Genomic DNA, 269,004 nt, shown 5'->3' with positions numbered 1-269,004 from the left:
TCAGTAGGCTTAAGGCTTTATGCTAAAGCACAGTGTTATACTAACTAACTATGTTTATTGTGTTTGCTAGGTTTTATTATTATGTTTTATTTTTTTTTTATTGGGGGGGGGGGGGGGGGGAGGGCTTTTATAGAAGATTTCAACTAGTCCTTCAATTAACGAAAAAAATTTGGTATAGGAAATATAAAAGAGTAATAGACAGCTTCATTCATGCTGTTCTATTATGGTGTTTTAACGCATATAATTATGTATGGTTGATGAAGCACATTGTATGCTACCGATGTTTATTGTTGTTTGATGATGATGTTAAGTGGTTGTTGTTGCTGTTGTTGTTAATGATTGATGATGAGGGAGGAGGAGAAGAGAAGAAGAAGAAGAAGAAGATGATGATGATGGATGATGTGATGGTGATGTGGTGGTGGTAGTAGTGACGACGACGACGATGATGATGATTTTGATTATGATAATGAGATTTGAATGTAAAATTAATGCGCAAATATCGTTTCTTTTTAGCGGGCCAAGTGCAGATATCTGCGCTCGGCCGCATGTAAGGGTTATGTATATTTGCAATCTACCATAGGAGTCCCAATAGCAGATATACCAAGCACCATATGCTTATGAGAAAACAAAAAGCAAAATATTTGGCAATCGCTGAATGAAATCTCGAATATGACCTTAATCATTTTATTAAATGAAAACCGGTACTATTTTTTAAAACTGTATTCTATTCTGGCACAACTTAGACGTTTTGTTATCCAAAAGACCATTGTTATAATTACAGGGACGTCAATAGGCCAAACTATTCAGGAAATATGATTTGAGTCGTCAAGGATAGATTTTGAGATCAATGTTACGTCCGATGAGATTTAAAGGGAGTTGGAGGCGTAGGACAGATTCGTTCGAGGTACGCGATCATTTGAAAACAAATAATGTTGAAGCTTTATCGGGAATTCCGGAAATTTGCGATCGGTACCGATTTTTTCCTGTTCTCTTTTATGATTCTGATAAGTTAGCCGGCCGGCACGGACATGAATATTAACTGACGAAAACCTCTTCGCTACTTTCCGAAAATCTTCGGAATGTTGCAAAGATCCGTAATATCCGCATTGTACTCACCAGAAATTGCAATAGAACAAGACTACAATAAATCAATTAGCTACGGTCGGGCGGGGATTTACCTTTTTATCCCTGTAAGGGACCTAATGCCCCCAGCTACCGGCTATTTTTTCCGGAATTCGAACTTGATACACTTGATATCCCTGAATTAAATATTTACATCCGCAATTTTGATCTCTAGAGTGCTGACTGTTAGTATTGTATTTGACTGGAATGACTGTCGATTATGTGTTTTTAAGATTAAAACAAGCTTACGAAGAACTTTGTGTTTGCTTTTTTGTACGCTTTCTTTTTTAAAATGTATTGTCCGCCACGGACGCAACAATTGACCAAATGTACCAGATTGTGGTCTCTTTAAAGTGCTATGTTTTTACTGCCGTGATATCTTTAACAAACTACACATTTATTGATCGTGGACGTTTTATACTCTTATTGAATTTGTTTCCCCAAAATATGCTCTTCTATTAGTAGATGTTTAGGGTGACGATGTTCTAATTATAGATCTTACACGGCCAAGAAACACTAGATAGGTAGTTTGCAAAGAGAGCTGTTGGATATCGTGAATGCGTTCAATGTGGCCTGTTTATTTCAGAAAGCTATGTGCAATGTTTTATGGGGATTTCTATCCAATTGCCAATTGCAAACATTGATTTAATTCATTCGGACCCTACAAGCGGGAAACTTCTTCATTAAAATTCAATGGGCTTTTAAGAAGTTCGTTGAAAGGCCAAATTTAACGTTAACAGCAACGCCGAAAAAATTGCTACTCAGTCTTATTTATCACTTTTTTTGTAAGATTTACCAGTAGACGTTCTTCAGTGAAATTAAGCAAACACACAGTGCCGACAAATATGGAAGGGTATTTAGGTAAAAATTACATCCTTCTTTGTGACTGTGTCATGATTCTTGATGGTACTTTCAATTAGTATGTAGACACCTTTTCATGCTTGATGGCACTTACATCTTGCCTGATGTCCAATGTCTTTTTACATTCTGCTTAATGGTATCATGCATGTGTACAGATGCAACATTCTTGTTCGTTAATTGCATGCTGCATATGTGTATGTTGGTTTGTGCAGAGAGACTTGTGCAATAGGCGCAGTGCATAATGGAATCAAATATTAATGCGTTTAATAAATTAACGCGATGGTAAGATGTGAGTTTCACCCAAGCACAAAGCAACATACTATCATGCATGATACAATGATGTCAATTGACAGTCATTCCGAAATGCTACGGAGGACTACGGAAATTTACGGCGTATAACGGAAATTTTATGTTATAGGAGAAGTTGCGCACCTTTGTAAGATATTTGCTACTGAACCGAAATTAACCGCGTGTTTGTAGACTTAACTTTTTTTTGGTTAATGACTAACCATAATTTGTGTACAGTAATTTACCTTCAATAACCAAAGAAAGTCTATGGATATATTTCAATATATGCTACTAATGCATGTATGCAGAGCTCCAGATAAGACGCTTAAAGTCGTAAAAAATTGAATTAAATTTAGTAAAAAGTAGACTTAAATTCTGTGCGTACGGTTACACATTGGAAAAATAAAATAAGAATTCAAAATGTGTGATCATGCGTAAAACTCAATATCAATGCATATAATGTAAACATTTTATCAATGAGTTCCCACTCGTCTAGGCCCTCATTACAATTATGAAATAAACAGCACTTTAACGTTATTATGAATAACAGACCATCTTTACAACAGTCGAAAAGCCGAACGTTTTCCATTATCTGGTCCTTTTATCGCAAAAAGTCTGCTGTAACCCGGCAATTGTCATGAGCTCTTCTTAGACTATAAACCTAAATGCGGATGTGCCAAAAATTATATTTACCTGAAAAAAAAAAGAATTAATAATAGACTTAAGGCTGGATTATTATAGAGTGTAAACCAAGATTTTGCTGAAAAAGTTATCTGGAACTTTGCATGTATGTTGAGAGGAAATCGATTACATAATTTCAAATTTACTAGAGTACTTTTATATTGCACCACATAAAATGCTTTAAAACTATAATATTGAAGTGCACATATAAACTTTATTATAGATGGGTAGGTATTTCGTGTCAATCTCGTTCACATATGAAAGAGCTGTTGGTCATGCTGCTTTAAGTACATATAGATGCATGACACAATTTAGATTAAGCAAAATAAAACACTAGGTATTTGCCAAGAGTCAAATATATACGAGCAGTAAGAGCGTAATCGTGCACAGCGAGACTTACTCATGTAGAATTGAAACTCTTATTGCTTTCTTTCGAAATAATTCATGTGTCCGATCTAATATGCAATATGCCCGGTGTTTTTTTTTTGCGGATTAATGTTCCGTTTTAGATCCATAATTAACGGATGCCTCAATATTTTCAAAAATTAACACCGGAATAATGTTCACCGACATTTTTTCATACAGATTGGATATAAATATTATAGAGCTTAACAAAAAATACATTAAGCCCTGTTCTCCCGGCACACGTGCTGGACACACAGGTGGTTAGCGTGTGGCTATGATAATAATTAGTGAAAACATCTTTTAAAATGATAAATAATCATATTAAAACGAAAAATCAAATTTTCTATAAAAAAAATCACTACCGTTTTATATATAACAAGGTATCCAACTCGAAATCATCCGAAACGGGGTGCATCGTTTTGAGCAGCCATTACTAAATTAATTTTGCAGCGATTTTCATGACCCGGTCTTATTCAACGCAGAAATGAATTTCCTTTTAGGAAATGTATATATATTGTTATATTTCTACACATGCTGGGTCAAATTTTAAGAAATAAAGCTATACATAATTCGCTTGACCCAGTTGTGATCGATCAGACCGTATTTATGAATGAAATCTCCAGTTGTAAAGACACAACTCCGCATTGGAGCAATGAAATCACTCTTGTGTTTAAAATGTCAGTTGGTTGAAATGTATGTAAACAAAGGTTTGAAAATGCGCTGGACAGTTAGTTTTGATGCATAATTCTACGGCAAGCACGGTAAGAATGTTTTTTTCATACGTTTTATTGAATTATGGTATCGAGGTTCGTGAACTTTGCAGGGAAAATGCCCATTTCCCCGTGAAGATTTCAGTCATGAATACTGTCTGATCGATCACAGCTGGGTCACGCGAGTTGTGTATCGTGTTATTTCTTAAAAGTTGACCCAGTATTTGTAAAAATATTGCAAGACATATACATTTCCAGAAAGGAAATTTATTTCTGCGTTGAATAAGACCAAGATCGTGAAAATCGCTGCAAAATTGATGAAGTAATGGCTGTTTAAAACGATGCATCCCGTTTTCGGATGATTTCGAGTTGGATACCTTGTTGAATATATATTTAACTTATTTTTTTTAAGAAAAGTTGATTTTTCGTTATAATATGATTACTTATCATTCCAAAATATGTTTTCACTAACTAGTATTATAGCCACACGCTAACCACCTGTAGCTGGACACTTTTAAAAAACACTATACTAATTCAAGTACTTATGCACTTAATTGATTGTAAACAATGACGGTTGAAATCCGTGCGTGGGAATTTTTCTGGTAACCAAGAGCGACGTCAACGTTCATGACAAACCTGTTTATATGACATTTATTTATTGATTTTTTCCAACTTGATTGAAAATTATGTTTTATGATATTTTAATACATGTAGATGAAGTAGTTGTTTTCTCAACGAGGAGTACAAAAGTTGTACAGTACTAGACACGAGTACTTGTAACTTTCAGGTTTCTCTGTATACCACAGACATTATGTAGTCATAAATGATAAATATGTGTTTATAGAAATTGTAATTATAGCATGGTAAACAGACTAGAGAAATCTGAAAGTTTCACGCACAGGTCTGTGGCAATGGGGGTTTGGGCTACTTTATAAATATGAGGTCGATATGCAATGCACATCGGTAGATTACGTCTACTGTAATTATTTGGACTAGGGAAGGGCCACAATTCCAACACATCAGCCCCGTTATGTTCTGAATAAAATACATGTATAATTTCTTGAGTGCCAATTGCATCTTACAAATATCAAAAACATTCACGGCAGTCAATTCATTGTGTAAACTTACTGGTCTTCATGGCAATAATGAACGTATTTAGTTTAATGGAGATTATATAACGAAGGGAACTAATTCAGCTTATTCAGTTTACTAGTCAAAATGATTCGGATGTTTTCGCTTTTTTTTCCGAAAAGTAATTTATTCAACATACGGAAAATAAACGCGCGCCACCTGATGTCATAATTTAGTAACTTGCATTCTGCTTACTGCCTGTTGCTAACTGCCGTTGTTAATGACGCTTAGTGGCAAAACCGATTATGACTGGTTTCAGGAATAATGAACACACAAACATTGGATAGTCACCAAGCATGTTGAAACAATCATCAAGTATAACCGATAGAGAACAAGCATGTTGGAACTGTCATGAAGCATGTTAGAATAAACATCACGCATAATGTAAATATTATTCATGAATGATGTAATGTTGCAGCAATCATCAAGTATAAACGAATAGACAACAAGCATGTTGGAATTGTCATAAAGCAAATTAGAATAAGCATCAGTCATAATGTAAATATTCACCACGAATGATGTAACTTTTACCTAAATATCCTTCCATAGACATGTGTTGTTACTAAAATAGACATAGAGATTTGAGCATTGGGAGTGACCTAATCATACTGTGCTTAAGCAGTATTACGGAATACCGTTAGTGCCATCGTGGTTACACATTAAAATCCAGAGGGCGAGAACGCGAGAACGCGATAGTACGATGGCGACAATGTGACAATACGATGATGACAGGGTGACAATACGATGGCGACAATGCGATAGTACGATGGCGACAATGCGAGAACGCGATAATACGATGACGACAATCAGACAGTGCGATGACGACAGTGCGACAATACGATGGCGACAGTGAGATAGTACGATGGCGACAATACTACAGTTCGATAGTGCGATAATACGATGACGATAGTGCGAAAATACGATGACGACAGTGCGACAATACGATGGCGATAGCCGACAGTGCGATAGTACGATGGTGCCAATGCGATAACGCGATAGTATGATGGCGGCAATTCGAAAATGCGATGGCGACAGTGCGACAATACGATGGCGACAATGCGATAGAACGATGGCGACATTGCGATGATACCACGGCGACAGTACGATATGACTATCGCATTGTCGCCCCCGTACTATCGCACTGCCGCCATTGTATTGTCGCACTGTCGCATTGTCGTCATCGTACTAGCGCGTTTTCGCAATCGTACGAACGCATTGTCGCCATCGTATTGTCGCACTGTCGTCATCGTACTTTCGCGTTCTCGCATTCTCGCCCTCTGGATTTTAATGAGTAACCACGGTGGCCCTAACGGTATTTTGTACAGTAAAGTGCTTAAAATCTGGTTTGGAATAACAATTTATATGCCGAAAACAGATGTTGAAAACCCGACTTTGTTTTATAAGTAGTAGTCTAAATATACAATGAGTTTTCCGAGCATTAAATAAACATATTAAAATAAAATTCATGTTCGTATAAGTTGAAGTTCTTGTTAATAGTAGAAGCAAAGAACACAATAAAACGCTGATTGGGCTTACTAATTTGAGGCAAGAAAAAACACATCGCGCTATTATATATAACATATAACGCGCATCCGCAAAGTTCGAGCGCCCGTCTCGGTGCCGTCGTTTCCGGTGAAAGTTTCGCACAGGATCTACCGAGTTTGGATATGAGACCACGAATCATGGCTTGACTTTATATATCAGTCAGCGTAGTACCTGACCAGACTGCGCGGTTGGACAAGCTAGGATGGACCAACTTTGGCCGCATATGACATAAGACCCATTTTCGCATGACGCGGGTCATCTGACCTTTATAATGTGTATATAGCTTTGAATGGAATTTGCACATAGTTTTTGGCATGGACTTATTGTTATGTTAATGTGTTGCACGCTTTCAAAAGCAGAGGGCATATATAAGATCAATTATACTACGGAGTTCATTTTCTGTTGCAAAATGAAATGCAATAGAGATTGTTACTCAGCGGTGTGTACAGTATGACAGCGTTGTCTGTCTGCGATGCATTTATACTGGTTCTTAGCTGGCATACGCACCAATTGGACTCAACCATCTGCTCGAACAAGAAATGATAAGTTCTACTAGCATAAACCTTTAATTGTAACACTTTTTAAAAATATTCATGTTATTTATATTATTCAATTTATTATTCAAAATTATAATTATTATTTCCTTTATTGTTGTTTTTCGCATTAAGAAACTTATTCGGCTTACGAAACTGAAAAATCCCATTGGAAAAAATCCCATTGGAGAAAAAAAACCATGGGAGAAAAAATCCCATGGGATTTAAAAATCCCATGGGATTTTTTGTTGTTTTTTTAAACACGACTAAACGCATTAAAATATCGTAGTTGTTCATCATTTCATAAAATATGATGTTTCTGAAAGTTTCATGAATAAATCTCTCAAAATAAGAAAAAATCCCATGGGATTTTTTTCTCCCATTTTAAAATGGGATTTTTTTTATTACTATATATTTTTATATATAATTGGCATAAAACCAATATACAGTCCTTAAATAACGTTAAAATACTTGCAAACGCAAATAAAACACGTTTTTTAAAATGTTCAAAATCCCATGGGATTTTTCTCCCATTTGCAAATTATGGGAGAAAAAAAATCCCATGGGAGAAAAAAACCCATGGGAAAATCGAAAATCCCATGGGAAAATGCAAAAATCCCAAGGGAACCCCAACTTTGCTTATAAATTTCATAGTAGAGAAAACGCGTTTTTTGAGTGAAAATAACCAATTATTAATCAACGATAAGACTTTTATCGCATACTATGTCTCAAAGTAGCAAATCTTTAAGAAAAAGGGTACTTAAGTTTGCGAAATTTCGGTTTCGCAGAGTTTTTCCGGTGGCCGTTTTAAGTTGAAAATTGGCAATTGTTGGTACAAAGAACAATTGTACGTAGCCCCGATTGACACAGATATGCTTCTTGGATTTGATATTCTGGTCAATACGGGAAAAGCCATCCTTAACATGGCGGAGGCCACTTTAATATTTGATGGACAGGTTCTGAGCCTTAATCCTGGGTCAACAGACGGACAACCACGGGTCGCTGAGGTGCGAGTGGGGAAGAGAAGAGTGATACCCCCCAATTCTGTTGTAAGGGTTAAATGCAATATGTCTAAATTTGAGACAGACTATGTGGTGGAATCATTCGGCAATTCAAAGTTGCTTGTCCCTAGGGTGGTACTGTCTGCGGGTTCGGACCCCGTACTGTGCCTACTTAACCCTACGGACCGCGTGCAATTAGTTAAAAAGAACTTTCTTATTGCGAGGGCGTATCCGGTTGCAGAGTATCTTTCCAATGACTCTGCCACCCCAGACTCAGGGGGATGCCGGGTACAAGCTTGCTCTCTTGTTGATCCAGTAATGACGAAAGCATTACCGGAGCACATTCGGGATTTGTACGAACGTTCCGAAAAGCATCTTAATGATTTAGAGCGAAAGCAGCTGGCGGACCTGTTGACTGAGTATCAGGATGTGTTTGCCAGAGACGAATTTGACCTGGGAAATTTCACGGCTATCTCTCACACTATAGATACCGGAAACGCCCTACCTGTCACCGAGCGTATGCGGCGGACACCCGCCATGTTTGTAAAGGAGGAGGAGTCACATCTTGAGAAGATGTTGAGGGCCGGTGTGATCGAGGAATCGACGTCGGAGTGGTCCTCAGCGCCAGTGCTGATCCGGAAGCGAGACGGTAGTGTCAGATGGTGCATTGACTACCGGAAATTGAACGACGTCACAGTTAAAGATGTGTTCCCCTTACCCTTGATTGATGATTGTCTTGATACGCTAGCAGGCAGTATTTGGTTTTCAAAGCTTGATGCCAACTCAGCTTACTGGCAGGTGAACATAGCGGAGGAAGACCGGATGAAGACGGCGTTTGTCACCAAGTATGGCCTATTCCAGCATGTAAAAATGGGATTCGGACTCTGCAATGCCCCCGCGACCTATTCCCGGGTAATGTACCTGGTTCTTAGGGGTCTCAATTGGGAGACAATGTTGGCCTTCCTTGATGACGTCATGGTTTTAGGTAACTCCTTCACTCATCATCTTTCGAATCTTCGAGATGCTTTGGCCAGATTTCGCTTGCATGGTTTGAAGCTGAAGGCCAAAAAATGTTTCCTTTTCCAGCGTGAGATTGAGTTTCTGGGTCGCAGAGTGAGTAGCAATGAAATCGCCATGACCGATACTGATATTAAGGTTGTTTTAGATTGGCCAGTACCAACGTGTTCGAAGGATGTGGAACGATTCACCGGTTTGGCAAACTATCACCGAGTTTTTATAAAAAATTATTCGGATATAGCGGCGCCATTGTACCGGGTAACGGGCAAGAGTCTCTTCCGGTGGGAAGATGAACAGCAGGATGCTTTTGATGCCTTGAAAAGGGCATTGACATCTCCCCCGGTACTAGGGCTCCCAAACCAGAATGATGAGTTCATCCTGGATACTGACGCATCGGACGTCGCCATAGGAGCTGAATTAATTCAGTTGCAACATGGAGAGGAACGGGTGATAGCTTACGGTAGCTATGCCCTGACCAAAGAGCAGAGACGGTATTGTTCTACCAGAAAGGAGCTGTTGGCGGTAGTACGTTTCACACGTCAATTTCGACATTATTTGTTAGGCAGGCCTTTCATAATCAGGACTGACCACTCAAGTTTGACTTGGTTGTTGCGTTTCAAGGAACCACAGGGACAACTGGCACGGTGGATGGAAGAGCTGTCTCAGTTTAATATGGTGCTGCAACACAGAGCAGGCCGGAAGCATGCGAATGCAGATGCTCTCTCTCGTATTCCGGAAAGGGAGGGGTTTGCTGAAGGTTCATGTGTGATCCGGTCTGGCGATTTGCCTTGTGGTGGATGCAAGCACTGCCAGAAAACAGATCTGTGGGACGCGTTCATTGAAGACGTGGATGATGCAGTTCCGTTGGCCCAGCCAACAGTGCAAGAAGTTGTCTGTGACCTTGGAACGGTCACCGATGAAATCACTGAAGGGGGCAACGGTGAGACGTGCGGCGTCGGTGGTGGTGAAGGCGTTTGTGAGGCGGTTCCGTTGGCCCTGCCAACAGTGCGCGAAGTCGTCCGTGACATTGGTATGTGCACCGACGCGAGCACTGGAGGAGGCAACGGTGAAACCGGCGACGTCTTACACGGTAAAGCAACAACAAAGGAAGACAACAGTGGCAAGCCAGATCCTGAGTTCCAAGGGGAATGTCCGTCTTTGGAAAACCTGTTTCTCAATGCATGTAAAGTCGACGTGTTAATGGCGGATGGCGATTTCCGGGTATGCGCATGTGGTCCCGAACCTGAAGCTGGGGTGCAGATTGCACCAATTGTTTTAGAGCCCAGTAGCTGGGGCTTCACTTGTGCTGATTTGATCGAGGCACAAGGCCATGACCTAGATCTAAGTTTTGCTCTGCAGTGGCTCACCAAGGGGGTGGAGCCTGGAGATGCAGAACTGTTCTCTTCAAGCCCAGAGGCTAAGTACTATTGGCTGAATAAGGAGCAACTGGTGTTAATAGATGCCATAATCTACCAAAACAACCCTGTAACAGGCGAGAAGCAGTTGGTGATGCCAAAGTCCATGAGGGAGGAGGCTATCCGGTTGCATCACAACATTCCGTCATCGGGTCACCAGGGTATTAAAAGAACTAATGTAAAAGTCAAAGAGAAGTTCACCTGGTATGGTATGAACGGAGACGTGGCCGGATATGTGTCTTCATGCGAGATCTGTAATCGAAACAAAAAATCGGCCCGTAAGGGGAAAGGTCCCTTGACCGAGTACCAGGCTGGAGCTCCAATGGAGAGGGTCCATATGGATTTCCTGGGCCCGTTGCCCAAAACACGTCAGGGCAATGAGTACATTCTCATGATGGTCGACCAATTTACGAAGTGGGTCGAGTGTATTCCCCTTCCCACACAAACCGCAGAGGAGACGGCTCGAGCCGCAGTGAATCATTTTTTCTCCAAATTTGGTTTCCCTCTTCAGGTTTTTTCGGATCAGGGACGGAATTTTGAGTCCAAGCTATTCACAGAGCTATGTAGCTTGCTTGAAATTCATAAGGCTCGTACAACTCCGTACCGTCCTTCGGCCAATGGCCAAGTAGAGCGTTACAACCGAACGCTGATGGATGCTGTCCGATGCTACATAGGTAAACACCAAAATCACTGGGATCAAAATCTGCAACAGATAGCAGGGGCACTTCGAGCCTCTGTTAACCGCAGTACTGGTTTCACTGCGAACCGACTGATGTTAGGTCGGGAAGTGAATACTCCTGCCAGTCTAATGTTTCCCCGAAAGGGGGAGCGTTTGGAAGAAGACAACTATGCTCACCAGTTGGTGAAGGATCTCCAGACAGCGCACGAGTGCGCCCGTAACAAATTGAAGGCTGCAACAAAGCGCATGAAGCGCAATTACGACTTGCGTTTGCTTGAGCGCAATTTTGAGGTCGGAGATGCGGTGTATGTCCTTGACACCGCCACCCTCAAAGGTAAGTGCAAGAAGCTCTGCCCTCCTTGGAAAGGACCCGGTCTGGTGGTAAGAAAATTGTCCAATCTGCTTTTTCAAATCAAATTGAAAAATGCAGTTCTTATTTTAAACCATGACCGCCTGAAACCATGCCAGGACAAGACGTTGCCAGCATGGCTTACAACGGAGAGAGATAGGCCAGAATTGGACGGCGGCGAAATAGCTGATGATCAATTATACTGTTTATGTAAAAAGCCTTGGCAAGGCCGGTTTATGATTCAATGTGATCATTGTGACGAGTGGTACCATGGGTCATGTGTGAATATTACAGCCACTGACGCCTTGGACATTCAGAAATACCGCTGTCCCAAATGCTAGAATGATAACAACAACCTGTTAATCATATATTGTGTTTTTTTTGTGTAAGCGTTAACACTAATGTAGAGACAGAGTTTTGCTAGCCAGTCTTTTTTAATAACCTAGAAATGATAAGCACTGCCTGTTTTCATTACCTGCATTCAAATTATTCAGACAACAAATGTTAAAACTGCTCTACTCCCGCAGTGTATATTTAATCAATAATGTTTAACAGCCTGAAAGACGACATTAGCCATTTTAGTGTTTATCATTGAGATCTGTATGTGTTGGCTGTTTTCTGGGAAAATGGTGCTTAATGCATGTCAAGTGTAAATTAGCCTTCGATTAGCTGATTAGCCTGTGCACACTGATTAGCCTGTGCAATGCACTGATTATTGAGAGATAGTCTCTTGTACTGGAAAGAAAATCAATGTATATGCATTAAGCCCTGTTTTTCCAGAATCTAGCTAACATTATTTATTTTCTATGATTTAACATCTTGACTTGTGCTTTAATTCCACTTGTATCATTCTAGAATGGATTCCGATCAGATTGCGGTTGATGAAATTGTGTCCGATTCCTGCTTGGACCTTGATCCTGAGGAATACAGTGGACAGTCTCCTAGCTGGATGGACCAGATGGAGGAACGTAACCGGGTATGGTCCGATGTCGCTCAACGGATCACCGCTGAGCGTTCCGGTAGAGTGTTGCCGACGGCCTACATGCCTGTCGAGGTAAGAGTTCAAGTTCCCGACCAAAAGTCGGAAGAAACTGACCAATTGAAACCTGAAAAATCTATCAGTTTAGCTATTTGCCCGTCCCCGGTCGCTGGCCATAGTAGGGCTAACCTTCAACCACCCGCTCGAAAATCCAGGGGTCGTGGTTGTGGTGGGCCCGGCTATGATAGGCGTGGACCGGAGCGAGTTTTTCAACCACCCGCTCGAGACTCCAGGGGTCGTGGTTGTGGTGGGCCCGACCATGGTAGGCGTGTACCGGAGCGAGCTTTGCACCCACGTCGTTGGGCTCGATCGCAAGGGTGGAAAAATGGTAGTATAGGGGGAGGTGATAGGTCCGTACCCAATGTACAAAGGCCGTTTTCAACCGTCTCGCACTATAATTACCAGGAAATGCCCCATGGAAACATGGGAGGTCCCTTAAGGCCTAATGATCAAGGGAAACATCCAGGGGGTCAAACCAATCAACGCCAAAGACCTGGTGAACTAATGGGAGGACCATTGAAAAGGTCTCTGGGTCACTGGGAACCTTCAAAGGGGGCAAGTGTGGGTCCAGCTAAGAGGCCCAGGGGGGACTCTGTCTGTCCAGTCCGAGGCTGTGACGAACCTCTTAGTTCACGACACGTATTTAGGTCGCACATTCCGCAGGTTATGGACATGAGAGTCCCCTTGAGCGAATCAATCACACGTAGAAGGTTAGCTTTTCTTATGGCCCTTGGGTCATGGGTGGTACGGGAAGGAACCTCTCTAGGAGACTTAACTAGATTTTCTCTACACATGGGTTATGTCCCTCAAGGGGGTGGTGAACATTCATCCCAGGTAGAGGCTGTTCAGGCCATATCCAGGTTAACGGGGGAGGAGGTAGGGACTTTCCACAACCTATTACACTGGAGTGTGTTGGGCCGACTGTGGGCACTTCTCACAACCAGTGAGCAGGATTTCTTCGTAGATACTTACCCTCTCACCTCTGATGAACAAAAGTCTAGGTGGCCTGAGGCTACGGATAGCCATTGCCATTTGGATAGGTGGTGTGCAAAAGTCGGGATGACTCTGGATGATAACATCTGGAGCCATCTCAGGGACCGCTCCCCTATGATAGAAGTTGAGGTCAATCTGGGAGCACTGGTCACTAATTTCTGTGATCCCCATACCTATCCCAATGATGCTCTATTGCACACTTTGTCTGAACTCAGGTGTTTTCCCACCATTGGACTACACCCCAAGGGGGCTGCAAAGTACACAGACTCTGAAATAAAAGAGTTCATTAGGCTATTGGGTAGACCGGAAGTTGTGGGATTCGGGGAGGTAGGTCTCGACCACTCTGTACATTATTCAGAGTGGTTGGGGCAAGCAGTCCTCTTACAACGGGTTTTAGGTTACCTAGAAGAACGCCATGTTCTAGTGCTACACTGTAGAGGGTCAACCCATGATATGGATGGCAGGGAGGTAAACATGCGTCTCCTATCAATATTGCATGGGGTGATAAACCGGGATCAGCGAATATATCTTCACTGTTTCCGGGGGGATATGGAGGTTTTTAGGGCGTTTACGGATGCATTTCCGAATACCTATGTGGGATACACCCACAAAACGGGGGATTTGACACCAGGGTCATTACTTGCTCTCCGCACTATTCCCACAGAGCGCTTTCTAATAGAAACGGATGCCCCATATTTTTCTGGACCCAACATGGGTCCCATTTCATCCCCAACTGTGGTGGGATTAGCAGCCAGGAATGTGGGTATGGTTAGAGGGGAAAGTGTAAATGATATATTGACTGCAACAGGGGCGAATTTCCAGAGGCTGTACCGCCTTAATTGGTAAAAAGTGGGGGTGGGTGCAGTGTCTTAGACTAAGAATTCTGTCCTTTTATTGATTGACGTAAAAATATTACGTCATGCTTCTTGTTTAGATAGTGTTATTATTGTTTACAATGTTTAAATTAGGTTAAAGACCATGAATTCTGTCTTTTTATTGATTCACGTAAAGTTATTACGTATGTTTCTTGTCTTACATGATGTTATTATTGCTTAAATTAAGGTAAAAACTATGAATTGTGTTTATTATTATTATGGAGTAATGTAAAATTATTACAAGTGAGTTATGTAAAATTATTATGTTATGTTTCTGGTTTTAGACGCTCGCCACTTCGTGTCGCACCCGATTCTTGTCTTTTTGGGGTTTCTCCCAGTAATTTTTTATTCTTGTCTTGTTTTTGGGGTTTCTCCCAGTAATTTTTATTCGTGTCTTGTTTTTGGGGTCTCTCCCAGTAATGTTTTATTTTTGATTAACCGGGCTAGGCTGTGCCCATTATTTCCATACTTCCATCTTCCTTTATTTCTAGTTTCGATAGGAGCAATTATATACTTCCGTTTTAACGGGTAAAGTGATCAATTTCAGCGTCCCAATTTTCTTTGGCCATATCCATATAATATAATATAACATATAACATGTAAAATACACATGGAAGTTAGCATTAAGTGACATGTTTAACTTAATATATTTGCATATCAAATAGATGTTCAAAATCATAAAAGAAGAATAAGAATAATCATAATAATTTATCAATCAGCTTTGTTGTTGAAGTTGTTGAACATAAAATTCTCCCTCTAGTTTCAGAAAAATAGTCTCTTGAGCTGTCATATTTCCTGTGTTTTTGCATTTATTCGCAAAATGCACTTTTTGCATATGTAATGCCATAACTCAAGGAAAACTAACATTTTCCTCTAAATCTGAAAAATCTATCAGTTTAGCAATTAGTATGTCCCCGATTGCTTTTGCTTGTTGACGTACAAGCAACTAATTTTTTATTTTATTTTATGCCTGTTGTAACCAGTATCTATTTCCGCACGAAAGGTGGTCGTAATTATTAGATTTTATTGTCAGTACTTGGATTATTTCTTGTGGTCGGTGGTTATATATTGTTTCTATTAAGTGCGCAGTCACTTGACAGTTGCCATAACTTTTTGTTGTTTCCATTTAAAGTGTGAAGTCACTTGATAGATGCATATCTTGTTACTTTCCTTATGAAGTAATTGTCTTTTGGTTGGTGGTGACAGGGTTTCTCGCCGTACCACCGGGTGTGGTAGTTGTTAGCCCCAAATGCATAAGTCACTGGCCATAATCTGTATACTCTTAGGTGTTTTGCATTTTTCCTTTACTTACATTTTCTTTTATGTACACTATGCACCATTTGGCATTTAAAATGGTCCCTATGGAGACACTTCTCACAAACAGTGAACATGATTTCTTCATAGATACCTACCCTCTAACATTATTTTATGTGGCCCAACGACTGGTGCTGGCCAAATAAATGAATAAATAAACAAATTCGCATTTCATAAAACAGAAAATGAAGAACAAAGGTGAATAATTAAAATTAATTGAAAAATTAATAATTAAAATTAATTATGAATTAATTAAAATTAATTTATATATAATTTAATAAATACAGATACACCCCTGGCCACCGGCCATTCACATGTCATATATGTCAAAAGTATTTGGTCCAAAGCCTTAAACAAATTACATAACAAACACATAAAGAACAAAACATAAACAAAATTATAATTTTGAGGTTTTCAAATAATGTAACATCTCAAACTTACTGACAAACATTTCAACCAAAATTGGTTCAGTGACATCGCTTGAATTGTATGGGTTGGAAACAAACTGTTTACATATGGCCATTGTATTTAAAAAAAAAATATATATATATATATAATAGAACCAATATAAAAACTCCTGTCCTTGTCTTGTTCCCAGCAATTTCCCTAAAAACCTACAATTCCCTCAGCCAATTAGACCCATATCTTCCTCGCTTGGATCCCTCATGGCGGAAATTTGAATGTTGGTATCCACTACGATACCCGCTGTTTTGCCAGTTCCCAGCGCTCCCATGGTAAGCATTTGAGCCGGATCCCCTTTCGTAGGCATGTTGGTTCCGATGCCCACGTGGACCACCGCGGCTCCAGGTGCCTTCTTGATAGGGATCCTCAGCCGCACACTCGCCATGGCATCCCTCGTCAACGTCGGGACGGAACAACGGAACCGGTCGTTCGACGCAGCGCACAGCATCCGGGGTCCCACAAGGGCTGGACAACAGTTCCACGGCACCCTGCAATTGACCAACCACCTGGCTCAACTTGTCGAGCGCCGACACCTCTGGAATTGGTTCCTCGCCAACCGCGTGAACCCATCTCAAGTCCTCCTGCTCATCCATTTGGGTAGGTACAATTCCCTCAGCCAATTTTGGCCCCTGGTTCCGACGCCCACGCTGGGGTCTCTTCCAGCAATTTCCCTAAGATGTACAATTGCCTTAGCCATTTTTTTTGCCCCAACCCCAGAATAGATGTCAATACATTGGGAGGGTCCCATTTTACTCGTATTAATTGTGGCCCCGGTGAGCGACTCTTGCTGCCCGCGCAACTCATCATTGCCAATTTATTTATTTAAAATTAAAAAATACTTCGGAAAAATAAAATTCCAATCAGCGTAGAACTGGACGACAATTAACATAAAATTGCTCACTAATAAACGATAAATAAAATTGCTACTGCTGTTGTTCCTATAAATAATTAATCAAAAACTGAAAGTAAGAAACACGTCGCTTTGACTTGACGTTAAGCACCAATTTCCTGGGACCCAGTTTCAGATAAACATTTTTTTTTTTTTTTAAGTTAAATTGATACTGACTGAGTGCCTTTTGCAGCATAATCACTTCATTGACATCTGGAGGGAAGGTTCCCGAACAACTATGTTGGATACACCCACCAAACGGGGGATTCGTCTCTATTTTAGAGGTCAGCTGGGGAGTTGCAGTTCAGGTTATGTCTCACCATTGGTGTATTAGCTCTATTTTTAATATTCCTCACAGGGTTGCAAAGATTGGACTCTTCTGCTCGTTGGCTGCACGTGCGCGGTGGCCAGGAGCGTTGTAGATTTAGAGACGTGCACAGTGGCCTTTGTCTTTTTGACCCGTCAAACACCTATTCTTTTTTCCAATTTCGTACGCTGGGGCAGCGTAGGCCATCGCTGTTTTTCAAACACCTATTCTTTTTTAAGGAAAGACGTCTTCTTTCGCGACAGCCATTTCAAATAACTTTCAAGCAGTCCTATTGCAACGGGTTTTAGGGTACTTAGAAGAACCTCACACTTTTTGACTCGCCAACCAACTTATCCTACACAATCAGCCTGCTATAACCAGGTACCCATCAATTAAAATACGTAGTATGACACCCGGTTTTACCTTTCTATGAACCTCTTGGTTCACGACACGTATTTAGGTCACACATTCCTCAGGTTATGGACATGAGGGTCCCCTTGTGGGTTTTACTACAACAACGACAATCACTAGCCTTCCACACTCACAAGCCAACATATACAATACAAAATACAATATAATACAATTTCCGTGCACAAGAGGTTTTTCGGTCATTTCTCTTAATGCCTGATGAATCACCTTTCTTTGGGCTATTTCGGCTCACAATAATGAATAATATATAGGTGTTATGTGATAATGGGTCTTATGTCATCTATTTAACTTTTGAAGTTTTTTTTAACTGTACCATTTCACATTCAGGAAACCACCTGTGTGCAGGGAAAGAGAGTCTTAACCTAAGTACCCAATCCACAGGACGATTTAAATAAACACTCTAATATTAATCTTATAACAGAAAATAAATCTTCAAATTCACAGCATCAGTTGGATTATTGCATCACGGCTTATACTGTTATCCCCTCGGCTCCGGGTGTTTTCCTGAAAAAGACTTTCCTAAGCAGTGGTTCCACGGTGCCTAGCGATTGTTTGATTTCCCAGCTCAATTTGTCTCCATTAGAGGAAACTTTCTCATATATTCTTTAGTAACTCGTTTTGTTCATTAATTTAGTGGTTTCTAAGGTCCAGGGTAAATTGGCTGTACTGCTGCATTCCTTTATTTTTTACTGTACTATGCTGAACAGGTTTGATGGATTTGGCGATGGCAGTTCACCAAATTCAAAAGCTAACCTAGATAAACACTTTATTGGTCGAATGGATAAAAAATATATAAATATATAAATGTATATATATTAAAATGTTTAATCATATTCAATTGGCTTGTGCCCCCATCCACAGCGTACGGATGAAAAGCATCACTAAAAATCTTATTATTCAATCAATCAAACATTTTTATTATAACAGAATCACTAAGGAATGTGTTAAGTTTACTAAATCATTTTAAAAGAATAAATAATTAAGTCCATTATAAATGTACAATGAAGCTTGTTTCAAGTGTTTATCTAGGTTAGCTTTTGCTTGGGGGTTTGAGTACTGGTAATCTATCAGGATAACACTTAAAACTATAACACTTACGTTATGTTGAAACGTGACGTTCTTCTTAGTATTCTTCGCACAGTCAGAAACAACCTTTCTCGGCCGCAGTCCAGCAAGAAGAGAGCGAGAATCTCGTCCCGCGCCTCGATCTTTTGGAACTCATTCCTCGTGCCTCGGCTAACTTCCACCAATCATGCTTGCAGCGGCCAGTTCCCTCTTCGCAAGCGACTGGTGCCCGGCACAACACTCCTCCCACTTTTCTCTTCTTGGGCCGCCACCCATCCTAGGAGCCATATGGTCGCACCCAAGGCAGAAGAGACAGACTCAAATGGATCAAAAGACCCCTTCCCGTAGGCACAGGGGTGCCTTAACCTAACGGGGCAATCAAGAACCAGAGACAGACTCAAATGGATCAAAAGACCCCTTCCCGTAGGCACAGGGGTGCCTTAACCTAACGGGGCAATCAAGAACCACTGCATTCTAGCGGTTGGTAACCATTTTTTTAAGCTATCCGAAGTTTCATCACGACAGTTAAACATATCATAAAGATACGGGTCGGCTTTAAGTCCAACAATTACAAGAAAATCTGAGCACTTAAGAAGTGCTGCAACCGTGGTCGTCAAGCACGGTTGCATAAAAAATAAAAAGGAATTCCACCAATTACAAGTATGCATGTAAAATGCTAAATGGCTTTCGTCCACAAATTAGAAATACAAGTGCACTAAACCGTTTTTTCTAAAGGACAACTTTTATAACTTATATATATACATTTTATTTTTATTTATCTTTCTGTAGTAACCGTATGTGTATTCGGATTACATTATCCATATATTATAATATTTGCATCTAGTGCTTTCAAGTTTCTATATGGTAGAATTGTATATTGAATATTATTCATTATTATTGTTTCTTTTTTTTGTATAAACAAAGTTTCGTCTTAATATGGGGTATATTTCTAGAAATCCATCCCATAATTAGAATTAATACATGGCATACTCAATTGCCGAATTGTTAAGTAAAAACCGAAGAATGGTCTGGAAAAAAAACTCATCCAGCCAATGGCAGCCATGCTGTTCATATAACAGTGGTCCTCAGACAGTTAGATAAAAATAAGAAATGGAAGAAAGCACTTTCCCATAGATTCATGGAAAATAAAAGAACCCATCCCTGAGTGAGCAAAGCACTCTATATACAAAATTATAAAAAACAAAGTACGGATTGCACAACAAATCTGGGACAACGCGTTACTCCCATGTATTAAACCCTCTTTTCACAGAACACTGTTCATATTAAGAATTTCTATTTTAAACAAAAATGGGGTAACACCGGAGGTCAGATAAAGTTTGCATGAAAACATCCTCAGAGTAGTAAAAAGGATCACAAAAATCAAGTGCAACTGCGATTGCAGTTCCGAGATACTCTCCTCCAGGGTATTAATCTCTGCGGCAATCTCTTACTATATTACTGTTAGCATTAAGTGACTGCAATTTTCTTACAATCTTAGGTTAGGAAGGAAATCTAACAACTGCATATCCTCTGCCCACAATCTTGGAATTCTTCATCTTCATCCAAGGTTATTGCAAATAATCTTGGGTTAGGAAGGAAATCTAACAACTGCATACCTTTCCGGTTTTTATCCTTAGGTAGTTATATTCATATTATTATTATTTATCTATTTACTCGTACTATTCATTTATTATTATTATTATACTATTATTTACACTATTGAATCGTCTGATGCATTTATCTGCTAAACGTTATAGATGTTGAACTCTATTAAGGGAGGTAACTAAACTGACACACTGCGCTCAACAAAACACCAAAGATTAACCAAACACACCGGCTGGGACAGCTTTTAATACTATTACAATTAATGGATAAAGAATGAATCAGAAAACCTCTAGCAAAATCCACATTATCTTAATTGTTTCCGTGTAGTTTGATTGTATGCTGATATCTATTTTATTATTGCGGAGTATTGTTCAATTCAAATATTTTATATAATATCAACCATTAGTTGTGTGGGACATTGATTAATTTGTGGCACTCTAGAAAGGTTGAAGGCCGAGTTATTTCATACCACATATGAGAGAGGAGACATGAGCAAGTGAACCGTCACTAAGGAAACGGAAAACAAAATCCTTCAGCTAATATAAAATGTCAAGGCTGTGGAAATTGGCACAGGACATCAACGTTTGAGCAAAGATCATAAATTATTGAAAGTTGAATAAATTTGCCAAAAGGGCAGTGTTTTGAGCACCGTAGTCACAGCCACTAGATATTCAGGGACACAGGGCTGTCAAACCGGACATGTGGAAGCCGTTACCAGTACCAAGGTGAATGAACCATGGCCAACTTTCATTTTGGACTTGGTAGTTTTGAAGACGACTTTTATTCCTATGATATGATTGATTCCGATCTGACCCCAAAACGCTCCTACAAACGATGCAATAATTCCTAATAAGGAACAATTTCCCTCCCTTCAGTTAATAATGCATAAAAATCTGAAGCTTTACTCTTTAAATGCAATGAAATTCGTTAATTATGATTAAGAAATTGGCCTTCAGTGCCACACTTGAAACAAGCTTCATTGTACATTTATAATGGACTTAATTATTTATTCTTTTAAAATGATTTAGTAAACTCATACGGTTACTACAGAAAGATAAATAAAAATAAAATGTATATATATAAGTTATAAAAGTTGTCCTTTAGAAAAAACGGTTTAGTGCACTTGTATTTCTAATTTGTGGACGAAAGCCATTTAGCATTTTACATGCATACTTGTAATTGGTGGAATTCCTTTTTATTTTTTATGCAACCGTGCTTGACGACCACGGTTGCAGCACTTCTTAAGTGCTCAGATTTTCTTGTAATTGTTGGACTTAAAGCCGACCCGTATCTTTATGATATGTTTAACTGTCGTGATGAAACTTCGGATAGCTTAAAAAAATGGTTACCAACCGCTAGAATGCAGTGGTTCTTGATTGCCCCGTTAGGTTAAGGCACCCCTGTGCCTACGGGAAGGGGTCTTTTGATCCATTTGAGTCTGTCTCTGGTTCTTGATTGCCCCGTTAGGTTAAGGCACCCCTGTGCCTACGGGAAGGGGTCTTTTGATCCATTTGAGTCTGTCTCTGGTTCTTGATTGCCCCGTTAGGTTAAGGCACCCCTGTGCCTACGGGAAGGGGTCTTTTGATCCATTTGAGTCTGTCTCTTCTGCCTTGGGTGCGACCATATGGCTCCTAGGATGGGTGGCGGCCCAAGAAGAGAAAAGTGGGAGGAGTGTTGTACCGGGCACCAGTCGCTTGCGAAGAGGGAACTGGCCGCTGCAAGCATGATTGGTGGAAGTTAGCCGAGGCACGAGGAATGAGTTCCAAAAGATCGAGGCGCGGGACGAGATTCTCGCTCTCTTCTTGCTGGACTGCGGCCGAGAAAGGTTGTTTCTGACTGTGCGAAGAATACTAAGAAGAACGTCACGTTTCAACATAACGTAAGTGTTATAGTTTTAAGTGTTATCCTGATAGATTACCAGTACTCAAACCCCCAAGCAAAAGCTAACCTAGATAAACACTTTAGTATCTCTACTTTTATCGTCATCGACTTTCACTGATGTTACGAGTGGAAGTGGGTGGGGAAATGTTGATGGGCGATGGTGATTTCGTCCAAATCACGGATCTTATGTATTGTTTTATTAATAATAAATCACACCTAGCATATCTAGGCCCAGTGTTAAATCTAGAATCGCCGGTTGTATGACCCGATGCACTCATAAATGAAAATACTTCCAAACTTATCAAATTCAAGGGTTGCAACAGGGCTTTTTTCACCAAGCGGGGAAAGGGCCTGGCCTTTATGTTGGGGAAGAAATTTCACGGTATTTTGTCCAAAATGGGAATTTTCTGAGGGGCCTTTCTCTGAGGGGTAACGGCCTTTGACAGGCTACTGACAAAGAAGAAATGCGGATGTTTCACGACCGGGTTTTTTGCATCTTCTTCTTTTATAATAATGGCTATGTTCAATACTGATACATTATGCCCATGCGTGGGGGGTTAAAAAGAAATAGATTGATAGATTGGAAAACCTAAGCCCTTAAAACTTAAATATATACATATACAACTGTGCATGTGGTGAGAATATTAGTCTTGTCGTTTTGCTCCCAAGATGTTTCGTCCCCCCCCCATTTTTAAAAATTTGATATTTGCAGTTTTCATGTCAATGACACTATTGGAAATTTAGTGTGTAATGTTATAACATAAATCACAAATTATAAGCAATGTTCTGCAGAGCTCCAAATAAGGACCGAACAGCCGTAAATACGCCTTTTTCATGAAGATTTACGCATTTACGAAAAAAATCTGGCCGTACCGATACGTCTGCGTCAGCGCGGCGTGATTTGTTGGTCTCTAACCTAACGGCGCTTTTCGTTAATTTAAATTACCGAAAAGTTGTAGACTGGGTTCATATATAATTGTCTATTCTGTCGCGTGATCTCCTGTAACTTGTAAATCCGTCAAAAACGATATGTCTGCGCGCAATTGAATGCCGGCTTAACCAAAAGCGGCTCAAAACAACACTTTGTTGTCATATAATGACTACATACGTTGTCTTCTAACCATCCTGACATTAAATCTGTTAACCCAGAAAAAGACATTGTCGCCCCGATATTAAACGATTTGATTGCATTGGTGGCGTAAAACGTTAGAAAACACGATGGGAAATGGATGAGACAGTGAAATAAGTGTTCATTTACTTCGCTTACTAGTTGGCTTGTGTTTTCTTGTCAAGAAAAATGAAGAAATAGTATTAGTCATGAGTTTTAATGTGTAGTTGTATTACAGCGATTTTCTTTGTCTAATTGAAAAAAGCGTACCGGTCCAATTGGGAAAAATCGAGTCGTGAAAACCTCAAAATTGGGAAAAATCGAGTCGTGAAAACCTCAAATTGGGAAATTGGTGTATTTGATTTTTTGCTCCCAAATACTTTAAAATTGATAACCAAGTGTTTTCAAGCTGTCAATATTATATAAACCTAGGTTCAAGCTATAGAGCTGCAAAGGGAAACTAACTAAATGTTGCTTTATAAAAAAAAAAAATTTTTTTTTTTTTTTTTTTTACCTTTAATTGGAAATTAAGGACAGCAATTGGGAAATTCGTATTTTTTTTGTAATTGGGAAAGTGCCGTTTACCGGTTCTTTATAAAGAAGGAGGACAATCGCTGTATTAGCATCATAATTCTGAATGGAAAACCTAATACAGTAACTGTTTAAGAAGCTACATATATTTATTATAATTGCTGCAAATGTTTCTTGAGTCAGTTATACACCCTTCAATATCCAAGAACACGGGTAGTACAGTACTACCTGTATTTTTGGATATGGTAGTACAGGTACTAATTGATTTTAAGCGTTACTCCTTTTCTTTCTGTCAGTGGCAGTACCATTACTAATTTCACAAATCCTTATCTGGAGCTCTGTTCTGGGTAACTTCAGTACACTCAGGTGGTCTGAACAGTTTTTCACATATACTCAGAGTGTCCTTCCAAACATCTAAAGCATGCAATGTTAACAACTTTCTCGAACATAAGTGGTTTAGTTAGTTTTTTGGAAAAGATCGAGTCATTGTAACATTACATTTTCACTCTCATATATCAAAATCATGTAAACTTTTATTTTGTTGTCGAATGTGGTCTACAAATGTATTATTACTCATACATGGATCTTTAAAACATACGACAAAATAATAAATAAATACTTGACAAAATAATATGTAAATACTTGGCAATTTATTGAAATAGATTTATTCTGACTAAACCAGCAACTATTTTAAAAGTTTTACAGAGATCACCAGCTGTTTGTCACACATATCGGTTTGAGCAGCGACATATACAAAAACTGTGTTTGTGTACATCCCAGGTTTGAGTCAATAAATGGTTAAGTGAAAAGTAAATTTTATTTGTTAGATTACACTAATTGGCATAACATCTGCTTTATCGCAATTAGAGCATATGGAATCGATTGTTCAAGGTTTGTTCTATTAATCCGTTATCGCTTGTTTAACGGTCCACTTTCTTCACGGTAGACCTGATCATGTGACACTTATCCGGATGTAAAAACACGCACAGACGTTGAGGGAAAAGAAAATAATAAGGTTTCTGATATTGTCATCAAGATTATGAATTTTTTATGAAGTTATAATTATATATTATTATATGGTTTTATTTCAAAATACAGTAGGCTTGAAGCCCATGAGTACACATACATATAACACAGAATGTAGTCAACAGTGGTCAATGACATACAGGCACATACATAATATAATTTTTTAGGAATATAAATTTAGATTTAACAATAAAAGGAATTAGCAAAGTTCTCTTAAGACATGCATATTGAAAATAAACAGCTATTTTTAAAGAGGTGTATATATATTAACATGTATACCACTGTTTACCGTTACAAACTAATTTAAGGTACGTATAGATATCATATCATATCCATTAAACCTAAAAAGAAAGTGCAAATAATGAAAAAAGTGAGCGAATCGCACTATACTTCATAATCAGACATTGCATATAATAGATATCTATATTATCCGTGTTATTTTGAAACTTTCTTTTTAATTTAATCACATACATTAAACATCATTTATTGCATTTTGCTATTGTTTATTTCGAATGAAACAACATTTATTACACTCTAAAAAGTATTATTGTTTATTTTGTTGTTCATGTATTGTGTACAGTTTTTTCAAAACAAAGCATGAAATAACACATAAAACATTTTTAAAACAAATACAGTAATGTTTATCGACAACGTCTTATTGAAAGTAGAAGATAAAGATTCTCGGCAAAGCATGACAAGCAATGCCACTTCAAATTCAGGGCGAAACGACGAAGGGCTAAACATCCAGGGTCGAAAAACCTTGGGCGCGAAACATCCTACGACCGTTGTAAGGTCGAATGCAAGATGAAATCAATGCTGAGAGCTTCCCCCTTCCCCCCACACATATTTTACACTGGGTGTTTTCTCGCAACAAAAAGAATGAGCATGTACTGTTTCAGATACAGCACATCATGATATAAAAAATGAGTCAGGCTGACCGTAAACAATATTTGTTTGGCGTAACGTGACTCAGTGGATCAAAAAGAACTGTTTTCTGAAAAATGGTGTGGTGTTACTGACGATTTAGGATGACAAATAAACTCCTTTCAATGTAATTGCAGTTGCAAATAAAAAAATCCAAAATCATTGGCAGTATTTGTGTTCTAAACTGGTGAGTTGCACCCAACTGGTTTGAGTACAAATATTTATAGTCAAGAATTATTGGAATTGAAATATTTGACACCCAAAACTGTGGGGTGCAGCTCGCCATTTGGGACGACAAATAAGCCCATAAATTTTGGAATTTAAATTGTATTTTCAACTGAAATTCTAAACTAGTGAGTTGCACCTCACTGGTTTGAGTTAAATATTAATATTTAAGAAAAATTGGAATTTGAATATTTGACCCCAAAAACTGTGGGGTGCAGCTCGCTATTTTAGGCGATAAATAAGCCCATAAATTTCGGATCTTATACTTTTATTTTCAACTGAAATTCTAAACTAGTGAGTTGCACCTCACTGGTTTGAGTACAAATATTTATATTTAAGAATTATTGGAATTGAAATATTTGACCCCACAAACTGTGGGTTGCAACTCGCTATTTTAGACGACAAATAAGCCCATAAATTTTGGATCTTAAAATGTTATTTTCAACTAAAATTCTAAACTAGTGAGTTGCACCTCACTGGTTTGAGTTCAAATATTAATATTTAGGAAAAATTGGAATTTGAATTTGAATATTTGACCCCAAAAACTGTGGGGTGCAGCTCGCTATTTTAGGCGATAAATAAGCCCATAAATTTTGGATATTAAAATGTTATTTTCAACTGAAATTCTAAACTAGTGAGTTGCACCTCACTGGTTTGAGTACAAATATTTATATTCAATTATTATTGGAATTGAAATATTTGACCCCACAAACTGTGGGGTGCAACTGGCTATTTTAGACAACAAATAAGCCCATAAATTTTGGATCTTAATATTTTATTTTCAACAGAAATTCTAAACTAGTGAGTTGCACCTCGCTGGTTTGAGTTAAAATATAAATATTTAAGAAAACTTGGAATTGGAATTTAAATATTTGACCCCAAAAACTGTGGGGTGCAGCTCGCTATTTTAGACGAAAAATAAGCCCATAAATTTCGGATCTTAAAATTTTATTTTCAACTGAAATTCTTAACTAGTGAGTTGCACCTCACTGGTTTGAGTTCAAATATTTATATTCAAGAATTATTGGCATTGAAATATTTGACTCCAAAAACTGTGGGGTGCAGCTCGCTATTTTAGACGACAAATAGGCCCATAAATTTTGGATCTTTGAATTTTATTTTCAACTGAAATTCTAAACTAGTGAGTTGCACCTCACTGGTTTGAGTTAAAATTGTTATATTCAAGAAATATTGGAATTGGAATTTAAATATTTGACCCCCAAAACCGTGGGGTGCAGCTCGCTATTTTAGGCGACAAATAAGCCCATCAATTTCGGATCTTAAAATTTTATTTTCAACTGAAATTCTAAACTAGTGAGTTGCACCTCACTGGTTTGAGTTAAAATATTTATATTCATGAATTATTGGAATTGAACTATTTGACCCAAAAAACCGTGGGGTGCAACTCTCTATTTTAGACAACAAATAAGCCCATAAATTTTGGATCTTAAAATTTTATATTTCAACTGAAATTCTAAACTAGTGAGTTGCACCTCACTGGTTTGAGTTAAAATATTTATATTCATGAATTATTGGAATTGGAATTGAACTATTTGACCCCAAAAACCGTGGGGTGCAACTCGCTATTTTAGACGACAAATAAGCCCATAAATTTTGGATCTTCAAATTTTAATTTCATCTGAAATTCTAAACTAGTGAGTTGCTATTCACTGGTTTACATGTCAGTTAAAAAATTATATTCAAGTATTATTGGAATTAGAATTGATATATTTGACCTAAAAAAACGTGGGGTGCAGCTCGCTATTTTAGACGACAAATAAGCCCATACATTTTATAACTGCATTGCTTCTTCAGACTACGTGATTATTCACGAAGATCCAGGGGTGTTGCCAGGAAGCATCTGCAGCATTGTTGGGTATCGTAACCGCCAGTCGAGTTTCCACCTTAGTGCAACGTGCAATCGTGGACAGATCAAGGAACTACCCGCTTTGTCTCCACAAGAAACCATTAAGGTGTTAGAATCAGACTTAGCACATGACTTAACTCATGACTTAAAGGTTTCCCAAGATGGCATAACCTGCCTGAACATAATGAAGGATAATGTGCTGCAACGTGAAGATAAACACCTGGAGATGACACTTCAATTTAAGGAAAGACCTATATTTCCAAATAACAGAAGCGCAGCTGTTATATGGTTGTCACACCGTAAAGGAAAACTAAGCAGAGATGATGAGTACCATGGAAATAACAAGGTATTTATGAACGAGATTATCAAACGTGGTGATGCAGAGTTTGTACAAGAAACATCGGAGTCGAAATGCAATGCTCATGCTCATCAGAACATTCAATACCAAGGCAGAGGTTTCACACTAAATAAACAACAAAGCATAGGCTATTGGGTTGTTGGTGGGAGTAAAGTGGTAGCAAACGATATCTGAAATTGTGTTTAATGTAGAAAACTCAGAATACCAATAGAGTGTCAGAAAATGGCAGAGTTACCAAGTGACCGTGTGGAAGAGTACCCACCATTTACACATTGTGGAATTGACTGTTTTGGACCTTTTATGGTGAAACAAGGTCGTATATGGACTTTTGTTAACGTGTCTGTGTTTGCGTGCAGTGCACATTGAAATGCTTGATGATATGTCGACTGATGCATTCATAAACTATTTAAGGCGTTTCATGGCAATTCATTGAACTGTGAGACAAATCCGCCCAGACCAAGGAACTAACTTTATAGGTGCTAAAAATGAACTTTTCGCTAAATTGTGCCTAAAGTTGTTTCTCATCTTGCAGAAAAACATTTAGATTTTCTTCTAAACGCTCCATACGGTGGAGTATGGGAGCGACAGATTAGGACCATTAGAAATGTAATAAACTCTGTATTGCTGATGTGTCCATGACGTTTAGATGAATCTTCATTGCAAACATTGTTTTTACGAAGTGATGGCTATCATCAACAATCGTCCGTTGACACTATGTGACATAAATGATCCAAGTGCACTAGAACCACTTACAACAAATCACATACTTACCGGAAAATCAGATTTGCCTGCACCACAACCCGGAGACTTCATTCGCGAGGACCTCTTCCTGAAGAAACGTTGGAGACGTGTACAGTATCTCATTGAACAGTTTCGGTTGGATGGCAACAAGAGTACATTGCTGCCATTTCATTAAGACAGAAATGGCATTCGGCTTGCCGTTAAATTCGTGTGAACGATATAGTAATGATCACGGACGAAGGGTTACCAAGGAACCAGTGGACACTTGCTGTCGTTGTTAAAGTCACACCCGATAAGGACGGTCTCGTAGGTAGGGTCAGGGTGAAGGTCGGATCGAGGAACAGCTCCAGTGACAATTCTCGAACGCAGTGTACATAAATTAGTCTTGCTTATTGAGCATCAGTAACTAAATACTTTTGGATGTAAATTTTTATCCTTGTTATCAACTTATCATAAACTTTAGTCTTACCTTATTTAGATGAAAATTTGCATTTGAATTTTTAGTTGATGTGAACATGTGTATTTTTACACATGTAACTGTTCTTACATGAGACTTATAATAATATGGTAATATTTATGCCCCCCTTCGAAGAAGAGGGGGTATATTGCTTTGCTCATGTCGGTCGGTCGGTCCGTCCACCAGGTGGTTGTCAGACAATAACTCAAGAACGCTTGGGCCTAGTTCTAGATTTTATTAAGTAGGAACTGTATGTACCTGGTATTATCATTCTGTATGATAAGAAGTTTGATTTCTTGAAGGTTCATGCAAGTTGTATATCTGATGTATTTAATGCCTGTTAATATTTAGAATTCATTGTTTGCAAAAATGTACATGTATGTTTAATTGTTTGTTTAAAGGCAATTAATAGTTGTGCCCATGTTATTTTGGCTTTGTGTTTTCATAATCTTTTATTTTTGGAAATCATAGATGATTTGGTTGGAGTGTAAATGTCTCTTGTTAACTTTAATTATTTGTAAGTTTGTAGTTGGCCCCAAGGCCGAGAACTGTCTTCTGCGAAACATTTTGTCGATACTGGTTGTATAGTATAATGTAACCTTAGCCCGGTATCTTTGAAACGCTTTGCACAATTCGTCTAATGGTCATGATTACACGTGTTATATAACACCATTTAAATGTGTAAGGAAGTTGATATTAATTAACGCAATTTTAAACGTCTTAAGGACCTTGTTTCAAAAACTAAGGTATTTATGCTAAACTATTATGTATAACGTATTAAACGTATGCTGTATTATATGCTGCTAACGTATATTGACTGAAATTTCTAGCAATGTAAATTGTGCGCCAATAGCGTCTTTCTTTGTGTTGAAATGCAAAATATATAATATTAAGTGTTTTGTTGTATTATTTCGAAAAATGGACATTACTATTTCAATCTTCAAATATGTAACGTCAGTTGTACTGTAAACAACTAAACGCATTTATTTCCATTTCTTTGTCATAACCTCTGTTAAATTTCAGAATCAAAAGAACGTAATTAATGTTTGATTCTAACTTACAATATTGGATATATACTTTTTGGGAACTTACTAGATTATATTTTTCCCTTAAGCATGAACCTTCATTCTTTAACAACCATACATTTGTTGTATTTGTTAATTTTAGTTTTTACGGTTATCAAAGAATAAAGAACATATGGAATAGTGAATTGGTTAGGTCAAGGTCACCCTTCAAGGTTAAAGGTCAAGTACTTCTACAAGATCGAATAATTAAATATTGGCCAAAACTTTTGAGCCGTTGTAGATAGCAACTTAATATTTTGCATACATATGTATCTCATTGAACTGCACATATTAAGTCGTGAAATGTATAGGTCAAGGTCATCCACAAAGGTCAATGGTCGTATACTTTAATATAAGCCATAACTTGTGAACTATTGCAGGTAACAACTTGATATTTGGTATGTATGTTACTCATGAAGCTGCACATTTTGAGGGATAAAATGTTAAGGTCAGGGTCATTTTAAAAGGTCAAAGGTCAAATGAAAATGTCAAAATCTGTCACATTAGATATACCAAATCTTTTTTACCAGTTGACACAGATACATCATATTTAGATGCATGTATATCTCATACAGCTGAATATTTTCACAATAAGCCACAATAAAAATGTGTTCTTAAAATGTTGTAATGTTATACATTATTTTGTTAGATTTTCTTTTGGTTCTAGATTTATGAATAAAATTATGAGTTCACTTATTTTTCTATTGGTTTACAAGTCCAAAGTTGGTTATGATGCAATTGGTAGGTTTTCCCTCCTCCGGTATTTGCAGAACCTGAGGGTTGCATTACACAACCTAAAACGTTGGTATATTTAAAGTTTAAGGTGCACCTCATTAGCTTTTGCATAAAAAAGTATATCAATATTTAAGGCGTGCACTTTGCATCAAAATATAATGAGTTGCAAAATGAAAACAAAACAGAAAGTTTATGGGTCTATTGGTCCATTGGTATGTAAAATGATGAGTTCCATCTCAGTGGTTCGGTGCTGGGTTCCCCTATTAATATTGTGTTTTCATCTAGCATCATTAGTTCAATACTGATCTGTCAAATATAAATCTAAGTTCTTGCTTTATTTGGCATCAACATGTACATGTTTAAAGTTTAAGTAAAGTTGTTGCATACATGTATATACAGCATACCTCAATGTTTGTTGAAGAAGAAGTCTTTATGATAATATACTCAGAAGATAAATTGTCATAACAACTTCGTGTATTATTACGCCCAGTTGTATGTGGTTAACAACCAGCAGATGCACCAAAAACATATATTTGGGTGAAAGATGGGAGTACAGCCTGAATTTAAATGCCCATGTACCATCTGAAAAAAGACTACTATTGAACACTTTAGAATCTGATCTACATCATGTTGCACCCCTTAACACATTCAGTCCTGGTGCCACATGTTGGTATTTTTTTTAATGAGTACAAAAAAGATCCGACAGCTGTTGTACTCTTTGCTTATGTATGACCAAAGAATAAACATGTCCCCTTGTGCAAAGACTTTTTTTTTCAAATATCCTTTTTTATTGCAACATTAAGCCTAATACATATTCATAAGGTATAAGATTTTCTATAAACATTCCGGGCTGAATGAGTTAAGGATCATAAGGACAGTTAACTTTATAAACTTGGACAGTAAAACCTCATTAATAACGGACATAAAGAGCTCGTAAAAACCGGACAATAAGGTGCTACACAGAAGTCAAGTCTGTACGAAACTGCACCTCACAAGTCAGAATATGCACAAGTATACTCTCATTGGTACGTCCGTCCGTCCGTCCGAAAACTTTAACATTGGTCATAACTTTTGCAATATTGAAAATAGCAACTTGATATTTGGCATGCATATGTATCTCGTGGAGCTGCACACGAATTGTTTCATACCTTATTTGAACGGTCATTTTACGAAATGGCACGATTAAGCATATCATAATTGAGTAATTAGTATAAAACAACATTGCAAAAATAGTTTTATCATAGAGTGCAAACGTCATTCTTTCAATTAAGACCGATAGTAAAGCACATTTACCATATATTTCGTGTGTTTTTTAGTGGGGGGATTAGGAGCAGATTTTTCCCTATAAATACGTTTAAATTCATGCACAAACCTTGTGATATATATAGTCTATTGTTAAAAAGTTGTTGATGATTATGAAAGGTAACACAAAACTAACAATTAACTCGGCCAAAGAAGTACGCGTTTTTTGGACCATCTTGTACACCGGCACAGATGTGACATGAGTATGTTTTTTTATATATTATTTACGTTATAAGAATGCCTCAATATATCGTTCTTATGGCTGTTTAACTTTTGAAATCAAGATATCTTGCTCAAGAAAATCAGTTAGTTAGTCGTGGGAACAACAGAGCTAACTCTTGGTAACAGCATTAAAATTTGTGAAAAAGAAATAAATAGTTCAATTAAGGTATTAATGGAGACAGCTAGACAATCAGAACACTAGTCATTTGTTTAACGTATGTATAAAACGACCTGTACAAGAAAAACTGTCATGACTCTGTTATGGTATGAAAAAAGGATAGGCTTGTGCAGTTAAAATGCTTTTCAAACTGCGTGTATTCTGATTGGTCGTTACCACGAGTATGTTATCTCAATCATTAGGGTAATATATCATTTTAAACGACTTATTAAGTTGTGCCCGTGAGTCAGCTATGTCGTCACCACCCCATAGGTACTCCTTTCCTAGACTGGATAAGTCGTTCCCACAAGTTTGTTACATGTATCTCCTTCCTCGCATTATTATTGAAGCTCATTTCTTACACTATTTCATGTATTGAAGCATTTGAAGAAATATACTGATAATCGGATAGGCAATGATTTGTTAAATAGTGTTAATTATCTCGAAAAAATAAGCTTTACAAAATATGCATACTCAATTAACCACTCGAGAGTACTAGTATGTGTTATATAAGTATTCGCTTAATTTATTCCGTATAAAAATAAAGCGTCATGGTTTTATCGACTGTATTTGAAAATGAGTGTCTTGTTTATGCATACAATTCAATAAACACCCGTTCGAACGAAGACGCCAGGCATTGTGTAATATTGTCTTTTCTTGCTTATTATAAAGAATAAAGGTATTATCATTGTTGGCAAAACACTTTGTTCGGAATATCTGATGCCAAAATCGGCTATAAGTAATAAGTAGGATGATCTTAAACATGACAATTTACCACAGTTAAATTGGACATGTGTGCCTCCTCCGATTATAAGCGCCACATCCGTAACACGGGCTAGTCTTTTGGGAAAAAAATGCAAACATATCTTGTGTATCGACCAAAAACCACATTTTTTGTTGACGTTACAAATTGTATATGCTGATGTAATAGGTGGGTTGCAATTTCATATTTCTATGCATTTATTAAGATAAATGAATCTTCGCTGAATCGCAAAACATTGACGGATTTTACAAATAAGGTGCCATATGTTGAAGCGAGATTATACGATTTTTATATGTGTTGAATTGTAATATATTGATACAAATATGTTAAAATAACACACAATATGCAAGAAAAAGGATACATTTAGAACGAATTTCATAAAATGCAGCAAATACAAATTAGCGCCCCGAGCCGATTGTGACGAAGATAATTTTACATATTTTCCTACAATAACCGATGCATTCGTCTTTTTAGTAAGTGTTCGTGTGTCGTATGAATAGATATCGCTGCAGGAATTTCAAATAAACCGTTAAACTAAATTTTTATTCTAATGGTACATGCATGATATACATGCTGGCGAATTAGGCTGTACAGCAATTTTCGATTTCAGAATTAAATATCTGGCTTATTTAGCATTTTTCGACACATGTTCTTCTGAACTTTTATTTTTGTTTATATTGAAATATATGTATAATAAGTTTTTTACACATTTTATATTAATTAATAAATATTTGACAAGATCGTATATACCCGCTTTAAAAATAAACAAGAACACTCTACTCATCTCATTTATTTCTGAATTATAAAACAATCCCAAACTTATGACACCTTGGAAGTATAATTGGCTTGTGTGTTTAACCATCGGAAAAGAGAGGCGGCGCCTGTGATCAACAACTTTCAAAGTAATCCGAATGAGTTGAGACACACCATTGTTGTGTGTGATCAGCTGAACAGGCTACGGTTGTTCAAAACTTTAAGATAAACGTCTGTTAAGATAAACTTCAGTTCCAACACATAATTTATTTTAAAGCAATGCTTTTTAAAAATATTTTCAAATAATTACCGAAAACAATTTTGCTACATATTAATATATATATTTAAGGGTTAACAATTAATACTTTCACGGAACAAACAATGGCCGTTAATGTGTTTTTTAGCAATTATTCACTGCATAGGGAGCAGAGAAATGCGAGATATGGCGACACAACCTTCAAGGGAATGGTACCGGTTAATTTGGGGGAAAACAACATTAAAAAAAAATTATGGTTGTTTACAATTTATTATGAGTTTCCTATTTGATTTAAAAAGAACAGTCTATTGAGTTAATTCAGTAGAAGATATGGAACAAACTCCGGGTCCCAACATTATTCGGCCTCAGGCGCGGAAGGACTTCATTAACTTCAAAAAACACACACGCCAAACTGGTTTGGTTGCTCAACTTAATTAGATTTAATCTACTTACTTAATTGAATGAAGCATGTTTCCTATAATCACATAGAAAGGAAAGTATACGCTACAAGAACAATATAGAAACTTCATAATATAGGAAAGACTAAGAGTTTGTCTCGCACTTGTGTATTATGCAGTGTTTCAGTTTTAGTAAACAGCATTGACACTTTACCCTTATCCCCTCCCAAAAATAAAAGAAATACGCATCTTAAGCAGATTTTGTGTGTGTTAAAATAACAATCTTTGTTTCGAAACAATGTGTTTTATTTGATAATTTAAATTACATCTTACAACAGTGTTTTTCATTTGAGGGATTTTAATGCGTGAGCAATATGCATACAATTATATTTTCTTGTTTTCCTATTTTTTATTAACAATACTGTTATAAGTTAGTGGAATTAGCTTCTAATTACATGCAATGTACATGCACTAATCAGTACGATAATAAATTAATATATCCATGAACATAACAAGTTAAAAAACATTCTTAAAATATATCAACATGCACATAAGGCATTTTTTCTTCAGATTGTCATTTGCCCCTTCCACTTTTATTTTCTTGTATATAATAATCATGGATGATATTCACATTATATATTTATATATGCAGTTGACATGTTAATTTTATCCAAAAAGCTTTTCAGGAAATACTTGAAAATGTCCTACGCAAAAACAACCATTTTTTGTACCAATTTAACGTGTATTTAATCATGTTTTCATATAATTTATTCATGTAATATAGTTCATCAAAAACAGTTAATTGCTGTAGTTTGTTTAGTAAAAATGTTATACATTCTTTCAATTTAAAAGCTAACCAAAACGGTCGAAATTAGATGTTGTTTGCGCAATTCGTGCAAACACAGTCTTTTATAGGTTTATGGGCTGCCATCTTGGATGCCATCTTGGCTTAAGAAACCACGTGATCTATAAGTTTCGTGGGTACAAAAATAATGTTTTACCCATAAAAAATGTAGATCATCATAAGCATTTTTAAATAAAAACTTAGAATCATGAAGCGTGAGCCCCTAATACTACTATAGCTCATTGTGAGAGATTGTATACCCATTGTTGATAAATGATGTGTATCTTTATTTTTACAATTATAAAACAGAGAACATGAAATTCATATTTAAAAACAAGAAATGTGTTTGTCAGAAACACAATGCCCCCTACTGCGCCGCTTTTTAAAAATTATTATTAAATCCCTTTAAAAAATATTACTTCCCTTGGGAAAATGATCTGTACCTGCCAAATGATAAATATAAATTATCTCCCTTTAAAGCTTGTTACTTCCCTTGATTTTGTTTATTTTACCGCTAACCTTGAAGGATGACCTTGACCTTTCACCACTCAAAATGTGCAGCTGGATGAGATACACATGCATGCCAAATATCAAGTTGCTATTTTCAATATTGCAAAAGTTATGGCCAATGTTAAAGTTTTCGGACGGACGGACGGACTGGTGGACGGACAGTTCAACTGCTATATGCCACCCTACCGAGGGCTTAACAATGTGCATACGCTTAAAAGTATCAAAAAGATCAAAATACATTCACATAACAAGTTAACAAGCCTCGTATATCTTTAAATATATCAATATGCTCATTAGTCATTTTTTCTTTATATTTGTCATTTACCTCACCCACTTTTCTTGTCTTGCAAATCACATTTATATTATAATATTCACATGAAATATTATATATTTATATTCCTTAGTCCCATAGGTGTGTATAAATATAGTTAGGATAATAGTTGTATCTAAACTGTTTTTCAGATTCAAATTGAAACATGTTATAAGGACAAAAACACATGTTTTTTTACCTTTTTTTCATTGATATAGTCATATTTTACATACAATGTTTATTTTTTCACCATATAACTTATGTGTTTACTAAGAAAAATATGTTCTCAATTGTTTAAATTAAAAAGCTTACCAAAATCATGGAAAATATATGTTGTTTGTGTCATTTGCGAAAAAACGGCATTTCCTATGTTTTGGTCGGTCATCTTGGCGGTCATCTTGGACTAAGACCCTGTGGGTATGAACTTTTTCTTGGGAACAAAAGTTTTCTTTTACCCGAGACAATTTAGGACATCATCAGCATATTTAAAAAAAAAATCCAATTATGCACCGTGGACCTCCGTTCCTACTAGACTACACGTATTCAAGTCATATTCGACTATGTGCGCATACCTACTTTCGGGAACCATCATGAAATTTTTGACGTACTTAACGAACAATTATGCCTAAACTTTATTGAATTAGAGAAAAAACAATAATCAAAAGAGAAAAAAAATTATGTTCATTCACATGGGCATGTGAAATGATGTCCGTACACATAACATCATTAACTTAGGAAAGGAAACAACGAAATATAAAGTTTGGTATGATATACATGTGAAATTAAAGAGCATGGTGTAATTATAGAGCATGTCAAGTTTTGAATATATCTGCTACGTAATGTAATGTTATAACCCACAAACGTTTTACTGTAACAGAGCGTTTTTTTAAGATAAGTGGTACAGAAAATACACGTCAAATTTCTTTTTAACGATATTTCTTGTTATATTCGATCGAGAATGTACCCGCCTCCAAGTTTTGCTGAATGGGTCAAGCTCCCCACGGGTACTACTTCCCCGTACCCCCAAATTTTTTTCGTACCTATTTTTTTCGTACCCATTTTTTTCGTACCCAAATTTTTTTTCTTACCCATTTTTTTTTGTACCCAAATTTTCTTTCAAAACCATATTTGTTTTCGTACCCAATATTGGTTTGGCATAATTTTTGTACCAAACATTCTCGTACCCACATACACAATTGTGGTGATGTAGATAAACTTAAATTGATGCTTTTATATTCATCCTCTTCAAAAGCATCTTCACACCAGTTCTGTCAGTACTTTGATATAATTTGCATTGATATCAGGGATTTAGATGCACGATCGACTGTACACGTATCGGCTATCTGTAAGAGCTTTACACCGCTAGTCGTTATCAGTTACGTCACATTTTATCAACAGGTCCAATCAAAATCCAAATCAATACCACCCCTTTTCATTTGGAATTTAAGAATACAATATTTTAAATATGGTATCAATTGGATTCAAACAATATAAGAAATCATTAATTTTGGAATACATGTATAATGATTCAAAATGGTGAGTGTTGTTTTTACACTGAACAAGTTAATATGTGTTTGGATGAGTACATGTATGAGTTATCTGTTGTGTTCACACGTGTGTAAACGCTATGAAAACCTACAATAAGCGAACGAAAATCAGGCAATGCGCAATAAACAATAAGTAGCTGCTAAAATAATTCGATATTTTTTGTTGTATACAATGAATGTTAACGATTGAATTCAAATGTATGGGTATTTAGTTAATTTTCAGCTATATCAGATTTTACTGTGCATGACTTTAACGAATTTAGTGATAACGTCCTGTTATATTTTTCCTTGTTATGTAATCACGTTATATTCAAGATGGCGACGTCCATGCCGAGGCAGGTATCTTTCGCCATTTTATACTCTTTATTACTTGTATTATTGTTTTAATGTCGCTCACTTTCCAAGCATATCAGCATTTATTTCGTACTAATATTCGCTCTATATCTTGACTTGCCTCGCTAAGAATTCCTTAGCGGAATGACCTAATTACATCTCCACTTAGAAAAATTTACGGGAGTTAAGTAAAGATATAAAGCAAATTTTAAAACGAAATAATCGCTTATCAATTTTTTACCGACATGGTTGAAAAGTGAGTTTCATTCATAAACTAAACAAAAGTAATAAAGGGCATAAAACGGCGAAAATAACTGTCTCGGCATGGACGTCGCCATCTTGGTTTTCACGTGATTACCCCCTCTGGTAATAATGTCTCGTCAGAGCATCATTCTAACACTGATGTCAATTTTAAATGGTACGTTGCGTTAAGAGGGCAATCTCGTTTAGGGATTTTTTCTATGTTACTGAACATGTGGCTACACAAGCAATTTTGACCCATTTGGTCAAAAAATGACATTTTGAGATATCATCATTTTCTGATAGAGTAGAGTTTGGGGAATCAAAATATGAAATTTTGTGCAAAAATTCTTAGTATTTTTCATTATACAACCTTTTTCGTGAACACAGTGTATGAAATTAATAAAGTGCAAAAGTTTAAAATGAGTTTGTTTTTATTTATCACATACTAATCATTTTAAGCATTATTCAAGTAACAGTATACACAAGTAAAATAGTTTAAACAAGTTTTCATATAAACACATGTTTAAATATAAACACATTGTTTGTTAAAAGCATCTTTTTTATTATTCAGTTAATTATTATTCAATACTTTTATGAAGTGTGATAACAAAAAGGTATTTCGCAAGCTTTTTTCGTACTTCGGCGTTTTTAAACAATCTTTACATGTGAGTCACGTGCAGAATAAATCGCCGCTTTGTGTAAACGACCCATCGACAGGTTACAATGATATTAACCATTGTCAAAGATACGTTTGTGATCAAAATGCGTGCTCTTTTTACTGCTATCACAAATTGAAGAGTGAATGGTTTGAAGTGTTCAAATATGCAATATCAGTTACGATCCAGACTTGGCAATTCGCTCTAGACGAGTAAGGTATTTAATTGGATGTTTTATCATTTTTCATGATAACATGTTAGGCTGGGTAAACACAGAAAACACAAATCACATAAACATAAGTTCTTGTGTTTATTTAAACATTTATTGATAAAACTAAGGCTCATAGTAAGAACGTTGAGCTTCAAGCAAACAACATTGGATTATTGAATGATATCCGCAAACTACGGAATCTTGATAATGCCATCTGTAATCTCACCCTTCTTTCATCAAGGGCGAAACACGACTTACGAAGCGATACAAGATAGTTTGCGCTACAGTCGCGGCGACGCACGATATTTTGAGCGACAGTCGCGGCGACGCACGATGTTTTGCGCGATACACGAAGCGAATGTACAACGAAATATCGCCCTTGTGTAGGTAGTCCAAAAGGCGATATACCGTGTAAATATATCCAGCGTCGACGCGACTGTCGCGCAAGATATCGAGCGTCGCCGCGACAGTTGCGAAAAATATCGTGCGTCGCCGCAACTGTCGAGCAAAATACCGTGCGTCGCACGAAACACTAAGTGACGCACGATATTTTGCGCGACAGTCGCTGCGACGCACGATGTTTTATTGTTCAAATATTGCCCATAGTATCCGAATCTCGTGTATCGCGGTCTAATTTCAGACCGCGACACACGACGCACGAAGCGATACTCGATATTTTGCGCGACACGCGAAATGTGTAATGTTCAAATATCGCTGTAATAATATCGCCTGTCGACTGTTGCGTTTTCAAAAAATCAGAGGAGACAAAAAGGGAATATTTTTACGTCATCAGGCATGTGCATCATGTCGTATATATCTTTTGATATAATATTATTTTATAATAATGTTAATGTCTGATCAGAAATTAAAATTTGTATCATGGATATTGCAAGCTATTCGCTTCTTATACTTCAATCTGGCCATAAATAAATAATACTCGGTAAATTTGTCCTAGGTTACAATAAACTGTAAATTATGTTGAGTAACGACTGCCGATAATGTTCACTTCGTCCCTTGCGATCTTACATGTCATTTCATGCTTATTTGATATAGTATTTTAAAAAATAATTGCGAGAAAATATCGCGCAAAACAGTACGTCAATTTCTTCCTGATTTTTCTCTGAAATGACGTCAGCGCCAAATGGGTCAAAATCGCTTGTGAGGCCACACATGCATTTACAGGATGCATGATCAACCGGGTTCACAGGGGTTTACCCACTGGCTGGACAGAATGAAAACACACCGTTAAGAACTCAATTTTTGCAAATATCTCAAGTTATTGAAATTTGTTTGCAAAAATCTAAAGATCATAAAAGATATCTTAACATTTAAGAATACATCATTGGATAATTTTTAAATCGGTGCCAAAATTTCATGTTGCGTGCAGCATAATCGTGTATGTGAATTGTGTACAAATCGCATTTTTGGCCAAGAACATAGGCTTGTCAAATGAAGTATGTTTTTAACATTGCCATAAGACGCATAAAAATTGTGTTTTATACATAAATTGAATTTTTATCAGAAAAAAATGTTTAAAACGTTATTTAAAAAAAAAGGAAACACTTACCGATGTGTTTACACTCATCAACATCATTAACTCGAGTAAAAACATATCTAGACATAGAAGGTTTATGCCTCAGTAAGAGATATCATTACAATTACAAAATAGCGTCATTCAGAATTAAATACATTTAGAAGAATTTACAATATAGGGATAATACACGTTTTCGAGGGCATGATCATCTGCGGGCGTTCGAAAAATCCGTTCCTGTCCGAGTGCGCAGCAAGAGGGCAGGAACGGATTTTGAGAGCGCCCGCAGATGATCATGTCCGAGAAAATGTGTATTTTCGCTATAATTGCATAAACAAATCACACATACCAAAATAATTTTAAATAACATTGAAAACAATGTGTTTTGTTCATTCGAAATCGACAAAATAATTCGATTATGTCAATACAGTTCAAGGTTGTGTTTTACATATGCCTCACTCGGTCATCATCCGAAATGGCGAGGCTTTACCTACGGATAGGCAATTTTCGATTTAAAATGTGTTTAAACAGCGGATTAATTCGAAGTTGAAATGCAGCCGCGCAAAGAAAGAAATGAGGAATTATTTTAGAATTTACAGCAGGAACGTTGAAGGTACATTAACACTTACATTTACAGCATAGTCTTTTGAAAGTGTTGAGTAAATAACCTTAACTTCATTGACGTTGTCAATAAAATAAAGCTGTTGTCAAGAGAGTGCAGATGGTATAACTTGAAAAATTGATTAAAATAGTCATTATCCCTGTATGCATGAGGCAACTGGATCTTATTCAGTTTCCCATTTATGCTTGGAAAGTCGTCGAAGGCTGGATAAGGGAAGAAACTGCGCGTGGACCAGATTATGGATATGAAAAACACATTACAGGGCTTGAACGGCACGTGAATCGCATTGTTAATACACGATTTCTTCCGTTCAAGCCCTCCTTTTGCCAAGTTTCTGCACCCCGCCAGAAGGCATTATAGATAGAGTTTATGCAATAATGGGGTTTTAAACCTTAGTTACAATATGTCTGATTTGTGTAATACTAATGCTGAAGATTTCGTTAGAAAATTCTGCATTTTCAGAACTTGACGTGTTGAAAAAGTTTACAACGCAATTAAACATTTAAAACGAAGTAAATTATCTGGCTGTGATTGTATTTTGAATTGTATTTTATTGAATATAGTGATATTTCATTTGCCCATTGGTATGACTTATTTAACAGTATCTTTGTATCGAGCTTCTTTCCCAAAAAGTGGACAGAAGGGGTTATAATCCCTTTTCATAACAATGACACTGTTATTGATTAAAATAACTTTAAAGGGATAACTCCATTAACTTGTTTTTCAAAATTATTTACCAGGATGTTAAATAAGCGCATCGAAACTTTTTGCAATTAAATACTATTATTTCGGATGCGTAGTTCGGATTCCGGAAAGGCTGTTGATGCTATGTTTACACGTATATTTATTTCAACTGTTCAATATTATTTCAATGAAAATAAACGTGTATATGATATATACGTAGATATGTAGTTTTATAATAGTATATACCGCTATGCATTATGGTTAAAAATGTTTAAGTCTGGTATACAAGGCGAATCGCTTAGAATAGTGAAGGATATCAATGCGATTTGTAAGTCACGTGTTTTAAGTCACGTGTTTAATCATGTTCAACTTATTCAGATTATTTTAGTTATGATGTTGGACTGAGGCAATGATATGTCGCCGATTTTGTTTTCTATATTTGTTAAAGACCTTGAACTTGACCCACAGGAAAGAATTAAGTTCTGGTTAGAATAAAAATGAGATTGTGTTGATTTTACTTGTATTTGCTGATTACATGGCTATGTTCGGCAAGTCACCTGCTGAAGTTTAAACACATTAAGATAATATACTTATATACTTAATTTTCAATTTTGTAGGCTAGATGTGAACACTTAAAAAAAGGTATTTCGGGAGAGTGTTGGATTCACAGGAAAAGAAAATATAGGCAAACAATTGTAATGCTATCACAGTTATGGACAACTTTAACTATTTAAACACAGTTTTTAATCATACTCGAATTTTTAGACTAACCTTCACTAACATATTTGGTTGGTAAAGCCCTTGCTTGAATACATTATTGTTTAAATGCAATAAAATTTACATAAAACCAATAGTATTGTGTCAAATTTTCGATTTATTTGTAGGTATTGGTTTCGCGAAGTCAGATGATACACAACGAATACATTTGAAATTTTGCAAACGATTGCTACAGGTTTAAATAAATACATGTGATGTTGCTGTTTATGACGAATTAAGTAAATATCCACTGTATGTAAACATTTCATAATGCAAATTTTGAACAAACAAGCCTCGGGCGATTGTAATAAAGGTTATACAAACTGGGTCTCAAATGTCAAGAACATGTTGTATATTTTTGATATTTTATGTATTTAAAAATCCAAACGTTGTTTAAGTTAATAGTTTTATTAGCGAGTCAAATGTAGACTTAATGGCAATTTTAAACAAAGTGGTTTTCTAAAACGAATAATAGAACTTATTAAACCTTTACAAAGTTTAATAAAATATATATAATCTCTACACATCTGTTGATAATCCAAACTGGCAGATACGCCAATAATAATATACTACAAAATGAACGTTATGGTTTATGTTTTAATGACTTTGCATTAGAATATGAATTCCATTTTATTTGTATACTCCGCTTTTACACTCTATAAACAATATATATTAGTCCTATATATTATGTAAACCCATCTGTATATAAATTCAACAAGTTATTATTTCCATGTGACAAACCTGTACTTTCTTATATATGTAAATATATAAAAAGAAACTCTCGTTATAACACATACGATTCTAAATAATAATGTTAAATTAATGTCATTGACGCCTCCATAGTTTATTAATATTTTTATATTTATTATATTATGTTATTATGTTATATTATTTTGCCATACCTAGTAAGGACATAATAATGTGTATACATATAGTATGAAAACGATTTTCTCGTTTATCTGAATAAACTGACTGCCTGTCTATCTGTACATTTATTGATATTAAAAATGCAAACAATACTTTATGATGTAAAGTGTACATTTTAATGGCTGCAAAAACAAATAGACACGTAGATGTAAATTATATATGTGTTCTCGTGGATAGTTATAATAACAGTCAACAATAAAGTGTATGCATCCAAATAAAATATTTATTCATTAGATACTAAAATGATATATAAATTTATCAAAGTATTTAACTGTATACACGTTTCGTTTATATCCCTTCTTTCTAAGTGTATTGCTTAGTGGCAAAATGAATAATTTCTTTAAATAGTCTACATTTATTATATGTATATACATTGTATACAGTTATATATAAATTAATTATTTTACGAGTATACCATTACCAGTAATGCTTTTTTTCAGAGTGATTATTGCGCCCCTGAGATGTATACCGCATTGTCAAGACGACTGTCGGCTGCACTTGAAAATGCAGGAGTGACAGAAGAAATAGTGATGGCAAGAAGAAACTCATATTTGATGATCGAGACGTCTCTAGATATATGTTCAAATCTGAGAAAACGCAAAAGAATACTTTTCCATTTTGGTAGTCAATCTGAGGGCACGACGACGCCTGGACTTCGGTCTGACATTGACATTCTCGGTTGTGATTTACGGACCCACGTTATGCGAGATTGGTCTCAATGGAAACCAAAACGGAAAAACGTGAAGATGTTTAAGGATAAGGATCTCCCTCCTCAGCAGTATCTCATACAGGCTGTACGGCAAGATTCACCAGAACCAGAAACAGAATCAAAAGGCAAATATGTACTCTTTAAAAATAGCATATTATTGGTGGGCTCGGAATCGAGACGTAAAAAATGCCTAAATATTATGTTCACAAAATTTGGAAGAACACACACTTCAGGTCCTTCCACGAGTTTTTCAGACGAAGTGGATTTGGTATATGCATTGGGAGTTAAGGACTTGGTGCCCGAAATACAGCAGTGGATTCAAAGACATAGACCTGGAAATTGGCCACCGCAAGCTTTACTTGAAGAATGTAAAACATGCATGAATTTCCTTGTTCCTGTCGGACACGCTGACAGCGACACAAACCATGTTGAATGGCGACTGTCCCCAAATCTTATTGAGCGAAAATTGATGTTCAGTTTAAATTTAACTCAAATAAAGTGTTGTGTATTGCTTAAAATCATGAAGAACTCTCTTTTTAATAGCATAGTAAATGGTGGCATTACAAGTTTTCATTGTAAAACTATAGTATTATATACCATTGAAAGAATACCTGTGCACCTTTGGCAAGAACAAAACTTAGCTTTTCTATTGATACAATGTTTACATACTATGCAAAGATGGATTAAATATGGAATATGCCCTCATTATATAATAAAAGGTGTTAATTTGTTTGATGGGAAATTACGTAGAACCAAATGTAAAATATTACATACATACATTTTATCTCTCATTGAAAACAAACTTCAAGGACTTAAACAAATTGATATCGATAATATCGGAATGGCATTATCGGAACAGACAATTGAATCTATTCAACATTTGAATTGCATTCTTACTAATGGAATTCAAAATAAACTAGAGTTTGATAGGGTGGGTCGTCAGCAAAATGATGTTTGGAGATGTCTATTAGAAGTCGTCGAAAACAAATCGTTTACAAATGCGTCAAAGAATTTAAACAAAATCCTCCGTAAGTGTATCCAATATTACCTCAATGGTACTGTTTCAGAAAGAACTATAGCTGAACAATTGTTTATATGGTTAATGTCATTTCATGTATCTATGCAAGCCTCGATGATTATCCAAAATCAGTGTCATCTAAACAAATGTGTTATTTTATTCAAGCAATCACTCAGCACGGATGTCACATCAAACAGATTAAAATTGGCCTCTTTCTTGGTTTCGACAGGATATTTGCAATCAGCACTTATCGTTCTGTGCGATATACAACAGCGATTAAACGCAAAACCAATAAAGGTTTGCTGCCCATGTGGTAATCGCAATTTGAGTGATACGCTCTTGGAGACATTTACAAGATATTCGGTTGGTAAATGCTCGTCAAATGAAAACCATATGGCACTGTGCGTTCGATTCCTTAAATATGAAGCCTTTTGCGTTCCTCCTGCATTATTACTCGAAATGAACCGTACTGGTATTGAAGCGGAATACAGTAAACTAGATCGCATTCAAACGGACTGGGACAGACATGTAAGTGTTGATGCTGATGTGTTCATGTACTATTTGAAGTATCTTACGTATGGAGGACTAGGTGACATACGCAAGCAATTAAGTGCTTTGGAAGGATTGACAGAGTGTATCCAAAATCACACGGAAGAACTGTACCATCTGGAGACCGCGTATAATCTGTTAGGACACTGTGTGGAGATGACAGGACACTGTTTGGAGTTGACAGGTTTATTAGAAAAAGCTGCGAGTGTGTATTTGATGTCTCTGCAATCCAAGCCTCGTAATAACGCTGCAAACTGGCATATAAGAAGACTATGTGGAAACACCCAATACACGTAAATGTTCAATCCCAAGTGTAAATGGATATAAAAGCATGAACGTATACAAGTATGTAGCATGAGTGAAATACCAGCGTAGACGTTCACGTATCTTGATGTTTATTGTACGCATTGAATGAAACTTATTTTATGGCTTGTAAATGAACGTACATTTTGTAATTTGATTCGTTTAGCGATACAAAGTTACATAATTATTAAAATCATCACTGCAAAAAAAAATCTAAATGATATAAATATTTTGTCCCGATGTTTAATGATGTATATGATTGAATAACTAATCTAAAAAATATGATACTGGAATTAAGTGTGTAATATGAATACTTCACTATTTGTTATATATAATATTATAGTTATCCGCACGCTTTTTGAAAAGCGTGGGGATATTGTGGTTATCTCCGCCGTCTGTCCGTCCGTCCGTCCTGGCCACTATCTCCTCCTACACTGTTAGCACTAGAACCTTGAAACTTACACAAATGATAGCAATGAGCATATGTGCGACCCTGCACTATTGAGAATGTTGATCTGACTCCTGAGTCAAAAGTTATGGGGGTTTGGGTGGGGCCGCGTCAGAGTTTTTCACTCATTTTTTTTATGTTATTTTACAATAACTTCTTCATTTCTACACAGATTTACTTCAAAATGATACTCAACATCTCTTATGACAATACGGTCAATCTCAACTATGCATTGCCCCATTACCAACCCTGGGGCGCCCCCTGGGTCAAACATGCGGCGTGGTGATACGCGTCGGCCTCTGCCGCGCCTTTTCTCGTTTATATTATGTTATGACTAGGTTGATGTGAAACTAAATTGCATTCACAACTTTAGTTAAATATGTCCTATATTGAAGCGCTTTGTGAAACACAACATATAACAATTTGTGAATAACTATAACCATGCGTGCGTTACTACAAATAGCGAAGGATAAACTGTAACGATAAATTGATTAATAATATTAAAACGTCAATATATGCCCAAAATGTGGAAATATATTCAATACTCACACTTATGGCGTCTACATGTTAACATAAAAAGGGCACAACAAACAGGCCACATATTATAAAATAATGTTCATATCATAATGCACAAACTATTAGATTATTGTGTTGCGCGTATGATCATCTTTATTTCGTCATTTTTATTTTTGTCAGATTCAGTTTTTGTATTTATTCCCCTTAGAAGCTGTTTAAATGGCATAATCGCTTTAAGAAAGACTTTACGGCATTCCAAACAATCTCTCGAAGATTATAATAACGTGACGGGTGTATAGATACTGTTTCACTCTTAAACCTGCACAGATCAAAATGGAACAGTAGTTTAGTAAAATACATAATTTACCATAAATGAGAAGCCTCTCTTGGAAGCAAGAAAACTGACTATACATGTATACAAAATACCTTTATCGTAATGCAAATATATTAACACACATTGAAACTTTTATTAAAATATATTAACCGTTCGTGCTAATACTGTATTCGTCTTAATCAACACGAATTAATCTTCGAATGATATAGAGTGTTATATTATATATTTAAGAAAAAATAATTTTTATATTGATTGATTGTTTTTAAATACATAATTTGCAATTTTCTTTGCCTAATCCACTTCCATGAAGGAAGATCACACTGTTTATACAACCTTTCTTTGACATAAATCGAAAATTAGTTAAATTATTAAATTCACTTAGTACATGGTAGTGCAAGAACAGGAACAATTTTTGCTGCTTTAGCAGTGGGCATAGTCAGTCCCGGCTAAGCGACATGGAGGCCCATAGGCAGTACAACTTTTGGGGCGCACTCCCTCGGCGGCCTTGTGCCCAATAGAACACCAGTGCTCAGTTATTTTCATTCGTTTAAATTAGCCTACCAAGTGTGGCAAGTTATCAAATTTGACAATGTCCTTGTATAGGTATAAAATGACATCTTGTAAGGAAATAACTAGCAAAACAATACGTTTTTTGCAAAAAATAAATGAGTGTAACTTGGTAAGACAATCTCAAGCCGTCAATCGTAACATTCAATTGATATACGATAGTTGGCTTTGTCAAGTCATTATCTTGGGCTAAATAAGTAATTAAGTAAGTATTTGTATTTGTGAGCGTTAGCTCACAAATAATGCAGACGCAATTTTGCAAATCAGTATGGGCGGGCTTAGCTATGGTAGGAACCGTAACCCGTGACTGCTTGTGTGGATAACTGCAGTACAATTTAGCAGACGACGAATCTAAAAGCGTCTGCTCTAACCACCGCATCTGCCTGTTCTCATGGGTACACTACATAGTGTGTATTTAACAGCTTGTAAGACAGAGTTGGCCAGTCTAGTGTTTATCATTGAAATCTGTACATATTGGCTGCTACATGGAAAACGGGGCTTAATGCATGTCAAATAAGATAAGCCTGTGCACACTGATTAGCTGTATCAATGATTTGAAAAAAAAAAACACATCTCGACCCGTGCTTTAAGACACACTCTCTATAAATTTGAATGGATTGTGGTCATTTCAAAATTGCGATAGAAAAAGCTATAACATAATTTTGAAAACTGAGTTGCGTCTAAGATTATACAACAGCGAACAAATTCAGTGCCTTCAGCGCTTTGATTTATTTTCGTCACGGTCTCATCGGGCCCCTAAAAGTCGCGGGGCCCATAGGCAGTTGCCTACTCTACCTTATGTGTTATCCGGGACAGGGTCTAGTTTAGTTCATTGCACAATATTAAAAAGACATTTTTATGGAAAAAAAAATACATTTAAAAGTTCACTTTTATTTGTATGTCCAAGTTTAAAGGAAGACATATTTAGAAAGTTCGAAAATTGCTCACAAGAAAAGAAGGCAGTAATCAAGCGATTTACTTGCGATTAAAATATACTGTCCGAAGAATAAAAGACATTAATTATGGACAAACACCCGTATGTCCGAAAATTAAGAAGCATGATAAAATAATTACTTAGGCTAAAAAAGAGAGTGTCCGAAAACTTAGAGTAATTAAGGTATTCGATTATTCAATCTTAAATCTTGAGATATCGGCACAAACTGCTAGAAAAACTGTCTTTTATGCATCAAAGATTTTTTGCAAATGTATTCCAATGACTTGAGATATTTGCAATGTGAAGTTCTTAATGGTGTGTTTACATTCTGTCCAGCCCGTGTTTAAACCACTGTTAACCCCTTTGATACTGCACCCTGGTACCGGTCGTTGTGTCTGGGTTAGAGAAAAGAGATTTTGAAGCAGGAACTGATTTTTAAATGGTTCATTTCTACATTGTTAATAACTTTAATGTTTCTTTTTGAAATTCAGTTTGTATCCTGTTACGAAGGTCTCCTGGAAACTGACTTCCACGGTTGTATAATTTATGAAAGTCAATCATTGTATTAAGCATATTTTTCCATTTACATTCCCATTGACGATTGTATGAATCCGTGTGCAATTCAGCGGGGCAAAAAAAAATATATAGATCTATTATATTTAAACCTCTTTCTGTATATTCTTTTATTATTTATCATATTTTAGTTCATTCTCGGTTTCTATTCCACGCAAATTCCACGGTGATTTAACAGGGGTTATGTTTAAGTTTTAATTTCTTCCTCTCGGTGTTGAAATCCTTTTAGACCAGATTTTGTCAACATAATTTAATTCTATCATTTTTCAGATAATTATGATTATATAAGCCAGGCATGTCAAATGTTGGTTGGTTCCAATTTATTTTCCATCTCGTTTTTACGCTTTCGAAGAAAAAAACATATGTACCTACTTTTGTTTTTTCAATTTTTTTTTTACTTGAGTAGGATTTGAAGTGTGACATTAAATCGAAAGTTTCATTCAGAGGTACTGCAGAGCCATCTAGGGTATGTAAGTATCGCTAGCAAATTGTGACAATGTGTACTCTTTGAATTATTTGTTATTCTCTAAATCTTAGGATTAGCATTAATGTAATAGAATTTTTTTCAGAGCAAAGTATGAATATTTTTTAACTGAGTGGAACACCTTGTCTTCAACCACGTTGTGTAGGAACAAATCAGATAAAAACACATTGCGTGACCGCCGATACCTGAATGCTATTGTCATCTGTATAAATAAGTATATCGTAAAAGAGTCTGGTATTCTCTCATATGAACCTACCTATGTTGAAATCAGTTTGGTCAATGCTTATTATTTTATAAACTTCAATCTGTTGGCAGAACCCATTTTATATACAGTATTAAATAATGTTACTGGCAGCCAGTTCAGCAAAAATTGTTTAGGTTATAACCTGTTTTGGTTTATCACCTATTATTATTATATTATTCACAAAATATTTGTTATTAGTTAAATACAGATCTTGTTTCAACAGAGAGTATTCATTGACAAGTATGAAAACAAAACAACCAAGTATTCCACTCCGCAATGTGTATGGACATTTGTGTTAAGGCTTATCAGAATTTTTAATGTAGATTGCTTGTCATATACATTTTGATGTTAACTGTTGTGTAGAAATCTATGCAAAACACATTTATGACGAACACAAGTTTGAGACAACAATATTAGACAAACATCGATAAAGTTGTTTAAGATGTGAACATCATCTAAAAACAGTGAATTTGCATATATAATGTCAAACATAACAAATTAAATTGTTTTCCTGGTGTATCAGCCCACTCTAAATAAGGAAATTGAAAAAAAATTATTATCATATCGCATTTCACCATTTCCACGTTCAAAATGATAAAACCACAACTACCCCACGTGCAAAAGCGCCCGATTGTAAAGGATGAATTATTTTATCATTATCTTGCTAATAATATAGTAATATGATTACATGTACAATTTTAAATCGAGATCTTAACTCATAACTGATATATTCAAGTTTGAAAAGTGTTGCGTTAGAAAAGCCTCAAAGTGAAGATAGTAAATGGGTTACGTAACATTGGTGTCATTAATGTCGGTTTTCTGATTTCACAGTCATTTAGCTTTCTTCGATCGGACAATATTCTTAATCTTAACGCTGCGTATTTAAATATACGAAGTAAACTTGAATCAGACATTTTTCAAGAAATGTACACAAGCATTCCAAAATATCTGACTGTCAACATACACCATTTGTTCGTACTGTGTATTTTAGTCAATCATTTATTTTCTTGGTAGATTTGCAAACTATTTCATTCCCGATTCTGCTTTAGAAACACATATGACTGAAGAACTGTTCCAAGTTCTATTAATATACTAAGCATATTAACACAAGCAATTTTATATCCGGAATAACAATCCTATTGATCGACGTGTCTCGACATTGCTCACGCATTTATTGGTAACGCACATCGCCTCCACCAGATTTAAATTGGCTTTAATACTGAACTGATCACGGAACTTGTATTACACGGTTGTCTATGCCAAACAACGGATGGTAAAGCAAGCAATCAAGCCTTTCGGTACATGTGTCAATCTTGTATCACAGTATTAACGCGTACTATAATTTGCAAATTATTCTAGAGGTAATCGTCCTCTTAATCAAATATTATTGTTTGTTGTGTTCAATTTCTTAAGCAGGATACATTTATGCTTGCAATGAAAAGGGTTGGGCTTAAAGCGGAATTTATTAACGTGTCCGAGTTAAAATGGATTGAGAGAGATAGAGATGTCTGTGCGGATGATCAAGAACTGTTTACTGTATCAGACGTATGGAAGGCTATTTAACTGATTCATGCAAGATAATGCTTGGATTACATCGGAAGAGTACAATACACATCACAGTCAAGCACTGAATCATCACGAGACAGAATTTAACCTGTTATGTCATTGCTTGAATACGTAAGGTTACTTGAAAATTGATGCTGCTGTTTACTTTTTCTGGGATACAGGCCTCGCAATAATTCTGCAATCTGCTCTACGAGACGTCTAAGTGAAAACATCAATTGAAAGATGTCACGAAAATCCGAATATCCGAACATTCGGACCCGCACCGAATATTCGAATACTATTTTCCGAATCGAATTTTCGGAAGAAAAAAAATCGAGTAATTTCAAAGACTTTGTATTCTTGAAATTTGATTCAAAAATTGTTAATAAAAGTTGTTCCTCGTATCATAGTGTTTATTCCGGTAGGCGCGATAATGCGTCGCTATGGTGATGAAAGTATACCTATTATAAATCCCGCTGATTGCATACCTTTAGGAAACGTTAATTGACCAAAGACAGTCACTTTATGTAAAAATTATGATAGGTGCAAATCGCGTCGGCAATTAAAACACCGACCTGCACTTGATATAAAGACTAGAATTACATTTCAAATGGTCAAAGATTAAATGAGTAAAGGAAAAGCCGACTTGTTGTAAATAACAAATAAGAACTTATGCAAAAGATTTGAGAGATATTTGCTAGTAAAAATGGAACCGAATGCTAAACCTCTTGACAGGTGGAAATGTCACGAGAGCGATATTCCGAAGTCGCTCATGTTGCTAGGAGTGTTCTTTCTGTGCCTGCAACTTCTGTGTCATATTCTCAACCACTGGTTTACTTATCAATAAACTTTAAAATAGACTCGCCAGTGATCTTGTAAACGCAAGCGTGTTTTTGAATAAGAAAAATGTTCATGTGCCCAGTGACGCCGATCCGAGTGACTTTTTAATGTGGCAACGGTAAAAGACTGACTGCTAAACAGGTTCAAAGTGTGTTGGGGCATCTTGTTTCAGTATCTATCGTTGGTGTTTAGTCCGTATATAATAAATTTGTTTTGTTTGAATGTGTTCGCTATGTAAATAATACGTTTAAGTTCAGCTTAAATTATTTCTAGATCTAACTGTTTTGTCATGTAATCGTTTTGTCGTCATGTAAATATGGTGTTTCTCGTTCTATTGTTGATGTACAATATTAAAAGTTTTAAAACAGTTTTTGTCATTCAATTTTAATTTTAATAAAAAAATAATCAACTTCGAATTAGCGACGGCAACGCTGTGTCAATATTTATTCACTTTCGGTGAACTTCCGGTAAAAACGAAAGTAGAATTCATGGAGTAATGGTACGGTAAACAAAGTTGATTAAAAAAAATCCAAGAGATGTTGACCGAATATCCGAATATTCGTTTGGAAGGATGACCGAATATTCGAATACCAAAATCGGTATTCGTTGCCATCCATTTGAAACCATTGCATGTAAGGTTAGATATCATAATGTGTGTATGCATAGAAAGGAACAAATATCAAACTGAACCTCTGTTAGGTTTGAACAGGTTATAGTTCTCAACAAATATAACTATGAATATGCTTAAACCATTAGCAACATGGACAATTCAAAGATTCTTAAAGCATATTTTCGTTGATCTAAAAGCAAATTATGCGCATTTGTTTTTGTAGTTGTTCTATTTGTGTATATTTGTATATGCTGTTTTTAACTTTACGTTACAAGAATCTTAGGCTTTGTTCTTTGACTTTTTGAAATAGATCGATAAACCGATGCACGCGTTCTTTTAATCCATAGTAACCTAGGAGAAATGTGGTAATGCTTTTTTCGTTTAGTCTTACGGAAAAACAATCGTGTATGGTCACGTCACTCAGGAAACCTGCCATTCAACCGACTGACCGATCTTCACAAGAAGATCCATATACGACCGCGTTGTCCAATTTTAGCTAGAATTAATAAATGCATGAATTATAAAATAGATTTGGCATTTCTTAATCAACATCTTTAACATTATATTGAAACTTAAATCATATATCATTTTTTGCGATTGTTATTCTAAAAGTTTATTTAACTATGAATACCAAACTATTTAGTTTTCATATCAAGTTATTATTAGGTTATTTTTTTGTTATTGTGATAATAACTTTAAAATATTGTGAACATAGTATACATTGTTTGCGTTGTGTGTTTGTTGTGTTGATTGAATGCATGTTTACAAGTAAACACCAACACTGCAACTACATGCTACAAATGAATGCACTTCGAAAGTGGCCTTTTCACAGATTTTGGCATATTTTGAAGTTTGTCATTAAATGCTTTATATTGATAAATGTAAACATTGGATCTTAAAAGCTCCAGTACAAAATCAAGAATAAAATTAAAAAAAGGAAAACAAGTAGCCGGTACCAGTGCTCGAACCAGTGACCCCCGGAGTCCTGGAGTTAGTCTGAAATAAAAACGCATTAGCCCTCTCGGCTACTCCGCCAGGTCTACACGGTATTAGTATTTTATACCTTATATATGCAATCTTCGTAGTTTCTTAAATTTAAACGACAACAACAGAACTCTCCAAATTATTCAATCGTTTCGCGTTGCAACGCTTTATAATTTTTAGGTTTTCAAATCGTCAAAAGATACATGGCTATATTGGACTATGGTAAATGTTCAGTAATACTGTTAACTCACAAATATCATAACTAAAACGAAAATTTGCGATTCTGAAACAACTTTTTTCAATTTTGTCAATTTATCATTAATTAAGCAACACTTGAGAAAACCGACTTGTAGTGGTTAACCATGACATCGGCATTTATATATTGAGTTTTAATTTAATATTTAGTGTGCGTGTGTGTATGCTAAGTGTGTTGTTAAAATATTATTTGATTTGACTGATACATGCGTCTGCATATTTGTTTTGCATAATTGATCATATTACAATCAGATGTATGCTAAATAATGGATTGATCTCATTATAAGCTCGATTAATACAGTAATACTATCTTTGAATTCATCATATGTAGGCAAGTAGGAATTGGTGCAGTCATGAAATGGTCTAGTTAAACACCTATTAAAAATTTGCAAGTTGATTTTGAGCATGCAATTACGTTTTGCACCATTGTCTCGTTTATATAAATGTATTATTCGATCGTGTAAATCGCCATCGCAAATTACGCTGACATACTTTCTTTAAAGGGAACATGTAGATTCTACATCGTAATAGTGTCGTACTCAACGCAACTGTTGATTTGTTTGATATTTTAGAACATTATATATGTTTATATAATATTTGATATTTTAGAACATTATACATGTGTATATGATATTCTTGATTGTGTTTATGTATGTCGAGATTTTAACAGTAGAGTTGGTGATAAAGAAAACAAAATTGTTTGTGATAAATTTGAAAGTTGTATTAATCGCCACGATTATACTTCAGATTGCATCACTGACAGGCCTCATTAGATAAATCACTGTACATCCACGGCGTAAAATTACTCCATATTTGTAAAAGCGCATCATTTCGCAGTGTAAATTGTCGCATTGGTAATAGTGATCAGTACACGTTTTTGTCAAATAACGGCTGTTCGCCGATCGATTATCTTTTAACCAAAAAAAAAGTTACTTCTCACAGATACAACAATTTTATATACAATGTTTTAATAAATGGAGTGACCATGTTCCGCTATGCTTTTTGTTGCCATATCGAAGACAACCAATCAGGTATAAAATATAAATGGAATGACTCCCTGCTTGAACAATTTCGATCGTGGATCATTAGAATCGTGCCAACTTTATATGGTATTGTGCATAATATCAATTGCCCTGACAGGGACTCGCTTAACATTTTAATTTATATGTTTTCAAATACTATCCGCCCGCGATGTTGCAAATCCATTGTTTGGCAAATATTGTTTTTATTCACACTATTTTTATTTTGAGGGTTAACCTTAAAGAGATGAAGTTTGGTATGACCATGATTGTATTTTGGCCATAATAATGTATTTAGAAGCGCTTAGACAGTTTAATGTCGACAAAAGCGATACTAACAGGTCTATGTTGTGTGATGTAAAACTATTTATAAAAGTATTGTTACAAAGAAAAAAGCACGCCAATTATTATAACGAATGCCCGACTAAGCAAATTTACGCAAAAGAATTAAGGAAAACATTTTAAATCGAAATCTGCAAAAAACTTCTTCCAAAATTACTCTCCATGAGTTTAAACATTATTTTGAAATAGTTAAGTACAGACATTTCGACTGAGAGGAATTATGATGCTGAATATTTTAATAGTCATTATGATTTTGATAATCCTAATAATGTTTACCATGAGCTTGATGGCCCAATTACAGTTGAAGAGATAATTAATGCTGATAAGCTATTGAAGAAGAAAAAAATCTTGCGGATCTTTTTAAAAAGCGTGGGGATATTGTGGTTATCTCCGCCGTCCGTCTGTTTCTCTGTCTGTCCGTCCGACTCTCCGTCCTGGCCACTTTCTCCTCCTACAATATAAGCACTAGAACCTTGAAACTTACACACATGGTAGCAATGAGCATATGTGCAACCCTGCAATATTTTGAATTTTTATCTGACCCCTGGCTCAAAAGTTATGGGGGTTGTGGTGGGGCCAGGTCAGAGATTTTCACTCATTTTTATGCCCCCGGTATGGTTCATTGGCCATAACTTTTGAAATATTGAAGATAGCAACTTGATATGGCATGCATGTGTATCTTAAGGAGCTGCACATTTTGAGTGGTGAAAGGTCAATGTCAAATTCATCCTTCAATGTCAAAGGTATAAAAAAACAAATCCAAGGAAGTAATAAGCTTTAAAGGGAGGTAAGTAATGAACCTGCAAAATGATATAAAAAAAATTAATGAATGCGGCGCAGGAGGGGTTATTGTGTTTCAGACAAACTCAAATGTCAAAAAAACAAATCCAATGGAAGTAATAAACTTTAAAGTGAGGTAAATAATGAACCTGCCAAATGATAATTTCTTTTAAATACATCACAGCGGCGCAGGAGTGGGCATTGTGTTTCTGACAAACACATCTTTTGTTTTATTTTATTTTACATTAACTTCTTCATTTCTACACCGATTCACTTCCAATTGATATTGAACATCTCTTATGACAATACGGTCAATCTCAACTATGCATGGCCCCATTACCAACCCTGGGGTCAAACATGCAGCGTAGGGATACGCATCGGCCTCTGCCGCGCCATTTCTAGTTATACTTGAATCAGAAACAACTAACGGGTAATGCATTAAAAGCAATAAATATTTTATTATCTAAATGGCAATACTTTGATTAAAAAGCATAACGACTTTGTCAATATTTGACGCATTTGTTGGTTTAATTTTAAACTATGCTTCGGAAGTTTGGGGCTATACTAAATCTAAGGTATTAGAAAGAATCCATTTGAAATTTTGTAAACGATTATTTAAGTTTAAACTTAACACGTGTAATGCATGTGTCTATGGTGAGCTGGGTAGATATCCTTTGTTCATACATAGATATGTCCGTGTAATTAAATATTGGTTTCAGATATGTAGATCTGAAATTATTATTATTAAAACTATGTATAACTTAGCTATTTCAGATTACCACAAAGGCTGTAATATTTGATATTTAATGTTTGATGATTATGGTTTCAGTCATGCCTTTTAGGATATAAATACCTTTAGTTAATATTGAGATAAACGCATTTGTAGAGGTATTTAAACGCAGAGTATATGATAACTTTACACAGGACCTGTAAAGAACGTTAAATAACAGTTAAATAATCGACATTTTAAACTAATTTTGACTATGATTCCTACTTAGACATTCTACCAAGAAGTTTGATATACTTTTTCACTAGATTAAGAGTGTCAGCACACCTTTAACATATACAAACAGGTCGCTATGCAAGAGAAATTTCTAGAAATCAACGATACTGCATTTGTTGCGATTCAACCGATATCGAAGATGAATTTCATTTTATTTGCATTTCCTCGACATTAGAAACAAGTGTTCCGCGGTCGGAGACATATGACCCCAAACAAGGCTTTGAAATAGTGAACCCAATTTCAATAGGGGTCATCTACTGTCCAATGGCAATGCGCATGTGAAGTATCAAGCCAATCGGTAGATTCGTTGACGAGTTATTTTATCCCACTTTTACAGCGAATTCGGTTGATTAAAGCCCCGTTGATTAAATTTCTGCTTTAAACCACGGCACGAAATGACGTCATTTTTTTTACAAAATGACGTCATTAATCCAGCGAAATTATCCAGTTAAACTAATTTTGTTTAAATAAAAAGGTTTACTGAATAAAAAGTGTGATAAATAGATTAATAGATTAGTGTTGATTATAGAAGAGGTTTATCATGGTCGGCACGAAAACGAAAAAGCACTCGCCAAGGCTCATGCTTTTTGTTTTCTAAGCCTCGCATGATAAACCTGATCTATAATCAACACTAACCTATTATTCTCTATGATCAGAAACGCTTTTCCGACTTATTGTGCTAGTGACCATGACCTTAAATTTAGTGACCCCAATTTCAATAGGGGTCATCTACTGTCCAAGGCCAAAGCACATGAGAAGTATCAAGCCAATCGGTGAATCAGTTGACGAGTTATTGATCGGAAACGGTTTCACACTTAATGTGTAGCAGTGACCTTGGCCTTTGACCTAGTGGCCCCAATTTCAATAGGGGTCATCTACTGTCCAAGGCCAATGCACACGGGAAGTATAAAGCCAATCGGTGAATCAGTTGACGAGTTATTGATCGGAAACGAGAGTACTCTTAGTTTGCAACAGTGACCTTCACCTCTGACCTAGTGACTCCAATTATAAAAGGGATACTCTACTGTCCAAGGCCAATCACATGTGAAGTATAAAGCCAATCGGTCAATTCATCAACGAGTTATTGATCGGAAACTATTTTCACACTTAGTGTGATAGTGACCTTGACATGTGACCTAGGACCCCATCTACTTACCAAGGCCAGTGCACATGTGAAGTATCGGTCAATTGGTTGACGAGTTATTGATCGGAAACAATATTCACACTTTCACACAATTTTAATTGGCGTTATCTACTGCTCAAGGCCAATGCACATGTAAAGTATCAAGCAAACCGGTCGATTCGTTGACGAGTTATCGATCGGAAACGAACTGGGCTACCGACAGACAGACCGACCGACATCCAGCAAAACAACAACTTAGTGTAAAAGTGACCTTGATCTTTGACCTAGTGACCTCAGTTTCAAAAGGGATCATTTTCTGTCCAATTCCAATGCACATGTGAAGTATCAAGCAAATCGGTCAATTTTTGACGAGTTATTGATCAAAAACGAACTGGTCTACCGACAGACGGACCGACCGACATCCAGCAAATCAATATACCCATTCTTCTTCGAAGAGGGGCATACAGAAACACACAAACATGTTATTACAAAAGGCCATCTGCAATCGAAAATCCAAAAGAACTTATAGTAGTATGCCTTTTGTAAAAGAATCACTTAAAGTACGAACATCTATTATTAATGCAAGAATTCTTTTATTGACCATCCTCTTTTTGTTATATTTAATTTGTGCTCACCCACTTTATTAGATAAATCAATGATTTTTTTGTAAATATGTATAATTTTTTTACTGTTTTCATTATGTGTTGTTGACGATGTACATTCCACGAGTCGAAATAAACTGTCTGTCTGTCTATTAAATACGTAATCGTGTTTATTCAACGGTACTAGGTTCTTTATTGCATATAAAACAAGAGCACCGCATAACGGGTGTCACGCTCGGCTGCGGGTGCAGTTTTGGATAAATGAAAGCTTGTCAGAATATTTTTAGAGGTCACGGTGACCTTGACCTTTGACCTTGAGACCCAAAAATGGGTATAACTAATCAAGGTGCAGCTTCATATGAAGTTTCAAAGTTGTAGGTTGAAACACTTTGATTTTAGAGCCAATGTTCAAAACCTTGACAAAATGTCATGGTTTTAGCACGACGCGGACGGCGGACGACAGAACGACGGACACGACGAGCTGGCTATGACAATACCTCGGGTTTTCTCCGAAAACAGCCGAGCTTATAAGAAGTATGATGAAAAAACACATCACTTTGAGAATAAGCAATTTTATCTATTACACACCTTAAGAAGCGACCTACCGTAAAGTCTGCTTTTTTATTCAGCTTGTCTTGTGGATGGGTTTTGTTATTACATGTGTACAATTAATGATTCTTTTATATTTACGGGATGGTGATGTGTCCGTGAAAAAAGTCGTTCAAGTTGTTAAGAAAAACACATTAAATTTCAAAATGACAATGGACATTTAATAAAAGGAGTTTTTCACATTTTCATACGAATATAGATGGTCATTTCTAATATTTTGTATTGATCATGTATATGACGCATGCATCTAAATGACAATGAAGTTAACATATGCATGCGTGTCAACCGTGCAATACAAAGATATAAAACACCTGTACGCGATCACAAGTTGTCACCGAATGATGACTTACCGACCGATGTCACTCAGCTGTGACAAAAGTAATCGCCGTCTACATAAATTATACACAAGATTATTATATTATGTTGTTTGTTACGTTACGTTACGTTAACGAACAGTACATTATATCACACCACATCATATCAAATTATATTATATTATCCAATCAGCTTTCGCCCTTTATACAAGGTGACTGTCCAATATTTTACTGTATTAGACGCGTGTACGTGCAATGTAATCCGCATTGCACTTAAACCGATTATTTTTCGAAAATGTTCGAATCTACTCCGAAAGTATCGTAACAAAATCAATAAATCCTTCATCGTATGGAAACTTGACATAGTGCATATCTGTGAAAACGCGGTAAACAATAAGCACCACATCTAAAACATGCTAAAATATTAAAATATCAGATCATCGGAGGATTTTGGTCAGGCACAGCGGCAAAACAACGCGGAATGGGAGAACTCCCATTTCTCGAGTCGATTTTTTAAATTTATTTTCTACATGTTCTTAATCAAATTACACAATAATTTGGAGCTCTTAAAATTAAAACACTATAATGTATTTAATTGTTTTTTAGGTTTTCTTCATTTTTTATTTAAAATCATATGCTGTACTATGTAATAACAACAGAATAACAGTAGGCTGTAGAACGCAAAACAGCTACATATTTTACTACAGGTGTACAGATATACAACTTAAAAAAACTGTTCCCCGAGGCTTCTCCTGTTGACAGTAATACACCATTCTTCCGAAGTCAACTGCCTCATTGTCTGGCCCTTCAATGCTGACCATCACCAGAGCATTGTGGACAGCAGACTTCAGGTGAGCAAGATTTTCTCTTTTTTTGTACCATGTCTTATTGAAGTCTGATATACACACTATTTGTAAAATAACTCTATTATACTTTTAAATCGCTTTCATTTAAATACAAAGATATATTAAGCATTTTTCGTGTCTTATTGTATTATTGACAGTCTAGTCAAGTACCCACAGAGCATTACCGACTGCTGAAAGCACTGGACTGCACATGGGATGAAAGCACTGGACTGCACATGGGATGAAAGCACTGGACTGCACATGGGATTAAAGCACTGGACTGCACATGGGATGAATGCACAAAGAGCACATCATACTCACAAAAGGGTGGATTTTTTTTCAAAAGATTTTTTTATTTATTCGTATATTATATGTTTATAAACTTACAATAGGATGTGCTTTCATATTTTATTATATGAAGTGTCTTACCTGTAATTTGTAATTTAAAGTTGTACAAGATTATTCACTTTCGATTTCATTTAGTGTCGCTTTCACTCCATACCTATAAAAATGTTTAGTAAAGTAAATATATTCTTACATCCTTCAACTTATGTTACCCATGGACAATCTTGTCACTACTGTCGAACCCACTGGCTCGCTGCTTGGGGCGCTTGGTCAGAGGTTTCAGGAGCTCTAACAACGTCCTGGAAACGTTCACTATTCACTTATTGCACGTCTGTCAGCAACGATTCATTAGAAGTACTAACCGAGAAATAGGTATATTCAGATTTCCCAGACACAGGACCTGGTAGTTTCTTAGATCATATAATTCTGTCATGCTCAAAAGCTTCAGAACTCTCTGTTGCAGGTATATAGCGTGTTACATAAATATCAAATAAACTATTGGATGTGAATTTAATGTTGGTGCTGTTAATTTTAGTCGCCTTTGAGAAAATACGGTGAAAACATTTTAAGTTTGCGGGAGCAATCAAATGAGAGATTTGACTACAATTAATTCAAACTATAACTTCAATTACGCTGAAAAGTATATCGTATGTTGCTGAAAAAGCACAAGCATACAGTAACAAACACTGGCAAACACTCAGAATTGCCGATATTATTAGATAAATTGTTCATGTTACAGATTACTTAAGGCAGCTCAGTCTAGCCAGTATTTTATCAAAACAATACCGATTTAAATGCAGTTTAAAATGCTACTCTGTTGACATATTATCTTCACGAAATTCCTAAGCGATTCAGGATTATCGTGAAATGACTGAAAATGGTGACACAATTTTACACAGTTTTACTAGAGGCCTTTAAGAGGAATCAGGAAATGTGTGAAATGTCCTTGTTTGATTTTAATTATTACATAATTATATTGCTTTCTGATTAATAGTGAAGTTAGTAGTTAAACTGATACCATTATAAACCCGTTTTGATTTTTTTTGTTGTTGATTTTTTTTTTTTTATATGATCTTATAAATATTTACATATGAGCAACAATTATTTTATAAAGCAGTTAACAATTGTGAATAAAGATGAAATCGTTTCAGGATTTCATAAAATGACTGAAGGCATTTTTCAGTCATTTCGTGATATTCCTAAAGAAATCAGGCATTTCGTGAAGTCCCTAAGTGAAAACGTCATTTCACGAAAATCCTAAATCGATTAGGAATGTCGTGAAATTCCTAGTTTCACAGATTTACTGTAACATATATATGACAAACTCACATTGGACTCGCCATTCGACGCGTCCAATATATATGTCAAAAGAGTAGCATTTGTATCCGTAGTATCGGCCCTCTAGATGTATACATAACAATTTTGGAAGTGAAAAAAATTAAATCGCATGTGTTATGTGTCAATATATAGTTAAAAGTGTATTCCTGGACATAGGAACGAAAACTGCATTTAAATCGGAATTGTTTTGACAAAATACTGGCTAGACTGAGCTCCCTTTAGTAATCTGTAACATGTACAATGTATCTTATAATATCAGCCATTCTAATTGTTTGCCAGTGTTTGTTACTGTAAGCTTGTGCATTTTCTATAAATGGTAACGAAACTCTCGCTCATGTTGTTCTAACAATATTTTTACTTTTTTCTAAAAAAAAATAAGCGACATATAAAATATTTGATAAAGCCGCTAATACAGCTGCTTAACCAAAACAAATTAACATAATTATATGTTACGTAAAATATTACCTTCTTTCAAATGAACATCCGAAATCATGGGATTGATCGTCGTAATAGACAAGGATAACCAGCAAATAAATTAAAACTTCTAAAAATTAAAACAAATGATCTTTCTACCACGTCTGATTGTTTTTCGTTTAAGTAACGATACTTTGAGTTGGGCCGATACTATGAGAATAAGGGCTATTTGTACACATATGGGACCGTATAAGGAACACCGTTTAATTATGAAAGTAACCGCCCGTACATTCGTGCTGCTTTATGACTTTATTGTGTTGATAACTTGCAGATGATTGTGCTAAATTACAAATGATTTCTAGTTCATGCTCCTTTATGCTTATTTACAGTCAATTAACGAATACCATTTATTTTGAACTTGTTTGTTTGCTGATTGAAATATTCTATAATTTGTATTCCTACTACTTCTGCATCATGTGCTTGCCATGACATGTACATTTGACATAGTTTCTTTTGAGTGACGGGGCGATATGCGACCTGGTTGTTTTTTTACTTGCATGTATTGCGTTATTATATGACAGGGAACCAACATTACATCAGAAGTAAACGCGGTAATTAATAAACAGAGGGAAAACTATGGCAGATGTACGATAATTTCTTGGTAATTGGTCTACTTTTATTAAACAACAATATTAGCGCCCGACTAACTCCACGCAGCTGTTACTGGCGTTATCACTGCCGTACACGAAAATCCTTCCAGATCTGAAAGGATTTTTTGTTTAAGTATTGTTTTATGAGAATAAGTATCTTTTTTCTTTTATAGTTTTAAAATTGTGTATACATTTAGATTCATAATTTTAAAAAAAAATAAATAATAAAAATGGTTGAAATACCTCTTGGCTCGGCTATCGTCACGTGGTTGGTTATAACGGCAGCGATTTTATAGCTATGTTCGGAACAAGTCAAATCCCTGCGCGGATTTTGAGAGCCCGAGCTAGTATAGATATTTCCCGAACCTAGATAACCTCCCTTGGAAAATGAATCCCGTTTTAGAGATTGCGTCATTACCTTGACTTTTCATAGCCGTTAATTTAAAGTGGGCGGTAATTGATGGTGTAACACGAACTGAATGTATCTTTAAATAACCAACATTCTTATAAAAATGTGTACAAATATGCAATTATAAAGCGGTTTTCTATTAATTAATCATAACAGTAAATTCCAACTTTATATTAAAGCAATCGAGAACCTTATAACACGGCTCAGAAAAAAAACTTAAAGAAAGTTTCACCAACCGAAATCCAATCAGCATAACTAAAAGTAACGTCGGTTCTCGTAAGGAACAATGGCAGGCGCACGTTGGCACAGATGTAAAATTTGCATTTTTATGCATGCCGATACAACGACCTAGTTACCGCAACTTATTCCCACGACTGTGCCATTCGCTCCCGATAATAAATAACTCATTTCCACTACTATGAAAATAGTTTCAAATACCAATGCGGGGAATCACGTGGTCAGATTTGAGAATCAAAGTACTGGCAGTACTGGTGTGACGATGCTTTTGAAGAGGATGGATATAAAACATCAATTTAAGTTTATCTATATCACCACAATTGTGTTTGTTGATACGAACATTTGGGTACGATACAAAATTTTGGTACGAAAATTTTGGGTACAAAAAAAAAAATTGGTACGAAAAAAAATTGCGTACGAAACATTTTTGGTACGAAAAAAAGTTTAGGGGTACGGGGAAGTAGTACCCGTGGGTAACTTGACCCATTGAGCGAAACTGGGAGGCGGGTCACATTCTTGTTCATTAAGTATGGCAATACCTTCATGATGATTCTCGAAAGTAGGTATGAGCACATAGCCGGACCATGTGAGCTCAATCGTATGAGCACTTGACTATCCGAGTTCGCCCACGAACATATGGATAAGTTAACTAATAGCGAAATGACCTTTTACATGTATATGCTGAAATCTAACGATCGAACGAAATATCAAACATGGTATGTACACTTAGGTGGTTGTGTAATTTCTGTTAGAATATCGTATTCAATATGTAAATTTTAAATGATTGTGCCCGCACTTGAGTTTGTAGCCTTGTTTGAGTCTATACGCGCCTAGGCTGCACCCAGTGTGTGTATTTGTGTTTTTCCAAGGTAATGAGTTATCTCCGCGCTGTGGCTGCATAATGTTGGGACCCGGAGTGTGTCCAGCAGTCCTACCTAATAAGATTAGATTGACGACAGTTGGGACGAATTTTGAATGATAGCTGCAATTTCCAGCTATTTGTTTTGTACTGAAATACTTTTTAATTTTTTATATGGTCAAATGCTGCGGGGGGATGAGATTATCCGGAAAAAACACCTGTCCGGAATGGTGACAAACAAAACAGACAAAATATAACATTGCGCCGGGAGCGGGAATCGAACCGGTGTCGTAAAGGTGAAAAAGAGAACGGCCTTACCACTGCGCTAGCGGGACGGACAATTACTCAAAGAAATGTTGTTTTATCTATATATATCATAGCAGTGCAGCGTTTACAATTTGCAGGTTCGAAATTGTTCGCAGTCTTTAGTTTTGTGATCACGTAAAAAGTTAATTTTACATGTTTTTATTTGCAATTTATTTACTAAATCGAGAACAAATATCAAACAAAATAGAGAAAATATATAGTTGTTTCATTGGTCCATAAAAATAAAATGGATGTAAAATTACTCATTTGAAATTAACGTTCTGATAAACTTATTGAATCTGTTTCCCCAGGATATGCTGTTCTATTAATATTTACCTTTATCAACACGAACGACAACTCTGCTAGGAGAATGTTATCAATGAAAATCAACGAGCAATCTCCTACGCAGTGGCGAATGCCAAGGGAAGTAACTGAAAAATCGAGTTATCTCAATCGGACTGGCTCGGTCTTTTACATAGGTCGCCATTGTAAAGAATTTTTTTACTGGTTATCAAACCTTAGACGCTGCTGTTCCAGCATCGTCAAAAAAGGGCCGCCGATGCCTCGATAAGATCGAGAAATAGAGTTTTCAAACAGGTACATCTTCCTTATTACTTACTTGTTTTAATCGGATGACGCCTATCATAGGGCAAGCCGGAAGCGGTTTCAGCGAGTATCAACCGTTCTCCTCTGGTTGGTCTGCGTGTGGAGATAAGTCATGGAATATTTCGCGATATCCTGAACTGTCAATTGAAATTGAACATGGACTTACAATGATATCACTGTTTTCACACTAATTAGCACTGTTAAAAGTAACAGCTGTTCATGTGCACGCATTTTGGTTGACAAAAAATGGATAAATCGATTGCTCATGACGTTATTTTCAAGGTAAAGTTAAGTTTCGATTGGTTTTGACGATTGATATTGAACACGCACATGGCCCTTATACACGGACAACTTCTTGGCACGCACATGTCAATGAATACCGTTTTCTTCGCCCAATAAGTCTAAAACAACCTCGCATTGGCATGCTCTGGTACATGTAGCGATACATATCTAATGTAAAGGCACTGTACATGTTAGATTCCCCGCATTGAATACAAAGACAAAAAACTCGCGGGAAGGAATAAGAACGTCATGATGAAATCATTTTGCACAATACTGCTAATAGTTTATTTTTGAATTGAGGTTGTAAACATCTGTTATATATAAACAAAGACTGGCGACCAAGCCTATATGCAAGCGAGTCCAGCGACAAGTTAAACAACGACTAACTGTGTATGAAGTATTTATTTATAGAATGTTTGGTCGAATATGTGTGAAGACTAGATCACATTTTCCATGTATTTAGCACGTAGAAAGAGGGTATGTTGCCATTGTATATGGTGCAGAATCAACGGGGTTTTCAGGGATTTACACACGGGCTGGACAGAATGTAAACAAATCGTTAAGAACTTTAATTTTGCAAATATGTCAAGTTATTGAAATACATTTGCAAAATCGTTTGTGCATAAAGACAGTTTTTCTTGCAGTGTGTGTCGATATCTTAAGGTATAAGGATAAATCCTTAAATACGTCTGAAAATCGGTGACAAAAGTTCACGTAGCGTGAAGCATAATCGTGCAGTACACATGGAATTTTTCAACAAGAACACATGCTTATTAAATAAAGTATTTCACAATGCCATTAGCAGCTTACAAATCTGTCGTGCATGCACTAGTTGACATTCTTAAGAAAAATTGTTGTAAAAAAGTTACTTGGACAAAATCACTTACCGGTGAGTTTACTTCCATTAACGTTTGCTTGGGAACCCAGCAGTCACGTGAGTCTGCACCCTGTGTAAAATTACTCCTTGACTGAGGCCATAAGAACAATATCAGGTGTGAAATATCCGTCGACGTGTTCTTGGCTTATTGCTAGAACTTATAAGCCAGTTGGCGCCTACCAAGTTTTTGTTTTGAGAATAGGCATAGTGTACCGGTTTAACAGAGTAAACGTCGTGCCACTGAATGTCACGCTACGAACTTTTTTAAGAAACCCTGGCGGATATGTTACTCGTGAACATTGGTTAATATAATTGTCGGTGAAAAAACTTTTTCACTTGCTTACCTTTAAAGAAATTTGTAAATAAAGTGCTAAATATGGGACAAATCCCTGCATCGTCGATTTTAAATAGCCATATATCAATAAATCATGAATATTAATAACCAGGATTTTTCTAACATACACCTCCTTTGCATGCACCAAAATATATTTTATATCAAAAATGCCTTAAAACAATTATAGAACTGGATTTACTTACCCTTCCGAAATTCTTTGAAATATATATCGGCTACATCTCCTTGCATGTCCAACTTCTAACAGCATGTCGGGTTTCCGGGGGTGTTACTGAGGAACGATGTAAACAAAACAATTATCAAGTACACTTAGCTAAATAAATCGCCAAAGACAAAACAATATATAGTTTAATTTTTGCATGACAACTATGGAAACAATTAATGATTTGTTTTCCATAATTATGTAAGTTTTCGAGCCTTCACGAAAGCAAAAAAAACAACACACGTGATACGTTGAAATTTTGTTCATTATGTTCATCATTTTTGAAGCGACTGGCTGGATTCCGGATTACGAAATATGCGTATTATTCAACATGACGATTGTCTTTTTTTCCATTTGACTCTTAACATTTTCACACACTTTGTTCCCTACTTTTAGCATACTGAAAGCGCGTTATTAAATAAGACTTATAGATAGCGAAATAACAAGAATTTTTTTTCACTTATACAATTTATTAATCGTTTTATGAGCCCAATAATCTAATATCGGTTAACGTACACAAATTTTATTGCAAATGGTTATTAGCTTAAAAATTATATAATACTAGAATCTTGTTTTTTTGTAAATATACTTTAATCTTCTATATGAGACTAGCTCTGTGAAACGGGGGTTTAATAAATGTGCGTAAAGTGTAGTCCAAGATTAGCCTGTGTCGTCCGCACAGGGACGACACTTTCAGCCTAAACTGGATTTTTGCTTAGAATAGACTATATGTAAACGAAAAATATCATAAAAGCGGAACATGTCGTCTCTGATTAGCCTGTGTGGACTGCACAGGTTAATCTGGGATGACACTTTACCCACATTTATTAAACCCCCTTTTCACACGGCCAATATATACCAAGTGAGTTGCGTTTGCAACCTGGCAAACATGCATGTACTTGCAATTGCCAAGCGTTACGCAGCCTATTTTGTTCAAGTATTATTTGTATGTTACCTGTATTTAATTCTATTGTAGAAAATATTGATTGTTCAAGTAGAGCGTCAATTAATGACATTTTAAATAGATTTACTGAAACAATCCGCAGTGTTGCTGATCCGTTATTCTCTCAAACATGTGTTTACAAAACTAATCCTAGTTTCCGTGCAAATAGCGGTGTAAAGAATGCTGATTGGTTTGATCACGAATGCATTAATGCACAACATTTGTACAATGACGCTTTACTTATTTTTAACTCAAGTAAATCAGATATAAACAGAGAACGTTTATGCACAAGTAAGAGGTATTATAAAGACCTAATCCGCAAGAAGAAAGCATGTTGCTATCGGCAAAAAATGTTGGAGATAGAAAATTTAAGACAACACAAACCAAGAGATTTTTGGAAATTTTTCAAATCAAAAAATAATTCCACAAAAAATTAAATATCCTTAGAAGAATTTACAAATTTTTTCGAAAAGCTTAGTAACAATGAGTCTGATTTTTGTAATTATGAAGCAGATGATTTTTGTTTAAATAATAATTTTAACTTAGAAAATTCTGTATTTCCAGAACTTGACGTACCTATATCTGTCGAAGAAGTTAACAATGCAATAAAACGTTTAAAACGAAATAAATCGTCAGGTATTGATTGTATTTTGAATGAATATTTTCTTGAATGCAGTGATATATTGTCAGCACATTTGTGCGATGTTTTTAACGGTATTCTTGTATCGGGCTTTTTTCCCGATAAATGGACAGAAGGTGTTATAATCCCTTTGCATAAAAAAGGTGCTGTTAATGATGTAAATAACTATAGAGGCATTACTTTAGTTAGTTGCTTTTCAAAATTATTTACTACTATCCTAAACAAACGCATTGAAACGTTTTGCAACGAAAACACTATTATTTCGGATGCTCAGTTCGGATTTAGGAAAGGATATTCAACTGTTGATGCTATTTATATCTTGATGTCGATTGTTCAAAATTATTTAAATGAAAATAAACGTTTGTATGTTATATACGTCGATATGTTAAAATGTTTTGATAGTATATACCGCAATGCATTATGGTTGAAAATGTTTAAGTCTGGTATACAAGGTAAATTGCTTAGAATAGTGAAGGATATGTATGCAAATGTTAAATCGCGTGTTAAATCATGTTCATCTTATTCCGATTATTTTAGTTATGCGGTTGGACTGAGGCAAGGTGAAGTTATGTCGCCGATTTTGTTTTCTTTATTTGTTGAAGATCTTGAATTGTACCTACAAGACAACATTAATTCTGGTTTGAGTATAGATGATATTACGATGATTTTACTATTATTTGCTGATGACATGGCCATTTTAGGCAAGTCACCTGCTGAAGTCAAGTCACATTTAGATAGATTGTATTTATACTGCAATTCTTGGGGTTTAAATGTAAACACTGCTAAAACAAAAATTATGGTGTTTCGGAAGAGAGGAGGTTTAAAACAAAATGAAAAATGGGCATACAATGGTAATGATATTGAAGTTGTTGATAACTTTAATTATTTAGGCACAGTACTAAATTATACTGGAAGTTTTAAATCAAACCAAGAACATTTGATTGGTAAAGCCCTTAAAGCCATGAATACATTGTTGATAAAATGTCATGACTTCGATATTAAACCAAAAATATTATGTCAGTTGTTTGACTCCTTTGTGGGTTCCATATTAAATTATTCCGCAGAAGTATGGGGTTTTAACAAGTCAGATGGCATTGAACGCATACATTTAAAATTTTGCAAACGATTACTTCAAGTTCAAATAAATACATGTAATGTTGCTGTTTATGGAGAATTAGGTAGATATCCATTGTATGTAAACAGGTTTGTAAAAATTATAAAATATTGGTTTAAAATTTTAACCAGTGAAAATATTATTATGCAAATTGTTTACAAACAAGCTTTAAACGATTGTAATAAAGGTTTTACAAATTGGGTCTCACATGTAAAAAAACATGTTAAATAATTATGGATTTGGTTATGTATTTGAAAATCCAAATGTTGTGCAAATAAATAGTTTTATTAGAGAATTCAAATGTAGACTTGTTGACAATTTTAGACAAGAGTGGTATGGTAAACTGAATAGCAGTCCTGTATTAGATATGTATAAAGTTTTTAAAACCTCTTTTGAATATGAAGAATATTTGGACTTACTTCCTAGACGTCTGCGTTTATTTTTTGTAAGAATAAGAGTCTCTGCACACCCGTTGAGAATTCAAACTGGCAGATATGCCCAACACAATATTCCACGCAATGAACGTTATTGTTTATGTTGTAATGACACTGATTTAGAAGACGAATATCATTTTATATGTATATGCCGATGTTACATCGATTTAAGAAAAAAATATATAAGTAATACATATTATATTAATCCATCTGTGTATAAATTTCACAAATTATTAGTTTCTTGTGATAGATTAGTAATTTCCAATGTATGCAAATATATAAAAGAAGCTCTAGTTGTAAGAAATACAATCCTAAATAATACTGTTGAATAGATTTTACCACCCCTCGTTAGAACTTATGTGTTCTTACCATATATTATGTTTATTTGTATTGATTTTATGTTATATAATGTTATGTTATTATTCGCATTCACGTGACAGAATATTATGTGTATTTTTAGTATTAAGACGATGTACTATTGTATAAGTCTGAATAAACTATGTCTGTCTGTCTGTCTGCCAATCGGGATAACAAATCAACTAGTGAGGCCCTGGCTGGTTTTCCACCTCATTTCACTTCGTTTTTGCAATTTTGTTTTGTTTGGAAAACATGGTCAGCTGTGTTTGCAAAAATAACAACAATACAACAGATATGGTCTAGTACTTCAAAACAAATGTATACCCCGGGAGCCTTGTCTGTAGTCACCCGTATAAAACACACAATACAATTGCTTTTTAAGCTCACGCACATGGTCTGTATAGAGATATATAAATGTTATTCGAATAAATCAACTATTAAAACGTGTACTCATTATACGAACTGGCTCTCGTCGCAGAAGAAACAAAATGTACGTACCAAGGACAATTTATTTGCTTTCTCATTATTAATGAATTGTCAATTTTACACCATTAACGCAATTACGATTATCAGAACAGAACAGAACGTTATCAGTTACGAGACATCTTGGAACCAAGATTTTGCGGACTCTACAATAATTCGATTTTATATTAATTTTATATTAATTTGACTATAAAATATCAAAGGTAATGTTTAACAATATTTATATCTGAGGTTTTGTAAAAAAACTGATCATGTATTGCATCATGTTTTCACCAATGATACATTACAAGCATATTACAAGTAATTACCAAAAGATTAATTCCAAATCAGTCATCACATTAAACTTTGAGAAATAGTATATAATTAATAAAATCTACTCTAGAAGTTAAAAAAAAGTTGAAGAAATGAAAACAAAACCGCAAGAACAACGCAGGCATTAATATACAATCCGTATCTAAATTTACCATTTATTAAAATACTTCTGTTGACTTACCCAGCTGTGCGATTTTGTATGAATTCATATGTATGGAATGATGTTAAATGTATACTTTTCCGCACTGGAGGCGAGTTAAATAGATGATAGATATTCCCTTGTATTGATGAATGTGAAAATAGGAAACAATTTAGACGTGTAATATATAACCATGTAGATCATGGCCATCAGGTCTATGTTGGTCTGCTATTTTGTTATCCGCCAAGGTTTAATGTGTCGTATACCTTGTAACCCGGATGGGAAAACTGTCAGCGGTATCACACTTGCATGGACAGGTGGAGAAAACACAGTATCAGATAGTGGGCTGATACCGTCTGTGTCCGCAAATAAGAAGGTACAACTTAACATTGAGTCTTTCGGTATGAGCCATGTTAGAAAGAAATCGTTGCCTCTAAAAGAATCACTTAAAACGCGTACAGAGTGATTTGAACGGAGTTACAATGTAATATTTTTTTAATTTGAGATTAAATCGCCGATAGTTACGTGGTTTTAAGAAAAATCGGTATGAAATGGCAAATTGACGGTTTCGGATAAAGGTTACTTGCAAGTGTTCACACCCTATTTACAAGGTTTAATTGCTGTCATATTGTTAACTGCTGATGGATTGTGAAGAGGAACCGAGATTCAACATGTATAGTTGTTTCAGGAACAGAACCGGAATGTTATCTTCCGAGCTAACATAAGTTTGTTCTGTTGTTTTCATGTACTAAAAATATGGACTTCAAACACATTATTTATACGTTTAACAAAAGCTATACTGATGGCTGATATTACGATGGACTATAATAATAGCTACTATAAATGACTGAAGTGCATATACAATGCCGCGTGTTATTCTTATATTCCATATATTCTCGGTCGTTATGTTTATTTCTTCAGTCGTTAAAGGTAAGATATAAAGCAAATCTTTCATTTGTACGGAACAATTGTTTCCGATTTAATGTGCTTATGGCTTTGAAAAGTGGTCTGGCTATTATTCTGTATTTTAAGACCGTTCTGATCTAGAATCGTACTCAAATCACGAATGATGCGTTGTTCTGTCTGTTTTATATTTGCATGCACATTCTACTTTTTTTCAGGACAGTCTTTACCAGGTGCCCCTATTAATTTGTTCGTAGTATCGGACTCGAATAACATTGGCGTCCAATGGGAGCCTCCAACGGAAACGTACGGAATTATACAAAAATATATCGTGAGTTACGCCATACTCCCAAACATTACCGAAGTCAACACGATCTTGAACGGAGACGTTACAATGGCTCTCATAGCCGTGCGACCGTTTCCGGGAAGGCTGTTTAAAATAAGGGTCTCGGCGGAAAATGACGCGGGCATTGGACCCGCGTCTCTACCAAAATATGTCCGAACAAGTGAGTGATGCGACGCAAGTATATACAAAATAAACTTATGTAAATTGTGATCACTGGGTTCATACAAAACCATCCATTTTGTGGAATTGGTCAGAAACGAAACCTTTTTGTTCATTATGATATTATGAAATATAAAAATTCATTTGAAGAATAATATACTTTTCGAGTTTTTTTCATCTACTATCAGTATAGTTGTTTCTCTGAACGTCTTGCACTTGTGGTCGAAAGTTTACAAGATTACATAATCAACTCAAACAGATAAAGTAATAATGTGATCAGACGTTTGTAGCTATGTATTATGACGACGGTATTCAAAAACATGAAAATAATGTTTCCAAAAGAGTCTCATGTTGTTTATTGTTTGGTGGTCTATATAATTTATGTAATTCCAATGCACATATTATTAGTTGGGGATTTTGTTTTTGTCTGTGACGAGGGTTCACACACATGTAATATTGTATGACGGTTTAATTAAAACAAAGATCATTATGTTTCACAATAAACCATTATTAATATTAACATAGTTTATCTTTTTTATCTATTCCTTATTTTTACAGATTGCGGTAAAAAATTCGACATCTCCCCGCAAAGCAATGTCACCTTGTTGTCACCGGGCTTTGATGACGCCACCGGTTTACCAGCAGGCGTCCTCTGTGAATGGAACTTCGAAACTGTTCAGAAATACTCATTACGCATTATTTTCCACGAACTAGATTTACTCGACAATTCTTACTTACAAAGCGACCTACTTCGCGGCATCTCAGATCGTAGAAACTGTACAGAGAACTACATAAACATTACAGGCATACCACAAATATGCCGTATACCGTACACAGGTTACTTGCTCGATACAAACTCGGATAGTATTTCTATTCTGTTAAAAACGAGCGTTCAGGGTTCCCGGGGATTCAAGTTGACAGTTCATAGTGACATAAGACTACCCGGGCCCCCGACTCATATCGCCACAAGTGCTTCAGACCACGCTATTTTTGTGGCTTGGGACGAACCAAGGGAGATAACTTTCCCAATAACAGCATATCATTTTAGGTACGGGATAAATTCCGTTCCGAATGCATTACTCATAGTTGTCGGTGCTAATATGAGACAATTTTCAATTAATACCGACAAATACCAAGGCAAAATTGTTCATTTAAACATCAGTGCTGTGATTGGTGAAAAAGAAGGTCAAATGTCAAGGACATTCTATATTCGTGCACGTAAGTTAAAAAAATAAGATATTTGTTTCTTTGTGACTCGTCATATTGTGTTCGTTTGCTCTGTGTCCCTTTTCGTCCTCTTATTCTTCATCTTCTTCATAATCGTCTTTTTCTTTTTCTAGTCGTATCCCTCTTTCCGCAGCACCCATAGCATAGATTTCGACCTTATACACCTATGCTCTTTTTATGCTATGAGAAAATAGTGATGATAATTATGCATATCTGAACCACAAATAGTTTAACTTGAGCTTCAGTTTTCTCACGAAGCTTTGCTCTGAAGTAAAGCAGAACTAATCTCGTTTGTTCTCGTGTATCTTTATTTCACTAGCTACTGATGAACAATTAAAACACAAATATGTGGCAACACTTACATGAATACACAAATTTTGGAGAAAAAAAAAGTAATCCTAATGTATAGAAGAAGTTCGAGCATCAAAAAGCCTACCCGCAATGCTCTATGCTCAGTCTCGTCTTAACTTGTTTAATTTCATTATATGAAACACAATGCATTGCAAAGCGTTTAAACATACATTGTTCTGTATATACGTTTTTCTCGTACCCAACAATTTGAAAACAAGCCAGCCATACGTGCTTTCATAACTTAAATCGACAGACCAATGCGTTAAACGATATTTTGCAAATTGCATACAGATATTTGCTGTTATTATGAAAACTTTAAAACGGACATGCAGAAAATATGTTCACTATAGTTTTAGTAAATTATGCATGTTCGTTACGGTATTTCAAACTTTTATTTAAACCTTGACGTACATTTTATTCGTCTTAATAATATGTCTTCATAACTAGATAGTAAAAAATAAAAATACGCATCATGATACTGAATTATCCCGATGCATTATGATTCCAGCAACTGTATATCATACTCGATTTTCAAATACGCCGAATAAACACAAGAAGATATTAAATTATGTTTTAGCATGTGTACGGCGAATTAACGTTGAATTCTCACAACCAGTGAACATTTCGTCGCCTGGTTACCCGTCATCGTACCCTAGCAACGTCATCTGTGTTTGGCAAGTGACGTTACCAGTGAGTACGGCGTTGCGGATGACTTTCTTCGACTTCCGGCTAGAAGATACCCAGTTTTGTAGCAGTGATTACATAACACTGTCCTCGGACTATCCATTACAACCGAGGTGTTCCAAAATGACGTTACCGATGACTTTAGCATTAGACGTTAACGCGTTTAATCTGACATTCCATTCCGATAACATCAATGAGTACCCAGGATTTCTGATTGGAATAAATGCAACAGGTAATATTTTTAATAATAGATTTTGTTTGCATTATTTATTAGTAAGTAGTTCAAAACCAAAATGTGTATTAAGTATCGCAAATATGGGTTTTTTGTTTGTTTTGGTCTACCGAAATTATTTCTCACATTAACCCGTTCATGCCTAGTGGACACTCCCATCCTTCTAAATTGGATCAATTCATTTCCAAAATTAGGGATATCTAGTATATTTATTTCTATATTTAGAATAACTGTTACAGAAATTCCTTTAAGCAAACAGCGCAGACCTTGATGAGACGCCGCATCATGCGGCGTCTCATCTGGGTCTACGCTGTTTGCCAAGGCCTTTTTTCTAGACGCTAGGCATAAATGGGTTAATTAGTAGATCATAATCAGTCATAGTTTATATAGATCTCAGAACAAGTATTTACATAAACCCTGGCGTTGAGGTATTCATTAAAAAAAAATACTTATAGTTCCTTTTTGTAAGTTTTACACGTCTTATCTATAGATATTTTGAACTATTAATCAGTGTTATCATTTATGATTTGACTGATAGGTGTAATGAAGTTTGAGTATTCCTTATAAATGTTATACATTGTCATAAATAAGTATTTTATGGTGATGAATGATTAAAGAAGTCGTTTTATGAAAGCCTTACACTGTAAATAATTCATACTTCAATAAACAATCAACCGCAGATCGTTTATGTGGACATTTACTAATTTCAGGTCATATATCTTGAGTTGTCAGAATTAGGGTTATTGAAATATCTACACCCTCTCACTGAGCAATGTTAAGTGTTAACCTTAAAAAATCTTTATCAAATATCATCATGCTATAAACGAATATTTAGTCACGTGATATAAAACTATCCCGGCGGTGGCAAGTGGTCTTAACAATGTAACAAATTGCAATCACGACCGAAACAGAAGTGTTTCAACTTTTGAATATTGATAACCCAAGATAAACTTAGTATGCATATCAGACAGTTGTCATTTTAAAGTGACTCAAAGTAACCTTAGCGTGATAATAACACAAAGGCACTTGGCCAACCACGATAACCTCGCTTTATTTAACAATTAAACTATTATGTTAACAGCTGCGTTTGATAAAATTGTGTCTCCATTGGGTGTGTGTGTATTAGCTGTTCTTACATAAAATCCTTAACGACAAAGGAAAACATGAAGTGTTTGAATTTAAATCCAAAACCTAAAAACATTTATTTTAATATGCGTTAATGTTATTTGGAATCGACACTAGTTGATATTAAATGCTTAACTACGAATTGGCTGCATGGGTTTGGAAGAAACAAAGGATTTTTAGCTTTTTGTTTAAAATGCTGAAAAAACTTATGTTTACCAATACTTCCATCCATAATTCCATAATTCAGCGATAATTATATAGAAAATGTCATTTCACACATTTGAAAATAACATCCTTGTACTGGTCTGTCATCATTTACTGCAGCCTACATTTTCTTTCTTGGTTAGGTAGATAAGAATTATTATATTTGCATCAGTCAGAAAACAGTTATGGTAAAGTCAAGTATATCATACTGTAGATTCAGAAAAACGAAACAATAAATTAGGTTATTTACCATGATTACCTATTAAAGTATATAGTTACTTTAAAGTGCGCACAAGCTTAAGGTTATTTATAAAAGAAATCTATTTTTAAGATTTAAATTGCACTGAACATTCCAGAGCGAGAATCCGATGTTGCTATAGCAATGACATCACCAATGACGTCATCATTTATTCCGAAAAAAATCACAGAAAGTGACGGGGAAAATATAGCGACAGAAAACAATGTAACGAACATCACAACTAACACACACAAACATGTCTCCGATTTGAGTACAGCTCAGCCAGACAACAGTCCGGAAACTGAATCGAAAAATTCGTCCTCATATACCCCATCGATGACGTCACTTAGTAATGAAAGTAGTTTCACGTTACCGACAACATTGGCTTACTATAACGTTAACCTCACACAAGCCGGTCCAACTAAACAGACATCGCCCAATAATTCAACGCCGGATCCACTTGCGTCGCAAATACCAGCGTCCACACCCATCAAAACGTTGACGTCGACTACAATGACCTTGCCGACTACTAGTATAGTAAATGTAGAGGAAACAACGACCAACAACAATTATGCAATATATAATTCTACAAGTAAGAAATTAACAACAGCAGATTATCAAATTAATGAACTTCACAGTTGTCGATAGCAAACTTCTTTCTTTTTACAGAGACTGTTAAAAACTATTGAAGTCTTCCATCTGCACATATAATACTCAAGTTTGATCTTCGGTTGTGGTGTTCGTTTTTGTCACATAGACCTTTTTGTGCAAACTTGTATTTGCATACAGTTGTAAATAATTCATTTCCAAACAAAAGAAAAAACACACTTCCATGTTCAAAATTGTATACGAAAATACTATCGTGCACATACTTAATTAACGTTAGATATAAGCATTAGACAAAAAAAATAAGTACTTATTTGCAGTGTGAGTAATACAGTGATGTTACAGACTAAACTAAATAGGCCCTGCTGGCGTGACAAACACTATTTATAAAATGTGTAATGATGAATATTGTCTGACAGTAAATCAAATTGATCGAAACTGACAAGTATTCATAAATACAATTTTATCAGCTGAAGCTGTTAACATATTTCTTTTTAGTTTAATCTTATTCCAAAAATCAGTTTCAGTTTAGACATATATAAAGCTCACATCTAGTCATGGCGACTGAAGTTTTCTTGACAACAGTGTACATTGATTAAAAAATATCCATTTTATTATAAAGAGAATCTTTTAGAAGATGGTCAGATTATAATATATGAATCTCTGTTGCTTATTGATATCGTAGGTGTTGCCAGCGCCTTCCAATCTGATGACGTCATCCCTGAAACTATTGAAGTCACAGTTACAATCGTCCTCTCATTGGTCGGCGCCATGTTGCTTGTATCTCTTGTCATCGCATACACGTGCGTGCGCAGAGCAAGGGGGAAATTTAGAATACACGCATCGGTGAGCCTGTTTTCTAAATGTTTTAGCAATTGTGACCATGTTCCTCAGAAAATATATATTCATATAAAATGCATATGTTAAAACAATTAACGCTGAATTTGGTGGTGCATATTTCCGCAATTCAATGTTTTATTATCATATTTTCAAGGCTCTCTTATAAATTGTTCTGATTATTTCTATGGACAGGTATGTTTATCCACGTTTCTTCTATTATTCCATATATCTAATATTTGACCAAGTATGTGCAACGTATAAAAATATATATATATATTTCTTATGACACCCCATCACCACAATTGCAGAGATAGTCGGTTGCCAATAATCGTACCTTTCATACATTAAGGATTTGTATAAATTATGCTTTTATGAGTAAAGGGAGACTATTAACATTTTCGCGATTGCTCACACAAATTAAATGCTTGTTACTAAAATTTGTTGTCGTACTCAGGGGGTCGGTCGGATTTCCCGCCCTATAGAGCTGCACGATATCATCGTGAACCCAAAAGACCAAAGCCAGGCGCTGAATTATTCAACATTCTTGGCGCATGCGTACGGGCAGACTGGAAACTCTAGAGGCCGGAAACCGGAACCCGTTTGTAATACGCCAGAACACGCTAATGGTTGGGGCTACTACCATCGGTCAAACGAAAGGCCAAGAAAAAGGAGATACTCGTTCCCGTGTTGCTTTTCTGCCCAACAGCAAAATGTATTACCTATATTTGAACTTAAAATGTTTAATTCGGGACTTTATTAAAGTAGTAACTTATTAAACAACAGCTATAGCTAAAATACTTTATCGAGATGGCGTCTGTTTCCTCGAAACTTATGTTTACAACTTAAGTATTTCGTGTTCGTTTTGTTTTATATTCGTCGTCAAAAAATGAAAAAATGTGGAAAGATGTTGATTTGTGAATTCACTACTTAATTTCGTAATATATGTATAACCACGCCTAAATAAAGTACTATATTAATATTACAATGAACGTAATGCATTATTATATAAGGGTACAGGAATAGGATTAAACATATAAAAGAAACCCCACTTAAAACGTGTTTTCATTTCATCCATCTCGTCAAATACATTCTCAAGATATTCTGCTTCGAACTAGATTACTGTACAACCTGTAACTAACATAATTCACGCTTCAAGACTGCAGCCTAATGTATTTTACTAGAGTTCAATCTAAGTCCTTGCATGACGACTGTACCCTTAAACAGAAATCAAGTGTCTTTTTACCGCATATTTCTTCAGATAAACCGCGAGATAGACCGGACTCTGGCCTCGTTCGCCTTCATCGAGGACACTGTCGCCCTAGAATCAGCGCTCTACAGGAAGCTGCGTCTTCGGCGAACAAACAGTTTGTGACATCACCTGATTTGACATCACCATGACCTCAAGGAAAATAGTTTCTTTAAGCTCGCCTGAGCAAAAAGCTTCGCGCGTCTTTCGTACTTCTGTGCGTATCGTGATATCAACTTTTAGCTCGTTACCACACTATAAGCCCACTTTTAATATTGATGACAATGTGTCGGAATTTTTAACGCGAAAACTTCAAAGCCGAATTTGAATGTGGATGATGTCAACATGTGAAATCTTTTTTTTAAACCCATCACTATACAATGGCGAAGACGACGTACGGTTATTTACCATCGGGACTTTGGTAATAACCCATCGCACGAGCACAGTTTGCAGTGTGGATATTGTGCCATAGATATTACAAATCTGAAAATTCAAAACAATCTTAGTACGAAGGTATATCACATGGGTTCATGATTGTACTGGCGAGTTAGTTTCACTATCAAATAATAATATCGTTCTACAAATATTGTGGCAAAAAGTTCACATGTATACGAATATAAAAATCAATGTTTATTAAAACCACGAGGTGTATTTCAATCTGGCCATGTGAGGCAAAACTGACTGATTTACTAAGAAAAGAACAGAAGAAATAGTTCCTCGAATAGGAAACGGGGTGGGCACGTGAGGTCGCCGCTATAACTATTTTATTTTGTTGACGGAAGGAGACCAATTCATTGCCTTGCGTATTAATACAATATTAATTATACAGTATTTTATCAACTTTGGTTGGCTTTTCGATCGATGATGGTATTTTGAATATACAATTAAAGTTCATGGTGTTGGTGACATACAAGTGAAAACAGAAAGGCACAAAGTAGACATTTAGCTTTCTTAACTGAGCATATTTCCGCCATTTTAGTACAAGTTTTGACTCGCACAACATAGAAAGTATATACAACCTTGGTGAACAAATCACCTTCATATGCAAGGTGGATTAAAAAAGTTATAGATTTGGAAAGATTCTGAAAATCATACTAAAACAATATACATGTAGTAAGCATTCAGGTTACACGCGAATAATAAATTCGGCGGATCGACCTTGTTGATGAATGTGGTTCATCAACATTTTAGAAAAACATCTTTTTATTTAGACAAATTCCTATTAAGGGTAATTAAATTTGTTTTTCATCAAGTATAAAGACTTATTTCGCTGCCTAGAAGTATAAGTGACGTCATTGGGGGGTTTGCTTTATAACCAAACTGTCAATGACGTCCCTTAAATACCCATGCGTGACAATTTGCCAGACTGCATTGGCAGATTAGTTATAAGAACTTGTCTCTCAACAATGCAAACTTCCAACCTATGAAGTTTCATCTTGATACCTCATACTATAGGTAAGATATGTCATTGTCAAAAATTACAGCACAAGCATTCACAAGGCAAAAGTTGTAAAATTATGGAAGCATGAGTTATATTTCTTATGGATACCTTTCCCCTCATTTACGCCAACCTACATTTTCAATTCGTAATTGATAACTTTTATATTTATTAAGATATGCTCCTAACAAAGGCCAAGTACTAAAACTTATAAACTGCAATAACTCTAAACTTATGGAACCACGCAGTATTACTTATGTACAAGCCACATCCTCGCAATTGATATACCAACCTACTAAGTTAAAAGCCGATTCCTTTTGTAGTTTTCAACATGAGCTCAAAACAAAATTAAAAAAACACACACGAAATATTCAGAATATGGAAGCAAGAGTTTAAGTTCTTTGACAATGTGGGATACAAATACTTGCACATGCGTCACTTCATATCACTAGGAACAATGCCTTTGTTTATATAACGCCGGTAAACAACTTTTTGACAGACAGAAAGACAAACTGAGAGACAGTCGTCCAAGGCGATTTCACGACAGCCATTCTAATGTATCGGGGGAGGGGGTAATAAAAAGCTAACAGATAACTTTTTATTGCTTTGTTATCATCAAATATAATGACGCGTTCACTTTATGTTTATCATACAGCAATATTCAAAGTCAAACATGTGAAGGCATTTTTCAGCATAAAGCACTCTGTCAAATTGGACGCGTCGGATTATAAATGTCCCTCGAGCCGTAATGTCTCGTCGTCGATTTTCCTGTCGTCAGTTATGGCGTCACCACCGGATGTTGCGTCACCGGAAGTCACAAAGCCCTGCGATAATGCAGTGAACAGGCTTTGGAGTTCCGGAAGTGCCTCACTGTCGTCTCGAGGGATTCTGAAGCATCCCACACAGCGGTTGTACTTCCGGTCGCGAACCTGATTGAAAAATGACAAAATTATATCGTATTTTGATTTTAAAGTACTCGGATGTTATGGTGTGGTTGGTACTATACGAAATGTTAACTTTTTAAAGACAGCTTTTGTAGTCCGACCAAATACTGTTCGTATTTTAGTTTATTATTTTCAAACATTTTATTAATACATATAAAACAGCATATTTGAAAAATAAACAGTACGGACGGGATGGCGCCGCTCAGTATTATATATATACATAATATATAAAGGGATATTTGATGCAATAAGATATGTATACAGTATTTTTTGTGATGTTGCGTTACGGCGTGATCTCTTCCGGTATTGCATATAAATTGTATGAAGAGGTCGTACCTCAGCAGTGACGTTGACGCACGCGGCCTGCTTCCGCGTGTCAACATAACTGGGTACCAGGCACACTGACTTCACAGCCGGGAACCTGGGCACGTGACGCGAGCAAATCGGATGTCCTAGACAGTAGAATGTCAACGGCTCAATAAATCAATTTTACAGAAATGGTAGTTTTGTAGATATGATACGTTTTTCCCTGGTCGATAACTTATAAATCATATGACATCCTTAAGCCCAATAATTTGCTGTTAGTTTACCTTATATCAATATTCGTATTTCATCGTCATGACGAAGAGCAATGTGTCCCGTCTTCATATGAACAAACGTTATTTCTAGCGTCTAGTTTGGGTATCAACGCAGCCTTTTTATGTGTAAAAGTTCATCTAATATGATATATGTTTTGTGTTGCCAACCATGTTATCCAGCCATTAAGTTATTTATATTATCTATAAGAAATTATTATACAAAAAAACTGTCCAGCAAATACATTCTAGCCTACTATTTTAATCGATATAGCACTGAAGCATTTGCGATAAGTTAAGCATTGATATTATGCAATAGATCTGACAATGATCAGTGTAGTTGACATTTACCATTTCTTAGCCTTCCCTTTAGGATGATGTGGTGGTTGACAACAAGCCCAAGACCCATTCCTCTCCTAGTTGCCTTGGCAACAACACAGGCTGAAATGTCAATAATTGTATGTTGTGTGTATAAGTATTTGTAAATTAGCTTTTAAAGGAAATTTTGCTCATATTGAAAATACCAGCAATGTTACGTTGCAGACTTAAAATGATACACCACAAACACATTGATCTATAAAATAATTGAAGATATGGGTTGTTTCAAAATTATGAGTTTGAATTTAAACGCGTATGACAGCAATGCTATGGGTTGCTGCTTTGAAACCATCGATCGCTGCGATTTTATTATTTTATTTTACCTTTTATTTTTCGGTAACGGTGGCATATCTTACAAATTCCTCTGTGACATTTTGTTTTTCCGATTTCCATATCTGCGGCTTCATCATCGTCCGCGACGTCATCTTCGTCTTCAATTGTGAAGTCAAAAGTGTCATCATCCTGGTAAAAACCTTTATAGGCAGAATTGGTTATTAGTATATTTTAACGCTACATGTTCAAATGCAAATGTCCATAGTCATGTCCACATATTTTAGATAATGGCACATATAATGTATTGTATTTTAATTACTCAAAAGCAACTAATGTTAAAACGTAACTACAAATAAATTGTTTCGTGTTGTGTTGACTGAAATGTCAATAAACGTTTATACAATTACTTATATTTCCCTTATGACATGTTTTTTCTTAAGTATTAACATGTAACAAGTGCGGGATAGCTTTTTTTTAACAATATAATACATATAGCTGTATTGTCTAAGCCAATCTACGTTTTATATCATTATGACATGGATACAATGATGATATACCTATGACGTCATCATCCTGGGACTCAACCTGCGGTCCACCGGAAGTGGTACTTCTCGTATGCACTCGCTCCACCGCCACAAAGCACAGTAACAATAGCAGCGCCAACGTTCTCATTGTATATAACTCTGCGATTTCACTGCTGCCGGATATTGAAAAAAATGTTAAACTTTTGATTCGATAATCCGGTGATAAACCACATTTCAATTTAACAAATTTGACGTAGCTATATATGACCTCGTTATTTTCTTCCGGTAAATGAACGCTTTATTTCCTTTTCAGTCAAACAAGGAAAATTATACATTAGTTTCCTCAGTTAGTTATATTCTCTGGGTATTATTTACAAATTTTATGTTGAAAATGAAATTTCGAAATCTTTTATTATGTACATTATCATCCCAATACCCTAAAATGGCGGCCGATTTTTACAACGTTGTTAACTTGGAAAAAAACAACATGCACATTCAAGTAAACCTTTTGTGAATGTTTCACAAAATATTAATAACATATTCTGCATTCACTAATTAGCACATACATATGTTAAGTTGGTGTGCCAATTTTGGCGTTTTTTAATCTTAATACGATAAATCAAACAAATACTTTGTGAAATATGAAATTAAAAAATAGGATAAAAATATTTATTTTTTTACTAACATACAATCGGTAATTTGTCAGCTTTAATGCACCACATTATATTTAATTCAATTACAGAAAACCAATCTTCTGAAGGTATTATCACGTTAACAATAAGAACAAAATAACAAATATATCTACAACAACAACCCGGCAAATCCGTAATAGTCTGTCCTAAGTAACTTTTAAGAATTAAATAAATACATCACATTGTTTCCATGTTTTTTGGTCATAATGTAAGCAAACCCGATTATAATAAACATAATATATATCGATAGGAATCTCTTTTCGTTCGAAATAAATTTGCAAAAACATAATAGCTCCTCAATCTGCATGAAAGCAAGAAGTAAAGAATCACGACATTACAATAAAAGCATTATAACGGTGAAAGAATTGAAATTTTCTTCTTATATAAATCCGCCGCAATCCCCATTTAGCATTAAAGCCACACACCTTGAAATGAAATACACGTTAATTAATACATATCGATGCAATTTGAAAGTGTGCAAAATTGTCGTTAAATCTATAGCCTAGTTAGCAAGTAATTTATTAGTTTTCAAACGGCTTTTAAAACCGAAAGTAGGATTTCCATACGTATACATGTGTGCGTCAATTTCGAAAAACGTGATTATTTTTAAGTTTTAAAGCTCAAAAAAGACGGATTTCTACCTTGTAACCACCAGATATATTATAATTGGCTTAGATAAAATTAAATCTACAGCCTAGTTAGCAAATAATTTATTATTTTTCAAAGGGTACCGCTTTTAAAACCGAAAGTAGGATTTCTGGACGTATACGTCCGTTTCGACAAACGCGATTATTTTTAAGTTGTTAATCGCAAAAAAGACGGATTACTACCTTGTAACCACCAGATATATTCTAATTGGCGTATATAAAATATGTTTCTTATTTATTCTTAAATTTACTATGCCCAAATAAGGTGTGTGGCTTTAATATCGTGTAAGAATAATATCAATCACAAAGCAGTACTAATGATTAAAAACCACCTTACATTTTAATGTTCATATAAATTAATAAAGAATGCCACTTATCCTGAATAAATATATTTAAGCTACTAGTTACATGGTCTGCTTTACTTTATTTAAGCTAATATTTAAAAAAAATGAAATAAACTGCACGTGTGCGCTCTTAATTGAGAAAATGTACAAACCTGTAAGATCTGTCTTGTGCGCGTCCCGATGCAAATAAGCATGCACTTCGCAAACAGCCGCTGATATACACAAACGGTTTCAGACACTAAACAAATAAAACTTCCGCGACTTTGTTTATAATTTCCTATTTTCGGCCAAACACAATCCAGGTTTCACTTGGGATTAACATGCCTGTAGCACAAAGGGCACATTATGACCTCAAATGACTTATTTCATTTTTAATGTTCTATTTATTGCATGACTGTATGAAGCTCTTCGGAAACAACGGGTAAACAAAGAATGTCACGCTGAATGTACATGTATATACAGGCACACAGAATAGGTTTTACGTCCCTCTTTGTACACAAAACACAGAAAAGCAGTAAACAAATCATTATATGTATGTTCAAAACCACTCTAAAAGAGTTACGAGAGAGCATGGTAAAAAATATTTTAGTTTCCAACGAATATTAAAATCATAAAAACATTCACACCGGTTAAAACACATGAAGGATCTTTAAGGAAATTGTTTTCAAATGGATAAAAAAAAATATATTAGCACACATATACAATAGGAGACAATGCAATCAGTACATTATAAACAGTTTGGCAGTTACGAATTACAATGTTTAGTAATATTTGATACACATTTTACTATGCGCACACATTAAATAAATCATATATGCATGTACATGTGGTTCCATCGATACACTAACATGTCATGGCATGCTCTGGAACTGGTTTTAAAGATGCGATCATCTGACAGAAAGAAGTTTATTAGCTCTCTTGGAATTAATTTGTTGAAGTTTGGGTTAACCTTTCCGTTACAATGGCTCTTATATTTTTGTATAGCGGACACATTATTAATTAAGGCATAATGTGCATTTTCGACAAACGCCTTTCCGATAAAACAATATCGTTCATGTTCCGGTACACCTCCATAACGTACTGTTTTTATACGGAGAGGTGCTACACCCGAGCACTACGTTGTGCTCCACTTATCGTTATATACTTTGTGTATGGCTCGGCAGTGAACTCTGTCTTAAACTGCCTATATTTTCGTAGTTTATTTCCTCCACTTGCGCGTATTTGACCATGTTGTCTATTAACGACGTCTTAAAATTAACGCTTAAATTCGTTCAACAAGGCATTTTAATAGCTATGAATTATGACTTTTGTTGATCGTTGCTGCCTATGACCATGGCCAAAAGCGGCATATTGCAGTTTTATATTGAATGCTGTAATTATCATGTCTGCTCCAGTTGTTTCGTCGTGCATCCCGTCTAGTTAAGTAGTCAAAGCACTGTATATATTACATGGTATTTACTTCCGTCTTTACATTTGTCTTTAAAACGTGATTTTAACGATTATTCTACTTTACTATGTATGACACAACTGCTTGAAAGTGCACACGTTCCAGTTCGAAAACTTTTTTATCTTTATCCTTGATACAGATGTTTGTGTAGTTTGTGCATGCAATCACTAGCTTTACGATACGTTTTACCTTTTAAAACACAATTAAGGAAATTTCTATAAGAGTCGATTAGAAAACAATCAAACTCAATGTCGATTCTTACTCTGAGCATGCGCAATAAATCCACCTTTATCATATTGCACTTCCCTAGTTATTATGAATTGAGAAGCGTCATACAAAACGGGATTTCCGCCATATGCGCCGAGCGTACCACCATACCAGCCTGTACATTCGCATTTAGAAGCTTCTCTGTCCGCTCATGAGACTACGAAACCTTTCGCGACTTTAAAGCGCACATCTAGGGCGAATGCGCCCGCTGGTCTGGTGCAACGCCGATCGCATGTGGCGTAAGACAAGTTTTCGCACGAAGCGGATGCAATAATGCGTTTTAACCCATTAAAGCTCGAAAACAAAAGCCTGCAATAAACATTACCAACTTAATATATGTTTAAATATCGTTACTATTTATTCTAATTACTTACGTACCATAATCGAGATTTAAGAATATCGAACCTAGAGTTTTGTTTAAATTGCTCCACTATAATATTTACATCCTCAAGAGTAGATCAATGAATAATTGTGCATGATATTGTGCAGCTGCATATCAGTGCCAGAATATTCTGATACAAAACATGTATGTACTTAATTATTAATTATGTTTACGCTGGGGTTGCGAATAAATATTACACACGGCATATGATGAAACAACGTTATACCAATCCGACATTTTAATGTCACTTTAGAAGGTTTACTGTATTCTTTATATCTCTTTCATGGGGGTGTGATCTATTTCACAAACACAAACAAATAAACAATAAACAAATAAACAGCAAACAAATAATCCATAAGGCCAACAACATTAAAATCAGTCTTGTTTCAAAGAGTGTTAATAGCACGTGACCTCAGTTTATTCATAAGCAGGGCGACGGAGACCTTTCATCCTGTGACTCAGGATTCAACAGGAAGTATTGCTTGAAAATTCAAACAATAATTGGGCCTTGCTCTATGAAAAGGGGGTTAAATGCATGTGTTTTAGTGTCGTCCAAGATTAGCTTGTGCAGTCCGCCTTTATGATATTTTTCGTTAAAAGAAAATCTCTTCTTAGCAAAAATAAAGTTTAGGCGAAAAGTGTCGTCCCTGATTAGCCTGTGCGGTCTGCACAAGTTAATCCGGGAAGATACTTTACGCACATACATATACCCCCCCTTCCCCTTTCACAGAGCGTGGCTCAATCTCAAATATAAGCCTGCGTTAGTCACACTACCGTCATTGAACGAGTCATATTTAGACGTATTAGTATGGCTGATTTCTTTCTGATCGCTCTGGCTTGTTGATCATAATTTAACTTTACATTGAGTAGTACATTTATTAAATGTTTTACGACAAACACAGCTGCGATATATTTATAGAAAGTAGCCCTGTTTTTATAGCTGTCCATATGTAAGCTGAATTTTATTCACAGGTTGATAATACCGATTTATAGTGCAATACTTTAAGTACACACAGATGAAAGAAAATATGAACTTTAAACGTGCTATTATATTTTTCCCTATGCATAAGAAAATAGGAAAAAAAACGTGTGTGCTCAAGTCCACAGGATGTGATGAAAGTTAAGTATACCCCAAGGGTTTTTATTTTGCAATTAAAAAAACAACAACTATCAAAACTTACAAGACGATGTACATTGCAAAACACACATTAAAGGAAAAAGGAGCACATGTAAAAAGAAAACAAAGAGCTTTATCGAAAAGAAACATTAAGTCTCAATAAATCACAGAGAATACAACTTGCATAACTAAAACAAAACAAACTGCTTTTTTGAAAGATAACAACAAATGAAATGTACGATTTACGAAGCAAATATTGTTAGAGACATTTTAAACAAGAATATTTCGTTAAACAAGGTGTCTGCAGTTGATGTTCAATCAATTATTTCGATCTAAAAAGTTAAAAAAAAAAATGACACACTGTAGCAAATAACAACTTTTCATATTGTAGAATAATATCAATAATGCTTATTTTCTTATTTATATCGATTTTTTCTCAGTTGATTATTTCTTTGTATGACAACGCTAACCTTATTATTGTGTCAGCATATTCAAGATTAACTTATTAAGGCACTCATTTGAGACGCGTTCTGAGAAATCTGGGCTTAATGCATGTGCGTAAAGTGTCATCCCGGATTAGCCTGTGCAGTTCGCACAGTCTGATCAGGGACGACACTTTCCGCTTGTGATGTATTTTTCGTTTAAAGGAAGTCTCTTCTACACGAAAATCCAGTTAAGGCGGAAAGTGTCGTCCCTGATAAGCCTATGCGGACTGCACAAGCTTATCTGGGACGACACTTTACGCACATGCATCAAGCCCAGTTTTCTCAGAACAGACTCATTTGATCATTCAGCATATGGACAAGTGAAGTTTAAACTTATTTGTCGTGGAAAATAGGAATCTAACACAATCGGGTCTATTTTGAAAGAAATCGGAGCGTTTCGTCTTCTTCGATGACGTCATCAACGTCAGCCTCATTCTGTAAAATGACGGAATCTGTTTCAGTGCGGCGCTCAATGACGGACATGCCACTGTTCTTTGCGAGCACATGCACGAGCCTGATTAGCGAACGTTTCATTGACATCAAATCGACCTCATGGACGGAAGGGATCTTGAAGCAACCGTAACTGACGTTCCTCTTTCGGGATCTGAACTGCAAAAAAAAACAGATCAAAATGCACGTTTTACCAGTTAAATATTGCTTTTAATTAGCGTCTACTAGTATTACAACAACTCCTATCGGTGTAACATGATACTTTTAAGGTAAATAAAAGGCATCGACATGAAACACGATAATACTCAAACAAGCATACTTACCTCTGCGGTGATATTGACGCATGCGCTCTTCTGCTCGATAGACACGTTGAGGGGAACCAGGCAAATTGACTTGATATCCGGGATCTCAGGAACTTTCTGGGTGCAGATAGGAGTGGCAGTGGAATCTTAAACCAGGTTAAAATTTGCCTTGAAGAGTATGCCAGAATAAGGATGCGGTTGCTGATGATTACTTCATTGACTATCGATTTTGACGATGGTGTTCCAAATAGATGGATTCAATAAGATATATAAATGCAAAAATTAATTGTAATCAATATAATGAGATCGATAGTGAATGTGTCTGCTTCTGATAATAATAACGATGACAATGACACCAGAGATTATGATACTGAGTATTTAAGTGATAATTCATATTCATACAATTAAAGCATCTGTTATGAGACTAAAACACGCCGATGGTGATGATGATGATGGTGGGTATATTGGTATGCAAAGAATAATATTGATGACAACGACGATTAGAATTGCGATGCCGTTGCTTTTGACATTTATAGCATAGAAAACATAAATAATGATCAACTTACTTGTGACGTCTCCCTTCAGTATCACTTTCCGCTGCACTGTCAGTTCTAGCGACATTCCTTCAGAGATAGCCATGGCCAAGACGCAGACTGAAATATATATAAATAAATAAATAAATATATATATATATATATATATATATATTTATTTTTTATTACATATACATATATATACATATATATATAGATTGATAGATGGATGGATGGATGGATTGGTGGTTGTGATTGATAGTTTAGGTTGTTGTTAGTGGTGACGGTGGTCTTTGTTTCTGGTCGTGGTGAGTGATGGTGGTGTGTTGTGTGTGTTTTTTGTGGCAAGTAATTGTTTACATAATGACAATAACAATACAATTTAAAAACGCCATTGAAGAAAAGAAGAGACGATGAGATAACATCTTGAAATAAAACCTCAAGTGGATTTAACTTTGTTGAGGAAAATAAGTTAAAGAAATAAATTCCTTTCAAGAGACAAAACCGTGTGATATATTTTGTCCATCCTTATTGCCCGTTTCGTTAATATAACTTTTAGGGCGCCCGCAGATTTCCTAACTATGCGATATTTCGTTGATATAACTTTTAGGGCGCCCGCAGCTTTCCTAACTATGCGATGTTTCGTTGCAAAATTTTATGTTTAGTGAGTGTGTTTACTAATAAATATGGGATACGATGTCCATACAATTACACAAAATATCCGTAGGGTGCACTTTACATATGACAGTTGATCGATACTCAATCACCATCGTGACAAGAACACATGAAAACGCACAAACACATTTGAATTTAAAAAATCATAAAACTTGTGAAACAGCGAAACAGATAGTTCATTTGTATGAAATTATCTTTTACAATATTAAATATTCTTTCTTTCGCGTCATCCACATTTTAGTGAAATAGAAAGCTGGGTTATCGTTGACCTAGATCTTTAACACAGAAAAAAAAAGCTGGCATCCTCCTCATTCTCCTCTTTTATTTCTTGCTCTATATGAGTCGAGCTCTGAGAAAACTGGGCATAACGCAAGTGCGGAAAGTGTCGTCCCAGATTAGCCTGTGCAGTCCGCACAGGCTAAACAGGGACGAGACTTTCCGCCTAAACTTGATTTTCGGTAAGGAGGGATATCACTGACACTAAAATACCACAAAAGCGGAGAGTGTCGTCCCTGATTAGCCTGTGCGGACTGCACAGTCTAATCTGGGACGACACTTTACGCACATGCATTAAGCCCAGTTTTCACAGAGCAAGACTCATATCGTCACCTTTTACCGATCATGGTCGATATAAATGCGGTGACGTGTTTCAATTATAAATGTTGATTGATTAACATGTACATTGGAAAAAATGTTTGCATTAAACTCACCTCTTTTACGGTTGAATACGTGACACAACCGGCACTGCCCCTTACGACAAATCGGCTTGCCTTCCGAATCGTCCTTGCCGTCATCGTAGTCGATGACTTCGTAATCATCATCAGTGACGTCACTTACGGCATTGTCGGCCGTTGAGTAAGCGTAATATTCTAAAACCAAAACCATTCACTTAGGTTGTCAAAGTGATTATTTGCAATTCATGCAATCGTTCAGATGTAGGTGATCTTCATGTGTACGACGTACTATGCATAACACGCATTGCAAATAAACGGCAAGAACCAAATTGCGATAAAACATGTGGCGTTATTGATGAGCCGTATTGATAAAATGTAAAACTTTCACGTCAGTCTCTTTTGTAATATGTTCAAGATAAAGTCTATTTCTCTGTGTTCACAAAACAGCGATTATTTTACGGAAACTGAAAGACTTGTGCTACTCCCATCTCTTTTGTTGTGTGTATTAGCCAAAATAGATTATGCGGAAGACAATCATTAATAGCTAAAATTAAATTGTGAACTTTTATTCGCACCAAAAACGTTAACATGTGGAATGCTTTCGCATGTTCGAAAGATTGCAATGTGGAATTTTCGATATCGTTTGTTTATTTGTGTATTGCCTTGCAATTATTACAGCTAAGTTTTTCCGTCACTCACCATCCGTTTCCTCCTTGTATGGTCCCATATCCGCCATGATTCTATGTTCACTCATGCACATACAGGCAAACATAACTAGGGACAGAATCGTCACCAAGCCCATGATTTCTACCAAGCTGTAAATAATTTGATTAAGTAATATAATTGCCTTAAATTCCATAATATTGTTTTGCATTATTGACATTCGTTTTATACCTATCGATGTTCTGCATTGTGCATTGTATTCAACATTAAAAATGAAATAAACATATTCGACACTTGCGTTTCCTGTTTCCGATGCATGACCCTGTATGAACGTTCGGCGCGTTTCCGTATTTATCATCAGACCGCGATAGATTGTTTTAAGTGTTTTTTTTAAAGAAAAGGATATTTTGCAAATTGATTATAATACTTCTTGGGTGGTCTAAGACTTGTATAGCTGTCGTTGGTAAAGTCCAGTATAGAATCTTATACGAGGTTGTACCTCGCCTTCGATACGACATGACAAAACAAACTAGACAGATACGAGTTCTCTAAAGACCAAACAAGCTATATTTACTATACGCCGTGGCTTTTTAAATCGACCAATGAACAACCGTTTAGAGTGTTAAAGAAAAACCTAAGGATGCATTAAAATTACAAACTTGGAAGAACTATAAAATGCTTCATGATTAATTTTACTCGTATGTTCTCACGCTCGGATATTAACTTTTTATTCGACTATTTTAACAACGATAAGCTTGCTCTCTGTAAAATCACAGAGTATAATTATAAAAATGCGTTCTACTCAAAGGAGAACGAAAAAATACTGCATCTTTGAATATTTTACCACGTAAGAAACGCGTCGTAAATTTAAAATGTAACGCATATGAATTTGAAAGCATAATTTTACCCTGAATTGACGTGCATTTAGGATGCAGTATCGAAACTTTACAGCAAAAATTAAACAATGTCATAAAAAGGTGCTCAAACCTTTTTGATTATTCTGCTGCAAATCCCCGCTGCAAATGAGAATCTGCTTGGAGAGCAGCTATTGAAATTGGTGCACGGACAATACCTGTTCCACAAACACTTCCGTGAATCAATTTACAGTTTCAGGTTGTTCTAAAAAACAATGGAGTGTGGAAACTAATTTTTTTCACTGAACAGATGATCTTGCAAGTTTGTTTCCGCGTTGTCGATGACTTGTTTTAGTGAATCAAACATGTACATACGAACTAAACATGCTTTCAATATTTGATAATGTAATGGTCTATTCATTAGTATATTTAAAACAGGACAAAAATCCAAACAATTGACGATTCAATACTTTTCCTCGTATTTACTTCCGTAATTATGTTTTCGATGCAAAAAGCTATATACAATTCTCGTGTAAAGATTTTGATACAACTTCATTTAAGGCAAGGCTTTTCATTTTTTGTCCTTCATATTTGCACATTATTTTTTCAGTTTTAAAATTCGTGCATACGTTAGACAGATTATTATCGTTAGACCTTACGAAATATATGCACTGATTATCAAGTTTGCTGATTTCACACAATTATTCAATTAAGGTCGGCTGTACAAATATGCGTTCTTTATTAAACAGATTTAAACTGAATTCATGTTTCGTTTGTGAAGGTTGTTAAGCAAATTCATCCTGGCACGGAACTTCACTTATTTTATATTTTAACAATGAAGTTAAAACTATTTCTTTGTATATTATACGTTTTCAAACAGGAAGTTGAACTATAAAAGAGTTCCTTTACACTCTAAGAACACGTGTATGTAAACTCGATTGCATTTGTTATTTAAAAAACAACCGGACAGGAAAAATAAATCTTAATAAATAAGATTATGTAAGCTGTACCGTTAAACAATGATATGTCTAAATCCTGAACAAAGTGATTGTCTTATGTACGTAAACAAGGCTGGTTAAATGTCAAATGTTAGATTATTTGGTTCACTCTGCTGAAACTGATAGACAGTTTGACTACAATAACTGTGGTTTATAAGCTCGATTTAAAATTCGAATGTATAAAATAAGATAACAACTAGCAACAACAAAGGCAAGCTCAACATATACCACCCCTCTTGTATAACTTCAACGTGTACAACACATGTAACTGTTCTTGAAACTTTTGTTATTGCAACATCAGCAAACGTAGTTCATACTTATTGCCATTAGTATCCATTCGGAAGTGAGACACATAGCCAGATTCGCTACAACCAACACACGAAGCGTGTGAATTCAAATCTCATCATTTCCGCTCATAATACTACTTGGACATTGAACGTAAGATTGAAAGTGTTGTACACATTGTCCTTCATTACAGCCACATCGTTATCTTTTAATCATACTTTGTCAGTAAATATTTTCACGCAATTTATAAAATCAATAGACAGCTATCACTGACCGCGCAAACAATATAATGGGGTCGAATTCACCATTCAATTATTAGACTAAAGTCTGAAAATCAAGAATATTCGTAAAACTTAAAAATACTAAAATTTTAGCACATTTAATTGTATAATTATTTGTTAAGAACGATATGTTCATTATATTAGCACTATGTTCAAAGCACTACTCTAGCTTGATAGCAACGCGATACTCAAATATGTCCTGATCAAGTGATCAAACACTTACAAGGGTAACCGCTCTGAGCATTTTAAATAAAAAATTAACCATATTGGACACTGATTGTAATAGGGAATACATACATTGTGATTGAATATTAATATTAGTTGAGCTTGTACACTGACTTTAAACAACAAAAATGTGACCATGGTGTGCTCCTTACATTAAACTACACTCAGCTACATATATGAGCTATACAACTGCTAAGATAAACATTATTGAAGACATTATGAACGACGATGTGTTTTATTTTTTTGTTTTGAAACGGCTTCTTATGATTGCTTAGTTGATTAAGCATAACTTCAAATTTCGCACTTTAAAACGGAGATGGCAATTTACACACAATGCTCCAAACTGTTAAAAAGATGTAACTTACAAAAAAATTACATACGTGAAAGACATTCAAAGGCATTCCTTGTGTTCTGCTTTACATAGGTGAAATTCCAAAAATAAATACCTCAGCCCATTTGCCAACGGTTACACGTATTTAAATAAAACAGGCTTATAATCACTAAACATTTAACAATATAATAAAATATACATTTTCCAAAGATAGAAACACTTGACTGTTGCGTTCATTCTAAAATATATTAAAAAAAGTAGATTCTTTTAAATAATGTTTGTGCACTTCATATTTTGTGCAATGTTGAATAGTTGATTATTTTAATTGTTCAATGCTTCTATTTGTCCTTCAAATTAAATGATCGAATGCATTAATATTTATATATTGGCACTATCTCTGATCTTATTATCTAACTAGATGACCGAACATTCGGACGAAATGTGAAATATAGCTGCAATTTCTGGATATTTAAGTTTTATGAAAATTTTCAATTTTATAAAGTGTTGTTCTTGTGGGGGACGGGGGTGGAGTACCAGGAGGAAACCGTTCTCCCTGTATTATGACCGTTAACAAAACTCACATGCGCCAGGAGCGTGAATTGAAACCGGATGGCCGGATTTTTTGTTGACTTAACGCAGTTAGATGGACTTGTTCACAGTTGGGCAAAATGACGACTTCCAGAAAAAAGCATAGATTCAAACGAAATGCTGGGTCAAATTTTAAGAAATAACGGGATACACAACCCTCTTGACATAGTCGCCATCGATTTGACCCGATCCAAGAATGAAATCTTAACGGAGTAAAGGGCATTTTCCCTGCAAAGTTCACGGACCTCGGTGCCATAATTCAATAAAACGTATGAAAAAACATTTTTACCGTTTTTGCCGTTACATTATGCATCAAAACTAACTGTCAAGCGCCGTTTAAAATTTTTGTTTACATACATTTCAACTGGCCGACATTTGAAACACACGCGTGATTTCGCTGGTCCAAAGCGAAGGTGTATCTTTATTCCCTGAAGATTTCATACTTGAATCGGTTCTGATCGATGACGAGTAGGTCACACAAGTTGTGTATCGTGTTTTTTCTTAAAATTTGACTCAGCATTTGTAAAACTATTACAATATATGTACAGTTCCAGAAAGAAAATTCATTTCTGCGCCGAATTAGACCAAGTGCATAGAAATCGCTTCACAATTGATGAAGTTACGGCTGTTCAAAGCGATGCACCTTGTTTTCGGGTGATTTTGAGTTGAATACCTTGTAATATATATAATTGATAGTGAATTTGTCTTTCCATACAAGTAGATTTTTCGTTATAATTTGATTATTGTTCATTCACAATGTTTTTTTACTAATTAATATCATAGCCACACGCTTATCACCTTTGAGTGAAAGCAGCCATACTTATACACGTTAACTTTAAAATATGGTATTAAACGGATACTGGAATAGGACCGGCAGTTATCAAATTTTTATATTTGTATTGATGTGTGTACACCTTCGGGATACAAGATTTGTATGTACATTGATTTTCGAACTCGGATTTCTGACTGCATATAGTCTGATAGACCTATAAAAATAAGTCTTTCAGCTAGCAGATACAAGACTACAAGGATGAAGATCATATAGAATAAGCTTTATTGAAGAAATTCAGTAGTGCAATTACAAAGAGAGGAGGGAGGGGGGAGGAGTACATACATAATATATAAGTAGCATTAGAAAAACAGGAAGCAAATTGTGGCAAGTCGAGCATAGAGTACACGAGTTCCATGTACAAAATATACAAAAAATATTGCATACAAAGTCCGTGCAGTATTTCTAAGAGTTGCCAATATTGTATGCTCGTTTCTGAAGTATACACGTTGTATCTTCATCTTTATCTGTTCAGCACTAATACTTTATCAGCAACATTTTATTTGAGATTCTACTTAACCTCCTATTGATCTATTCTCATTAAAGGAATTTCAAGACCATTTTAGTTTCATAACTTGGATTTTCTTAATCATATCTAAAAACTTCATAAAAACAAAGCGCACTGTCAACGTGACTGAGCGCTATTATTAATGGCCCTTGAATCGTAATGTCTGATCATCGTTTTTTTTGTTGTCATTGATAACGTCACTGCCGGTTGATACGTCATCGGAAGTCACAAGGCGATGCATGAACGAGCTGAATAAACCTTGGAGTTCCGGAAGAGCGTCGATGTCGTCTCGAGGGATTTTGAAGCAGCCTACAGAGCGGTTGAACTTCCGGTCTCGAACCTTCAATTAGATAGGAAGTAACTATCGCCGTCAGATTGAAAAAAAGTTTGGTTGAGGAACGAACTAGTAAGGTTTGCAATGATCTGGTTCAACTTAAAATATATTTTTGTATATAATTATGGAGTACTACTATATGATTTAATAAAAAATGGCATAGTGTATTTCGAAAATAAACGATGCGATATTGTAACGCGCGTTATTATTTTGTATATTGGTGTAGTGGTTAAAGTATTTTTTATATATTTTATTATATTATATTTAGCATGTTGAAATATTATTATAAGTTCTACCAAATGTACATACCAACGCGTATTATCGTATTTGTAATAACTATATGCATATCATATAGTGGAAGAAGACAAATAATTGCATTTACATTCAAGTATGTAACACAGCAAAACAAAACAAATGCATTTTTATCATTCAATTCATTGAACAAAAATAACTTAAATAAGAAGTTCGGAATTAGATATAGCACCCCTAGTCCTGTCTTAAAGCACATAAATATGAAGTTTGGGTTGTTTCCAGGTTTTCAACGGAATCTGAATTTTCAGTCTCTATCATAGAAAATAGTTACGGCAGTTGATTAAGAAGATATTTGGTAAATTGTGGGTGAATCATTGTTAAAATTGGCGTTCATTACCAAATCGTTGCTCCAACTACATGGAATTTTCAAATTATCCAATATGTGTTTAGTTGATCTCCTATACAATAAGGGATGTCGTTAAAATTGTAAGAAAGCCGATAATGTTCAACCTTAGAAGTGAAAATAAGGATTTATTTGTACTAAAGCTTCAAAACAGAAACGTCATTGCTCTTCAATAGTTTGGTCCCTGGATCATACGCGCTTATAACCACTCCCGTACTGACGTCACTATTCCTAGTTTCCGACGTGTCGTTTAAAAAAATAATATCGGTTCGAAAAAAAGATAACATAGAGAGCTTTTCACACACAAATAATGAAGTTATTGATATGTGCGTTATTCAAGTTCATATATCCGCACAATGCTGCGTTAAATCTATCAAAATACGGTCGCGAAAATGTATGACGCGTGCAAACGTTTTTGAATCGCATAGGTATGCTAAAGCTGATATGAAACTTTGATTGCGTTGGCTGTAATTTAAATTCCTAAGGATGAGATTTATTTTTCCGAGGCGGTTTAATTATTTTGTGTTAAAATTTATCCTTTGCTTTGATGTTGTTCATTCTTCTCACTTTCCATTTAGCGACCTTGTGTTGATGATAACATTTATTTCCTGTTGATGCAAATTGATTGTCACCTTGTTTACTGTATACTATTTAAAAACAAACAATCACTCCAGTGGTATGTAATGTGATGTACTGTTATGGCCTTGTATGGTTTGGAATTGATTATCAAACGTTTAGCCATACCTCAGCGGTGACGTTGACGCACGCGGCCTGTTTCGTCGTGTCCACTCGGCTGGGTACCAGACACACTGACTTTACAGCCGGGAACCTGGGCACGTGACGCGTGCAGATAGGAGAATCTAAAATTTGGAATGTCATTTCCTTTTAATGCATGACAAGTTAAACACATGAACGTTTGGTTCTGTTTAGAGTTTAAATATATTAGTAAAAATTTAGACAAATCTAATAAGTCATCAACAGATTACATAGCGTTCGAAACATGTATGAATTTTATTGTAAGTTGTATACCACCTTTGAGTTCATTATTTAATTTCGAACACAACACTTAAGTTTTTTTTTAAATCTTTTTTCAATACATGAAATTTTATTTTTCAGAAAGAGACTTAGTTTGAAAAAAAATACTTTTTTATCGCCTGGCAAATGCTAGTAACCGATATGGCTGATCATAGACGGATGTGTCGTCAATAGTGCTTGTGACGTTCTTCATTAGATCACTACATGATCAGTGATGTTAAAACTAACCATTTCTCAGTCTTCCCTTCAGGAGGATGTGGTGGTTGACAACCAGTCCGAGACCCATTCCTCTCTTGGTTGCCTTGGCAATAACACAGGCTGAAACGGTATATGCAATCTGTGGAAGCGTGTGCATATAAGCAACAACCGAAATTCTCACAATATACTCTAAATATAAATCGTTTAATTCTTGCAGAGTTCTTAAGAGCTTATCTTTGGACACCAATCATAATTTTATTTGTATTCGTGGATATGCACAACTCATATTGCAATTCTACCTTTCATATTTTTGTGATGGTGGCATATTTTACACATTCCTCTGTGACATATCGTTTTCCCGTCATCCACACCTGTGGGGTCATCATCAACAGTGCCGTCATCATCTCCAATGGCGAAGTCAAACGTGTCATCTTCCTGGTCAACACCTTCATTGGCAGATTTGACCTTTTACTTTTCTCGTCAAATGCAAATGCATATATTTAAACCTGACCGCCATATTAATTACGCTTAAAGTAAAAGTTATATTTTCAACAATAAAATAGACAATCTTCTATATTGGTTTTATAAAAAGATGAGGATGACATCACTGAAACAGTATTTGTCTAATCATTACCATAGAGTCATTCAATATTTGATTAAGTACACTCACTGATGGTGTCCGTTCGGAAAACATCTATAAGCAGTTCTGTAAAACACGTGATAGAAAATTGTTAGAAACGTGTATTGACCTTCACATTGTTATGGAAAAAATTAACTTGAACCTATTTACATTTTCTGTCAAAGTCATAATGCATAGACGATGGTACTTAAAACGAAAAGATTGTTATTGAAATAAACACAGCGACAATATGAAAATGATTCAGATGATATCGGAAGGAATTTGCAATGTAAATGAAAACTATTCGCATTTTCTCAGTATACTCTTTTTTGCCGTCATATATTGGACAATCTGCGTAGGTATTGTTGTTAGACTTTAATTTTGGTTTGGGTTTCGAACATGTTTTCTCAAATGTAATATGTTTAAAAAAATATGTTTTATTATTTGGCATAAACAATAATCTAAATTAATACGCACTCAATGCATGCAATTTGAATAAACGTTTAAAGTGGGAAATACTGATATTGTTAGTAGAATCCATATGCTGTAAATGTAACACACATTTTTTCTTCAACCCAATTGTGCAAACCTCAGCAATTTCCAGCGCTTTGCCATGATGCACGTAAGAATTTACCTTGCAGATAACTTAAGCTTGGCTTCGGGATTTGGAAACAGCCGATGGGTACAGTATGCACTTGGCCATTCAGCTGTGGACAGAGCGAAAGAGGTTCGGATTCCAACAATAAAGAATAATCAACAATTTCACAAAAACAAAAATACCTAAAATATACTCTAAAATCATTTATATTTGACGGCATGACATTAAGTGGAGACTGAAGAAGACTTTTTCGTGGGCATAACAATTCGTTCATTTGGCAAAACAAACACAAAACAATAATATCAGTTACCATGGTACCAATGATTTTTACCATAGATGTTTTTACCTTAATGGATACGCCCACACACGCCTTGAAGCTGGTCATGTCAACGTTACTGGGGTTGATACACAGTTGCTGTATGGGGGTACCTGGGACATTGTCCACGCAGATCGGATTGTGAGAGGAGGCTTTACAGAAAAAGATATTATGTACATATTTTGGAAACTGTTTCAATATATTGTAAAAATCAAATGATAAAACGAACTTATGTTTAATGAAAAAGTTATAGAGCCCAATGTCACATTTTGACTGTTGATTAATTAAGCGAAACAATTGGATGCAGTTGATAACATTCAAGTTATGACTCAGTTTTGCTATGTATTGTAAGGCAAGTTACCCGTGATGTCTCCCTCCACCAGTGTGTAACCACTTGTTACTAACGCCAGATGGATGGTGTCTGGATTAGTGATAGTGGCCACTAGGCATACTGCAAGAGACAAGGCCAGTTGATGAAATGTTCAATGTTATAAATGTCATAAACATTATGTCAACTTTTTTAAACAAAAATTCGTTATATCCAAATTATTAAATCGTTACGATTTCTATTGCTAAATAATTGTATGTAGAGTAAGGAATAAGGACAACAATGTCGCTCCCGTGTTCGGTTGATTATGGAAGCAGTGGCAATTAGAGTATTTTCAGTTCCCATGTGCACATACAAATCTCGTATCGTAGTTAAATTGTATCAAAGTGTAAAGATATATGTTAAGATCTAGTTTGAGGTATATCTGGCGCCCAGGAGATATTCCACTCTCCACTCAGTGTATTTATTCGCAATAAGGTAAATACTATTTATATGAAATCCTTTCTATGAGCTTCTGTATCAATGATATTCACCAGTGTTTCCAATGCCGAGGTATATCGAATACCGATTATAAGTGTCCACTACACCGTGTTCACAAGGATACTCACGGCACTTGGGGATAAAAAAAAGACTTCTTGAAAGTAGGACGTTATACTAGACCTTTGATAAACAAATATATGAACTGAAAAAGACATAGTATATACATACGTTCGCTTCCTCGATAAGACTTGCAAAGTTGACATTCACCGGGTTGGCATGTCGGATCATCTGCAAAATAACCATGCGCATAGTATTGCATGATCACGGTAGTATAAACTGCAGACCACTACCAGGGCGTTCTGACTTGTTAGAAAGACGCCGAATCAATAAATTTCCTCACCGATGAACAAATGAAGGTAGATATCAATTATGCGGGGCCAAGTGTTGAAGACTTTTAGACTAGTAACCCAGTCATAACGGCACAATACGAATGTGGAAGTCAAGTTTAGCGATGATTTGGCTATTCGTGTTGACAGTATAGTATTCCATTAAAATCACTTGAAATCATTCGTTCAAAATCAGTTTCGGAAAAAATACTTACCACTGGCGGACGAGGTCACCATCCCATCACTTGAAAATAATTCTGTAAAATAAGAATTATTTTTAAAGGTTATTTACAATACTCTATGTATAAATGTCTTTGATAACGTATATAGAGGTTTAACATTGTGCTTTTTTAGAGCAATGTGTGATAAGGAAGATTCCTTTATCTTTATTATAAATTACAAAATAAACAAAAACATCAGTGTGTATAGGTTATCTCCCAAATTGAACGAGTTTGTGTTCGGGATTTGAAAGCATCCAATATGCATGTAAGAATTTACCTTGCAGATAACTTAAGCTTGGCTTCGGGATTTGAAAACAGCCGATGGGTACAGTATACACTTGGCCATTCAACTGTGGACAGAGCGAAAAAGGTTCGGATTTCAACAATAAAGAATAATCAACAACTTCACAAAAACAAAAATACCTGAAATATATTGAAAATCATTTATATTTGACGGCATGAAATTAAGTGGAGACTGAAGAAGACTTTTTCGTGGGCATAAAAATTCGTTCATTTGGCAAAACAAACACAAAACAATAATATCCGTTACCATGGTACCAATGTTTTATACCATCGATGTTTTTACCTTAATGGATACGCCCACACACGCCTTGAAGTTGGTCATGTCAACGTTACTGGGGTTGATACACAGTTGCTGTATGGGGGTACCTGGGACATTGTCCACGCAGATCGGATTGTGAGAGGAGGCTTTACAGAAAAAGATATTATGTACATATTTTGGAAACTGTTTCAATATATTGTAAAAATCAAATGATAAAACAAACTTATGTTTAATGAAAAAGTTATAGAGCCCAATATCACATTTTGACTGTTGATTAATTAAGCGAAACAATTGGATGCAGTTGATAACATTCAAGTTATGACTCAGTTTTGCTATGTATTGTAAGGCAAGTTACCCGTGATGTCTCCCTCCACCAGTGTGTAACCACTTGTTACTAACGCCAGATGGATGGTGTCTGGATTAGTGATAGTGGCCACTAGGCATACTACAAGAGACAAGGCCAGTTGATGAAATGTTCAATGTTATAAATGTCATAAACATTATGTCAACGATTTTAAACAAAAGTTCGTTATATCCAAATTATTAAATCGTTACGATTTCTATTGCTAAATAATTGTATGTAGAGTAAGGAATAAGGACAACAATGTCGCTTCCGTGTTCGGTTGATTATGGAAGCAGTGGCAATTAGAGTATTTTCAGTTCCCATGTGCACATACAAATCTCGTATCGTAGTTAAATTGTATCAAAGTGTAAAGATATATGTTAAGATCTAGTTTGAGGTATGTTTGCCCCCAGGAGATATTCCACTCTCCACTCAGTGTATTTATTCGCAATAAGGTAAATACTATTTATATGAAATCCTTTCTATGAGCTTATGTATCAATGATATTCAGCAGTGTTTCCTATGCCGAGGTATATCGATTACCGATTATAAGTGTCCACTACACCGTGTTCACAAGGATACTCACGGCACTTGGGGATAAAACAATACTTCTTGAAAGTAGGACGTTATACTAGACCTTTGATAAACAAATATATGAACTGAAAAAGACATAGTATATACATACATTCGCTTCCTTGATAAGACTTGCAAATTTGGCATTCACCGGGTTTGCATGTCGGATCATCTGCAAAATAACCATGCGCATAGTATTGCATGATCACGGTAGTATAAACTGCAGACCACTACCAGGGCGTTCTGACTTGTTAGAAAGACGCCGAATCAACAAATTTCCTCACCGATGAACAAATGAAGGTAGATATCAATTATGCGGGGCCAAGTGTTGAAGACTTTTAGACTAGTAACCCAGTCATAACGGCACAATACGAATGTGGAAGTCAAGTTTAGCGATGATTTGGCTATTCGTGTTGACAGTATAGTATTCCATTAAAATCACTTGAAATCATTCGTTCAAAATCAGTTTCGGAAAAAATACTTACCACTGGCGGACGAGGTCACCATCCCATCACTTGAAAATAATTCTGTAAAATAAGAATTATTTTTAAAGGTTATTTACAATACTCTATGTATAAATGTCTTTGATAACGTATATAGGGGTTTAACATTGTGCTTTTTTAGAGCAATGTGTGATAAGGAAGATTCCTTTATCTTTATTATAAATTACAAAATAAACAAAAACATCAGTGTGTATAGGTTACCTCCCAAATTGAACGAGTTTGTGTTCGGGATTTGAAAGCATCCATGATGCATGTAAGAATTTACCTTGCAGATAACTTAAGCTTGGCTTCGGGATTTGAAAACAGCCGATGGGTACAGTATACACTTGGCCATTCAACTGTGGACAGAGCGAAAAAGGTTCGGATTTCAACAATAAAGAATAATCAACAACTTCACAAAAACAAAAATACCTGAAATATATTGAAAATCATTTATATTTGACGGCATGAAATAAAGTGGAGACTGAAGAAGACTTTTTCGTGGGCATAAAAATTCGTTCATTTGGCAAAACAAACACAAAACAATAATATCCGTTACCATGGTACCAATGGTTTATACCATCGATGTTTTTACCTTAATGGATACGCCCACACACGCCTTGAAGTTGGTCATGTCAACGTTACTGGGGTTGATACACAGTTGCTGTATGGGGGTACCTGGGACATTGTCCACGCAGATCGGATTGTGAGAGGAGGCTTTACAGAAAAAGATATTATGTACATATTTTGGAAACTGTTTCAATATATTGTAAAAATCAAATGATAAAACAAACTTATGTTTAATGAAAAAGTTATAGAGTCCAATATCACATTTTGACTGTTGATTAATTAAGCGAAACAATTGGATGCAGTTGATAACATTCAAGTTATGACTCAGTTTTGCTATGTATTGTAAGGCAAGTTACCCGTGATGTCTCCCTCCACCAGTGTGTAACCACTTGTTACTAACGCCAGATGGATGGTGTCTGGATTAGTGATAGTGGCCACTAGGCATACTACAAGAGACAAGGCCAGTTGATGAAATGTTCAATGTTATAAATGTCATAAACATTATGTCAACGTTTTTAAACAAAAGTTCGTTATATCCAAATTATTAAATCGTTACGATTTCTATTGCTAAATAATTGTATGTAGAGTAAGGAATAAGGACAACAATGTCGCTCCCGTGTTCGGTTGATTATGGAAGCAGTGGCAATTAGAGTATTTTCAGTTCCCATGTGCACATACAAATCTCGTATCGTAGTTAAATTGTATCAAAGTGTAAAGATATATGTTAAGATCTAGTTTGAGGTATATCTGGCCCCCAGGAGATATTCCACTCTCCACTCAGTGTATTTATTCGCAATAAGGTACATACTATTTATATGAAATCCTTTCTATGAGCTTATGTATCAACGATATTCAGCAGTGTTTCCTATGCCGAGGTATATCGATTACCGATTATAAGTGTCCACTACACCGTGTTCACATGGATACTCACGGCACTTGGGGATAAAACAATACTTCTTGAAAGTAGGACGTTATACTAGACCTTTGATAAACAAATATATGAACTGAAAAAGACATAGTATATACATACATTCGCTTCCTTGATAAGACTTGCAAATTTGACATTCACCGGGTTTGCATGTCGGATCATCTGCAAAATAACCATGCGCATAGTATTGCATGATCACGGTAGTATAAACTGCAGACCACTACCGGGGCGTTCTGACTTGTTAGAAAGACGCCGAATCAACAAATTTCCTCACCGATGAACAAATGAAGGTAGATATCAATTATGCGGGGCCAAGTGTTGAGAACTTTTAGACTAGTAACCCAGTCATAACGACACAATACGAATGTGGAAGTCAAGTTAAGCGATGATTTGGCTATTCGTGTTGACAGTATAGTATTCCATTAAAATCACTTGAAATCATTCGTTCAAAATCAGTTTCGGAAAAAATACTTACCACTGGCGGACGAGGTCACCATCCCATCACTTGAAAATAATTCTGTAAAATAAGCATTATTTTTAAAGGTTATTTACAATACTCTATGTATCAACGTCTTTGATAACGTATACCGAGGTTTAACATCGTGCTTTTTTAGAGCAATGTGTAATAAGGAAGATTCCTTTATCTTTATTATAAATTACAAAATAAACAAAAACAACATCAGTGTGTATAGTTTACCTCCCAAATTGAACGAGCTTGTGTTCGGGATTTGAAAGCATCCAAAAGGATCCTTGTACGTTTTGCCATTCATCTGTGGGAGAAAATATAGATCTGTGTATCTTTGGTTCAGAATATCATAACAAGTGTTAACAAACTAATTAAAAAAATATCAGCGATCATTATCCGATCCATTCTGACAAAAAATACGTTTGTATGCTGCAAACAACAATCATGTCGGACCGTGTCTCTGTGTCAGAAAGCAACTATTTAATTAGATTAAAGAGTACGTTTTCAAACAATCTGAAATCGAAGATATTACCTTGGCGGATACATCAACGCACGCTTTGTAGCTGGTCACGTCAACGTTACTGGGGATCATACACAGTTGTTGTATGGTGGTACCCGGGACATGATCCACGCAGATTGGGCCCTGAGAAGAGGCTGTATGTAGACGTATACGTTTTTGTTAGATATGCAAATAATAAATAGCAGGTCTATCATATAGATGCTTTATTGAAGAGGCTGATGGACGTGCAAATAAACTTCGAAATACACATGCATATAATATGAAGGTACTCTCGTCTATGGTCGTGTGATGAGGTTTACTATATATATTAACAAATTTCTATACTAGTATTATGAAACAAATGGCTTTCAAATCTATGAAGTTTTCAAGACACCGTGATGTTTTACAATATGGTAAACGAAACAAATGTATGATCAACGGACAAAAACTAACTTTTAAGGTATAAAATCAACCGAAATTGAAATTAATTATGACAAAATGGCATTTGTTTAATGTACACAATTTTCAAAAGGCAATGTTTAATATAAGGGATTGGAAATTATGTTTAGAGCGTACAAATACCGGATTAAACTGTGAATAAAACTCATTACCAGTTATGTCTCCCTCCACCAGTGTGTAACCACTGGTTACTAACGCCAGGTGGATGGTGTTTGCTTTGGCGATGGTGGCAACCAGGCATACTGGTGGAGAAGACGTTTGTGTACTTATTAGATTTCGCATTATTGTAGTTTTAGAAATGAGCATGTATAACTACATCAATGTGTTAATTCAAACTGAAAACATAAATAAAGACAACCACTGGAGAAATCAAGTTGTTACAAAACAAAGAATTCGCTTTTTTCGGGTTCAGCAGAATATTATCTTGTAGAAGCGAACACAATATCATATATACTAAATGTGCATGAGTAGACTTTTTTCGTTAAGCTTATTGTAGAAAATAAAACGAAATCGATTTGAACAGACAACGTTTTTCTGAAGTTCGACTGTGTCTATTCTAAAAACAAATTTAATATTATCAAAACAGCAAATACGTACCTTCCCGCCCTTGGTATGTTTTGCAGATTTTACACTGACCGGACTTGCATGTCGGATCACCTGTAAGGAAAAAAATAATATTTCTCGTCGGGCCCATGTTTTTACTAAACGCATGGTAAACATATGGGCGTTAGCGTATGATTTGATTTGGTGTATGTATGCCGACATAAATCGCACGTAGCTTTAAATCAATTTGCATTTATGAATATATATTTAACAACAACTTTATTGATTAAAAATCACAACGTCCACCTACCTATAACGTCTGCATCCATTGAATCAATCTGCATCGGCCCGGAAGTGACACTCATCGCCCGCACGCGCCAACCAGCCACGAGGCACAACAGAAGCAGCAACAACGTTGTCATATTTGATAGAGCTGCGGTTGAAATTTATGTAATATTCCTGTTGTCTATGATCCAAACCCACGTTGCTAACCTATGGAGATGCACATAAGCTGAGCTTTAATCCCAGGTTATGACCGTCAACTGGATAATCTGGTGACTTCAATCGGGTGCTGTGCGGCTCCAACTTTGTGATAGGTTAACTACTGACGACTCCTATATCCCAGGAATGCGAGGCGAAACAGATATGCACCAAGTTAAGCCGACGACGTCCAATGTTTGACAATATTCATAATAACTCGACGATTTATATACCGCCGTGTAATTCTCTTCCGCTTTATATTTGTGGTTATGCAGAGTAAAACATTCAGTTAAAGCAAGGACTCTAGATAACAAGATACGATCCGTGGTTTTTAGATTACAATAAATTCCCCACACATGTTTTTTATCATCTTAAAACTTCCGCTTTTTTTGGTGCAATCGATAATCTCTCATATTTGCAAAACACTCGGTAGAATCCCCAGGTCGTAGTTATCCATGCATCCGTGTACCCCAGCTGGCTGTAAAGTTAGGATTGTTTAAATAATGGACCTACTGCAATTTTTATCTCATAAAAGGGCTCGCAGTACACTTCCCCTCAATACAAAAGAGGAGATGTGTTTTATTGTCACTGATGAACAAGGGTATTATCGCTATTTTACTCGCCAGTGGAGATAAGCCCGTAGGCAATGTTTTCTTATGGCCTTGTACACACATTCCCTATCAGTTAATTCCCCCTTGTGATCCTGAATGCTTCATTTATCGATGTTTGATGGAACACTTTTTTGATTACCAAAGGAAAGAGAAGCAGCGAACGGAAGCAAACGATACAGGAGGTCGTATGCGTGAATATTGCTGACGTTAATAATTTGTGAAAAACAAATAATGTTGGAAGCAATTAGAGGTGATATTGAAAATTTTTCATTACTTTGAACAGGCAAGTTTCTTTGTCAAAGTTCAAGACCCATAATTTCGGCAAAAATCAATGGACCGGAACGAAAGTAATACTTTATCCGAAAGTCGTAGGTAGACTCACACACCAAACAATCATCATGTCAATATCTTAAAGCGTTTGAAAAAAGTCTGGATAATGAAATGCCGGACAGACGGACGGACAGTCCAACTTTCATATGCCATCCTACCGGGGGCATAATAATCAGCTTGATATCTGAAAGAGTTGCGAAAAACCCTTAGGAATACGGTTATTAAAGGGAAATGTTAAGTCCAAGGCCCATAATTTTGCCAAATATCAATGGGCCTGAACGAATTTCACATTTAATCTTTCGGTCATGTAGGTACCCCCGCATTCCAAACATCAGCTCAATATTAGATATAGTTCCGTAAAAAACCTACGGAAAACGGTTATTACAGAAAAAGTTTCAAGGTCCAATCTAATGTCACAGTTGTTGACAATGTTGATGGTTTAGCTGTGATGATGGTGGTGAACGTAAAACTGTGTAGTAGATGATACAAATTTGTCAGGAATTTACTTTGAAGTGTAGAGGAGGCTTGAATTCAAAGAGAAAATATTATTATGGTTATAGGTCAGTCATACTTTATGATACATTTCTTCATAAATGTTTTTGATTTTCCAAGTATGCTTTCCTTCTTCATAAAATATCATAAATTTCTTAAAATGCTGTTCACACCATTATATAAAGCTTAAGACTTCAGAAAGGTGCTGATTTACTTGTTATATTTCATAAATTTATATTACAAAGTAAGTTTTGTTAAGCATTAAAATTCACCTTGAAAAGTGCAAAATAAAAAAATAGGGAGGAGATAGACCCCTCCCGCACGGGAAGACTCCTTCCCGCACCCTCCTTGGTTGGGCCCCCACCCCCATTCAAACATTCCTGCCTACGGCCCTGGCATGTCATAAATATATTCCGGCAGTGTTTTGAGCGTTGTAATGTAGTTAAGTATCACCGTGCTCAATGTATGTTAAGATCAGTGAGTAATTCATGCTTTCTGACGTCAAACTAAACGCTCATTGTAGAAATCAGTTTTACTTAAAATAATTATTGTTCAATTATTTGTGTTTGTATGTGAAGATTATAACTCATTTTGTGTTTTTGTTTAAACCGCAAAACGCATAAAACGAACAATCAAACATTGTATGATATGCTTTAGAATGTATGTTCTTTGAATTTGTGCATATAAATACTCTTGTAAAAAATATTGGTGTACATAATGCTTTGTACGCTGTATAATATATCATTCCACTTCTATATGTTAGACATTGCCCTCATCTGTAATACTGTAAGTTTGGTTGTGCTGCACGTGTGTTGTTCTGTATCATACAGTAAAATAGTCCCGTGACATTAATAAAAGCGGATGATACCAATAACTTTGCTGCTGGAAATGTTCATTATTGCTATTTTTACCGCCCGCTTTCAGGCTGCAGTGAATAAGGTATACAATAATTCAGATCAGGAATGCTTTATCTACGTTTTAACATGAAAATGCCTATGTCTAGTCGTTTTAAAGTGTTGCATGGATGCAGATATGATGCGCTCTGTATTTCATTACAGCGATCTCCAGATATATGCTTGCCTGGTTGACGGCATTCCATCGCCGATAGTGATATCCAGGTTCATAGGCATTTCGAGCTGAACAATACATACATTTAACTTCCGTGATTCGAGTCACCGACCACAATGACACATGCTAAAATGTCCATTGATGCATTAGGAATATGTGCCATTTGTACATGAAAATCAAGGTTGGTTTACTTAAGGCAGATGAAATAATACAAAGATATATTAATCTTGGTAATATTTAAAACGCCACAAAACTATACCTGTTAACAAAGACATTTGCAAATATATTTTGCTTTCGATCGTTAAGAAGTGTTTTGAGCGTTTTGGCGTAATCAATAATAAACACACATAAAAATAAAGCCAAAGACCTAAAAAATACATGTATTATATAGGTCTTTGATAAAGCTAACAGAAACCTTAGCCTTGCAATTTGCAACCTTCAGATCTTTGGTGTATCTTACATTTGACTCAGACGGTTTATCCAAAATTTTGAACTGGGTTGCAATATATTTTGATTCAACGCATATGTAACAAACTGTATATCAATATTGACGAGTTATGCCGGATATATCGTGAATGGATATTTCAAAGGTATCTTTTCACGTTTTGATAAATTGACAAATTAAAAAACAATGTTACAGATTCGCAAATTTGTGTTGTATTGTGTTGATATTTGTGAGGAAACAGTAATACTGAACGTTAACCATGCTCTAAAAAATATCCATTATATGTCGACGATTTAAAAACCTGAAAATTATCAAGCGTTGCAACGCGAAAAATTTGGAGAGTTTTGTTGTTGTCGTTAAATTTGTTGACACCACGAGGGTTTCTTATATAAAGTATAAAATACAACAAACATGGTATGAGCATGGATGGCCAGTGGTCTAAGCGAACGATTTTTTACTCCAGGGGTCAGTGCCCAGTTGAGGGTTACTTTTTTTTACTTTAATTTCATTCTTGTATTTTTGACAAGAGCTTTTTAATTCGAATGTTTACATGTATCAATATAAAGCATTTAATGACAAACTTCAATAAATGCCAAAATCTGTGAAAAGGCCCCTTTAAGGCCATAACAAATTTAACAGTTGTTCGACGTCAGTACCCCAACAAAATCTGAGCGGAAAAAATCTATTCATATATTTCATCCGTGTCAAATTTACAGAGGTAAGTGGAAAGCATAACTTATATTGAAAATTCTCATAAGAACTGCGCCATGCGTCCGATGATGGCCGAAGCCAATCTCGCGTTTGCTCGTAAATGTTCGGATATCGTCGTGGGAAATTGAAATGGAATATATTGTGACACAAAAAATAAAACGAGCATTTTGTATCTCACTAAATCTATGTTACGATACCACATATAGCGTTGACATTTTGGCTAATGCTATACGGAACACTGGTTTGTTATGGTTTAATTTTTTTACTAAACATTTTACGAAATATTCAGTAATATTGAGTATGTATAGTGGCTTTAAAGATTGCAAATCATACGATCTGACACAGCTTTAATTCTAAACTGTGGGTTTTTATTTGTTAAAATACGAAACATAACACAGCCTTTGCCATAAAGTATATAAGCTTGGGCAAAATGAATGCAAAACAGGCAAAATGGGCAAGTGAGGGGGCGATACAAGCTATCTGAGGTGCGGCACATCCGACGAGAATCAGATAAGTTTGTTGTTGAATAAATAAAAATCTTTTACAACGGCGTATATTATTCATGGATAAATAAAACATCGTTTGAAGGTCAGTTAAGGTAGCGCACCCGTAATGGGCACCTTTCCAAATCTTATCTAATGTATTATTTTCTTAATCAGAATCATTTCACTGAACTACATGCAAATTTTTAGGTAGGCTTTCCATGCTTGTTAAAAAATATACTGATTTTTTCAAAACCACCGCCACGCTCGGCTATTGGTCAGTTTATTTGCACCCCTGGGGTATATGAAAGTTCCATAATTCGTCCAGATTTCCAAATATGGGCATGCAGTTGGTGTGTACAGATGCAGTAAAGATGTTTAAAGTTTAAACAAGATGAAATAAGTACTCTTTTACATACATTTTTTATATTACTTTTTATCTAATGAAGAACGCCATGAAATGTAAGTGTTTTTAACCAAGTAGAAATTGGGTTTGTTAAAAACAAAGTATCATAAAATTCAAAATAATATCGTTTAAGTAATATTTTGAACTTAAATTTTATAGATACACTATATACAGCAAAAATACCAACAAATAGACAGATTTAAAGTTTACTTTTTGAAATAAAAATGAAAATGCAACATGTATGATTCGTTTTTTTCAGCAGGTAATCTTCCAATTTAGCCATAACGTTGTTTTAATTTTAAAAATTGAAGAATGTGCATAAAAAATGCAACATATTTAACAATGAACATAGTTTATATGCTTTATTAAATCAAATAACGTTAGAAAAGAAATAACACGCGTCGCAAAAAGTATGCGATGTCGGCAGGATTTGAACCTGCGCCGGAAGATCCCAAAAGATTTATAGTTGATCTAGCCTTAACCGCTCGGCCACGGCAACTTCTAATTATTTACTGCTTAAATTAGATATCCATAAGTTAACAGGTAAAACGGCTATTCAATCATCGAAGAAATCGCGGGAAATCATTACGGGTGCGCTACCTTAAAGGAAGGGGATATGTTGTCCGGCTGACAATCAGGAGGTCTCGGGTTCGATATTTCCCTTTTCAAGATCTTCTATTCAGACAGCAAGTGCTGGTTGTACCCCCAAAACAGGTTGGACGGTATCTCGAAAAGCCTTATGCTTTCTACCTAATCAAGCGGAAACAGAGTGATTTTAACTGTAAACTCATAAAATTTACATCACTACTCAGGACAACACAACAAGTGACAACACGCGTTTGTTATTGTTACTAGTGTACTTGATGATTACGAGATAAAATGGAGATATGTGACGATATCTGTAATGCCAATAAAATATATTTGAAAAAGAAATACATTGCAACATAACAAGAAGAACAACACATGCAGTAAGCGATTTAGTAACATTTGTGATATTATTGTGAAATGACATTTTTTACAATAATACATTCCTAACCTGGAATTGAACAAGAGATGGGTTTGTCAGAAACACAATTGTCCCTACTGCGCCGCTTATGATTTTTTTATCATTTGGCAGGTACAGATACTCTCCCTTAAAAGCTTAGTACTTCCCTTGGATTAGTTTTTTTGACCTTTGACATTGAATGATGATCTTGACCTTGACCTTTCACCACTCACAATGTGCAGCTCCATGAGATACACATGCATGCCAAATATCAAGTTGCTATCTTCAATATTGCAAAAGTTATGACCAAGGTTAAAGTTTTGGTAAAAGTTTTGGGACACACACACACACACACACACACACACAGACACATACAGTGACAGACATGCCAAAAACAATATACCCCCGATCTTTCGATCCGGGGGCATACAAAAGGCACGGGAAGGCAGAGACTAATATGCAGTTTTGAAATTTAGTTGTAATAAATGTGCACGCGTTATCGTTATTATCATTTTCCTATTTGCATTTAAAACGTGCAAAACAGTATTATATTTTGATAAATCTTCGTGAAACTGTAATCAACCATTCACACTGTAATTATCATATATACAATTTCGTACTAAATATGATTTTGGTAGAATGCAATCAACATTTAAAATCGAAATTAAATTGTTGCAAGTTAGATGTTGAGAACTTGATTATCGTTGTTGTTGTTTTGTGTGTTTGTTTTTTTCAATAAGAAACGGGCGAACACAAACATCCAACACCATTGCGTGTTGATAATCAACACAACAACAGCTCGACTACAAACGTTTTGTCGAAACATAATGGTAGGTACTGAAAACAAAAGTCACTTTATTAGGTAAAACAACAATTTGAGGCAAAATGTGGTATTACAATAGTATTTTTGTGTAATAAACAAGCTTTGACGGGCAGAGGCATTTCGGTCTTACCGTCATGTGGTACGTGTGTATATATTTATATCAAGGTGCAGGATGAACGTGGTTCACAAGGGTTTACACACAGGCTGGACAGAATGAAAACACACAGGTAAGATTTTTATTTTTGCAAATATCTCAAACTATTGAAATATGTTAGCAAAAATCTTTTGTGCATAAAAAACAGTTTTTTTGAAGTCTGTGTCGATATCTAAAGATTAAAAAATACATAATTGAATACGCCTGAACTCAGTACCAACATTTCACGTTGCATGCAGCACAACCGTGTATATGATTTATTACACAATGAATTTTTTGCTAAGAACATTGGCTTATAAAATAAAGTAATTCACAAAAGTGTTCACATAATCATAAGCCGCAAACAATCTGCCTTTTATGCACAAGGTGATATTCTTCAGAATTTTGTTTTTTAAGTTATTTTTAAAAAGCACCACTTACCGATGTGTTTTAATCCATTATCACCCATTTGTAAAGCCCATAAAGTCACGAGATCCTGCACACTGTATACGCATACCACATAATTTAGAACGCAACATTTGCATTTATGCTAGGTGAGATTTAAAGTAGTTGTCAAAATGACAGTTCGTCACCAATACTTTGCAGTAATAAGGTGCTAGTAATTACAATTCTTCGTGCAGGAAGTAAAACAAATTTTAAAGTAAAGTAATTGATATTGTTACTGTGTCCCGAATCGTAATATTTCGTCATCCATGTTCTTGTCGTCACTGATTACGTCATCGACGGATATTGCTTCATCGACCTCAATGTCGTAATCGCCCTCAGTGTCGACATCGTCCTAACTGTACTTGTCCTCCTCAGTGGCGTCTACGTTTTCAGCATCGAACTCCAAGGCGGCAATATTTGTGTTATCTGCCTATAGAAGAACATGGCTCTATATTTGCAACTTAAGTTTATAAACACACATTCAATGTTTGTCAAATATCTCAAAGGAAATTTTTGTTTATGTTTAAGTGTTATGTTTGTTTAAATAGTTTATGTCAATATCTCAATCTTGCGTGAATTTTAGAAAAAAAAACAACAGAAGAATAAACAAAGCTTTATTTCAGCAATGACGGGATGAATGAATCAAAAGCAAAACACGTATTTCACATTTTAAAGATTATTTGCTTGGCTTGAAGAAGCTCTGAGTTCAGGTTTATTTAACCTAGCTAAAATAAAGGTATCTTATTTTAGACCTTCCTACTATAATATACACATATCTAGCGCATATATTGTTTATTATATATTTTATTTTGGTAATGGCATTGGTTTTATACTAGTGTCACTAGTAAGGATATATGGTTGTTACGTAAACTTTACACTTTACAATAATCCCGTAATGTATAATCGCGGATTAGGTCTGTACTACAAGTAATGTTCCTATTGCTAAGTAAAAGTATTTACTATATAAAAAATGATAAAAGTGATCAGGCTCGACTAATAGTTTTTGTGTACTGTTTTGTGACAATGACCCATTATCTTTTACCGAAACTCTAAGATAATGCACTCGGCCATATTTATGTAATCCATTTAACGGTTAATTCCGCTACCTCTGATTCAAGTATGGCAGTTGTCAGTAACGGATGTGAGAAAACCAGCTAACACGGGAAAGTGTGAGTTGATAAACTGACCTCCATGATATGAATAAAATACTAATGGAAAATGCAAAGAAATCAAATTAAATAAACAAACAGAATATACCAATCAAGGCGTGTTTAATGTACATTAAAGCTCAGGCGAATGTGACAAACAGTGAGAATTATCTTCTTATTATTGTTTATGTTCCATCACTTACATTTAGCATATAATCAATTATTTACCTTCAATGTGTGTAGGGTTAGGTGGTATCTTGTAACATGTGTTGTCATATAAGAACGTTATATTGTGTTGCTGAAACGTATAAGCAAGAATAATGGAAACATATTTAGATAAGAACTACATTTTATATGTTATTTGTATTAATATTGTTTCTAAATTAAATGAACAGATGACATAATTGATTGTAAACAACTATTTAAAATCGATTATTTATTCAATTATGAATAACTGTAATGTCTGTTTTGTTCTTATTAATGTATACGTTCAATGAAATAAAGTATATCATCATAAAAATACAAAGCTATATATACTCTCAATGATATTAAAATACTAAGTGTTTCCCTTCCGATGCGTAACATGATGGCGCGTGTTGGACTTAATAATATCACACAGTGACTGTTGGTAAATGGAGCAGTATAGTTCATACGAGAAATTAAAAATAACTTTTATAATTGGGAAACAGTACAGTTGACTTATAGCATTTGTGTCATTAAAGACAACCGTAAAATGAATCATTGAATATATAGGAATACCAAAAATTCGAATTAAATGCATCAAATCCATAACATGCGGAATGGAGTTAGGTGGCAGTGGATTAATGGATGTGTTGTTAGCGTAGCGTTGGAGGCCAAAGGTTCAATCCCCATTCTTGTGGACATTCGTAAGAACACCCAAAGACACCACGTACAGGGACCACCCAGAAAATTAGTTTAGTTGAACACTATTCAATTTCGCTTTATTGCATCGAAGGCCTAAGGCTTATTTGAAACGCTCTCGAATATGTTTCCTGGGGCAAGATCCAGTACTTGGTGTCTATGGGGGGGGGGGGGGGGGGAGATATAAAGAACGCTCCCACAGTGGGGATCGAAGCCGTGACCACCAGGTCGCTAGGCAGACACCATATCCACTACGCCACGGCGACAGGAAATTAACTAAAAAGTTTCTCAAAAAGTAAAGCAAAGGTATTCAATGTATTTTTAGCTCAAATAAATAAATAGCTAAAATACATTAACATCTTATGCATAAATAACATTTTAAAGACATAATATTAGTAAAAACCTTTCAGCTGAATTTTAATGCATAGTGTACCGTTAGGGTGATGGTCAGGCAAAACGCGAAGTTGTCCATGTCAACGTTGAAAGGGATCAAACAGACCTTCTCGAAGTCTGCACCAGGAACGTCCGTTACACAAAGAGGGACGTGGGAGGCGGCTGTAAAATGGCAGCTATGTGGTCAAAAAATGAGCATCGCTCTGCGAAAATCGGTCTTAATGCAAGTACGTAAAGTTTTGTCCCAGATTAGCATATATATAATTCGCACAGGCATATCAGGAACAACACTTTCCGCTTTATGGAAGTTTTCTTTTGAAGGAAGTCTCTTCTGTGCGAAAATCCAGTGTATGCAGAAAATGACGTCAGTTGTGAGCCTCTGCCGACTGCGCAGGCTAATCTGTGACGACACTTTACGCACATGAATTAAGTCCCGTCTTCCCAGATCGAGGTTCATAGTAAACATAGTGGATAAAGTGTGTCAAAACATGTGTAAAATTAGATGGTCACAATTATTTTGGTATACGAAATGCATGGCGAAAAACAAAATAACTAAAATAACACGCATATTCCCCATATGACATATACTTAGTTTCATCAACCTAGCTTATGTAGTGCTTGAGTTTTCGCAGGATCCCGAATTTGGTTTTCCTCCATATTTCTTTAATCACAGCAAAACTATGTGTCCGAGGTTAATACTGAAAATAACCATCATATTTTCCGCATGGCCATCTTTCTACCTAGTAAGTTTGATCAACCTTGATTTATTGATAGATTGATTGATTTTATTTGGTAAAAATATGAACATAAAATATGAACATAACATAGTTACTACATAATGCAAACAACATGAAATATATTATCACAGCAATATATATAGTAAACCATGGAATGCACACACAATACCAAGGATAACACAAAAAAAATAAATGATTTTCACTTATTTCCATTGTGGTCCTTGATATTGGTGGCAGTAACCATGAAACAGTCATGTATTAAATATTTAATAATTTATATGTATCAAATATGTACTGTTTAATATATCAAGTATATTACTGATTAAGTTATGACAAATATTATCACATGTTCATTATATCACAGAAGTTGCTTAAGAAAGTATGTCACACTGCATATGTAGTTAATAAACACACTTTGTAGCCCACTAAGAGTTTGAAAATAGAAAAATAAATAAATATGAGATCATTGCATCATAATGATCATTAGACTTAAAATGCATTACAGTTTTTAAAGGACATAAAATACATACTAAAAATTATACTATACTAATCTATAAAAACTGTAAAAACCTTGCATAAGAAGTAAAGTTTTTTTTTAATTATCGCAGGATCCAGATTGTTGACAGTTTTCTCTTTCTTCTGTAATAATAGCAAACACAGCGAAACACTGAAATAACGTGCACATACCCTTTATAGCCCTGTATCCATGCACTGAGCTTTATCAATCTAGATTACCGGAAAGTAGTTATTGAGTGCGCTGGATCCACAGTTTCGGACAGTTTATGAATATGGTAGTGAATTAATTTTGATTTATCGCAGGCTACAGATGCTTATGATAATTGTTACTTATTTATGTGTCCATAGCAACCACATTTTTGTCTGAGTATAACAAGTGAAGAATATCATTCTATGTTCACGCCATAATATGTTTTTCAACACTATTTTTTTTTGTATTACCAATAGTCAAACATAATATCAACACAATAACCGAACGAAATACATTGTCTGGAGTGTTTATTCGGGATAATAAATAAACACATTTGCTGGTGATATGTTTAAACATCTTCATTTGTTTAAATTGTGTCATTCAGTATGTTGTCAATATGACTATGTGAGTGCTTTCGGCGCATAAGTGCATAAATTTAACATTTATTTATGACAAATGCGCATTGTGTAAAAGGGCGTAAATCAGAACATTTGGAGAATTGTTTGTCGAATTGTTTGTCAAACTTCAAAACTCCGATAGTAATTCGGAATAAAAAACGGTCACAATGAACACTTTCTTCGTTTGAAAAAAATAGCCGTTTTTTTCATGCGTTATAATGCCGACTTACTTCTTTATCGTAACACCAAATTGGTTAATATTGCAGTTGTGTATTTAACATTTCTATCGCGAAATATAATTTTATATATTCCGTCACTTTTATTTTGTATAAAATTGAAACCATTCAAATGCTGGCTCCCCTAACGTAAACATAAGCATCGTAATCGTATTTCAATATGAAGGTGTTAGGTATAAATATGTATATATGATAGGTAGAGCTTGATGAGCTATGTCTATAGAACTTAGCTTTTGTAACATTTTACAGGTCTCAACATATAACAGATTTTAGAACCACTATTCCAACACATTTGTGAAAACATTTTACTTCATATTACATTTGTAAAAAAATAAAACTGAATATGAAGTCAATAAAAGTTATTATCTGTTTACTTTGCAGATAAAAGTATCACCACATAGAATTAACCTTTCGTATAAGTGAATTTTCACATCACAGAACCAACCATTGTCATCGCAAAAGATTCGTTTATACAAACGTTTATAAGATAAACTCGTGATCAGATTTCTAGTTTCACTTCCTAGTCCCATGTATAATTGTAATTAAGCAGGATGTGAAACCACGTCTTCACGCTTGAAATCTCACTTAATCGTTTGGCTTTCAGAAATGAGAAAGAGGGATTTTTAATCAAACGTATTTTCTGTTAAAAGATAAAAATCAACATCCTTGCACACGCGAATGATTATTAACAGTCCAAAATACTCCCTATACGCATGCCCATGCGTAAATTCAAATCTTCATTTAGCGATCAAATATTGTTTACTTTGAAACAGGAAGTACATGACGAAATTGGATTTTTTTTTTCACATTTTCAAAGTTTAAGCTCATGTTGTCAATATAAACATCTGATATTGCAAATATACCACTTCTTGGTCGTGTTCTTGCAGATACGATATTCAAAAAATTATAACAATATTAACGTCCATGTAAATCATGTGACTCTCGGGACAGTGGCCTATTCATCCGATGTAACGCACCAACTTTTAAACCCCTGACCCTTGCTTTTCCAGAGATTTTCAAAGTTTAACAATCTTAATATTGTAAAACAATCCGATGTAACAAAGAAAATATCAAAGCTTGGTACATTGTGATTTCAAAAACAAAGACTTTAAACTACCTTTTTTCTATGTAACTCTATGTAAATAATGTTAACAACGGGCGTATTTGGTATTGTCTTCATGATCGTACATTGTAATACACCTAGCAGAAGACTACCACATGATTTAACATTGCAATACCAAATTTGATTTTTGGTTTTTAGAAACTTATACATTTTTCACAATATATTAATGACACATTAACAAACATGAACGAGGACCACTATCCATGTTGCACACCAAATATAAATCCATCGACCCTTTCGAAAAGCAGATTGTTAAAGTTTTTATTTTTTTAATATACATTTAGCTTATGTGACCTAAATATAAAGCGAACCAGAACAATTAGACTTTGAAAGAGGGCCACCCAATGATAATTCTTATGAAGGTTCATTAAAATCTGCCAAATGGTTTAGGAGGTCGTTTTCACGATGGACATCAAGCGATCCCAAAGCTCATCCCGTTAATGTTTTTCAATGGTGAGCCTAATAATTAATGTGTTATTAAACCCCAAAAAGGTATTCAGTGAAATAGCAACGCGGGCACTGTTATCTGAACGATTTAAACACAATACAACAGCCATGCAAAAATAAAAAGTGTTTTTGAGTCAATTGTCGCCACTAGTAAATGAGGTCCAACCAGCTTTTATATATCAACCAACTTTACTGATTAACAGCCTTATTACCTAATTCGTAACTCCATATCATGTATGCAAGTCTGTTGGCAGGAAAATGAAATCAATCGATTTTCCTAAATTCTATCTGCTATAGAGGCAATCGGACATTTTAAATCAAAGTACTGGCAGTACTGGTGTGACGATGCTTTTGAAGAGGATGGATATAAAACATCAATTTAAGTTTATCTATATCACCACAATTGTGTATGTTGATACGAACATTTGGGTACGATAAAAAATTTGGGTACGAAAATTTTGGGTACGAAAAAAAATTTGGTACGAAAAATTTTTGCGTACGAAACATTTTTGGTACGAAAAATAGTTTAGTGGTACGGGGAAGTAGTACCCGTGGGTAACTTGACCCATTGAGCAAAACTGGGAGGCGGGTCACATTCTTGTTTATTAAGTATGGCAATACATTCATGATGATTCTCGAAAGTAGGTATGAGCACATAGCCGGACCATGTGAGCTCAATCGTATGAGCACTTGACTATCCGAGTTCGCCCACGAACATATGGATAAGTTAACTAATAGCGAAATGACCTTATACATGTATATGCTGAAATCTAACAATCGAACGAAAAATTAAACATGGTATGTACACTTAGGTAGCAGGGGTGGCGAAATCAAATGTCCGAGTTGCCCGAGTCGTACATTTGCTTGTCCGGGCAACTGATTTTTTTCAATTAAGTTGTCCGTGGACAACCAGTCGGGTTGAGAAATACAAAAAAAAATAGATTGTATTAAAGCCGTTATTAAGTTTTTACAAAACCGGATGTTGACACCCGATAACATTGTCAGTGCTATTTGCGGAGTAATCAAGCTAAAATATGGGCACTCTCCTGCACAGTGGTCTCGCTTATTCTATAAGCATGATAAGAGACCAGGAGGCTAGCATGCCGCATTTTCAACATTTGTCCCGTCTGTTTAATAGGCAGTGTACAGACTGGTTTACTCGTTCATTCCGTACCTAAATGTTGAACGTTCGTTTTAAATTTTAAAATGCATTATAAATACCAAAGGGGTGGTATAAAACCCGGAAATGTCCGGAAAACCCAGAGTGTGTCAAATCGCTCCTACCTAACTAAATTTCTAGACTCACAAATGTCGGGACGTTGGGACGTGAAAAGCCGAAAGCCGAGTTGGATTACGTACAGTTCCGTTGATTGGGTGAAGTGTTCCGTTTGAATCAACTACACTTTATATAAAAGTTGAACAAAGACGGTAAAATAGTCATTATGTATAAAAACATATATATAATGCATAATTTGAACATTACATTTCCTGGCTTATTTCATCTGCAAAAATGAAAATTATATATTGAAATACTGTTTTTAAACACCGCTGTGGTTTTAACCGAGTTGAATGGTAGAACTCACTACATACAATTACGACTGACTTATAACATCATGACGTATTTTCAGGTGAGCTTATGAAGCAATATTATACATTTAAAGCAAAATCACACTACTTCCTGAAGTACAACTTACTCGCGTGTGCTTGATTGGTTTTCCAATTTTATAATTCAAACCCGAAACTAAAAAAGACAGGAAGACAATTCATTCAAATTCAACTGACATGGATGTAAAGACCGGAATATTATGTTGAGATAAAACACCAAATAACACGTAAACAGGAAAAAATAGTTTTTCCTGACAAAGAAGAAAACTTGAACAATTAATCATATGATACGACACAATTGGACGCGTTTGGCCAATCCGAAAGCAATGGCGTAAATATTGAGCGGAGATATTTGGTAAACAAAATAATTGTGTCAGCAATATATTTCGGCGTTTGACTCACAATATCCCGCTTATAAATCCGGTCGTGTACGCAAATATAAACATGTGTAATGTTTCAAGACACTTCATTTTTATACTTTGTTAATCAGTGCATGCTAGTCTTCCTAATGCTTCATTTCGTATCAATGGCGTTGATACCATTCTAAAAATACTGTAGTACGTGTTAACCATGTAACCAACAACCCAATACGTTATAACATAATACTACTGTTCTGAATGGTTTGATATAATGCAACCTTTGTCATAAACGCCTCATGATATTGTGAATAACCAGGATGACTGACCAAAAAGGTCAAAACACAAAATGCATTTGCAAAATGAGAACTCCGTTAGCCTGATGACAGGTTATCAACAACTATGCTGTTTTTGCAAGCCTATTATTTTAATAAAATACTTTTAAATACTGTTGCTCAAAAAGATACAGGGGAGCGTATACATACAAGTAGTATTTAAAGACGTATGTGCTGTTCATGTATAACTTGGTTTGAATAAATATAAGATAATAAAAATGTCAAAACAAAAGCTAAATGGAAGAAGTTCAGGATTTATTTCGTTATTTCATTTAAAAACTTGTACTTTCGTAGTAATGGCAGTCAACACAGTTTTGAAATTAACCTGGAGATATGGTATGTGTTTGTCTTGTGTTAAACTTATTTTATTTACAACTTATTTTATTTGTTGTTTTTAAACGTGTATTCAAAAACAAACCATGCAAAATACGAAATTTGATATTGATTAAGTGTTACATTAATAGTTGTAATTGTATTGGTTAATAACATTTAAATGATGTGTCAATATTATATTCATGTTATTATGAAAATATGCTATGACGTAACTGCAGCCAATACACAACTCCTAGTGACACATATTTGTTATTGAAAAAAAAAACCATAGAAACGTCATTATAACCATCATGTTTCTTGATATTACTTGTTCTATCGCCCGTAATGAAAGGAGGACGAGATTATTAATGGCACTATCCGGATTCCGTACTTTGATAATACTTGTTAAGATTTTCAAATACATTTTCTGACTCCCCCAAACCGAAATTTTCATAAAGCACCACACTCGTGTCACTTATATTCAACGTTATGAATGCCCAAATAACGATCGTTTGATCACGCTTTGGTCAAGATTTGTGCCCGCCTCCGCCCCTCCCCTGTGATAACCCCACCAATTTCATGTAAAACTAAAGCGGTGGTATGCATGCGCGATAATGATCTTCATCCTGCTATGTCCCCACGACATAAAATGTCACATTTTCACGAGACTGAAACTTATTTTTCTCAATTTCTCTTGTATATACGGAAAAGGGATATATTATCTTTTATTCAAATCAAATCCTGTTCATTGTACATTAAACCATCATTACAGGTTGTTGTGTTCGTTATCGGTTCGAACGACATCGGCACAAAGACCCCGGTAATTGGGCAATGTTTTACACGTGTTGTGCATGACGTAAATAACATTAGCTGAGGTTTCTTTAATCTTAATTGCTGTGTTCCACATGTTACATTTAAGGGACTTGTGATATCGTCGAAGACATATAAACTTACTTATCTTCATTTTTACTATCGGTTACAAGTACCATCTTGGAAGTATAGTTGACTCAATAAATAATACAACTCCAAACAGAGGTGGCACTAGAGATAACCGAACGTGATATGAAGCTCCGTGTTTTCATCAATAATAAGGAAAAGAGGGCAATACAAGTAATTTACGCAAATATAATTAGTTAACGCGTCTGTCAGGATTGTACAAAATATCGTCATACTATCATAATGTACGATTATTTTGGAAACACACACAATAGGGTTTTGAAAATTCTAATAAGATACATCGCTTCATATTACGTTTAGCGAATTATGCTGATGAATGTACGCTGTTTAATAATTGTGTATTATGGATAAACTAACAGATTCGAGTCCAATATCAATTATAAATCAAGTTGCATCTGCAGGAAATTATTGTATCGTCAAAACAAGGCCGGTCATTTTAGGCATGTGGCCAATTGCAATTTAATTAGACACAACACAAAAAACACGACACACACTGGGGTCACCGCATTAACATGGCCAATGCAAAGCAACGCATAGCCTGAGGTTTAGACCCGGTTTAAGGGCGCCGAAACATTACACTTTGCCAAAAGAAAAAAAACCTTCAAAAGCAAAACACGTATTAACCTAATTGCATGACAATTTCAATCAAACTACAATAAAAGAGAATACGCTTAATTTGATTAAACTATTCAACTACTCAATGGTTGTTTGTTCACCAGAGCAACATAACTGTAACTTTCTAAGGCACAATGAAATGAAACAAAAACAACGTCGCGTGTTTTTTAATAAAATAATAAGTTAACTCCAGAAATAAGATCATGAGGGAAAATAGTCAAACCACCCGCTGTCTTTTCCTTATTGCTCTCACGACAACAAAAGCCATCGTATATACTATTTACCCTCAATATAATATATAAATCAAAATCATTCGTAGGGTCTTATCAGGATCCTCTTTACAAAGGTACCATTATAATTAATATCGAATTAATAAAACTGTTACCTCTAAACCACTTTTACCTTTTCCGGGTTTTCCATTAGGCATTTTTTGTGTGCGAAAAAAACCCCTAAAAGTAGACCGACTTTGACCGCGATTTACAGACCGACCCCGACCCTGCCATACAATATGTTTACATAGTTAGAAGCTTTGGAGGCTCTTCTTTCCAACGGTACCATTATAATTCATATCGGATGAATAATAATGCATTTATAACCATTTTTACTTTTTCCGGGTTTTACCTAAAAGAATTCCGGGTTTTCCGGACATTTCCGGGTTTTATACCTTCCCATACCAAATGTTGGCTAAATTCTAGCATCATTTTTTTCTCATGTTATTTCATACAAATTCGAGCATTGCCGGATAGTTACGTTGCATATGGAAATGGCTGTCATTAAAATTCAGAAGTGTTTGTCGGATAACACATTTACTTATGCTCATTTGAGAATAAAACAAAACGTTTACAGTTGTGTGTAATTAATTCAACGAGTCTTAAAACGCTTAACGTGATGAAAAAATGTTTTTACAATATTACGCATGAAATGCACAATTTCCACGAGGATTACACCGTTGCCATCATCAGTTTTCTAAGAAACTGGCCACTCTTTTATCTGATTAGAATGGTACATGTGTAGGTATAAAAATAAATGCGTTTATAATTTATATGAACATTAAGTTTAACGGACAAGTGTAGTTCAGCAACGGACAAGTTAAATTTCGTAAATTGTTGTCCGTGGACAAGTATAGTTTTTTGAGATTTCGCCACCCTGCGGTGGTTGTGTAATTTCTGTTAGAATATCGTATTCAATATGTAAATTTTAAATGATTGTGCCCGCACTTGAGTTTGTTGCCTTGTTTGAGTCTATACGCGCCTAGGCTGCACCCAGTGTGTGTATTTGTGTTTTTCCAAGGTAATGAGTTACCTCCGCGCTGAGGCTGCATAATGTTGGGACCCGGAGTGTGTCCAGCACTCCTACCTAATAAGATTAGATTTACGACAGTTGGGACGAATTTTGAATGATAGCTGCAATTCCCAGCTATTTGTTTTGTACTGAAATACTTTTTGACGATGCGAACAGCATCGTCCAAGGTTTGATAATCACCCTAAAAAATTTCACAATGGCGGCCTATGTAAAAGACCGAGCCAGTCCGATTGAGATAACTCGATTTTTCAGTTACTTCCCTTTTGCATACGACACTGCGTAGGAGCATTGATAACATTCTCCTAGCAGAGGTGTCGTTCGTGTTTCAACATTCAACAATGGCCGCCTTAATGAGAGTCTCGATTCAAAACTTTCTTACTGCATACATTGGCTTGTTTCGCTATTTAGAAGCTGTCATTTAGGATATATGAATTATTTATTCACTAAATCTCCGCTTATGACAACAATAGTTGGAATTCGAAGGATATATTCTCGATGTGAATGAAGGACTTTCTGGATCGTAACAGCTTGACACGGCAAAACTGGCATACTGATTACTGGTATTTTTAGTTATCAATATAAGTCACATTGTGCTTTATAAATTGTATTCGATCTTTTGCGACTTATTGAATGACTATTATACCCGATATCAACATTTCATCGGGGATTTGCAGATCACCAAGCTGTCCTGAGATTCAACATTGATTTCAAACTCTTCACTGGTTAGTACTCTTTCTTAGTGTTAGTACTTTTTATCATTTTAAAGTTAAATGAACTGTGTCACAGTAAAAGAAACATTAAGCGATTGTGGCCAGTTTGGATCTAGATCAGCCTTCAGTCGCTTGAAAGCTGTTTGCTTAAAAGCGTTTTTCTGACAATAACAAATAATTTAATAGGATACTGATTTGACTGCGCTTTTCCTGTGACCTGGCTCAAATAATAGAATTGTCATTAATCAAATTATTTATTTCGAACATTAATCAATTGTTTTTCTTGTCCCTCGGGATCAATGACTCCAGCACTTTCCTGTTGAGAATTGAATACTGCTAGAGGCGATGCTAGGGGGCGTGAGAGATGTTGCACCTTCCAGTATCGCTAAATTGTTCATTGTCAGCTCGGGTACTACGTACATGTACCCCGGGTACTCTTAAGTATACTTACATGTATCCCGGGTACGGTAAATATACTAAAATGTACCCGGGAAATTTAATCCTAAATCAGTTGTTGTTGACTATTTTTTTGTAATAATTATATATACACATCAGGGCTTAACACTAACTTTTTTTCAACTAGCCCGTTCGGGCTAGGAAATGCAGAACCTACTAGCCCTGACCAATCTTTCATGTGCCCTGACCCAAGTATTATAAAAACCTTTATATTTATCATTCAACTTGTATTTTCTTGTGCTTGGAGATGCGCAATTATGATTAAATCACTCTTATTAGCTTGCCTTACTATATAATGCTATTGAATTAAATATTCATCTATTTAAGACAACTATTTGTAATCTTCACGCCATTTCTGGAGAATTTTTCTTGTTTTTTTATTTTCTCATACTTTCTCTTACTTTCCTCCTTCCCTTTTCTTTTCGTATCCGAGGAACCCCCATGCCCACCCGTAAAGCCAAACTTAAACAACGACATGAACGTTAAAACCTTTTTTACATAGATTGCCGGGTTACCGTCTTAAAAGAAATGGTAAGTGAATCTTAGCAAAATAAATAACGGTAGTTGTAACAATTGTACAGGGTTAACTCTCTACTAAAAGCCGGGATCGACCATTAATATTAGTTTTGCTACTTGAATTGCGTAAAAAATATTGTAAAAACACTTATAATCTAAATAAAGTCTCTATCTTCCTCTAAATGGATTTATTAATCGTCTAAAGGATGGAATAACTTTTCCATAATGACAACAAATTAAAATTATTTAAAATTGATAAATAACTATTAATTTTATAGTTACTTTGTTTTAATGTCGAGTTTTATACCTTCATCATTCCGGACGATCCTGGGCGATCCCGTCTTTTAGTTTTAAACGTATTTTCATTGAGAAAACACGTTACTTCGAGGAAACCAATCAAAAACCGTGTCTAGCGGCATTCCGTTTAAAAATAGGTACTAACGTGTTTTACCAGGAAAACCGCCGGGGATTTTCTGAATTGTCGGCCTCTTTTTGATTGCAATCAGGGGGTTCCGAATATATTTCGAGATAAGATCCTTTCGTTGTCTCCGAACTCACTCTGGGATTTAATTGTCATCTGATCGTACTGTATCAAGATTTTTGCATCTTTGAAAAGCTTATTTAAAACGCAGTTTATTGATATATAACATATAATCTCACCCAAAATACACATGACTGGTCGGGCATGTTCCTGGGACATTGGCTAGCCCGGACCAAGGTACAGGCAGTGAATGTCGTTTGGACGTGCCTTAGTGTTAAGCCCTGCACATTTATGTCAATTTTCTGTAGAATGGCCTCTATATTATCGGAACACATACTCAAAAAGCATGTTGATGCAGTGTTTTTTGAAGAGAAGTGTGTTTAAGATAATCGGTTGCGCGTTTTACGACATTGGATTTTGGGCGCGAACTCGGGTACAGTCTAATATGGACCGAGTACAATTCCGTTTATTTACCGTACCTGGGGTACATGTAAGTATACTTAGAGTACCCAGGGTACATGCAAGTATACTTAAGAGTACCCGGGGTACATGTAAGTAGTACCAGAGCCGACAATGACCAATCGAGCTCCATTATCCCTCATGAACCGACTCAAAAAACCGAGTCGGCAATATTTGACTTAATTTATGGTTTGGTTGCTCTCGAGGGATCGAAAATTTCAGAATCTTTCTAAAAGCCCTTCGGGTTTGATCCCCAGAAGCGACATTGAAAACTAGCATACTTTGTTATCTAAAAGGCTGCTAAACCTGATATACAATGATAATGTGAATTTTCTCTCACATGATGTTCATCAGTCATATTATATAAAAACTTACAGCAGTAGTAAACAACTGGACAATAATTAATGAACGCATCTTTCATTTGTCTTTGACACTTTGATTTTGACATGGCCTAGATTTAAATATGTGACTGGACTTTACCAGCACTCTTGTAACAGAGCTAAAGTTTAAATGTACCATTGAAGATCACCTAAATCCAGATTTGCTATTATATTTTGACACTTTGTTTCAACAAATAACCACTTACATTTAGATCAACAATATTCTGACTGGTAAACTCTATATTAAACCATAGAAAAGCCTAAACCCTGTCAATATCTTGTCTTGCTTATGTAAAATATTAAATCAAATTGTAAATTTGACTTGTGAGATCGCCATTTTTGACAGTTTTAAGCACAAAAAGTATAATTTTCACAGGAATAAAATGTCTGTTTTTGTCAAGTATCGTGGCCTTGCTAGATTTGTGAAATGTCCATGTCGAAATTGTGAAATGGCCGTCCACGGCCATTCTCTCAGAAAACAACAAGGGATGTGTTAAGTTTGTCAGAAACACAATGCCCCCTATATATGCATGTATCTTGGATGAGTTCAAAAATGATGTCGGTCGGTTGCAAAACATGGCCGCCAGGGGACGGGGAATTTTTCCTTATATGGCTATAGCAAAACCTTGTTACCACTCTAGAGGCCACATTTATTTTCCGATCTTCATGAAACTTGGTCAGAAGATTTGTCCCAATGATAGCTTGGATGAGTTCGAAAACGGTTTCGGTTGCTTTAAAAACATGGCCACCAGGGGGCGGGGCATTTTTCCTTATATGGCTATATATGGCTATAGTAAAACCTTGAAAACAGTCTAGAAATGTATTGTCCAATTTTCATGAAATTTGGTCAGAAGATTGGTCTCAATGATATCTTGGATGAGTTCGAAAATGGTTACGTTTGCTTGTAAAAAACATGGCTGCCAAGGGGCGGGGCATTTTTCCTTATATGGCTATATATGGCTATAGTAAAGTCTTGTTAAAACTCTAGAGGCCACATTTATTGTCCGATCTTTATGAAACTTGGTCAGAAGATTCATACCAATAATATCTTGGGCGAGTTCAAAAATGATGCCGGTTGGTTAAAAAACATGGCCACCAGGGGGCCACATTTATTTTTCGATCTTCATGAAACTTGGTCAGAAGATTTGTCCCAATGATATCTTGGATGAGTTCGAAAATGGTTCCGGTTGGTTGCAAAAATATGGCCGCCAAGGGGTGTGGCATTTTTCCTTATATAGCTATAGTAAAACCTTGTTAACACTCTAGAAGCCATATTTATTGTTCGATCATCATGAAACTTGGTCAGAAGATCTGTTCCAATGATATCTTTGACAAGTTCGAAAATGGTTCCAGTTGCTTAAAAACATGGCCTCCAGGGGGCGGGGCTTTTTTCCTTATATGGATTTATGAATCTTCATGAAACTTCATGTCAGAATATTTTTTTAAATGATATTTTGGATGTGTTTGAAAATGGTTCTGGTCTGCTGAAAACGTGGCTGCCAGGGTGTCGCTAGTCATGAAAGTTGTGGTAAGAACATTTTGTTGACATCTCGGGCTGCACAGAACAGGTCAGTTCCTGTGAATCTCAGGTGAGCGATTTTGGGCCTTTCAGGCCATCTTGTTTAATATATCAATAGGTTCTGAGTAGCAATTAATCGTGCTGCTGGGTATATACTTTACCTATGAACACTGCACCTCGGTTTAACATACCATGCCAACTACGAGTTTGTAGATTGGGGTTGAGTGCCAGTTTGTAACATCTCGGTCACGAACCGCTCATTTGTCATGATGGTTTGTGCAAATGTAACTTTACACTAATTAGTCTGCAATTGTCATGTAATAAACGAACAGGATCAATGCAAATATTGTACAATGATGCGCCTATGTCTAATTAAAAAACAATATTTATAGTCATTGACGCGGGATCACATGACTTTATGGGGTTCACAAATAGATGTTAATGGATGTTGTCAACACACGGTTAGTGTTGCTTTTTTCAAATAACTTTTTTTAAATTTGTTCTGAATAATTTCAACTAGTGCATAAAAGACAGTTTTATATGCTGCTTATGGCAATGTGAAAAACATCAGAATTACTTTTTTTGTAAAGCCTATCTTCCTTGCCAAAATGTCGATGACCAGTTGAATGTTATTGTTTACATTAAATAATTATAGAAAACAGAGAAACAACTTCATTGTTTTTCAATATAACTTTACTCAACGTTTCGGTCAAAGACCTTCATCAGGAGTAAAACATTTTGTTATAAAATAAAGGAAATGACGTCACAATCACATGACGTCAATTGCAACACCGTCAATATGTTACATACTATTTGGCGTTAAAATTAACATATAACCAAAATAATATATAACATCATTATAAAAAGCATATAGTTAATATATGTATATGTTATCTAATTAACTAGATTATTAAAGTAGGATCAGTTATGATACAAAATTACTGGAAAAATGCAGTTTGAATGCGAATATGTTAAATGAACGAGTAAAAACTATCTTATTGTTTACATTAGGAATTGTCCACGCATGTGCACTGACTGGTTGGCAAAAACACTGGTAGCAGTATTGTAAAACATGTACAAGTTACTTGTGTTTCGTCAATAAATCGATAAAAAAAATCAGATGTAAATATTAAAATTCTTAAATAATAGTGCAATTATATCATATTTAGTATCAATAAATGTATATCCATTAATATATAATGTCCCCTCCATAAAAATACGAATTATTAATTAGCAACAGAGTAAACGTGGTCGGAAGACTAAATTCTGAAAATTCCACAAAACAAAACAATAAAATAGCCGTATCCTTTTTGATAGTAAGACTAATTAATGATATTTCAAAAAATAATAAAACATATATTAATTTGATTATAATTATAAGTGGTTTTGATATTGTTGTTGTTCATCAGCGCTCGAAGGCGTAAGGGGTTAATTTAATCAATTAAAAAACAAAGCCCTTAATAAGCGAAATACATTAAAAAAATTAAATGCAATTATTACTGAAATGTTACTTGAGATGTCTCTTGGATTTTATTAAATGTCATTTATTTTGGTTTTAAGTGTCCTTATTTGTTGAAATACATTTTTTATGTTGTTTAAAAGATTCACAAGGCAATAGAACAGATGTGTTATTCTATGATAAATACATAATTGAAGAAGAATATAAAATGTTTGAACTGGAAATGAGTCTGTTGCATTGATTATTCCTTTTACCGAAATATTTTGTGACCATCATGTTGCTGTTTTTATGAAATAAGCAGTGGTTTAACCCAGGTTATTTTAACAAAATTGGATTCATGGGGACAAATAACCATAAGTGTGCCAAGTTTTATGCCATTAGCTCTAACAGTTTGGAAAATATGCAAACGTTTGCTAAAAATTTATGCTTTCAGGTCCGCGATTTCAGTCCATTGAAGCCTTATTATACATATAGAAAAATTCCCCCAAAAATGCCAAATTTATCGATCTTAAAAATGGTATAACTTTTTTTCTATTTAAGATTTTTTTTTAATTCAAACTGTTCTGAATTTATTTACAAGAGATCATCATTTCTCTTAATAAACTATTTATAAATAAAATGTTTGAAATATTACTGGGGTTGCTAGATTCAGACAGCAACTAGTTATAAAGTGATATTATGGACTAGACATATTCATTTATAGTTTGATCAAATGTCACGATTATGTGTTCTTTTGTCTCGCAAATACCGTAACGTTGTAGCTGTGCATACTTTAAAGTAACATTACTACTCAAAATCAACGAAAATTTCATACAATCTTTCGTAAAATAAAGCTAAATAATTTCAAATCATTGTTCCTTATGGCAATTGCCGAAATTTCAACGCAAGATGTGGTCTGGTAAAATAGATGTTTGTGGAAAAAAAATGCTCGTTTTTATTATGGTTCTAACATGGTACCATTTTAATGTTCGTGTGTCGTATGAATAGATATATTCGCAGGAAATTAGCATGGAATTTATTGTGTCCACAAATAAATAAAAACGAGCATTTTGTATCTACAAAAATCTATGTAATCATACCACATCTAGCGTTGAAATTATGGCTATTGCTATAAGGAACACTGATTGTTTAGGTTTTAATTTTATTTTACGAAATACTTTACGAAATTTTCGTTGACTGAGCGTTATAGAGACTTTAAACATTTTGGAGAATTCCTTCTCATAAATATATGTGTACATATTTTTGGAACATTTACATACAGCAACTTAGGACACATTGTTTCCGTGAAAGCCACACAACTGTGGCTATATATTATATGTTAACTGATGGTTGAAATAGGCTTTTCCCTTGTGTTTGGTATTTTTTAACCTTTGTATCCATTTACATACCCATGACGTAAAGTGTGTAGGGGTCTGCTAGATGGAACCACCGGTTGGTCTCAGAAAATGTTTTCTATGAAACTTTATGGGCATGTAACGACATGATTTTGTCTTTAATATTTAGAAGTATTTTCTGTGTCTGTTAAACTATTTTTAATTTTGTAACCTTGAAAATTTGCAAATTGTATATACTTTCATAATTGTAAATGTTAACTTGTGTACGTGTGTCGAGAACAAATTGTCTGTGTATGAAAAGAAAGCTTTAGGACTGTTCTTAAACTCTGTAGAAGTAATGCAAAAGCGACATGATTTTTTTAATTTTTTGTATGATTAATAAGAGACCAACACTTAAACATTGTGTTATAGAAAAATGTATTGGCTTTATCTGTAAGGGCTACAAAACTTTGTATGTTTCCACTGACCCGACCGACCCTAATTTTTTGCGGACCCTTAACATTTTTTGGCCATTTGAAGTCAATTTTTTTATTGAATTTGTCAAACTGGATTATTTTATCAAATTATGATTTTGCCATCACATAATGATGTTGCATAGACAATTCGAAGACTTTTGTCATTGAATTTACGTTTATTTAGTGGATAAGAACGTGTTAAGTTAACAAATTAGATGGCAAAAGTTGCGGCGACCTACCTACCCTATTTTTTTGGCGATATGTTAGTGGAAACAAACAACTTTTTCACGTCTTATATCGATGTTTAATTTTTTGCAGTTGCAGACAATTTGATCTATTATTAGCTCGGCTGTTTTCGGAGAAAACCCGAGGTATTGTCATAGTCAGCTCGTCGTGTCGTGTCGTGTCGTCCGCCGGCGTCGTGCTAAAACCTTGACATTTTGCTCTAAAATCAAAGTGCTTCCACCTACAACTTTGAAACTTTATATGTTGTTGCACCTTGATGAGTTCTACACGCCACACCCATTTTTGTGTCACTAGGTCAAAGGTCAAGGTCACTGTGACCTCTAAAAAAAATCTCACAAGCTTTCATTTATTTAAAACTGCACCCGGAGCCGAGCGTTGGCACCCGTTATGCGGTGCTCTTGTTGTAATAATAGAAAGGTCTTCATAAATGAACTTCCCGTTTTCTTAGTTTGGAGGTTTTGATTGAAAAAATGGAAGTTATAAGGTTAGGAAAAAAATGTTCTTACAAAACTTCAACCTTATTTTGAAAAAAAAATATCTGTGATTACACTTGAAAAGGTAAAATATGCATATCTTCTTTTCTATGCATGACATATATTAAGTTGTGCCTCTTCCATCGATGCAATTTAGAAAGTTTTGTGATTTTAACTGGGTAACCTTTTACAAATGCTCTGAATAGACATGGTTACCGGAAGTTAATTGTTTTAGCCAACTTATCGAGTATATATGCTTTAAATGATTCTTGTAGATTGTTAATATTCGATTCTTTTTTAGTTTGTTAATGTACTTCTGTTTAACAATTGTTAACGACTGAGAACATTACATTCATTCATTATTGAACTAAAATTCTAAAGTTTGTTAGGTTCACATTGTTTGATTGTTTTTATAATTTTGTAATAAAATAATTAAAATATGGCGTGTTGTGTAGAGTGTCAATAACACAGTTAGTTCATAGAAAGGTTGCATTTTGGTTACTTTATAACATTATTTTATAACGTAATAACAACGTTATATGGAGTCCACATTTTTACGTCGTATGGACGTTGTAAAATAACGTTTTACCAACGTTATGTATAACGTTCATGTAGGTTTCTCTGCTCTGGTTGATGCATGATTGAGTAAATTCTTGGACTCAGAGCCGGTTAATTTACCTTGTAATTTTCTAACAACTCGATCACTTGTTCAACACTGAGTTCCGATCGTTTGTTGAGCTTGGTGTCTCCAGCCAATTTGTTTCTGATCACTGTTAGTGCTTTGGGTACTGGAATTGAAGTGAAAAGTGCTGAGACATCATAGGATACCAGTTTCGTGCCAGGGGGTACTTCTAGATCCTTGATCTTCTGAACGAAATCCACTGAGTTAACTATGTGGTGTTCCGTCTTGCCCGCCAAGGGGCCAATGACCGTGGCAATGTATTTAGCGGTTGCGTACAGTACGCTTCCTGTGCTTGATACAATTGATGCAGTATCCTCGTGTCACGTGACCCTTCACCGGTCATGTGACTGTGACGTCTGTGAATCAGTGATCAGCTGATGAAGAAGTTGTGATATCTTTTAAAAGTACAAGGTAAATAAACCTGCTCTTGAGTCCAATAATTTACTTAATCATGTTATGTGGCGAACACACGAATACCACTTGCACATTGAAAGTAAGATTGAAAGTGTTGTGCATATTTTGCTTCAATACAGCCACATCGTTATCTTTTAATTATTCTCTTTGAGTAAATATATTCACGCAATATATAAAACTAATAGACAGCTAACACTGGCAGCGCAAACTATATAATATCGAAATATTCTGGGCTCGTATTCACCTTTCAATTACTAGACTAAAGTCTGAAAATCAAGAGTATTCTTAAAACTGTAATATTTTAAAATTTTAGCACATTTAATTGTATAATTATTTGTTAAGAACGATATGTTCATTATATTAGCACTATTTTAGCATGTTTATATGCAAACTCATAGGTATCCTTATGAAGTCTAAAGACTGTTCTTTATACTTTAGTTAAAGAATTGGTCGGTGAATGCGGGCCCTGGTTTCAATATAACCCATGGTTAGCTAATCGGGGCTTTTAATCACCAACTATTATTAATGTAAAGAATGAATAGTTGCCTTAGATCAAAGAACTATTATTTCAACTTGTATTAAACGCATGCTACAAATATTGATTATTTCATTAATAACTTTAATTAATAAAGAATGCTATCTTTAGACGACGTTGAATGAGGAGCTGTGGAGCTAGACCCATCATAAGTATACTCTTACAACGTTTCAGTTTGCAGAATATTCCTTATTCTTATTCTAAAGTATATGAATTGTCTACTGGTAATGGGACCAAGCTTAGGATGGGTTTGAGTATACATGTATGTACTTATAACTGGAAAACTAAAATGTATGCATGTTTCTTAATATCCCATCTGTATATGTTGTATAGTAAACCCATTGTTGATGGCACTATCGCCTGTCAAAAAGATCTTATGAGGAAATGTTGAGGTATTTCTGATAGAAAACCAAGACTTTCATGAAGGCTGTTAAAGGGGCCTTTTCACAGATTTTAGCATATATTGAAGTTTGTCATTAAATGCTTTATATTGATAAATTTAAACATCGGACTTAAAAATCTCCAGTAAAAACAACTAGAAAACAATTTTAAAAAAGAAAAAAAAGTAACCCTCAACTGGGCTCAAACCACTGATCCCTAGAGTCCTGGAGTAAAAGTCTTCCTCTTAGGCCACTTTGCCATCCGTGCACATGCTATGAATGATGTTTTTTTTATATTAGCTCACCTGATTGCTCAGGTGAGCTTTTGTGACCGGTCTTTGTCCGTCGTCTCGTAAACACTCCAGAGGCCACATTTATTGTCCGATCTTCATGAAACTTAGTCAGAAGCTTCGTCCCAATGATATCTCGGTCGAGTTCGAAACTGGGTCGTGCCGGGTCAAAAACTAGGTCACTAGGTCAAAAAAAGAAGAAAAAAACTTGTAACCACTGTAGAAGCCACTTTTCATGCCCATTCTTCATGTAACTTTGTCTAAATGTTTTTCTGAATGATATGTTGGTTGAGTTCAAAAGTGGTTCCGGTCCGTTGAAAAACATGGCCGCCAGTGGGCGGGGCAGTTTTTCTTATATGGCTATAGAGAAACCTTCTAAACACTCTGGAAGTCACAATTTTTGCCCAATCGTCATGAAAGTTAATCAAAACATTGGTTTTATTGATTTCTCGGACGAGTTCGAAAATGGTCAATATCGGTGAAAAAACATGGCCGCCAGTGGGCGGGGCATTTTTCTCTACATGTATATAGTGAAAACATGTGAACACTCCAGAAGTCACATTTTTGGCCCAATTTTCATGAAATTTTGTCAGAACTTATGTTTCCTAGATACGTGAGTTAAGTTTGAAAATGGTTCCAGTCCGTTAAAAAACATGGTTGCCAGGGGTACGGGGCAGTTTTCCTTATATTTATATAGTAAAAACGCTTGTAAACAATCATGAATTAAGGTCATGTAACATGCGAGACAACTCTTCTAAATATTGCATTTAAGTTTACAGTAGTTACTCCCCTTTGATTACTAATGTTTTCATAATAATACAGTGTAGTTGTGTGTATCATTTATGTGCTAATTGTTATTCGAGGTTGGATGTTTTTTTAGCTCACCTGATTGCTACGGTGAGCTTTTTTGACCGGTTTTTGTCCGTCGTCCGTCCGTCGTCCGTCCGTCCACATTGTTCACGATCTTCATGAAACTTGGTCAGAAGATTTGTCCCAATGATAGCTCGATCGAGTTCGAAACTGGGTCATGCTGGGTCAAAAACTAGGTCACTAGATCCAAAAAAAAAGCTTGTAAACACTGTAGAAGTCACATTTAATGCCCAATCTTCATGTAACTTTGTTTAAATGTCTGTCTTAATGATATGTTGGTTGAGTTCAAAAGTGGTTCCGGTCCGTTGAAAAACATGGCCACCAGTGGGCGGGGCAGTTTTCCTTATATTGCTATAGAGAAACCTTGTAAACACTCTAGAAGTCACAATTTTTGCCCAATCTTCATGAAAGAAAAACATTGGTTTTATTGATATGTCGGACGACTTCGAAAATGGTCCAGATCGGTGAAAAAACATGGCCGCCAGTGGGCGGGGAATTTTTCTCTAAATGTATATAGTAAAACATGTGAACACTCTAAAAGTCACATTTTTGGCCAAATTTTCATGAAATTTGGTCAGAACATTTGTTTCCTTGATACGAGAGTTGAGTTGGAAAATGGTTCCGGTCAGTTGAATAACATGGCTGCCGGGGGGGGGGGGCAGTTTTCTTATATTTATATAGTAAGAAAAAGCTTGTGAACACTCTAGAAGTCACATTTTTTGCCCAATCATCATGACACTTGGTGAAAAGATTGGTTTTATATATATCTCAGATGAGTTTGCAAATGGTCCCGATGGGTCAATAAACATGGCTGCCAAGGGGTTGGGGCAGTTTTCCTTATGTGACTATATAGAGAGAAACCTTGTGATCGAACACTATTGAAGTCACATATTTTGCCTAATCATCGTGAAACTTAGTCAATACATTTGTTTTATTGATTTCTTGGACAAGTTGGAAAATGGCTCAGATCGGTGAAACACACTTTTTAGCTCACCTGATTGCTCAGGTAAGGTTTTAGGATTGGTCTTTGTCCGCTGTCCGTCCGTCCACATTTGGTTTGTAAACACTCTAGCAATAACATTTCTCAAGCTCTCTTTATCAAAGTTGCTGAAAGATCTCAGTCAAGTTTGATGATGAGCAAAATCACATAATTAATGCCATAATTATTGCCCTTAGATTGTCCAAATTTTAATTATATTATACAAAATCCATATAAGCAAAGTTTGATGTTTGGTAAGGGGGGTAAACTCAAAATATAGGTCACCATTTCAAATATTACAAAAACAAAAACACTCCCTACGCCAGAGTCTTTGGTTCAATAATGATGAAACTTGACCAGGATGTCTGTCTGGTCAATATCTAGGTCAAGTTTGACATTAGGTAACAATTGAATGAACCGACTCCTCTCAGGTGAGCGAACTAGGGCCATCTTGGCCCTCTTGTACTTTATATTAGCAATCCTTGTAGTTTCACAAAATATAACGACAACAACAGAGATTTCCAAATTATTAAATCGTTTCGCGTTGCAACGCTGTTTAATATTCAGGTTTTCAAATCGTCAAAAGATGCAGATAATGGAAATTTTAGAGCATGGCAAATGTTCAGTATTACTGTTTCCTCACGAATATCTTAACTAAAACGCAAATTTGCGAATCTGAAACAGCTTTTCTTTTAATTTTGTCAATTTACCAAAACGTGAAAATGCCCCTTTAAAAGATATCTAAATCCATATGACGGCTTCTTTCGATAACCATTGCTTAGTTTGTTTTGTGTTTTAATGTACGATAATATTTATTATTTTCCACAGGATGATGAACACATAAGCAAATATATTTCTGACAAAATTTAATTATAAATGTGGCGTTTATTTCACTCTTAAATAGATCATTTTGCATGTGAGGGTTTACTCTCTGTGATAAACTATTCTGTCAAGTCGAACGAAGAAACATAAAGTATCTATCCATTCAAGTGCCCTTCTATATACATGCATGAATTATTCAAACGAATGTTTGTACAACGCGACCTCATATTTCCATTTGCAGCTCGATTGGGTATCCCTTCCCTGCCCAGTATGGAAGATAGAAGGGTTTATCCGCCTGTAGATCAGAGGAATCACGTGATAGTCAAGATGGCGACGTTCATGCCGATGCAGGTATTTTTCGCCGTTTTATAGTCTTTATTACTTTTATTTATTGTTTAAATGCCGCTCACTTTCCAGCCATATTAGCAACAAGAAATATCTTTAAAAAAGATAAACGGCGTTGATAGTTCAATGAATGAGATCAATGATAGCGAATGTCTTTTTCTGTGCAGTTCTTAGCTGCATCACACGCAGTAAGGGATGTTACGCGGAGTTTTCGCGGCTTATTTTACATTATTACATATTGCTGGTCATAAACCTTTAGATACAAAACAGAAAACCAAAAGAAGAATGAAAGTTAAACTAAAACATATGAGTCAGCCGGCCACACGCGAAGTATCCGTATTTATAGGCGCGTTCTTCGAACAAACCTGTTTTAGTGGTGTGTCGGACATTGCTATATGATTTGACTATTAACAGTTTCGAGAATCATCGCGCTCATGCTTAATACAATAGTCAATATGGAGGAATAATTATTGTTAAATTAATCTAAAATAATATTTTCATTGTATTGTTGAAAACACATTAATAATCTATTATTGACATATCTTAATTATATTGCTGAATATCGTCATTTAACATATTTCTATTCTAAAGAAAATTCCAGGTCACCTAGTTCACGGATAGAGTCTTTATTATATAACGATTATTTTACTGGCTGCGAACTCCGGTGATGAACTGTATATAAACTTTCACACACTGGCCGCGAATTGACCCAAAACCTCGCGGGTTGAAATGCAATGCATTAAAGTGAGGCCTCGCTTACACTGCTCTTTATACTTTTACATGTTAACATGTTGACTTGAATATGGAAGTAAGTACTAAATATGAGAACATAGCCTTTAGTATAAACGCTTTTGCGCTGGTAATTCTCTAAAAATAAAAGGTGCACGCACAAACTGTATTTATGTCGAGAATTGATTGTAAAACTGTTCTATCTATTGAGCCTTTTCATTAGAGATAAAATTGTTTCATGCAGTATCACAGTGTTACAAAGACGCGGATATGTTTCCAATGTTTTGGTGTTATACTCAAATCAGCCAATGAAATAAATGAAGTGTATTCCGCGGGAAATTTTATTTGAATATTATTGGACACTTACAAAGGTCAGGTCAGGTCAAAAGCTGGCTTAATACAGCACGCCGAAAAAAGTTATTAGCGTTTATTTCGTGTTGTTATTCGCTCTTTTTCTCGACTTTACTCGCTGCAAGATTTCTTAGCGGGATGACCTAATTAAAGCGCCACTTAGAAAATTTGCGGGGAGTAAAGTGGAGATATAAAGCGAATTTTAATACGAAATAAACGCTAATCAAATGTTTAGTGATATAGCTGGAAAGTGAGCGTAATCTAAAAAATAAACAAAAGTATAACACGGCGAAAACTAACTGTCTCGGCATGGACGTCGCCATCTTGATTATCACGTGATTATTTCCTCTGTAGATGCTTGTAACTAAATGAAGATTTCATATTTATTAATGACAATTGTTATTGCTTATTGACAACACCACTTTGACCTATTACAATTTATATGAATTATGTTACATTAAAATTGTATGTATGTTTCTTGCATTTGGTGTAAAAACAATTCATTGTTCATTAAGGCTAATGTTCAGTTCCTTTAGTAATACCATTTGTTTTTGGTGTAATGTAATTTGTGTTCAGCTTTGCAATATTGAAATGTGAATTTATACTTTTGCTATTTAATTCTGTGCTTGCCTGCGAGCTTTTTACTTTGTTGCTGCTTCGATGATCTTTTTATGCATGTACATCGTTATTTTATTACATGGAACCAATAATAAAGACGTTCTAGCGTAAATTACTGTACAGGGAGACAACTCTTGCAGGTGTACCATAATTTCCGGCGTGTAGACTACTTTTGTCGAAACAATGATATTGGCACCCGAGCTGGTTTTGCTGATAGAACATACCGCAAAGAGATGTGTTAATTCAGAAAAGTTTATTCTAAAGAATACGATTTATTTGCAGATTGCAAGACATACGGACACTTGGGCGTATGGCCAAGTAGTTAGTGCTCGATACTCACGTGTGCGATTGTGTGCATACGCGTGTATGTGTGTTTTTATATAACCGTGCGCGAGTTAGCGATGGGTGTGTTTTGTGCGTTCATGTGTGTTTCCATGCTTATTAAAATCATGCGAGAAAATATTGCGAAGCCCAATGTTTACTTTTCGAGATCATAAGGGAAGCGGAGGAAAACCCATTGAATGATCGTATGTGTTAATATTTATAACTTTAGTCCAGTCAGTCTAACATTTGGGGTAGAACTAATTGCAACAGAATTTTTCTTTGCATAGAGTTAAAGACATCACTGAAATGTATTTCCACAAAAAAGTCCCACAAATTTTGTGAAGCATTAACTCTGATATTTTTGTTTAAAAATCGGTTAAAAGAAATACTTTTTGTATGGACACATTAGACTTCCGTACACACAGTTTTACCCAAACGCGCAGAATAATGACGTCACTGGAATGTAAACGTCATAGTTAAATAATGGCTGCGCCTTTGAAAACCGCAGCCAATTGTATAAACCTTGGTTAAAAATTACCATAGTAAATAAGTAACCAAGGTTAAAATCGTAGTTAAGATACCATGGTTAATTTTAACTTGTATAAAGCTTTTAACCACATGGTAAGCTGACCATGGTAAATACTTATTTTTAACCTAAGTTATTTTTCCCATAATTTCGATTTTGTATTTCCGTAAACTTTACCAAACGATATCTAGGCAAAACAATAATAATGGCGGATATCGTTTGCGATAGAAAAAAATCAATAATGATGAGTCCGATGGAGATCGATGTCATTCGAGAGTTCATGTTCGACACTATCAATCAAATGCAAGAATCCCACAGCAACATTCCAAGTAACAAATGAATTGCCTGTACCAGAAATAAATGAAATCCAATTAATTAAAAATATGTGCGTAAGTCTAAGGCTTGCGTAAGTAGTTTAGTAAAACGGTACCCTTATACACAAATAAAATAAATACGTCTAAGAAACAGTTGTTTATTGTTGATTTAATGTGAACTCGCTTTACCTGGCTGCATACAGGGAGTCATCAAAAAAGGACGACACGGATACCCGCTGTCACCCAGTAAATATCCACGCTCAGGATCTGGGAACAATATATTAAAGCAAGTCATTTCAGCGATTTGAATTTACTTAAAAATAAATATAATCTTACTACATGTATTTAAAACTGGACATTCAAAGGATTTAAGAAAATAAACTATTTCAATGTTAACAATAAAATATGTGTCATCATTTTATTTTCGACATTTTTGCAATGTATAAAGGGTTGATTATCTGTAAGTGGTACACCAAATGGAAAACTTCAAGTTGACAAATAATTGACAGAAAGGAAATTGGCAATTAAGTAATACCTTGATGGTGACTGGCCAAATGCTGTCCAATGTTAGACATCCGAAGAATGTGCGAGTCGTGACAGCATCCAGGCCAACATGCGTTTATGCTAGTGAACATCCCTGTATAGTAATAAAAGTATTAAATCTGGGTAAAACCGCTATTAAAATGATATAGGTTGATCGTGATCGTTTATTGCTCTCGTAATGAAACATCTTCATTAATTTATTATAAACCATGTACATTTAGTATATTAGAATATTAAAGTGAATATGATTTTAATTGATAGACGTTGAATTCAGAAAATGATTTGAGAAACCTTCAAACTATTCAAGTAAACATAGCCTGTATAAGTTGAAACAAAATAAATCCATATACTGTCCTTTAAAATCTAAATAATGACACACAACAAAAACAAAAATCCCTGTAAGGCACCTCAATTAATTCTACAATCGTGTCATGATGACGCGTGTCACGATGACGTATACTTGTACGCGTGTATGAGATTTTACTCAGAATTAAATGAAATGTACACGGAATAGGACCTACAGTGATTTATCAGGGACATTAATGTTGAAGAGGATCTTTTGTGTTTGAGATATAATTGATTTGATACTTAAAGATTTAAATCAGATTTTGAAGTACGGCAATATTTATGGCACTGTTCAAAGGATCAGTGAATCATCTATATTGCTGTATTTACAGCGGCTCGTGAACACATTTGTTCCTAATCATGCATGGATTTACAGAGTGAAATTGGAGCAACCAGTTTAAAAATAAATCACTGTTATTTTAATTTGTCAAATGAATAAGCATACCGCTGCATAAACAGACATAAATTCATCTCACCTTTATGGTCGCACGTTGCCTGCACATTGAGGGAGTGGAAACCTTTGCTATTTACATAGGACGGTTCGTCCTCACCTCCGGGAGAAATGATTCGTACATGGGTGCCATCAACACAACCGATGACTCCCGGGAATCCCCTTATTGCGAAAAAAACAGCCATAACGCGGCGTCGGTCAGCGTCCGTCAAGGAAAACTTGACCACAGTGTCTTTCAGTGCAAATAAACAGTCAGTCACGTTCGTAACCACCCGGGACACAGTAGCAATGTCTACGCCGAAGGTATCACCAATAATTTGAAGAAATGCCCCAGACGCAAGAAACCTCAATGTCAGAAGGAGTTGTTGCCGTACGGTCAGCGCCTTGTTCCGTCGTGTCGGTCTTTGAAGCGACGGCTCCAACAGTCGTACAAGTCTGTCAATGTTGTCAGAAGAAAACCTGTACCTCCGGCGCAGCTCATCGTCCGTCAAGTCCGTCTCCTGTCGGTCAATTCGCCTGAATTGTCGAGGTCTGCGTCGTCTGACCAAGTGAATGTCGGCCATCTTTGTTGTGGTTAAACCCTCTTACCATGGTAATGAAGGTGGGTAAAACTTAACCATGGTAAGTGCGTGGTTAAAATTTGTTAAATCGTTTATACAATAGGATTAACTTAACTACGGTTCATTTTAACCATAGTAAAAGTATTTACTACAGTATGGTTAAATCGTTTATACAATTGGCTGCCGCTGTTTTATCTAGCACATTTGCCATTTTTCTTTTATTTCATTAAATAACTTGTCGGAAACACCTCAAAGGTAGGTAAATCATTATATTTTAAAAAGTGTTTGATAAATAAAAAGTAAAGGTACTTTCAGAAATGTATTGTTGATATTTAAAAAAAATCGTTACCTTCATACAAGAATTGATAGATTTTCATTTATCTGTGGTTTATATGGTAAAATGATGTTACATGATTAAAAAAGGTTTTACAAACAGTTGCAGTTTAGTTAACACATTGAATGACTGAAATGATTTGCTTTAAAAAGAATTTTTTCGCTAACAAAGTAACCGCTCGTGCACGTTTTTTTTTCTACGGAAGGCCATTCGGGTCTAATGTCAGCATAAGCATCTGTTTTGAATTTAACAAAAATGACTCTTATAACCAATTTAATCGCTTCTTTTTTTGCAGATGGACTGTGCATCATAGATTGGCAGATTATTGTCTAGCTAGCCCATACTGTTCCAATATGTGAAGAAGGAAACATTTAATCCATTTGACACAAAGGTATTCCAATACATTTAAATTGTTGTTGTTTTGTTTGTAAGATTCTTATTTTATGTTCCACATGTAATGACATTAAAATCCAGTTTAATTTACTAATGCGTTTAGTTTGGCTATAAACACTTAAACAAATATTTTATAAACATACATTTATAGTAAAGTTATTATTTTGTTATAGGTGGTCAAACTTTTGTGCGGGGGCTAACATATCGGTGTCCAGGATCGTGTAACGACGATGACAGGTACATTTGCAGAAATATTCAAAGATATTATTTTTAACAACAGTTACATAATACACGAAACATATAAACATAAAATTAGTAAACAAATTTAATAATGTACTCATTCGCTACTAACTTAATAATTGGAATTCAAGTACGAAATGAAAATATTTCATTTAAATGTTTCAGTGTGATGGATACATTCGTGCTGTTGAAACCACCGCCTCTTTGAATACTACGAAGGTTCTTCTGAGGTAAACTTCTTTATTCAAACCTCAGAACTATGGTATTAAATATATATTTTTTCGATCATAAGAAGCTTTTTTTCTTCGTTTTACTGCTAATAAAAAACGATCTTATAATAAAAAAGAAGTATTTTTCATAATGGCGTTTAAAATTATGCTTTTCAAATTACTAGACTTGCGACACCTTAAGGGTTTCGCGGGATGGAATGAGTGGAGAGATGAAATCAAATTGAAAATCGATTATTTCAAAAAAAAAATGGTACGAAAAAATATGCGGGTAGGAAAAAAAAACAAATTTGGGTACGAAAACAAATTTGAGTACGATAAAATGGGTACAAACAAAATAAGGGAACGAAAAAACTATTTTGGTACGAAAAAAATGGGTACAAATAAAAAATAAGGTACGAAAAAATTTGTGTACGAAAAAAAAATGAGTACGAACAAATGGGTACGAAGAAATTTGGGAATGAACAAATTTGTGTACGAAAAAATTGGGTACAAAAAAATGTGGGTACGAAAAAAAAATTGGTTATGAAAAAAAATTAGGGTACGAAAAACTATTTGGGTACGAAAAAAAGGTTCAAATAAAAATTTGGGTACAAAAAAAATTGGGAACAAAACGAATTTGGGTACGAAAAAAATTTGAGTACGAACAAATGGGTTCAAAGAAATTTGGGTTCGAACAAATTTGTGTAAAAAAAAAATTGGGTACGAAAAAAAATTTGGTTATGAAAACCTATAGGGAACGAAAAAATTAGGGTACAAAAAACTATTTGGGTACGAAAAAAAAGGGTACATATATAAATTTGGGTACAAAAAAAATTGGGTACGAAACAAATTTGTGCACCGACGGACAGACGAAGCGGCGACTATATGCTCCCCCTAAAAAATTTGGGGGGGAGCATAATAAACAAGTTATGGCAATTTAAAGGTGGTACGCAAACTTAATAATAGATTTATCAATTATATGCTTATTGTAAGTGAAAACAAGGGACAAAATTGTCACAAAACCAGGTTTTCATTGTGAAAAAAAAATCTGATAAAGGGAGAAAACTCAAACTGAACTTTTGAAATGACCAAAAAAAATTAACCCCCTTTGAAAGTTTTTTTTCTTTTTAAATCTATTTTTAGTCGTGGCGGCCTTGACATTGGAGATATTGACGTGATTCTTTCGTGGGACACACCGTCCCATGATGGTGAACAAATGTGCCAAATGATTTTAAAATCTCACAATGAATGACATAGTTATGGCCAGGACAAGCTCATTTATGGCCATTTTTGAACTTTGAACTCAAAGTGTGACCTTGACCTTGGAGATATCGACGTAATTATTTCGCGCGACACACCCTCCAATGATGGTGAACAAATGTGCCAAATGATTTTAAAATCTGACGATGAACGACATAGTTATGGCTCGGACAAGCTCATTTATGGCCATTTTTGACCTTTGAACTCAAAGTGTGACCTTGACCTTGGAGATATCGACGTAATTATTTCGCGCGACACACCGTCCAATGATGGTGAACAAATGTGCCAAATGATTTTAAAATCTGACAATGAACGACATAGTTATGGCCCGGACATGCTTATTCCGCCAGCCCGCCAGCCAGCCCGCCCGCATTCGCCAATCTAATAACCAGTTTTTTCCTTCGGAAAACCTGGTTAAAAAGGCCATAATTGTTACAAAATGCTTGATACAGTTATCTGCTCTTGTTTATACATTGGGGTCATGTTGGTTAATAAGCAAAATACATGGTGTATGAACGCAATATGTCAAGGGACATAAAAAATATTTGAGGTCATATGCAAACTTTAACATAGATTTATCAATAATATGCATATTATTCTAAGTGAAAAAGGGCCTAATTCTGTTAAAATGCTTGATACAGTAAATGAGTTGTCTGCTCTTGTTTATAGATTGGGTTTATGTCGGTAATGAAGTATGCAAAATATAAAAGCAATATGTCAATGGACATAGGAAATATATTTGAGGTGGTACGCAAACATTCCAATGCGCAAGCCGACGCCGGGTTGAGTAGGATAGCTCGACTATATATATTTCATATATAACAGTCAAGCTAAAATGTAAATATACCATAAACAACAGGCTAACCTCAATCACAACTTTAATGCAATGCTTATAACAATAGAGATACAATGATATGCCAGGGATTGAAACTAACTGTTTACTATTGTGGGCAACCATCTTTAGTATTTTGGTTGCCCAGATAAAGAATAACGAGCCCAGAAATATGAACATGTGAATATTATACATTCTTTTAATAAAATAATAGATAATTAAAAACATTTGCTGACAACACATGTTCAATGCATGATGTTTTATTATGAGCCTGAATTGAATCATGTCCTATTCCTAAATAATGAATGTTATTTAACTAGTATTGATCCATGGTGATCAATTGTTTTTCAATTTTTATTGCAGTGAATTGTTTTAAGCTTTAAAAAAAAGAAGTTTACCAACTTTTGAAATTGAGTTGCCCAGGCCAAAATCTACTTGCCCCGGGTTCACGGTAAACCAATTATTTCCATCCCTGTATGCTCTTCATTTTCTGTTCTTCCATCGCATTCTCAAAATTAAACTTAAAGCCGATATTTTTTAATAACATTAGTATGAATTACTAACCATTATCACCCAAAAAACAATTTTACAAAGCTGTAATCCCGTCGTAGAGATTTAGTTTACTATTATCAGTGTTCTCTTTAAATACCGGCTGCTAGCGATCTTGCCGGTTACATTAACTCTTGATGCCGGCTACTTTTCCCAAATATATCAAGTAAATGTCACAAATGCTTTGGTTTTACTGCATAGTTGCCGGCCATATAACTGGCTACTCAAATTTTTCTGGAAAACACTGAACTATGCATGACAAACACAAAAAAATTAAATACATCTTAGATTCATTGTAAAAAATAAATTGACACTTCCAGCTTGTCGTCACTAAAATCCAAAGATTCAAATAATTTTCCACGAGATATGTCAACAATTGCGTAATCAAATGAATGAAAAATAAAAGTGAAGAAAGCCGGATTTTACATAAATTTCAGGTTGAAACACAACAAGGTAAAGGTAGTCGGTGAGATATAATAATAATACAGTTAGTAAGGCTCGTACCCTGGGAACGGTAAATATACTAAAACATACCCGGGAATTTAAACACTAAATCGGTTGTTGTCGGCTATTTTGTAAAAATTAATTATGTTTACATTTATGTCAATTTTCTGTTAAATGGCATTTATACAATGTATTATCAAAACTCATTTTTACAATCATTAATGTGATTCAATTTAAAATCTTAAATTGTTTAAAGTCGCATCATTGTATGACGTTGTCAAGTATATTTTCCGCGATGTCGCACGTTCACTTTTTACCATCATAGATTTTGTTAAAGAAACATTTTTTGGTTTGCGAGGTCCGTTAAATGGGGAACACCATATTTGGTATTTATATTATGTTTTAACAAATAATTCATGCTGTGTAATAAATATTGTATAAGATATTTCGATATTTATTGAAAATGTTTCAAATTGTTATTTATGAAACCTTTTATTCTAATGAGTGTATGCTATCATATTATACTTCGAATAGCAGATCTGTTGTACTATAATCGTATTATTCATTCTTTATTGTTAATTTCATTTATTGTAGAGAATCGTCAATGTTACATCTAGTCGCCAATCCTTGTCGTTAGTGTTAGTTTTCAATGCTTGTTATCATTGCCGTCAATGTTAGTCGTCAATCCTTATCGTCATTATACATGAAGGAAATAAAAGCAGAAACAGAGACGTATTCTTGATTACTTGATTATTCCTACGGCGTCCTCTCAACACTCATACTAAAAAGCATGTTGATGCAGATTTTTTTTAAAGAGAAGTTTCTTTAAGGTAAACAATATTGTTTTACTTTAATCGCTAGCATGTTTAACGACATCGGATTTTTGGCAGATATACAACTCGGATACAATCTAATATTTGCGGGTATGTTTAAGTTTCTTTACCGTACCCGGGCTACATGTAAGTAAAGTTAAGAGTACCCGGGGTACATGTACCGGTAAGTAGTACCCGAGCCGAGAATGTCAATTGAAGGTGTTAGAGATGCATTGAACCATAAGATTAAAAAGGGTAATTAACCACGGGCTTATTAAAATTAAAACGATGACATTACATTGTACCAGCTGTTTATTGTTGTATACTGTAAGCTTGAAATATTTTAAATAATGTAAACAACTTACCTTGTATAAAGTTGGCACATTGTTGTCAGGTGTAGAAACTATTATACTTATTTCTGTTAAGTTGCACTGGCTGAACCAAAAGAATTATGTAGTCGTTTCTAAATAATCACGAAACAATCTACTAATGCATATATGCTTGCCAGTTGCTGAGTTTGTGCATTTCCATTCATTATACTATCGGCCTTGGCAAACAGCGTAGACTCAGATTAGACGCCGCATGATGTCTGCTATTTGGTACGCAGAAGATTTGCATATCCACGGGTGTTTTATGTCAAATGTTATGGTTTTTCAATAGATCGTATACTTATCTACAAAACAGCGAATTAGCGTTCACTTGACATCATTTTTAATTATGTTATTTTGTGAATACTTTCTCGCGGTCTTTTCGCCTTTGGTCGACGCCGTCTGCTATTTCAAACGATGAAGATTTCCATATCCACTGGCGTTTTTTTATGTCAAATGTTAGTGTTTTCCAATGGATCGTATACTTATCTACAAAACAGATAAGTAGCGTTCACTTTACATCGTTTGAGATGATGTTTTTTGTAAATACTTTCTAAGCGTTCATTCTGACGAAGTCGACCATTTTGACGGGTGTGAAGAAATACCGAATTTCCCGTAATTACCAAAATCCCCAGAAATCCACGAGATCCCACGAAATCCCCATTAATATTGATTGTGTATTGAAAAACTGCGTATTTTAATATAGATCGTTGCGAAATACACTGAAATCACTAATGAAACATTGTTTTATCAAAGTTTGATTTCGGGGATTTCGGTAGGACTTCGGTATATCCATATACCGCATTTTGTAAATCCGGTTATGTAAAACTTGCGAAACTTTTTCGTGATTTAATCAAAAACTATATTTTTCCCAGGTATAACGCCTACGCCAACAGGTAGATCGCATTCTTGTCCATATACATGTCAAATTTCAGCAAACGTGCTAGGCCAGTTTTCAAGAAACCCAAATCGCGACGATTCTCGCCAGCTTAACGAAAGTTAGCCCCCTTTATCATTCGTTCGATTGAACGTCATCAATGATGACGTCCAATACATCACTCATTCCATAAATATCTTTCTTTATAAAAATGTAACATTGCTATTTCCACGTCCCCGTTATAAAACATGCTCCCAGATGCCGATATCATCCTTGTCCGATAACAATTTGTTATCATAAGAAAGGAAAGTAACCATGTATTCTCTATGTATTATAACAGTGGTAATATGGTTCCTTTAAACATTAACAATTATATTATCATCAGCGTTTTCGTTTAAGCCTTCGGATGCTTAAATGTAATCAAAGTAGTGGAGGACAATAGTTTCATACACAATGGCAATAAAATGCTTACTTAAATTAGAATAAATAGAATACTTCTTTTTAATCTTGCAGATCATGGATATATGCAGAATTTGTCATGAATGCATTGATGACAGTACCCCAACATCCCGTCTCGGTCCAAATGGATGTCAAACGCTATCGGACATAAGCAGTAAAAGAGGACTTCAGTTGAATGCTGCACCGGGGGACATCGTCCATGTTCAGTGTAGTAAAGATTTTACACGGCCTGTCAAGGAGCATGATATATATGTCACTAACAATGGGTCACGTGTGTTACGCTCTGAAACTCAGGTTGATTTTGTGCAAATCACGCAAAATTTTCTTTACAAACAAACAAGAAATATAGTGATACATATCCTGTTAGAAGTTTACACTTTCAGGAATCTATTGTAGGTGTTTGCAATAAAAGGAAAGATGAGTGGTCAACAGCAATTTTGGCTCGTCTGTCCCACGTCATTGACCTTCCTGCAGCAGAAGCCATATACCACCAGTCGTGTATTGTGAACTTCAGGACTGGAAAAGGTATTCCAAAAATACCGTAACGATGACAGTGAATCTACATGAAGTGCAAAACGACAGAGAACTCCTGGAAGACCAGTAAACACAGGCCATGTTGGTGCTTTTGAACATGTGATTAAGATGATAGAATCGGGCCAAAATATGTCGATTGTTGATCTTGTAAACAAAATGTCAGTCATTTGTGGGGAAGAAAATGCATATTCTGCAAAATATATGGAAAAAAAATACTGAACATTTTGGTGAGAGTGTTGTTATAAGCAATTTAGATGGGAAAAGCGATATTGTGACATTGAGACAAACCATTTCAAACATTATTCATGAAATCTACAATGAAGATGCTTCAAATATGTCAGAAGAAGAAAAGAAATATAATTGAGTCAGCTGCTAAAATAATCAAATATGACATAATTAACATCAATTAGACAAAAGACTGTTACCCATCTTGTCAAGATATTGCTTCATTACAGAAGAACTTGGATTATGTACCACAAAGTTTACAATCTTTATTGAAAATAGTAATTGGTCCAGGTGAAAACAACCTAACAAAAATGTAAGCCATAGGTCAAAGTATTATGCAAGTAAGTTGCCCTAGAAGCATTCTAGCGCCTTTTAAGATTGGGCTTGGGTTGCAGCTGCATCATCACTTTGCCTCAAGACTTTTGTTATTGATGGCGGATCGCGCCTGCACAAACTGATATGGAACGAAGGAAGCATGTTTGGTGAGATTTGCCAGTTCATTAGAAGAAACTCTCAAGGGGATTCATGTGTTGTCTTCGATGGCTATCCAGAGAGTCCAACAACCAAGGATACAGCACACATAAGGCGAACTAAAGGCATATGTGTCCAAGCGGTGATATTTTCACTTGACACTCCGTGCAAAATAATGAAAGATGTTTTCCTGACAAATCTTCAAAACAAACAGAAATTCATCTACTTACTTGGTAAATACTTGAGCAATCGCGATGCTGAAGTCCATCATGCCAATGACGATGCAGACACTAAAATTGCAAATATCGCTATTGAAAAGGCAGAAACGAAACAAGTAGTCCTGTTTGGAGAAGATAGAGATTTACTTGTGCTATTGTGTCATCATTAAAATGGTAATCTGCATTAAATAATTTTTCAGATCAGCGTTACGAAAAAAAAAGCCAACACGAAGAGAAGGAATGGGACATCGAAAACAAAATGCAATGTGCTTGGTAAGACTGTTTGCTATGTTTTGACATTACTACATGCTCTAACTGGGTGTGACACGACCTCAAGAATGTATGGCATAAGCAAGTCATCTGCATTGAAGATGTTGTCGAAAAGTGAACTGTTTAAAAGACAATGCCTCTCTCTTAATGAAGCTACTGATATCGAAACTATTCAAGAAAATGGTGAGCAGCTCATTGCCATGCTGTACGGAACAGAAAACCCGATTTCGCTTGACGAATTGCGTTTCAAAAAGTTTTCTGTTAAAGTAGCTAGCATCACATCTCATGTAGAAGTCAAATCTCTTCCACCCACCTCAGCGGCAGCGAAGTTCCATTCTTTAAGGTTTTACTTTCATACAAAGGTATGGATTGGCGACAACTCGCTGAACCCTCTTGATTATGGGTGGCAAGTTGTCTAGTGAAAGATGCTTTCTCTGAAATCTTCACTGCCACCGGCACCTGACAAATTGCTTTCCATCATTCACTGCAACTGTAAGCTCAACTGTGATATGAAAAAATGCACCTGTAGAAAACATGTTGTAGAATGTTCTAACTGTTGTGGTGGATGCAGGGGAGTATCGTGTTCAAATTCCGTAAAACCTACAGAACTGGATATAGTTGAAAATGAGATTTGTATGGAATGAAATATTTGCTAGATTGCCGGTATGTAAGTGTACATAGATACAAAGTTTCTCTAATATTTAATGCTGTGATAGGTACACACGTTCAAGAATTTGTATACTGATTATGCTAACAAACAATGATTTGCTACCAAAATGAAACTGATTTCATGTCAGTTAGAATTTATTGATTTATGTTACTTGTTTTTCATCATATGCATTTGGTACAGACAATTGATCGTTGATTGGTCATTTATATGTATGAATATTGTTTGTATACATCTATAAAAGTACTATGTATAACATGATGCGGTTTGAACCTTTGATTTGTTGCTGTCAAAATATACACATATTTGTCTATCACTAGAAAATTTTGTATAAGCCTGACAAAAATATGTTAGAGCAAATTTTTAGTTTGCAAAGATAATACATTTAAAATTAAAACCGCTTATTATTGACTATGTAACTTAGTAACTAGTTGTGTAGGTGCTATTTTTCATAACCTTATTTATCAACGTTTCTTTAAAACCAAAATAAATATATAACATCATACTATTGATATGTGCCAATAATATAATATACATATATATTCATATATTATTGGGTAAATATTTTGTTTTTATATCCTTTTTGTTGCAAACATTTATTCAGTGGTCTAACCTATGTAAATAGTGCACTGTTTGAAAAAGAAAGCAAATTTATTAGTGGGTGGGGTAATTTTACCCCGAAAATAACAATTTCAAATAAAAAATACGCATATGGCCAGTACACATTAGTAAAATTTAATTGTAATATGTTTAGTATAATAAATGTAGCTGTTGTGATTCAAACTAAATAGTTAATTCATTGTCAATCGTTGTTGTTGACTTATTTTACTAAACCAGTAAGATCATATGAATTTTGCAATAACTTTATCACCCTCGTGTCTAGAACAAAAAAATCTTGTTAACGGAAGCGGGTACACATGAGGACTTTTTATCACAGTTACTATATACATATATGTTGGTTAAAATGCAAAAAGAATTTCTGTTGCAATTAGTTCTAGGTTCGACCCTTTTTTCAGCTAAACTGACTGGACTACTTGGCAATATCTCTAATCGTATTACATGTATCTAACTAGATGACCGAAAGTTTGGACATGTGAAATATAGCTTCAATTTCTGGATTTTTAGTTGTAATGAAAATTTTCAATTTTATGCAATATTGTTCTTGTGTGTGTGGGGGATGGGCGGGGCGGAGCACCCGGAGGAAAAACCACTCTCCCGGTATTATGACCACTAACAAAACTCACATTCGCCAGGATTGTGAAACTGGGTCGCCGGATAATTTGTTGACCTTACGCAGTTAGATGGACTTGTTAACAGTTTCGCAAAATGACGATTTTCTTTAAAAAAGGCATATATTCAAACAAGAAAATATATAGTTTTAAGCAGGCGAAATAACGCTACTTACTTAGAAACAGTTTTCTTCATTTATTGATACTTGTCATTCGAAATCGGTAAAATAATAATGCTTGAGTAACGCTTTTCCTCGATAATTTGTAAAATACGAGTATTACTAACAAAGCGTTGATAATGCGAAATAATTTTTAACAGTGTGCTTGGCGCAGTGGTAAACCTCATGCTGTTGCTTCCAAAGGACCCGGGTTCGAATCCCGAGAAAACATAGATTTGTGTAAAAACGTTTAAAATGATATTTTTCTAAACTACGAAAATCTGTGACATGTCCCTTAAAATGATTTCTAAGAATTACGAAAAATGAAAATGACGTGCAAATCTTAAAAAATTATTTAACTGTGTAAAGTCAACAAAGTGCGCAGCTGTGTTAATAATTTACGTTTGTGTGACTGAAAAGCAAAGACGGATGTACGAATGTACTGACAATCACACGTTTTAACCATGCATAGATATGTTTGGGCACACGCAACTACATGTAACCTGCTACTGACGTTTTACTGACTCGCAGAAGGGCTTTTTCGATAAAAGTAATACCTCGTGGTTTAATAGCAAAAACATAATTTGGAGTTGATTGATCCCGATGTTTCTGGTTCTCCGCTTTATATGAATAACATATTACAAATTGTCATGTTGCATTTGATTAACTTCATGTCGTGTCATGCCTTGCAACATGGTTAATGCATATTGCTTTCGTCTTGTTGAATTGCTAGTGTAATTAATGGTGTAATTGCTGGTATAATTACTAGTGTAAAGTCGGAATGTACAAACAGTGTGTTGGTAAAGAATAGCACAGTACCAAAACATTTGCCATATAACAACATGCAATTGTAATATGCCAACATGGATTTGTCGTTAAGCAATATGCATTTGTCATTAAGTAGTATGCAATGGTTATTTAGCAACATGCATGGACTGGCGGACATTTCATTCCATAGAAGATTAAATGTGTGCACATCATATGTAACTTGGCAAAATGCAACTGCCATGTATCGGAAAGCACATGCCAGTAGTTTAAGTAAGAATGCCATTTAACAGCATGCATGTTTTGTATAACAATTAGAATATCATTTAACAGCTTGCATGTACTGGTGGATATTTCCATAGTGCCCAAAACATTCTATTATATCATGGCTGTTCAATGTGAACTATTTTAGACGTAATGAGTGTAAGAAGCTATATCTAGATGAGTTAAATTAAAAATATGGTGTTTAACTGATTCTGGAACAGTTCCGAAGGTTATCAAATTTTTATATTTGTACTGATGTTTGTACACCTTCGGGATCCGAGATTTGTATGTACATTGATTTTCGAACTCGGATTTCTGACAGCATGTGGCTTGATAGACCTATAACAATAAGTCTGTCAGTTCAACTCGGCTAGCAGATAAGTGGACTACAAGGATGAAGATCATATACAATAAGCTTTATTGTAAAATTCCGTAGTGCAATTACCAAGAGGGGGGAGTACATAGAGAATATATAAGTAGCAGTAGAAAAACAGGAAGCAAATTGTGGCAAGTCGAGCATAGAGTACGCGAGTTCCATGTACAAAATGTACAAAATTATTGTATACAAAGTCAGTTCAGTATTTCTAAGAGTTGCCAATATTGTATTCTCGTTTCTGAAGTATATACGTTGTATCTTCATCTTTATCTGTTCAGCACTAATACTTTATCAGAAAATTTTTATTTGAGATTCTACTTTATCTCTGATTGATTTATTCTCATAAGATCTAAAGGAGTTTCAATACCATTTTAGTTTCATTACTTGGATTTTCTTAATCATATCTAAAAACTTCATAAAAACAAAGCACACTGTCAAAGTGACCGAGCGTTATTATTAATGGCCCTTGAATCGTAATGTCTGATCATCGTTTTTCTTGTTGTCATTGATAACGTCACTGCCGGGTGTTACGTCATCGGAAGTCACAAGGCGCTGCATGAACGAGCTTAATAAACCTTGGAGTTCAGGAAGAGCGTCGATGTCGTCTCTAGGGATTTTGAAGCAGCCTACAGAGCGGTTGAACTTCCGGTCTCGAACCTTCAATTAGATAGGAAGTAACTATCGCCGTCAGATTGAAACAGATAGTTTGTTTGAGGTACAAACTATTAAGGTTTGCATTGATGTAGTTCAACTTAAAATATATTTGTGTATATGATTATGGAGTACTACTATATGATGTAATAAAATATGGCATAGTGTATTTCGAAAATAAACGATGCGATATGGTAACGCGCGTTATTATTTTTTATATTGGTGTAGTGGTTAAAGTATTTTTGAATATTTTATTATACAGCATGTTGAAATATGATTATAAGTTCGACTAAATGTACATACCAACGCGTATGAGCGTATTTGTAATAAATGTATGCCTATCATATAGTGGAAGAAGACACATAATTGCTTTTACATTCAAGTATGTAACACAGCAAAACAAAACAAATGCATTTTTATCATTCAATTAATTGAACACAAATAACTTTAATAAGAAGTTCGCCATTAGATATAGCATCCCTAGTCCTGTCTTTAAGCACATAAATATGAAGTTTGGGTTATTTCCAGGTTTTCAACAGAATCTGAATTTTCAGTCTCTATCATAGAAAATAGTTACGGCATTTGATTAAGAAGACATTTGGTCAATTGTGGGTGAATCATAGTTAAAATTGGCGTTCATTACCAAATTGTTGCCCCAACTACATGGAATTTTCAAATAATCCAATATGTGTTTAATTGATCTCCTTTATACAATCAGGGATGTCGTTAAAATTGTAAGAAAGCCGATAATGTCCAACCTCATAAGTGAAAATAAGGATTTATTTGTACTTAAGCTTCAAAACAGAAACGTCATTGTACTTCAATAGTTTGGTCCCTGGATCATGTGTGCTAATAACCACTCCCGTACTGACGTCACAATTCCTAGTTTCCGACGTGTCGTTTATAAAAATAATATCGCTTCGAAAAAAAAGATAACATAGAGAGCTTTTCACACAACAATAATGAAGTTATTGATATGTGTGTTCTTCAAGTGCATATATCCGCACGATGCTGCGTTAAATCTATCAAAATACGGTCGCGAAAATGTATGACGCGTGCAAACGTTTTTGAATCGCATAGGTATGCTAAAGCTGATATGTATAAGCGATCAATGCCGCTGCGCGACGTTTTTTTTACCTTAATATCGTTAGGGTCACTTCATCGAGAATGAATTTGTGTTGACATGATATGCAATGAAATTTTGATTGCGTTGGTTCTGATTTAAATTCCTAAATATGGCATTTAACTTTCCGAGGCGGTTTAATTAGTTTGTGTTCCTTTATCCTTTGATGTTGTTCTCACTTTCCATTTAGCGATCGTGTATTGATGATAACATTTATCTCCTGTGGATGCAAATGGATTGTCACCTTGTTTGCTGTATACTATGTAAAAACAAACAATCCAGTGGTATGTTATGTTATGTACTGTTATGGCCTTGTATGGTTTGGAATTGATTATCAAACGTTTAGCCATACCTCAGCGGTGACGTTGACGCACGCGGCCTGTTTCGTCGTGTCCACTCGGCTGGGTACCAGACACACTTACTTTACAGCCGGGAACCTGGGCACGTGACGCGTGCAGATAAGAGAATCTAAAATTTGGAATGTCATTTCCTTTTAATGCATGACAAGTTAAACACATGAACGTTTGGTTGTGTTTAAAGTTTAAATATATGAGTAAAAATTTAGACAAATCTAATAAGTCATCAACAGATTACATTGCGTTCAAAACATGTATGAATTTTATTGTATGTTGTATACCACCTTTGAGTTCATTATTTAATTTCGAACACAACACTTAAGTTGTTTTTTTTAAATCTTTTTTCAATACAGGAAATTTTATTTTTCAGGAAGAGACTTAGTTTGAAAAAAATACTTTTTTATCGCCTGGCAAATGCTAGTAACCGATATGGCTGATCATAGACGGATGTGTCGTCAATAGTGCTTGTGACGTTCTTCATTAGATCACAACATGATCAGTGATGTTAAAACTAACCATTTCTCAGTCTTCCCTTCAGGACGATGTGGTGGTTGACAACCAGTCCGAGACCCATTCCTCTCTTGGTTGCCTTGGCAATAACACAGGCTGAAACGGTATATGCAATCTGTGGAAGCGTGTGCATATAAGAAACAACCGAAATTCTCACAATATACTCTAAATATAAATCGTTTAATTCTTGCAGAGTTCTTAAGAGCTTATCTTTGGACACCAATCATAATTGTATTTGTATTCGTGGCTATGCACAACTCATATTGCTATTCTACCTTTCTTATTCTGGTAATGATGGCATATTTTACACATTCCTCTGTGACATATCGTTTTCCCGTCATCCACACCAGTGGGGTCATCATCAACAGTGCCGTCATCATCTCCAATGGCGAAGTCAAACGTGTCATCTTCCTGGTCGACACCTTCATTGGCAGATTTGACCTTTTACTTTTCTCGTTAAATGCAAATGCAAATATTTAAACCTGACCACTATATTAATAACGATTAAAGTAAAAGTTATATTTTCAACAATAAAATAGACAATCTTCTATATTGGTCTCATAAAAATATGAGGATGACATGACTGAAACAGTATTTGTCTAATCATTACCATAGAGTTATTTAATATTTGATAAAGCACACTCACCGATGGCGTCTGCTCGGAAAGCATCTATAAGCAGTTCTGTAAAACACGTGATAGAAAATTGTTAGAAACGTGTATTGACCTTCACATTGTTATGAAAAGAATTAATTAGAACTTGTTTACATTTTCTGTTAAAGTCATAATGCATAGGCATAAAACCGCGATGGTGCTTAAGACGAAAAGATTGTTATTGAAATAAACTTAGCGACAATATGAAAATGATTCAGATGATATTGGAAGGAATTAGCAATTGAAATGAAAACTATTCGCATCCTCTCATTATACTTTCTTTTTTTTGCCGTAATTTATTGGACAGCCTGCTCAGGTGTTGTTGTTGTACTTTAATATTGATTTGGTTTTCGAACATGTTTTCTCAATTGTAATATGTCTTAAAAATATGTTTTATTATTTGGCATAAACAATAATCTAACTCAATACGCACTCAATGTATGTAATTTGAATAAACGTTTTAAGTGGAAAATACTGATATTTTTAGTAGAATCCGTATGCTGTAAATTTAACACACATTTTTCTTCAACCCAATTGTGCGAACCTCAACAATATCCAACGCTTTGACATGATGTATGTAAGAATTTACCTTGCAGATAACTTAAACTTGGTTTCGGGATTTGGAAACAGCCGATGGGTACAGTATACACTTGGCCATTCACCTGTGGACAGAGCGAAAGAGGTTCGGATTCCAACAAAAAAGAATAATCAACAAATTCACAAAAATAAATTATACAGTATTGCAACACACGTACATCTAAGTTACCTAAAATATACTGTAAAATCATTTATATTTGACAGCGTGAAATTAAGTGGAAACTGAAGAAGACTTTTTCGTGGACATATATATTCGTTCATTTGGCAAAACAAACGCAAATTAATAATATCAGTTACCAAGGTACCAATGGTTGTTACCATCGATGTTTTTACCTTAATGGATACGTCCACACACACCTTGAAGCTGGTCATGTCAACGTTACTTGGGTTGATACATAGTTGCTGTATGGGGGTACCTGGGACATTGTCCACGCAGATAGGATTGTGAGAGGAGGCTTTGCCGAAAAAATATATTAGTATACAATGTGAAATTTTTTTCAATATATATAACAATTAAAGTGCTATAACGAACTTATGTTTAATAAAATAGTTATAGAGCCCAGGGTCACATTTTTATTATTGATTAATTAAGCGAAACAATTGGATGCAGTTGATTACATTAAAGCTATGACTCAGTTTTGCTATGTATTGTAAGGCAAGTTACCCGTGATGTCTCCCTCCACCAGTGTGTAACCACTGGTTACTAACGCCAGATGGATGGTGTCTGCATTACTGATAGTGGCAACCAAGCATACTACAAGAGACAAAGCCAGTTGATAAAATGTTATATGTTATAAATGCCATAAACAACTTAAAACACCCGTAACATCCATAGTATTCAATCGTTACGATTTCCATTGCTAAATAATTGTATATAGAGTGCGGAATAAGGTTAACAAAGTCTCTCGCGTGTGCTGTTGATTATGGAAGCAGTGGCAAAGTGATTATTTTCAGTTCGCATGTGCGTATCGTATTTAAATTGTATCCAATTTGAAAGATATATGTTAAGATCTATTTTAAGGAATATCTTGTCCCCCAGGAGATTCCACTCTCCACTCGGTCTATTTATTCGCAATCAAGTAGATAATATTTATATGAAATCCTTTCTCTGAGCTGATTTATCAATGATATTCAGCAGTGTTTCCTATGCAGAGCTTTATCGATTACCGATTATAAATGTCCACTACACTGTGTTCACAAGGATGCTCACGGACCTTGAGGATAAAAAAGACTGCTTGAAAGTAGTACGTTAAACTAGACCTTTGATAAACAAATATATTAACTGAAAAAAACATAGTATACACATACCTTCGCTTCCTTGATAAGACTTGCATATTTGGCATTCACCGGGTTTGCATGTCGGATCATCTACAAAATAACCATGCGCATAGTAGTGTACGATCACGGTAGTATAAACTGCAGACAACTGCCAGCTAGTTCTGACTTGTTAGAAAGACGCCGAAACTACAAATGTCCTCATCGATGAACAAATGAAGGTAAATATCAATTATGCGGGGCCAAGTGTTGAAGACTTTTAGACTAGTTACCCAGTCATAACGACACAATAAGAATGTGTAAGTCAAGTTAAGCTAGGCTTTGGCTATTCGTGTTGACCGTATAGTATTCCATTAATATCACTTAAATGACACTATCATTCGTTCAAAATCAGTTTCGGAAAAAAACTTACCCCTGGCGGCCGAGGTAACCATCCCATCACTTGAAAATAATTCTGTGAAATAAGAATATATTTTTAAAGGTTATTTATAATACTCTATGTATAAAAGTCTTTGATGAAATAAACCGAGGTTTAACATCGTGCTTTTTAGAGCAATGTGTGAAATGGAAATTTCCTTTATCTTTATTATAAATTACACAATAAACAAGAACAACATATTTTTTCAATAACCTGAGATGTTATATGTCTTTAAAAATATTTTTTATTATTTGTCATAAACAATAATCTAACTAAATACGCACACCATGTATTTTATTTTATTAAACGTTTAACGTGGGACATACTTACATTGTAAGTAGTATCCATATGGTGTAAATGTAAGACAATTTTTTTTTCAACCCAATTTTACGAACATGAGCGCTTTCAATCGCTTTGCCATTATGTATGTAAGAATTTACCTTGCAGATAACTTAAGCTTGGTTTCGGGATTTGGAAACAGCCCATGGGTACAGTATACACTTGGCCATTCACCTGTGGACAGAGCGAAAGAGGTTCGGATTCCAACAATAAAGAATAATCAACAACTTCACAAAAACAAATTATACAGTATTACAACAAACGTTCATCTAAGTTACCTTAAATATACTGTAAAATCATTTATATTTGAAGGCATGAAACAAAGTGGTTTAAGAAGACTATTTCGTGGACATGTAAATTTGTTCATTTCTGAATTTGGCATAACAAACACAAAAAGGTAAGATCAGTACAAAGGTTCCAATGGTTTTTACTATCGATGTTGTTACCTTAATGGATACGTCCACACACGCTTTGAAGCTGGTCATGTCAACGTTACTGGGGTTGATACATAGTTGCTGTATGGGGGTACCTGGTACATTATCCACGCAGATCGGATTGTGAGAGGAGGCTTTACAGAAAAAAGATATTAGGTACATATTTTGGAAAATGTTTCAACTTTCAATATATTGTAAAACTCAAATGATAAAACGAACTTATGTTTAATGCAATAGTAATAGAGCCCAATGTCACATTTTGATTATTGATTAATTAAGCGAAACAACTGGATGCAGTTGATAACATTCAAGTTATGACTCAGTTTTGCTATTTATTGTAAGGCAAGTTACCCGTGATGTCTCCCTCCACCAGTGTGTAACCACTGGTTACTAACGCCAGATGGATGGTGTCTGTATTAGTGATAGTGGCAACCAGGCATACTTCAAACGACAAAGCCAGTTTGATGAAATGTTCAATGTTATAAATGTCATAAACATTATGTATACGTTTTAAAACAAAAACAACAACAGTAACATACATATTATTCAAAAGTAACGATTTCCATTGCTAAATATTTGTATACAGAGTGCGGAATAAGGAGAACAATGTCTCTCTTGTGTTCTGTTGATTATAGAAGCAGTGACGAAGAGATTGTTATAAGTTCGCATGAGCACACAAAATCCGATACCGTATTTAAATTTTATCAAAGTTTAAAGATATATGTTAAAGGGGCCTTTTCACAGATTTTGGCATTTTTTAACTTATTCATTAAATGCTTTATATCGATAAATGTAAACATTGGATCGTAAAAGCTCCAGTAAAAAATCAAGATTAAAATTAAAAAAAGGAAAAGAACATTGCCCGGACCAGGTTTCGAACCAGTGACCCATGGAGTCCTGCCAGAGTCCTGAAGTAAAAACGCTTTAGCCTACTGAGCTATTCCGCCGAGTACATACACTCGAAGTATTTTATACATTATATAAGCAGTCTTCGTAGTTTCACAAAATTTAACGACAAAAACAGAACTCTCCAAATTATTCAATCGTTTCGCGTTGCAACGCTTTATAATTTTTAGGTTTTAAAATCGTCAAAAGATGCATATAATGGCTATATTAGACCATGGTAAATGTTCAGTATTACTGTTTCCTCACAAATATCATAACTAAAACGAAAATTTGCGAATTTGAAACAACTTTTTTCAATTTTGTCGATTTACCAAAGCGTGAAAAGATCCCTTTAAGATCTACTTTAATGAATATCTGGTCCTGCAGGAGATATTTCAATTTATCTCAGTGAATGTATTCGCAATAAAGTAAATAATATTTATATGAAATCCTTTCTCTGAGCTTATTTATAAATCATATTCAGAAGTGTTTACAATTCAGAGGTATATCGATTACCGATTATAAGTGTCCACTACACGGTGTTCACAAGAACACTCACGCGACTTGGGGATGAAAAAGTTTGCTTGAATGTAGGACGTTAAACTAGACCTTTGATAAACAAATATATGAGCTGAAAAAAAGACATAGTATATACATACCTTCACTTCCTTGATAAGACTTGCAAATTTGACATTCACCGGGTTTGCATGTCGGATCATCTGCAAAATAACCATGCGCATAGTATTACACGATCACGGAAGTATAAACTGCAGACCATTAACATGGCGTTCTGACTTGTTAGAAAGACGCAGAAACAACAAATGTCCTCACCGATGAACACATGAAGGTACATATCAATTTTGCGGAGCCAAGTGTTGAAGACTTTTAGACTAGTTACCCAGTCATAACGACACAATAAGAATGTGTAAGTCAAGTTAAGCGATGATTTAGCTATTTGTGTTGACCGTATAGTATTCCATTAAAATCACTTGAATGACACTTCCATTCGTTCAAAATCAGTTTATGAAGAAACTACTTACCACTGGCAGCCGAGGTAACCATCCCATCACTTGAAAATAATTCTGTGAAATAAGAATATATTTGAAAGGTTGTTTATAATACTCGATGTATAAATATCTTTGATAAAGTATACCGAGGGTTAACACACTGCTTTATGAGAGCAATGTGTGAAAGGGAATATTATTTTATCTTTAGTATACACTACAAAATAAACAAGAACAACATCAGTGTGTATAGATTACCTCCCAAATTGAACGAGCTTGTGTTCGGGATTTGAAAGCATCCAAAGGGATCCCAGTACATTTGGCCATTCATCTGTGGGAGAAAATATAGACCAGTGTATCTTTCGTTCAAAATATCATAACAAGTCTTAACAAACTTATAAAAAACATATCCAGCGATGTATCCGATCTACTCTGACAATAAAAAGACGTTTGTATGTGCAAACAACAATCATGCCCGACATTGTCTCTGTGACAGAAGGCAACTATTTAATTAGATTAAAGAGTACGTTTTCAAACAATCATACATCGAAGATATTACCTTGACGGATACATCAACGCACGCCGTGTATCTGGTCCAGTCAACGTTACTGTGGATCATACACAGTTGTTGTATGGGGGTACCCGGGACAAGATACACGCAGATTTGGCCGGGAGAAGAGGCTGTATGTAGATGTAAGCGTTTTTGTTAGATATGCAAATAATAAATCACAGGTCTATCCTATAGATGCTCGCTTGAAGAGGCTGATGAACGTGCAAATAAACTTCGAAATACACATGCATATAATATTAAGGTACTCTCGTTTTTGGTCGTGTGATGAGGTTTACTTTATATATGAACAAATTGTAAAACTATAAAGTAAGTGGCTTACAAATGTATGAAGTTCTCATGACACCGTGATGTTTTTAAATATGGTAAACGAAACAAATGTATGTTCAAAGGTTGTAGCACAGCTAAATAAGCATAGGTGAGTATAATGTTCAAAGAATCTTATATAAAAACTTGATTTTCAGATATCAATTTCAGATCATCAGAGATAAACAGACCAGGTTTGCTCTTAACAATTTGTACGCAGTTTATATAAAAATCATAAATGAATATGTTGTTATATGGCGTCAATGAGTCGAAACACCAACACACACGTGCAGTTCGCTATTCTTAGGGAATCCCTATGAGTATTATTCACTGTGCACCTAGTACTGATAAACCAGCTTATCCAGGTAAAGTGTGAGTTATTCACTGTGCACTTAGTACTGATAAACCAGCTTATTCAGGTAAAGTGTGAGTTATTCATTCTGCACTTTGTACTGATAAACCAGCTTATCCAGGTAAAGTGTGAGTTAATAACTGTGCACTTAGTACTGATAAACCAGCTTATTCAGGTAAAGTGTGAGTTATTCACTGTGCATTTAGTACTGATAAACCACCTTATTCAGGTAAAGTGTGAGTTATTGACTGTGCACTTAGTACTGATAAACCAGCTTATTCAGGTAAAGTGTGAGTTATTTACTGTGCACTTAGTACTGATAAACCAGCTTATCCAGGTAAAGTGTGAGTTATTCACTGTGCACTTAGTACTGATAAACCAGCTTATTCAGGTAAAGTGTGAGTTATTCACTGTGCACTTTGTACTGATAAACCAGCTTATCCAGGTAAAGTGTGAGTTACTCATTGTGCACTTAGTACTGATAAACCAGCTTATTCAGGTAAAGTGTGAGCTATTCACTGTGCACTTAGTACTGATAAACAAGCTTATCCAGTTAAAGTGTGATTTATGACTAAAATACTGATGAAAACGGCGAAAACCCCAAACAAACAAACAAATAATTTATTGTTATTTTTATACCACAAACAAATAAGCAACTCGCCCATAAATGCATGATGATGTAGGATGTTTCTTCAAGAAGGTATTAAATTCAAATTAATTGTGACACAATGGGATTGTTTAAATGTACACAAACCTGAACATGCACTCTTTAATATAGGGGATTGGAAAGTATGTTAAGAACGTACAAATACCGGATGATACTGTTAATAACACTCATTACCAGTTATGTCTGCCTGCACAGCCGTGTAACCACGAATTCTTAACGCCAGGTGGATGGTGTTTGCTTTGGCGATGGTGGCAACCAGGCATACTGGAGGAGAAGACGTTTGTGTGCTCATGAAATTTCGCATCACGGTAGTTCTAGAAATGAGCTTGTATTACTATATCAATGTATTAATTCGAAGTGAAAAGTTAAATAAAGACAACCACTTGAGAAACAAAGCTTTTACAAAACAAAGAATTTGCTTTTTCGGGTTGAATATTTTATCTTGTAGAGGCAAAAACACAATATGATATATACAAAATGTGCATGAGTAGACTTTTTTTCATTAAGCTTATTGTAGAAAAGAAAACGGAATCGATTTAAACAGACAAATTTTGTTTTGAAGTTCGACTTTGAACACCATTGTCTATATTTAAGACAAATGTAATATAATAAAAATATCAAAAAAATACGTACACAACATCCCTTGGTATGTTCTGCAGGTTTGGATTGTCGGATCACCTGTAAGGAACATTATAATATTTCTCGTCGGGTCCAAGTATTTTCTAAATGCATGGTAAACAGATGGGCCTTGGTGAATGATTTAATTTGGTTTATATATACAGACATGACTCACATGTACCTTTAAATCAATTTGAATTTTTAGATGAATACATATTTTACGACAACTTCATTGATTTAAAACACAACGTCCACCTACCTATAACGTCTGCATCCATGGAATCAATCTGCATCGGCCCGGCAGTGACACTTGTCGCCCGCACGCGCTCACCAGCCACGAAGCACAACAGCAGCAGCAACAACGTTCTCATATTTGATAGAGCTGCAGTTGAAATTTATGTTATAATACTGTTGCCTATGATCCAAACCCACTGTGCTAACCTATGGAGATGCGCATAAGCTGAGCTCCAATCCCAGGTATGACCGTCAACTGGATAATCTGGTGACTTCAATCGGATGCGTTGCGGCTCCAACTTTGCGAGTTGTTAACTACTGACGACTCCTATATACCAGGGATGCGGGGCGAAACAGATATGCACCAAGTTCAGCCGACGACGTCCACTGTTTGACAATGTGCATAATCAAGCGACGATTTATATACCGCCGTGTAATTCTCTTCCGCTTTAGATTTGTTGTTATGCAGAGTAAAACATTCAGTTAAAGCACGGACTCTAGATGACAATATACGCCCCGTGGTTATTAGATTACAATAAATTCCCCACACATGTTTTTTATCATCTCAAAACTTCCGCATTTTTTGGTGCAATCGATAACCTCGCATAGTTGCAAAACACTCGGGAGAATCCCTAGGTTGATGTCGTAGTTATCCATGCATGTCATCAATATACTCCGGAGGTGTTTGGTATGGTGTACGGTTAGGTCCAAAAGTCGTATTCGTATCATACAATCGTATCAGACGGTTTAGCTAGAACCGTATCAGACGGGTTTGGGGTCATTAACCGTCTGATACGATGGTATAAGACGGTTTTGACTTTTGGACCGATTGTACGCTTAACTGTTTGATGCGAAACCGTATGATAGGATTCGTATCAGACGGTTTACGATTCGTATCATACGGTTTAGCGTAAACCGTATCATACGGTCTACACTGAGTAAATCTATTTATAGATCTGATTGGCTGATTGGACATTGAATATTACCCGTCATAAACCGTCTGATACGATTCGTATCATACGGTTACGAATCATACGGTTTAACGTACGAACCGGTCCAAAAGTCTTAAAAGCGTATCATACGGTTACAAGCGTATCATACGGTTTATAAACCGTCTGATACGGTTCTAACTAAACCGTCTGATACGAATACGACTTTTGGACCTATCCGTATCCCATAGTTAGGAGCGTTGTAACGTAGTTAATTATCCCCGTGCTCAAAGTATGTTAAGATCGGTGAGTAATTCACGCTTTCTGTCGTAAAACTAAACGCTCACTTTAGAAATAAAATTTACTTAAAAAAATTATTGCTCAATTATTTGTGTTTGTATGTGAAGATTATAACTCATTTTGTGTTTTTGTTTAAACCGCAAAAAGCATAAAACGAACAATCAAACAAACTTGTATGATATGCTTTAGAATGTATGTTCTTTTAATTGTTGAATATAAATAATCTTGTAAAAAATATAGGTGTACATAATGCTTTGTACGCTGTATAATTTATCGGCCTACTATATATTGGACATTGCCCTCGTCTGTAATGGTGTAATTGTGGTTGTGCTGTTCTGTATCATACAGTTAAAAAGTCCCGTGACATTAATAAAATCAAAGTACTGACAGTTCTGGTGTGACGATGCTTTTGAAGAGATATGCATCAATTTAAGTTTATCTACATCATAACAATTGTGTTTGCGGGTACGAAAACAATTGGTTACTAAAAATGTATGCCAAAATAATAATTTGGGTACGAAACAAAATTTGTGTACGAAAACAAATTGGGAAAAAAAATTGGGCACAAAAAAAAATTGGTTACGAAAAAAATTGGGTACGAAAAAATATTTGGGTACGAAAAAAAATGGGTACAAAAAGTTCGGGTACGGAAAAAATTTGGGGTACGGGGAAGTAGTACCCGTGGGGAACTTGACCCACAATCGCACATTCTTGGCCCTTTCCGTCAAACATTGGATGAGTACCTCGAAGGCAATAGTATGAATACACATTTCGGAAGCGGTAATGAGTTCCTACCTACGCGCGTCAAAATGTTAGCGAAATATGTAAACAAAGCGGTAGCCTGTCAGGAATGTTTGAAATAACGAAGAAAATCGTGTATTGATGTTAGTTAATTGATGAAATGTACAGAAAATATGTTAAATAAGCAACGGCGATATTATTCTCAGCCACATAATTGTTAATAGTTTGATATCACAAAATGAAAGTGAAAGTAGAACTGTCAAAAATGACAACCTGTCAAAGTTTTGTTTTTGCTGGAAAGAGAGGGCGATTACACTCAGTGTGTTTACATTTTTACCATAGGCTTTGCCAATGACCTTTATAGTATGGGTGGCTTTGTTATTATTTATTGCTATCATGTAACTGCATGCTTGTGTATATGTTTACAATACACAAAGCATAAATAATGATATAAATTACTGATTGAGCTTATAATAATCTGATAACTATAGCCAGGTCAACTAGGGACTTAAAATACAATTGTTTGTCCTGATTGCATGAAGACTTGAGCTATTTATGCACATAGAGTATTAAGATATGGCGTGATCGACAAATAAAAAGTATTTTTGATCTGTGTTGTGCAGGCTCTTTTTCCATGACTGTGAAAGTTAAATTTTCATGTGAAAAGGATGTCATTTTTTTTCTGAAGCATTTCATCTAACCATTGCATATAATGAACTTTTCTGCACTTAATTTGCCATTTTGATAGATGTTTATTAGGTGATCTACAGGAGATGACCAGGGTGCCAGAGAAAAGGGATATACATTTGAGATCAGGTAAGGGCTCCATATAAAAGTGGTTAAATGGATACATTTTATATATGGCCACACGGACTCTAGATGAGACAATATACGCTCCGTGATGGCCGGTGCTGAAGTGAAAATGGGCATATATTTCCGAAAATTTTACCATTTACAAATTTTTAAATACCGCTTGACTAAGGCTCTTAATTCATCAAGCATTAACATTTGTACTATATCTTTTTAACACTAAACAAATAGGCCATGATGGTCCTGTATCGCTCCACTGCTGATAAAAAGGCTGAAACAAATATTCTCGGCATGTGCAAATACTTAAATATAGGCCCTATTAAAGCACATGTACTCTTTTGTGACCCCCTGGGCTGGGCCAAATTTAACCCCAGGGGCATAATTTGAGCAAACTTTTTACAGGACTACTATATCTCACTACATACAAAATGTGGTAGCCCTAGGTCCTAGAAATAAGGACAAGAATATTTTAAAAGTTTTCACAAAATAAGCAAGAAATAAGCGTATATAATGTTCAATTTTGTGACCCGCGGGTCAGGGTCAAATTTTGACCCAAATGGCATAATTTGAACAAACTTGGTAGAGGACTATACGATGTTACTGCATACCAAATTTGGTAGCCATAGTCCGAATGGTTTTCGACAAGAAGAGTTATTAAAGATTTTACAAAATAGGCGCTTTATAAGCGTTTATTCAATGGTGTTACCCCCCAGGGCAGGATCAAAGTTAACTCCAAGGGCAATATTTAAACAAATTTGGTAGAGGTTTATTAGATGTCACTACATACCAAATTTGGTAGCCCTAGGCCCAATGGTTATGGACAAGAAGCGTTTTAAAGTTTTCACAAAATAGGCCCCATATAAGCGTTTGATCAGTTTTGTGACCCCCCGGGCAGGGTCAAATTTGACCCCATGGGCATACTTTGAACAAACTTGGTAGAGAACTATTTGATGTCACTACATACCAAATTTGGTAGCCCTATGTCATATGCTTAAGGACAAGAAGATTTTTAAAAAATTCACAAAATAGGCACTATATAAGCATATAATTGATTGTGTGGCCGCCAGGGCAGGGACAAAGATGACCCCTGGGGCATAATTTTAACAAACTAAGTAGAGGACTATACAATGTCACTACATACCAAATTGTGTAGCCCTAGGCCTAATGGTTATGGACAAGATTTTTTTAAGTTTTCACAAAATAGGCATTATATAAGCATATGTTCAATTGTGTGACCCCCGGGGCACGGTCAAATTTGACCCCAGGAATAAAATTTGAACAAATTTGGTAGAGGACTATCACATGTCACTACATACCAAATTTGATAGCCATAGGCCGGATGGTTATTGACAAGAAGATTTATGAAGTTTTCACAAAATAGGCCTTATATAAGCATATGTTCACATTTGTGACCCCCAGGGGCATAAAATTTGAACACATTTGGGAGAGGATTAATAGATGCCACTACATACTAAATTTGATAGCCCTAGGCCCGATGGTTATGGACAAGAAGATTTTTTAAGTTTTCACAAAATAGGCCTTATATAAGCATATGTTCACATTTGTGACCCCCAGGGGCAGGGTCAAATTTGACCACAGGGGTATAATTTAAACAAACTTGCAGAGAACTATAAGATGTCACTACATAACTAATTTGGTAGCCCTAGGCCCAATGGTTATGGACAAGAAGATTTTTTAAGTTTTCACAAAATAAGCCATTTATAAGCATATCTTGAATTTTGTGACCCCCGGGGCAGTTTCAAATTTAACCCCATGGACAAAATTTGAAAAAACTGAGAAGAGAACTATTACATGTCACTACATACCAAATTTGGTAGCCATATGCCATACGGTTATGGACAAGAAGACTTTTAAAGTTTTCCGACAATAGGCCTTATATAAGCATATGTTCAATTTTGTGACCCACGGGGCAGGATCAAACAAGCCCCAGGGGCATAATTTGAACAAACTTGGAAGAGGACTATAAGATGTCACTACATACCAAATGTGGTAGCCCTAGGCCCAATGGTTATGGACAAAAAGATTTTTAAAGTTTTCACAAAATAAGCCATTTATAAGCATATATTGAATTTTGTGAAAACCAGGGCAGTTTCAAATTTGACCACAGGGGCATAATTTGAACAAACTAAGAAGAAACTAATACATGTCACTACATACCAAAGTTGGTAGCCCTATGCCATACAGTTATGGACAAAAAGATTTTTTAAGTTTTCACAAAATAGGCCTAATATAAGCATAATTATGTTTAATTTTGTGACCCTCGGGGCAGGGTCAAACTTGACCCCAGGGGCATAATTTGAGCAAACTTGGTAGAGGACTATAAGATGTCACTACATTCCAAATTTGGTAGCCCTTGGCCAAATGGATATGGACAAGCAGATTTTTTAAGTTTTCACAAAATAGGCACTTTATAAGCATATATTCAATATTTTGACCCACAGGGCAGTTTCAAATTTGACCACAGGGGCATTATTTGAACAAACTAAGAAGAAAACTATTACATGTCACTAGATACCAAATGTTGTAGCCCTATGCCATACGGTTATGGACAAAAAGATGTTTAAAGTTTTCACAAAAAAGGCCTTATATAAACATATGTTCAATTTTGTGACAATCGGGGAAGGGTCAAACTTGACCCCAGGGGCATAATTTGAACAAACTTGGTAGAGGACTATTAGATGTCTCTACATACCAAATTTGATAGCCCTAGGCCCAATGGTTATTCACTAGTAGATTTTGAAAGTTTTCACAAAATAGGCCTTATATAAGCAAATTTTCAATTTTGTGACCACCGGGGCAGGGTCAAATTTGACCCCAAGGGCATAATTCGAACAAATTTGAAAGAGGTTTGCCCCAAAAAACATTCCTGAGAAAATTCATCAGAATTGGACCAGTAGTTTAGGAGAACAAGATTTTTAAAGGAAAAGTTAATGCACTCACGCACGGACGCACGCACGCACGACGGACACAGGACCATGGCATAAGCCCCGCTGGCCTTAGGCCAGCGGAGCTAAAAATAATATTTAAAGTACAAATTTAATCTACCAATGTTACGAATACTACTTAAAATATATTTGACTGTATTGAATGTAGGAACTAGTTAAAATATCCATTAGAAAAAAAGATCGGGGGTGAAATATTCATTGCCTGAAGGTTTGACCCTGGAGCACAACATATATTAAATAATTATCAGTATAAATTACTGTCATGATTTCAGTATCATTTAAATGATTTAACTCAAGTGTATCATTCATATACATTAATTTTGTAAATATTATCAATAAAAGTATACTAGATGCAAACATATTTGAAAAAAATACAGTTTGATATACTGTATATAATGTAACTACACATCCGAGCAGACCATCAAACCATTGCAACCGAACCACCTAGTGTGCCAATGCACCAGCAGAAAAGTCAAATGCCTTCTAGCTTAGTGCATTTTCTATTCATAACATCTAGATTAGTAACAGGTGCATGCTTACATTTGTATGTGTTTAAAAAATGTATTATCTTTAATCACATCATCTGACCATGCATGTCCTTGATTTCAAAATCAAGGCCCTGGTCTGACACATTGATAACATTGACAGTAAACTGTTACCAGGCTTCTGCAATTAATTTTTATTGAACTATGTAAGGCAATCTAAATCAGGCACTGGTTTTTCTTGTTTTCAAACAGTCATATATCAGTTGCGACCTCTCGGAACCCATTTATGCTTACTTGCCACAACCGTAAAACTTTCCACACTTCAATAATAGCAAATCTGGATTTAGGTGATCTTCAATGGTACATTTACACTTTAGCTGTGTCACAAGAATGCTGGTAAAGACAAGTCACATATTTAAATCTAGGCCATGTCAAACTCAAAGTGTCAAAGACAAAGGAAAGATGTGTTCATAAATTATTGGCCCATTGTTTACTACTGCTGTGAGTTTTTATATAATATAACTGATGACCATCATGTGAGAGAAAATTCACATTATCTTAGTATATCAGGTTTAGCAGCCTTGTAGATAACAAAGTTGGCTAGTTTTCAACGCCACTTCTGGGGATCAAACTCGCAGCGTAACCTTGTTCGATCCCTCAAGAGCAACCAAGCCAAAAATTAAGTCAAATATTGCCGACTCAGTTTTATTGAGTCTGTTCATGAGAGATAATGGAAGGCGCAACATCTCTCACGCCCCCTAGCATCGCCTTAAGCAGTATTCAATTCTCAACACGAAAGTGCTGGAGTCATTGATCCCGAGCATGCCGAGCGACCAGAAAAAAAACCACTGGATAAATGTTTGAAATAAAATCATTTGATTTATGACAATTCTAATATTTTAGCCAGGTCACAGGAAAAGGGCAGTCTAATCAGTATTCAATTAAACTATTTGTTATTGTCAGAAAACCGCTTTTAAGCAAACAGCTTTCAAGCGACTGCATGCTGATCTGGATCCAAACTGGCCTCAATCGCTCAATGTCTCTTTAACTGTAAATTCGAATTTTAATTCTGCCTTATCATATAATTTCGCGACTCTTAACTTTTCATCAGTAAAATTTTATAAACTCTGATAATAGTTCCTCTTATAAAACTGTGCCTGTTGCATTATTCAATTGATACCCAACACATATTCCGTTGATGTAAGTTTTCCATCGATTCATAATCAGTATTAATGTTTGTTTAGTTTATAATTTGACTATCAGTTCCTGGAAACATTTGTTTTTACAGCAATTTTGTATCAGTTTAGTGTACATTTCTTGATTTTTCGATTAATAAATTATGCTGTTTTGAACTGTTTCTGGTTTAAATATTTTCTTTAGAATACTGCGTGAGAGTGTTGTGATATGTAATTGTTTAGTGTTCATCGTCATAGTTCACAGATTTTGCGCCCCAAAAATAGAGTTTATCTATTTAGCAAGTGCCTTATTCGTCTGCTTCCTTTATGATTCTGATTACATTTCTAGTCATATAATATTATAATATAAAGGCATTTGTCTGTTAACAATTTAATCATATGAAATTAAATTGCTTGAATAACTTGTTTTATTAATATTTAGAATGAGTGTATGTTTGCCATATAAACAGTGCAACTTGTTTATCATTAAAATAGATAATTGTTACTGTATTGTCTTTTAAATTGAAGAATTTATTACATTTTCCCTGTACATTTCAATTCTATCTGAGCTTTTGTTTGTAGTGCAAACATTGTAACAAAAGCTATTGCTTTTCATGATTAACATTTTCATTCAGCGATATGGTTCAAATAATGTCTGCACAGCTAAAGTAATAGGTGTCTAGATAATGTGCTTACACTATAAACTAAACAAAGAAGAAATAGCTTACATGTGGTAGAAATAATTGTGGTAAAAAGGGAAAATTCTCAATTTGTGCAATCTGCAAAAGCCTCCTAAAATCCAGTTATTGATTGGTAATTAGTTAAAGGTGTTTTTACAAGTAAACCACTGGTATGTTGTTCAATAAATCATGTATTAATTGTAGTTATAACAATCTTCAATAAACAAACATTCTAATTAGCAGCACCCAAAACACGGACGTTTGTTCAAAATGAACAAGTTATCATTTGAAATATATGAATCACATTTGTAATGTGTTCTTAATTACGTAATTTAATGTATAATAAGACATACAAAATGGTTGATAAAGAGGAAATTATATGCTTCTTTTAACTGTAATGGTAATGATTGTAACATAGGTGGGTTAAATATGATAGATTTTTTTTTGAAAAAAGTGGGGCTGAAAGTATAAACTAATATCAAAATAATTGTTTACTTGCAGATTGGCATATTCTCCTTCCTAACAAGATGTTTATTTGTTGAAATGACAATTGTATGTACCTTTTAATGTTATATTTCATCACGATCTAAGACAGACAGTGTTTAAAAGTTTTTGAGGGGCTGTACAAATTAGCGCTGCTTTTTTTCATGCTGTTGTAAAATTCTTCATATGGCGTAAATTCTCATTTTCAAGATTCTTAAGGTCAACAGACCGAATATTGCACGATAACGTCTAGGAAGTTTTCCGAACAAACGTGTATATAAACGTTCGAATCATATTCCTACGGCTATTTTCAATTACACAGTCTTTTTGTATATCAGTCCTTTCGTAATTAACTTTTTTCATAAAATTTCTGACTCTGCTGATCGAATTGTGACATTCAAAGATGCAGCGATAGTATTTTCCCATTGTTTATATTGACACCGGAAGAAGGTATACCGTCCCGCACCAGCGACAACTCGGAATTACGAAAATCCGGAATATAAACATGTGCAATATTAATGAAAAACAGGTAAAATTGACATGTGAGGGGGCAATACAAACTATCTAAGGTGCAGCACATCCGAAGAATATCAGATCATTTTGTTGTGGCTTTGAATAAATAAAAATCTTTTACAAAGGGCTATATAATGCATAGATAAATAAAACATCGTTTTAAAAACAATTATTTCATTTTTTACAGATTATTTGCTTGGCTTGAAGAAGACTTGAGTTCAGGTGTATTTAACCTCGCTAAAATAAAGGGATCTTATATACGACTTTCCTACTATAATATACACATATCTAGCGCATATATTGTTTATTATATATTTTATATTGGTAATGAAATTGGTTCCATACTAGTGTAACTAGTAAGGATAAATGTTTTTACATAAACTTTACATTGCACAATAATCATGTAATGTATACTGGCGGATGAGCTCTGAACTACAAGTAATGTTCCCATTGCTAAAAGTATTCACTATAAAAAAAATAATGATGAAAGTGATCAGGCTCGACTCATAGTTTCTTTGTACTGTATTGTGACAATGAGCCATTATCTTTTACAGACACTCTAACATAATGATATTATGTTAAACACTCGGCTATGTTCATAAAATCCAGTTTACGGCTAATTCCGCTACCACTGGTTCAAGGATGGCAGGTATCAATAACGGACGTAAGGAAACCATCTAACACGGGGAAAGTGTGAGTTGGTAAACTGACCTCAATGATATGAATAAAATACTAATGGAAAATGTGAAAATTAAACTAAATAAAAAACCAGAATAATACGAATCAATGCGTTTTTAAGATAGATTGAAATTAAAAGGTAAGTCGTTAGTCAGGCTAGTGTGACAATCAGTGGGAATTATCTTCCTAGTATTTTGTATGTTCCACCACTTACATTTACCATGCATTAAAGTGTTTTACTTGCAATGTTTGTAGGATTCGGTGGTATCTTAAAACATGTGTTGTCATATAAAAAAACGTTATATTGTGCTGCTGAAACGTATAAGCAAGAATATTGGCAACATAATGAGATTATGGCTACGTTGAACATGTTTTTGTGTTAATAATAATGCTTCTATTTCTAATAAACCCGATGGTATCATTTATTGCAAACAACTGTTTGAAATACATTATTTATTCAATTGTGAATTACTGTAATGTCTTTATTATCCTTATTAATGTATACGTTCAATAAAACAAAGTATAGCATCATAAAAATAGCTATATATACTTTCAATGAGATCCAAATCAGTGTTTCTCTTCCGATGCGTAACATGAAGGCGCGTGTTTAACTTACTCATGTCACACACGAACTGTCGACAGATTGGAGCAATATTTTTCATACGAGAAATTAAATATAACTTATATAATTGCAGAACATTATAGTTGACTTAACGCATTTTTGTCATTAAAGACAACCGTAAAATGAATTCTTGGATTTATAGGAATATCAAAGATTCGAATTAAATGCATCAAAACCATTGCATGCGTTATGCTGTTAGATGGCAGTGGATTAATGGATGTGTGGTCCGCGTAGCGTTGAAGGCCAAAGGTACAATCCCCATTCTTTGGGCATTCGTAAGAATTCCCCCAAAGACACCACCCAGGAAATGAGTCTAGTTTAACTCTATTCATTTAACATCGAAAGCCTAAGGCTTATTTGAAACGCTATCGCGTCTGTTTCTTGGGGCTAGAACCAGTACTTGGTGTCTAGGGGGAAGATCTAAAGAACGCTCCCATAGTGGGGATCGAGCCCGTGAACACCCGGTCGCTAGGCAGACACCATATCCACTACGCCAGGGCGACAGGAAATTGTCTCAAAAGTATCTAAAAAAGTAAAGCAAATGAGTTCAATATATGTTTAGCTCAAATAAATAAATAATTAATTAAATGCATTTACATCTCATACATATAGGATCTGACACGAGTTTTCATATCATACCATATTTTATTAAACGAGTTCAGGAATTTTGTTAGTAAGCGAGCCTTTGGCTAGCTTACTAACGAATTTCCTGGACGAGTTTAATAAAATATGGTATGATATGACAACGAGTGTCAGATCTATTTTATCACATGCTTTTAAATGAGCAAATTAAATAAATATTTACGCAAACATAATGATAAATCCCGAATGTTGATTACATTTCGTGACGTCATTTGACGTTGCAACTTTATTTCAGCAAAATAACAAAATGCGATTGGTTAATAAACGAAAACTAAGCCAATGAAAACGCTTAAAAATGTTGTATTACACATGTGTAATATACAAAAATATGTAATGGTTGTATTACATGGGAAACAGGGTATAGCATTTGATAAAATTAATAACATTTTAAAGACATTATATTAGTTATAAACCTTTCAGCTGAATTTGAATGCATAGTGTACCGTTAGGGTGATGTTCAGGCAGAACGCGAAGTTGTCCATGTCAATCTTGTAAGGGATCAAACAGACCTTCGCGAAGTCTGCACCAGGAACGTCCGTTACACAAAGAGGGACGTGGGAGGCGGCTGTGAATGACAGTTATGTGGTCCGAAAATGAGCATCGCTCTGCGAAAATCGGTCTTAATGCAAGTGCGTAAAGTGTCGTCCCTGATTAGCATATGCAGTCCGCACAGGCAAAGCAGGAACAGCACTTTCAGCATATGCAGTCCGCACAGGCAAAGCAGGAACAGCACTTTCAGCATATGCAGTCCGCACAGGCAAAGCAGGAACAGCACTTTCAGCATATGCAGTCCGCACAGGCAAAGCAGGAACAACACTTTCCGAATGTATGGATATTTTTCTTTATATGCAGAAAATGTCGTCAGTTATTAGCCTCTGCCGACTGCACAGAGTAACTTGTGAAGACACTTTACGCACATGAATTAAGTCCCGTCTTCCCAGATCGAGGTTCATATTAAACAAGGTGGATATAGTGTGTCAAAACTTATGTAAAATTAGATGGTCACATTTATTATTGGGTATTCGAAAAAATATGACGAAAAACTAACGAACTTAAATAACACGCATATTCCCCATATGAAATAAACTTAGTTTCATCAACCTATATTAAGTACTGCTCGAGTTTTCGAGGTCCGACGTTAATACTGAAATCACCTTCATAATCATATGTTCAGGGTGGCCATCTTTCTACATAGTAAGCTTGATCAACCTGGCATAAGAAGTAAAGTACTCTTTGAATTATCGCAGGATCCAGATTCGTTGACAGTTTTCTCTTTCTTCTGTAACAATAGCAAACACAGCGAAACACTGAAATAACATTAATGTACCCTTTATACCCCTGTATCCATGCACTGAGCTTTTCAATCTAGATTATTGGAAAGTAGTTACTGAGATAGCGCAGGATCCACAGTTTCGGACAGTTTATGATTATGGTAGTGAATTAATTGTGATTTATCGTAGGCTACAGATGGTTATGATAATTGTTACTTATTTATGTGTCCATAGCAACCACATTTTTGTCTGAGTATAACATTTGAAGAATATCATTCTTTCTGTTATACCTTATGATAAAATATGACCTTTCTGCAGTGAAATAACAGCAGTGAACATGAAAAAATTGTTATTTTCACCGGTGAAAATAACAAATGTTCTATTTTTAAATTATCATCGCACGATTTTTATGATCACGAGTGAGTTAAAATTGGTATTCCACCAAATCCAACACATTTTCTTTTTATTTTATGATTTTTTCACCGTTTATTTACATTGTAAAAAGAGTTTAACTGGAAAATTTCGCTGGAATAGTGACGTCATTTCGTCGAAAAAATAACGTCAGTTTGTGTTTTGAAATGTATTGAGGTACGCCACGGGAGAAAGGGTAACTTTTCAGCGAAAGGGAAACAGCTGTTAATTATTTTCTTGAAAAGGTGGGCATAAAAGAAACAGAAAATCGTGATCATAGAAAAATAATATTTTCACGAGAGGCGCATAATATATTTTCTATGATCACTCGTGAAATAACAAACGATCTTACACTGACATGAACAAATATCCTCTACATGTTCACGCCAAAATATGTTTTTCAACACTATTTGTTTTTGTATTTCCAATAGTCAAACATAATATCAATACCATAGCAGAAAGAAATACATTGTCTGGAGTGTTTATGCGGGATAATAAATAAACACATTTGCTAGTGCTATGTTTAAATATCTTCATTTGTTCAAATTTTGTCATTCATTATGTTGTCAATAGGGCTATGTGAGTGCTTTCGTCGCATAAGTGCATACATTAAACATCCATTTATGACAAATGCGTATTTTGTGAAAGGGCGGAAATCAGAACATTTCGAGAATTGTTTGTCGAACTTCAAAACTGAGATGGTAATTCGGAATCAAAAACGTTCACAATGAACATTTCTTCGTATGTAGAAAAAAGCCGTTTCTTAATGCGTTTTAACGCCGACTTACTTGTATATCGTTACACCAAAGTGGTTACTGTTGCAGTAGTGTATTTATTATTTCTAGCGCGATATATAATTTTATGTATTCCGTCACTTTTATTTTGTATTAAATTGAAACCATTCAAATGCTGGCTCCTCAAACGTAAACATACGCATCGTATTCGTATTTTAATATGAAGGTGTAAGGTATAAATTGGTATAAATGTTAGGTAGAGATTGGTGAGCTATGTCTATAGAACTTAGCTTTTGTCACATTTTACAGCTCTCAACTTATAACAGATTTTAGTACCACTATTGCAACACATTTGTGAAAACATTTTACCTCATATTGCATTTGTAAAAAAATATAACTGATTATGAAGTCTATAAAAGTTATTATCTGTTTACTTTGCAGATAAAATTATCACCACATAAAATAAACCTTTCGTATTTGTGAATTTTTACAGACCCAACCTTTGTTATCGCAACAGATTCGTTTATACAAACGTGTAAAAGATGAACTCGTGATCAGATTTCTAGTTTCACTTCCTAGTCCCATATGCAATGTATAATTTTAAGCAGGATGTGAAACTACGTCCTTACGCTTGAAATCTCACGAACGCTATTGTAATACTAAATCGTTTGGCTTTCAGAAATGAGAAAGGGGGATTTTAAATCAAACGTATTTTCTGTTAGAAGATAAAAATCAACATTGTTTCACACGCGAATGATCATAAACAGTACAAAATACTCTCAATATCATGCGTAAATTCACATATTAGTTTAGCAATCAAATATTGTTTAGTTTGAAAAAGGAAGTATATGACAAAATTTAATTGTTTCCACATTTTAAAAGTTTAAGCTCATGTAGACAATATACTCATATGACATTGCATATAGTCCACTTCTTGGTCGTGTTGTTGCATAGACGATATTTAAAATATGTATTACACTATTAACGTCCACATAGATCATGTGACTCCCGAGACAGTGGCCAATTCATCCGATGTTACGCACTAACTTTTAAACCCTTGACCAGTGCTTTTCCAGAGATTTTCAAAGTTTAACAATCTTTATATGGTAAAACAATCCGATGTCACAAAGACAATATCAAAGCTTGGTACATTGTGATTTCAAAAACAAAGTTTTTTAACTACTTTTTTCTATGTTACTCTATGTAAATAATGTTACCAATGGGCGTATTTGGTATTGTCTTCATCATCGTACATTGTAATACACTTAACATAAGACAATCATATGATTTAAAATTGCAATGTCAACCTCTTTGATATTTGGTTTTAGATAACTTATAAATATTTCACAATATATTAACGACACATGACCAGACATGAACGAGGACCACTATTCCATGTTGCACACCACATATTAAACCCACAGACCTTGCGAAGAGAAGATGTTTTAAGTTTTTATTTTTTAATATACCTTTAGCTTAATTTAAAGCGAACCAGAACAATAAGACTTTGAAAGAGTGCCACCCAATCATAATTCTTATGATGGTTCCTTAAAATCTGCCAAATGGTTTAGGAGGTCGTTTTTATGGAAAGTGTACGCACGATGGACATCAAGCGATCCCAAAGCTCATCCTGTTAATGTTTTGCACAAGTGAGCCTAATAATTAATGTGTTATCAAAACCCAAAAATGGTATTCAGTAAAATAGATACGCGGGCACTGTTCTCTGAACGATTTAAAAACAAAGCAACAGCCATGCGAAAATAAAAAAGTGTTTGTGAGTCTATTGTCGCCACTAGTAAGTGAGGTCCAACCAGCTTTGATATATCAACCAACTTTACTGATAAACAGCCTTATTCCCTAATTCGTTACTCCGTATTATTTATGCCAGTCTGTTGGCAGGACATTTAGAGGCAAATCGGACATTTTAAACTAAGTAATGATTGGGCCTCCAGCCTTAAACCTTTCGATTCATTGTAAAACGCCTTTACCGCTAGAACTTTCCCACGATATTCGAGGGAGATTTAGGCGGGAAACCTTACCAGTGACGTCACCCCGCACAATGATCCAGTCGCCGTTCGCCACCAGGGTGATGTGAATGACGTAAACCGTGGTGATGGAAGCGATGAGGCACACATTTTCATTTCCAGCGGAGGCTGAACTATTGCCGTTATAAGTATATATTCTTCTAATTGTCTTCCATAATAATCATCAGCAGAAACAGCATCAGTGTAATCCTCCTCTTCATGGTCATTAAGCTCACATAAAAAACAACACATTATGCGGCACTCACATCTTCACCATCATCATCATCATCATCGTCATCATCATCGTCATTATCATCATCATCATCATCGTCATCAACAACAACCTTTGAACAACGAAAAGATACCGTTTATAGTATCGTAAACTCAGCATTTCGTGCACTTACCAGGCGTACAAACCGGTTTATCTATAATAGATTGATTTAAATAGCTAGTGATTTCGTCAATTCTGTAATAATAATCGTGAACGTGCAAACCGAATTTTACGTTGACGTAAAATAATAGCTGCTTAGCATGGGAAGCGATAAAGTTTGCATATTGTTTGCACCCTCCCATAAGACAGTTTTAAGAAATGAATTCGCCGGTAAACAATATTTAACATCATATATTACAGAGTTATTCGTCAACGTGTTGAAATTGAAAAGACGCATTTCAGCCTGTATAAAATCGTCAATGCAGAAACCTATACAAACAATATATTATATTTGAGTAGGTCCCTGGTCAATGTAATCAGAAGTACATGTAATCATATGTTGTCATGTACATGTAGATACATTCAACAATATACACGCGGTATCTTACAATTTACACATACCATCGACACCATTATACCGGGACAGCTGACCGGAAGTAACGACTCTCGGCTGCACCCGCTCATTTGGCACAGCAACACCAACAGCAACAACAATGCCAAATCAGACGTCCTCACGGTCGATAACGCTGCAATTTTATATGACCCGAACTTAGCTCAGACGCCAAATTTGAATCGACACAATATCAAAAGTATCTCTCTGAGAAGACTCGAAAACACACCGATCTAATCGGTACAAGTTATAATCGCCGAGTGTTTTAATTACTCGACAGTTTGAAAATAATTCTTTTCCGCTTTCGGCACTCTTCATAAAATAAAAAGTCAAGTCTTGAAAAATACGTAAAGTCTTAGCTTATTTTTTAACCATATGATCCGAAACCGTATGGTACGAATCGAAATTCGACCCAGCTCGATATTCGGGACTAGTGCCGCATGTCGTTGTCAGAGCTAGCTCGACATTCGCCCCAACTCGATATTCGGGACTAGCACCGAATTTCGATGTCAGAGCTGGCACGACATTCGCCCCAGCTCGATATTCGGGACTTTTACCGAGTGTCGATGTCCGAGCTGGCTCGACATTCGTCCCAGCTCGATATTCGGAAATTTTTCCGAATGTCGAGCCAGCTCTGACATTGACATTCGCCCCAGCTCGATATTCGGGACCAGTGCCGAATGTCGATGTCAGAGCTAGCTCGACATTCATCCCAGCTCGATATTCGGGACTTTTGCCTAATGTCGATGTCAGAGCTTGCTAGACACTCGCCCCAGCTTGATATTCGGGACTAGTGCCGAATGTTGATGTCAGAGCAGACTCGACATGCGACCGAGCTCGATATTCGGGACTAGTGCCGAATGTCGATGTCAGAGCTGGCTCGACATTCGACCCAACTCGATATTCAGGACTTGTGTCGAATGTCGATGTCAGAGCTGACTCGACATTCGCTCAAGCTCGATATTCGGGACTAGTGCCGAATGTCGATGTCAGAGCTGGCTCGACATTCGCCCCAGCTCGATATTCGGGACTAATGTCGATGTCAGAGCTGGCACGACAGTCGCCCCGGCTCGATATTCGGGACTAGGTCAAACAAGTTTAATTCGCGGGATATCATAATTTGAAAATTCTTATGTAAACATGACGCCGGCCATAAAGAGGAGAATACATGTACCAATAAAGCCGAAAACGCCAACCACCCGAAGTGTGTCTAATTCCAAAAAAGACACAGACCTGGCCGTAATTCACCCGATTCTCGGTATGTTCCGATGTCCACCATAATTATAGCATCGAAGTGTACAGTGCGACGCGTTGTTTAATACACGGATTTTCCAAATCATTTTGCTGAGCCATTTTGGCATCAATTGAAGTTATTAAATTGAAATAATTATCGGCCTCAACATGAACCAATTGTGCTCAATGATAATATTTGTTTGTGAACATCATAGTGCCTAAAATTCATTAAATTGCCTAAATTTCTAATATAGATTTTATTCTTTGACATAAATTTTCCTTTTTTCCTTGTAATCTCAACATTGCTCTGCAAATTTTAGCCGAGGCAACTGCCTCGGCGTGCCTCAGCGTGCTAACGACGCTGGTCGCACAATTGGGAATATGTACATAAGTGAAAGGAACATCGGTGCAGCTAAAATAAGGTTAAAAACATCTTGCTCCAGAGTTACTCATGCAGCGCATCCATCTTTTTCTGTGAGACCTATAGGGACGGGGATGACATAACTCCTTCTGGTTGGCTGTTCCAAAGTCGGATTGTGGAGGGGAAGGAGAACTTTTAGGAATTTACGCTGGTGAATGGTTGTAAGTATCTGTTGGCGTGGCGCCTGGTGTGTACTCCAGTAGGAATCAGTATGTGCTGGGCTCGGATATCTACCAGGTCGTTGATGACTCTGTACATCATGAATGCTTTGGTATATTTGCGGCGGGATGCTAAGATGCCCCAGCTCAGTTGAGAAAGAAAATACAGAAAAAAAGATGTGTCATAAGGAAGTATATTGCTGAAAATCATCATAGTTATGCTAAATTATAACAAACAATATAAAAGTATAGGTAATGTCAGGAAGTCTATGCTAAACCGTGTTCACTTATTTGCATAAAAATCAATTAAAATCCAATTTAAATTTTTTAAACTTTTATTCAAGCTTGGTTGCACTGAAATACCACTGAACTAAGTTTCCTTAATGAGGTGTTTTCAAAGCAGTACATATATTTCAAGAATTTAGAAATTTCCCTTCAGAAACACAATCTCCTAGACAAGTCACATATTATATTTTCGCCATTGACGAAACTGCAATATAGCCAGAGCACAGAATACAGACCACACAATGTTATCGCTCCCGTCAGCAGCAAACCACAGGCCATAACATCTCCCATATCCACAATAACAACCGTTGGATCTGTGTCAGACTCCGGATGGTCTAATAATGACGTATTTCTTGAGTACCTAAAGACGCACTTCCTTGAACACGTCCCTGCCCGTGGGCCGCAGCAGTCAGTTCTTGTTATCTACGACTGCCACGCATCTAACGTAAACCAAGAGTTGATTGATTGGGCAAGCAAATATCGGGTGGTTTTGTTTGTGCTACCACCCCACACATCTCACGTGCTTCAAACCTTGGATGTTGTTATCTTTGGGCCTTTAAAATCGTACTACTACAATGAATGCGCGTTTTTCATGAAATGCTCACATGGGTCAGAAAATTACTCGTTTTGACATGGCAAAGTTAGCATGTAAGGCATACCTGAAGGCCATGACGCCGCTCAATATCAAGTCGGCATTCAGGAAGACTGGAATACATCCCCTGTCAAGCAACGCGATATCTGCCGAGAAGCTGATAACTTGTGAGGGATTCCGCGAAGCAAGTCCTGTTCGCAAAGTAGCGGTACTGAAGGGCGGGAAAGATGCGGTGCTCGCATTTTTAAAATTAAAAAAAAAGAAAACGACATAGCGTCATCAAAGAAATTCAGCATTTGCCAAACCGAAATGAAATGCCCTTCGTGCAACAATACATAACCACGGACGCACAAACCAAAGTCAGGAGGACGAGAAATTTCGTCAGACTCGTATAAAAATGAGCTCGCAACATACTGATCCCAGAGAAAGGAGCTCAACGACAAGAGCAAGATAACGCCATGCAGTCCACTACAATCCACGAGTGGTCTTCAAATAAATCAACCTGATGATGCCATGGAGACGGACACCGATGATGATGAGCTGGACGAAACAGTAACGTGCTGCGTTTGCATGCAGATAACTATGGCGTACCATTTGGGTCGAAAGTCAACAAGACCTACTAGGTAACAAGAAAAATTGTACATCGACGTACAAATATGGAAAACACTTCGAAGTATATATTTGTACGTTGAAGTACAAGTTGTACTTCGACGTACATGTTTGTACTTCGAAGTATAAATTTTCTGAACAGCCCATCAAAACACTCGTCTCTTGAGCCGCTTTTCCTTCAGATTTATTCATAAAAAATGTTTAAAATCTCTTTTTTAATTGAGGACAAAATGAATAAAATTATTAAAATAGAAAAATCAAAACATTTTACAAAGAAGTTTCAAGTATTTAATGTTTTGAAATATATTATATACCAATTTGAAGAAGATTCAAGGTTACCTTTTTTAAAATTAAAATTATCAAGCATCTTGTGAGTATTTATTGACCATGCGGGGCGGAGTATCACGGTTCAGCGCATTACTGTGTAGGAAATTGCCAACGGTACTCAAACAGTTACCAAACGATTACGGGATAAAAAATGTATAATTACCTCCCTGGTTTGGTCGTATTTTGTGATAACCATTATTTGCATAAGCCAGAGGTTAACTCCGCCACGCCAGGTCAAAAAATAGGCACAATATCTATGAGTTAGCGGTCGATATTCGCATAATTTGGTACAAATAATAATAATAATAATAATAATAATAATAATTATTATTATTATTATTATTATTATTATTATTATTATCATTATTATACTTATTATACTACTACTACTACTACTACTACTACTACTACTACTACTACTACTACTACTACTACTACTACTACTACTACTACTACTACTACTACTACTACTACTACTTCTACTACTACTACTAATAATAATAATAATAAAAATAAAAAAATAATAATAATGTTCAATTAAAACGCCCAATATCTATGAGTTAGTGGTCGATAGCTGCATAGTTTGGTATAAATAATAAAGATAATAATGTTCAATGTAAAATATCTCTAAAAGCAAGAGATGTAAGCGTCTACTGATTGGCAAACACTCATTAGTCAGTAAAAACTCTGCGTCGAAGTACAATAGTGTACGTCGAAGTACAAAAAAAATGTACTTCGACGTACATATTGTACGTCGAAGTAAATTTCTCTTTTTACCTGGTAGGTCTTGTTGACTTTCGACCCAAATGATACGCCACAGATTACACCTCAAGACTTAAGTCTCTATCCACATTTGAAGATCGTCAACTGGGCACAATGTGATAAATGCGACGGTGGGGTGCATCTAGCTTTCTGCACAACCGTTCGTATCGTCCGACGTCAGTCGGAGTTCGTGTGCCCAAAATTCGAGGATTAACAAGCAAATCAGCAAACGAATTCATATTAAAGTTGTATCTATGTTTTAAATCTCGTTATAATATTTGTTACTGTTTGAAACCGTTTTACATTATACAATTGAATAGATTAACGGAATTTGCAAGTTACATACGTTGTTTATATTTTAAATACATTGAGTTTTTAGTTGGGAGTGTTCGCTCACGACTAAGGTTGAGAGGCAGTTTTGCAAGTCAGTCTGCTTTAGCTACGCTAGGAACGATAACTGCAAGTCAACTACGCTAGGAACGATAACCACTGCCTGTCTGTCTGTACTACATGTACATGCATTAAAATGATGCAGACGACGAATGCTAGAAGCGTCTGCTCTACTACTGCATAGGGTGTATTTAATCAATAGTGCTTACAAGCTTGTAAGACAACATTGGCCAGTCTAGTGTTTATCATTGAAAAATGTACATATTGGCTGCTTTCAGGGAAAACGGTGCTTAATGCATGTCAAATAAGATTAGCCTGTGCGCACTGATTAGCCTGTGCAATGCGCACAAACTAGTCAAGGACGAAATTATATGATTTGATGGTGTTTTTTTTTAAAGACAGTCTCTGGTACTGGGATGACAATTAATGCATATGCATTAAGCCATGTTTTCCCAAAATGAAGCTTAAAACATCTTTTTTTTTGGGGTAGCTGTCCAAGCCAGCTTTTCACCTTTCCTGACCTTTGTAAGTGTCCAATAAAATTCAAATAATAGTTTCCCTCGGCTAGATCCGAATGAATACAATTCATTTATTCCATTGGCTGATTTGAGCATAATTCCCCAGAACATCGGCAACACGACCGGGTCTTTGTAACGATGTTAAATGCGTGTTCAGCATGAATCTACTTTATCTCTTATAAAAAGGCTTGAGGGATATAACAGTTTCACACTCAACTCACGACATCAATACAGTTTGTGTGTGCCCTTTTACATTTAGAAGATTATCAGCGCCATAGCGTTTGTACTTTAGGCTGTGTTCTCATATTTAGTTATTACTACCGTATTGCATTCTGTGATCACGTATATTTTAAATCATATGGATATTGTTGTTTATTATCCTGATATTCGTTTTGACCCAAATATGTTAAATTGTTTTCGAAACACCGAAAAAACATGTAAAAGTATAAATCTTTAAACAAACCGTCGTTCCAGCAGTGTAATCGTGACCTCACTTTAATGCATTGCATTCCATCTCGCAAGGTATAAAGTCGAGTTCGCGGTCAGTACATATGACTCATTATATAAACTCTATCGCGTTAACCCGGTGAACATGACCAGAAATGTCTTTATTGCAGATATTCGGCGATATAATAATTGGATGCAAATATAATATATTTTTCCAGTAATTCCATGATAAGCACTAGTTTTTATTAATTTAATAAGAATTATTCCACCATAGCGACCAATTTATTTAGCATGAGTGCAATGATTCACGATACTATTAACAATCGAACCAAATAACTATGTCCGAAAAAAACACTACAACATGTCTGTTCGAAGAACGCGCGTATTAATATTTCAAAAACGTACGTTTTTCGTGTGTGGCCATTGACTCGTATATTTTCATTTAATTTCCATTCTACTTGTGTAGTTATATGTTCTATATCTATAGATATATGGTAAATAGTATCTAATAATGCGAAATAAGCCACGAAATCTGGCGCAACGTAATTCATTTGCATGTGATGAGACTTAGAACTGCGCAGAAAAAGGCATTTGCTGTCTCATTGATAAAACTCTTTATCTTTCATCAACCACAACCACAATCAACGCCGTAAATTGTTTTAATATGACGTACCATGAGGATCTAAAGTCACGAATTCTTCTTAAGGAAGATATAAATCTTCCTTAGGAAGATTTAAATATTCCTAAGGAAGATTTAAATTTTCCTTAGGAATATCTAATTCTCCCTTAGGAATAATTAATTCTTTCCTAAGGAAGAATTCGTGACTTATGACCCTTTTAGCCGCGTCATCTTAATTCTTCCTGTGAATTTTAAATTCGTCCTAAGGAAGATTTAATTGTTCCTACACATGTTATAACCAATCAGGGTTCTGCTAAAAAATAACAACCAATCAAAATACGTGTTACATTTCACGCGCGCTATATCTTCCCTATGAATTTTGAATTCTTCCTATTTTCCGGCCGCCATGTTGGCTGATTGTCAATAAAGATATTTTTGTAGCTTCTGGCATTAACCGCAAAAGTTAGAGAAAAGCAGAGAGGGTCCTTCAAGATCAGAGACAATACAAGCCACAACACTACCGCTATGGATACCTTGCCCGTCCATGACTATTTTTCTTTCTTTTTCGTAAACTTTTTAATAGCACTATTTCGGACGTCATTTGGTTTTCGGAAACTTTTTTCTTGGTTTTTATATTACAGCATTTAGCAACTACCAAATGACATAATATACCATTATTATTTATTTATATAAACTTATTGGGTTGTTTACCGGTGCGGTGCTTGTTATTTATGCTTTACTGTCAGGCTATTAACGGCGACTAGAATAAATTTATACATATTGGTTGACTGTCTCAGGATTGCGATTGTAGTAATTATTATTTCTTTATCCCCTGTCAATTTCCTTTTTTCATTCAATACCTACAATGTCCTTACACAATAAAGCATCCAAGGGGCAGAGCAAGAACCTGACCCCTTTACTAGGGGAGGCACTTTCAGGGTTGGATTCCCATCATCTTACTCACAACATCATGCCCTTTAGGTGCCTCCTCCAGTCAGTCGGAAGCGTAGGCCCCATTATGTCTTTCTTCACTATTTTTCAACTGGCCTCGTGTTTGGCTAGGGAGCTTCCTGGACTCGTTGAGCGAACTGTGCCTCTTGCGTCCGGTTGCATCTTTCTGCAGCTCAAGTACGCTCAGGCGCTTGCCACCCTTCTCTCTAGGGGGACTTTCCACCTTGGCACTGTCTCAGTCCGGGCCTTATCACCTTCGAACATGAGGTCAGTTTCAGGTTTTATAGCAGGGATCCCGGAAAGTCAGGAACTTATGGAACTTCAAAGAAATCTTGCATTTAGCCCTGCGATTCCCCTTTCCAAACTTTCTATCACCAACTTGGAAAGGGTTGACCCCTATCGCCCCGTGCCCCCTGGCTTTCCGAGACTGGTCAAAATAACTTGTCTTACACCTATTCCAGTCCCTAACAAAATCCTTGTGAAGGGCACTAATATTGCCCTCGACATTCGTCCCGGCCCGGTCCAACCTGCCCGGTGTTTTAACTGCCAGGGTTTCGGCCACATAGCCAGCAGGGGTAAATGCTCTAGTATCACAACCTGTTGCCGCTGCGCCGGATCTACTTGCCAGAGAAGGTGCACCAACAAAACACGTTGGTGCGCCAACTGTGGCGGCCCGCCCTCCGCTTCCTACCAGGGGTGCCCCTCCTATAAGAAGACTGTCACCTTAGCTACTTTTGCTCATTTTTATAGGGTCACCTGGTCCGAGACGGAGAGCAGGCTATTTACGCCTGACACTGCGAGCCACAGCGTGGGCGCCCGTAACACAATCAACACAACCGGTTCCAAGTCATCACCCAAACATGCCTCTACCGGTAGTATCACGCCCCAAACCGAGAGGTCATGTCTTTTAGTTGAGGGGTTAGTGGGTAAGAGTACCCCTCCTCAACATAAATAGGGAATCCCTCCCAAGGTTACTTTTGTGGAACCGGTATCCAAACACACACCCGAGTTACGCACCACCACCCTGTATCGCCTATCCTGGGGGATCCACCCACTCAGAGACGCCCTCCTGTGGCTACCAGGGGGTCCTCCCCGTCCACCACGTTTACCGACGGTGCTAGCGACACCACCTGTAGTGGTCCTTCACTGTCGGACGACTCTATGTTTGATGTGACGGGGAGAGACTCTCTGGTGTCAGTGCACTCCAGTATATTGGAGAACCTTTCTATCTCTGGTGTCTGTGAAATAGAGGAGGAACCCTGAGTTAGTGTCCCCCCTAACCGTCCCAGAATGGTCGACTCCCATACATCCCCAATGAGCTCCCCTACCGACAACACCAGCAGACGTAACTCGTTTGCTGGGGACTCATTTATTAAAATCAAGAATCCGCCAGCAACAAGTCCCAAATATAGGAAAATATATCTCAGCGAGCTGGCCGATCTGGTTGCTGAGATACTAAAGGACCAGAAAAGGCCCACTGGGAGTCGTGTTATATCCTTCATCTATAACAAAATTGATTCTCGATTCAAAAATTGCAGAGAATCAATAACAAAGGTCATCCCCCCTGATAAATCCCTAACTAATAAAATCCATTCTGGAACTGGGGATCCTCCAATATTAGCAGATCCAGGATGCCCCCCCCCGGCCAGCGGTACCCTCCCTGTTAAAAAGAAACATGTTCGGCTTGCCAGGACCCCCGCGAAACTCAAAGGGGCCTGTGCAGGCCACAAGCTAGGAGTTAAATCTACTCATCATTCATTAAATCAGATTAAACGCAAGTTAATTTCGCACCACTATGGACAGTAACCTTCAAATCATTTCATTCAATGTTGGTGGTCTTACCGCCAACAAATTTACAAAATTAAAATATTTTATTGACAGTAACCCTAGTACCCATATCTTATGCTTACAGGAAACCAAATTTTCAAATAGTACTGTAAAACAAATACCTGGGTATAACTGTGAATTTAAGAATTGTGTTACTTTAAACAATAATATTGCCGGTGGCCTTGCCATCTATATTAACAACACAATTAATTATGAACACCTGGGAGTGAACAACCAATTTAAACCTGATGGTAGCACTGCTATTGAGGCATTAGCAATTAAATTGGTTATTGACAAGAACCGGCCTCTTATCCTGGTCAATTTATATTCAAGAGGATGTAATCTTGAAACTCTGAACGGCCTCTTTAAGGAATTAAGGACCATTAAAGGACCCTTTGATGTAATATTCACAGGCGACTTTAATGCACATCACCCTGCATGGGGTTCCAACAATTCAGATGTAGAAGGTCGGGCGGTAATAGAATGGTTGGACGAGCAAGATCTTATACTGCTCAATGATGGTTCCCCAACCAGACTTAAACCCACTGGTTTAAACTCCCACATTGACCTTACTGCTGTTAATGCCAGGATAGCAAGTGCGTCTGCATGGGCAACTGTTAAAGATACCATGGGATCTGATCACCTCCCACAACAGGTTACCCTGCTCAACTATATTGCACAGGGAACTGAGGCTCAATGCTCAGGAGAGCAAAAGTTTTTATTGGAAAAAGCTAATTGGGCTCAGTTTAGGGGTCTCTGCTCAGATCTCTCCCTTGCAGATGTTCACTCCCAGGATCCAAATCTGTTTTGTAATAACTTAACTAGCAAGATACTGTCCATAGCGGAATGTAGCATACCGGTCTCCTCCGGCAAGGTTAAAGCCAGAAATAGGGTCCCGTGGTGGAATGAGGCGTGCTCCAATGCGGTACAGGCCCGCAAAAATGCTTTAAAAATTCTTAAAAAGAACCCCGCTGAGCATAATCTTCTTAATTATAGGTCCCTCGAAAATCAAGCAAAGCGGGTTATTTTGGACGCAAAAACTCAAAATTGGAAAGAATTATGTGATTCAGCTATCATTAATAAGAAAAATACTAGGGATTTTTGGCAAAAAATTCACAGAATTAAAGGAAATTCATTCACCCCTGTACCGCTACTTAAATACAAAGGCGAAATTGCCACTACCCCAAGGGAAAAGGCTCAATTTTTGGTACGACATTTCCAATCTGTCTCCAGTGACTCAAACCTACCCGTTGAAACTTTGAATTATCAAAAGCGGTTAGAGACTGAGCACCAAAATATTTTAAATGAGCCTGGGGATAACAGCACGCCTCTCAATTTACCATTCACTATTACATAATTATTAAGTGCCATTAACAGCAGGAGCAACACCGCCACGGGGCCTGACAAAATATCATATTTAATGTTTAAAAATATGCCAGCCATAACTCTGAAAATCTGGCTTAACCTATTCAATCAGGTGTATAGGACAGGTAGGATACCACCCGAGTGGTAGCAGGCCACAGTGATTCCAATTCCTACACCCGGTAAACGCAAAAATGATCCAAACTCATATCGTCCAATAAGTTTAACATCACATGCAGGTAAATTATTAGAAATAATGGTCAAAATAGATTAAAACACTTATTGGAATCAAATAATATACTAAACCCCTTCCAGTCTGGCTTTAGGAAGGGGTGATCTACTCTTGAACAGCTAGCTAGATTACAACATGATATTCTTTCTGCAAAAAATCAAGGGCAATCAGTATTAGCAATTATTTGGGACCTTCACGCCGCCTTTGATTTAACATGGACTTTTGGCATATTAAAAAAGCTAGCTGACTATGGAATCACTGGATACTGTTTCCACTACCTCAAAGCTTTCCTAGAGGGCCGTAAAATCCAGGTCAGGGTCGATGGGGAGTTATCAGAGGTAGCCATAACTGACCGCGGAACCCCTCAGGGGTCCGTAATATCCCCAACTCTGTTCTCCCTCATCGTAAACGGTCTACCTGATGCCGTAAAAGACTCAGGAATGGTTATCTCCCAGTTTGCCGATGACTCAGGCACTTGGTTAAAGGGGTCTAACATGTTACGCCTGCAAAAGAGGGCTCAAGCAGGCTTAGACTCCATATGGAAATGGACAATTGAATAGGGATTCAAAATTTCTCCAACCAAAACAGTAGGAGTACTATTTGGCGACCAATTTCAGCACGCTTTGGACTTAAATTTAGGCGGCATCAAAATGAGGATGCCGGTCTCGACAAGGTACATGTAGCAGACCTTCCGTGCGTACATTGCCCAGGGTTTTCCATGAAAAGCCATGGAAAATATGAAGCTGGAGTATTCGGACTAAGTTTCCAGCCTTTTCCAGCATCAATATTTTAAAAAAACGGTGGAAAATTGTCCATGGTATGAGGAAATAGCCTGGAACAATTTCCAACTGCAAGTTAAAACCCTGGAACATTTTCCAGGGTTTTCCAGCCAGCAAGGAAAAAATACCGTCCGAATACTCCATGTAATCTGGAAAACCATGGATTTTTTTCCAGGGTTTTCCAGGCAGCATGTCATCTGGAAAACCCTGGAAAAAATTATATGGTTTTCCAGATTACATGGAGTATTCGGACGGTATTTTTTTCCATGCTGGCTGGAAAACCCTGGAAAATATTCCAGGGTTTGCCATGTTTAATATTCCATGGTTGCCTGGTATAACATGGAAAATTGTCCAGCTAATACCATGGTCACTGGAAAGGAAAAATAAATTCCTGGTCTACAAAAATGAATACATGCATACAAATCTTCTAGGTCCATTATTTAAAAAACTTGCCATTACATAGAAGAACACGCCTGTCTTTAGTAAAACAATACAAAGAAGCAAAAAAACAGTATAGTACCCTCAAAAAGTGTATTCAAAGAAATAAAAATACAAATAAGTCCAGTAATGTACAGTCACAAACCTTGTAACAAGAGCACTGCATAACGGGTGCCAACGCTCGGCTGCGGGTGCAGTTTTGAGAATAAATGAAAGCTTGTCCGAATATTTTTTTTAGAGGTGACAGTGACCTTGACCTTTGACCTGGAAGCACTTTGATTTTAGAGCCAATGTTAAGGTTTTAGCAGGACGCCTACAGCGGACGACACAACACGATGTGCTGGCTATGACAATACCTCGGGTTTTCTCCGAAAACAACCGAGCTAAAAACTATATGCCAAGAAGCAAAAGAAAAAATGATCAATGGAAATTCTTTAAACATGTTTTGACACAGAAGTTATTTTAAGCTATTATGTCACAATACGTACACATCAGCACCAGGGTACTGTTTTTAGTATAGAACTCCCATAATTTATTAAAACTGTTCATTTAATTTGCTGGGTTTCAGTAGGCCGTGGATCTTCTCTAGCACTTGCACAGATTTGACCTTGTACTGCTTCTGCATGATCTCTGAAAGAAAAAGCATAATAGTCATTCATCTTTAAAAGTCACTGCGCAGCAATCATGAGATGGAATTTCTTTATTCTAACTCTCATTCATTATTAAGTCTACTTAAGATATTTCATATTGATCACTTCTCAAAGCAGTATATAATCTATTCAAATTTTGTCTACTTGAAAGTTGTTAATTTCAGTAAACATTTATGATTTAAAGTAGTTAACAAGTAGTTTGTTGGCATTAACTGAAATTTATACTCTGAAAGTTTGCAAGTGGCTTTTCTATCTACTTCGAGAAAGAAAAAAACATTCAAAAAAAAATCATATTACTTTCTAAAAGATCTAATCACGACTGTTACAATAACTCAGTAACCACTTTGATTCAGTAACCAGACAGGGTAATCACATGATAGTCAAGATGGCGATGTCCATACCGAGACCGTTATTTTTTTGCCGTTTTATACCTTTTATTACTTTTGTTTATATTTTAAATGACGCTCACTTTCCAGCCATAATCAGTAAAAAGGTGATAAGCGTTTATTTCGTATTTAAATTCGCTTTATATCTCGACTTTACTCTCTGCAAATTTTCTTAATGTAGCCCTAATTATAAGGTCATCCTGCTAAGAAATTTCGCACCAAGTAAAGGTGAGATATTGAGCGAATATTAGTATGAAATAAAAGTCAGTAACTTTTTTCCTAATATGGCTGGAAAGTGAGCGAAATAAAAAATAACAAGATATGTGTTTGTCAGAATGTGCAGCTCCATGAGATACACATGCATGCCAAATATCAAGTTGCTATCTGAAGTGATATAGAAGTTATGAGCATTTTTCGAAACCTAAACGCGACACCTAAATGCAAAGTGTGACAGAAAGACAGACGAACGGACAGTCCGATCACTATATGCCCTCCTTCGGGTGCATACAAATTAGTTTGTATAGTTACAATCCTTCTTTTAAATACACCATAATTATCTACTTAAAGTGTATGCATATTTACTACACAATAGGTTCGAAAAAGTGAGAAACATCTCTATTTTGAACTTTTCCATTTCAAACTATTTTTAACAATCACTTTGACTGCGCATTTTCTGGTAATACTTTTAAAACATATACTCAATTAATGCAATACCCTGTATAAATTTACCTCTCCACAAATCCAGATTGTCGACCAAGGACAGGTATTTGCTCATCACCAGGGTGCGGTTTTCCCACTCCTAGCTGTTCCCCTTGAGCTGGCAAACTTGTGCAGGGTACCTTGTCTAAAAGTCTATACATCATGAGGTAACATCTCCCTTTCGCTCCATTTTTGGCAGCCGATGTGCACACATTCCTTAGGATCTTCTGATCAACGTAAATTTTGCCTTGGGGCAAGAGTTTAACCTTCAAAATTAAAATATAAATGTAAAAATGTGGGAAAGCAAACTGTTAAGTATCATGACCAGAAATGGTTAAAAAAAAATAAGATTACAATCAACATAAAACCCAGCCATTATAATTCACTGTACACAACATTTACACTTTTTCATTTGTATGTTTATGTATTTGTGTTTCAAATTGTGTTTTTATGTCCCCCACTATAGTAGTGGGGGACATATTGTTTTTGCCCTGTCTGTCTGTTGGTCTGTTGGTCTGTTTGCGCCAACTTTAACATTTTGCAATAACTTTTGCTATATTGAAGATAGCAACTTCATATTTGGCATACATGTGTATCTCATGAAGCTGCACATTTTGAGTGGTAAAAGGTCAAGGTCAAGGTCATTCTTCAAGGTCAGAGGTCAAATATATGTGGCCAAAATCGCTCATTTTATGAATACTTTTGCAATATTGAAAATAGCAACTTGATGTTTGGCATGCATGTGTATCTCATGGAGCTGCACATTTTGAGTGGTGAAAGGTCAAGGTCAAGGTCATCCTTCAAGGTCAGAGGTCAAATATATGTGGTCCAAATCGCTTATTTTATAAATACTTTTGCAATATTGAAGATAGCAACTTGATATTTGACATGCATGTGCATCTCATGGAGCTGCACATTTTTAGTGGTGAAAGGTCAAGATCAAGGTCGTCCTTCAAGGTCAGAGGTCAAATATATGTGGCCCAAATCGCTTATTTTATGAATACTTTTGCAATATTGAAGATAGCAACTTGATATTTGGCATGCGTGTGTATCTCATGGAGCTGCACATTTTGAGTGGTGAAAGGTCAAGGTCATCCTTCACAAGGTCAAGGTCATCCTTCAAGGTCAAACAACAAATAGGGGGACATTGTGTTTCGCAAACACATCTTGTTTCCCTTAAAATTGCAATATATCTTATATCTGAAAAAAGCTTAACATTAAATGGCAGATTTTTTGTTATTAATAAATAAATTAAAGTATTAGTCATATCGCCATTTTATTAGGTCACTGTATATTAAGCAATTAATCATTACAGCCATGTTTATTTTGTAAGATACAACTTTGACTGCATTATGTCTTTTATGTAATGTGAAAATACTGCCAAGCTAACTGGGTTGAGCATTAATTTTAAATGTTAACCACCTGCCAAAACAGATATTACTGTAAAACAATATTATTATAATAAACACAGCATTATAAGAGAACAATACAAAGTAAATAAAGACACAAACCTGTTCAGTAGTTCAGAGCATTCAAAAAAGGTCCATCATAACTCACTGAATCACTCTTTTTAGCTTTTTTACACACAGAATGTTGATTTCTACAGTTTACCAAATTATTCAGAATGTTCATCAAAGTACGTTATTTCATCATATTATTAAAACTTCAAATAAAAAAGTCCAAACATTGCTTTAAGACTACATGTCAAATTTTCAAGCCAGTCAGTAACAAGTCTGGCAAACACCGCCGGTTATTTCAAAATTTTTGACTCACTCTGAACCAGAGTCGGTCTTATCAGTGTGTGTAGCATCAAATTACCCATGAATTCTTTGTTTATAACTGGGGCAATACAAAGATTAGAGGGACCAAATGGACATCTTACAACAAAACACTACTGATAAACAGGGATACATTTACTGGACAATTTTCAACTTGCATACAGCCCTTAATTGATCAAGTTTACTCTAAGACCCAAAATTCAAAGATAATTATGTTAAATACATGTAGAAGATTTACATGTACTTTAAGTGTTGTATTAAGGTAAACTATCATAACAAAGGGATCTTATTGTAATAAAATGACATTTGGTACACAGTAAGGTTAAGTCTAATATTGCAATTTTGTGATCAGATTTTTAAAAATTTTTAGTTCATAATAAAACTTAACATGTATTTCAAAGTATTTTTTAGAATATAAGAAAGAACTTAGCTGCACTATTTTGTATGATATTTTTTTCTATATTGCTTTCCGTGTATTATATATAATTTTTTAATGTAATTAAACTATGCAAATTGTTTTATGTTTTATTCATATGTTGTGTAAATTGTTAAACTGTGATTAACATTGAATAAAATGTGTTGCATTTTTATAAGTTATTTTCTCCTCTTAAAAAGTCTAAGTTTTTTCCAGGGTTAGCTGAAAATGTTGAAGTATTTTCCATGCTTAAAAAATTCTATGTTCCACTTTCGATGTTATCTGGAAATATTGTCCATAGTTATCCAGCTTAAATCCAGTGTTGTCCATTCCTTTTCCATGCTTTTCCATCCAAAGCTGGAAAATGCTGGACAAAAAGTCCACATTTCATAGACATTTCAAGAACAAAACCCTGGAAAACCCTGGAAACTGTTTCAAATTCCAGGGATTTCCATGTAATTCCATGTTCTACCATGGATTTCCAGCCTAAGTTCCATGATTACCCTGGACAATGTACTACCGGGCTGAGGCCCTCCAAGACCCCCCCCCCCCCTGGACGCTTGGACCCATTGATGTTGACCTATCACTCTCTAATAAAATAACGAAAACTGACTTGCCACAACTCATCAAGTCAGAAGCTCTCTCTCTTAAAAATCTACACTGACGGCTCCAAATGCTCTAACTCTGTTTTGGTAGCCAACTCTTTTGTAATTCCTTCAAAAAACATTAGTAAAACGCACAGGCTCAGCAACAATCTCTCTATTTTTACAGCAGAACTTTTGGCAATTAAATTCTCTCTGTGCTGGATATTGGTCAATAAACCTACTAAAACTGCTATTTTATCAGACTCAATGTCATCTCTTGAGTCCATAAAAAACAGAAATAGCAGATCTAGGTCTGATATTTTAGCTAGCATTTTAGAACTTCATCAACAGTGCTTAGATAAATCTTTAAAGGTCACATTAGTATGGTGTCCAGCACATGTCAACATCAGTGGGAATGAGCAGGCCGACACGGGGGCCAAAGAGGGTCTCTTGAGGGGGGCCGTAGATGCTGGGGAACCCCTGGCACCTACTGAGATCTACTCCCTGACAAAGAAATTTGTAATGGGTGAGTGGAATCTCCGGACCGACAATTTGTCTTCCCGTCGACATACTTTTACCAGACCTGCGAAAACCCTCAGGCCGCCTGACAGATACTCAGCAAGCATTGTGCTTGACAGAGCCTTCACGCGCCTGAGGATGGGAACCACCCTATTACCCGGTGGCGCAGGAAAGTATGTCCTCGGTATAGACCCCGCATGTCCTAGGTGCCAGGAACCTTTCACTGCGCCCCACATGCTGCTGCACTGTCCTAACCATAAGGCGCAGAGGGACCACCTCGAAGCTGCATTGCACTCCCATGGACTAGTTTTTAACATTTCCAACGTGCTAGACCCCAAGGGAGCAGCTAGGGGCCCGGTCTTCTCTGCCCTCGCCAAATACCTTCTGGATTGTCAGATAACTGACAAAATCTAGGTCATTGGGGGAGGGAGAGCAGCCAACACCCACCTAATTATTCAGTCTTGTGACTGTTTTTCTTTTTAAACTGTGTAATCTTTACACAAAACTGATGTAATCTAATAATTGTGTTGGATTTGTGTCTCTTTTACACAACTTTTATTTTAGTTTTTAATGGGTTTATTGTTCTACCCCGCCCTTTCTAAATCAGGCCAATGGCATTGACCTGGTCTTTTTAATTTTAATACATTTTTTATGAGAGTATGACGTTAGTCCACCATTTACATTTTTCAGTTTTTTAATATAATCATATTTTATGGCATTTCTTACTACAAGAAAGGACGAGGCTGTCCAATAACCTGGGATTGTTGGCTGCATTGCACCCCCTCTCTTCCCCTTTGACACCCCACCCTTTCCCCTTCAAACTCGAAGAACCATGTCGGACTGGAGTGCACGGTGCAGGGCCTTATACCATGATAAACACTTATTTAGCCCTATCCAGGGTAATACCAATCCCTTGGTATTATTGTCGACTTTGTTGATACTGCTAATTTTGTACCTTGTAATACATTAAATCTTGTTATAACTGCTATTTTGTGTAGCAAATGTCCTTATTTTTGTGTAAAACTGCTATCTTATATAGCAAATTGCCTTAATTTTTTTCTCGATACTGCTATTATTACACCATAGCAAACATTTTACTCTGTATTACACTAATTTATGTTAAAATTGTTATTTTATATAGCAAACTTCCTTAATTTTATATTAAATTGCTATTTTATATAGCAAATTGCATCAGTTTTTCTGTTTAATTGCCATTTTACATACCATACCAGGTACTTTAGTACTATTTTCTCCATTGTTATCACCAATATAAAAATAATATTGGTTGGATTAGAGCTTTTGGGGTTTGTTTTAATGCATCTATGTAGTATTTGGTCTTTTTACCATTTAACATCATACCTTTTTATAATTCTCCTTCAATTGTATACAAACCATTTTCCTTTTACCGTGCACTCCCTCTGGTCCAGGGGAAACAACCATTGTAGACTCCATCCCCACAATTACCTCCCTTAGTTCAACTGAGTGACATCACCCCTGCTGGCTCTTTTCCCCCACTCACATCGGCCTTCCAAAAATCTCTTTTTCTTTCAACCCTCCAGGGTGGCAACATGTATTTAAATATATAAACGCATATAGTTTTGTACATATTGTAAATAATGTACCTTTTGTACAAATTTAGTTGTTTTTGTCTCATTTTTAACTGTAAAGCACATTGTCTTACCTTTAATTTTTAAGTGGCCCTATAAAGGTGACCGTTTGGAGACACGTAAGTCATTACTCTTAACATATAAGGGTTTTTACAAAACTCACTTTTAAATATTGTTTTAATGCCACTCTGGGGGGACTTCTCTTCTCCATAGCCCAATCCTCCTTAAGTTCCATACAGACAGGGTCTTACGTTGGAGCATTACGGCTATATTCCCTGTCTGCAAGTGTTCAACATTGAGCCACATACATTAATGTATAAACATTACATTTTTAATAACTCAATACTCAATTGCAACATTAATATATATCTGAGAGTTATACTCCCTATGTGTTATTATATATTGTCTTTTTTCCTTTCTTTTTTCATATAATTGCAAGTATACATGCAAATTCACTTTACATTTGAGAGCTGTTAAATCAGGCTCTGGCATCCCTACTAATTAATGTTCATAGACAAACATATCTCACCAACGATTAGATCTTGTTGTGTGGCATCTCGTTTAAACCTTAAATATACACATAATAATGGTACTTGATTATGTATGTAAATATATAGTGGCAATGTTCAACCACTTTGCGATCTGGAAAACCCTCAAGTATTATTATTTTGTTTCTCAAACATATTACACATCTGTGTATTCCTTTTTCTATAAGCATTATACTAAAATAATCCTATTTGGATTTTAACATTTAAAACACAGATCACAAAGTCTATAGACTCCAACAAACCCATTGCAGTATATACTGAACAGTGGGTCTAGTAATGATGATGCCACATACAACAGTATGTGTGTTTTCACCATCTTTACTTATATAAAATTGGGCTATTCTCTCTCTCTCTCCTCCTTAAAAAACAAAACAAACAATAACATACAATTACAACATCATATAAATAATAATAATTAATAAGAATTACAGTAACATAACATAAACATAGTAATTTATAACTATAAAACAAGTCCAAGTTCTTTTGAATGTATTCATCCTTTTCTTTCATTTATATTTTCTGCATAGAAACTATTATTGTTTACTTTTTAAAGTGCAACGTCCGCCGTGGGAAAATTCTATTTATAAATGGATTGACCTACTTGCAATCCTTAATAAGAAATTTCGGCCAATCAGCGCCATCGTTTTAAAAGTGTATCAACCAATAAAAACGCCGCTTTTTAACAGCGTTAAGCCCAGCCATTGTAAAGTACTGCATTTTTTCACGCTTCTTATAAAGGATAGATATTTTTAAACCAATAGATTTTTATTAAGGCACCGCACCAACACTGCAAAGTTTTATATTTATATCAATGGTACAGCCCAGTAAAATCGGGCTGTCCATTTTATGGCCGTTTTCGACCTTTTTTTATGCAGAGTTTTATGTTAAGCAGTGTGCTCGGGCAATGGTTTTTAACCGAAGTCCCGAGGGTAAATAACCCCATTAGTTAGTTAGAATTCTTCCTTAGGAAGATTTAATTGTTCCTGCGAGTATTATAGCCAATGAAAATATGAACAAAATCCAGAGCTAAATTATGCAATTTTGTATTTAGTAAAATAAGTATAGTATTCAATTAGTATTATAATGATTTTTATTTTTAATTATGCAGCTATTCGTTCATTTATCGAATTTACTTAAAAACAGCAGCGGCATTAGTATTTGTATCCAATAGCAGCATAAATTCTAGATCTATATACAACTAGATTTAAATAGTTAAAACTGTGATTTTTTATAATCTTTGATAAACTTATAAATGACGTCGTAATTTACAACATGAGCCGATAAGTATGTGAATTCATTTATGCATAGTTTTAAATATTTTACATATTAATGTTTCAATATGCGTACGACATTTATCATCATTACATGCACTGATTATACAGAACAGAATATATTAAAACACTGTGGCGAGGTACGTTAGAGTCTGCTTAGTGGAACGCTTCGGCAATTGTACGCTAACGCCGACGTTCCGTTGTATAAGTATGGCATTGGTATTAACTGTTGTTGATATTTACCCTCGGATATCCGAACTTTTTGCTGGAATACGGACAAAACCCCTCCCGGGTAAAAACCCTCCCGTCATTTTCATAGGGGGCGGACGAAAACCCTCCCATGAATAAACATGGGCGGACAAAAACCCTCCCATGAAAAAAACGGGGGAGGACAAAAACCCTCCCATGAAAAAACGGAGGCGGACAAAAACCCTCCCGTAAAAAAAAAATAACTATTAGTGTTGCATTCATTAATCCGACAAAATTACCCATTGTGTGTATTGTGTTTTCAGGGGTGTGAAATTGAAAGAAAATGTGTATCCATTAACTGTAAACATACCGCTTTCTAATGTGCATATATATATCCGATAATCCAATATAATAACAACATCAATTAAAACATAAAATGAGGCCATTTATAGACAAGTGAATTTAAATTTAGATTGAATACAATACGATACATTGCAACGTTTAATCGCGTCATACGCTCATTCATGCAAAACACGTGCTTTCCGGGAAGTTTCTGAAAACTTTGCGAAAATGAAAGTAAAATTCTATTAACAACTAACAATTCGTTAGCATGTAACTAATTTGTCTTAATTACTTATTTAATTTATCTTTGACTGTAACGTTTTCAATTGCATTTTTGCAGACAATATATAAAGCATACTGTATTGTCAAATATGTCAATGATTCGGTTATTTAGGCCCACTTATCAGCTAATCATAACAATTAACTAGTTAATGGCATACAATAATATATATCAAAATAGCAAACTGTGAATCTGCAACTGCGGACAAAAACCCTCCCGTGAAAGGAATTAAACACCGACAAATGTAATTGCTTCACACATTGTTGCATTCATTAATCCGCAAAATTTACTAAAAATTGCAAACTGTGAATCTGCAACTACTTTTAGTTTTTAATTAGTTTAATCACATTATCAATTAAAAGCAATTAAACGCCGATAAATGTATTTGCTTCACACAATGTTGCATTCATAAATCCGAAAAAATCACTCAATGCTGACAACATTTGCTCAAAATATCATACTGTGAATCTGCAACATATAAAAAGCAATTTGTTTGTGTACGGCACACATGTAGCGAATCCGTGGTCTAGTGGTAACACACTGGCTTCACAATCCAGAGATCGCTTGTTCGATCCCCCGCTGCACCTTACCTACTAACTCGTCTTTCGCATGAGACGTTAAACCGAGGTGCAGTGTACTAGGTGCTATACAACGGGCACTAAAAGACCCAGGGTCACCTCTGGAACGGGGTGTCTCCTGTATCTTGCACTATCCTCCGTAACCAACTAACACGTCTTTCTGGGGGCGATGGCAATATGGGAGACAATCCCGGTGCACTCGATAAAAAATAATGAAAAAGAACGGCACACATCCAAAATGGAAATCATCACCTCTTCAGCTGTAAAGAAGAGACTCGCGCACAATGGCTTCGTCTACACTAAGAAGAAAACGTCAAAATCGACTATACGCTGGGAATGTTCTCAACGCGCGGCAAAGTCTTCTAAGGGCGCTGTAGACACGGACATAAATATGACGACAATACACTCAACCACAAGTCACAACCATGTGGGAGATCAGTTTCACGTCGAAGCGATGAAGCTGCGTGAAGACAAACGAAATAAAGAATGTCTTGGGAAGCCTGTGTCCGCCTCTGTAATTTTTGCGATGATGAAAAAAAAGAAACACGACTTTGATGTTCTTAATGCACTGGCCGGCGCACAATTTGATATTTTATATATTTTATATAAACACCCTACTTGTTATGCATACTAAGTAATCATGAATATCGTAGTTCTTATCATACTAAGTAATAATAAAAATCTTAGTTCAAACATATATAATTGACGTCAAATGGGTGTAAAATAACATTTCAATTCGGAAATATTTTAATTAGTCGATATATAGTGTAATGTTACCTATTGAAGTGAAGTCACTATTACAAAAAATAAATATCTCGGATAACCGACAACAAAATACAAATGTCGGAAATTACGGATTTCGGATTAAAAATTCATAAATAATCGTTGGTACTTGAATTCGTGGCTCAGATTTCACGGGAGGGTTTTTGTCCTCCCCCGTTTTTTTCATGGGAGGGTTTTTGTCTGTCCCCGTTCATTCATGGGAGGGTTTTCGTCCGGCCCATATAAAACTGACGGGAGGGTTTTTTTCCGGGAGGGTTTTTGTCCGGCGTTCCTTTTTGCTGCATGTTTAACTTATTCCGAAGTAAAATATGATCTTAATCACTTATTCCATTTTGTACTGTACACTGTCTTCATTGAAACTTCTTCTTGAGCTGTTGCAAGCAATTAATTAACAACTGTAAAAACGAAATCTGTTACGCGCAGCTAATCACACAAAAATCTTCGGAGCCTTTCAATATACGAAGATTAACAATCCTTTCAATTACAGCAAAAGACAACAATACTTTCTAATTATGTGACATGTTTGGCTTACTTTATCTTAATATTGCAGATTTTGTATTCATTTGTATTGGTAATTTACAGGACGGAACAAATGAAAGGGTTATTAATGGCAAGCATTCTCAAACAATATCGATTTATTTTACTATTTTAATGATACTAAGCAACGGAGATGATTTCAAACAACTGCCGCTTAATTGAACAGATTAAAACCAACTGGTGGGTATTCGAGTATAAACAATAAATGCAAATAAAGACATTGCAAACCTTGATAATAAATTCAATTATAATGTAAACCTACACAGGAATCTAGCCTGTTTTTCACTGTTTACAATGTATATAGAAAATATACAATTTTCGCGTGTAAACAGCTGAACATATATATTTAATATCCATGTGTTTATCAATTTCCCTCAACGAATGAATAGATTGATATAATGATACACACTGCGTAACTTTGTTTTTGTGACAAATAAGGCTGGTATTACAACCATTTCTTCAAATCCAGCTCCATAGAATAAAGTAAAGCAAACTGTATTACTATACCGCGGAAACATTACCTTACATATGATGGTATAAGGCTATGTAAACATGTGTCTGCACAAAAATAAGAAAGGGCTCTCACACTTCGATTATTTTCAAAAGGGTCCTTCCTCGCCCCATCCTCGCCTCTAAGTCTACACTTGTTAGACATGTGACAATACACGGACCCCAAGCCTCTGTAATGCAAGTATTGCGTAGGGCCATTACGGATTAACCAATTAGCGTCAGGTGTTAATGACTTGTTTCTCATGTCCCTGGTCGCCCCTCTTTTAGGGTGCGAACATTACCAAACAATCACATGCCATCTTTTTTAAATAAGTATCTGAGCAATGTAGGACATTTGCCCCTTCGGACATTTTCCTCTTCATGTAATCAGGAATAAACGGATATTTGCCGTTTTGACCAAATTTTAAAGGTGTACATTGGTCCCTTCACTCAGATTCTCACGGTGGATATTTGCCCCTTCACCCAAATTCTCAAGGTGGACATTTGCCCCTTCGGACATTTGCGCCTCGATTTCTATAGTGCATTTTATAGTGAATCCTATGGTGCTTTGAAGAGAGTTCATTCATGATATGCTTATAGCTTATGCATGTCATTCTTCTTGTTTGATAAGTGTTACTTTCAAACGAATTCAATTTAAACAGAACTCAACCGTGTCATTTAAATTGTGTTATTTGTGTCATAAAATAGATTTAGAGATATTTATTTTTGTAAGTTCATTGTCCTATTTTATTAATGTTCTTTACCAAATATGTTTATCTCAACATGCTTGTTTCATACCAATTTTGAAAACACAAGTTTATAAATATCTTAAATTTTCACAACTATAACAACATTAATAATTAATTTCTACGATGCTTTGACTTTGATTCCCTAGATCAATATCTTCTTTAAATAAAAAAACTGTAACATTAATTAGTTTAAGTATTCTTATTATCAATATTAATGCAATAGAGGGCTAATTGCCCGAAGGGGCAAATGTCGACCTTGAGAATTTGAGTGAAGGAGCAAATGTCCGTTTAGTCCTGATTTCATGAAGGGGCAAGTGTCTGAAGGGGCAAATGTCCGTATACCGTATCTGATATTTACTATTTGTTGTTCAACACTTATATCAAAATATATCATTAAGCAGAAAGAAACCACAATGCTGTCTCAAAATTAGGTGTGTTCGTTTTTCTGGCCCAGGTGCTGGATTTTCGGCAAGTTCAAGGTATTTAAACGTTTACTTTCATTCGAAGACGCTGAAATGAATTCCCTTTTTATTTATCAAACCGTTATAGGGACAAGGGAAACGAAAACCCCAACGCGAAATTAACTGACATGGTTATATATGTAAACAATTGTGTAAGCAATGCCATTTTCTATCACATTGCCACGTGGGAGGCCTTATGTGTGGAATTCTGCTCTGGAAAATATAACAGCACATAGCGAGCATACCTCCCCCCTTATTTCGAGTTTATAGCTTACCGCTCCTAAACATAAAGTAACGCGGCACGTGCTTTATGATAGCACTCATATCAGTTTTTAAGAAAACGGCGATTCAAAAATTGACAAAAAACTAGTATTATATGCTTACTATTATTATTAAATTTTACATTTCGGTGGGGATTCAAACTAATTGTTCTAAACGTTTTTTAAAAAATATTCGTGCATTTACTGTTTTTGCTTATATATTTTCATAGTCATATTTGTTTATAGCATCATGCACAAACATCATTTATAAGCCATGCACATAAGCATGTTTAGAAAAGATTATTTCCTGTATTATCAGGAAATCGCAACACTAGTTTTACCCTGGTTTTTCGTGTGTAACAGTGTATTCATAGTAATGTACACTATGCGTAGTATAAAACATAACCATTGTACACAATAATTTTAAAATTTATTTTATACATAGTCGTACGAGTTATATATGACGGATATCGCTCGGCTACCAACATTCTGCTGAATTGGCAGCACTTGTATTAAACATTCTTCAAATAATCCAAGACCTCGGGTATCATTGGCGCTTGAGAACCAAAATCCTCACAATTAACATGGTATTGAAGTTCATAAGAATGAAATATGAAAATACTTTTAGTCGAAGAAGAAATGTAAGCTCATAGCTACCGAATACCGTTAGGGCCATCGTGGTTACACATTAAAGTCCATTAAATTGCGATTGTGCGATAGTACGATGACGACAATGCTAAAATACGATGACGACAGTTCGACAATACGATGGCGACAGTGCGATAGTATGATGGCGACAATTCGATGATACGATGACGACAATACGATAACGCGATAGTACGATGGCGACAATGCGATGATACGATGGCGACTGTACGATATGACTATCGCATTCTCGCCATCGTACCATCGCACTGTCGCCATCGTATTGTCGCGTGTCGCATTGTCGTTATCGTACTATTGCGTTGTCGCATTGTCGAAATCGTTCTTTCACATTGTCGCCATTTGTTCACTATCTCTGAACACCCGATCCTGTTTTATTAGCTACTACTGATAGAAACTTATTAGACTTTTTAGCCTACTACTACTAATAATAAAAGATGCCTTTCCTACCGCGGTAAACTTTTATTAGTACTGCCAACACTAATAAAAGATGCTGTCGCTAAACGGTGCTTGTTCATTTGGCGGACAATGTTGTGCCACGTGTAGGGAATTATGCCGTTATTGCATAGCTGATTGTATTTTCTGCCTTTAAAATGCACTATCGAATATGAACTCTGGATGTTGGGTTTCAATAAATTTTAACAGATCACACGATTTAAGCATTTTTTATACAAGTGACGAGAATTCTGTTTAGTGCTACTTTAAAAATAACTACATTGTATATTAAATATACAGTATAGTTTCCTGGTATGTAGAAGGCTATTTATGAATAAAAAATTTCGAGAAATCGCTGTTCTTTTTTTATAAATGATATTATTTTTTTATTAAATTTGTCTGCGCAGTGATAAGCGTTTAAAAGCTATTCGTGTGTTTCGATTGCGCACCAGCTTTACTTTAAGTCTTATCTAGCCGCAAATTGAACCTTTTTGAAAGGCGCTTATAGAGTCAATTGTCTGATAATGCTGACGTACCGTTTCCTTTAGAATAACATGGTTATGGATATTAAAATGATCAGTCTAAATTAACATAATGCCAATGATCCGGAAACGAAAGCTTCATTCTATCCAAACCGTGTATAAGGGGAAAAGCCGGCGAATAGTACGGGTCGCAGTTCAGTATCAAACGTGGATACTTTGGCTACATTTGCCTTGGTAAGTAAACATGGTAAACCAACCACCTAAATGGTGCATTGAGATTTATTCCAGCCTCCAGGGCCGGCTCTAGACAACTGTTTAGTTTGATTTGACGGGGGGGGGGTGTATAATTGGGATGTTTAGACTAAGTTCTGGAATGCATGACACATGTATTGCCAAAGTGAATTTAAGTTGTTATGGCCTTATTTCTTTAATTGTCCTATACAGGATTGAAAAGTACACTTGTCCAGCATGAACAACTCAACAGTCAGGTAGTTGTGCATAAGAATACAACACCACTAGATGTTCCTCAAGACACTGTGTTATATCGCATAAAAGAATACAGTGCTTTTTGATGACCCCCGGATCAAATGATCGGGGTATATTGTTTTGGCCTGTCTGTCTGTGTGTCTGTCACTAAACATTAACCTTGGTCATAACTTTTGCAATATTGAAGATAGCAACTTGATATTTGGCATGCATGTGCATCTCATTGAGCTGCTCATTATGAGTGGTGAAAGGTCAAGGTCATCCTTCAAGGTCAAAGGTCAAATATATGGCTTCAAAGTGGCGCAGTAGGGGTCATTGTGTTTCTGACAAACTTAACACATCCCTTGTTGTTTTCTGGGAGAATGGCCGTGAACGGCCATTTCACAATTTCGACATGGACATTTCACAAATCTAGCAAGGCCACGATACTTGACAAAACATACATTTTATTCCTGTGAAAATTATACTTTTTGTGCTTAAAACTGTCAAAAATGGCGATCTCACAATTCGAATTTACAATTTGATTTAATATTTTACATAAGCAAGACAAGATATTGACAGGGTTTAGGCTTTTCTATGGTTTTATATAGAGTTTACCAGTCAGAATATTGTTGATCTAAATGTAAGTGGTTATTTGTTGAAACAAAGTGTCAAAACTATGAAAATATGATTTTAATGGATTATTTTAAGACATTTTTAAAATTATCAGGCCTTTTCCTCTCCATTTTGAGAAAACGCCACACTGGAATTTTGGGAATTTCGCCTCGTGAAAAATACGATTTTGGGAAAACAATTAATCACAAAGCTGGCTCAATTGAGAAATAATCGCATGTAAACATATTTTACTGTTTTTAAAACAAAATCAAGGCAACAGATAATTTAATTATGTTATGTTTTTCTATTTTCTACACTGGATCAGGTTAACTTATATATATATATATTATTTATTTATTTTGAATTGGGAATTATTTTACAATTGGGAAAAAACAACCAGATTTGAATTGGGAATGGGGCCGAAATTCGGACCAGTGGCATAGGGCGGAAAATGCCTGATTATGCATGTATTAAACCAGTAATTTTGTATGCCCAATTGGGAAAATACTAGTACTAGCCCATTTGGGAAAATTGTGCGCGAAAAACCCAGTAATTCATGATTGGGAAAATATGCGTCATGAAGTCTTCATATTGGGAAATTGGTGTACTTGATTTTTCTGCTCCTAAATACTTTAAAATTGATAGCTAAGTGTTGTCAAGTTGTCAATATTATATCTTCATAAATTTGTAGTTTTTATGTCCCGGATCTATAGATCGGGGGTATATTGTTTTTGGCCTGTCTGTCTGTCTGTCATTCTGTCCCAAAACTGTATTCTTGGTTAAAGTTTGGCGATAACTAAATTGCAATATTGAAGATAGCAACTTGATATTTGGCATGCATGTGTATCTCATGGAGCCGCACATTTTGAGTGGTTAAAGGTCAATGTCAAGGTCATCCTTCAAGGTCATAGGTCAAAAAACTAAATCCAAGGGCAGTAGCAAGCGTTAAAGGGAGATAATTTCTATTTTATATTATCATTTGGCAGGTACAGATCTTTTTCTCAAGGGAAGTACAATTTTTTAAAGGGATATAATGAAAAAAATAATAATTCAAAGCGGCGCAGTAGGGGCATTGTGTTTCTGACAAACACATTTGTTGTTTCCTAATTGGGAAAGTGCAGTTTTCCGGTACTTTATAAAGAAGAAAAAACTCGCTGTAAACATGTTTTTACTATACTAATTCTTAACCAACTGAATTTCAAGATGTTAACAAGTTCATGACTCGTTTTTTTTTTTAATTTCAGAAGTTTTGTGACCCTTTTTTTCAAAATTTTAAAAAGTTTGCGACTCATTTTTTTTTCAAAAAGTTAGGGGGCCAGGGCTGTTTTACAAAATCATGTAAAAAAGCCTTGGAATATCTGAGAATGCAATAATTGATCTACTTATTTGTCTATAATCGATAATATTTACTGTCAACTCAAAACTCAAATAATTAAAGAAAGATATGTTTGCATTACAGATGGAAATAGAAGATACGATACTAAAAAGGCCAAATGTCTTGAACAATGGAAAAGTATATCTCCAAAAAATGTGCCTGCTTATGTACAAATGCATACACCAAATAAGCGCTATGTGCTGATTGTTGTCTCTCCACAGATGAGCTGTACAGGTGTTTTGATTGCTGTTCATGGGAGACTACGTGCCTCACATGCTTGCGGTTGAGGCAAAAACATCCTCATCTGCATATGTTTGAAATTTGGAAGGTACAAAGTTAACAAATAAAAGAGAAAGCATCAAATGTTCATAATACAGTATAATACTGCTCGTCCGTGCGCCTTGCGTTCACATTAAAACAGTAGTTTTCATGTAAATGTAAATAAATCAACAGGATTGAGCATGTTTTGATTTGTTTAATATCTACAGCTTCCAAATAAACTGGTATTGATCTGATTTCACTAAGTCAGCAAATGTTTTTTTTCAAATGTATATTTTATTTTCGTATGTGCATGGTAATCTTTAAATATAAAAGATAATTAGGTAACAGGTCAATGGTTTCTATGATTTACTTCTGTGATTGTTTTTATTTAGGTAGATTTTGTGCAAAGTGATTATTATCTTGTTTCACTTTTAGTTTTGTTGTTGATGGTATTTTGGAAATTAAAATGAGCCATTCTCTGTGAAAATGGGGCTTAATGCATGTGCGCAAAGTTTCGTTCCAGCTTAGCCTGTACATTTGACTACACTTTTCGCTTTAATGTATTTTCCGTTTAAAGAACAGAACAGAACAGAATTTTATTACACATAAACTTTACAGTTTCTAGTGTTAAACAAAATGATAATACAAAATACATGAATATAGTAAGTCGTTGTTTTTTCTTAGAGAAATATCATAATTTGGTAATGGATGAACTTTACAGCTATTTTAGACAAACATGATAACAGTGTATCTAGCTATATATGGAACTGCTTTAATATGTCGTTGTATCAATAAAATAAATGAATATCTATGTAAAGAACAAAAAATAATACAATTTGGATCACAGTAAAATGTTAGTAGTACACAGAATACCGAATTTTATTTATACTTAATGTTAATGCAACAACTCCATCAGCATAAAATAGTTACACAACCTGATCAATAAAATAAATCAATATCTTTTTAAAGAACAAAAGATAATACAATTTGAATCACAGTATAATGTTAGTAGTACACAGAATACCGAAATTTATTTCTACTTGATGTTAATGCAACAACTCCATCAGCATACAATAGTTACACAACATGATCAATAAAATAAATCAATATCTTTTTCAAGAACAAAAAATAATACAATTTGAATCACAGTAAAATGTTAGTAGTACACAGAGTACCGAATTTTATTTATACTTGATGTTAATGCAACAACTCCATCAGCATACAATAGTTACACAACATGATCAATAAAATAAATCAATATCTTTTTAAAGAACAAAAAAATGATACAATTTGAATCACAGTAAAATGTTAGTAGTACGAACAATACCTAATTGTATTTATACTTGATGTTAATGCAACAACTCCATCAGCATACAATAGTTACACAACATGATCAATAAAATAAATCAGTATCCTTTAAAGAACAAAACAGAATACAATTTGAATCACAGTTAAATGTTAGTAGTACACAGAATACCGAATTTTATTTATACTTAATGTTTATGCAAGAACTACATCAGCATACAATAGTTACACAGCATGGTTAAATGCAGCCTATCACTTTATAGCATAATGTATCATAATGAATTCAGTCTACAGTTATACATATAACACTACAGTTATACATATAACACAATTATACATTACTATAAGTATACACTTGGCGAATAGTTAGTGCCTCTGATATGAACTTGCCTAACTTGAACATTTCACTTTTACTTTGTGTGGTTAATAACTGTGTGAGTTTGAACATGCTAGGTCTGACTCTAATAAGTTTTAATATATTTTCCTTTAATTTGGACAAATTTGGAGCATTTCAACAGAAAGTGAAATTCTCTTCCACTTCGTTGCTGTTACATAATTGATAGAGTCGCATATTTCTGTCCATTCTATCATATCTACCCGTCTGAATTCTAAGGTTATGTGCACAGATGCGTAATTTCGTTATCGCCATTCTTAGATTTCTTGACAAAATCGTCTCGAGATATGATTCAAAAGAAAAGGTTGTTTTTAATGCTTAATATACAATGAGTACCCTATTATCATCAATACCTCGTTTCCACTCTTGTAAGTATTCGTCGATAACTCTTTGTTTAAACAAAGACAAAAAAGTTGCCTCATTTGAGTTATTAGACCACACATAATTGAATCCGTATTTACATAGTAAGTCCCTGACCTTTCCGAACCAGTACATTTATTATCATTTAAGTCAGCCAAACCTTCTTCCAGTATGGATCGTAATATAATGTTTTCACTTTTAGTTATTTTAAACCAATATTTAACTATGCGTACATATCTGTTAATATATAACGGGTGTCTACCAAGTTCGCCGTAAAAGCCTACATTTGAAGTTGATTTCCTTACACCAAGAACAGCTTTGCAGAATTTAAGGTGCACTTTTTCCAACTCGCTACACTTTGAAAAACCCCATATTTCGCACGAGTATGTAATAATTGAAGAAACAAACGCATCAAACAACTGTAAAGCTACCTTAGGTGTACAACTACAGTTTTTCAAGTTTGATAGCAATATATTATAAGTGCTTTTAGACCCTTACCACGCAGAGTGTTAGTATTGAGATTAAAGTTCCCGGTATAATTAAGTGTTACACCCAAATATATAAAATCGTTTACAATTTCTATGTTTTCGTTACCATATACCCACCGCTCATTACGTTTGATAGCTCCGCGTTTGCGGAAAACAATAATTTTGGTTTTTGGAATGTTAACTTGCAAACCCCAGGTATTACAATATTCATATAAACGGTCGATAGACTGTTGTAGATTTTCCGGCGTTTCACCTATGACAACCATATCGTCTGCAAACAGAAGTAGAATTAAACATATGTATTGTATATTTATTCCCGCATTATGTCTATTTTGTAAAAACATTTCAAGATCGTCTACGAAAATAGAAAAAAGTATCGGCGATGTTATCTCCCCCTGCCTTAGACCGACTGCTATATTAAAATATTCGGAGTATGTGTTGCAATGTCTAACACAACATTTGACTGATTGGTACATACTGCGTATAATGCGCAACATTTTGCCGTCCACATTCGACTTATATAACTTTAGCCATAAAGCATTTAAATGTATGTAATCAAAGCAACGTTTCATATCAATAAAACAACAATACAATCGTCTGTTCATATTAACATATTTTTCAATAATTGAATGGAGTATGAAAACTGCATCTATAGTTGACCTGCCTTTTCTAAACCCGAACTGCGCGTCAGATATAACATCATTGTTTTCGCACCATGTCGATATTCGCTGATTGAGTATACATGTAAACAATTTTGCAAAGTTACTTAATAAGGTGATACGTCTATAATTACTAGGATCGGATTTATCACCCTTCTTATGTATAGGGATTATAAGCCCTTCTGTCCAAGCTAACGGGAATTTACCTGTATTTAAAATGATGTTAAAAATCGTTGTTATATAACCGGCCAAAATATTGCAGGCTTCTATAAAATATTCGTTTAGCAATTTATCTAAACCAGGCGATTTACATTTCTTTAAGAGGGCAATAGCTTTAACTACTTCGTTATATGTTATTTGGTCATCAAGGTCACCTAACACATTTTCGAAATTTTCGAAGTCATGGTTCGAATTAAATTCTTCTGCATTAGCGTTATGAGTAAGATTTTCGTCCGAAAACATTTTCTGAAAATGATTTTTAAAATAATTGAGCGACGTATTACTATTGTAACAAGTTATATTCTGCGACCTAAAGTACTTCCAAAATTCCTTGTTTTTTCCGTTTAAGGTCTTTGAATTGTTTACAGCGTTTAAGATTGTATGCTTTCCGTTTATTTTTGTAATTATTTTAAAATTACTTTTTAATTGAGACATTTTGTCGGCATTTCATTTTCTTCCTCTGGGATATTGCCGAATATTAAATTGTTTCTCATACTCTGTGATTGCACATAGTTCATGTCGTCTCTCAATCTATTGTTGACTAGGAAGTCTCTCCTTAGCGGAAATCCAGGCTAGTCGGAAAGTGTCGTCCCTGATTAGCCTGTGCGGACGGCAAAGGGTAATCTGGGACGACACTAACGCACTCGCATTAAACCCCCTTTTCACAGAGCGAGGCATACATAAAGTCATAGAAAATTCCTATGTTAATAGTTAGATTATATTTGTTTGTAGCTATTGTGTTAATTTATTTTTATCATGTTTTATTATTCTTTTTGTTTCGTATCGAATACTGTTAGTACCAAGAAAATGCTCTGTATATATAAAGATAATGTTTGTTAGTGTTTTGGTGATTGCTATTTAGTTGTTTCACTATTATTGCTGTTGCTGATAGAAGAATGTAAATACAAAGAAATTAATCGAAAATTGCTTTATTTATATTTTGATTATATTTGTTAGTGTTTTGGTGATTGTTATTTTGTTGGTTCACTATTATTGTTGTTGCTGATAGAATAAAGGAAATAGAAAGAAATTTAAAGAAATCTGCTTTGTTTATATTTTGATTATGTTTGTTGAGTTACACAGACAAGTATATTACGTGCAAATGGATTAATAATTTATTAAATTCGTAAGGCCTACAGTTGTATTAACACACGAACATAAAGTTGTGAGGCCTACAGTTCTATTAACACACGAACTTATCTACGAAAAAAAGTTACAGAAGCCTTAAGACAACTTCAATGAAGTTGAAATCCCGGTAATTGGGACCTTTCGAACGTCTACAAATGTCGAATATTGAGAAGTTAGTCAACAGGTGCCACCTTCATTATATTTGTATATTAAGTTGACAGATTTCACACTTTTTTAAAACGCGCTTTCCCAAAATAAAGGATATTCGGACAGACCCTGTTACAAACCCTGGTTTAACATGGAAATCGATCTTCATTTCTAACAAGTTAGCATGGCAAAATTACAAATTGCTTACGCGTCAAAAATATGAAGGTTTAATTTGTTCATAGGATGAGGATTTACATATGGACAAGGTACAATCCAATTCTTTAAACATAGTATGAGCATGGATGGCCAGTGGTCTAAGCGATAGAATATTACTCCAGGGGTCAGTGGTTCGGGCCCAGTTGAGGGTTACTTTTTTCGTTCTTTAATTTCATTCTTGTTTTTTTTTACAAGAGCTTTTTAATTCCAATGTTTACATTTATCAATATAAAGCATTTAATGACAAACTTCAATACATGCCAAAAATCAGTGCAAAGGCTCCTTTAAGGCCATAACAAATTTAACAGTTGTTCGACGAAGTACCCCAAAAAAATCTTTGCGGAAAACATATATATTCATATATCTCATCCGTGTCAAATTTACACAGAGGTAAGTGAAAAGCATAGCTTATATTGAACATAACTCATAAGAACTGCGTCACGCGTCCGATGCTGCCCGAAGCCAATCTCGCGTTTGCTCGTAAATGTTCGGATATCGTCGTGGGAAATTCACATGGAATATAATATTGTGACACACAAAATAAAAACGAGCATTTTATATCTAATTAAATCTATGTTACCATACCACATCTAGCGTTGACAGTACGAAATATTCTGTATGTTGCTTTAAACATTGCAAATTATACAAAATGACACATCTTTAATTCTTAACTTTTGTTTTTTATTTGTTAAAATACGAAACATAAACAGCATTTGCCATAAAGTATATAAGCTTGGGCAAAATAAAAAAAAACAGGCAAAATGGGCAAGTGAGGGGCGAAACAAGCTATCTAAGGTGCGCCACATCCGAAGAGAATCAGATAATTTTGTTGTCCGGCATAAAGACATCAAGCTCTGGTTTTACCCACGAAACAGATTGGATGGTATCTCGATAAGCCTTATGCTTTCTACGAAATCAAGCGGAAACAGAGTGGTGTTAACTGTAAACTCATATAATTTATACCACTACTAAGGACAACACAACAAGTGACAACACTCGTTTATTATCGTTACTATGGTAGATGATTATGAGCTAAAATGGAGAAATATGACGATATATAAAATGCCAAAACAATATATTTGAAAAAGAAATACATGGCAACATAACAAGAAGAACAACATAAGCAGTAAACGATTCAGTAACATGTGTGATATTATTTTGAAGTTACATTGTGTATACTAATACATTCATAACCATGAATTGAAAAAAAACACGGGAAGGCGGGGACTAATGTGCAGTTTGGAAATTTAGCTGTAATACATATACACTCATTATCGTTATTATCATTTTCTTATATACATTGTGAACGCGCAAAAACGCGCAAAAAAGTATTGTATTTTAAAAAATGTCCGTGAAACTGTAATCAATCATTCACGCTTTAAATATCATATACACAATTTCGTACTAAATGTGAGTTGTAGGACGCAGTCAACATTTAAAATCGGAATGAAATTGTTGCAAGATAGATATTGAGGACATGTTTTCTCGTTGTTTTTATTTTCAATTAGAAACGAGCGAACACAAACGTCAAACGCCATTGACGGATCACACACCTGTTTTCGTAAAGCGATCCAGGAACTCCAAGAGGATCTGAAATAGCTTTTAATAGGGCCGCTGTTGGTGGATTTTATCTTTAATTGCTGATCGCGTGTTGATAATTAACACAATAACAACTCGACTGCAAACGTTTCGTCGACTCGTAATGGTAGGTACTGCATACAAAAGTCACTTATTATGTTAAACAACAACTGGAGGCAAAATGTGGTATAATAATAGTATATTTTGTTTAAAAATCAAGCTTTGACAGACAGAGGCATTTCGATCTTACCACCATGTGGTACGTGTGTTTATATATACAATGTATACCAGGGTGCAGGATCAACGTGGTTCACATGGGGTTTACACATGGGCTGGTTCACATGGGGTTTACACACGGGCTGGTTCACATGGGGTTTACACACGGGCTGGTTCACATGGGGTTTACACACGGGCTGGACAGAATGAAAAAAAAACACAGTAAAGAACTTAATTTTTGCAAATATCGCAAATGATTGAAATACGTTTGCATTTTAGAATACACCATTGAATACGTCTGAAATTGGTGTCAACATATCACGTTGCAAGCAGCACAACTGGGTATAGGAATTCATTACACATCGAATTTTTGGCCAAGAACACCGTCTTATAAAACAAATTTATTCCGATGTTTTCTACATTGCCATACGCCGAATAAAAACTGTATTTTATGCACTAGTTGAAACTTTTCAGAAAAAATAATGTTTTAACATTATTTGAAATAAGCACCACTTACCGGTGTGTTTGAATCAATTAACATCCGTTTGTGAACCCCATAAAGTAACTTGATCATGCACACTTTATATGCATACCACATAATGCAGAGCGCATAATTTGCATTAATGCAAGGCGAGGTTTAAAATAGTTGTAAATTGACAAAACGTAACCAATACTTTACAGTAATGAAGAGCTATAATTACAATTCTAAGTGCAAGAAGTACAATAACTTGTAAAGTAAAGTAGGCCTAATTGATATTGTTAACGTGTCCCGAATCGTAATGTCTCGTCATCCATTTTCTTGTCGTCACTGATGGCGTCAGCGACGGATGTTGCGTCATCGAACTCATTTACGTCATCGCCCTCAGTTTCGACGTCGTACTCTCCGTAATTCTCCTCCTCAGTGGCGTCTACGTTTTCTGCGTCGAACTCCAAGGCGCCACCGTTCTTGTTATATCCTAAAGGCGAACATGACTCTATATTTGCAATCTAAATTTATAAACTCACATTCAACGTTTGTCAAATATCTTAAAGGAAATGTTTGTTTATGTTTAAGTTTTATGTTTGTTTAACTGGTTTATGTCAATATCTCAATCTATCGCGCATTTTAGAAAAAAGGCCAAAATAATAAACAAAGCTTTATGTCAGCAATGACGAGCTGAACGAATCAAACGCAAAACAATTATTTCATTTTGTTAAAGATTATTTGCTTCGCTTGAAGAAGCTCTAAGTTCAGGTTTATTTAACCTCGCTAAAATTAAGGTATCTTATTCAAGACTTTCCTAATATAATATACATATATCTAGCGCAAATATTGTTTAGTATATATTTTATATTGGTAATGAAATTGGTTTCATATTAGTGTAACTAGTAAGGATATATGGTTTTAAGTAAACTTTACACTTTAAAATAATCCCGTAATGTATAATGGCGGATAAGGTCTGAACTACAAGTAATGTTCCCATTGCTTAAAGTATTTACTATAAAAAGTAAATAATGAAAGTGATCAGACTCGACTTATAGTTTCTTTGTACTGTATTGTGACATTGAGCCATAATCCTTTACAGAAACTCTAAGATTAGCACCCCGCCATTTTCATAAAATCTATTTTACAGCTAATTCCGCTACCTCTGGTTCAAGTATGACGGTTATCAGTAATGGACGTAAGGAAACCAGCCAACACGGGTAAGTGTGCGTTGGTAAACTGACCTCCATTATATGAATAAAATATTAATGGAAATGCGAAAATTTAAACTAAATAAAAACAGAAAAATACGAAAGTGTGTTTAAGATAGATTGAAATATTAAAAGGTAAGTCGTTAGTCAGGCTAGTGTTACAATCAGTGTGAATTATATCCCTATTATTTTTTATGTTCCATCACTTAGCATTTAGCATATTATAAAGTGTTAACCTTCAATGTGTGTAGGGTTAGGTGGTATCTTGTAACATGTGTTGTCATACAAAAACGTTATATTGTGTTGCTGAAACGTATAAGCAATAATATTGGCAACATAATAAGATTAGAACTACATTGAACATGTTTTTTGTGTTAATAATGTTTCTATTTCAAATAAACACAATGGTATAATTGATTGCAAACAACTGTTTGAAATAAAAAAATTATTCAATTGTGAATTATTGTTATGTCCTTATTATTTTTATTAATGCATACGTTCGATGAAACAAAGTATAGCATCATAAAAATACATAGCTATTTTTAACCAGGTTTTCCGAAGGAAAAAACTGGTTATTAGATTGGCGAATGCGGGCGGGCTGGCTGGCTGGCGGGCTGGCTGGCTGGCTGGCGGGCTGGCGGGCTGGCGGAATAAGCTTGTCCGGGCCATAACTATGTCGTTCATTGTCAGATTTTAAAATCATTTGGCACATTTGTTCACCATCATTGGACGGTGTGTCGCGCGAAATAATTACGTCGATATCTCCAAGGTCAAGGTCACACTTTGAGTTCAAAGGTCAAAAATGGCCATAAATGAGCTTGTCCGAGCCATAACTATGTCGTTCATCGTCAGATTTTAAAATCATTTGGCACATTTGTTCACCATCATTGGACGGTGTGTTGCGCGAAATAATTACGTCGATATCTCCAAGGTCAAGGTCACACTTTGAGTTCAAAGGTCAAAAATGGCCATAAATGAGCTTGTCCTGGCCATAACTATGTCATTCATTGTGAGATTTTAAAATCATTTGGCACATTTGTTCACCATCATGGGACGGTGTGTCCCACGAAAGAATCACGTCAATATCTCCAATGTCAAGGTCGCCACGACTAAAAATAGATTTAAAAAAAAAAAAAAAACTTACAAAGGGGGTTAATTTTTTTTGGTCATTTCAAAAGTTCAGTTTGAGTTTTCTCCCTTTATCAGATTTTTTTTCACAATGAAAACCTGGTTTTGTGACAATTTTGTCCCTTGTTATACTTTCAATTAGATCCAAATAAGTGTTTCTCTTCCGATGCGTAACATGAAGGCGCGTGTTTAACTTACTCATGTCACACACGAACTGTCGGTTGATTGGAGCAGTATTGTTCATACGAGAAATTAAATATAACTTAAATAATTGGAAAACATTGTAGTTGACTTAAAGCATTTTTGTCATTTAAGACAACCGTAAAATGAATTCTTGGATTTATAGGAATATCAAAGATTCGAATTAAACGCATCAAAACCAGTACATGCGTTATGGTGTTAGATGGCTGTGGATTAATGGATTTGTGGTCCGCGTAGCGTTGGAGGCCAAAGGTTCAATCTCAATTCTTGTGGCATTCGTAAGAATTCACCCAAAGACACCACCCAGAAAATTAGTTTAGTTTTACCTTATTCATTTAACATCAAAAGCCTAAGGTTTATTGAAACGCTCTCGAGTCCGTTTCCTGGGGCTAGAACCAGTACTTGGTGTCTATGGGGGAGATCTAAAGAACGCTCCCTCAGTATGGATCGAACCCGTGACCACCCGGTCGCTAGGCAGACACCATATCCACTACGCCACGGCGACAGGAAATTGTCTCCAAAGTGTCTCAAAAAGTAAAGCAAATTCATTCAATGCATGTTTAGCTAAAATAAATAAATAATAACTTAAATGCATTGACACCTTATAAAATAAATAACATTTTAAAGACATAATATTAGTTAAAAACATTTCAGCTGAATTTGAATGCATAGTGTACCGTTAGGGTGATGTTCAGGCAAAACGCGAAGCTGTCCATGTCAACGTTGTAAGGGATCAAACAGACCTTCTCGAAGTCTGCACCAGGAACGTCCGTTACACAAAGAGGGACGTGGGAGGCGGCTGTGAATGGCAGTTATGTGGTCAAAAAATGTGCATCGCTCTGCGAAAATCGGTCTTAATGCAAGTGCGTAAAGTGTCGTCCCTGAGAGAAAATCGATCTTAATGCATGAGCGTAAAGTGTCGTCCCTGAGAGAAAATCGGTCTTAATGCATGAGCGTAAAGTGTCGTCTCTGAGAGAAAATCGGTCTTAATGCAAGTGCGTAAAGTGTCGTCCCTGAGAGAAAATCGGTCTTAATGCATGAGCGTAAAGTGTCGTCTCCGAGAGAAAATCGGTCTTAATGCAAGTGCGTAAAGTGTCGTCCCTGAGAGAAAATCGGTCTTAATGCAAGTGCGTAAAGTGTCGTCCCTGATTAGCATATGCAGTCCGCACAGGCAAAGCAGGAACAACACTTTACGCTTTATGGAAGTTTTCTTTTGAAGGAAGTCTCTTCTGTGCGAAAATCCACTATATGCAGAAAATGTCGTCAGTTATTAGCCTCTGCCGACTGCACAGGCTAATATGTGACGACACTTTACGCACATGAATTAATTACCGTCTTCCCGGATCGAAGTTCATAGAAAACAAGGTGGATATAGTTTGTTAAAACATCTGTAAAATTAGATGGTCAGATTTATTATTTGGTATATGAAATGTATGACCAAAAAATACACACTAAAGAAAAAACAAGCATATTCCCCATATGTCATAAACCTAGCTTATGTACTGCGTGAGTTTTCGCAGAATATCGAATTTAGTTTTCCTCCATATTTCTTAAATCACAGCAAAAAGTATGTATCCGAGGTTAATACTGAAATAACCATCATATTTTCCACATGGCCATCTTTCTACCTAGTAAGTTTGATCAACCTGGCATAAGAAGTAAATTTCTTTTTGAATTATCGCAGGATCCAGATTCGTTGGCAATTTTCTCTTTCTTCTGGAACAATAGCAAACATGGCGAAACACTGAAATAACGTGCATATACCCTTCATGGCCTTGTATCCATGCACTGAGCTTTATCAATCCAGATTACCGGTAAGTAGTTACTGAGATATCGCAATATCCACATTTTTGAACAGTTTACGATAATGGTTGTGCATTAATTGTGATTTATCTCAGGCTAAATATGCTAATGATATATGTTATTTATTTATGTGTCTATAGCAACCACATTTCTGTCTGACTATAACAATTGAAAATATCATAATATGTTCCCGCCATAATATGTTGTTGTTTTTAAAACACTATTTTTTTGGTAAAACAAGTAGTCAAACATAATATCAAGGCAATTACCGAAAGAAAAACATTGTCTAAAGTGTTTATGTGGGATAATCATAAACAAATTGCTAGTGATATGTTAAAACATCGTTGTTTGTTCAAAGTGTGTTATTTATTATGTTGTCACTAGGCTATGTGAGTGCTTTCGTCGCATAAGTGCGTAAATTTAACATTCATTTATGACAAATGCGCATTTTGCGAAAGGGCGGGAATCAGAACATTTGGAGTATTGTTTGTCGAACTTCAAAACTGGGATACTAATTCCGCAACAAAAACGTTAACAATGAACATTTCTTCGTATGGAGATAAAAGCCGTTTTCTTAATGCGTTTTAACGCCGACCTGCTTGTATATCGTTACACCAAAGAGGTGATTATTGCAGTGTTGTATTTAATGTTTTTAGCGCGAAATATAACTATATATATATGTCAATTTTATTTTGTATAATATTTAAACCATTTAAATGCTGGCTTCACAAACGTAAACATAAGCATCGTAATCGTATTTCAATATGAAGGTGTTCGTGTACAAATGTTAGGTAGAAATTGATAAGATATGTATATATAACTTAGCATTTGTCACATTTTACTGCTCTCGAAATATAACCGAGTTTAGTATCACTATTCCAACACATTTGTGAAAACATTTTACCTCATATTACATTTGTAAAATAATATAACGGAATATGAAGTCATGAAAGTTATTATCTGTTTACTTTGCAGATAAAATATCACCACATAGAATTAACCTTTCGTATTAGTGAATTTTCACAGACCCAACCCTTGTCACCGCCAAAGATTCGTTTATACAAACGTGTATAAGATGAACTCGTGATCAGATTTCTAGTTTCACTTCCTAGTCCCATATGCAATATATAATTGTTTTTTAACCAGAATGTGAAACCACGTCCTTACGCTTGAAATCTCACGAACGCTATTGTAATACTAAATCGCTTGGCTTTCAGAAAATTAATGAGAAAGGGGGATTTTGTTTACTTTGAATCAGGAAGTACCGTATATGCCAAAATTTGATTTTTTCCACATTTTAAAAGTTTAAGCTCATGTAGACAATATAATCATATGACTCCCATTGCATATTGTCCACTTCTTGGTCGTGTTGTTGCATGAACGATATTTAAAAAATGTATTACACTATTAACGTCCACATAAATCATGTGACTCCCGAGACAGTGGCCAATTCATCCGATGTTACGCACCAACTTTAAAACCCCTGACCCTTGCTTTATCAGAGATTCTCAAAGTTTAACAATCTTTATATGGTTAAACAATCCGATGTCACAAAGAAAATATCAAAGCTTGGTACATTGTGATTTCAAAAACAAAGACTTTAAACTATCTTTTTTCTATGTTACTCTATGTAAATAATGTTACCAATGGGCGTATTTGGTATTGTCTTCATGATGGTGATACATTTAGCAGAAGACTACCATATGTTTTAACATTGGAATAACCAACCTCTTTGATATTTGGTTTTAGAGACTTATAAATATTTCACAATATATTAACGACACATGACCAGACATGAACGAGGACCACTATTCCATGTTGCACACAAAATATTAAACCCCCAGACCCTTGCGAAGAGAATATTTTTATTTTTTAAATATAACTTTAGCTGATGTGACCTTAATATAAAACGAACCAGAACAATTAGACTTTGAAAGAGTGCCACCCAATTATAATTCTTATGATGGTTCCTTAAAATCTGCCAAATGGTTAAAGAGGTCGTTTTCATGTAAAGTGTACGCACGATGGACATCAAGCGATCCCAAAGCTCATCCTGTTAATGTCTTGCACAGGTGAGCCTAATAATTAATGTGTTATCAAAACCCAAAAAGGTATTCATTGAAATAGCTACGCGGGCACTGTTCTCTGAACGATTTAAAAACAATACAACAGCCATGCGAAAATAAAAAGTGTTTTTGAGTCAATTGTCGCCACTAGTAAGTGAGGTCCCACCAGCTTTGATATATCAACCAACTTTACTGATAAACAGCCTTATTACCTAATTCGTAACTCCATTTCATTTATGCCAGTCTGTTGGCAGAAAAATGTAAGCAATCATTTTTCCGGAATACTATCTGCTATAGAGGCAATCGGACATTTTAAACAAGGTAATCATTGGGCCACCAGCCTTGAACCTTCCGATTCATTGTAAAACGCCTTAACCGCTAGAACTTTCCCACGAAATGAGAGGGAGATTAAGGCGGGAAACATTACCTGTGACGTCACCCTGTACAATTATCCAGTCGCCGCTCGCTACGGGCGCCACCAGGGCGATGTGAATGACATCAACCGTGGTGATGGAAGCGATTAGGCACAGTAGAGGATAATTAAAACAAAGATTTTAAATTTGTCGCAATTTAAACCTGTAGTACACTAGCTACAAAAACAGGAGAGAAGCACAAGCAGCAGTGCCGTTGTCGTTATCACCACTGAATCATCGTCATCAGTATAGTGATACTCATCATCATCACAATCATCAGCTTCAACATATTCAGAACCAGTATTTTAATCATCATCATCATTGTCATTACAAGCGGAGGCTTAACAATTGCCGTGATAAGTATATATTCTCATAATTGTCCTCCTTATAATGATCCTCAGCAGAATCAGCTGTTGAATTATTTTCATTATCGTCGTCATCATCTGCATCAGTGTAATCCTCCTCCTCATGGTACTTAAGCTCACATAAAACAACACATTAAGCGGCACTCACATCGTCGCCATGATCATTAGCATCAGCATCATCATCATCGTCATCATCATCATCATCATCATCATCATCATCATCATCATCATCATCATCATCATCATCATCATCATCATCATTATTATTATCATCATCATCATCATTATCATCACCATCAACAACAACAACAACAACAAAAACCTTTGAACAACGAAATGATACCTTGAATGGTTTCGTAAACCCAGCATTTCGTGCAGTTACCAGGCGTACAAACTGGTTTATCTATAATAGATTGATTAAAATAACCAGTGATTACGTCAATTCTGTAATAATTATTGTGAACGTGAAAACAGAGACTTTGACTTTGCCGTTTAATAAAAACTGCTTAGCATGGGCAGCGATTAAGTTTGCATATTGTTTGCACCCTTCCATACGACAGTTTTAAGTAATGTATTCACCTGCAAACACTAATGAACTTCTTATATTACAGAGTTATTCGCCAACATGTTCTGGTCAAGTCAAGAGACGCATTTAACCATGTTCGAAATCGTCAATGTAATCAGAAAAACATGTAATTATTTGTTGCCATTTGTTATCATTTCAACAATATTCACGCGGCATCTTACAATTTACACACACCGTTAACACCATTATCCCGGGACTCCACCATAAGCTGATCGGGAGTAACGATCCTCGACAGCACGCGCTCTTCTGTCACGAAGCACAGCAACAACAACAGCAATAAGGCCAAATCAGACGTCCTCATGGTCGATAACGCTGCAGTTTTATATGATCCAAACTAAGCTCAGACACCAAAATTGAATCGACACGATATCATAAGTATCTCTCTGAGAAGACTCGAAAAAAAACGATCTAATCGGTACAAGTTATAATCAGCGAGTGTTTAAATAACGCGACAGTTTGAAAATAATTATCTTCCGCTTTCGACACTCTTCATAAAATAAATAGTCAAGTATTGCTAAATACGTAAAGTGTTAGCTTATTTTTTACCCGGACATTAACTCTTCTTAATGCCGTATCTTTTATGTTCTTCTAGCTTAAACAAACAACAAAACACAATCTGTGATTTTAATGAGCGGTACGATTGTACAAAATCGATAAAGAAACATGGTAGCGTTACAAGCGGACGATAAAACCAAAAATATCAAACAATTAAAAAAAATCAATGTTGGTGTGTTGGTTTTCTAGTAATATAAAGTTATTCCTTTTTTCAATTTTTAGAAACGTATGCTCCGTTTTAAGTTTGGAATCAAATGGGAACTTATTTTAAAAAGTCACAGCTGGTGCAAGATTTAGTTACAGGATTATGGTGTACGGATAGGTCCAAAAGTCTGAATCGTATCATACGGTTTAGCTAGAACCGTATTATACGGTTTATAAACCCTATGAGTATGGTGTACTGATAGGTCCAAAAGTCGTATTCGTATCAGATGGTTTAGTTAGAACCGTATCATACGGTTTATAAACGCTTTAAACTATGGGGTACGGATAGGTCCAAAAGTCGTATTCGTATCATACCATCGTATCAGACGGTTAAGCTAGAACCGTATCAGACGGTTTTGGGGTCATAAACCGTCTGATACGATCGTATCAGACGGTTTTGACTTTTGGATCGATTGTACGCTTAACTGTTTGATGCGAAACCGTATGATACGATTCGTATCAGACGGTTTAAAATTCGTATCATACGGTTTAGCGTAAACCGTATCATACGGTTTACACTGAATAAATATATTTATAGATCTGATTGGCTGATTGGAAATTGAATATTACCCGTCATAAACCGTCTGATACGATAACGACTTTTGGACCTATCCGTATCCCATATTAAACCGTTTGATGCGATTTTAAGACTTTTGGACCAGTTCGTACATTAAACCGTATGATTCGAAACCGTATGATACGATTCGTATCAGACGGTTTATGACTGGTATTATTCAATGTCAAAACTATGGGATACGGATAGGTCCAAAAGTCGTATTCGTATCAGACGGTTTAGTTAGAAAACGTATCAGACGGTTTATAAACCTTATGATACGCTTTAAACCGTATGATACGCTTTTAAGACTTTTGGACCGGTTCGTAAGTTAAACCGTATGATTCGAAACCGCATGATACGAATCGTATCAGACGGTTTATATGGGATACGGATAGGTCCAATAGTCGTATTCGTATCATACCATCGTATCAGACGGTTTAGCTAGAACTGTATCAGACGGTTTTGGGGTCATAAATCGTCTGATACGATCGTATCAGACGGCTTTGACTTTTGGACTGATTGTACGCTTAACTGTTTGATTGCGAAACCGTATGATACGATTCGTATCAGACGGTTTACGATTCGTATCATACGGTTTAGCGTAAACCGTATCATACGGTTTACACTGAATAAATCTGTTTTTAGATCTGATTGGCTGATTTGACATTGAATATTACCCGTCATAAATGGTCTTATACAATTCGTATCATACGATTTCAAATCATACGGTTTAACGTACGAACCGGTCCAAAAGTCTTAAAAGCGTATCACACGGTTTAAAGCGTATCATACGGTTTATAAACCGTATGATACGGTTCAAACTAAACCGTCTGATACGAATACGACTTTTGGACCTATCCGTACACCATACCAATCAGCCAATTTATAGATATATTCAGTGTAAACCGTATGATACGGTTTACGCTAAACCGTATGACACGAATCGTAACCAGTCTGATACGATTCGTATCATACGGTTTCGCATTAAACAGTTGAGCGTACAATCGGTCGAAAAGTCAAAACCTTCTGATACGATCGTATCAGACGGTTTATGACCCCAAAACCGTCTGATACGGTTCTAGCTAAACCGTGTGATACGATGGTATGATACGAATACGTCGTTTGGACATATTCGTACACCATACGAATACGACTTTTGGACCAATCTGTACATCATAGATACGAATACGATTTTTGGACCTATCCATACACCATAATATTCAGTGTAAACCGTATGATACCGTTTACGCTAAACCGTATGATACGAATCGTTAACCATCTGATACGAATCGTATCATACGGTTTCTCATCAAACAGTTAAGCGTACAATCGGTTCAAAAGTAAAAACCCTCTCATACGATCGTATCAGACGGTTTATATGGTGTGCGGATAGGTCCAAAAGTCGTATGTGTATCATACCATCGTATCAGACGGTTTAGCTAGACTTTTCCGAATTTCGATGTAAGAGCTGGCTCGACATCCATCCCAGCTCGATATTCGGTACTAGTGCCGAAAGTTGATGTCAGAGCTGGCTCGACATTCGCTCCAGCTCGATATTTAGGACTAGTGCCGAATGTCGATATCAGAGCTGACTAGACATTTGCCACAGCTCGTTTTTCGGGACTTTTGCCGAATGTCGATGTCAGAGCTTGATCGACATTTGACCCAGCTCGATAATCTGGACTAGTGCCGAATGTGGATGTCAGAGCTGACTCGACATTCGCCCCAGCTAGATATTCTGGACTAGTGCCGAATGTCGTTGTCAGAGATGGTTCCACATTCGCCCCACCTCGATATTCGGGACTAGCACCGAATGTCGATGTCAGCGCTGGCTCAACATTCGACACATTTCTATATTTGGGACTTTTACCGAGTGTCGATGTCCGAGCTGGCTTGACATTCGTCCCAGCTAGATATTCGGGAATTTTGCCGAATGTCGAGCCAGCTCTGACATCGGCATTCGCCCCAGCTCGATATTCGGGACTAGTGCCGAATGTCTGTCAGAGCTGGCTAGACATTCGCCCCAGCTCGATATTCGGGATTTAAGCCTAATGTCGATGTCAGAGCTGGCTCGACATTCGTCCCAGTTGGATATTTGGGACTAGTGCCGAATGTTGATGTCAGAGCTGGCTCGACATTCGACCGAGCTCGATATTCGGGACTTGTGACGAATGTCGATGTCAGAGCTGGCTCGACACTCGCCCCAGCTCGATATTCGGGACTAGTGCCGAATGTCGATGTCAGAGCTGGCTGGACATTCGACCCAGCTCGATATTCGGGACTTGTGCCGAATGTCGATTTCAGAGCTGACTCGACGAGCTCGATATTCTGGACTAGTGCCGAATGCCGATGTCAGAGCTGGTTCGACATTTGCCCCAGCTCGATATTCGGGACTTTAGCCTAATGTCGATGTAAGAGCTGGCTCGACACTCACCCCAGCTGGATATTCGGGACTAGTGCCGAATGTTGATGCCAGAGGTGGCTCGACACCCGACCGAGCTCGATATTCGGAACTAGGGCCGAATGTCGATGTCAGAGCTGGCTCGACATTCGACCCAGCTCGATATTCGGGACTTGTGCCGAATGTCGATCTCAGAGCTGACTCGACATTCGCTCAAGCTCGATATTCGGGACTATTGCCGAATGTCGATGTCAGAGCTGGCTCGGCATTCGCCCCAGCTCGATTTTCGGGACTAATGCCGAATGTCAATGTCAGAGCTGGCACGACATTCGCCCCAGCTCGATATTCGGAACTAGTTCCGAATGTTGCTGTCAGAGCTGGCTCGACAGTCGACCCAGGTCGATATTCGGGACTTGTGCCGAATGTCGATGTCAGAGCTGGCTCGACATTGGACCCAGCTCGATATTCGGGACTTGTGTTTTAGCACTGCGTCATCGTATTCTGTCGGTTCTATCATCAACTACATTGACTATTAAAAAGAAAAGACTTGAACTTCTTTATATCAAAAAAGTTTGATACGCGGGATATCATAATTTGAAAATTCTAATGTATACAAAGATTCTTATCACATGAAACGGTCCCGGATTTAACTCGACGCCGGCCATAAAGAGGAGAATAACAATAAAGCCGAAAACGCCAATCACCCAAAGTGCGTCTTGGTCCAAAATAGACCCAGACCTGGCCGTCATACACCCGATTATAGCTCGGTACGTCCCGATGTCCGCCATGATTATAACATCGAAGTTTACAATGCGACGCTTTGTTTTATATACGGATTTTGCTGAGCCATTTTGGCATTTATTGAAGTTATTAAATTGAAATAATTATCTGCCTCAACATGAACCAATTGTACTCAATGATAATATTTGTTTGTGAATATCATAGTGCCTAAAATTCATTAAATTGCCTCAATTTTGTATATAGATTTTATTCTTTGACATTAATTTTCCTTTTTTCCTTGTAATCTAAACATTGCTCTGCAAATTTTAGTGTCTCAGAGTGGTTAAGACGCTGGTCTTACAATTGTGAATATGTACATAAGTGAAGGGAACATCGGTGCAGCTAAATAAGGTTAAAACATCTTGCTCCAGAGTTACTCACGCAGCGCACACATCCTTGTCTGGAAGACCTCTAGGAACGTGGATGACTCCTTCTGGTAGGCTGTTTCAAAGTCGGATTCCGGAGGGGAAGAAGGAGAACTTGTAGGAATTTACGCTGGTGAATGGTTGTAAGTATCTGTTGGCGTGGCCCCTGGTGTGTACTCCAGTAGGAATCAGTATGTGCTGGGCTCGGATATCTACCAGGTCGTTGATGACTATGTACATAAGTACTGCTTTGGTATATTGGCGACGGGATGCTAAGATGTCCCAGCTCAGTTGAGAAAGAAAATACAGAAAAAAAGATACGTCATAAGCTGGGAGGTATATTGCTGAAAATCATCATATTTATGCTAAATTATACCAAACAATATTTAAATCACTAACCTTTGACCCAAATTTACTTAAAAATCCGATTTGGAACTATGTTGTCGTTTGTTTACACAGAAGGGAAGTAACTCACAAATCAGGTCAGTATTTTAGGCGCTTAAAAGTATAGGTAATGTCAGGAAGTCTACGCTAAACCATGTTCACTTATTTGCATAAAAGTAAATTAAAATCAAATTTAAATTTTTTAATCTTTAATTCAAGCTTGGTTGCACTGAAATATTACTGAAATCCATTTCCTTAATGAGGTAATGTCAAATCATTTCCGGGTATTACCGGCACATAGTGCAGATCTAATGTAAAAAAATATTGTGTTATGTTTGAGCCACGAATGGCAATTTAAAGTAACAATCACGCTCAAAAATATCGAATATTTCGTTAAATAAAGCTAACCCATAAAAAAATCAATGTTCCTTTTAGCAAAATGCAAAATTTCAACGTTGGATGTTGTCTGGTAGAATGGATTTAACGAGATACAAAATGCTCGTTTTTATTTTTTTGTGGCCACAAATAATTCCATTTATATCTCCCGTGAAATATCCGAACATTTACGGGCGAACAAGAGATTGGATACGGTAAGCGTCGGAAGCATTACGTAGCTCTCATGAATAATCATTCTGTGAAATCAAAATGAATTCTGGGTAACTGGAACTAAGCGAATGAGAAAATGGCTTGTATTAATTATGCAAATGAACGCAACCCGAATGAATCCGATCCTGACTCGAAAGCGAAAGTAGATTACATCGTGGAACGATATTTAGATATTTAGATGCTTAAAACTTGCCGAATGCTTGTAATATAACGTTTTTACATCAATGTTACTTGTTTTTAGGGTCTTCCTATTGTAATTAACCATCGTATGTTACTACTTGTTGTCGAATGTTTTTATATAGCCTAATACAGTAGCCGTATGTATTGGTGAGCCTGATAGTGACTTTAACCAAAATAGTTTCACATTATTTCAACCGAATTGTGTGCTAGAAAAAAAACTGTCGAGTCCGTTCCATTCAGCGAACCAGATTGTTGAGTTTATGAGCAGATATTTATAACTTCATTTAGAGGGGATCGAACATTGAAGCTATTGATCGAAAGTTCAGCATGCACCATACGAGCTTCACATGAAACACATTTTAGAATTTAGGTAGCATTAATTTTGCCTTTCAGCCCGTCCCTCATAAGTGCAATGCTGGAAAACGAAAATAAAATCCAGAAAGCCTGCTTCTTGCTTACAAGGCAGTTAAAGAAAAGAGTCTAGCAATTAAAACTGCTGCGCGCAATTTCGGAGTTCCGACTCAGACATTGAGGGATCGCGTTAAGAGTCTTGTAAACGCAGAGATTCCGAATGAAAGATGGAGAGCTATGACCCAAGAAGAAGAATAAACCCTAATTGAGCGCATCACAACGTTGTCCCAGTTAGAGTATGGTATAACGAATGCCAAACTTAAACAGCTGGCCGGCGAATTGCTTCACGAAGAAAACCGGATAACACACCAATGAGCAACACCTGGCTATACGATTTAGAAAAAGGTGGGACAACAGTATAGTTTCTTTAAAGCCGGGAGCATTATACATCAACCTCGCTAAGTCAACAACCCCACAAGTGTTAGAGCAGTATTTCAAGAATTTAGAAATTTCCCTTCATCAACACAATCACCTTGACAAGCCACATCTTATATTCAACATTGACGAAACTGGAATTCAGCCTGAACACAGACCACCCAATGTTATCGCTCCCGTCAGCAGCAAACCACAGGCCATAGCATTCCCAGATCCACAACAACACCCGCTGGATCTGTGTCAGACTCCGGATGGTCTAACGGTGACGTATTTCTGGAGTACCTAAAGACGCAATTCCTTGAACACGTCCCTGCCAGTGGACTGCAGCAGTCAGTTCTTGTTATCTACGACGGCCACGCATCTCACGTGAACCAAGATTGATTGGGCAAGCAAATATCGGGTGGTTTTGTTTGAGCTACCAACCCACACATCTCATGTGCTTCAACCCTAGGATGTTGGTATCTTTGGGCCTTTTAAATCGTACTAATACAATGAATGCGCGTCTTTCATGAATGCTCACATGGGTCAGAAAATAACTCGTTTTGACATGGCAAAGTTAGCATATAATCCCAGTCAGCATTCAGAAAGACCGGAATACATCCCCTGTCAAGCAACGCGATATCTGCCGAGAAGCTGATAACTTGTCAGGGATTCCGCGAAGCAAGTCCTGTTCGCAAAGTAGCGGCACTGAAGGGCGGGAAAGATGCGGTGCTCGCATTTCTTAATTAAAAAAAACATAGCGTCATCAAAGAAAAACAGCATTTGCCAAACCGTGCAACAATACATAACCACGGACGCACAAACCAAAGTCAGGAGGACAAGAAATTTCGTTAGACTCGTATAAAAATGAACTCGCAACATACAGATCCCAGAGAAAGGAGCTCAACGACACCAGCAAGATAACGCCCAGCAGTCCACTACCATCCACGAGTGGTCTTCAAATAAATCAACCTTATATTGCCATGGACACGGACACCGATGATGATGAGCTGGACGACACAGTAACGTGCTGCGTTTGCAAGCAGATTACTATGGCGTACCATTTGGGTCGAAAGTCAACAAAACCTACTAGGTAACAAGAGAAATGTACTTCGACGTACAAATATGAAATACACTTCGAAGTATATATTTGTACGTCGAAGTGCAATTTGTACTCCGACGTACATGTTTGTACTTCGACACACAAATTTTTTGAACAGCCAATCAAAATACTCGTCTCTTGAACCGCTTTTCCTTCAGATTTATTCATAATAAATGTTTCAAATCTCTTTTGTAATTGAGGACAAAATGAATAAAACTATCAAAATTGAAAAACACCAACATTGTACAAAGAAGTTTCAAGTATTTAATGCATTAAAATAGATTATATACCAATTTGAAGACGATTCAATGTTACCCTTTTTAAAAATAAAATTATCAAGCATATTGTGAGTATTTATTGACCATGCGGGCGGAGTATCACGGTCCAGCGCATAATTTTATAAAGTTATATTAAATAATATTATAAAATACCTTTCATTTAATAAAGATATTTTTCATATTATTATTTCTTTAAATATACGTTTAAAATAGTTTACTTTAAATATACATATTAAGTCCTGTATGATCATACAAATATGCGGGAGATAGTTGCATTGAATTATTTCGAAATTATCAAGGTAAAAACACTCAGCCTGAACATGTTTAGCTATTCAGGTTAGGAATCAATTTTAATAGTTTATCCACAAGATTTGATAATGTTTGTTAACGCTGTTTTTCTGAAATTGTTATCTGTCATTTAATGTCACATGTTGTTGCGACTGTCTAATGTTTGTTTTATTTCATTGCATGTCAAATGAGGTCGCCAAGCAGTATGACAGGCATGGAAAGAAACGAAAGGCAGCTTTTGGAGAACTTCGATTGTTTGTTGCTGTGCACAGTAAGTTGTCATAGTATGTGTAAAAAAGACAACGTCACTGTTCAAAATATGTATATATATACAAAATTACATCCGGCTTGTTTCCTTTTTTTCAGAAATAGTCTTCATTGTAATGTAAAAATTATTCAGAAATGCTATTGGTTAAAGTGGGCATCTAACAGTTTATAGGTGTCTATCGCAGCCGTTGTTTATTTTTGGTGTTTTCACTTCGTATACACTTATATTTATTAATGCAGCATCAACATACCAAAACAATATCCCGGAAAGAGAAAAATAATGCATTTGAATATCAACCGTACTTTCGTTTGACAACTGATCATGAATGTACGATTTGAACCTAAATTTAGTTTTAGTGCAGATTCGTTCATACGACACAAAGACATAATTTTTGTTTTAGGGATCATTTCGGCTTACAGGAACGGGTGGGTCACGAAAGAATATCGAATATAAAATATATTTTTATAAACAACTGGTAGCAAGATGACTTGCAGATAATTGATCAGTAACCACATTTTACTAACTTTGTTGACCTGTTAATTCTTTTCAGCTCAATTCAACAGTGCAAAATGCCCATAATATCACTTTTAATTGCACAGTATCGTTAATTCGTGGAACCCTGTTTGAACATAGAATGAATATCCTAATAATATGAGCCTACGTTGAATAACCATGTTATTTTTTTAGTTGCTGTACCAGTAGAATTATATAAACTGTTTACATAATTTGTTTTACATTTTGTGTTAGTTTTGGTATATAAATATGTTTTACACCATTAGAATAAAAATGTTGGAATGAGAAATACATAAGTATATTGATTTACATTTTCAGTTAAAGGGACTGTCCAATGGATTATGGTCTGAACAAAATATAAAATTATTGTTTTAGATATTAAAAACGATTATCGCTTTTGATTTAAGGATATAAAAACTCAAAGCAGACTAAAGGAAGTATAACACAAACCAACACATAAGCCCAAGCGGATGGGAATTCCATATTATATTTCAAAAACGCCGCTCGACGTTTTTGACCTAAAAATAAATGTAGCTGAAAATCAGCTGACAAGTCACGTGGTACATGGTACTGTCATTTATTTTTGGCATATAAATTACATTATTTCTAAAGAAAGAGATTTAGCTTGTTGAGCAAATAATTGATTTTCATTGAATATTTTTGATAAACCAATAAAATATACTTCATATTTAAATCAATATTTTTATTGGAAAATCACTTTTCACAAATACGAATATGCGGTCGAAAAGAATTCAAGATGGTTCGGACAAAAACAAGTGCTAGCGCTAAGACTAAAAAAAACAAGAGATGCAAGGTACAGGCGTAATAAAAGTGAAAGGATGATATACATTGGTATTCAGTGTGATCGATGGAGAAGAGTTAAAGAAGCTACTGGGATTGAAAAGGACGAGAAAATGATGGAAAAATTGATCGATGCGTAAGTCTTCTTCATTTTCAGTTTGTGTTTCATAGCTACTTTTCTATAAATACCCGTAATTATTTTGCTATATAATGAACACGAGTTGACTTACACACACACAAACCCTTATAAGTATAAAAGATTTGTTTTTGAAATGTACAATGCTTTTAAATTTCAGAACTACTTCTGAACTAGAGAGCTTCAACAATCATCTTTTGATACGCTCCAAACCAAAGCGAAATGCTTTCAGTTTCAGGTAAATAAAAAGTTAAATGTTTAAAAAATACACTTGTTAAAGTGTTTGTTTTTTATTTTATGAACACATGCTCATTCATTGAACAAAGGATTTTTTTAAGGAATTTATGCTCTTTCTTTTTTAGAATTTACATTTTAATAGTGTAAAAATGATGTACCCTTTGTGACAAGTCTCGTAATAAACTGCCTGAATGACTAAAATATGAATATATTTTTAGCACGGCTGTTTTCGGAGAAAACCCGAGGTATTGTCATAGCCAGCGCGTCTTTGTTGTGTCGTCAGCCAGCTGCTCATTGTCGTGTTGTCCGCCGGCGTCGTGCTAAAACTTTTACATTTTGCTCTACAATCAAAGTGATTCCACCTACAACTGTGAAACTTCAAATGTGGATTCACCTTGATGAGTTCTAGACGCCACACCCATTTTTCGGTCACTAGGTCAAAGGTCAATGTCCCTGTGACCTCTAATAAAAAAATTATGACAAGCTTTCGAGGCCTAGTGTGGCACTCGTAACGCGTAGTTCTTCTTGAATGCTCTGAGCTTTTATGAGTACATACGTACAGCTCATAGACCCGGAGGGTCAATAGCTGGGAGTTGGATTATTGCAACTACCGTAACAAGGTGCTCTTGTTTCATCATGTGATAGTAAAATTATTTATGAACAGGATTTTTGTATTTTTGTTCACAGGATGTTTAAACAACTAGTAGTTAATCAAGAAATGAATTCTGATTATGAATATGTCAAGTCATTGGTGTTGAATTAGTTTATATCTAGTGTAACATCATCAAAGTCCTAAAGGCAGATTTTCACATGATGAGTTGCATGATATTTTCTGAGTTTCATTTCTAAAATTAATTTTTTTCAGCTATGCAGGTGTCAGTTAGCAGCAATAGATTATTCAAAACACTTGAATCGTCCTGTTTTGTTGGACAAAGAAGGCAATGAGAGGTATTTATATTATTGTTTTCGCACTGTATGTTGGTTTGTTTGTTAGTGTGTTTGTTTGCTTCAAACTTTAACATTTTGCCATAACTTTTGCAATATTGAAGATAGTAACTTCATATTTGGCATGCATGTGTATCTCATGGAGCTGCACATTTTGAGTGGTGAAAGGTCAAGATAATCCTTCAAGGTCAAGGTAAAAAAAACAAATTCAAGAGAAGTAATAAGCTTTAAAGAGTTCATCTGAACCTACCAAATGATAATATAAATCAATGTGGCGCAGTAGGGGAGATAGTGTTTCTGACAAACACATTTCCTGATTTTATTAAATTTTGAATTGTAAGGATCAATTTACAGATTTATGTTTACTTATTGAAAGTTTTTATTATTAACAATTAAATTGAATTTACAAACATGATGTATTTAAGCTCAAATTTGACACATTCATGTGATATGAATAATAAGTATACATTTTGCAAACAATGGTCCTGTCATAAAAGAACTACTGCAGCATAGTATGCACTGAATCAGTAAATTTATATTATGGCATATATATTGTCTATAGATCTTTATTCTTTTGTTTTGTTTTAGCAATTGTCATTTCATTTTTTCAAACATCGTGTCAGTTATAAAACAATCTTTCAGGAGAAAAAAAGTGTACTCAAAAGCGGCTTGTAATTGGAGCACAAGGCCTGTGAAAAAAACATACATAACCGGTTTGATCACTGAAGTTATAAATGAATTCACCATAGGCAAGAAAAGAATAAGTGGCAAATGTGAACAGCTGCCTGAAGACTCCAAAAGAATTAGGTCAACTATAGCCCCCGTCACCCCTCCACCTACATCAATACTTAGAGATCAGCATGTCTCTAGATTGAGAAAAGCGAAAAAATGAATTGTTGCCCAAGACGTGTTTGATATTCATTTGAAGTTGACGCAGAAGTTATCTTTGTTAGATAACTATTAAGTTTCACATCTTTAGTGTTAATATGATTTTAGAAGTGTTTTGAAAATGTACAATCTTACATTATGTTATAAATAATGATTGCTCTTGGTTGTACAATGCAATTACATTTTTTAGGAAGTTTTAATATTGAATTTAGCATAAAATATTTTTTTTATGTTATATTTTGTGCGATTTTTATCAATACATTTTTATGCTCCCACAAAATTTATTTTGGGGGTAGCATATAGTTGCCGCTTCGTCTGTCCGTCCGTGTGTCCGTCTGTGCACAATTTTTGTCCAGGCTATTTCTCAGAAAGTAATGACCGGAATTCAATGAAACTTTATGGGAAGCTTCACTACCAAGAGGAGATGTGCATATTATCAGCCGGTTCTCTTCAGATGATTTTTCACAGAGTTATGGCCCTTTGAAATTTTTCATTGAACATATAGTGCAATTCTTGTCCGGGCTTTTTCTCCGCAACTAATGACTGGAATTCTATGAAACTTTATGGGAAGCTTCACTACCAAGAGATGTGCATATTATCAGCCGGTTCTCGTCGGATGAATTTTCACAGAGTTATGGCCCTTTGAAATTTTCCATTGTACATATAGTGCAATGCTTGTCCGAGCTATTTCTCAGCAACTTATTACAGTAATGCAATGAAACCTGATGGGAAGCTTCACTTCCAACAGGAGATGTGCATATAATCAGCCGGTTCTGGTCGGATGATTTTTCACAGAGTAATGGCCCTTTGAAATTTTCTATAAACTGTACATATAGTGCAATTCTTGTCCGGGCTATTTCTCCCCAACTACTGACCGGAATTCAATGAAGCTTTAATCCATCCATTGTATAATTTTGTCCAAAGTTATGCCCCTTAAGACGTTTCCTTTTATCTGAATATATAGTACAATATTGTGACAAAAAAAATATTTTGGGGAGCATCACCAGTCTACACCGGTTTCTTGTTACACATGTAAAGAACACAATTTTTCTTACAAAATGTTTAGTTTTTTGTTTGATTATCGATATGTGTTTTTCATTGTCTTCTTTATTACCTGTATTTAATAAACCATTGTAGTCAATGTCTCTAAGCCTCTTATAATTGACCTCGAGAGTAGTTTCCTCTTTAATTATCGATACTATGAATGTGATAGTGTATCCAGATATGCCTCAGTGTTCTATTTACACATCAACATTTAATACTTTTTAATGGCCATACTCATTTGAAATGCAAATCACCTAAATAATTAAATGCCAGCATCATACACTCGAACCAACTTCAATGAGTTCTCAACTCCTGTCACATTTCTATGTGCATGTATTGAGTTCGATCCATTTTCTGACACCAGATGAATATAATACAAAATTTGTAAAAAAAAAAAATCAAACTTTCATGGATCAAGTTCATATCACACTGAATAAAATACCTCAATTGTATATCAATTTAATAGAAAGGAAAAAATCGGCTGAGCTAAAATGTAGACGGTCTGCACAGGTTACTACATAAAGAAAGCACACAATATACAAAACATGGTTGAACAATAATAAGATACTATTTTTAACCAGGTTTTCCGAGGAAAAAACTGGTTATTAGATTGGCGAATGCGGGCGGGCTGGCTGGCGGGCGGAACAAGCTTGTCCGGGCCATAACTATGTCGTTCATTTTCAGATTTTAAAATCATTTGGCACATTTGTTCACCATCATTGGACGGTGTGTCGCGCGAAATAATTACGTCGATATCTCCAAGGTCAAGGTCACACTTTGAGTTCAAAGGTAAAAAATGGCCATAAATGAGCTTGTCTTGGCCATAATTATGTCATTCATTGTGAGATTTTAAAATCATTTGGCACATTTGTTCACCATCATGGGACGGTGTGTCGCACGAAAGAATCACATCAATATCTCCAATGTCAAGGTCGCCACGACTAAAAATAGATTTTTTTAAAAAACAAACTTACAAAGGGGGGTAATTTGGTTTGTTCATTTCAAAAGTTCAGTTTGAGTTTTCTCCCTTTATCAGATTTTTTTTTCACAATGAAAACCTGGTTTTGTGACAATTTTGTCCCTTGTTTTAAATTTCAACAGCAACTTGTTGCTTTTTTATTGATTTCGAAATGTTTTTTCATGCATTAGCATATGTCATGTTTGAAATGTATTTTAAGAAACCTAATCTAACAAATATCAAGTGTGAAACAAAATGACTCAAAATAAAAATAAACAAGGGCTGTTTGTAAAACATGCATGCCCCCCATATGGGCTGTCAGTTGTAGTGGCAGCCATTGTGTGAATACGTTTTTTGTCACTGTGACCTTGACCTTTGACCTAGTCACCTGAAAATCAATAGGGGTCATCTGCGAGTCGTGATCAATGAACTTATGAAGTTTCATGATCCTAGGCGTAAGCTTTCTTGAGTTATCATCCGGAAACTATTCGGTGGACGGACGGACCGACATGAGCGAACAACATACCTCCTCTTCTTCGAACGGGGGCATAATAAAAAAATCAAAATGCAAACTTAAAATTGAATAAAAGCAAAAGATATAAAAAATTAAAATAAAAACAGGTAATACACTATTGACTGTTTTTATGAACGGTCTTTTCAAGCAAACGTTACCATTTTTGAACTCATCCAAAATATCCTTGAGACCAATCTTTTGACAAATTTCATTTAGATTGGGCAATAAATGTGGCCTGTACGGCTGTAGAGTGTTAACAAGGCAAATGTAGACGCCGCACGACGGACAAAAGGCGATCACAAAAGCTTACCATGAGCACATTGTGTTCAGGTGAGCTAAAAAGTGTAAAAATCAAACTATTAAGTTCAAACAAGAAAATAAAATAAGTATACAAGAAATGAATTTTGATTTTCAATTAGTTTATTTACATAGTATTCTTAAGAAATATGTCATTGCTTCTTTTATTTCTTTCATCTTACAATCCAGAGTACTCGTGGCATTTCATTCAAATGACACCAAAGTAAGCATACAAATGTCAAAACTGCTGTGCAAGTTTTAATAATAAACAAGCACATTTCACACAAATTGATTTTTCAAAACAAAATGCATAGAACTGAAAAATCCAAATGATTAAGCATAACTCAAATGATTTGCATAAATATAAATGTTTCAAAAAGGAGCCAGAACAAAAAATAATCAAAACTAAGAAAAGTTCTATGTCTGATCAATGAAAAAGAATAGCAAGAAGGGCTGTTTGTAAAACATGCATGTTCCCCATGTGGGCTGTCAGTTGTAGTGGCAGCCATTGTGTGAATACGTTTTTTGTCACTGTGACCTTGACCTTTGACATAGTGACCTGAAAATTAATAGGGGTCATCTGTCAGTCATGATCAATGTACCTATGAAGTTTCCTGATCCTAGGCCTAATTATTCTTGAGTTATCATCAGGAAACCATTTTACTATTTCGAGTCACTATGACCTTGACCTAGTGACCTGAAAATCAAAAGGGGTCATCTGCCAGTCATTATCAATTTAGCTATGAAGTTTCATGATCAAAAGGCGTAAGCATTCTTGAGTTATCAGCTGGAAACCATTTTATTGTTTTGAGTCACTGTGACCTTGACCTTGTGACCGGAAAAACTAAAGGGGTCATCTGCCAGTCGTGATCAATGTACCTATGAAGTTTCAAGATCCTAGGCGTAAGCATTCTTGAGTTATCATCCGGAAACCGCTTTACTGTTTCGAGTCACTGACCTTTGACCTAGTGACCTGAAAATCAATAGGGGTTATTTGCCAGTCATGATCAATGTACCTATGAAGTTTCATGATCCTAGGCCTAAGCGTTCTTAAGTTATCATCCCGAAACCATCTGGTGGACGGACCGACATGTGCAAAACTATATACCCCCTCTTCTTCGAAGGGGGGCATAAATATGCAAAATTATTAGAACACTGGGCCTTCACCTGGTACGAAGCCTGTATACTGGCCTTAAGGACTAGGAAACTTCTCCCTTATTAATTTAACACAACATGCTGGGACAGTTATTCTCATGCATTAAGATGGTAAATTGTCTGTATGCAGCATGTCTGAAAGATTTATTGACATCTTCTAGTGTCTCTGCATAAAAGGAAAACACATCTTGTTGATACTGCTGCTGACTGTAGAGGGTCATCCTATCCAGCACCGATAGAGTCATCTCCTACAAAGAAATTGTAACAGATTTTACTATAAACTTCTTGCAAATGTAACTCCAATCAGCAGTCAGTGAGACAGCACACTAGATTATATAAGCCTTGTTCTGAGAAAACTGGACATAATGCATGTGCGTAAAGTGTCGTCCCAGATTAGCCTGTGCAGTCCACACAGGCTCATCAGGGGCAACACCTCCCGCTTTTATGACATTTTTCGTTAAAATGTCTCTTTTTAGCAAAAATCCCATTAAGGCGGAAAGTGTCGTCCCTGATTAGCCTGTACAGACTGCACAGGCTAAGCTTGGACGACACTTTACGCACATGCATTATGCCCAATTTTCTAAGGACGCGACTCATATAAAGGGGTGGAAAGGTGTTGATGGTATCAATGCAATGGATCAATGGAGTACAAAATATTGAAATGGTATGCAAACTTTACAATTTTTAAGCAAAAAAAAGAGTTATCCTTTCTTTACTCATGTAAAAACATAAATTGCATTCAATAAAATAGCAAGATGACAAACAACTACACAATGTCTTAGAACTTAGCATCTTTGTTGGCATTAGCTGAAATTCATTTTAATAAGCCAATAATGATTCAGTAAATGATTTTCCCACATGACAAAATTGCCTTTATAGCAGGATTAATGTTTAAGATGGGATATTTAATAGGTTTGCATGGTAGAACATTATTGACCCATTTCTTAGTCCTTGTTATAACACAATATGACGCTGCAAAACTTAAGATATTCAGTTACAGAAACTCATAATACATGAATCTTACTCACAGTTCTGTGACTTGAGCATAATTCTGGGACCATCCCACAGCAAATTCGATCTTCCACTCTATGGTATTGTGGGCATCTGTGACAAGAGCACCACTTAGTTATTGCTGCTAATGTATCAACTTTCTGGATCTTTCTGGCAGGACGTTTTCCTTAACTCTTCTGTAGACTTGAATCCTGAGTTTAACAAATAAAACATCATGCATTTGATAAAAACCAGGTAATGCAGAAAATCTAATAAATAATAGCAAAAAGAGTAACCATAAAATGACAAAATCATGATGTCAATGTCATGACCTAATCACATGAGTTATAGTGCATTTCTTGATTTACTACATGTTATTTGCAACCACAGCCTACATCCACAGATTTCGGACCTAAATATTGTGAAGAAAAGCAAAAAGTCCTACTATTCTTTCTTAGCCAAGGTCACTGTTCAACTCTCAGGCCTTTACAATAATAGTTCTAACTTGTAAATCATAATGGGTTATAGTCAAACCTGCATTTAATGATTTATCAACACAGAGCGGACAAGGGTGATATTATTATTTCTTCTTAGTTCGGCTCGTCAAAAATAGATCTACATAATTCACTATACCCCTCCGGTTGACCAGGTGGGAGAATTTATCGAATAACTGGCACATAATTAAAATGTGTATACTCAAACCCGGTTAACTCGCGTGTCGGGTTGACTCGCGGTATTTCATTAGCGCCCTCCGGACTTTGTTTATAAACATACCTGCGTGACCTACTTGTAAAATCTGACAGAAAACATCTCTCGCTACATGTTGGAACCGATTTTTGGTAAATAAATGTTGTAAAACTCAGACTTTAACAATATTTGAATTTTTATACTTCAGTTAATTGTTGTAACGAAAAAATACGACAGTGCTTATAAAATTACTGTGCATTTTATTTTATTTCATGTCTTAAATTCCATATATTTAAATTGTTATATACGTTGTTGATTGTTACTTTGAATGTTATGTCAGAGCTTTAATTATTCATGTTAAATTCAATATTGGTGTTGTTTAACCCATTAACCGCGAATCTACCAGGCGAAAAATAAACAACAATCGCTGACAGTGGTGTAGGGTTTGTTTCTACGGCAGTTAATTTTGAAGGATTTTCGTCCTAAAAAGGCAATTGTCCAATAAAGTAAAGTTAAATTTGATTGTCCTTTAAATTATTTATCTGATATATGAAGATGATTTCTAGACGCAAGTGAATATTCCTCAAGTACAGCGAGTCAACCGTGTTTTAGTATACACACAAGAGCATTAAAATAAACTTACTGAATCTGTGTCCTGAGAATACAACAACATTCTCTTAGATGGCTGTCTCACGCATTTACTTCTTCTCATCTCTCCCTCTGTTTTGGCCTAAATAAAAAAAACTAAATAATACACTGACTTATTTGTGCTTTGGGATCTGGGCACGAATTTACTGTGGAAGAATCCACTGGCTTCTATTAGCAAAATTTTAAAGTTAATGAAAAACGTACATTGCAAAATAAACAACACAAAATTCAAAAGTCAAAACGAGAAAATCATAAAATCAAAATAAGTTAAATTGATTCTCATTTTCATGCATTGGAGTCGTCTACTATCGTCTAATTTGTAAACCAGCGACATTTAGCGTCGAATTGCAAGGTAAAGACCAACAATCCGCTAAAATTCAACGGCAGATAAACTCATCTTGTTGAATTAAATAAAATAAGATCGGAATCTTAATATATTATACTTTATTAAATCAAAAAACCATATTTTCTTACTGGTTCGCTCATTGTAGATTTCGAAGCCTCCGCCATTTTGTTTGTTTGTGTCTGAATCACGTGACACGAAGCGCGAAATACAAATAGAAAGGGATTTCCCAAGGTAGACGCAAAAGTCGTAATACAATTTGGCTGTTGCTCTTTAGTTTTGTAGTTTTTAGCAAAAGGTTGAGTTGGATATGGTTCAAATTAACGAATGTTATTAATTAATATCAAAATAGTAGCCTTCTAAATTCAGGAAAATAATCCATTGGACAGTCCCTTTAAGTCAATAGTATTATTAACAAATACTTAAATTATTCAAGATTGGTTGAATAGAATGTTAAAATAAAACTTTGTTTGAAGAAAGTGTTCTTTCATTTATTTAAGGAACTGGTTTAACAGTAGGCCCTTAACAATATCAACAACAATTACAAATAATTGAGGCTAGACAGGGACTGGGGTATAGTTAAAAGTATGTCGGCACCATGCTAGCTCAATTACGCGTTATCGCCGATATCGGGCCGACATCGAGTCGTGTTGCACATCCGATCTCGGGCCGATAAAAATACCGATGTCGACCCGATATGAAATGTTTGCTGGGAAATAATAAAGATAATAATGTTCAATGTCAAATATCTCTAAAAGCAAGAGATGTAAGGCGTCTTCTAATTGGCGAACACTCAGTTAAAACTGTACGTTGAAGTTCAATTGTGTACGTCGAAGTAATGTAGAAAAAATGTACTTCGACGTACAATATGTGCATTTCTTTTTTTACCTAGTACGAAGGTCTTGTTGACTTTCATATACACCAGCGAGAGGTCGAGGACGTGGGGGCCGGGGGACCTGGAGAGGAGATCCCAGGGGGGGGGGGGGGGCACACTCGAACATAACAGTAAGAAATGGTTTTGAGGTATTGGGCGGCTCCTCAGTAGGGACCGAGCCATTTCTGGGTCAGTGCAGATGAAACTCCGAGTGTACATATGTTAAAAGTTCTATAAATAGTTCTTTAAATAGTTCTTTTAGTTCTGAATGTTTAAACAGTCTAAAAAGTTCAAATAAAGCTGACAGTTTTACGATGGAAAAGTCTTTTGTAACAGGAAGGCAGACTTAATCAAAAGAAAATAAACTGTCAGTGTATTATACAAATGTTGATAGTTTACTGGACAATGTGAATGAGCTCAATTTTGTCATTTCGATACAAGACCCTGATATAATCGTAAACAGAAGTTTTCTCGAAAAATAAAAACTCTTTATATATACATGAAAATGAATATAAGATTCAGTGATATAATAGTTTAGTTGGTAATGTTGCAGAAAATAGAAGAGGTGTTATAATTTATGACTGTATACCAGTATACCAATGTTTAAACCTGAATAATCTCCCTATGAAAGTGTCATCTTGGTGTGAAATACGGCTAAATAAGAAGGATACACTTTAATTGGGAGTATATATAAAAGCCCAAACAGTGACCATAATGAGAGATTGCTATCAATATTTGACAATGACTATCAAATCACACAGAAACTTGGTAGTTATCGGAGATTTTAATTTTCCAGGTATAGACTGAAGCTCGTGGACTACGTGTCATAATGAAAACCATATAAGTTCTAAATTAATTGAAAAGCTACGCGACAATTTCATGTGTTTCAACATGTGCAGGATAATACTAGGTGTAGAATAGGACGAATTCCCAGTCTGTTAGACTTGATACTTTCAAATGATGAAGGGTTGTTTGAAAATGTTAGTTATGGGGACAAATTGGGTGCAAGTTACCTCATAAGTCTATTGTTTGAAATTATATTGATAATAAGACAGCAACAAAACAGAGGAAAAACTTTTACAAAGGTGACTACAATTTTTGTAGAGAGTACTTGGACAATGTTAATTCGGAGGAGATGCGAAATTTGACTGTGAATGAATCGTGGAAATATTTTCTTAAAAACATAAACCATATCATTGACAATTATATTCCATGGAAGAAACAGGTGTGGGGGTGTTAGACAGAAGCAAAAGTGGATTGATCATTATTGTGTACGATTAGTAAAGAAGTATCATGCATGGAAAAGATTTACATTAAGTCGTAGCTACCGTGCTTATGAAGAATGTTGCAAGTTAAAAAATAAGGTATCAAAGGCAATGCATTACTCCAAGAAACACATGAAAAAGGAATAGTTAGTAGTTTTAAGACAAATGCCAAGAAATTATAGGGCTATGTGAAAGAACAGACAAATCTAAATCTGGAATAGGTGATTGGACTGATGTGAATGGGGGGAACGTAGAATATAAGGAAAAGGCCGAAGTCCTGACAATATTTTTACTATGTGTTCACTGTTGAAGGGGACTCTAGGTTACCTGATTTTAAAAACAAATCACACTCCAATTAAATTATTGAAGAAGTACCATTGACACCGGGCAGCATATTAAAGCAGTAAAAATCGTTAAATATAACGAAGGCCGCAGGACCAGATGATTGTCACACCATGTTACTGAAATAATGTGCAGAACAATTATTCATGCTATTACATATAGTTTTTTTAAATCGCTACAAGAAAGAAGCACACCGGATGACTGGAAATAAGCTGATGTAACTTGTATCTATACAAAGGTCCAAAAAGTGATCATGGAAACTATAGACCAGTGTCTTTATCATCGGTCATTTGTAAAATGCTAGAAAGATTTGTGAAACAGAGTATACTGCACCATCTGAAGAAGCATGCCCTACTTTCTGATAGCCAATATGAATGCAGAGATCATAGAAGTAAAATTATTCAATTATTAACTGTATTAAAAAACTGGACTGAAGCACTTGATGAAAATTTACAAGTTGACACAGTATACTTCGATTTTGCTAAGGCATTTGATACAGTACCTCATAAACGTCTTCAACACAAGCTATCAGCGTATGGTATTTCAGGGACTCTTCTCTATTGGATAGAAAGTTTCCTGACATGCAGAAAACAGCGTGTGGTTGTCAACGGTAACAAGTCTGGGTGGAGTGATGTGATTTCTGGAGTCCCTCAATGATCAGTATTAGGCCCGCTATTGTTTGTCATTTTTGTTAACGACCTCCATGAAGCTGTGAAAAATGCTTGCAGACTATTTGCTGCCGATACTAAAATGTATCGTGTTATAAACTCCAGACAAGACCAACGAATTTTACGAGCTGACATTGATGCTTTTTGTGAGTGGAGCCAGGACTGGTTATTGCGTTTAAATTCCAAGAAGTGTAAGGTAATGCATATAGGAAATAAAAACTTTGACACGAACAACTATATGAGTGATACAAATGGGAATACCGTTGAAATTGACATTGTTGAGATAGAGAAATACATGGGAATAAATTTTACATCTAATGTGAATTTTGATCATAGTCTAACAGTAAATAAGGTTAACTCTTACATTGGAATGATTAAAATAAACGTTGTGTTTAATTAAACGTCAAATCCTTTTACTGTATAAAGGGCTTATAAGCCCCATTACGGACCATGGGAACATTATATATTTCCTGGTGACTAAAAAGAACAAAAGAATAGTAGAAAAATACACAGAAAAGGACCACAAGATTAATCCCAGAGTTGAAGGACTTGCCTTATGAACAGCTACTTCAGGAGCTCAACTTTCCAACGCTAGATTACAGACGTGACAGAGGTGACATGATTCAAGTTTTTAAAATAATTCACTGTATTGATGACTTCGAGTATTCACATATGTGTACACTCTCGGATGGCGACCATGATATTAGAGGACATAAATACGAACTGAAAAGAGGGAGATCCAATAAGTGCATCCGTTCAAATTCCATCACAAATCGCATAGTAAACGCATGGAATACGCTTCCAGATGAAATTGTTACTTCGAAAAGTGTTGATGAATTCAAAAGAAAACTGGACATTATTTGGCAATAAAACGTTTTAATACAAAGCATATTTACTACCATTATGAATAGACGACCCAACCGGACCGGACGACCACAACGATGACAGATCAAGGGGAATGATAGTCCATCTAGGGACTAATAATATTCCCAATCATAACAAGGTATCATAAGGTATGGTATGAATTAAGTTAAAATATTAAACATTAACATGCAAATGAGTGTCGCCGTTGAACTGGACAAAAAAATGTCGAGTATAATATAAATTGTACGAGCCTCCTGTCGACAAGTTCAAACTGCTGATGGCTTAGTCCAATGTGTTCATTATGCCCCCAAAACATTAATTTAACATACATGCTAGTGCGAAATTGAAGAAACTCCTGGATTTCAACATTTTAACTGGGATTTGATTGACTTTTTTATATTAAAATACAAAACTTTTACTATTCATTTCTTATTTTTCTTCTATTAGGAAGTTATGGGCTTTTTACTTTACAAAACTTAAACTTCTCGTTTCTAATTTTAACAGTGCTAAACTAACAAAAGTAATACATCGAGTGTTGTATAATACCATAACCTATGACATTACGAACTAATACAAATTCGAGATATTCGTATCATAGTTTTTTTTCAGGTCATGCATTTTAATACATATAATCCAAGTATAGTCTCAGGGGATGTTCTATGAGTATAAGTAAGGCGAGGACAATCAAAACCGTGATGTCTCGATCTCCTTAAATGTGTCTCTTTAGTGAAGTTTTCCCTGAATTTGAGGGATATATATATATATATATATATATAATGGGGCTGATGACGTCATGTAACAAACGGACTACTTTTTTTTGACACGCCTTCATATGCAAACATCAAATGTCAAAGGTTATGTCAAAAGTTCAGCACTTAATATAAACAGACCAAACAAATAAAACAAACAATAAAAAAGCAGTAAAAATTGTAAAAAATAAAATAGTAACACACTTCACAATAAAACCCAATGTAATATGCATTAAATAATGAAATAATTTTAAATCTTAAATTATTATTAAGGTTACATTTGTCGTCTTCCACAGTTTGCCAATTTTGCCACATGAATTGTGTTTGATAAGGCTTGTTAAAAGCTAATTTAAAAAAAAAAAGGACTTAAACATAAAAAACATATATAAATACAATAAATAAACATTACCATGTCAGACTTTGTGGATGGAGGTAAGTTTGACATTGTTTGGGACGGTTTAAGGAACCTCTGAGGAAGACTTTGCCAATCAGTTTGGAAGAAATCCGAGTGTGTTTAATGAACCATTTGATGAAATCACGAATGCAAATGTCAATTTAAATAAAAGTTATTTAGAATCCCTTACTGAAACAAAATCAAAAACTGAGAACAGTGAAAACATATCAGAGCCATAGAAATAACAACCGAAGATGTACAAAAATTAATTGAAGCCGAAGATAACAAAAACACTATCCGGAAAACACTGGCAGATGTCAGTCGATTTCAAAAAAATCTTGCCAAGAAAGGCGAAACGAAGGCAATCCACAATTTATCAGTTGACTATCTAGATGAATATCTTGCCACATATCTGCTCTTCATTCGCAAGAATGATGATGATAAATACGAGCCTGCGTAGCATCGTGGGAAGCATTGACGGAAACCTCAGAGAGCAAAGTACCCATACTCTATCTTCCGGAGCAGTGGTCCAGATTTTCCCTCACACGTTACTGCCTGAAAGCAAAGCAGAAAAATCTATATAAAAAAAACAAGGACAATGTATTTTTAATCACTGTTTAATCACGGTAGAAACTTGGTGAAAAAAAATGCCAAGATATTGAAAACAATGGCAATCGAGGCCGGTTTTGAAAAAACAAAAAACATATGTAATCATTCTGCTAGAAAACACCTTGTTCAAAAACTAAAGGATTCCAATATCACATCCATCGAAATCATGCAAATAACAGGACACAAAAAAGTACAGTCAATAACCAATAACAGTGAAATTTCCGAACAAACACAAAAAAGATGTTCAAACCTTTTGTTGGCAACATGTTCTACTGCAACCCCACAACTCTATCTGTTTCATGCACTTCTGCCAACACTACCGAAATGAACATTTATCTCTCCACCCAACCGGCAGTTTCACAAACACAGTTTTCTGGCCAAAATCCAATAAATTACATGTTTTTTGGAGCTGGACTTAACGTGCAGAACCTCAATATCTACGAACAACCACCACAGTAAACCAAACGCGCTGTATATATTCCAAATTCTAATAAAAACATCATTCAATTATTTACACGTGTTGACACACTGCGAAGACGTGAGCGACTGGACTGGCCTTGACATGTTACAACGGTTATCAAGTTTTGCCTTTAAAATGTATAATATATGCTTTCATTTTGTGTAATAAAGTATTGCTGCTTAAAGTTTTGTTGCAGAATTAAAGAAGAAAGAGAAAGAAACAGCGTTATTAAATTACATTAAATGGCGCTACTTTTCGTGTTGAGGAACAATGCTATTTTTAGAAAGATTCATACGCGATAAACGAATGCAGCGGCTCCAGGGCGTAGCGATTATTTTTTTATTATTTCTTGAAAAACGAGGTGAGTGGTGTCAGTGGTATGATAAACAGAAAAACAGGTTACTGCCTGATCGTTTTGTAATATATCAGGCTCGGCAAGCATCGCCGTTATTTTATTCTAAGCCTCGCCTGATATATTACAAAACGATGGAACAATAACCTGTTATTCTCTATATAATTGATCTACTTGTATACTGTAAGTATAATCTAGAAGCGGCATATGATATCATGTATTTGAGGACTGAAATGTAATGGTTGTGGTCTACTGTACATACCGTGTTTTAGTAGGCCAATAGTTGTGGTCTACTGTACATACCGTGTTTTAGTAGGCCAATAGTTTTGGTCTACTGTACATACCGTGTTTTAGTAGGCCAATAGTTTTGGTCTACCGTACATACCGTGTTTTAGTAGGCCAATAGTTTTGGTCTACCGTACATACCGTGTTTTAGTAGGCCAAGTTAAGAGCAAATATAACCATGCTTTTTATCTCTAAAATTCAATGAAAATACATTGTTTTTAAGGACAAAAAGAAAACAAAACCACTAGGAGCTTAACAAGGGTATTGACGCATATTTACCATATTGATTCATTTAAATTCAATACAATTTAGAGGGTTATTTTTTCTTTCTTATTGACCAAAAAAATCTTTCTGGTGACCTACATGTAGTTTTCATGTGATGGATGATTTGTAATGTGATGCATCAGGGTTTTATTTTAATCCATAGCTGTAGCTGAATAAATTCTATATCCACTCATAAATTCTTTTAATAAGGCTACATCACCTGATGAATTAACCCTTTCACTAACATCTCGTAAAAAGTATCGCCCAACTTTGGTTTTCACGTGCTATTTTCTCCCATAAATGACTCAGGCTTACCCCGAGCGAAAAAAAGCCCTGTTCATGTAGAAAACAACAACGCATGCCATGGAAAATGTTTTTGTTTCAAAAAGTGTAGACTAAGAAATATCTCTTACTCACTAAATATCCTTATACCCCAAACAACTGTATTTTTTAAGGCATATTTAACACACTGCATTTTTTATGGTTGCTGATTGCCTGCAATGCAGTGTTGGTCATGAGTGATGAGGAGTTGGCACTGAACGTTCCGGCATATGGTGATCGGATCGCCTTAATGGCTTTTGCCAGGATCAAAAGTAAAAAAGAGTCTAACTCTGAAACAACCTAATTAAATTTCCGATGTGTAAAATTATTACAGTACACAAAATATTCATAGATCTTGCATTCAGTTATAGAATCGCCTTATTGTTCTTAACCTATTTTATGGCCCTAATTTAAAAGTATATTTCCTGTTACACCCCCCAAATATTGTAGGTATTTCATCTTTGTATGGTTCCGATATCTTAAGATGCGGAAGGCATATAGCGATAAGACTTTCTGTGCATGTGTCCATCCTTCTGTGCGTGAGTGTGTGCCTCCCTTTGTCCGAGGTAAAGTAGATTTGACTGTTGATTATTGTACACATAGAAAATGAATCATGTTTAACTTGTGAAAAAAATAGTGGCCTGCTGAAAAAAGCATTGTCTTACTGGGGCAACTGTGTTTTCTTTATATGTTTATATTGAAAACATAACAAAACATTCTCCGAAACAAAAAGGCCTAGAGCTTTCATATATTGCATGAAACATGAAACATGTCTAGTGGTCAAGATTGTCCAAGTAATGCCTTTGGGATCAAATGTTCACCACCCTTGGTGCAAATGTGATTTCTATATATGATATGTATATAGTGAAAACTTTAAATCTCTTCTTCGCCGAAACCACAAGGACTAGAGCATAAATATTTGGCCTGAACAATCATCTAGAGGACCTCTACAATAATTGTTCAAACTGTGCCTCAGGAGTCAAAGTGAGCTTTAAATCGAGATTATACGATTTTGTCCAATATTAATTAATTTATATACAATGTGTAAAAAACTTAGTAAACATATATTTTAATATAAATTTTAAAAAAAAGTTAACAAGAACATGTGTCGAAAAATGCGAAACAAGCCAGATATTTAATTATGAAATCGAAAAAAGGCTGTACAGTCAATTTCGCCAGCCTGTATATCATGCATGTACGCTGTGAATCTAAATTTAGTTTAACGGTCATTTTAAATTTCTGCAACGATATCTATTCATACGACACACGAACACTAGCTAAAAAGACGAATGCTTGGGTTATTATAGGAAAATATGTACAAATTATCTTCGTCACTATCGGCTCGGGGCGCTAATTATTATTTGCTGCATTTTATGAAATTCGTCTTCAATTTGTAATTTGTCTTGCCTATTTTGTGTTATTATAACATATTTTATCAATATATTAAAATTTAACACATATAAAAAATCGTATATTCTTGCTTTAATCTAGGGCAAATGTGTTTTACTAAAATAAAACTTTACAAATCTTCTCGGAAACCATGAGATTTTCAGCATAAATATTTGGCATGAAACAGCTCCACAGAAAACCGAAATAGGGCCATCATGTTGTTAACTTCCATTGGTTTATTTGTGGCGTATTTGTAATGTTCTATAAACCTAATTAATCATCTGCATTTGGCATAAAAGTAGCCAGGTTTTTTTATCCCCCGCCATAGGCGGAGGGATATTGTTTTGGCGTTGTCCGTCCGTCTTTCCGTCCGTCCGTCCGGAGCCATATCTTGAAAGTGCTTTGGCGGATTTCATTAAAACTTGGTATGAGTATGTATATCAATAAGAGGATGATGCACGCTAAATGGCAGTGTACAATATCGGTTAATAATGGAGTTATGGCCCTTTGTATATTAAAAAATGCTTTTTTGAGTGTCAAATATAACACTTTTGTGTCCAGAAGCATATTCGCGGGGGATATCAATTCAACGAATTTGCTTGTTAATTCTATAGCTGTAGCCTAATATATGCTACATATATATATATATATATATATATATATATATATATATATATATATATATATATATATATATATATAGTACATCTCCCCTCAGACATTTTCTTTAATATTCATGCATGTTTACCCCAAAATGAAACTATCGCCTGGAAATGTCATTCCATCATGAGTAGCATCGCATGAAAATTATCCCCTTTTTAGTTTTAACACACTATTTCCCCCCACCCACCCATATACAAAGGCTAGGACCTCTTCCCCTGAGCCTTTACAAAAAGCCACGGTAGCCTTTACTTTTCATAGTCATACCATGTTTAGCATACATGAGCATTGTCATTTTGTAAAGGGATGTTCTTTAGCCATTTTTTGTAAGTATGATCCTGATGTTTGTAGCTTGCTCTAAAGGTCAGCAGTAGGATGCAGAATAGAGCTTGCTTAAACCCTTAATTTATTAAATCATGTATCCAATATCTTTTATAAACTGTGAATTATTTTTTTCAGCAAATTGCTCAATGCATCAACTAGGAAGAAGGTGAAATTCTAAATCAACAGGAAATAAAAATGGTTTGAAAAAGTATCGTGCCATATAATTGGGCTGGATAAACTGCACGTGCCAAAGGTACAAACAAGTCAAAGCGCAGAATGGTAGTGGCACAAGACATTTTCAAACTTATAAAGCTATAACAGTTGGGGAACTATTGATTGTGGTAACAGCCACATTTTTCCCGGGAGGAATTTCGAAGCTTGGGCAATTATGAATGTTATTTGTGAAATAAAGACTTTAAAGGGGATAGCATAGAAGAAGATAAAAAATATGGAAGATCTGTACAAAGACAGTCAGTTGAAAGTGTTACGTCTGCATTTATACACACGGAACAAACTTCTCACTCAAATGAGATCAGAGGTAAGATACATAATATCAGTGCTCCAGCTAGGCCTAAATCGAAGGGCGCCGCCTCCTGCCCTCCCGAACCTCCGCCCCGCCCACCCCCCCCCCCCGAACCTCCGCCCTGCCCCCTCCCTCCCCCCCCCTCCCAAAAAAAAATCAAATATTTTTTTTATTTTGTTTACATATGATTATTCATAAATCACTTATTACATTGTAATTACTTTAATCCTCATTGTAGACATTATATTTGAATGGTTTAATAATAATGGGAGTAATACAATTATTTATAACATATAAATTAACATGCAATAGGAAGCATTCCAGAAACACCCGCGCGCTCGTACGTGTCCCTTTTTACAAAAAAATTCGCGTCGAAAGTGCCCTTTTGACAAAATACTGCGCGTAGAAAGTGCCCTTTTGACAAAAAAGCCCTCCTGCCCTTTTCAAATCCTAGCTGGAGCACTGTAATATTATGTGATTTCAGTGTTTTTTTTCCAGTACTTTGGGAATATTGTTTTGTACCAAATTGTAAAACAAAACATAGGCCAGGCGATGATCGATATGAGCTATCATGGCTATCTTGTTTATATAACTCGAAATCAAAGTGATTTTTATTTGACAATTCCTGTACTGGGCCACTGCAATTACACGAACTATGTATGTCTTAAAACTTGTAGCTTTTTTGGTATTTCAGACACAATGGTCAGAATCATCTGAAGATGAGCTGCCTTGTCTATCATCTGTGTTTGAATTGAGTAGCAGTAGGATGACAACTTTTGGAGCTTCCTCTTCACCAAATGTGTCAACACCAGAAACACATACGAGCAACACAAGTTCAAGTCAAGAATTGGTTTCTCTAGATCCAGATGTATGATAATAAGTAACACAAACTGTATTTGAATTAAAGTTTGTTTTGTTTAAACTTGTCAACTTTCCGGTGCACAAAATGCTCAAGGTGAGCTATTGTGATGACCGGCTGTTCGTCGTCCAGGGGTCTTTGTTTTGCTTGACAACCTTTTTTTAGTTGCCTGATAGGCGAAGTGTTATTTTATTCTTGTCGGCTGCAGGACTTAATTTTGCTAAGGGCATGTTCCAAAGAGATATCAACTTGCAAAGGCAGAGCTTATAAGCCATAATTCTAGTTGTTGTACTACACGTTATTGCCCTTTGTTTATTTAGACTCTTATATTGTATTGGGCCATGGCTAAAACAGTATAAGAGATATTAACTTCAAACTTCATTGGAAGATGGATCTAATTGATGGAAAGTACAGTGCATAAGACCCATAACTTTTGCTTTTGTCCTTTTTATGCCCCCATATCGAATGATCAAGGGGTAAATTGTTTTGGGTCTGTCTGTCTGTGTCTGTCTGTCTGTCTGTCTGTCTGTCTGTCTGTCTGTCTGTCTGTCTGTCTGTCTGTCTGTTCTCAAACCGCAGTAGGGGGCATTGTGTTTCACAAACACAGCTTTCACTGTAAATGAACAAAAACTGTCACGTGACCACAAAAGTCAACGTCAGTAGTCATTTTATGACAACGAACAGCCGCGCAAGGTAGGCTTTTTTCAAATATGTTTGCTGATCATCCTCTGACTTTCATACGACCTAGTGCAGGCAATATGGCATGCATATAGCTTTCGATCGGTATATCACGCGTTTTGTGTGTTGCTCTGGTTTTCGAGAACACTTCGGCGCAAAATTTCATTTAAGAAGCAAACGTCAGTAGTAAAATTACAAAGAGTCAGTGTTCTCGAAAATTAACGATCACAGAACTGTCTATGCTTTACCGGACGTACATATATTACATATGTCTATGCATAATCAAACACAAATATCTACCAGATATTAAATAAACGTTTAAAGAGTGAAAACAAATATGGTAAACGTCAGTAGTACGTTTAGGAATGGCAAACGTCAGAAGCAAAAATATGCAAACGGCAGTAGCCGAATAAATGCAAGCGTTTACTTTAATGAAAAACATGTGAAACAATATAATTTATGCTAATTTAGATTTATATTAGATATAACAAGTTAAGATTGATGTCATAAATTAATGCACGACATATATAAATTCTGCAACAACAAAAATGAACTAACGTTTAAGTGATATTATGTGCATCTAACAGTTTATAGGTGTCTATCGCAACGATGTTTATTTATGGTGTTTTCACTTCATATACACGTATATTCGTTAATGCAGCATCAACATATTGAAAAAAATATCCCGGAAAGAGATATTTAATGCTTTTGAATATCAACCGAACTTTCGTTTTGACAACTGACGACAGGAATAATTCGATTTACAATGTGAATCTAAATTGAGTTTTATGCAGATTCGTTCATACGACACAAAGATACTTATTTTGTTTCACTTTACAGATTGTTAAGCAAGGTCGACAGTGGTCAGCACAGGTCACTAATAATGATCCATTTAACCACTGGTGTTGCTACACTGCGTGGACAACTCCTGTAGAGATTTCGTCTCCGTTTGAACAATAAAACAAAATTCTCAGACTTAAAACCTTGTTGCCCCAAAACAGGGGCTTGCTGAAATATTGGGCTGAAGCCCCGCAACCGACACCCCTGGAAGTTAATAAAAGTAATCAATTACATGAAGAAAAGACCTGTAGAGCTTTGTTTGTAGCATCATTTAGTTGTCTCTACAAACTCCATATTATATTGTTGGGACTAAAATGTTCGCAACTAGGAAAAGTAATTCAATTAATTTGCATACATACATGCTTATATCCTACTTTCGTAAATGTGGAATCTACTAAGTGTTTTGTTTAAGATAACATTTCATCCACGACACCGACTGAGTTTGCATCGTCGTCGCGCTCTAGCAACCAACTCCTCACAGCGGTCCACTATGTATGTCCCTGTTTCTTGTATTTTTTGCCAGTTATGCTTCCTGTCTTAAAATTCCCAATTTAGTACAAAACAATACTTATTGTCCATATTTGGACTGGTTTTAGTACCATTCCCAAAGTACTGAGGAAAACACTGGTACATTGATATTTATAGTCCCCTACCGATGAAACCGGAGGGGACTTATGGTTTGCGCTCTGTCTGTCAGTCAGTCTGTCAGTCTGTCACACTTTTCTGGATCCTGCGATAACTTTAAAAGTTCTTCATACTTTTTCATGAAACTTGAAACATGGATTGATGGCAATATGGAGATTATGAACGTCATTTCATTTTGTTCCTACGTCGAGAATTCTTGTTGCTATGGCAACAAATATAAAATAAAAAAATAAAAAAAGATACTGACAATGGTTGAGTTTCACCGGTAGAGGACAATTTTGCTTGGCAATCTCATGTTTTATTTATATTTATTGACATTACTTCTTGAATGGATTTTTCTTCATTGTGCTTGATTATTCCCGAAATGTACTGTTATTTTACTCAGGCCGCAGATAATCAGAATAGTTTTTACCTAAGTTGATGCTTGAAAATTTGCCTATAAACGCATTTGTTATAAACTTGTTCTAGGACTGGTTTGACAGCCCAGGAAGCTATTGAAGTGATGGATAATGAAGATGTGGAAAAACAAAGCAGTAACCCATAGACAATTTCAACAAGGTTTATTTAAGCAGTGATTCAAAATAAGCACATATGAAATTAAGTATTAAAGTAGTGTTTCCCCACAACAAAAACAAAACAAAATTACCTTTAAGGGTATTCTGGACTTGTTAAGGGGGTATCGTGCAATTGAATGAATCACATTTAGGTATAAACATATATCTCTCAATCCATTATGTGGTATTGGATACAGTCGTAACCAATAAAATACTACACACTCTGTTAAACTTTGATTTTTTACATTTTCCAGGTATATTTTGATGGTAAGCTTTATATAGTAAAAAATAACTAATTTATTTTTTTTTAGTGTTGAAGATGATGGCAGGCAAGTTAGGGAACACTAAATGGACAATGGTCAGACTAGATGTGTCATGCTTTGCTGAAAAACCACTCCAGAGTGCTATTCGTACCTTAGAAAGAAACATAAATCTGAAGCAGGAACTGTTTGTTAAATTTGCTGGAGAAATAGTCGATGACCATGGGGGCCGAGAAAAAGAGTTCTTCAGATAAGCTGTCAAAATAATAATTAAAAATAAAATCGGTGATTCATCATTTTTGTATATTTTATAATTTAAAGGTTCTGCCATGAAATGACAAACACGCATTTGTATTGCATTTCTTCTAGTCCTTCCAAAGTTATGTTGAATTCTCATAATCACTGGGGTTAATCTGGTGAAACTTTAAGAGAATTTCGCTGATGATGGGTAGATATGCATGAATTTGATGTTGCATTTCTCATTCAGAAATTATGGCCCTTTGATACTTTGACATTACCGGTTTTTATATGAACATTTCTTGTGAACGCAAAACCTCTTAAACCAGGAGTTTGAATCAGGTGGAACCTTGCCATAGACAAAGTATAGATGTGCATTAAGTCAGGAATTTGATGCTGCATTTTCCATAAAAAAAGTTGTTGCCCTTTTAGAAATATCAGAAACATAGAAAGGGGGCATCTATGTTCTTTGGACACATTTTTTGTTGGTTATTAGTTCAATTCAAACAATTTTACTACACTTAAAAACTACTTTGTTTCTATATTTTCAAAGGTCAAACTGTCTATTGCAAATTTATTTTACTGAATTTGGGTAATAAATGTTTGTTTTACTATTGAGAACATAGCCCAATTACAGCTATAAAACTGCTGAAATAGCCGTGTTTGTAGTATATAGTATAGATATGACAATACTGATGTCTGGTGCATCACTTAAGCCTATATATATAATTTCTGAGGTAAAACTTTTAGAATACATATTGTATTATTGTGATAACGACACATTCTAGTTTGTTTCACAGATTAGCCTTATCAGAGATGCACAATTAAGCGTTTTTCAAAGGGCCAGACGGAAGAAAAAAAATTACACATAATCTCAATCTTGTTGAAAAACGGCAGTACAACAAATAGGTGGCTTTGTTGCTTGTTCAGGATGGCCCAGGTATCCACCTCGTGAATAGTCAAATGTTCAACTTGATGTAAGGTCATAAAGGGGACATTACTCCCCATCACGAATTCTTGCAGAGGACATAAGAGACTGCTTGGATAAGGTATACTGTTTGTAATGTTGACTGCACTATTAGTATGTGGTATGATCTGTGTGAACTGCTTAATACCCGAGTGTTACTTGATGACTCATGGGTGGATTTTATACGAATATAAAGGTCTATTTGACCTACAGTCAATTTAGTCATCGACAATTAACAAAAATGATCGGCATGTGGATTTTCAATTTAACTTCACTATTCAAACAATAAAGTGGAGCTTTTGTTATAATGCTCACATCAATTTGTGAATGTTCAACCATTCGTTCTGGTCCATTTCCGAAAATTGTTAATTAAAGGAACCTTAACATTGACCCAGTGACCTATATGTGTATGTGGCGGGCCATATAGCGATTGTATGTAGTGATGGGCTGATAAATCATTTTGTCAAGCAATCGGGACGAAAAGGGTCGTGACTTGACAATGACGATTGAAAACAGTTGACGAATATATTGAAGTTGTCATTTATACATACTTTTTTGTAAAATTGTCAATATGCAATGTTAAGTACCCATCCAATTTGTCATGATATTTCGATAGGTCAGTCACCACTGCTCTCATTATAAACAATACTTTTCGGTCTGATTTCTAACCGAATAAACGACTGACATGTCTGTTTGTTCCTCCAAGGTAAGTTGATTAGCACTGCTTGATATAAGGCTTTTCAATTTTAGCAGTTGTTGCCTGGAATCATTCCCAATCCACAATCTCACCCAGCCCCGATTTGATCTTGATCTAATTATTTTTTCACAATGTTTCCTATCAAGCATCGGGCTTGGAACATATGCAATTACTGATCACTGCATCTTATTTACCATAATTGACTTATTTGCCTACATTTTTGAAGATATCCCTTCATTTTTTGCATCTTGTTTAAGTTTATTTTGGTGGAATTTAAATTTGGACGCCTAATGACTTTGACCTTTATCCAGTTACTTACTTTTATAGATTATGGGGTTTTCATGTTGTGGTTTCTGCTTCCAACTTATCCCTGAATGCCCATTGATACTTTGGAACTTCAGTTGCACCTACATGAATTCCATATACATACATCATCATATAGCCCTATGCCCGTTACACGTGTGTACATGAAGTGTGCAAGTAGTCATCCATTGAGATAAATTTTATTCTTGTTTGCATGACAGTTTTGAACAAATGTCTACATCAGACGAGAGGGACCAGTTCCTGGTGACATTTGGAGACTGGCTGACTGACATTAGGAATCAATGCTTATCGCATGATCTTGGACAGTAAGGAGGATGTCAAAACATGATTATTAAATATCATGTTTTCTACAAGTGAGATAACTACCTGTATTGTAATGTAATTGCAATACTAAATATCGGCAGAAAATTATCAGTAACTTGATTAAACGTTATAAAGACATAAAATATTGATATTATCCTGAAGTTGACCTATTTGCCCATGCTTGTGAAACAACATTTATTATTTGTAGTCTTCTTATACTTGTAAAACAGTTGAAACATTAAACTGTCAATTGTCAATTGTAATGGACCTCTTTCACCTTTTTCTACTAATAAACATGATTTTGACATCTATTTTAATATGATCGCTATTGATATTTTGGCACCAAAACAAGTCATGATATTGACTATAAAAACATGTAACACTTTTCACCTTACATGTGTGTTAATAACAGGCTTTCACTGTGTAATTTTCTATTTTCTACATCCCTTACATTTAGACCAAAGGTATTCAATTTTCTTTTATGATGGTTTACTCTTTAAGGGATGGTCAATCAGATGCTATATATCACGAAAAAAGAAAAGTTCTAAATACCATCATTAAATGCTTTATATGGATAATTTCATTAATGGATCTAAAAATCTTCAGTAAATAAATCAAGAATAAATAAAAAAAAATAAAAAAAGAACCCTCACAGGGCTCGACCCACTGACCCCTGGAGTCCTGGAGTAAAACGTCTCCCATTTTGACCACTCGGCCATCCATGAGCATAAACTTATAGTTGTATTTTCTACTTTATATAAGCAATGCTCGTAGTTTCACAAAATATAGCAACAACAACAACATAACTCTCCAAATTACCTGTTAGACATACTCTTTTTACTACCGAATATACTGAAAATATGAAACTTAAAAACATGTTTCAAGTAATGTTATATTACCAGTCTCGATATTTTAATCAATATAACTAATAATTGTTAAAAATACGGTATTTTAGAACTTTTCTTCTTTTTCTTGATATATAGCAATCTGGTTGACCATCCTTTTAAAGAAACATGTTGCATAACGTTAGAGTGAACCATTTTAATACGCCCTTGTTGAATGATGGGTTGTTGCCTGCAAGGTGTCCACTCTCTAAAATATTTGATTAATATATCCTATTTACTTTGTGAACTTGGTGACAGTGTTTGTAGTAGAAATAATTACTTTACCAAGCTTGATAACCAGCTATATCAGGAACTAAATTAGTTATGACGCCTGAATTGTCAAATATTTACCAGATTGCTCTTTTAAGCTCTCTTCGTTCAACAGTTTTTGATTTGATACTCTTGGATGACAATATCCATGGGCATATTATTTTGGCCAACTTTGCTGTACAGTCATATTGTGTTGAACATTTTGAGCACTGTATTACATGAGTTGAAAATAGCTTTGATGGGTTAAAAAGCACCCCCATTGTGTGTGGTAGTTTTCTTAATATGGCTATAATATACTTGGGCTTTTCATCCCAGGCCCTTAGGTGAGTGACCTTGAGCCTTTTGGCCCTCTTGTTTTCCGTATGCCTTATGTATAATAACCATCTTTCCAGAACATCTGCTGTAATCAGCCAATTCATTGATGGGATGAATGAGGGAGACTGTGGGAGCTAGTCAAACACAACGGGGAAGCATTTAAGCCAGTCCTTTGCCACTCCCAAAGAGCTCTGGCACAAAGTGTGTTTGACGAACTGTGCAGCTATGAATACAGCATTGAAGGGTCTAATAACAGTGCAGCACAGGAGGAAATAGTTTATGCCTGGGAACTTTTGCTTGGAGGCTATTGAAGGTAAAATATTACCAGCAAAACACAGTTATCTTCTAAGTTACTTTGAGAGCTTAACAAGCCAAAAGTAAAATTTACATATACTTTTGTCAGCAGACATACAAGTCAGACTTATATAAGTTTAAGGGTATTTTTTCCCTTCATAAATCTATTGAAATTGAATTTACTACAATGAAGCCTATATGCATGGTTGTTAACCAGGTTTTCCGAAGGAAAACACTGGTTATTAGATTGGTGAATGTCGGCGGGCGGACGGAACAATTATAAATGAGCTTGTCAGGGCCATAACTATGTAGTTCATTTTGAGATTTTAGAAACATTTGGCACATTTGTTCACCATCATTGGACGGTGTGCCATGCGAAAGAATTACGTCGATATCTGCAACGTCAAGGTCACCACTTTGTCAGTTCCAAAGGTAAAAAATTGCCATAATGATCGTGTCTTGGCCATAACTATGCATTCATTGTGAGATTTTAAAATTACTTGGTACATTTGTTCAAATCATAGTTTGGTGTGTCATGCGAAAAAAAATTTACGTTCTGTCTCTAAGTGCAAGGTTCTCACTTTGAGTTCAAAGGTCAA

At 35.6% G+C, this 269,004-nt stretch overlaps 6 protein-coding genes and 6 long non-coding RNA genes across 34 annotated transcripts in view; 5 read left to right on the top strand and 7 right to left on the bottom strand.

Annotated features, from left to right (window-relative positions):
* Window positions 1–38,557: 38,557 nt before the first annotated feature.
* On the top strand, window positions 38,558–63,061 carry LOC127865629 (uncharacterized). 2 transcript variants are annotated; one of them, XR_008042710.1, is made up of 4 exons: window positions 39,108–39,445; window positions 45,098–47,278; window positions 62,070–62,213; window positions 62,366–63,061. XR_008042710.1 is itself a non-coding variant. In XM_052405512.1 (2 exons), the coding sequence occupies exons 1-2, from the start codon at window positions 38,681–38,683 to the stop codon at window positions 47,228–47,230; spliced, it is 2,136 nt and encodes a 711-aa protein (XP_052261472.1). In that variant the 5' UTR covers window positions 38,558–38,680; the 3' UTR covers window positions 47,231–48,738. The 2 variants fall into 2 exon arrangements, 1 of the variants encoding a protein (XP_052261472.1); XM_052405512.1 differs by lacking the exons at window positions 39,108–39,445; window positions 62,070–62,213; window positions 62,366–63,061 and adding an exon at window positions 38,558–38,683 and having other exon boundaries at window positions 45,098–48,738.
* A 10,819-nt stretch (window positions 63,062–73,880) lies between these two features.
* Window positions 73,881–85,459, top strand: LOC127865619 (uncharacterized). Of its 2 annotated transcripts, XM_052405506.1 has the most exons (8): window positions 73,882–74,436; window positions 74,628–74,915; window positions 75,473–76,132; window positions 77,070–77,408; window positions 79,094–79,567; window positions 80,267–80,427; window positions 80,876–81,133; window positions 81,680–85,459. In XM_052405506.1, the coding sequence occupies exons 1-8, from the start codon at window positions 74,370–74,372 to the stop codon at window positions 81,791–81,793; spliced, it is 2,361 nt and encodes a 786-aa protein (XP_052261466.1). In that variant the 5' UTR covers window positions 73,882–74,369; the 3' UTR covers window positions 81,794–85,459. The 2 variants fall into 2 exon arrangements, with proteins under 2 accessions (XP_052261467.1, XP_052261466.1); XM_052405507.1 differs by lacking the exon at window positions 79,094–79,567 and having other exon boundaries at window positions 73,881–74,436.
* Window positions 83,697–88,578, bottom strand: LOC127865621 (uncharacterized). 3 transcript variants are annotated; one of them, XR_008042703.1, is made up of 7 exons: window positions 88,564–88,578; window positions 87,635–87,970; window positions 85,833–85,972; window positions 85,326–85,475; window positions 84,976–85,065; window positions 84,386–84,501; window positions 83,697–84,034 (listed from the first exon to the last, which is right to left on the bottom strand). XR_008042703.1 is itself a non-coding variant. In XM_052405510.1 (6 exons), exons 2-6 carry the CDS (start codon window positions 85,945–85,947, stop codon window positions 83,831–83,833), a joined length of 675 nt encoding a protein of 224 aa, XP_052261470.1. In that variant the 5' UTR covers window positions 85,948–85,969; window positions 87,635–87,790; the 3' UTR covers window positions 83,697–83,830. The 3 variants fall into 3 exon arrangements, 2 of the variants coding, with proteins under 2 accessions (XP_052261470.1, XP_052261469.1); XM_052405510.1 differs by lacking the exon at window positions 88,564–88,578 and having other exon boundaries at window positions 85,833–85,969; window positions 87,635–87,790; XM_052405509.1 differs by lacking the exon at window positions 88,564–88,578 and having other exon boundaries at window positions 87,635–87,788.
* Window positions 88,579–93,858: 5,280 nt separating this feature from the next.
* On the bottom strand, window positions 93,859–95,710 carry LOC127865623 (uncharacterized). Its single transcript, XR_008042704.1, has 3 exons — window positions 95,465–95,710; window positions 94,514–94,629; window positions 93,859–94,009 (listed from the first exon to the last, which is right to left on the bottom strand). It is a non-coding gene; the product is annotated as an uncharacterized LOC127865623 (long non-coding RNA).
* Window positions 95,711–99,076: 3,366 nt separating this feature from the next.
* Window positions 99,077–170,836, bottom strand: LOC127865617 (uncharacterized). 19 transcript variants are annotated; one of them, XM_052405486.1, is made up of 35 exons: window positions 170,471–170,832; window positions 170,227–170,271; window positions 169,768–169,857; window positions 168,260–168,381; window positions 167,959–168,031; window positions 167,737–167,778; window positions 167,356–167,415; window positions 166,163–166,252; window positions 165,824–165,945; window positions 165,479–165,551; window positions 165,033–165,074; window positions 164,654–164,713; window positions 164,010–164,099; window positions 163,679–163,800; window positions 163,338–163,410; window positions 108,480–108,521; window positions 108,107–108,166; window positions 107,433–107,522; window positions 107,102–107,223; window positions 106,793–106,865; window positions 106,510–106,551; window positions 106,137–106,196; window positions 105,464–105,553; window positions 105,133–105,254; window positions 104,824–104,896; window positions 104,541–104,582; window positions 104,168–104,227; window positions 103,493–103,582; window positions 103,162–103,283; window positions 102,852–102,924; window positions 102,269–102,304; window positions 101,898–102,044; window positions 101,629–101,718; window positions 101,110–101,225; window positions 99,077–99,716 (listed from the first exon to the last, which is right to left on the bottom strand). In XM_052405486.1, the coding sequence occupies exons 1-35, from the start codon at window positions 170,580–170,582 to the stop codon at window positions 99,516–99,518; spliced, it is 2,967 nt and encodes a 988-aa protein (XP_052261446.1). In that variant the 5' UTR covers window positions 170,583–170,832; the 3' UTR covers window positions 99,077–99,515. The 19 variants fall into 19 exon arrangements, with proteins under 19 accessions (XP_052261446.1, XP_052261465.1, XP_052261464.1 ...); XM_052405505.1 differs by lacking the exons at window positions 167,959–168,031; window positions 169,768–169,857; window positions 170,227–170,271; window positions 170,471–170,832 and having other exon boundaries at window positions 168,260–168,362; XM_052405504.1 differs by lacking the exons at window positions 106,510–106,551; window positions 106,793–106,865; window positions 107,102–107,223; window positions 107,433–107,522; window positions 108,107–108,166 and having other exon boundaries at window positions 170,471–170,836.
* On the bottom strand, window positions 118,766–121,639 carry LOC127865628 (uncharacterized). The gene is made up of 3 exons (XR_008042709.1): window positions 121,232–121,639; window positions 119,848–119,969; window positions 118,766–118,830 (listed from the first exon to the last, which is right to left on the bottom strand). It is a non-coding gene; the product is annotated as an uncharacterized LOC127865628 (long non-coding RNA).
* LOC127865627 (uncharacterized) lies at window positions 148,099–155,440 on the top strand. Its single transcript, XR_008042708.1, has 3 exons — window positions 148,099–148,227; window positions 148,403–148,699; window positions 154,334–155,440. It is a non-coding gene; the product is annotated as an uncharacterized LOC127865627 (long non-coding RNA).
* A 45,846-nt stretch (window positions 170,837–216,682) lies between the features above and the next one.
* LOC127865626 (uncharacterized) lies at window positions 216,683–217,490 on the bottom strand. The gene is made up of 2 exons (XR_008042707.1): window positions 217,188–217,490; window positions 216,683–217,036 (listed from the first exon to the last, which is right to left on the bottom strand). It is a non-coding gene; the product is annotated as an uncharacterized LOC127865626 (long non-coding RNA).
* A 4,514-nt stretch (window positions 217,491–222,004) lies between these two features.
* Window positions 222,005–231,507, bottom strand: LOC127865620 (uncharacterized). The gene is made up of 6 exons (XM_052405508.1): window positions 231,222–231,507; window positions 230,805–230,864; window positions 230,111–230,212; window positions 226,492–226,613; window positions 224,722–224,791; window positions 222,005–223,767 (listed from the first exon to the last, which is right to left on the bottom strand). Exons 1-6 carry the CDS (start codon window positions 231,346–231,348, stop codon window positions 223,571–223,573), a joined length of 678 nt encoding a protein of 225 aa, XP_052261468.1. The 5' UTR covers window positions 231,349–231,507; the 3' UTR covers window positions 222,005–223,570.
* A 9,101-nt stretch (window positions 231,508–240,608) lies between these two features.
* Window positions 240,609–244,444, top strand: LOC127865624 (uncharacterized). Its single transcript, XR_008042705.1, has 4 exons — window positions 240,609–241,229; window positions 241,390–241,467; window positions 242,332–242,414; window positions 243,054–244,444. It is a non-coding gene; the product is annotated as an uncharacterized LOC127865624 (long non-coding RNA).
* Window positions 244,445–246,593: 2,149 nt separating this feature from the next.
* On the bottom strand, window positions 246,594–250,255 carry LOC127865625 (uncharacterized). Its single transcript, XR_008042706.1, has 4 exons — window positions 250,067–250,255; window positions 249,588–249,674; window positions 248,296–248,469; window positions 246,594–247,515 (listed from the first exon to the last, which is right to left on the bottom strand). It is a non-coding gene; the product is annotated as an uncharacterized LOC127865625 (long non-coding RNA).
* Window positions 250,256–266,549: 16,294 nt separating this feature from the next.
* The window catches only part of LOC127865522 (uncharacterized), a 13,599-nt gene continuing 11,144 nt past the window's right edge, over window positions 266,550–269,004 (top strand). The window contains exons 1-2 of the mRNA XM_052405369.1: window positions 266,550–266,644; window positions 268,112–268,119. Coding sequence (XP_052261329.1) covers window positions 266,550–266,644; window positions 268,112–268,119 — 103 coding nt within the window. The remainder of the gene's footprint in view (window positions 266,645–268,111; window positions 268,120–269,004) is intronic.

The sequence above is a fragment of the Dreissena polymorpha genome, chromosome 2 (genome assembly GCF_020536995.1).
Source record: "Dreissena polymorpha isolate Duluth1 chromosome 2, UMN_Dpol_1.0, whole genome shotgun sequence".
Taxonomy (NCBI): Eukaryota; Metazoa; Mollusca; class Bivalvia; order Myida; family Dreissenidae; genus Dreissena; species Dreissena polymorpha.
Note: the sequence above shows the minus strand (reverse complement) of the source record. Positions and strands in the feature narration are given on the sequence as shown.

Coding starts and splice junctions, on each gene's coding strand:
- LOC127865619 (XM_052405506.1), top strand. CDS start 74,370: ATGCCGCGTGTTATTCTTATATTCCATATATTCTCGGTCGTTATGTTT. Junction 74,916..75,472: donor ACCAAAATATGTCCGAACAA/GTGAGTGATGCG, acceptor TTATTTTTACAG/ATTGCGGTAAAAAATTCGAC. Junction 76,133..77,069: donor GACATTCTATATTCGTGCAC/GTAAGTTAAAAA, acceptor ATTATGTTTTAG/CATGTGTACGGCGAATTAAC.
- LOC127865621 (XM_052405510.1), bottom strand. CDS start 85,947: ATGAGAACGTTGGCGCTGCTATTGTTACTGTGCTTTGTGGCGGTGGAG. Junction 85,476..85,832: donor CCAGGATGATGACGTCATAG/GTATATCATCAT, acceptor CTGCCTATAAAG/GTTTTTACCAGGATGATGAC. Junction 84,035..84,385: donor GCGTCAACGTCACTGCTGAG/GTACGACCTCTT, acceptor TTTTTCAATCAG/GTTCGCGACCGGAAGTACAA.
- LOC127865617 (XM_052405486.1), bottom strand. CDS start 170,582: ATGAGAACGTTGTTGCTGCTGCTGTTGTGCTTCGTGGCTGGTGAGCGC. Junction 104,228..104,540: donor GGTGACCTCGTCCGCCAGTG/GTAAGTATTTTT, acceptor GTTATTTTGCAG/ATGATCCGACATGCCAACCC. Junction 102,045..102,268: donor TTTCCGAACGGACACCATCA/GTGAGTGTACTT, acceptor CTGCCAATGAAG/GTGTTGACCAGGAAGATGAC.
- LOC127865620 (XM_052405508.1), bottom strand. CDS start 231,348: ATGAGGACGTCTGATTTGGCCTTATTGCTGTTGTTGTTGCTGTGCTTC. Junction 230,213..230,804: donor GGTTTACGAAACCATTCAAG/GTATCATTTCGT, acceptor ATTATCCTCTAC/TGTGCCTAATCGCTTCCATC. Junction 224,792..226,491: donor GCCTGAACATCACCCTAACG/GTACACTATGCA, acceptor TATACGTTTCAG/CAACACAATATAACGTTTTT.